At 40.4% G+C, this 259,615-nt stretch overlaps 1 protein-coding gene across 1 annotated transcript; it reads right to left on the bottom strand.

Moving 5' to 3' along the window:
• Positions 1-73,019: 73,019 nt before the first annotated feature.
• Positions 73,020-259,338, bottom strand: VPS41 (VPS41 subunit of HOPS complex). Its single transcript, XM_063114079.1, has 29 exons — positions 259,295-259,338; positions 249,854-249,892; positions 225,065-225,172; positions 218,832-218,909; positions 189,739-189,813; positions 181,448-181,510; positions 178,229-178,294; positions 158,002-158,121; positions 156,699-156,845; positions 152,022-152,088; positions 128,908-129,005; positions 125,338-125,467; positions 123,741-123,856; positions 122,193-122,249; positions 119,054-119,115; positions 117,560-117,641; positions 115,317-115,409; positions 108,800-108,927; positions 107,268-107,412; positions 105,350-105,391; positions 105,154-105,204; positions 102,749-102,886; positions 95,451-95,505; positions 93,306-93,446; positions 91,941-92,077; positions 76,188-76,287; positions 76,040-76,084; positions 74,452-74,531; positions 73,020-73,765 (listed from the first exon to the last, which is right to left on the bottom strand). Exons 1-29 carry the CDS (start codon positions 259,313-259,315, stop codon positions 73,685-73,687), a joined length of 2,565 nt encoding a protein of 854 aa, XP_062970149.1. The 5' UTR covers positions 259,316-259,338; the 3' UTR covers positions 73,020-73,684.
• Positions 259,339-259,615: the final 277 nt, after the last annotated feature.

Raw genomic sequence — 259,615 nt, 5'->3', positions numbered from 1 at the left:
AGCTGCTAGCACATAGTAGGCACGTGTTCCTCAGTCCTTCTCTCCAAAGTATCTTCTGTTTCGTCACCCTGCTGTGTCGTCGTGCCTCCTTCCTACACAGAGATGTTTCGAAGGTACCTTAATAGTGACTCAGCCATACGATCAAAGCCCACGCTTTTATATTTGAACATAGATTATTTGCCCCTGACTGATGAAGTTATTTATAAACGCTACCATTTTTCCATTTATAATAAATAACTTGTGAGGAGATACTTTAAGATTCTGTAAATTCCCTTTTCTTGTCAAACTCTCCCTCTGCCAATCAAGCACACATGATGATTCTTGCCTAAATCTATTTTACTATGCTGGCTTTGAAGTGATGATTTTCTAATTTCTTCAATGCTACTATATTGATTAGTCATCATTCTACTGTATGGAAGAGCTTTCCTTTTCTTCACATTTATTTCTTAATTTATTATCTATTTATTATCAGTGTGAACTCAGGGATCCTTATTTTATTGAATCTATTATTGTCATTACTTACCTTGATGATCAAGTTATCCAGATTTGGCCATTGAGAGCCCCTTCAATTTTTTATATCCCTTCATCATTTTGGGGATGGTGGGCACTTCTTTATTTTCTGGCATAATTAGACATTCCAGGATCATTTTTATTTTCCTTACCTCAGCCCTTAATAAGCCATTTCCCCATGGACCTCTGATTCCTATTAATGGGTATATAGAAAACAGGACCAAGCTCTAGGTTTGCTCATTGCTACTGAATGTCATTGCTTCTAGTTCTTTCAGTGGACAGAATATGCACATACACACACACACACACACACACACACACACAAAATGCAGTTATAATGATGCCTCTCATTTGAAGCCATCCAAGGTTCTCGTTTGCCTTCCTTTGTTCCATATTCGTATCTCCCATCTTCCATGTTACTCTGGCTCCCAACAACCTCACTATATTCACCCATTTGCTTAATTCCATAATACCCACAGAATAGTTTCAGAATTTTCATACCACTACAACAAACAAGCCTATCAGGAAGAGTTCAAGATTTGTTTGCAGTTTTTTTTTTTTTCCTTTAGGCTGAAGTCAAAGTACTGTGTTCCAAACTTACTTGGGATACTAGCATACAGACAGGCATATAAACCAACAGAGTAGGATAAAGAGCCCAGACATAAGCCCTCCCATACAAGGTCAAATTGATTTTCAACAAGACTGCAAAGACCATTTAGTGAAGAAAATGACAGTCTTTTCAGCAAATGGTGCTGGAAAAACTGGATATCCAAAAGGTGGAGGCAACCTTAGTGTCCATCAGCTGGTGAGTGGGTAAAAAATATGTGGTATGTATATACAACATATGTATGTCAGCTTTAAAAAGGAGGGAAATGCCGACACCTGCTACATGATGAATGAACCTTGAGGATATTATGCTAAGTGAAATAAGTCATTCACAAAAAGACAACTATTTATGATTCTGCTCATATGAGGTACCCAGAGTAGTCAAATTCATAGAGACAAAGTAGAATGCTAGTTGCCAGGGGCTGGGAGCGATGGGGAGTTGTTGTTTAGTGGGTGCAGAGTTTCAGTATTGCAGGAAAAGTGTTCTGGAGATGTATAGTGCTGATGAATGCACTTAATGCCACAGAATTGTACACTTAAAAATAGTTCAAATGGCAAATTTTATGTTGTGTATGTTTTGCCACAATAAAAAAAATTTTAAAAGAAAGTTACTGTGCTCATTAGAAACCGGTTTATTTGCTACTGTTGCATTTAGTTTGGGGTTTTTCCCCATCCTTGTAATTTCATTTAACATTATTGAATATTTAAAACACTAATAAGAATCCAAAAGTCATTGTATAGAAAGACATCCTCAGAGAAGTGTCCCTCCCACCCTGGCCCCTCCAACCGCGTCCTCTGAACTCCATCCCTTGTGGGTAACCACTTTCATTAGCTTATGTATCATTATTCTCCTGTTTCTTTTTGCAAAATTACATAGATATGTTTTCTTGTTTTGTCTTTCACAAAAGGTGGCATACTACATATATTCTTTATCATTTTTTACTTAAAAACATATTCTGGACTCTCCCACAAATCAACCAATTTAGAACTATTAAAAAGCAAGAACAGCCAAGCTGGGGCCACTAGAGCTCAGGGGAAGAGGGGGAGAGATGTACGGAGTTCATGAAGGCAGGAGAAGCCACAATGAGAGAAAGAAAGGATCACTCCCACCATTTTGGGCCGTGGCCACTTCAAGGCTTCACAGAGCAAGAGCTGGCAAAAGCCACAGCTGTGCCCTTTGGACAAAATTGCTTGGAGGTGGCAGGGGAGAAGAGGGCCTTGGTGGCCCCCAGGCCAGCAAGACCACTAACAGGATTCCCATGGACCCACATAGGAGCAAGGAGCCACAGACAACTGAAAAAAGGAGCCACTCAGAGGCTGGTGAGTCATCACAAGGGACCGGTGCATGGCCCACCCCATGGGAAGTATTTGGATTGCAGGTAGTAGGAGAGACAGGCCCACTAGGGAAACACTGGGGCACAGCATGGACAGTTGATCTGCCTTCCAGTCAGCACAGGACCACTCAGTGGAGACTGGTCAGGAATGTAGAACTGTAGGGGGTGCAGTTTGCTGAAAAGACTCAGGCCCAGACCAGAGTTTCCACACAACCCAGGAGTACTGACCTCACAAGACCCGGAAGTACATACAACGTCAACAATCCAAACCTGAGCTGCACAAAAAGCCTTCCCCAGAGAATCAGCAGCAATGAAGCAATTTAGCTCAACCACAGGGCTCAAGTGCTGGTCCCCACAGGAAGTTCCTCCATTCTAAAAGTACGCAAAGGACAGCAAATGTGTTCCACTGCAGACTTTAAGTGGTAGAAACAGCAAATTATCCAACAAAGAACTGAAAGAAAAAACAAAATACCCACAGACCAGAGACAAAGTCTGATATTAACCAGTAAGGGTATAACACCACCAAAGAACACCTATAACACCTAGGAGGACCCCTAGCCCCCTGGGCTCCCAAGCCAGGGAGAGGGGAGGGCCATGGGCCTCAGCCACATTCCCCCGACGACTACACCCAGCCCAGCAACAACCACCGAGCAGCCGCAGGAAGCATCCCCAGATCCTGAGCTGGGGCGGTGGGGGGCACTGGCCTCAGCCATGCCCCCCAGACATCCACAACCAGCCCACTGTCAACTGCAACCTGCCACTGGAACCCCCCTGGTCTCCCCTGACAAAACGAGGCGGGTGCTATGGGCCTCGACCAAGCCACGCTCCTTCCTACTCCTCTCACCCTATTTCCTTGCACCTTCCCCTTCCGCCTCCTCCACAACTGCTCCACAACATCTTAGAATGAAAAAAAATAATAATAATATTAATAAATAAATGTTAAAAACAAAATATATTCTGAAAATTGCTCCCTTTCATAGTGATTTTTCTCATTCTTTTTTTTAACCAGTTTACAGTGCCCCACAGTATGCATGTACCATAGTTTATTCAATCAACTATTATTTTTCTCATTTACCCCAATGCTTAAATTATCCCAGACTTGTCCAGAGAAAGCAATCTCCTCTATTTGAGCATTTAGCTCGTTTAGATAGTTTACAGTGTGTTATGATGACAGTGCTGCCATGAATAGCCTTTTGCATATGCATTGTCATACCATTAAGCAGATATCTTCATGGTAGATTCTCAGAAGTGGAATCCATAGATCAAAGGATACATGCATAAGTAGTTTCACTCAGTATTGTCAAATTCTCCTACATCAGATAATACTATTTTAATACTATTTAATACTAAGATTTTGGATTTTCATGAGTCTGATAAGTGAGAAAAATTTGAAAGAATTATAAACAAATAAATGAGAGATTTTTTTCCCCCTAAATATCTAAGATTAAGAAAAGAGATTATGACAGTTCATGTCTCTAATTCCAAAATCTGGGTCATTTGCATTTGTAGGTGTGCTTCTGTCAATGTTTTTAAACTAAATTATGGATAACATTCTCCTGCTTCTTCATGTGTCTTATACTTTTAAATTTAATGACAGATATCATAGATATAAGAGTAGAGACTGAATTGAATAATATTTTTCTCAAAAATGGTGTACCATTTTCAGTCAGGAAGATGAGGTAAGGGGCTGATCTCTTCCATCTTACCAGGAGTCAAGCTGGGTGGGGGTAGCCGCTGTGGTTCGTTTCAGTTTACACCTGGTTCTCTTGGGAGTGAAATCAGCCACCCCCTCCCCACAGCAGGACTCTGCAATGAGTCACCAGTGTATGATGAGACTGTGAGATCTCTCTCTCCTTTCCAGCTCCTTTACTACCAAGGGGCTGATCGCTTTGACCTCATCAGGAGTTGAACTGTATGGCAGCTGCACTCCGATGTGATTACTTTGAATTATATTCTAGTGTCACGTGTTTTGGAGGTGATGTCAAGCCCCTCCAGCCTGTGATATATACAGACAAGCATAGTGCAACTAAGATTTCTTCAGCCAACACTAATTCAGAAAGAGCAGGAGAGAATGGTTGCACCTGGCGGTGCTAGCTTTACATTTTGGCCTTGGATTAGTTTTCTATGGCTGCTGTAACAAATTACCATAAACTCAGTAGCTTAAAACAACACAAACACATTATCTTACAGTGCTGTTGATCAGAAGTCTGACACAGATTTCACCAAGCTCAACGTTAGAACAGTGCGTTTATTTCTGGAGGCTCTGGGAGAGATACATTTTCTTGCCTTTTTCAACTTCCAGAGCTGCATTCCTTAGTTCATAGCCCCTTCCTTCTTCCTCAGAGCAAGCAATGACAATCCGAGTCCTTTTCACGTGGCCATCTCCCAAGTTTTCTCTTCTAATTCCCCCTTCTACTTCTATGGACCGTTGTGATTACATTGAACCAACTAGGATAATCTCCCCATCTTAAGGTCAGCTGATTAGCTGCCTAAATTCCATCAGCTACCTTAATTCTCCTTTGCCATGGAACCTAACAGATTCACAAGTTTCAAGGATTCGGTCATCTGTTATTCTGCCTACCGTAGGTCTTTTCCAGGTTCCATCCCGTTGTGCTAACCCACATTAAATATTCAGCTGCTTCTTCTCACTTCTCTCTGACTGCGGCAGGCTCCCTGCCCACGTCGCAGGCTGGGCTCTCGTGAAGCAGGCTCTGAGATGGTGCCCACCGTGTGTGATGCTCACAGCAAGTGCTCTAAGGCTCAGCACCTGTGGAGGGAGGCGTGGTAGTGTCCTGGGGCTGCCCTAACAGAGAACCACAAACCTGATGGGTTAAAACAACAGAAATTTATTCTCACACAGTTCCAGAGGCCAGAAGTCTGGAATCAAGTTGTTGGCAGGGCTGCACTCACTTCCAAGGCTCTAGGGGAGGTTCATTTTTTTGTCTTTTCCAGCTTCTAATGGCTGTTGACATTCCTTGGCCTGTGGCTGCTGACCCCAATTTCTGCCTTCATCTTCAAGGGAGCTTCTCCTCTTATCTTCTTCTCTATGTGTCTCTTCCCTGTGTGTATCTTATAAAGACATATTATTGGATTTAAGACCTACCCAGAGAATCCAGGATAATTTCATCTCAAATCCCTAATTACATCTGTAAAGATGCTTTGTTCAAATAAATTAGCATTCGCATGTTCTGGGGATTAGGAAGTGGATATATCTTTTTGGTATGGGGGGAACCATTCAACCCAGTACTGAAAGACTCCCGCAGTGGGTAGTCAGTCAGTTCAGGGAGACCCTCCCAAGGAACAGCGAGACCACGGCTCCCGCAGTGGGTAGTCAGTCAGTTCAGGGAGACCCTCCCAAGGAACAGCGAGACCACGGCTTCGGATGCAAAAACAAGAGGTTTATTGAACACACAGGTACCCGGGCGACTCAGTCTTTCGAAAGACTGGCGCGCCGAGTGGAATTTCTGGGCTCATTTTATAGCAAAAAGCGCGGGTACAGAAGCGAGAAGCAAGGTAATTGGTTAGTTTAAATCAAGCCAGGGGTGAACTTCGGTCAAGTGGGAGTCCTTGAAACAGCTGAGGGGCACTCTTGAAACTTTAACTGACTTGTCTATTTCTGGGAACTATCCGCCCTTTGCCTCGGGCCGGGGCCCAGGTGCATAACCACAGATATCCTGTTTGACTCTGTTCCCCTTGTTTCTTAACTTGACTTTTTGGCTGTATTTTCCCTATACTGCGGCTAGCTGGAAAAGAAAAAAGAAAAACACTTCCTTCATTCCCCCATTTTTTCTTGTGGATCGCTCTAATCTTAGAGCGGAATTAAAGGTTATCTTCGTCATCTAAGGTTTGGTATTTTTGTCTAAGGACCAGAATTTTAACTGCACTTACCCTATCATTGATGAATTGGACTAGTCTATTGATGACGTAGGGCCCAAGGGTGAACAACAGAAGGAGGAGTAATAGGGGCCCGGCGATGGTTGACAGTAGGGTGGTCAACCAAGGGGAGTTATTGAACCAACCTTCAAACCAGTTTTGATCTTTTTGGCGCTCTAACTGTCTTTTATCTAGTCTTTGTTTGAGTTTGGCCATGGTGTCTCGTATCACACCTGAATGGTCTACATAAAAACAGCACTCCTCTCTGAGGGCCGCGCAGAGGCCTCCCTCTCTTAAAAACAGTAAGTCAAGGCCTCGCCTATTTTGGAGTACTACCTCAGATAGAGAAGTCAATGAGTCCTCTAACTTGCTGACTGAATCCTGGAGGGCCCGGAGGTCAGTGTCCATGGCAGTCTGGAGCTCGGTTAGGCCCCGCTGGAGGTCTATAGGTCCTTTAATCAGAGCAGCCGAGCCGGTACCTATACCTGCCACAATTCCCAGTAGGACAGCTAGGGTAAGTGTGAGAGGTTCTCTCTTAAACCTGGGATGAGGGTTGTCATAGGCCTGCAACAAAGTTTCTTCAGGATGGTAATAGATGCGAGGAATCAGCTGAACCTGGACACAGAAATCCTTAGACTGATTAAAAACTGAGAGGGAAACGCAAGGGGTGAGACCGGTGCTGCAAGCCCACCAGCTATGGTTGGAGGGGAGAAGGTACTGATGGTCCCCGGAGGAATTGATGGATAGGGTCTGGTTGCAAAGATGTTGATGGGTAGAAGGTATTGTTCCTATACATAACCCTTGTCCTGTGACCTCTGTGAGAGTAAGCTTTCCCTGGGTCCCCCAACGGCAACTCTCGGCGCTGGTATAATTGGCCTCTCCCAAAAAGGCTATTCCTTCATAGTAGGGGGGGCTTATGGCCAGACAGAGCCAGCAATGCTCTGTGGCGTTCGGGTTGGTGGCATTTAGAGCTAGGAAGGCCCCCTGTACAAGACCAAAGAGCCTGTCACCCGTGGTGGGGGGTAGAGTGCCTGGTGATAGGAGGCTCTGTGTAGCAGTGCTCCTTTGTGCCGCGGGGGGTTGCCTGCTAGTCATTGGGAACAGCTTGTTGCTAGGAGGTCCCTGTTCTGCAAGGACGGGGTCGGGGCCCACTGCCACAGTTGGCATATTGGTGATATCTAGGCGAATGGTGAACAGTACACCTGGATCGTTTCCCGTCAAATAGAACCTTAGTCCCCAGGTTCTTCCTTGTGCCCAATCTCTGGAATTTTTTCCTTTCTCTGTGAATTTTATTTTAAGGGGGTTACACCAGCCGGAGTTGTCACAGCTTTTACTGCTACCATTACGTTCTACAGTTATGAGGTCCCATGAGGAACTAGGTCCCCAGTAGACTGTCCCCGTGGTTTCACAACCCCATTCTTTGCAATATAGGGATTCCAGCCCTCCGCACCTTCTAGCTTCTGAAAGGGTCCGGCCATCCCGGGGGCACACGTAGAAGGGGGAAGCGGCAAGCCTGTTTCTAGCTCGGGGATAGCTGCACCCTGGGACCCCCCAGGTGATCTGATTATAAGCTTTTGTATAGTCTGAATCAGGGGGTCTGATCTGGGCCGAGCCCGATGCTATGTATCCCGGGATATCCCAGGTCTCAATACCCGCCGCCAGGGCACATACATCAGGTTTAAGATCGGGCCACCAAGTCCAAGGCGGCTGGGTAGCCTGTTTGGTCCAGACAACTTCTCCAGTTTGGGACAGTACCTTCCAGGTGAGGATCACAGGCCGGTGGGGGTTCTTACCCGGTGGACTCATTTTTCCGCCGCCGAATACGCAGCTTAAGAGGATGATCAGTCCTTTCCAGCTCCCAGGTCTCGTTTGGTGCCGGGGGTGGTGCAGGCTTGAGATGGGAAGCATGGACCCAGGCAGCGATGCCATCAACTTTTACTGCGGTCGGGGTGGTCAGCAATATCAGATACGGGCCTTTCCACCGAGGCTCAAGGTTGCTGGGTCGATGGCGTCTGACCAGCACTCGGTCTCCGACCTGGAACGGGTGGGGGACAGCTATGGTACCGGGCTGATATGCCTCTTTGATCTGGTCCCAAATCTGGGTCTTCACAACTTCTAGAGCCTTTAAATGGGTAAATAAGACAGGGAGAAAATTATCATCGGGACCCAGTGTTTCTCCCAACTCAAGTATGGGGGGGGGTCCCCCGTAGAGGATTTCATAGGGAGTTAGACCGTACTGGCCAGGGGTATTCCTGGCTCTGAACAGCGCTAAGGGAAGGAGGGCCACCCAGTCTTTTCCACCGGTCTCTAAGGCCAATTTAGTTAAGGTCTCTTTGATGGTTCTATTCATTCTCTCTACTTGACCTGAGCTCTGGGGCCTATACGCACAATGTAACTTCCAATTTATCCCCAGTTGTGTGGCCAGTCCCTGGCTTACCTGAGCAACAAAGGCTGGGCCATTATCTGACCCGATCACCTTGGGGATCCCGAAACGGGGCAGGATTTCTTCTAGTATCTTTTTACATACAGTCAGGGCCGTTTCAGTTTTGGTAGGGAAAGCTTCTACCCATCCAGAGAAAGTATCTACAAATACTAGCAGATACTTGTTTCTATACCGGCCAGGCTTTACCTCTGTAAAGTCTACTTCCCAGTATACGCCGGGTCGATCTCCCCGTTGTCTTTTTCCGGTCTCTCGGTAGGTGGTAGCCGCATTAGTCATGGCGCAAGCCGGACACCGATTGGCGACTTCTTGAACGGTGGACCGGAGATTCGGGATGGAGAGGCTGGTGCGGCTCGTTAGTTGAAGGAGCTTTTCTGGTCCTAAGTGTGTTAGCTGATGTAACCGCTGAATGAATTCTTTTCCCTGGTCAGGAGTGAGCTCTCTTGGCTTGGTCCTAGCTTGAGCAGGCTCGATTGGCTCTTGAAGCTTTATAGTTTCTGCTAGCACCCTGACCGACAGGGCGGCTTGTTTTGCAGCCTCGTCGGCCCTCCGGTTCCCGGCCGCCACAGGGTTATTTCCTCTCTGGTGGCCCGGGCAGTGGATAATGGCGACCTGCTTAGGGAGGTGAATGGCCTCTAGCAGAGCCAGAATTTCTTCTTTGTTTTTAATGTCTTTTCCAGCCGAAGTGAGCAGTCCCCTCTGTTTATATATTGCCCCATGAATGTGAGCAGTGGCAAAAGCATACCTGCTGTCCGTGTAGATGTTGATGTTTTTTCCTTCGGCTAGGCGTAATGCCTGCGTCAAGGCGATTAGCTCGGCCTTCTGGGCTGATGTCCCTTCTGGCAGGCTGCTTGCCCATACCGTCCGTTTGCCATCTACGATGGCGGCCCCTGCTCTCCGCTTACCTTCCACAATGAAGCTGCTACCGTCTGTATACCAGGCAGGCACTCCGGGCAATGGCTGGTCCTTCAGGTCCCGTCGAGTCCCAGCTTCTTCAGCAAGGATTTCTGAGCATTGGTGTACTGGGGTGGATTCTGACTCGACTGGTAGTAGGGTAGCTGGGTTCAGGACAGCAGGGGGCGCGAAAGATATCCTTTCGTTTAGCAGCAAACTCTGGTAATGAGTCATTCTGGCATTGGTCATCCACCGATTGGGGGGCTGCCGCACAATACTTTCGAGGCTGTGGGAAGCAATCACAGTCACATTTTGCCCCAAGGTTAACTTATCAGCGTCTTTGAGGAGGAGTGCCACTGCAGCAACCGCTTTTAGGCAGGTTGGCCACCCACTGGCCACTGGATCCAGTTTTTTTGATAGATAAGCTACTGGCCGTCGCCATGGTCCTAGGGTCTGAGTAAGCACTCCTCGGGCTACACCGGCTCTTTCATCTACGTATAGAGTAAATGGTTTGGTGAGGTCTGGGAGAGCCAAGGCGGGGGCAGACAGCAAGGCTTTTTTTATGTGGTCAAAAGCCTTTTGATGCTCCTCAGTCCAGGTAAAAGGAATGTTTTCCCTTGTCAGGGGGTACAAGGGTGCAGCCAGGGAAGCAAACCCAGGAATCCAGAGCCTGCAGAATCCGGCAGTACCCAGAAATTCGCGGACCTGCCTGGGGGTTGTGGGAGTAGGGATCTTCATAACTGTAGCTTTCCGGGCCGGGGTCAGCCATCTTTTTCCCTCCTTGAGCAGGTACCCCAAATAGGTGACCTCTTTCTGGCATAACTGGGCCTTTTTAGCTGATACCCGGTACCCCAACTTACTCAGTTCCTGCAAGAGCTTTTGTGTCCCTCTTTTGCAGCCTTCATATGTGGGAGCTGCCACTAGGAGGTCGTCCACATATTGGAGTAATATGACCTGGGGGTTGAGAGCCCTAAAAGGAGTTAAATCCCGGTGGAGGGCCTCGTCGAAGAGAGTGGGTGAGTTCTTGAACCCCTGTGGCAGCCGTGTCCAGGTCAGCTGACCAGCGTTACCTTTTTCTGGGTCTCTCCACTCGAACGCGAACAGTGGCTGGCTGTTGGGGTGTAGTTTGAGGCAAAAAAAAGGCATCCTTGAGATCCAAGACTGAGTACCAAGTGTGACTAGGCGGAAGGGAACTCAGGAGGCTGTATGGGTTTGGGACTGAGGGATGAATGTCTTGCACCCTTTTGTTAATTTCTCTCAAGTCTTGGACTGGCCGATAGTCATTGGTCCCTGGCTTTTTTACTGGTAGCAGAGGGGTGTTCCAGGGCGACTGGCAGGGCACTAAGACCCCTAGGTCTAAGAACCTTTGGATGTGGGGTCTGATGCCTTCCCGGGCTTCTTTAGTCATTGGATACTGTCGGACGGCCACCGGTGAGGCACCCGATTTCAGCTCTACTACTACTGGTGGGACGTTATTGGCCAGTCCCATACCTGTCTTTTCTGCCCATACGGTGGGAAAAAGTTGGAGCCAGGATGGGTCGATGGAGGGAGAGGCCGGCTTTTCATACAGCCGGTATTCTTCTTCTAGGTTTAGGACCAAGCACATGGTAGAGTGATCTCCCCATGTTACTTGTGGGCCCTCTGTAGAAAACTGGATTTGGGCCTTTAGTTTGGTCAGAATGTCCCGGCCCAACAGAGGAGCAGGGCACTCAGGTATGACCAAAAAGGAATGGGTCACTTGTTTATGTCCAACCTTTAAAAGTCTTTGTGTGGTCCAGGGGTAGACTTTGCTGCCGGTCGCTCCTACTACGACTGTCCGCCTGGACCCTACCTTCCCCATGGGTTGGGTCAGTACCGAATGTTCAGCCCCGGTATCGACCAGAAACTCGATGGGGGTCCCCTCCACTGTCAATGTTACCCTAGGTTCGGGGAGGGGGTCCGAACCTTGACTCCCCTAGTCGTCTAGGGATAGAACCCTGGCTTTTTTGTCGTTTTTTTTCCGGGGGCATTCCCTTGCCCAGTGGCCTTTCTCTTTGCAGTAGGCGCACTGGTCCCTGTCGAGGGGAGGCCTTTTGTCCCTAGGTGTCGGTCTTGCCCGGTTGCTCAGGGTCCCTTTCTGCTTATCTGTAAACCTTTTATCACTTACTACTGTGGCCAAAATCCTAGTTAAATTTTTTTCTTGGCGTTTATCACGCCGCCTCTCTCTCTCTTCTGTCTCTTTTTTTTCTCTTTCCTGTCTTTCTTCTTCTGTTTCTCTCTTGTGGTACACCTTTTCTGCCTCCTTTACTAAGTCTTGTAAGGAAAAGTCTTGGAGCCCCTCTAGTCTTTGTAACTTTTTCTTGATATCTGGGGCTGACTGGCCGATAAAGGCCATGGCAACTGCCGCCTGCTGTCCCTCAGAAGAGGGGTCAAACGGAGTGTATCTCCTATATGCCTCCATTAGGCGTTCCAAGAAAACCGAGGGGGGTTCTACCGGTCCCTGCAAGACCTCTCTTACCTTAGCCAAATTGGTGGGGCGCCGGGCTGCCCCTTTGAGACCTGCCACTAGAGTCCGGCGGTAGACCAGAAGACGCTCCCTACCTTCGGCCGTGTTGTAATCCCATTGAGGTCGATTGAGGGGGAAGGCCTCATTAATGAGGTTCTCGAGTTGTGTAGGGGCCCCGTTGTCCCCGAGAACGTTCTTGCGGGCCTCCAGAAGAATCCTTTCTCGCTCTTCAGTGGTGAAGAGGATCTGGAGTAGCTGTTGGCAATCGTCCCAAGTGGGCTGGTGAGAGAACATAAGGGACTCAAGAAGTCCCGTGAGTCCTGCTGGTTTTTCAGAAAAAGAAGGATGGTTAGATTTCCAATTATAAAGATCTGCTGAGGAAAAAGGCCAATATTGTAGAGGAACTAGGCCGTTGGGCTCGGCTGGGGGTCCTATGGCTCGGAGGGGTAAAATCACAGTGGAGTCAGGACCTGAGTCGTCTGCCGGACTGCGGGCACGGCGACTCCTGGTCCTAGCGGCTGGTCCCTCAGGATCGGAACTATCGGGCGCCTGGCCCGGCACCGGTCCGATCGCCTGAGGGGCCAGAGGAGGCGGCAGGGCCGCCGGGTAGGGCGGGGGCTCAGAGAGAAGGAGCGAGTCGTCTGGTGTCGGGAGGACGGGGGGTTGGGGAGGGGCGGAAGGCTTCCTTGTAGGTGGCCTTTGAGTATTTTCTGATCCCGAAACAACAGCGACTTTGCTGGAGGGTGGCACCCAGGGAGGGGGATTCTGGGCGAGGTCTTGCCATACCACGACATAGGCAACCTGGTCCGGGTGTCCTCCGGTCTCCTGAAAAACAATCTTTTTAACTGCAAAAATGACAGTAAGATCAAAGGTTCCCTCTGGCGGCCAACCTACGCCGAATGTGGGCCACTCAGACGAACAGAAAGTCTGCCATTTTCCTTTTTTGATCTCCATGGACAGATTGTGAGCCCTGGCTTTGACATCTTTCCAATGATCTAGAGTAAGGGAGAGGGGCGTAAGGGCACCTTGCCCCATCTCGAAAATTTCCAATAGGGGAACGACGACGCAAAGACCTATCACAACTAAGACAAAAAGAAACCAGAAACGGCGACGAGACCGAGTGCCGTAGAAATAGAAGAAAGAGTCCGATGGCAGAGCGCGCCTCCCGAGACGCGGTGAGACCAAAACACAATAATCCTCTGCCAAGGGGTCCACCAGGCGTCCCTGGTCCTCCCCTGATCCTGGGACGTCTCCCAGGATTGCCGGGTGGCGAGCCCCCGAACACGTCTGTTCGCTACCCGCACTTCGCTCCCAGAGCGACTAACCCGGAACAAACTGAAACCAAAATGCGCGCGCTCAGAAAAGACAGTCAGAGTCACAGGATTAGACACAGAAACGAGACACAGAGCAGTCGCTGGCCAGCTTACCTCCCGCAGGTGGGTCGGTGGTCCCTGGGTAGGGGTCTCCGATCCCGGACGAGCCCCCAAATGAAAGACTCCCGCAGTGGGTAGTCAGTCAGTTCAGGGAGACCCTCCCAAGGAACAGCGAGACCACGGCTTCGGATGCAAAAACAAGAGGTTTATTGAACACACAGGTACCCGGGCGACTCAGTCTTTCGAAAGACTGGCGCGCCGAGTGGAATTTCTGGGCTCATTTTATAGCAAAAAGCGCGGGTACAGAAGCGAGAAGCAAGGTAATTGGTTAGTTTAAATCAAGCCAGGGGTGAACTTCGGTCAAGTGGGAGTCCTTGAAACAGCTGAGGGGCACTCTTGAAACTTTAACTGACTTGTCTATTTCTGGGAACTATCCGCCCTTTGCCTCGGGCCGGGGCCCAGGTGCATAACCACAGATATCCTGTTTGACTCTGTTCCCCTTGTTTCTTAACTTGACTTTTTGGCTGTATTTTCCCTATACTGCGGCTAGCTGGAAAAGAAAAAAGAAAAACACTTCCTTCAGTACAGGAGGGTAGAAAGCAGGATTGGGTAGGGAGAAGAAGAATGCAATACAGGCCCGGCCACCTCAGCAAGCTACACAGAAAGCTCTGGAGCTGAAGTGGTCCATCAGATTTCTCCTGCACTGCATGGAATTGTCCAGACCTATATACTCCTACCTCAGCCAGTCATAACACACGGGTGATGCCTGCATGGGCAAGGTGGCTTGCTGTAGAGGATTCATAAAACAAAAGTAGTTCACAGGGCCTGGTTTCCCAAAGCCTTGTAGTTTCAAATACTGACCTTGCAAAGGACAGGAAATTTTCCCCAGGCTATTGTGTCTCTGTTGCAAGATAAGAATTGTAACACAGTAAGGCTGCTGGCTCAAAGTCAGACAAGTTACTGATTGATATGTAAAGATCCTGGGAAATTGCAGTGGTAAGAAGAGAATGTTTGCTAAAATCAAGTCTTTGTTGCAAATTGCATTACAGAAGGTCACCTTGCTTGACTTATTGAATGTTACCAGCTTCTGTTGTTAAACTTGTTAAACTGTACTTAACAAAACCCCACCCATGTCTCTTCCTATAACTTCTTGGTCTAGAGAATAAATGCAGGAAGAGAACCCCAATTCGTGGTTGATTTCCCAAATGGAAGAAATGTCTCGCTCTTGAGGTTCTGGGATATTAACCCCTTTCTGGGGCATCTCACTGCTCAAAAGAGATGGGCTTTGAGTAATCTTTGGCAGCTCCATCACCCAGGGAAAAGGGGTGACAAATCCGTGGGAGGCAAAGCAACACTCACTGTGGCTGCAGAATCCCTGCAGGGCTGACAGCACTCCCACCAGCTGGGGCCACAGCCCTTCTGGAAAAGAGATCTGGACAGCACATCTTCTGTCCGCAGCAGTCTGCCCTGGTCCTCTTCTTCACAGACAGCTGGGGCACAGCTCCTCCAGCCCTGTTCTCATCACAATGGCATCTGCCAGGCATCGGATCTGGCCTGTGTTGCTCTGGAGCCTTATTATCCCCATTGCAATCAGTGCCTGGTTTTACAATGGCTCCCACCAGCCCCTGGTCCACAGAGAAGGGCCACCCCTGCATTGGTTGGTGACATTGAGACACTCCTGATAGGCTTGGTCAATGGCATATCTCCCATGCCTTCCCATCGAACATGACCATCTGTTGAGTTTTTCTGGCCTAACATAGTATATCCTCTCTGGCACACCTCCTTCCCTGAGTCCTTCAATCCCTTCCTTCCTGTCTGCCCCAGTAGTTCTGGCATTTTCTCTGACTTAGTGTAGGCCATCACTTTGTTCATGCTTCTAGGAGCCATCTTACTAGCCAGGCTTAGTCTTTGCTAGGGTATTAAACACTGTATCTTGGGAGAATGCAACTAAATTATAAACTCTCCCTTATCAGGTCATATGCTCCAGCCCCCTTTATCAAACATGCTCAGAGTCTGGCCCCACACATATTCCCCCGGCTCTTGCTATCTGGGATTTGCAGCTCCTGCTATCTGGGATTTGTGGCTCCTTTGTGGTATCAGCTTTTTCCTCCCTAGTCAGGCTCTGCACATCCCTGGCTGAGACATCCTGTGACTTCTCCCTAGTTTTAGACTTAGTATCCAGGAGGGAGGGGGGACCAGATCCTGAGGCACATACCTGCCTTGCAGGGCAGAGGCCTTTGGATTGTCTTCAAGGGATGGGGTGTTCTAGCTCTTGATAGGGAAGGAGAGTCCACTTCTGAAGGCTCAAAAGTTTGGGGGAAATTAGCAGACTTAAAAATTTCAGCATTTTCAGCCTAGATATTCCATCCCATGTGTCAGCATCTCATTCTTCCCCAACCAGGTCTCTGACCTTGGCATTGCAGACCTGCATGGCTGGGAGCTTAACCTTTGCAGCTCTTTTCCTCCAATGATTAAGTCCTGGGCCTTATCTTTAGCTTTGTCTGCACTCCCACTGCAGGACACTTTGCAGAGCCTCTTTGCTTTCTGCCAAGAGGGTATGCTGATGTTCACACTGGTATTCCAATTGTCAGCTAATTGCTTTTAGTCTTTCTTTATCTTTTTCTAGAGTGTCAAATGCATTTAACAATAAGCATCTAATTCCATTATCCTTTTAGTTACTATGTTCCTGTATCTGTCAAACACTGGCTGATGCATTTCACCAGCTAGGGCCTTCCCTTCCTTGTGTCTTCCCTTCAGCATCCATCACTAGTGAAAGTTTTCACAACTGGACTGTCACCTGCACCACAACCTGTCTGCATGCCACTTATCACCAGTGACGAGGTCCTCACTGCCAGCTGGGCAGAGGGTAACTGAGCTCCAAAACCCCACTCGATTGTTCACCTTCTTGGATGCTCCTGGCATTACCTGTCAGTGGTTGAGTTTTCCAGGTAGCAGTGTTCGAGACAGAGTCTACTGGAAAGGATGTTTATTAGGAATCAATGTCTATGGAAGGGAGAGGAAAGAAGCAGACTATGGCAGACAGATAAGTCAAGCTGCAGTGCAGACCCAATAGCTTCAACCCACCCCACAAGGAGCTCTAGAATAAAACAGCTCAATCAGTCATTGGTTATTGGCCACGCCCAAAAGAACATGACTTTGGGCGAGTTGTCTTTCTGCAGCCAAGGCACTCCCTGAAGGGATTAACAGCCAAAAGATTCCCAACAGCTGAGCAACAGGCCCCTTTTTGAAGTGGTTTTTGAGTGTGGTGCATCCATGCTACCAGGGCAGGGCAACAACTCCCACGTGTGGCAATGGCTGGTTTGCCCTGCTCTGCAGTGGACAGCATCTGGACCTCACTGTGTCCACAGCTCTCCAATGTCATTGAAGAAAAGGAAGATGTTTTAGTTTATCTGATATGTTGTTGTTTGGGTGGTTTCTTACTCCATTTTGTGTTGTTATAACAGAAATACCTGAGACTGGGTCATTTATAAAGAACAGAGGGTTTTTTTGGCTTATGATTCTGGGACAGCTGCATCTGGCGCGGGACTCAGGCCACGTCTACTCATGGCAGAAAGCAGCAGGCAGCTGGTGGGTACAAGCAGATCACATGGCAAGAGGAAGCAAGAGAGAGAGAGAAGGTGCTAGGGTCTTGTTAAACAGCCAGCTGTCACGGGAACTAATAGAGCGAGAACTCACTCATTAATGCCTCCACCCCCAGGGAGAGCATTAATCCATCATGAGGGATCCGCCCCCATGACTCAAACAGCTTCCAGCACTGCCACACTGGGGATCAGATTTCCACGTGAGTTTTGGAGGGGACAACACATCCAAACTCCATCAGGTGGGAACACTGATATTTCACAACTTCAGCCGCCTCCTCAGTAGCGAAACTACTCCAGACTCTGAATTCTCAACTTCAGTGGTTCCGTCTTTCAGTCCTGGAATTCCCATCTGATCCTTCTCTATACCACTCATTCTCTGATAAAATTCACCATCTTGTCTTTTAATTTCTTCAGCATATTAATCACGACTATTTTAATGTTCTCATATGAGAACTCTAATGTTTGGATTTCCTGAGCAAATATTTTCTTGTTTTTTTCTTCTTTCTTTTTTATTTCATTTCTTTTTCCTTTCTTCCTTCTTCCTTTTGTTTTTGTTTGTTTGTTTGTTTGTTTTGTTCTGCTTTGTTTTGCACACCAGATTATTTTTGATTGAATATCAGACACTGTAGGTGATATAGTATCAAGATAAGTTGAGGCTTTCAACAGTATCTTCCTCCAAATAGGATTTCCTTTTGCTGTTGGTGAGTGATAAGAGCAATGAAGATCACCTTAATCCCAATAGAGATTGAGCTTGTTCAGACCTTATGTGCATGTGCGTGTGCGAGTGTGAAGGCCGGGCAATTTATGATTTGCCCGTACTTGGAGTATCTATCCTTTTGGTGATCCCAACTGAATGTTCTAGGTGTTTGCCAGGTCTCTTTCTCTGTGGGTCTGTGCTCTGATTGTTATATCCCCACTCATGAGACTTCCTGAAGTTCTGCTCAGCTTCTTTTCCCTAAGCATCAGTTTTATTGTTTTCTTCTCAACTTCCTAGCCTTGCAGTTGCCTTCTAATGAGCAAAAGCCTGGAGAGGAAATAATGGTTCCAAATGTCAGTCTCAACTCTCTCTCTTCCCTAATTTATGGAATCTTGCCTCCTCGAGTTCTCCCTGCTTCAGTAGCTCTCTGACGCCTTCAGATGGTGTGTGTGTGTGTGTGTGTGTGTGTGTGTCTGTGTGTCTGTGTGTCTCTCTGTGTGTGTCTGTGTGTGTGTGTGTACGCACATGCGTGTTAAATTTTGCTCAGCTTTTCTGCACACTCTCAGCAGGAGTGTTGGTCTATAACGAAATAGTTCATCATTGCCAGAAGCACAATTCCAAGCTCTTGTTTTATCAAATTTATGTTTTTAGCAACTTGTTTTACAGCAAAAAGCAGCTCTGAGAAATTTCCTTCTGTTCTTTGAGTTATATTTTTATCTATGTTGTGCTCTGTTTGTCTTTTGCATGGCAGATTTCTCACTTTACCTTATTTTTTCTGGGCTATGTTTACAGGTTACCATTCTGTTTCTTTTTATCTTAATTCTGTTTCCCTGGCCCTTCCCGACATTCTCTTTGCTGTGACATAATGTGAGTGATTTCTTGACTTTCTTCCCATTGTATCTGGGATCGGCTTGTTTTCTTTCCTTCAAGTCCACTTTGAGGGCTGAGCAGTTCATGTTCTACCTGGTTTTTTAAAGTTGGAAGCAGGGGCAAGGGGCGGCCGTTTAGAGGAGGCCTGTGCAGGCTTTGTTTAAATGCCTCAGCTCTTCACTCATTCATTTAGTCAACAATTTTTTTTTCGTTGTCTGCTATGTACCAGGCACTAATCTAAGTACTTGAGGTTCATCAGTGAACAAATCTACAAAACCCCCTGTCTTTTTGCCTTGTGTTTTAGTGGGGGAGACAGACAATACATGGTAAAACAGTAGATAAGTGCCGTACAAGGTCATGGTTCTATGGATACATGAAAGAATAAAGATTGGAAGTGGCTGGGACAGAGACACCGGCATTTAAACTGGGTAGATCATGTGAGTCTCACTGAGAAGGTGAAACTGGAGCGAAGATTTGAAGGAGGAGCCACGTGGATAAATGGAGAGAAGGTATTGTAAGCAGTGGGAACAGTCATCACAGAGACCCCAAGTCAGAAGATGTCTGGTGTGTTCCAGGCATCACAGAGGCCACCGGGGCATGAGTGGAGCTCCCAAGAGGGCGAGTAGAAGGAGAGCAGGGAGCACATCGGACAGGGCTTCCAGGCCTCTGCAAGAACTGTGACTTTTACTATGAATGACGTGGGAAGCCAGCCTGCGTGCCTGCCTTCTTTTCTGTACTGAGGTCTGACATTCCTGCAGTAAAGTCCGCAGATGGTAAATGTACGTATTTACCCACATGAAATTCATAACCACGACACAAAGGATTGACTCTCACCAGCACCCCAGGAGCCTCCCCACGGTTCCCCCTTGTCAGTCCCTCCTAATGGAAACTGCTCTTCTGACTGTTAAGTTTGAAGATTAGGTACCCCCCACCCCTGTTTTTGAACTTAATATGAATGGAAACAACCAGCTCTTTTTGCTTAGCTTCTTTCACTCAGCTTAGGCCAGTGAAACTCATCCCTGTCGTTGTGTGCAGCACCAGTTCATTCTGCTTCATTACCACGTGAATATTGGATAAACAAGTAAAACACAGACATGGACCACACGTATATAAGATCAAGAAGCTTTTTTTGGTCATTAACTTTCACAAAAACGAGATAACATTTTATATATCTCCTCTCTGTCTTGCATTTCTAGTTTAACGGCCTCATAAAATTCCTCCAAGACAATTAGTGTAGCTCTTGCTTATATTCTTTAACAACTGCATGATACTCCTTGGTCAGATGTACCTCAGTTTGCTAACCGTGCCCTGTTGATGTGTGTCTACCTTGTTCCCAGGATTTTTGGTACCACAATTATGCTGAAATAAACACCAAAGTACGTATTTCTTTTTGCATTGGTACTTTTTATACCTAGGGATTAGATTTCTAGGCATTAGGTTGCTCTTTCTTTTTTTTTTTTTTTAACAGATTTTGCCAGATTATTTTCACAAAAAGCTGAACAATTCACATGTTAATCTGCAGTGAATGAGTAACCCCTTTTCCTGACAGTCTCACCTCCTTAATTTTCACTGATTCATTGGTGAGCAGCGATAATCTCTTGTTACCTTATTGCATTTTCCCTGACTACTAACTATGCAGCTGAGAGATCTTTTCTTGTTATTTTCGCAGCCATTTGGATTTGCTCTTCTGTGACTTGCCTGTTTACAACTCTGCTCAGTTTTCTATTGAGTCGTCTTTTTTTGTTTATAATTTGTTATAGTTCCTTGTACTTAATACACCCTTTAGTCATCATGTCCATTGCAAACTTTTCCCCATTCATTATTTGTACTTTACTTTTGTATTTGTTATATTTTACCTTTTAAAATGTCTTACAAGTTTTGACATAAAATGACTAATTTTTATAATAGCTTTATAGGTTTCCTGCCTCACCAATGTCCAAATTGTACAGATGGTCTCCTATATTTTCTTCTAAGATTTCATGGTTTTATTCTTTACCTTTAGGATTTTAATCATATTTATTTGTGTATAAGAAAAAAGGCAGGAATCAAATTTATTCTCCCCCAATACATAGCCAATTTTGCCAGTATTATTTATTAAATAAACCACTGTTCCCTGCTGAATTAAAATATATTTTTCACATATTAAATTCCCACTGGCAGCAGAATCTATTTTGGGGAATCCTATTTCTACACAGTTCCACTTATCCTTTTGCCTATTCATATGATAATATTATGCTGCTTTTATTACAGTGTCTTTACCTGTTTTAATATCTAATAAGGCCTTCTTTTCACGATTTTCTTGAGTATTATTGAACATTTATTCTTCCTTGTAAGCTTTAAAGTTCATTTAATCCAATTTAAATATGCAGACCAGGGTTCTAATTTGGATCGCATTCAATTTCTATATTAATGGGAGAATTCGTATTTTCATGATATTAAATTTTCTCATCCAGGAATGTGGTGCATCTTCCTGTTAATTCACGTTTTATGTTATGCCCCCCCGTGGAGCTGATTTCCACATGTCCTTGTATGGAGCCATGAAGGGTAGGCTTGCCAGAACTCTGTCACCTAAGTCCACCCTGCAATAGGAGTCCATCTCGGAATACCTTTTGCATCTGCCATGTGATGTCCCTAATGGTGACTTTAACTGATCTCATCTCACACTTTCTTGCCTCTTCAAAGACACCTTTATCCATTTTTATCTTTCATTGCTTCTTTGGGAATGTTGTTCTTCCTAATCCTCAGTATATTCAAACCTCTCCTGGTCCTTGTCACCACCCTTTGTTCCTCCACAGCTCCCTCTAGTGAGTGCCGCAGGACCTGCAGTTGCTCACGCACCCAACCCTCCGTGGGTGAGGGAATCTGCCACCCAAGCGTCATCCTAGAGAGCTGCTTCCAGCGGTTCCCGACCCAGACCCACAAGAGGTGTGGGCAGTGGGGTGGCTCTGACACTGCACACTTCCAAAAGGAACCTTCACCTGCTGTCCCCCAGAGCTCTCGCATGAAGTTCTTATCTGCACCTCTGGAACCCTGTTTACTGAGCTGTCATAGGAGCCTTACAGCTGCCATTCATTGGTTCCAGGGGCTTGAACATTTGTCCCCGAACTTCTCTGCCACTAATGCATTTTATGAGTATATTATTATTGTCACTGTCATTCAGAACATTGGCTGTCATCAAACTGCTTCAATTTTGGTTATTGCTGTCATTAGAGAAGGGAGTCAAGGTAAATGAAGAATGCCCTTACTTTTCTCTGTGCACTCTCTTTGCAAAGAGGAGATGGTCTTCTACGGTGTCATGCTTCCCGAGGTACACCTAGATGATGACCCAGACGGTCCTAGGATCCAAGCAAATGGGAAGGGTCCATGTGCCAGTGGATATGGACCTATGGTGACAATCACTCCCTGCTCCCAGATTCCATCCTACCCCCATCAGCCCTATTTTGTAGGCTAGCAAGAGTGTTCTTTATGTTTTCAACGTGTTGAGAAGAATCTGATGAATGTTAAGACGTAGACAGATGAATATATTCACCCAAGACATAAGCAAACCTTCAGAGGAGGCATATTTGCAAAGAAATAACTGCGGCCCCACCAGTTCCAAGTCAACAGCCGCCCGTTAAGACTCCCGACAGGCTTCCACCCACCTGCTCACACTCATTGATCTTGGAGCACAGTATGCTGCTTGTTTCTCACGTCCAAATTCATCTCCTGTTGAAACAGTTTATAACCACAGCACAACATTAATAATGCTGGCCGAGCTACTTATCTCCTTTCTGCCTTTGTTTCCTCATCTCTAAAGTAAGGATTAAGACAGTACATCTCTCATAAGGTTGTGTTTAGGATTAAAGCAGTTGCTATATGTTCAGCCCTTGGAACAATGCCTGGGTCAAGGTCAGTGCTGTATGAATGTTTGTCATCGCCATCCTGCTTGTCAGGAGTTTCACCCCTGCTCTAGTTGGAATTCTTTATTCTTCCACCCTCCTAACCCTGGTTTCAATTCCCCTCTGTTATCTTTGCCAGGATGTCTCTCTTGCATACTTTCTGAATCCCATGAGCATGTATAGGAAAGGAAGCTCACCTGCTTGTAGCACCTTAGGACATTCTCGTGGTCCTCACAAGGTCCTTCACATTCAGAACAGGCACTGCCACGTTTAAAGCCTATCTCAAAGGAAGAGACTTTCACCTGAGTTTAGACAGACTAAGCCCCTGTCTACATGATAGCGTCTTCTTCTCAAATCACCTCCCTGCCTTCATGTTACCACAATAGTCAATCTCATAATAAACTTTGAACACTCAGCAAGGCAGGCTTTAAAGCAGTGGAAGGTTTCGGATGTTCCTCTTCAAGAGCAGCTTCTTAATCTTCTTCCTGTGGGATCCTGGCATCTTATCCCACAGCACCTGCCTTAAGTGTTCTGACAATTCCAGGTGCAACATGCCGCTGAAATCCACATCTCCCCTGACATTAACCACACATTGAAACAAGAGAAACACAAAATAAAACAACCCACACCCCAGAATAGAAAAAGCACCCAAACTATTAAATCTTACCTCGAGAGGAAGTGGTATCACGTTATATGCTAATCACAGATTCATTTACGATTATACACACATCATTTAAACAAACGTTATTGAGCACATGCTCCACGTGTGTCAGGCACTATTCTGGGCACTGGTGACACACTGGAGTCACCGCACAGGGACGGATCTGTGGGGGAGAAAGCTAAGCATGTAGTGGGAGCCCCAGAGATTTACTGAATAATCATGCCAATTAGTAAATGCAAACATTCAAACTTAGGTAAGTGCTCCAGGGAAAAGGAATGTGATAGAGGAAGCTGGCCTAGGCCTGCAGGACGTGGAAGATTTCTCTGAAGAAGAGACATTGAACAAATATGGAACGTCTGGAGCTATCTGAGAAAGGACGAGGAAGAACATTCCATGCAGCGGGATCTGAACGTGCAAAGTTTCCACGGTGAGAGAGGAGAGGCCAGTGACAGAGGCAGGAGGCATTCAGGAGACAGGGACCGCTGGCAGAAGACCAGATTTGTGGGAAGAGCCTGGGTTTGGTCTTGGACATGAGGTGTCTGCAGTGCCTTTGAGACGTACTAAGGGACAACACTAAATATGTGCCTAGATATACACACCTGGAGCTCAAGGGAAGCATCTGAGCCAAAGATACAACTGTGGCTGTAAATAGCTTAGAGACAGAGAGCACTTAAAACTAATAATCTCGGACGTGGTTGCCTAGAAAGAAACCATATACTGAAAAAAAGACCTCGGCCCTGATAGCCTTTGAATTTAATTGCTGAGTAGAACGTGAGTCCACCAAGTAGGTTAAGAAAGGGCAGCAGAGAGGTGGAGGGGGACCAGGAGACGGGGGAGCTCCGAGGGCAGGAGGAAGAGGAGTCACAAGAAGTCGAAGTGGCTAATAGCGTTCGAGAACACCGCTGAATCGTGTGGACAGGTGAGGCCTGAACAACGGCAGGTGCATTTGAGGACAGGGACATCGCTGTCGACCCTATCGGAGCTGGTTCAGGGGTGACGGGCCGGAACATCAGCCTGACAGAGGCTGAGGAAAGATGGGGAATTTAAAAAGTGGAGACAGAAATGACAGACATCTCTTCTAGCAAGTCTGGTTGCGAAGAAAAGGAGCAACATAGATGGTGGTGGGACGAAAAAATGACTTGAGACCGAAAGAAGGTTTTGTTTTGTTTTACCTTTTTAATTGTGAAAAATAATTATGTAAATATGAAAGAGCATATGTAATCTGCATACGTATGAGAGTGTGTGCGCGTGTGTGTGCGTGTGTGTGCGTGCGTGTGCGTGTGTGCGTGCGTTTGCGTGCGTGCGTACGTGCGCGTGTGTGCGTGCGCGCGTGTGCGTGTGCGTGTGTGTGCACGTGTGCGTGTGTGTGCGTGCGTGCGTGCGCGCGTGTGTGCGTGTGCGCGTGTGCGCGGGTGTGTGCGTGTGTGTGTTTGTGTGTGTGCGTGTGTGTGTTCAGCCGGGAAGATGCATCTAATTCTAGGGTCACTATCAGGAAGCTTACGTAGGCTGCACAGCTAAGTCACTCTCTGTGACTCAGAAATTCGTTGCCATCTGTCTTGCTCCTTCCCTATCTTACAATGATTGGTTCAGAACTTAACTAGAGGAGAGGAGTGAGACTGTGTCCTCCTTCAATCCAACACCATGACTTCGGGAGTGGTAGCTGGGAGGAGTGGGGAAGAAGGTCATTAGGGACAACGGGATCAAAGAACAGAAAAAGCAGTGTTAGATGGGTTGCCTGAAAGATGCTCAAGTCACCCAGGATACAGGACGTGGGTCAGAGAGGAAGAGGAGCAAGCAGGTTTCAAAAGCTTTAATCCACGGGGAGGACTGAGCGTGAGATCAGGTCAACGGTGTGGTAAGTCCAGTGGTGTGAGCCTCCAGAGAGCTGAGTTTTGTTTTACTTTTCCTTTTTTTTTTTAATCTTCAAGTAAGTCCAGCTGAGTTAAAAATTTAACCATCTTGTAAGCTGGTCCTGTTTTCTTTCTAACACATGTAGGGCTAAAAACGCATACTGGACCCCGGAGTATTTTCTACTTCTTTTCTGTTTGCTTTTGGACTTAGACATTTGTTTCCTTGCATGATCATCCATAACTTACCTTCTAGGGTTCTCCCCAATGCAAATATATAAATATACCAAGTTCTGAGTCTATTTGAGAATATCTACTTCGCAAACAAATCCTGCCCACCTCTATACCTCTGTCTATCTAAATGAGGCAATTTTAATCAGGAAACATCCTCCTATTACTACTGCAAACATCTAATCCAGCTGGGACTACGTTACTGCAGTCCTGCCTCGCTTGCCTTTAATGTGCTTTTCACCTCATTCTTCAAATAAGCAACCCTTATTTGCATAAGCAAAGTGTCCAGACATATCTACATTTTATTCCTAGACACTGAGTTCATAATAATTATGAATTAGTCAGGATAGGCTAAGTTATGCTGCAGTAACAGACAACACCAAACCTTCGTGACTTACAATGATAAAGGTTTACTTTTCACTGACATCACGTATCTACTGTGAGTTGGCTACGGTGCTGCTCCATGTCATCTTCATTTGGGGACCAGCTAGTGAAGCAGCCTTTATCTGAAATACTACCAATTGCTGAGGCAGAAAAGAGACACAGAGAGTCACAACCTGGCTGTGAAAGCTTCTGCCTAGAAGAAAGACACATTACTTCTGCTACTCTTTCATTGGTCAATGCAAGTCACATGGCTACTCCTGAGTTCAACTGTGTAAGACTATATGATGCTCCTGCAGAAGCACCTAAAGGAGGAAAGCTAAAATATTTGGCCGACAATAATACAACCTATAAAATCCACCTTAACTCCGAATGAGATAGTCCTGGTATAATAAGGATCTCTTAGACTTCTTTGTCTATTTTTGGAAGAAGTAAAATTCATCGCCCACTGTGATTGAAACCAGTTTCAATCTTGAAATCCTGAACACAGTAAAGGGTTAAATAATCAGCAATCCAAGGTCAAGTTGGTACACGGGGAGGAGGGGAAGGTTAAATCCAAGAGACTGCACAAGCCACATGAATCCAAGGAGTTAGTCTCCCTGTGGTTCCCTTCTGGGCTCTGGACACACAATCTGGGGATGCTGACCCAGGGCCACCAGCCTCTGCCCAGCAACAACGAGCCGAAGACCCCAAATGTCACACACTGGAGCTCCAAGGTGTGGGTGGATTGTAGCTGCTTTTTGCAGTTGAATGATCCTTGTATGATGTCCTGGCTGAGAAACAGGTGAAAGGGGAAAAGAAGCTGTGACAGCAAAACACATTCTCCCCACAGCCACCTAAAGGCCTGTTGGAAACCCTGCCTGTTTTGAAGATGGCGTTAAATGGAACTAAGAGAATCTCATTTCCTGATGCTCTCAAACCAGCCTCAGCTGCCCTGCCAGCTTCCCCAGCTTCACAGTGAGACGTGGTCCCCACCCGAATCACCGTGGTCCTCAAGTGTTGGCCTTTGCTGCGGTCCTCACTTGGCCGGGCGCCGTCTCTTACAGCTCACGACCCGCTGCTCGCCTTTACCTCTTCCCACAGTCCCTCCTGAGGGACAGAGGGCCAAGAACCAAGCACGGATGCCAGTTTTATAAACAGCTAAGCACATGATTTATCACCTTAACAAGAATGCTCTTGAGGCTAAACATTTTGCTAAAAATGAGTTACGTAATTTGGAATTCTCAAATTAGTATTTATTTATTGGTCTTCAAATGGTTTTATGTGGATGACTTATAAACGAGCTCTATAAAACTATGTAAAAGTATAATACTTTCTAAAAAATAAAATATCTCCATATGTATGAAAGAATTATTTTAGAAAACTTTATATTGGTTAGTTAAGCATTTTAAATAATGTAAGCAAAATAATAATTCTTGGTACATATTCATTTACTGTAATCTGCTTCTGTTTCTCTGTCACTGATATTCTTCTTAAAAACTTACTTTTTAAAATGATTTAAAATTTTTTCAAAAAATTGCCACTAATCTTTTTCAAGGGTACATTTTATGGTTAATACATTAAAAATTATTCATACCTTCACTTGACTCTTCTCTGTTTGACTTGAGCAAATACTCTCTTTACAGGTATTAGTGTCCAGTAAGTTCAGAACAAATCCTGCTAGGTGGAGGATATGCTCAATTCTAATTTCTTTATATTAAACTATGAAAATATTTCAGTCCAAATATTCTCACAGGTCTTGTCTTTTGCTTGCAAAGCATCTTTCTTCCTTTTTTTTTTTTTTTTTTTTTGCATTTTTAAATTGTGGTAAAATACATGTAACATAAAATTTACCATCTTAATCATTTTTAAGTATAAAGTTCAGTGGCATTAAGTACATTCACGTTGTTGCTCAATCATCACCAGAGAACTCATTTCATCCTGTAAAACAAATTCTGTATCCATTAAACAATAACTCCCCAATCCCCTCTGTCCCCAGCATTTGGCAGCCACCATTCTCCTTTCTGTCTTTATGAATCTGACTACCCTAGACACCTCGTAGAAGCAAAATCATACAGCATTCGTCTGTTTGTGACTGGGTTGTTTCACTTAATATGATGTTCTCAGGGTTCATCCATGTTGTAGCATGTGTCAGGCTGAATAATACTTCCGTGTATGTATCTACCACATTCTGTTTATCCATTCATCCATCGGTGGACACTTGGATTGCTTCCACCTTCTGGCTATTGTGAACATGGATGTACAAATATCTCTCTGAGTCCTGATTCCAATTCTTTCAGATATGCAGCCAGAAGTGCAATTGCTGAATCACATGGTAACTCGTTTTCACCTTTTTGAGGTGATACTGTTCCATACTGTTTCCCCCTGTTTTACATTCCCACCAGCAGGGCACAAGGATTTTAATCTCTTCACATCCTCATCAACACCTGTTATTTTCTGTGTTTTATAGTAGGTATCTCAGTGGGTGTGAGGTGACATCCCATCGTGGTTCTGATTTGTGTTTCCCTAATGATTAGTAATGTTGTGCATTGTTGAGTGTGCTTATTGGCCATTTGTATATCTTCTTTGGAGAAATGTCTAGTCAAGTCCTTTGCCCTATTTTTCAGTTGGTGGTGGTGGTTGTTTTTGTCGAATCGTAGGAGTTCTTTAGGTATTCTAGGTATTGACCTCTAATCAGATATATGATTCGTGAATATTTTCTCCCAGTCTGTGGGTTGCCTTTTCAGTCTGTTGATTGTGCCCTTTGATTGTATGGAAGTTTTTAAATTTGATGTAGTTCAATTTATCTACTTTTTTCCTTTCATTACCTGTCAAAATTAATTTTTAGAAGATAAACTCATTAAATAATGTGTATCTATGATTCTTTTAAGTGACAGTCAACTTTAGATGCTGCAAAATTAGTAGATTCTACCTATAAATCAAGATATTCCAAAGTGTAATCATAGAACTTCAAAATTAAATATCACACCTCCTTTGAGCTGTCACTGTTTGTTTCAGTTCCTCTGCTGCTTTAGTAGAGATGCGTGTCAACAGCTTTCTGTCTGCAAGTGTTGTTTTCCAACTGCAATTTAAAAAAAACTTTAAATACTGAGAATTGGAGGGCTACATTTGTTGACTATTTTGAACAAAATGCAAAGAAACTTAAGATTACTCAATTCGATTACACAAAAGTTCAATACCATTTACAGGGCACTAAATTTGGTATATAAAGTCACTCTTCAAAGGCTCAAACATTTCTAAATTCCAATTGATGATCGGCAGGAAAAAGATAATCATTTGTGTTGCCCTTCGTCAGTGTTTTTAGGTTTCACTCTCAGCTACACACACCCAATTTAGTACAATTGTACTGGCGTATACAAAAACATTTGAGAAATTTCACAAATTAACAGTTGCATTTTCGATGGCAGAGTGTTTGAATGCAATGGCAAATTACATGCTCCACAGGTTTCTTAATTTAGTAAGAACATCATTTCTACCGTGCCTCTCTGCTGCAACAAACTTTGTGTTTATAGAAGTCCAGGAAAAACAAATAACTTCTCCCTTTCTTAGTTGAATTTCCCCCCAGAAGCAGACGCTGAGCTTAGGATTGGGTACACATAGTTTACTTGGAGATTCAGGGAACCATCAGGAGAGTGGGAAGGTGGCGTAGGAGAGGGAAGGTGTCATGGAAGCCAGTAATAGGTGGTGCCTAAGCCAGCTCACATGCTGGGCTTGGCCTTGCAGGAAGCTCCAGGTGTCCCTGTACAACACCTGCTCAGAATTATCCCAGGCAAGGGGCCAGGGAGCTGGCACATTTATACTCCTATTCCCTGTAATTATTGGGTAAGGGATGCCCAGAGGGCAGTGCCCCAGGCACTTCTGGCCTTGCATGTGTGGCAAGGTGAGCGATAGCAGCACTAAGCAGCAGTCTACTGGCAAGCATGCAGGAACCGGTGAGCAAATACACCAAAAAATCACTGACAGCTTCTGCTTCAAGTTTCAATGTTAAACTTGTATCCGTCTGGGCCAATCAGGAGACAGAAACCACCTTGTAACTTAAATAGACCTTTAACATAGGTGTCAGCAAACTGTGACTACGGGCCAAATTCAGGCCGCTTTTGTGAATAAAGTGTTACATAACACATCCATACTTAGTCATTGGTGTATTTTCTATGGCTGCTTTTGTGTTACAACTGCAAAGATGAGTAGCTGGGACAGAGATGTATGGCCCACAGAGTCTAAATATTTATTCTTTGTCCATTCACAGAAAAAGTTTGCCTACCTGTGATTTGATACAAAGAATTATTAAGCTATGGTAGAAGAGTAACTGTGAAGACATAAAGAGAAGTCTAAAGAGCTAAGGGAAAATATATACAGGAAGAGCAAACCTGGAAAAGGTTCCCCTCCCCAAAGCCAGGTTCAGAACTCACTGAAGGTGGTGGGGAAGTTGCTGGGTTGCCTGGGCGAGCAGGAACAACCCTCTGTACGCAGGCGAGTTAGGGCTGGTGGGCTGGTGGGGACCACTGAGAGAGTGAAGCCTGGTGCAAGTCATGTTTCCATCAGGAGGCCACAGAATCAACCCTCCAGGACAAGGGGAGCCAGGCTGATGGGCGGGCACACAAGAGAGTCAGGCACCCCAAGGGCATCAGGGCACTGGTACTATTGCTGCTGAAACTGGGACTGAAATGGCCACCCTTGGCAGGAATCTACTGCTCCCATGGGTGCAGCCTGGGCTGGGGTCTGTGGCTGGCTGGGTGGGACAGAGGTCAGACAGCCAGCTCACTGGATGACCATCCCCGTGGGACTACACCTGTGCATGTGGTTGGGGCTGAGGAGAAGGCACAGGGAGCAGTGACCTGGGTGGCCCACAGGCCCACACCGTCTGGGACTCCTGGCTACAGCACTGCTGCCTGAGCTGAAGGACACAGAAAGCACATGGCAAACACCTGGCTGAGAAAGCTGCACCCTGCGGGAACCTAGCACTGAAGAAAATGAGAGAAAAAGTGCCCTCTGCAGAAGTGAGTGAGCCACACTGGAGCCAGGATGGAAAACCTCTTCTTCCTGCAATGTCTCTCCAGGGGTCTCTACTTACAAAGCTTAACATCGTGCCAGCCGGCAGAGGAAAAATATAACAAGGCCAGATCCACTGTCACCGAGCAGGCAAAAAGGGTGACTCTGGATCTGAGAGGCAGTAGACTGACTATGGACGAGCAGCTCAAGGCTGATGCTTCCTCAGCAGATGTGCCTATGTGCCTGGTTTCCCACCATCGGTGTTATCACCACAGACCCCACGTCAACAAATACTTCATGTAAATTACATGTTCCTCATCAACTTCTCGAAAAACAGAAATTCAGTACTTAATTTTTCGTTAAACATGCACCTTCAATGTTTTAAGTTACTGATGCCAATTTTTTAAATTAAACAGGTATAACTAAATAATAAATAAAAGTAAAACCAGTGTAGCCAGGCCACCAGATTTTATTCTATGTGTTCTCTAACCTCTATTTTCTCCACTCATTTCCCACATTTCCCATTTGCTTTGGTGACTAGTTGGCTGGGAGCCTTCATGCCTTGTACACCCCAAAACAATGGGCCGAGGCTCAACCCACTGGTTCACCTCGAGGCCAGCACGGGCAGCAGCCAGTGCTTCTCGACCACCCAGAGAGAGGGCGGAGGGAGCTGCTGCAGGCTGCTTTGTTTCGCCAGTGAAAGTGGCGCTTGCTGTCATTAAAAAGGAGATATAAATGGTGTGTGTCTGTGTGCCCATGGGAAAGAGCAAGAGGTAACCTCTGATTATTTTCTCTTGTTAACATGAAAACTATGCTCATCACACGGGCAAACCACCTGCTCCTAGACGAGACCATGGCAGCAGATGGAAGTACAAAGTGTGGGTCTACCAAACCCACCCAGGCCTATTTTTATGGGACTACTAATACTTTGAAACAAATATTTAGAACAAAGGATAACCTGGTCATGTGTTAGGTCTTTCCCAGACAAACAAGGATGAACAATTACCCTACTGATGCCACACTTCAAATGCTAAAAAGCCGAGCTGGAGACTGGCTTAGACCAGGACGACCAGGCACATTTGCTTCCATCCGTTCTTCTTCCCTGACTCTAAGAGGCCCCTGTATCCAAACAGCCTGCAGAGAAAAGGTGGGTCTGCGTTGCTCACCCCGGGACACTGGAACAGAGGACATTGCAGATCTGCAGAACTGCTCAATGCAGTGGCCTAACCCCAAGGTGAAGCATGGCCCAGAGAGTGCCAGGCTGACCAGTTGGATGAGCCACTCTTGCTTCTGTGGGAATGGGCACGTAGAGGGACAGAGAGAGAACAGAAGCATGGGACAGAATGCCCACCTCCACGGAGCCACGCCAGATCCTCCAGCACCCACATCCTTCACCCCCATGTCCTGTCTCTCCTTCCTCCGAATCATACCTTGCCTCTACCCCATTCCTCCTTTCCCTTTCCAGCCACCGTGGTCATGACTGTCCTTTTCTCCAGGCTAAACTCCTGCAAGTCGTCTCACTTCTTTTCCTCCACACCATCCGCCAGACCCCTTCTGCAAGTGTGTGAAGTCAGCCCCTGCTGATGACCTGCTGCTGCTGGCGGGGCAAAGCCCAAACTCTCCAGCCTGGAAAATAGTGGCTGGTTCCCGAACTGATTGTGCATTCGAGTTACCTGGAGTGGTCTTTACAACTAACAAAGAGTGGTCTCCATCTCCACTGCACTGAATCCTGGGGGTGGGATATGTGGCCCCCATCCACGGTGCCTCTCCCCGCACCCCACCCTACCCTGCAGCCACCACGCTACTTTCCACTTTCCCACCCTGCCTCATACTTTCATGCAGAGCAGCTTTTCATATTATATTTTCTAGTGGTCTTTCCTGTCCTCCCTGCCTTAATACTTCCAGGTGTTTCCACATCTAGCCCCAATAGCATCTGCTCTGTGAGGTCCCTGCATGTGGTCTGTCCCCACTGTGGTCTCTCCTCAGTGTTTTACAGCACTCATTCTTAACAGAAGTCCTAATTTTCTTGGAGTTCTAAGGAGCACAGTAAATGACATCACTCTTCCTTGCCTGGCTCTAAGAGAGGGACATAGGAGACATCAAATGGAGATGAAAACGTCAGCCCCGTCTCTGATAGATATGTGTGGCCCATGGGCTCCCTGCCACACTTTTCCGTCTGGATGACAGCACTGAGCCTTGGCGGGCGCAGCGCCTGCCCGCAGGCCTCCTGTAAGCAGAGGGGCAGGCAGAGGCGGGGGCGCAGGAGCAAGTCCGTTTCCTCTTCCAAACTCCTCATCACATAATGAATGCGCTCTTAGCCTGGTTCCCAGGGAAGGCCGAGGAGAGGGGATGGCTGGAGAAAAGCCCAGTGTTGTCTAATGGAAGTCATGGAAACATAGGTGGAGAAATGCCCCCTAACTGCACTGCCATTATTTTAGGTGATCACCTCTCGTTCCACTCTCTGTACTGTTAGAATCCCCAAAATATCTGTTCATTTTTGCATTTCCTCTGCCTGATATGAAGTTCAATAAATATTTATTAAATGAACGCTTAATCCTCAAGTGTTACTTAATACTTTGGATTTTAAAGATAGCTCAAATTTCCAAATCAAATCACTTCTAATTCCCAGAAGTCTCTCTAGCATAATGACATGGTTTATTGGTTATGTCTGGACATTGTCTCCAAGTGTTGTTTGTTGTAGAATTTTCTCCCTCAAATAGCCGAGACTTCCATCTATTTTTAGTCACTTAATTTAAATTCCAGGAGGACCAAAGCCAGCATGTAATGTCCTGCTTCTGTGTATACAGCTTAAGAATGATTTCTAAGTATTTGCTGGCTTCTGTAGAGTAAAGGACCTTGAGAGGCATGCATATCCAGGTTGACGGGAGCTGATGAGATCCAGTGCTCCTTATTTCTTTCTGGATTAAGTTATTTCTTTTTCACGTAGGAGAGGGTTGGCAGTGACCACTGAAAGGTATCCTTCTGATTAAGCGAATAGAGAGAAACTATCATGTTCCTTCTATCTTGATTATTCCTAGTCGAGTTGTGGAATAGTCTGGAAATCAGTAGAGTGGGGAGATGCTAAAACAGACCTTGGACATTGGATAGTGAAGTGGAAAAAAGAAAGGCACTGAAGCCTGAGACCCTTGGCTTGGAACGTGGGCGAGTCACTCACATCCTAGAACCACAGTTTCTTCATCTGTGATGGGATTTACTAACACCATTCTTGTGGAGCTGGCCTGACTACCAAGTGAATCTGGGCGAGCAGACACTGGTCACTGTCATTTGCATATCAGGCTGACAGCACAAAAGTGTCAGGAGAAGCAACCCCACTTCTCTGTCAGCTCTTGCAGAGACAGGTGGAGGTATTTTCCAAGCAGATTTGTTTTGCAAAATCTCGTTCTGAGGCATTGCCCGTATGTTCTGTGGTTGATTTTTTTTTTCATTTGTGAAAATGTAAACACAGGCTTGGGCACTTTCATCACGTTACCAGTGCTATACTGTTTACCTTTTTTTCTTTGAACACAAGCTGTGAGTTGCAATGCTCATCTGGTCTACTTGGCTAAGGAGATGACACATGTCACTTAGGAATGGTTGACATTTAAATCTTAGCAGTAACTGTTGAAACACTTCCAGGTTAATCTCAGAAAATGGATTTAAATCCAATTCTTTATTTTCCCCATAAAAGGAATCGTAAGAAATTATTAACGGTGGTTACTTTTGGATGAGAGGGACATGGGGAGAGGAGGTGTGGCAGGCAACCTCTAAGATGGTCCCCAATGATCCCAGCTCCCAATGTCCGCGCCCTGGGTGATCCTCTCCTTTTGAGGGTAGGCTGGACTTGGTGACTTGTCTCTAATGAGTAGAATTCGGCAGAAGCAATGGATGTCACTTCCAAGATTAGGTTATAGAAAGACTGTGGCTTCCATCTTGGGTGTTTTCTCTTGCCTTCTCTCCCATCTGCTCCCTCAGAGGGACGCTGGCTGCCGGGTTGTGAGCTGCCCATGCCCAGGCCTGCGTGGCAAGGAGCTGCAGGGGGAGGCCTGCGGGCAGCAGCCTGTGTGGAGACTAAATCCTGCCAGCAACCACGTGAGCGAGCTGGAAGGAAGATCCTCCCCTAGTCCAGTGTTTAGGTGAGACTAAAGATGCTCTGCTAGATTAAGCTGCTAAATTTGGGATAATTTGTTAATAGCAATAGATAACTAATATAAGAAGAGATGATAAAAAGGGTTGTAAAAAGTAGCTTTTACATTTTTATGCCTTCTATACTGTATGAATTTTCTAATTTTATATATGTATTATATTTACTTTTCAAAATACTGTCAACAGGTGTTCTTTAGGACTGTAGATTACGGCATATACTGCAAATTGGCCCCCTCAACATAAACTCCAACACCTTTTATTACCTTCCTGTACTATAAAAGCTAGAAAGCTTAAAAAAAAAACAAAAATAAACCCTAGTTTCCCAGACTCTCTGCAGCTGGGAACCCATCTGTGACCTAGTTTTCACCAAGCAGACATATTGCTTGGGTAGAACTTACAAGAAGGAAATTAGCAATTTGGGATGGTAGCATGTTTTGGCAAATGTGCAGGTGGAGATATCAGCTATTCTGCAGCAGCTGTGGCAGAGGCTCTGTGGTCTAGATGCACATTATACTCTAGTCTTCAGCACCAAAAGTTACAAGTGGTAGAGTAAGCATTTCCATGAGAGCTGGTGCATAGAGTAGGGGGGCATTACCATGTGGCACCGCTGCTCCTGGTAACACCCAAGATAAGGATCGAACTCACTTCTACTTCCTCCCCTCTGCTCTTTCCCAAATTTTAAGTTAAATTATTAACTTACTTAATATTAATTAATAATATTAACTTAAATTTCTTATGGTATCTTCAAATCTTAATATACACGAAACTTGACTTTTTTGTTCAATCACCTTTATCTTGACTTCCTTTTACCTCCCTGTAAAACACTCTGCCTTTTCCTCCAACTTCCTTCTCCCCTGCTTGCACTCAGATTTTTGAGAGTGAATGAAGGCACTGCTAATAATTACACTGGGACAATGAGGTGCGATCAAATAAATCTTGTTCATGCCATATAAGTAGGGTTATATTCTTGGCAGGTCTCTCCATCTGACTGGGAAAATAAGCTTATAACTTTCTATTACTAAAAATGTAAGATCAAAATTGAATTATATAGTTTTTTTCTCAGTAAGTTAAAATACATAGAGATATATATATACTGGAAGTATGCAAAAATGTTAGCATTTTAAGGTTCCACATGTAAATGAGATCGTGCGATATTTGTCTTTCTGTGTCTGGCCTATGTCACTAAGATAATGACATCCTCCAGCTTCATCCATGGTGTTGCAAATGACAGAATTTCCTTCTTTTTTAAGGCTGAATAACATTGACTTGTGTATATATTTCACATTTATAAATCTAAAAAATTTGAACTGAAAGAATTAGAGAATAGAATGGTGGTTACCAGGGGCTGGGTGTGGGGTGTGAAAGGGGATTAGGTGATGTTGGTCAAAGGATATGTAATTCCCATTACATAGGAGGAGTAAGTTCAAGAGATCTGTCATACAGCACGGTGACTGCAGTTAATAGTGGTGAACGGTATTCTTGGAAATGGCTAAGAGAGTAGATTTTAAGTATGTGAGGTCATTCATATGTTAATTAACTTGATTTAACCACTCTGCAATGTATACATATTTCAAATCACCATGTTGTATATTACATGATGCAATTAAAAATAAATACATCAAGTTTTTAAAATTAATTTTTTAGAATGTTTGAGTAGGTTATATCCATATGGTAAAATAATGGCCAATTCTTATTTCCTATTTCTCTTTATTTTCCATGAGTCCTTTTTAAACTAGGAAATAATTTACTGGGAAATAAAAAGTAAAGCCTTCTTTGTAACCTACCTAAACGAACAAAAATTTTAACTCATAGTTAAGGATATTCAGAAACCAAGTATTTTCCCTCAGGGTACTCCTCACAGACTATAAACAGCAGCCAGGAGATCATTGATTTCTGTCCAAGTTGAAGTTGGAGTCAACATGTAGATCCACAGAGCATGTTGCAGGCACCGAGGGGGAAGGAAGCACAGGAATTTTTGATGGTCTTACTAAGAATCCCCAATTTAAAGGATGGAGGTTAAAGATCTGGGAAAGCCTAGAAAGAGAATGCGGTTCAGTCCCTCTGCACAGAGCGGCACTGGCAGCGGGTGCCTGTCACCACCTTCCGTTAGGCAGGCCAGGGTCGGTAAACCGTCCGATCCATAGCTGGCCGAGCTGCTTTCCACTAAGTTGTCGACAGATTTGTAAGGGAAATAGGTGAGCACAAAGTTGCCAGGTTGCCTAGTTCATTCCCAGTGCCTCAGTCATCTGCAGAGCCGGACCTAGCAAGTCTTCTTCCCAAGGCACACGAAACCCAGGACAACCGCCACAACAGAGGCCCCTGGGTGGATAGTTTGGCCTGACTGTCGCCTGAAGTCGAGGATAGAACAAATGAAGCAGAAACAAACATGTACTACAAATATTTTCAGAAAAAAAATTCTCTAAAATGAAGGAAGGCAGATCAGATCAAAAAGAAAACTTACAATGGGTGGCTAATGCCATGACATATTCTGGAGAATTTGCTGAACTACAAGGCTAAAGATTGAGTCTTATCAATACTCATGTCACCTATGAGGCTTAAAACTGAGGTTGAACTCAGACATCTAAGTAGCATTAAATGCAAGCAGGTAATGGAGCAACTCTCAGGGAACACTACAGACTGGCGGCTTCAGCAACGCCTGGGGGATCTTGTCAGGATGCCAAATCCTGTAGCTCGACCCCAGATATATTGATTTCAATTCTCTGGAGGTGGGGCCCAGAAATCAGTGTTCATAAACCATCCAGGTGATTCTGATGCATGCTAAAGTCTGAGAAGCACTGTTCCATGCTGTGCGGAAAATAGAGTAGTTTAGTCAGGCCCCCTCACGTCAGGTCTGGTTGGGGGTGGTGCAGCACATTCTTTGTAAACAAGTTGTGTGGGGGTGGGGTTAGTGTGCATGCATGCCCGTGTATCTTTTTGGCTTGTTGATCTTTTTGTGTGCTCTTCAGTATGTGAGGCAGCAGCTCTGAACTGCTGGTCGGCAGAGCTCACATCTAGAAATAAAGCCTATTATTTCTTCACCCAGGGCTCCAAGGACCTTTTTCCTGTTACCTAGCTCATATATCTGCATGTGAAGGGTTTGTGAATGGGCTCGAGGGGTCTGTGAGACCTAGCCCTAGCTCTACACATGCTTTTGTGAAATATATAAAGAGCAGCTCATGAATTCTACACCATGCTTAGCAGTCATTTGCATATGAAGGTAAAAGACATCCATCTCTTCTTTGTGTAAAGTCAGGAAATATATTTCTCATGAATACTTGAAACAGGAGAAATTGAATAAAGGAATTCAGTGACACAGTTGATGTAAGAGCTGAGATCACAAGGGACAATGAGATGGTTCAGGATAGCAACAGCTAGTCCCTAGGCTGGCAGACAAAGGAGCCCAGGGGATAGAGTTACCTGAAGGAAGCTGGAATCCTGGCAGACCTGCCCAGCGGGAATGGAGATAGCACTTGGGACACATGGGGAGCTGGTGTGAGATGCTGACTGACATGGACAGACAGAGGGAGAATGACTCTGGTTCAGCCTTCCTGCATCTTTCCAATTTTTTGCCAGACCCTTCTGTTAGCCAAATCTAGCTGAAAACCAGCTAACCCAGGAACCTAGAAAAATATTTGGCAGAGGAAAGCCCCTCCAAAGGCAGGGAAAGGCTGAGGAAGGATTCCAAGGGCCAGCAGGCCCAGGACGTGTACAAAGTCTTCATCTAATCCACCGAACAACAAATCAAAATAAGTAATAAATGAGGACAAAGGATGGAAAGCCTGGCAGCAGGGCTGTCCTCATGGGTATGACATCTGTGAGGCTGCACAGGACCTCGGGCTCAGCAGGACTCCTCTTGGTCTAATCCTCTGTTGTTGCCAATTTTAAATCCTTGATGATTTTTGAACAAGGGACCCCACATTTACACTTTGTACTGACCCCTACAAATTATATAGCTGGCCCTGATGGTAAATCTTAAATCATTTAAACATAGAATGATCGTGTTCACAATGCAGAGTGTAGATGTTACACCTATTTATAGAAAAGCCACATAATGTTTAAAATAATAATAGATTGTATAAAAACCTTCGTACCTTCCAACAGAAACTTGGAGCTGACAGCAGAAGGAAGTCTAAGTGGGTAAATGCCTTCACCTTCTGCAGGGAGATAAAGATGAATGAAGCTGACCTGAAATGTCCACATTTAAGTATGCTACTTAAAGTTGAAACAAGATCCATTGATGTGAATAACTTTCAAATGACCACAGTGAGAAGCGTTAGATGAGCTCAAAGAAAATGCGGGCCACGTGGCAGAGACAGGAGAAAAGAAAGCACACTCACAAGATGACAGCAAGACTGTCTACAGTGACCACACACACAAGTGGTGTTTACTAATGCACTGGATCACAAAATTGAACCCAATGAATTAATGTCTGTAAGAGATACAATTAAAGCAAGGCATCTATAATTATTAGTGTATATAATAGACACTTCTAAAACAAAAGCAATCAAAATTTTAAATAAAAAGATGGGCAAAATATGTCAGGAAAATGCAAACAAAATAAAACACGGGTCACTAGATACTGTAAAGTTTAAGTCAAGCAAAAAACATTAAACTTGCGTAAGAGTGTCACTTTATACAGCTGAAGAGGAAAGTTCGTAAGAGATTCCTAACTGCCATGAAGCCATGGCATCAAAATGTCATGCTAACAATTCTCCTGATTTACAAGACACTCCTGAAAATATTTATGAAAATATAATATGCCAAATCAGAACAACCCTTTAAGTTATAGAGGGCATTCCATTCCAAGAGAACTAAAATATGGTAAGATTTCTAATTGTAACTTATCATCTATCTGCACCATTTGTTACTACAAAAAAAGTTTATTTGGACAATGACCCAAAGAAATCAGCAGTTTACGAATGGCTGATGCATTTTAAGAAGGGCCAAGATGATGTAGAGGATGGCCCCACGGTGGCAGACCATCCACATACATTTGCGAGGAAAAAAGTAATCTTGTTCATGCCCTAATTGAAGAGGACCAACAATTAACAGCAGAAACAAGAGCCAGTACCACAGACATCTCAATAGGTTCGGCTTACACAATCCTTTTTTGTTTTGTTTTGCTCTTGTTTGTTTTTTACATAAAAATAGTGTTTTTCTTTTTTATTCTTTTGTTTGTCTTATCATTAAACAATGTAAACACTTTTGTGGCCCTTTCCCAATTTTTCCCTAACCTCCCCTCCCCCACCACCTCTGGTTGGCCTCACTTACAGTCTCTCCTTTTGAAAGTTCAAGGAATTATTGTGATTGCTGTATTTTTCTTTCTTTTCATTTTTTTAATCGGCTCCCATGTATGAGTGAGGGCATGCAGTCTTTCTCTTTCTGTGTCTGGTTTATTTCACTCAACATAATTTTCTCTAAGTCCATCATGTTGCTGCAAATGGCAGAATTCATTCTTTTTTACGGCAAAGTAGTATTCCATTGAGTATATATACCACATTTTCCTTATCCAGTTATCCAGTGATGTACATTTAGGTTGGTTCCAACTCTAAGCTATTGTAAACAGAGCTGTGATAAACATGGGAGTGCAGGTATCCCTTTGACATGGTGATTTCCATTCCTTTGGGTATACACCCAGCAGTGAGATTGCTGGGTCATATGGCATTTCTTTTTGCAGATGTTTGAGGAATCTCCATACTGTTTTCCATAATGGCTGCATTAATTTACAGTCCCACCAACAGTGTAAAAGGGCTCGCCTTTCTCTTCATCCTCACCAGCATTCGTTATTCTCTGCCTTTTTGATACTCGTTCACATAACTGGTGTGAGATGATATCTCAGTGTGGTTTTGACTTGCATTTCCCTGATGATTAGTGATGTTGAGCATTTTTTCATGTGCCTGTTGGCCATTCATGTATCTTCTTTTAAGAAATGCCTGTTCAGCTCCTTTGCCCATTTTTTAATAGGGTTACTTGTCTTTTTACTGTTAAGTTGTTTGAGTTCCTTGTATATTCTGCATATTAAAATCACTTGTCAAATGCATAGTTTGCAAATATTTTCTCCCACTCTGTAGGTTGGTAGGTTGTCTTTTCGCTTTGTTAACTATATCTTTTGCTGTGTAGAATCTTTTTGTTTGATATAATCCCATCTGTTTATTTTTTCTTTTGTTGCCTGTGCTTTTGGGGTCTTGTTCATAAAGTCTTTGCCCAGTCCTACTTCCTGCAGCATTTCCACTATGTTTTCTTTTAGGAGATTTATAGTTTCAGGTCTTATAAACAGTGTTTAATTCATTTTGAGTTGATTTTGGTATATTGCGAGTAGTACAGGTCTAGTTGCAATCTTCTACGTATGGATGTCCAGGTTTCCCAGCACCACTTACTGAAGGGAAGTCCTTTCTCTACTGTATGCTCCTGTTGCCCTTGCCAAAGATCAGTTGGCTGTAAGTATGTGGGTTGATTTCTGGGTTCTCTATTCTGTTTCATTGGTCTGCGTGCTTGTTTTTATGCCAGTACCATGCTGTTTGGCTTACTACAGCTTTGCAGTATAATTTGAAGTCAGGTAGTATAATGCCTCCACCTTTATTTATTTTATTTTATTTTGCTCAGGATTGCTGTGGCTATTTGGGGCCTTTTGTTGTTCCATACAAATGTTAGGATTGTTATTTCTATTTCTGTGAAGAATGTCACTGATATTTTGATGGGGATTGCATTGAATCTGTAGATTGCTTTCAGTTGTGTGGACATATTCACAGTGTTAATTCTTCCAGTGTAAGAGCATGGAATACCTTTCCATCTTTCTGTGCTTTCTTTAATTTGTTTCCACAGTGATTTGTATTTCTCTTTGTAGAGATATTTCATCTCGTTGGTTTAATGATTCCTAGGTTTGTTTTTTTTTTTTTTTTTGGTGACTATTGTAAATGGGCTGCTTTCTAGATTTTTTTTCTGCTAGTTTGTTATTGGAGTATAAAAACACTATTAATTTTTGCGTGTTGACCTTGTAACCTGCAAATTTACTGAAATGGCTTATCAGCTTAAAGAGTTTTTTGGCAGAGTCTTTAGATTTTTCTCTATATAGGATCATATCATCTGCAAACAGGGACAGTTTAACTTCATCTTTTCCAGTCTGGATGCCTTTCATATCTTTCTCTTGCCTGATTGCTCTGGCCAGTACTTCCAAGCTATGTTAAATAGGAGTGGTAGGGGGGGCAAAGTTGTTTATTTGAAATCTTTCTATTCTTTTGATATCAGTGTTTATTGCAATAAAATTGCCTCATAGTACTGCTTTTGCAGTATCCCACAGGTTTTGATATGAGGTGTCTTTATTTTCATTCATTTCAATAAATTTTTTAAATTTCCTGTTTAATTCCTTCTTGGACCTATAGGTTGTTCAGGAGCATGTTGCTTAATTTCCATGTATTTGTATAGTTTCCTGAGTTTTACTTGTTATTGATTTCTAATTTTTATCCATTGTGGTCTGAAAAGATACTTGAAATGATCTTCAATTTTTTAGAATTTGTTGAGACTTGATTTGTCTCTAACGTATAGTCTGTCCTGGAGAATGTTTCACACATTGATGAGAAGAATGTATATTTTGTAGTTGTTGGATGAAATGTTCTGTACATATCTGCCAGGTCCAATTTGTCTAAAGTGTAGTTTAAACCCTGTGTTTCTCTGTTGTTTTGTTGCCTAGGTGATCTGTGCAGTGCTGAGAGATGCGTGTTCAGGCCCCCTACTATTATCATATTGGGGTCTAACTCTTTCTTTAGGCCTAATAGTGTTTGCATTATATATCGGGATGCTCCAGTCTTGCATGCATACATATTTGTAATTGTTATTTCTTCCTGTTGGCTAGATCCTTTTATCATTATATAGTGGCTCTCTTTGTCTCTTTTTATAGTTTTTGGCTTAATGTCTATTTTATCTGATATAAGAATAGCTACTCCTGCTTGTTTTTGGTTTCCATTTGCATGATAGATCTTTTCCATCTCTTCACTGTTAGTGTGTGTGTGTCTTTACAGGTGAGGTGAGTCTCTTGAAGACAGCGTATATTTGGGTCTAGCTTTTTAATCCAATCAGTCTGTGTCTTTTGAGTGGGGAGTTTAATCCATTTACACTTAGTGTTGTTACTGAAAGGTATTGTCTTACTCATGGCTTTTTGTCAATTTTTGTTTGGATGTTTTAAAAATCTTTTGTTCATTTTCCCCCTTTTATTGTTATCTTAGATGTTTGTTGGTTTTTTTAAGGTGGTAAAATTTAGTTTCTTTCTCTTCCTCAATTGAATTTTTGTTCTACCAATGGGTTTTGTTCTTTCTTATGTATTCATGGTAGTGATTAACATTGTTCAGATTCCAGATGCAGGATTCTCTTGAGAATTTCTTGCAGGGCTGGTTGTGTGGTGATATATTCCCACAGGTTTTGTACATGTGGGAAATACAGTGTTTCTACTTCATTTCTGAAGGGTAGCCTTGCTAGGTATAGTATTCTCAGCTGGCAGTTTTTTTCTTTTAGTATTTTGTATATATCATCTCATTTTCTTCTGTCCTGTAGACTTTCTGTTGAGAAGTCTGCTGTTAGTCTGATCGGGGCTCCATTATAGGTGACTTGATGCTTTTCTCTTCCTGCTTTTAGTATTCTCTCTTTGTCTTTGAGCTTTGATAGTTTGACTATAATGTGTCTCAGAGAGGATCTTTTTGGATTGAATCTGGTTTGGGGATCTTTGAGCCTCCTGGATCTAAAGGTCTATGTCTTTCCATATACCTGGGAAGATTTCTGTTTTATTTATTTACTTGTTTTATTTAATGTTTGTGTGTTTAAGGTTGTCTGCTAGCTCTCTTACATTTTCTTCATTTTTTAAAATTCTTTTTACCCTCTTTTTGCCTGCCTGGGTTATTTCAAAGAGACTGTCTTCAAGATCAGAAATTCTTTCTTTGGCTTGTTCTAGCTTGCTGCTTAAGCTCTTGGTTGTGTTTATTTTGTTGAATGAAACTTTCAGTTCCATGAGTTCTAGTACATCCTTGTTTATGGTATTAATCCCTTCATAAATTTCCTTCTTCATATCCTGGATTTTTCTTTTCTCATTTCATTGTGTTGTCTGAGTCTTCCTGTACCTCACTGAGTTTCTTTAAGATTGTTGCTCAGAATTCCTTGTCAGCCATTTCAAGAGTTTCTTTCTCTATAGGGTCTGGTACTCGAGAATCACTGTATTCTTTTGGTAGTGTCATATTTTCTTGGATTTTCATATTTCTAGTAACTCTACATTGGTCCTGGTCATCTTGTAGAGCAGTTTTTTCTTCTGTTACTCTGGAGGGGGCTTTGAGGAGAGAGACTTCCTCTTCTTTTTCTGGTCTCCAATGGTGATTCTCTTGTGTCAATGTGGTCGAGTGGCTGGCAGGCCACCTGCATGGTGGCTGTGGCTACTACTGTGGTGGTGAGCTGCTTTTGTGGTGGCCATGGCTGTGGCAATGGCTGTGGTGGGTCACCTGTGTGGAAGTGGTGTTTTTGGCATGCTTCTGCCTTCTGCTGGGCAGGGGGCACTGTCCACAGCTCCTACCTAGGACCCCATGTGTGCTCCTGCCTTCCACCAGGTTAAGAGCACTGCTCATGGCTCCTGCCTAGGACCCCATGTGTGCTCTTGCCTTTGGCCCAACTTACATAATTCTGACTGAAAAATTACGGTTCAGCAAACTTTCCACTTGATGGGTGCCAAAACTGTTGCACCCAGATCAGCTGCAGGCAAGAGCAGAGCTTTTGGTGGAAATTCTCAATATGTGGGATTGGATGCCAAAGCAGTTCTTCGAAGAATTGTAACAGGAAATGAAATATGGCTTTAACAATATGATCCTGAAGCCAAAGCACAATCAAAACATGGTTATCAGAAGTGGAAGTGGTTCAGAGACAGTAAAGGTCATGGCCATAGTTTTTTGGGATGCTCAAGGCATTTTGCTTATGACTTTCTGGAGGGCCAAAGAATGATAACATCTGCTTATGAGAGTGTTTTGAGAAAGTTAGTCAATGCGTTAGCTAAAAAGTGCCCAGGGAAGCTTCACCAGAGAGTCCTTCCACCACAACAATGCTCCTGCTCATTGCTCTCATCAAACAAGGGCAATTTTGCAAGAGTTTCAATGGGAAATCATTAGGCATTCACCTTACGGTCCCGATTTGGCTACTTCTGACTTCTTTTTGTTCCCTAATCTTAAAAATTATTTAATGGGCACCCATTTTCTTCAGTTCATAATGTAAAAAAGACTGCATTGACATGATTGAATACCCAGGACCCTCAATTCTTTAGGGATGGACTAAATGGGTGGAATTATCACTTACAAAAGTGTCTTGAACTTGATGGAGTTTAAGTTGAGAAATAAATTTTATATTTTTTATCTTTATCTTTTAATTTTATTTTTCCAAGAAAATTTTAAGTCGCTTTCTCTCTCTCTCTCTCTCTCTCTCTTTCTCTCTCTGTGTGTGTGTGTGTATAAAATATTTGTTAGAGTCAGTTCATCCTTGTTATTTTATTTTTCAAACATTTCCTTAATCTCACATGTTTATTTTGTCTCTCTCTCACAGATTTATTCTTATACATTAACTTTAGGGTTAGTTTTAATCAAGTTTAACAAGCAGTCTTTTGGGATTTTGTGTGGAATTGTGCTAAATGCACAGATTAATGTGGGAAGAATTGGTACCTTTGTAATTTAGAATCTTTCCATGCAGAAATCAAAGATGTCTCCCTATTGACTCAATTATTTATGTATCTCCAAAGTTTAGTTGTTTTTTTTATATTGACCTTTTACATTTCTTTTTATATTTGTTTCTAAGTGTCTTATACTTTAGGTTTCTGCCTTATTTTCTTTCTTCCTTGGAGTTGGTGGCAGAGGTTTGAGCTAATTATGCTTTTCATTTTGTATTTTTTGTTGATTTGTTTGTTCATTAGTGGTTTGTTTCTATGCCATTGGGGGTGCATATATTTCCTAACTGAAAATCTAGCATTGTGGGGTGGGTCTCTGCCCTTTTCTCAACCCACCAAATCCACTTTTGTCCATGGTCCTGCAGGTACCCAGGCTAGGAAAATAGAAAGGGGCCTCTGACAGTGAAACTCAAGGGGAAGAAAGGGACAAACGCTCTTTCTCACATAATCGCACACAGGAGCTGTGCCTTGGCTGATCACACCAGTGCAAAAGGCCTCATTATCTACTTAACCAGTTCCCCTCCTTTCTCTAGATCATTCTGACTGCACCAAGTAGAGCTGACCCCAAGATATGGGTAGTAGGGAGAAGGTTCAAATGAGGCCTTGGCGGAGGGGAAGAGAGAGATTGGAAAGGGTGTCCCTGCTGAGTGTAATAGGATGGCTGTGTGTGACCCTGAGGGATTATCTCTAGCAAGTTTTCTGAAAATTTAACTGTTATAAACTAATTGGTTGACCTGGGGAGACAAATTAGAGGATCTGCTTCCACAGCTCTTCAAGCACTGTGAACTCTGCATGGGCTGCAATATGTCAGGGGAAACTCAAAGTGAAGGACTGTGCGCACCTTCTGTGTTCTGTGGATGTGCCTGACTGGCTCTGACATGGCCACCTCGCTTCGGACAGGGCCACCCTGGGTTCTGAATCAAGCCCTCTCATGGGTGCATCTGACTGGCAGCCTATCATTTTTTTCAAAACGTACCTTGGAAGGTTTTCCACGATGCTGTCCACAGTGGAGAGTGTATTCAGACAATTTGGAGCCCTTGTGAATGACAGATTTCCCTTCAGACAGAGACCTCAGGGATAGAAGCAGCAGCAGCAACAACAACAACAACAACAAAAATTAAAAGAAATAGGAAGGCAAAGAAAAAAAAAATCTTAAACATGTCCAGAAACAATCAAGGCTATGGCATTCATAACTCATTGAAGTGTTATTCTGGGCTAAGCTCTTTAAACCCTTAGCAGAACCCTCTGAGGTAGGCATAATTATTCCCATTTTACAGAGGAGAAAGCTGAGGCATCAAGAGGTGAAATATAGTTGGCTCTCCATAGCCACAGGAACCTCGGAGTGAAAATATTTAGGGAAAAAAAATACAGCAATAACAAACAATACAAGTAAAAAAAAACCCAATACAGTATAACAACTATTTACACAGCATTTACATTGTATTAGGTACTACAAGTGATCTAGAGGTGATGTGAACTACAGGGCAGGACGTGCATAGGTTATATGCAGATACTGCACCATTTTATATCAGGGACTTGAGCAGCTGCAGCTTTTGGTATTCATGTCGTGTCCTGGAACCAATCCCCCATTGATACAGAGAGATGACTTTAAACTGCCCCAGGTCCTACAGGTTGTACATGACAGAGCCAGTATAACACAGTGTCTCCCTCTAAGCCCTGAGCTCCTCACTTCCATGCCATAGTGTTTCTCCTTTTTGGCGTAGACCTCAGTGGCTGGAGAGTTTCGCTGTTGAATGCTGCTGTTTACGATTATGACAAACTTAAATGGTGTTTGGCAAGTGGAGGTACCATGTATAAAAAGATTTCCACTGGACATTTTTTTTTAAAAAAAGTTTGTGCTTCCATCCAAGGGAAAATTTAAATTATGCTTTAAATTCATGTATGTGAGTAACTTCACTTTTTGACAAATAAAAGAATTTTCTGCAATGGTTATATGACTGCACCATCAGTGTGGCATTTTATATGAATTATATTTCAGCCATGAATCTCATAGATACAGGAGAGGGAGCTGCCATTTACTAGCATCCATGGAAAGTAGAAAGATCTTTATTTTGGTCCTCAAGCATTGTCTGCTGTACAAAGTTTCATTTCCCATGGATCATGTTTAAGGAACAACCAGCACAGAAACCACTGGCAACAAGCCCTGAATCCTAAGGCGGAGGCACATGAACTGCATGAACTTTCTCATGCTCTGTGGGAAAATCTGCTCATTAGGAGCTAAAAATGTCCCATCCACCCAAGTTCAGAACTCTCCCTCTGAGTTTTTTTAGAAGTGACAGAACCCTGGAGAGGAAGGTAGGCTGCAGGGAGGACTGGAAGAGCCGTGAACCCAGAAGTGGAGAGGTGCTCCGTGGGACCCAGGGCTGGCACTTGTCAGCCACGAGGCTTGAGCAAGTCATGCCACCTTTCTGGCTTCAGTGTAGAGTAAAAGTCCATGTGACACAGACTCTATGGACTTTTAATATATTGATATCCTTTTTCAAATATCCAATAGGGGGAAGAGAGAACACTTTTGACTGGAAATAAACACTTATCTCTCCTCAAAGTCCCTTACTTTCTGATGGGGGACAGATGCTCCGTGGAACGCTGGACTTGAGCAAGTTCTAAAGACTCACCTCCCGTGTTCCAGGTATGTTCTGAAGGAGAGGGCGTAACATTGCTCTCTTTTTGTGTTCAGAAACACTCACCCTGTACTAAACATGATACTTCATCATAGGTGAGATAAGCAAAACAGGCAGCAAGGAAAAGTTTTCATTCATTCATTCAGCAAACATCAAGTGCCCACTAAGCGCCTCGTCGTGGTGTCAGATTACAGAGAAGACGAGCAACTGGAGGTCTGCTGGAGGGATCACTGGCCATCTGCAGTTTCCAAGAAGTCCTTGACACTCTGCACCCATTGCTTTGTTTGAAGGGTTTATGTTGGGTTAGGTAGGAGAGAAGGTACGGCAATAATTTAACACTGGCACAAAAAGACATAGGCCAGCAAAACCATTTACATATTTAGGGAAACCTGGAAATATTTATTCCAAGGTATTAACAGCGATTACCACTAAATGTTGTAATTATGGGCAGCTTTTATGATTTATTTTTTTAATTTTTTTTTTTAGCTATAAACATGAATGGCTTTTGAGATCAGAGAAAAACAAAACAGCTATGTTTTATTAACACCTCTTTGTTTAATAAACACCTCTATGGGTTTTATCGTTTTGTTTTGTTTGTTATTCTAATTATGGCGAGGACAGTGGTCTCAGTGATGAATCCATTTCAGCCTAGTGAAGTTTCCAGGGAAAACAGTGTTAGGAGACAGGCAAACGATTTGATATTTAGTTCTTAAACCGTGAAAAACAGCAGGGAGATGAGGAGGGGGTGGGTGAGCCACCGCCGCGGCTACCTGCGTCCCCGCCCCCTGGATCAGACCCGCCCATCAGCGCTCAGCCCCGCCCCCCGCCCTCAGCTCCGCCCACCACACTCAGCTCCGCCCCCGGGCTCAGCACCGCTCACCCACACTCAGCTCCGCCCCCGGGCTCAGCACCGCCCACCCACGCTCAGCTCCGCCCCCGGGCTCAGCCCCGCCCACCCACGCTCTGCCCCGCCCACCCGCGCTCAGCTCCGCCCCCGGGCTCAGCACCGCTCACCCACGCTCAGCTCCGCCCCCGGGCTCAGCCCCGCCCACCCACGCTCTGCCCCGCCCCCGGGCTCAGCACCGCCCACCCACGCTCAGCTCCGCCCCCGGGCTCAGCCCCGCCCACCCACGCTCTGCCCCGCCCACCCGCGCTCAGCTCCGCCCCCGGGCTCAGCACCGCTCACCCACGCTCAGCTCCGCCCCCGGGCTCAGCACCGCCCACCCACGCTCAGCTCCGCCCCCGGGCTCAGTACCGCCCACCAGCGCTCAGCTCCGCCCCTCGCGGCCCACAGCCGGCTGCAAGGGGACAGGCCAGTGCGCTTCGAGCTCAGCCCCAACCTCGCAGAGCGCGCGTGGCCGCCCGGCTTCCTAAGGCTCGGGTGGAGCCCCCGCCCTCCCCTCCCCGCTGTTTTAGCAAACAGCCTCCTCTTCTCTTTCTCAGAGAGACGAGCAGCCACCGGGCGGACCCCAGTCACCTTCTGCCTCGCCCTCCGTCCCCTGATCCGTGTCCCTCACCTCAGGAGGGACGTGGCGGCCACCCCCTGGGGCTGTCCTCGAGGCCACGTGCTCTCCCTCGTCGCCTCGCCGCCCCATGCGTCTCCCAAGCTTTCCCGCTCTGCCTGCTCTTCCCCGCAGGCGTCCTGGCCTCTCGGTCCAGACAAACCTCCTGCAAGTCCACAGCGACCTTCCGTGAGCACCTGTCGCTGTCCTTGGCCCACTCTCTCTGTGCTAGAGACGTGGAGAGCTTTAAGCAACTGGGGAAGGTCGCAGTGGACACACGAGAAGTGCGAGTCTGACGTTCTGGAGAGCTGCCTCGGCCGAGGCCTGGCGTCACGTCACGGGGTTTAGAACAAGTGACAAACCAGGGGACCACGCGGCCGCAAGAGCAGAGGTGGGTGTTCAGGATGGACCCCTCAGATGCCACAGCCTCTGTGAAGCTTGGGAGCCACGCATGCCAGAAATAATCTCTAAAAATTGTAATAACTCACCTACCTTGAACAGTAACTACGTGTGGTCATTGCTCTAAATGCTCCACAATCCCCATGGAAACTGTAAAAGGCAGGTATTAGCGACAGCCCCTTTCTGCAGAGGAGAAACTGTGGCTCGAGGCTGTATGACTTTGGAAAACTTGCAGCTCAGCAGATAACGGGACCCATGTCATGGCTTTCCAAAATCTGCTTGTTACCTGTCCGACATCACAACTTCTGGACAGGGAGCAGAGACCATATGAGAGAGGTCGGTCAGCAGAATTTTTGCTTAATTTTTGTGCTGAGTTTTGTGTATATCTAGACAGAATGACAAAATATGGTTTATAATATAATGGCTTATAAAAATTTATTCCCAGGAACCCCATCAATTATGATGGGTCATGAGATGATTTTTTTAAACGTTTACAAATTTATCCAGCAACTATTTATTGAGTGTTTTTCTTATGTCAGGTATGATGCTGGATAGCATGAATGCAGAGACGGAGAGGCAGCCGCAGGTTTCCAGGGAGCTTGTGAGGGATACAGCAGTGAGGATGATGATGGGGGATGGTGCCCAGACTCCCAGGGCACTGCCTGGCACAGAACTGGCAATCCATGAATAGCCGTCGCTTTATGATGGTAAGAAAAATAATGATTGGTATTATTTACCAACTCTTCATAGAAAGGGTTCTGAGGTTTAAAGGTGAAAGAGAATTTTGCCAAGCAAAATAGGGGGCTAGGTCATTCTAGGGAGCAAGGACAAAATTTACAGAAGTGCAAAAGTGAGAAATAACAGCCACATACAAGGACCTCAGTAGTTCAACTTGCTTGGAGAACAGGGAGTTGCAGAGACATGGGGGAACAACCCAATCACAGAGAGAATTCCTATGGAATTTGGATTTTTATTCTTCAAATCAGTGGACTCCAAAATAAGGTACATGCCCTCCTAGAAGTTACCAAATGATTCACTGGTTTGTGAAGATAAGATTAGAATTTCTGTGAGTAATTTAAACATTCCGTCCTCTTTAATTTTTGTATTTTGCACGTTTTGAGACAACACAGTGGCTTTACATAGTAATATACACTTATGCAATTTATAAATAAATATAATATATTGGGGTGGATTCTAAAAAAGTTTTTGCAGACAGGGGGGTGTGAGCAAAAATGTGTAGAAAGCCACCGAGGTGTTCCAAGCAGGAAAATGACGTGCTCAGCTTTGGATTTCTGATGGACCTTTCTGAGAGTAGGAGGAGCACAGACAGAATGTGGCAAAAACAAAGGCAAGGCCTGCAGGAGGCAGGTGCAGCAGGCCGAGCAGTCTCCCCAAACTCCCAATAGGTTAAGTGTGGGAATTTGTGAATAAGAAGGTGAAATTCCCCAGAATTTTCATGAATTCCTCAAATCATACGCTATCCTGTATTTTTCAAATCATTCTGTGTTTTTAAATAATAAGTGACCATAATAATAAATGAGAACTCATTTTTCTGTGATGGATCATATACTTAAAAGTTTCAGTTTTCTGCTAAAAAAAAGAAAAGGTATAATAATAAATGAATGGTCTGTTAAGTTGCCAACCAATATGTTGTGACAAGATTGTACATTCCAATGATAAGTAAAAGTGATCTTTGCCTGATACAGGCATCTGATAAAAACATTATAAGATGATAATATTAACACAAAATAAATGTCGGTTAAAATAATTTTTAAAACTTGAAATACCATATTTAATATTTAAGTTATTAATTCTTTAAATGACGTTTTTAAATACACCAACACCAACTGTCCTATCTGATAGCCTTGATTTTTGTTCCATAACAAATATTCTAGATGTAGAAAAAATTTATTTCATTTCATATTGACAGTGGTTGAATTGTTGTACCCAAAAGCATTTTGTGTACCCAAAAGCATCTTCAAGTTGAGCATTAAGTAGTTGTTGTTTCACAGTTTTTTCTTTTTTTTAACAAATGAAATTATTTTGGCTGCTTGTCTTGATTTTGGTTTTGTTGTTGAAATTTATAATCTATAGTGCTTTGCTAATTCAGATTTTTGATTCAGTTCTAATTTCCCATTGAGTATTTAACAATTTGATTTTCTTCTGTTAAAGTATTTGTAGAGAATTATAACACATAGCAAATATCCAAACACTGGAAACACCAGTGAACACAAATGAGTAGTATTCAAATAACATAACATTAGGGTCTCCTGGAGAGGTTAACACCATTAGACACAATCAAGTTTCAGAACTGCCAATTTAAAGACTTATTCTGCATCCCAAACTTTTTATTTCTTGGAATCCCACTCATAGAATTTATAGAAAGTATACTGTGTGTATAAATTTCTCAGTATTTATTTTGTTTGCAAGAATGGCTCATTGTTACCAGCACACACTTAAAACACGGCAACCACTACGAGCAAGGCTGTCTGGTTAGAGGATGACAATTCCCTCTTCTATGCTCCTGGTCCCCATTCCTGAAGATATTGACCTTGACCTTCGACTCTCATTTCAGGATTTCCTGCTCTACATGTCAATGGATTCCCTCAAAACAGTAACATTGATCGTCAAGCTTCAATCATCACAGAATTATAATACTTTTTCCACTTTCCCAATTTCTTGACTGATTTTTCTCAGGATTTGAAAAAACAAAAATTTTGCAATAAGTTTTGAGAAAGAACTCCTTCACGGAAACATTAAACTCAAGTGAAAAGTCACAACTGAACTAGAGCAGAAGTAGTGGGTTGGAGGGAGGTGAATTTGAGCCTTGTTTTGGAGGTACAGGCAAGAGCATGTAGCATCTGCTAAGAGATGTGAAGAGTATGTGGAGTATACTAACATTTATAAAGCAAATGTATTTCACAGGCCCTAACTTTTTAAAATTACACATAGAAATGTTAAGCTTGCAAAAGACAGAAAACTTTCCCTGGGCTAATGTCTCTGTTGTAGATAAAGAACTGTAACACAGCAAAATTGCTGGCTCTAAGGGCAGATATCCTTGGTGCAACTAACCCTAATGACTGTTGCCATGACAATTATCTTACTGTTCTTTTTGTAACCACCTATGTTCCTTTTCTGTAACTTTCTGGCCTGGAGAATAAATACTGAGAGAAAACCCTAGTTCAGTGTCAGTTTTCCAAGGAATGCTGCTCTCTTGAGGGTTCCTGGAAATTAGCCCCTTCGGAGCCTCTCACTGCTCAGAAGAAATGGGCTTTGAGTAATCCTTTGTGTCTCTGTCACCCTGGGAGAGGTGACAGAGTAAGAGAGGGATTGTTCTAGAATGACTAGAAAAATCAATGATTTCTGTACAGGCGGGGCTGTGTATCCCAGGCATTGCTCAACAGAAATGTGATTAATTCATGTTCTGGTTATCTATTTCTGTGTAATTAATCATCCAGAAACTTAGTGGCTTTTGTTAGAGAAATGCAAATCAACCACATTGAGATACCACATCACACCCATTAGGATGGTTATTACAAAACAAAACAAAGGAAAACAAAAAACAGAAACAAAAATAAAAAAATAAAAAACTCAGAAAATAACAAATGTTGGCGAGGAGGTAGAGCAACTGGAAAACCATGCATTGCTGTGGGAATGTCACATGGTGTAGCCAGTGTGGCAGTTCCTCAGAAAATTACAAATAGAATTACTGTATGATCCAGCAAATCCACTTCTCGGTATATACCTGAATTTAAAGCAGGGTCTTGAACAGACACTTGTATACCAATGTTCATAGCAGTATTATTCACAATAGCCAAAAGGTGGAAGCAACCCACATGTCCATCAAAAGATGAATAGATAAACAGACTGTGGTGTGTGTGCATGTGTGTGTGTTCATGTGTGCACGTGTGCGCGCGTGTGTGTGTGTGTGTGTGTGTGTGTGTGTAGTGGGTACAGAGTTAATAGGTGCGGAGTTTCACTTTGGGATGAGGAAAAAGTTCTGGAGATGATGGTAGTGATAGTTGCACAACAGTGTGAATGTAATTAAGGCAACAGAATCGTACACTTAAAAATGGCTAAAATGGCAAGGTTTTTGTTGTGTATATTTTACCACACTCAGAAAAAAGACTTAGTGCAAACTGCTGTTCTTGACCAGGGTCGTGATCACACAGTGAGGCTCACACTTTGCTCGCATGGATGCCGGGTGATGAACAGGGCTCAGTGACACTGCTTCTGTTCCCAGCACAGCATCCTAGAGCTTGGTGGGAACACCAGGCGTCAGGGGGTCCCGGGTCTTGTCTAAGTCCACCCCAGTCTGGCTGTGCGAGCCGGATGAGCAACTTTCCTGCTCTGGCCTGTTTTCTCTTCTGCAGAACAAGGCGAGTGGACTGGGTGGCTCCCAGGTTCCCCCAGGGCTCATCTGTGCCCTCCATGGGATGGGCCACTGTGAGGTGGTACAGAGGTTGGACTCAGCTGGATTTGAAGTCTAGACCTGCCAGTTCCCAGGTGGGTGACCATGGGAGCCATTCACCAGTGTGATTGATGGTTGATGATGGCATTTGCTGGGGCCTTAGCTGGGGCTGTCACCTGGACCAGCATCTCTTCTATGCATGGCCTGGGCTTGCTCAGTGCATGGAGGGCTGGGATTTAAGAGTGAGCATCCTAACAGAACGAGATGGAGGTACTCAGCATTTTTATCACCTAGCCTTGGTCACCTCTGCCCTACTCACGTGATCAGGGCAGTTATACTGTAAGAAAAACATGTGAGATTATGGTGGTGGCCATTTACTCGTAACTGTTCTTCCTCTATTTTCGTTGATTGAGTTCTCTTAGCCATGAGGTGCCTGAGGAAGGCAGGGAATCAGGGGTGTTCCCAGATCACAAATTGTCCCGAGTATAACACTGGAGACTGCTCCTGTTTTGTATCTATTTCAGTGTGCCTGTGTTTTATTTTAATAGCTGTCAAGGGTGGGGATACGTACATAAAAGTGAAACAGAGCAAAAGGACAAAGCAATGTAGAATTTCCTCAGCTGGAACAGAAAAGGGCCTTAGACCATCAACATCTTCCCACAGGCTGATACCAAAGACCTGCCGTGGGTCTTTCCTCGAAACCATCCAGCATTCATGTCTGTGATCAGCATTCTGAAATGGACATTTTCTCCTTCCTCTTTTATTTTTATGTGACCATCTTTATAGATCCTCAGTAGATTTCTCTCAGGAAAATAAGACTACTGTTGAAATTTTCTAGATTATCTTCTTTAAAAGAAACATGATTTTTAGCTTCTCTTTTAATTTAGTTTAAAATTAAAATAGCTAATTTTTTATCATTGATCCTAGCTACTTTCCCAACATCCCAGCACCAGTCACAAGATGCACAGATTGAGAAAATAAAATCACGCCTTTCAAAGGAAAGTAAGCCAAGTTTTGCCGCCTTCTTAAAAAAAGTGCATCACCCACAAGCCTGATGATCCGGCAAATGCAAAGCTGGCGTTGGTTCTGAGAAAACGCCTTGGAAGATTCGTTCTAAAAGTGTATCTTGACCTTATTAAGCAAGACTACAAAGTCACAGTGCTGCCTAAAGACATCAAAATAGTAGCTGACATGAACATTTTCCTTTGGTGTCAATAAGAAATAAAATACCGAGTTCTTTCCAGGTCAAGATGACCTTGGAACTGAACTGTTGTTGGAAGAACTAGCAAGACAGTTTCATTTCTTAGTCAAGTAAAGCACTGAGGGAACAACTATAAATAGAAGATAAGCCATAAAGAATATTTACTTTCAAGGAGGAGAGAGTTGAAGAGGTAGAATGACGTCCTGATAAAAGAAAACTGATAATCATAAAAATCATATATTATTGCTGATGGTTATTTCATCATTTTTTATAAATTATTTTTGAGTCACACAAGTAAAATATATTCTTATAAAAACTCTATAGACAAAGCCAAAAATCCCCTCCTCTTTCCCAGTCCTCCCTATGTCTCTTCCCACCCACGGGTGACTTAGTCCTTTCTATGCCTTGTACACATACCAGTGCATTTATACAAACGTGAGGAACGGGACTGCTTTGCTTTATTGTACATAGTGTAACCATTTTGTATGTACTGTTCTGCAACTTGCTACTTACACTTTGCAATGTATCTTGGTCCACTTTAGTACTTGGGCTGTTCTCTAGAACTTTATAACACGAACCACAGCTTATGCGGGCCTTTAGTGACATTTACAATGACCACACTGGTCGTGCTTTTGTGTACAAGTGTGAGAACTTCTCTAGGATAGATATCTACAAGTTGAATTTCTGGGATGAGGCTGGGTATATTTTTAATTTTAATTAATGTTGCCAAATTACCTTCCAAAAGACTGTGGCCAATTTACACTTCCAACCTACAGTCTAGAAACGTTCCCTGTCCCCGTGCCAGCAGCCTTGGTGTATCTCATGGCATTTCCCTCAGCATTAGTGAGGTTGAGCTTTTTCTGTGGTTTTTTTTTTTTTTTTTTTTTTTTTTCCATTTGTTTTTGCTCTTCAGTGAATTGCTTCTTCCATTTCTTACTTGGGTTCTTTGACTGTTTTTTTTCTTTCGTTTAAAAGTTGACCTTAGTTGCTTATAAGGCCTAGATATTTAGAGGTATTTCTAAACTTCTAGAAGGCAGGAATCATGTCTTCATCCTTTTCATACTCCTTTGGACTTAACACTGTACTATTTTTTGTGACATTTACAAAATTAAAGACCATTTTTGGTTAAGCTTCAGCTATGTGTGAGATTGCAAAGTGACACATATAAAAGAAACATAACATAGTAACTAGACTCAAAGTTGATGTCCTGGAAAGGATTAGCAACATGTAGAAATATCCGGTCAGGAAATGAACAAGGTTAGGAGACATTTTTATTAGGACATTGGCATGTCTTTTTTTGTTAGAAATTCAAGCAGGAACAAGAACAATCAACCAAAAGAAAGCTATGTTCAAGGACAGACTGATTGGCGCCATCGGGAAGGCTCCTGGTTGAGTGGACTTGAGCCAGGGGAAGGGCTTTCGTTCTCGGTTGTCAAGACAACTCTGGACCCACAGGCTGCCGGTGGGATTCTCCCACAGTGCTCACCCTCCGCTGCTCAGAGGCCCTGCTCGTGTCTTCTTCCTCAGCAGACCAGGCTTTCACAAGGCTGACACTGGGCCCACCGAGGACAGCCCGCCGCCCCCAGCCTCCCCTCCTGCCCAGCCCCCTGTGCCCTCCTCCTTGAGACTGCACAGGCTTCCTCGACCTTCCCAACCCCACCAGTGCCCCAGCCCCACTAATCACTGAAGACTGTCCACGCTCTGGAACCCTGTACAGATTGGCAGAGTCCTGGAGGGTATGCCCCCTCTGGGGAGTCATCTGGAGGTATGTTTCAAAAGTCTTAAAAATGGGCATATCACTCGAGCTGAGAAGTTCCTGTAAGGACAGAATGCAACAAAGACAAAAGGAAAGAGAGAGTGTGGGAGAAGGGGGTGAGGGGGCACGACGGTGACAGTCTCGCCACAAGACGGTGTTCTGACTTTTCTTTCTCAAGTTTTCACCTTGAGCTGTGGAAGGAAGGAAATACTACTAAAATGTTGGTTATCTTGAATATTGGGATTTGGGGGTGATTTTAAAAACGATTGCACTGTGTATTTTGACATTTTCCAAGTTTTCTTCAAAAACATAAAAGTAATTTTATAATTAGAAGACATTTTTTATTAAAAACTTGGAACAAATAAATTCCATGGTGTGACACAAAGAGGGAGGGGAAACCTATAGATAAGAACCTAAGAAACGTCACAATGTGACCTATTTGTCTCCTGATTTGAACAAACTGATTGTAAAAAACATTTGTAAGACCATCAGGCTAATGTGATCGTTAACTGGATATTTGATGATATTAAGAAATTGTTAACTTTTGAGATGTGATGATGAAATTGTAGTTTTGATTAAAGAGAGTTCTTATCTTTTCATGACATATAAATATTTACGAGTGAAATAATATGATGTGTAAGATTTGCTTTAAAATTACCTGGAGGTGTGGAGACACCAAGAGTACAGAAGAGATGGCTACATGAGGGCGCGTTATAATACTTTCTATTTTTGTATATATTTGAACATTTCCATAATAAGAAGTTTTTCAAAGATAGTAACAACGAATAACCCTGCTGAGAGCCCCAGGGAGGAGTGTGTGAGAATGGACCGAGTCAGGGGCGGCGCTGTGGAATTGGTTCCAGAAGCCAATTTTACTCTGTATCTGTCCTTGTCTCTGGCTTCCGACTGTCACTCTCCACTCTCTGGGGTCTCCCATGCTTTGCACCTCAAGTCTGAAGCAATTTAGCCTCCTGATTCTCATCCGTCTTGCTTTCTTCATAGGCTTAAAACTGATTTCTCTGTCTTGGCTAAGAGCCCACTGCCCTGATAACTTGGAAACATACCTTCCTCTGCTTCTCTGACCTCACAGACAACGCTGCCCGGGCATCTGCCGGCCCACAGGATCTACTCCCTTAGCCTTAAGATGGTAAAACCCACGTCTCTTGTCCAGGAGCGACTCTGGTCACCGCCTCGGTTCTCTGGCTGGGGTGGTGTTACGGTGCATGCATGCCTTCCCATCCAAAGGACAACGTCCACCTTTGAAAGGGAAACATGGGTTCTTCAAATATAAATACTGTGTCTGGGAGTTCTGGGCCTCCGCCTTGCACACGTGTGGGCATACACCGGGTACAGGTTGCTCCATCATCCACCCTAAATGCCCCAGAGGTTCTCACACAAACTGGTAATGAAGAGTGGAAGTAAACAATGCACGTTTCCCTCATACACGGGTTTTTCTTATGTGGGGACGGGAGTGGCAGCAACATCTTTATATCTCACTTCCTGGGCTTTGAGAAATCGGCTGTCACCAGGAAGGTCAGTCTTTAAATTGTTCAGAAACAGCCATATATTTTGCTAATATGTTGAATTCTCCATGTATGAATGTTCTCAGGTGGGACATCCTCAAAATACCTGCAGTCTCAGACTGAGTTGGGCTAGATTCACTCAAGTGGAGCCAGACTCACATGCACGGGGCAGGCTCCTGCGAAGGGCGCTGACTGACACCAGGAAGGTCCCAGGCCTGGCTCGTGTTTACTGTTACCCCCGACTCCGCGGTCCGTGCTCTAGTCCCTCCTACTTTCTCCATAGCAGCCAAATGGTCTCTGCAGAACACAGGCGTGTCTGCTCATGTCATTCCTTGCCTAAAATCCTCCAGTGACCCCCACCCCCACCCCACCAGCGCCATACCTTTCTTACGACTAAAGGCCAGACCCCTCAGCATGGCCTGTTAGGTCCTTCACAACCCGGCCCGTGTACCTATGCCGCGTCACACCTTGCACCTCCATAATGCGATGGACATCGTTGTGTCTCACATAAGCTACTTCCCCTGCCTGGTCTCCTCCATGCTGCTTGCTGAATGAAGGAAGGAATAAATGGCTGACTCGTATGTATCTATTCAGAACTGGCTCCGGAAATTTCCTCTGCCCATATCTGGGTTAGATGATTTACTTCTATACTCCCATGGCATTTTATGCATTACTCATTTTGCAATGATCTGTTTATTTACCTGTATCTCTCAGTCCCACATCTGCTCTTCTGTACTTTATGCTGTTGGGACTGGGAGTGTGCAAACTCCATTTCCCAGGCTCCCTTACCAGCCAGACTCTTATTATATCCTGCCAGCAGAAAACACTACTGAGAGGCCAGAAGGCAGGAAGAGAGAAAATCTTCCAACGTCTGGCTCTGACAGTGTGGCAGTTGCTGGCAGCTTCTAGTATTTGCTGGTGGTTGCTAGTGCTGCTGTTGTGACAGCAGGTGGGGGGACTGCAGACTCTAGCAGCACCTTTCAGCAGTTCCATCACTGGCTGAGGCAGCGTCACATCAGCACATCCAGAGCTGACTGCAGATGTCTCACAGCAACGTGACAGGTGGAACCCGTGTCATGGACTCCAGCCCGCGGCGTGAGCAACTTATCTTTGGGCATCTCCCGTTCTCCGTTTGCCTCTCCAGTGTCCTTAATTCTTCCTTCTGCTTTTTTAGCTTTTATAGTATCAATGTCACTATTTCTCTGTGTTAAATTTTCTCTGTTTCAAATACATCATGGGGTTTTTTCTTTACCTGACCAGTATTTTTCCAAGAGAAACTCTAATTAGTTTTTTCAAGGCGGGAACTGTATTATTCATTTTTAAATCTCAGGGCCTAGCAGAGTGCTTAGAACACAGTCCTCCTGTAAATGTGACAATGTAGACATTGTGGAAAAAGTCTTGGGAAGGATTTTGAGGGTGGTGTTAAACGGGTCTATATGGGTTAAATGTATTAAAATATATATTCACCTTAACTCTCTGTCCCTATCCTCGGCCTCCTCTCCACCCTCAGTTTGTGTGGTTTGGATGAAGCTGACCCCATCCAGGGGCTCCGAGTGTGTACATATGTACCAAGCTGGGCCAATCTCAGTTAATAGAATTTTCTGGAACCATTGGAAGAGGGGTTCTTTTTCCTCTGAGCTGTGTCTCAAATGGACTGTAAATGCATTTCTGGGAAAAACTTTAGCTCAAGTCTCTTGAGGCCAATATGTCTTTTCCATACAGAAACTTCACTATTTGTGACCAAAAAAATGAAGTTTCCATTATTTTTGTGGCCACAAAGAAAAATTATATTCATAAAATCTTGGCTGTGGATACTACCAGTGACTAGGCTGTTGAGGTTATTAAAGTCATTTTTCTATATTAAATGAGTATAAGAAATTGTAGGCACTTTGGGGAGAACCCACAATCGAGTGTGTTTCCCGCGATCTTGAAGAGTTTCCTAAGTGTGAATTCAGGATGGAGCCTTGAACATAAGGTCATCTAAAGGTCACACGGAGGGATCAAAGATATTTTACACAGGACTAAGGTTGCTATTGGGATGTAAAAAAGCAAAAGCTAAAACCAAGCAATAATTCAGTTCCTTTGTGGGTCTTCCATACGGTGCATCAAACAAAATAGTGTCCCTTGGATGACCGTGTGGCTAAATCATTCTTCCACTGTGTGGCTCTGCTTCTGGATTTGGTTAGCAAAACGAGAGGAGTAGATAGGGCCAGCCCTTAGCAAAGTTTTGTCAGCTCCTTTTGGGAGCATTTAAATAAAAAAATACATATTGAGAACCTACTGCACACAAAGTCCCTTGTTAGGAGCTGAAACACAGAGCACTGTTTGGCTTTTGATATGGTTTGGATATTTTCGTTCCACAAAGTTCATGTTGAAATCTGATGCCCAGGGTGGCAGTGTTGGGAGGTAGGGACCAGTGGGAGGGGTTGGGGCATGGGGTGGATCCTTCATGGACAGATTAGTGCCCTCCCTCTGGAGGAGGGGGCGTGAGCGCTGTTAGTGCCTGTGAGAGCTGGTTGTTAACAGGAGCCTGGCACCTCTTCCCTCCCTCGCCATGTGATCCCCTAGCACAGCTGGCTGCCCTGCCTCTTTCTGCCAGGAGTGGAAGCAGCATAGGGCCCGTGCCAGATGCAGCTGTCCCAGAATTGTGAGCCAAGTAAACTTCTTTTCTTTATAAACTACCCAATCTCGGGTATTCGGTTATAGCAACACAAAAATAGGCTAAGACAGCTTTTGCTTTTCATTTATTCCTGTGACAGGATGGTATGGGGATTAAGAAATGTGCAGTCTGAAACTGTAAAAAGTGACACAGATCTGCTTACAACTCCTGACTCTGCCACTTTCCAACCTGGGCAAGTCATTTTCCCTCGTTGGGTCTTAGTTGCTGTCTTTGTAAAAGGAGGATATTAGTACTTATCTCATGGGATTATTATAATGATCACATAATAGATGCGCCTGGAAGATGGAACAGAACGTGAAAGAGCCACAGCCTTAAATCCCGGCTCGGCCAAAGGCAGACTGAGTTCGCCCAGCGTCCCACTGTCGTCTTCGGGGCCGCTCTTGTCCATCCAAGTGCATCGGCAAAGCCTTTACCAAGCCTTGAAAATGTAGCAGTCCTGCAAACAGACCTCCTGGAGCAGACAGACACTCTGACAATTGTGATATGTCATGCCGGAGAAATGTACAAGACACTAGATGAGCTCAGAGAGGGGAGAGGCAAACTCTGACTTACTGTGGACCTAGAAAAGCCAGAAGTTCCCGAAAAGGGCAGTTTTAAGGAAAGTGGGCCCCTTAACATAACTGCTCTATCACTGAAGAGTCACAGCTCACAGACGTTTTCTTCTTCGTTGTGCCCATGAAGCTCTTTGACCTCCTGATTCTGAGACCAATATTATTTTCTTCGGATCCTCTTCTTTCTCCTCCGTCTCCATCTTCCTCCTCTTCTACCTCTTCCCATAGCACAGAAAGTATCAGGCCTGGTCCTTTGGACTATCTCAGAACCACTGGTCAGCAGACACATATTTGAGTGTCTTTTACGTATATCCCCGGGCACTGAACTAGGCACTGGAGATAGATGCGGAATTAATAAGCCACTCCTTGCTCTCTGGGGAAGTCCAGGTTGCTGTGGAGGCGCTTGGCCAGGAGGCTGGGGACGCAGCGCTTACGCTGCAGGAAGTGCAGGCACCAGCTAGAAGGCGTCCAAGGAGTGTCCCCTTTCCTACCTGCTGTCATCTCCTCCCCTAACATTAGCAAGTTGAGCTAGACCCTGTCCCTACTCATGAAGAGTGGCCTCCATTCTTGTGCTGACATCAGTCACAACTGAGAAGCCGCATGTGACAACACAGGTCAGAGTCCTGGCTCAAATACTGAGCCGCTTGTGCTCACGGCAGAACTCCTCTGGGCTCGTCAGTTTGTTTACTCAGATTGCACATGAGGAGCCGGCCACGGGTGACAGTCCAGGAAGTCGGTCTTGTCTCCTCAGGCTGCATGAGGGTCTCCCTCTCAGACAGAAAGAGCCCTGGCCTCACCAGAGTCTGGGAGGCCCCGGCACAACTCCATCCTTCTGGCAATTCCATTTGACCAAGCTTGGTCTGAGTTGTATTTCTGTCACTTGCCACCGAGAGTCCTGACTAAGGTAGTCACGTTACTGAATGTTTGTACAGTTACATATTTTTTGTATCGTAAATATATATTTTGAACCTAATATTAACATAAGCATTTTTTATTTTTATTTATTTATTTATTTATTTATTTATTTTTTATATTATTATTTTTTTTAATTTTTTTTAAATTTTATTGTCGATATACATTGTAGCTGACTATTGCTCCCCATCACCAAAACCTCCCTCCCTTCTCCCTCCCCCCTCCCCCCCAACAATGTCCTTTCTGTTTGCTTGTTGTATCAACTTCAAATAATTGTGGTTGTTATAGCTTCTTCCCCCCCCCCCGGTTTGTTTGTGTGTGTGTGTGTGTGTGTGTGTGTGTATGTGTGTGTGTGAATTTATATATTAATTTTTAGCTCCCTCCAATAAGTGAGAACATGTGGTATTTCTCTTTCTGTGCCTGACTTGTTTCACTTAATATAATTCTCTCGAGGTCCATCCATGTTGTTGCAAATGGCAGTATTTCATTCATTTTTATAGCTGAGTAGTATTCCATTGTGTAGATGTACCACATTTTCCGTATCCACTCATCTGATGATGGACATTTGGGCTGGTTCCAACTCTTGGCTATTGTAAAGAGTGCTGCGATGAACATTGGGGATAACATAAGCATTTTTTAAATTGAAGCCAAAAAAAAAAATCTTAAAGGAGTGACCTATGTTAAAATGAACTTTAAATTACAGTAACATCACCCACAAATATTTCACTAAGCTCTTAAAAGCAGCTCTTCTAGATTTTTGGAATCAGAAATGTATGTTCTTTGCCCTTTTATGTTATTTAAATAAACAGACAATTCCTGCTATACTCTCAACTATACATTTGGTGGGGCAGCCTAGCACCAAAGAATGAGAGGGCATGGCAAGTAATGCCTGGAGAAGTGATACAGACATACGGCATTTTGAAAAGAGATCCAACATGAGTGGGCTCGGATGGCACCCTGGTGTTTACCAGGCAGTGGTCCTCTGGACAGGAAGTGGCTGTCTGTTCCTACTGCTGAGACAGAGTCCATCAACAGAATAAGGAATTAGCATGTCATATTAGTTACATTATGGGCTGCTGTAACAGAATACTTCAGACGGAGTGGCTTAAACAACGGAGGCCAGAAGTCCATGATCAATGTTTTGACAGGATTTGTTTCTTCTGAGCCCTCCCTCTTTGGTTTAGAAAATGCATCTTCTTGATGTGTCCTCATGTGATCTTTCCTCTGTGCATGTCTGTGTCCAAATTTCCTCTTCTTACAAGGGCACCAGTCATGTTGGATTAGGGCCCACCTGTATGACGTCATTTTGCCTTAATTACATCTCTAAAGGTCCTATCTCTAAATAGTTATATTCTGAGGAACCACAGTTAGGACTTCAGCATATGAATTTGGGGGGAGGGGCATCATTCAGTCCATCGCACATGTGGGAACATACACTCATTTTAGTTTTAGAAAAGAGCTAGCTAGTAAGAACTATCATTAGCTGAAGAATATAAAGAAATTGAGCAAAAAAAGAAAAAGAAGCTGGAAAATGATCAGATGGGAGACAAGTGGATCTTGCTTGGTGGGAGGATGGGAGAAAGGACCCTGTAGTGATGTTGAATCAATAAGCTAACCAAAGACACACGACAGATGCGTGCAGGATCTGAGCATAAAAATAACAGAGTGGGAGAGTAACTGATCTAATGTGCTGTTTCTAGGGGGATTCAGATATGCTTTCAGTAGAGGGGGCCTTAGAGACCCTTGGGTTGCTTGGTGCTCAGTCCATAGCAGCCTGACAGAGGTCACCAGCCTTGGCTCTGACCAGGGCTCCAGGGCTCAGACCCTGCAGGACACACTTGTCTCTAGCTGGATAGCTCCAGAAGTTAGAAAGCTCTCATGTTGAGCTTACACCTTTCTTGCTATAACTTTCACCGATCAGTCTCAGCAACTGGATTTCTGAAGCATCGTGAAAGAAAGCTATCTTCCCTTTCCCCTTGCTGCTGTGGACTAAATGTCCCCTTCCCCCAAACTCATTAAATCTTAATCCCCACTAATTATTGAGGGTGGGAAATTCTATTATGGTAATTGAAAGGTGGGGCCTTGAAAAGGTGATTAGCTTGTGAGGGCCATACCCAAGTAAATGGATTAATCCATTGATGGTTTAATGATGGTCTTGGGTGTGGTTCTGAGGGCTTTGAGCACAGGAGGAGCTCTCTCTCTGCTCCACTATTTTCTGCCACGTGAGACCCCTGCATTGATGTAAAGCCACCACCAAAGAAGACCCTCACCAAATGTGTTCCCTGGACTGTAGACTTCCCAGCCTCTGAAACTGTAAGCAATAAATTTCATTTTCTTACCAATTACCCAGTTCCACGTATTTTGTTATAAGTAACAGAAACAGACTAATATAATGACATACTTCTAAACGTTGCAAATTTAATACCCCCCTCATTTTTCATGTCTTTAAAGTAATGTACTGTCCAATTCTTTTACTTGTTTCTTAAAAGGTATGATTTCAAATTCTATCACTCTTCTAATGACTCCTCTCTACTCTGTCAAAATCCCTATTTAAAAAATGCTCTAAACAAAGTGCTCTCACACGTAGAATGGAGCTACTTTCTGTGAATAGGACAAATAGTCTATTAAAATATTACCTTAGACTTTTTTAGCAGTCACTGATGGTCCTTATTTGTAATCAAGTAACAGCAACTAGGCTAATGGTTATTAATCACTTGCTGCATTAGTTATTTACTGCTGCATCACGAAGAACCCCCAAATTTAGCAACTCGGAACAGCACACACATTTATTAGGTCACACAGTTTCTGAGGATCGGGATTCAGGAGTGGCTTATGTGGGTGTTCCCAGCTCAGTCTTTCGTGCATCTGCAGTCAAGTTATTGGCTGGGGCTGCTGACTCTGAACATTTGACTGGGGTGAACTGGAGGGTCACGTCCAAGCTCACTCACACGGCTGTGCGCAGGGGCTTGAGTTCCTCATCCTGTGGCTCCTTCACTCACGTGGCTCCCTCCAGAATGAGGGATATCAAGCCCCAGTGCCTTTGCACGTCATCATGGAAGTGATGCTCTGCCAATTCTGCTGGATTCTATCGCTCAGACCAAACGTGGTAGAGGTGGGGCACAGGGCCATCTCAGGCGCTGACACTGACTACGCATTTGCTCCGTGCTAGTGACTCTTCCTGTGCTAGAGCCAGCCAAGCACTTTCCAGGTACTATCGCACTTAATGCTGTCAACATCCTCATCACCCCGTTTTATATTTGAGGCAGGTGACGCTTAGAAATGTTAAGTAACTTACCCAAATTGTTGCTTAGTAAATGACAAAGCAGATTAAAACTCAGGTCTAACTTCAGAGCAAAACACTCCTGTTTTCTTACCCAAGGCCTCTCCTTTTATTGGGACTGCTAGCCAGGTCTCTCCTCACCCATCCTCACACAAATTTTTTGAACATAATTGTGGAATTTTGCATCTTACTGGTTACACTGTGCCAAACTTACTAAACATTACGAGGTAACTGTCACTCTTGATTCTATCAATCACTTGTGACTTCCTTTTACACATACTGTGTCACCTACAAATCCTATTTGCACACAGATGATGTTAACCAATCATGAAGACACCAGGATGCAGACGTCTATACAACAGGATATGCGTTCGGATTAGAATAAAGTCTAGTGACAAAATATGTATATTGTTTTTAACTAAAATTATTTTAAAAACTGAAGGTGAAATTTGTACTCCATAGCCAAATTTCATCAATAGAGGTATGAATGTGTAGTTTGATATAGCTGAGGTCACCCAGTCCTTTGACATCCATATAAAACTGGCTCAAGGCCTTTTTTGTTTTTGAGAAAGACCTGTCTGTCAACACTTCTGCACATTCCAGAGTCTTCGCATTCACTGTGGGTCTGAGCTCCTGATTCCATTCAACTCCAGCTTCTGTGCTGTCCTTTTCTGCTGCTGCTTTCTGCTCTTCAGGGTTGCAGATGTGGAATGAAGTTCTTTGGTTTTCTCTAAAAACTACTCACAGATGACATTATTTTTATACCAGACTTCACTGACCATCTTGGGGAGTTGGAAGGGTTTAGCATTAATGCAACATAAAATTGAATATTAATCTTTTCCTTCTTAAAAACTCCTTTGATCACCCAGGTTGCTTGGTTTACTCTTGCCCTAAAACCCTCGCCTCTCAACCCCCTCACTTTTGCAAGCACAGTGATTAGGCTCTTGTCTGTACAGCTCTGGGCTGACTTTTGCTTACCTAAAGATTCAGTAATTCCCTCTGCTCAGCAGCAAGAAGTCTGAGGAGGTTTTTGAAGTTTCAGTGTTCCTCTCTCCCTCTTTAGCCTGCATCTGTATCGTCCCATCAGTCTTCGTAAGCAGAAGTGAGCAGTATATTTTTTTACTGGTATGACTTACACAATTTCCCTCAGAAGGCAGAAGCCATGGTCAGTTTCGGCCTTCAGTAACATTATTTTCCTCATCTGTGACATGTAGTACTGCACCAATATCTGAGTCCCAGAGAGGGTGATGTTCTTAGGTTGCCAGGAACAGTCCTGGTTTCACCTGCTTGCTTGGAGTAATTTTGTGCCCCTCACACTCTCAATGGGCTCTGGTTAGGATCACAAATTATAAGATCACTCTAGTCAGGGGAGTTGATGCAATTTTGAAAATATATCATTGACATGCCAACGTCAAAGCAGAAGGGAGGACTGAGGCTATTTGGGATAACTGGGGGAAAAAGGAATACTTTTTGGGAAAAATGTTTTAGTTGAATTCATTTGAATACACTGACCTGTGGTGATCTGATCTATTCAGGCATTTACGGTGTCTAGAGCTAAAGACTGTACCAATATGTCTGCTTTTTGACAATGAATAGAAAGGCTCATTTTTAGAAAGCCACAGCATGAAACAGAAACTGTGGAAAGTGGGTGCACCTTGTAGCCAGCAGCTGTCAGGAAAGATAAATCATAGGAGCCACCCAAGTAACCAGGGCACATAGCCACCTCCTTCTGCCACAATATTCCCAACACTCACCCCAAAGGGAGGAGGAGTCTTGTTCAGTCTGTCGAGGGACGTCGGTGAGTGCTCTTGCTGTATCATGCCTGTGGGGAGTCTAAGAGATTTTTTCCCTTTGAAGAGCAATTTACTGGAGGGGATAAGACATGTACACAGGATAACGTATCACATAAGTAGCTTTATGTTTGTGCCACAGTGACAAGAGGTTGGAGTGTAAAGTGCTTTCGGTCGGGGGCAGAGTATGTTGGGGATGAAGACATGGAGATGTTCAGAAATTAAGATGTACTGTGAAGCTGAAGCCTGGATGGGCTTTGAAATCGGTGAGCAGGTGGAAGAGGGGACTGAAGACAGAGGAAAAATGTATCAGTAGAGATTTTAAGCCCCGGGGTTAGCAAAATATCTGGGATTTGACAGGATCAGCTTGGAAGGAAGATTAATGTATAAGTTGGGTGCAGGATAAATCAGAGAAGCGTGACACTGGGGGCAAGAAGACTGGAGAGGAATCGGTTGTAATCCATTCAGACACTAGGTAATAAGAATCCGGGTCCAACACGGTAGCAGAGAATCTTTTGATAGTGTGATGGTGAGAAAAGATAAGGGACTGGCTGGGGAGCTGTGGAGGAGCACTCGCAGTTCTGAGGTCACAGTTGGGCTGAACTTGAGAATAAATTGCGCCCATCACAGAGAGTACACCAGGGAGACTTTTCACGGTGGCAGTGAGGACCAACGCGAGGAATATGATGGGGAGGTAGAGATAACTGCAGGGTCTGTAGATGATAACGTCCACAGGAGAGGGCCGTGTTGACAAGCCATGTCACAAAATGCTGTATATAAAAACATCCATCCATCCATCCATCCAACAAGAAGACTGAGCTTGCTTCATTCGTTCAACAAACATTTTTAAGGGCCTCTTTCATGTCTGCAGATACAAAGATGAACAAGACACGTTCCTTGCCTTTACTAAGCTTGCAGTCCACAATATGAGACAGACACATAAAGGGAATTTGGCAGGATAATACTTTGAGATAGTAACCAAGGTAGGTTGTTTTTTTCCTCTCGAGCTTTCTGCCTCTGCTCTTCTATTCTTAGTAAGACAGCAACAAAGGCAGGAATAATACAACAAAGAAGGAAAAACAAATTTTTAAGTTCCAAAATAGATTCTTAAAAACTTGCAGAGTCAGCAGCTTGCAGGAGCCTCAGCCTTCTGAATACCAAAAGCCAAGTTTACACCAAAACCAGCACACAATAACGTAACAGCCAGGCCCACTGAGAAGCATTCACCCGGACTGGGTCAGAGCAGGAGGAAGAGACAGGCTGAGGAAAAAGAGAGCTGAGAAGGAAGGGGTGCCTTGCCCTAAACTCTAGGACTGAGTTCTCAAGTAAGGGTGGGATAGACCCACCAGTGAGGGTTGGCGCGTTGAGAACAGAAGGTATCGCACTCTCCTCTCCCTGTGAGAGGTGGCAGGCCTTGCAAAGCAAATGCCCGCCTTCTTTAACCTCCCTGCCCCACCCATACACTCTTGGCAGGGTAGCAATAAAGACCAACTTGGCTGGCAAAGGCCCGAATTTCTCACAGCACCAGAGCCACCAGGCAGCTCATCCACAATTTTTCCCAGCCCAGACAGAGGTGTGGCAGGGGCTTGGTCGTCAGAAGCAACAGGGTTAGTGACCAGAGCCAGCTGGGACTGCAGACATCCAAGAGATACCCACAGCAGATGCTGTAGGCCAGTGGGGATGATGGCATTTCAGCCAATGCCAGCATGGACAGAGGTCAACTGAGGACCTGAAGCCTCCCTTGGACAATGAAACCATCCCTATCACAACCCTAAAACTTAGAGGCAACCAGGAAGGGGGGAGGGTGCCTGAACTAATGAACAAAAGCCGGATTTATCTGAGTTTACCATGAACTAAGTTAAATTTAGGCCACTAGATAGAATATGAACCCAAGAGAAAATGTCAGCTCTATTCCTGCAAAGTCTTGAGTTCATAGATTGAGTCTGTGGACCGAGATGATACTTGCCACACAGACAACTGCACTGCAGGGTGACAAAGGCAGAGGGACCTTGGGTGCTACATGAGGACAAGTGAGAGGCCTCCTATCCAGTCGAGGCAGCCAGGGTGAGCCAGTCACATCTGAGCAGAGTACTGGGGGACAGCAGCAGTAAAAAGGTAAAGGTAAAAAAAGGTAAAGGTACAAGTGGTACAAGTAAGCTCACGATGGCCAGCGTTCAGGGAGTGGTAAAGTGAGGCTGCAAAGTTACATGCAATGGGTTGCTTAGGCCAAGCCACAGGCCACAAACCTTTCACACACAGGGCACGAGGATCTCGAGGGATTGGAGACACTCTGGGCGTACGCGATGGAAGGCCGGGGGTGGCTAACCCTGCGAGACCTGTTCGTGCAGGCCGAGGTTTTCATTCTCTCTTCTGTCTCATTCTTACTGCTGACATCACATGGACCCTGATCACCCCCAAACCTGCACTGCATGAGAAAAGAGGAAGACATTTCTTTCCATATTTTATAAATCAGAATTTAGCTGAGAGTCCAGGAATGGGAAATGCAAATTAGTTTAGTATCAAAACGGGTAGAGTTTTGATAGTCTGAGTCTTGATAACTTGATAATAGAAACTGGAATAAAGTGATATAATATTTAGCACAAAGAAATGTCTCCCACACACATATATACACACACAACGTGCCTTATCCAATGTCACTGAGAGAGAGCTTTAACAGAAACCGGGAAACGTGCGTGTTTTTATTTGCACGACGTCCACACGCCGCCGCTGCCCCGCGCAGCTTGTGCAGCCCGTCCTCGCCGGGGCAGCCCGGCTCCTGCCTCCTCGTTCCCGGACGCTCTTGTTCCTGGAGCTCTCCCTGTTGTCCGTTTCTTCAGCCCCAGCAGTGATTCTGCAAACCACTCGACACTTTACTGATACTTCATGAGAAATCCCTTTCTGTTCCAAGAGTGCATGTTGCTTTCCACACACTGACTGGAACGGGCCAATTCAGTACTTCACCTTTGGGTGCTTCTGTCTCCTCATCAGTGAAATGATGCTGGTGGTGGTAAGAACATCGGTCTCATAGGTTCTGTGATGATTAAATGACATGACATTGCCAGGCGCTCATAACAGTGTCTGACACACAGTCATCGCTAAATGTTTGCTTTTATAATATTAAAATATATAGTTTAAAACTATAACAACCAAGTTAACTAAAAATTTATGGAAAACCTCTCAGATATTCTCAAGGATGAACAGGAACTAGTATAGAATTGTTTTGGCTAAACACAAAAGCAAAGTAAGACTGCTGTCACAGAATAACGTTGAACTTGGCTGTTGCACACTCAGAATAGCTGTCTGGAGGAGGGAGTGTGAAGTGTGCCCTTTGCAGCCACATTCTGCCTCTACACACGTGCAGCAGGTTTGCTTTTTACCTAAGTTTTAAATTGGGCTAGCCAACCGCAAAAAAAAATTGACTGACATTTTGATTATTTTCCCATATTTAAACCTTTATAGATTAATGAAAAGTAAAAATGACTGGATGACCTTCGGTAGAACCATCCAGTATGATTTATTCAAAAGAAAAGTCATCCCAAGGAGAAAGAGTATGTTCTCTATCAGCAATAAATCTGTACTGTTCAGGAATTTTCCAAGTGTTAGAGTTATTTCTGAAGTGATGAATGAATATATCTTATTATTTTCTTCTTAAATCAGTTATTTAAAAATGAAGAATGCTTAATTAATCCTTTTCTGTGCCTCAGATTTTATGTTCAAACGATACTTAAATGAGTACTCAAATGATACTCAGATGTACTCAAATGAGTACAATTGGCCTCTGAAGCAAAATGAGGTATTGAAATTAGTAAATCCTATCGATGGTTTTACAATTGAATTTTCCTGCACTTACTCAATTCATAAGGAGGAAATGATATATAAACTTAATAAGCTGAATCTTTACATTAAGTTGATAATGTCAAAAACAAAAAATTGGGCTTACTTGTAAGACTTTTTTGTGAGGGAAAGGTTTCTCTGGTACAAAGACAAAAACAAAAACTGAAAACTAGCAAAACAAAAACAGAAAGACTCTAGTCTTAAATTAAGGAAACACTGAGAAGGCTGAGGGGTGTATTCAGTAACAACAAAGAACCTTCCACTTCTAAATATTTCTGGCTAACAAAAAATCTGTTGTCTGCTAGAGAATGTTCTTTTCAACCCCAAAGCTAAGAGAGGTACTTGGCATTTCCTCCGAACTTGGCTCTAGGATTTTTTGAGGGGACCGGGAGCCCTGCTCTGAAGTAAGGCAGTCACCTCTGTGACCTTGGCAACGTCTCCGCATTTTGGTCTCTTCATCTGTAAACTGAGGGTGTCCCACCTTCTTCCTGGGGTGCTGGGACAGTTGATGTTGCTCTTGGGAACGGCTGGGCCAGGGGTGGCGGTCAGCATGCACTCAGCTCTCATTAGCATCCCGTCCTCCCCCGAAAAAGACCGAAGCAGAAAGCTGCGCTCATTCCTGTTGATGCGACCAAAAGAGCAGGAACAACGAGGACGTGTTTTTCCTCCTTTTATGCCCCACAGAGGATGGAGTATATCCCACGACAGAGGAAGCCGACGCTGTCACACAGTCCCAAGTCTGAACCACCTCCCTGCACTACGTGCTCTGTTCTACGAGGGCAGAGGAGGCTCCACAGGGACAAAGGAAACATGCTCATGCCCATCCTTCAGCCTCAGACATCCCATCTCTCCGGAGAATCCCTCTCAGATTTGACAGGGTCACTTCTTCCCTCCCTGCTAGCAACACCTCGCCACAGTCCCTCAACTCCAAGGCACTAGAACTCTCTTCTGCTCCTTGTAAGTGTGCCAGAATTCGTGACTGCAGTTGTACAACCCAGTAAAAGTAAGTCTTTCACAATGACAGAGCTACATTTATTCAATCAACAAACACCACGTGCTTCCAGGGCCAAACACTCTGCCAGTCACTGGGACACAGAGAACATGTGATTTGTAAACACAAAGCTGCAGGACATCAGCCTGCTAACGTTATTCCCAGATGTCACTGAATGAGTGACAATTTGCACAATATTTCATTAAATGCCTATTAAGAAGAAAACCACAGTTGATGATGTAAAAAAAACACCAAACCCAAAGCACAAGAACTGTCACCAGTAGAACATACAGAACATACAGAAACAGGTCCAAGTGGTGGACAGCAGCCAGCTGGACAACTGCAACCAGTGACATTCACACACAGCTGGGACAATTCTCAGTGGTCCACTTCATGGTTGAATGCTTTCATTAAGGTCTAAAAAATTCATTTCTCACTCTTAGGCTTATGTTTCCATTACTAAATAAAGAATGGGCCAAGCAAATAAATGACGAATTATTGACTATGAAACTAAATACTTCAGGGCATGAGGAACACCCCAACTTCTTTATCGACTGCAAAGAGAAGCATCTAGTAGCAAGGCATAGATGAAGAAGCTGTTTTTAAGCATAACATCAACATGAGTGATCTCTTAACAGCACTGGTGTCAACTAACGCTTCTGCTGGTGCAAAACCAGTCTCGAGAAGAGCGGGCAGGGAGAGACTGGTAGTGGAATGCAGCTATTTCTTCATTTCCAAAATCGCACTTCCTGGCCCACGGTTCTTAGCGCTGCAGATGTTGCAGAACTGTGCGGGAGAGTTCTAAAAATGCAATTTAAATACACAGATTTTAAAAAATGATCTTCTTTTTCTACAGTCATTCAGAAACATTATGGCAGCATTAGTCAGGGGTGGGGGAGGAGAGGAAGCAACGAGATGTCGCTCCTTTCCCTGAAGATTACTTCTGGTCCACACAGGAGTCAGTCTAAACCAGCTGTCAGAACAAGCCCAACATGACCTGGGAACAGGACTTGTCACTGAAGGGTGACAGCATCATGACACACAAACCAGATCAGGAGAGTGAAGACACAAAATGGTCTCTACTGTGTCGCACGTCTCCATAGCTCTACGTTGCCAATGCCACCGGAAGGTACCCAATTAAATGGGAATGCTTTTATAGTGCTTACTATCTTTTTTTTTTTTTTCTGTTTTTTTCGTGACCGGTTCTCAGCCGGTGAGTGCACCGGCCGTTCCTATATAGGATCCGAACCCGCGGCGGGAGCGTCGCTGCGCTCCCAGCACCGCACTCTCCCGAGTGCGCCACGGGCTCGGCTAAACCTTTCCACATTTGAAAAGGAGATAGAATAATTTTCCTTATGTGATATGAAACTACATTATAATTTTTAAAAACCCACAAAGCCATAAAGATGATGGGTTACAGTTTTGACTACATTCCTATGATCGCATCAATTTCTCCTTAGTCGATGGCCCCCAAGCTGCCAACTCACCATGCTGGGCACGGGCAGGCACTCCTTATGGAACATGTGCCGGCAGTGGAAGACCACCATGCTGAAGGGCTTAGCTGCATCTGGGGCAGGGGGGACAGGTGGGGGCAAAACAAAGGAGAACTCAATGCAAAGAGCAGACCAGAACTTTCTAAGCCAGTCTTGACAGAAAGTGCAGCTGTAGCTTATTTTACAGCAACAGGCTGCCTTTGGAAGACAGCTTATGAACAAAAGCCCTCCCAAGGGGTGGCTGCTCAAATGCAAAGCAAGTATTACAATCGTGCTGCTATGTGATTCACAGGGTACTTGCTTGGCCTGTGTCAGTTACAAAAACTACAAATTGGGAGCAATTTCACAGCAAATGCAACAGCATTTATATTAGGAACTGGAATCAGCAGGTGAATGTGCCTATGTGTGTCCCAACGGCCCCCACCCCCAATCGTTATACACCATATCCTGAAGTCACGTTTGTGGCTTTATGAAAATGCCTACCCAACTCACCTACCACCTTTGCCAAGAGCTCTCATGACTTCAGAGGCAAACCTGGGTTAAAATCCCAGCCTGCGACCCCGCATTCCACTGCACTCCTGCTTGGCACGTCCCTCATCTGCTACTGGTCTGTGTGGCCAGCTTATTTCTGGTGAGATTTAGCATCCTCAGCAGATAAAATTGGCAATTTAATCTGCCTGTATAGAGGGGCTGCATGTAGTCTCTTTCTGGCGAAATACTTCCTAAAACACTATGAAATCTCCCTTCTTTTCCTGAGCCTGCTGCAGGTTCTAATAGAAGCACTGAAGAATGAAAATCTATTTTCTCTACAAAAGAACCTAAATGGAACAACTTCTCTTGCCACTGCCCTATTAATTGATCCCTTAATGCTCAGAGAGGTCAAGTACATCTTTTGGTACTTCTCTATGCTGAGTTTGTATTAAAAAAGCACTTTTTAGCATCTTGACAACCATCCTTGCTAATTCCTACTTTCAAATTATGTGAATTTCCTTCTCATATCATACTGATCCTTCGGGAAGGTGCTTTTCATCATACATGAAGATATATATATCTACCAAAAATTATAAACAAATGCTTATGTCTTTCTTTTAAAGAGTCAGTTCTAAATTGATGACGATTGCCATGTTTCCATTTAGGTGTGCAATGACCTGGGTGCCTAGAACCACACAGCAGAGAAAAAGAGTGAAGAAAAGGGAAATTGGAATTCAACATGTTGATGCTGAGTTTTCATTTGGTTTTCTCCTACTCTAGCAGTGGTTCTCTAAGAACGGCCCCTGAACCAGTAGCATTAACATCACCTGGAACTTGTTACAAATGCATAATCTCGGGCCCTGCACTGGAACTACGGATTCAGAGACACTGGGGTTGGGGCCAGCGCTCTGGGTTTCAATGCACCTGCCAGATGAGAGCCCAGCTCTGAAGAATGGCACTGAGTAGGGATGTGGACTGAAACTCTCTCCCAAACTGGACTGTTCCAAAAGTTATATCATTTAAAAACAGTAATTACTAATTTAAAAAATTTTAGTTACACCCATCATTAATACATATTTGGGAAATTTTTCGCCCCTCCCAATCATCTTACCTGATGGAAGAATAGGGGAAAGGCACGATTCACAGATATTCTCCTCTGTAAGAAAACACACACTTCAGATTATACACTGTTTCTATCTGCTCCGCCCCTTCTGAAAGCAGGGCCCATGGGTCCTTACAGTGACGTCAGTTTTACCCACCATCAACCAGAACACCTTTCATTTGAGTTCGGTGCATCTTCTTCAGTAAGGACAAAGAGTCAGCTACGAGAATCTTCTTGCAGCCTTCACGAAGAAGAATCTAGTGCATACATTTAAAAAGAAAAGCCATCTTAAACACACTCAAATATGGGGGGAAGGTATCTTACTGGGGATTCAGAAAATTGGTATGCTTGAAATACTGCAAAGAGGCACTTACTCCCTGGTTCCCCACCCTCAGTACTCTCTTCCCCCCAGATGACTGCCAGACCTGAGTCACTCATTACTCTTGGCATTCTCTTCTTATGACCACATAGTGGCTCCTGTGGCACTTGCAAAATCAAATATGAATTCTCAAGTCTAGCAAAAGAGACCCTATGTTAACCAGCCCTATTGCTATCTTAATAGGGCTTCCTTATACAGTTTCTCTTGGATGGAGTTTGGCCCCTACATGACCTGCTCATTCCAACTTTCAGGTCTTTGCCCAGGATGGAACACCTGCTGTTCCAAAATCATCCATTTATTTCACAAATCCATCTATTTACTGCACAAGTATGTACTGGTTCCTTGTCATGTGCAAGGCACTGGGTATAGATAAACTAAACAGATGTGATCTTTGCCCTAAATCCCCTCCAGGCTGCAACCTGACTTCCATAACTTTCCAAATCCAACCCAAGCCATTTAGCTCAGTGCTATGAATGCAGTGTGCGTGTGTGATGTATTAATTGACACATTAACCCTCAAATTTGGTGACTCTTATGGCGCTGACAACTGAAAAACAACCAGATATTAATATTCTGTCACAAGGTTCATTTTTTCATTCTCCATCCCGGAATTATACTTTTTGTTTCTTTATGCATTTTTCTTGTTCCTTTGTAGGACTTTTGTTACTTTCCCCCTCACTGCCTGGACAATGACAGGGGAAGTCACAACACTGAAGCAGCCTCAGGGTCAGAAGCAAACAGTGCAGGACGATGCCCGCTGCTTGCTGGCACCAATGTCATGTTTCGGAACCAGGGCCATGACAGAGTCCAAGATCCCCACCTGCTTGGAGGGGACATAGCAGGAGCAGACAACCCTTCCACCTTTCACACCCATGCTATGGCCACAGTGTGAGCTTCTGCCCTTTGTTGGGTTTTCTTAGGAGTGAGCAGGAAACCAGGAGAGGCCATGTGGTGTGCTTCTGCAGCCAGATGGTATTTTTTACCAGAACTCGCTGCTTTTCAAAGAGAGAGACATGCTTGAGGCCTGAAGGACTGGGCGGCTGTGGGGCTGTGCCTGTGGCTTCCATCTTTGGGCCCCGTGCATCTTATCATACGTAGTTATGTGCAGTCACATGCCACTTACATAGAAATCCACATCATGAAGACATGCCTGCACCCAGGGTCCAGCTCTATGGCTGAGTAGCATGTGTCTTTAAGTGGCTATAGGTCACAGCAAAGACCTATGTTGTAAGTACCACTGTTGGGGTGCCCTTTGGCTTTCTTCATACTGAAGTCACTCTCAACTCTAAAACCCAGACAGGCATTTATTTATTTTAAATTCATGCTAACCGTGGTCCTCCTTCCCCAGACATCTACAAAAACATGTGTGTTCCTCTAAAAATCTCAGCACTGGCTTGGGGTGAATCCAGCCAGAGTCCTCCCTTCTAATTATATGAAGGAAAACAGAACTAGAACAGATGTCTTTAATGTAGAACAGATGTCTAGATTAAAGTTCTATACCTGGCATTTCTAGTATTGAGGAACAAGATTACATGATTTTAATATTCCTACATTAATTGAGAAACTTCCTATGAAGTTTTATTCTTTATAATTCTACTAGAAATGGAATTTTTGGGTTCATTTTAAAATAACTTCAAAATTTTAACAGATATCAAACATTAAAGGAAGAAGAGAAAAATAACAAATACAGGAAGAAAATTATCTAACACATATTGATGTCAGTAAACTTTAAGAAAATCTATAAGCAAACATATCAAGTTTCTCAGCCTCCAAATCCAAAATAAAAAAACTTAAGAAAAATAGTGTCAGTCATAACATCTCTGGTAAAACGTTTCAAAAAGAACCGGCTCTGACCTCAGTGGGCATGCCAGGCCCACTGCATGAGTAATGTGGGAGGCCGTGCGGAGCGCCAGTCTAGACAGAAGCCACTGTGTCTGCAAGCTGGAGAGAAAACAGCAGAAACTGCACGCTAAGAAGGAAACATCTCCTCAGAAGGATTACAGCTTTCTAAATAGGTACAATCCGTCTGCCTGCAGAAAGTATTTTCTAGGAAAAATTTCAGGATTCAGAGGCAAACAACCAAGAGACGGGAAAGGACACGAGCACAGCTCACTGTGTTACTTTCTACTTCATTTGATCAAAACCCAAGGCTGCATATTAGAAAAATATAAAAACCTTTTAAGTTCACTTACACGAACCAGGCAGGTATATTAAAAAATGAGACTATCATCTGTAGAAAGCAGTCATTTATTCTACAACACCTGTAATAATCTGAAGGCAATCAAAGGCAGTAAGTGAAGACTGTACAAGATTGTACGCAGTTATTACACAGGTATTCTTTTCAATAGCTGACACATGACAGGCCATTATGCTGACTTTGGATTCCTAGTAGCAACCACATCAGTGACTCATGAAAAGTGTGCCACTGTTGACATGATTTCAGCCCGAAAAGTTCGTATTGGGTATTTCCCATGAATGCCTTTATTTGAAGACACTGGTGGCTGAAAAGTCAGATACTGTAGCAGTTGGCTTAGGAAGGTCACCTTCACTCCTTTCTGAATGTTGTACTCATGATTCCTACTACTTCCACCTTTCAAGGTCAGCTTACCCAGACTACCTTCTCAGCTATGGACTACCACCTCCCACCCGTCTCCTTTTTCTCTTTGCAAATTTGACGTTCTTTACGCACTTAAGGCCCGTGCACTACCTTATGTTACCCAGGCTTTGATGGCCAGCGTGGCATAGATTCGCTGCTGTTTTCACTCTTTGTGCTATTTTTAAAAAAAATATGAAATACTTTAAAGAAAAGAAAAACATAAATACCCAAGTCCCTACTACCTAGACTTAAACCAATCTGCTCATATTTTGTCATGTACGTCAGATCTGCTTATTACAGAAAATAAAGTGGGGACACAGCTGACACTTCTCGCACTACACGGTTCCTCCTTCTTCCTTACACACACAACTCCAACTTTGTTCAGTGTGTGCCCAATTAAGACAGGCAGCTGGCTGGGGCTCACGGAACACAGATCTCACTGTAAGATCAACACTGAGCCTGGGAAGTCATACCTTCCAAATAAAGCAGCCAAGCCTCATTAGGAAAGAGTCCTTTGCTTCCCACACCTTCCTGCCTGGAATGCAAATGTGAGGCCTAGAGATCCAGCGTCTCCCTGGATTAAGAGGCAGTGAACCTGAGTTACGCTCTCCTGTGGACGGATGTTTAGGCAGTTTGCAGTTCAGGGCTATTAATACTTCCAAAGCACATTCTTGTATAGATCTTTTTGTGGACATGCTTTTCTGCTTTTCATCACTTGGGTCAATATCTAGGAGTGAAATTGCTGGGTCATGGAGTAAGAATATATTTAATTTTTTAAAGTAACTGTCAAACAGTTTTCCAAAGTGGTGATACCGTTTTATACTCCCACATGTTAATTTTGTTATCTGATAAATGTACCCTCCTTATTCTTGGATAATCTTAACCTTTCACTTTTTATAAAAATTTTAGGACCAGCTTATCAATGTCCATAAAAGTTCTTTTGGGATTTTGATTGGAATTTTACTGAACATATTGATGATATTTACTTTAGAGAGAATTGATACAATTTATGATATGAATGTACTTTTAACAAATAAATGGTCAGATTCAATTTGCTAGTGATTTATGTATTATTTCTGCATTTGTGTTAAAAAAAAAAAAAAAAAAAAAGACAAGGATATAATTTTCTCGTGTTGCCTTTGTGTAGGCTGGTGTCAAGGTCCCACTAGCCTCCACGAGGAATTGAGGAGCTTTTCCATTCTGTTCTCTGGGAAAGTTCTTGTAAATAGAAGTTGCCTGTTTGTAAAGGTTTGACAAAACTTGTCTAGAAAATTGACTATGGAATAGTGCTTTTATTGTGGCTACAAGGGGTCTTCAAAAAGTTTGGGGCAAGATTCGTATTATCTTTTAATTCTAGTTTTCCACAAACATTTTGAAGTACCCTCACACGTCTTGAAAACTGATTCAGTTTCTTTACTGACTATAGGTAGGTCTATTCTAATTGCCCTTGGTTAAATTTTGGTAATTTATATATTCCTAGAAAATTATTTATTTCACCTGAATTTTGAAAGATATTAAAACAACTTTTATTCTTTATTTACCTTAGGTCTTGAAAACAAATTAGTCTACAAGGACTTTCTTTTTTATGGTTATGATGGTTATTTAACCATATCTCTTTCTAAGACTTCATAGAATTTGCAAATATATTTTGTGATATTTTCAGAATGTCTGTAGACTTCAATAGCTTATAAGCATGCAGTTTTAAGGACCATGTTCCCCTCCTCTCACAAAAGCAGTTCTTGTTTTGCAAAGTTTGAATCAGACTAGATGACGTTGGATATAGCTGATCCCTGGCGTCACTCCCCCCCACCCCCCGCCACCCCAAGAAATCAATTTACAACTATTAAAACACAAAAACTGATGTTCTGAAACCAGTGGAACTTGGGGGAACAGGAGAAAACCCACTGAGTCTGTGAAGGCACGGAAGGCCCTGGCAAGCAGGAGGAGGGATCACTCTGCTCAGTCCCATCCCCAGCCACAGCCGGCAGGTGTGGCACAGTGCATGGAGCAGCTACCCAGAGACGGCAGAGCCACCACAGCACCTTTTGTGTGAAGCTACCTGGAGTCTGCAGAAGAGAAGGGTGCCGTGACTCTTGGCAAAAAAAAAATCACTGTGGAGCATCCGTTCCATTTCCCAGGCCAGCAAAACTACTCACAAGCTTCCTCTGTGCCTGCACAGGAGGGAGGGGTCGCAGTTGATGGAAGGAAGGAATCACTTTGGAGAGCCCCCCGCCCCCACCCCCCACCCCAGTCAGGCCCAGCATAGAGCCACGCACTGAGAGGACCACTGGACCTGCTGTCTCACAGGTGAGAGGAAGAGAGTACGAGGTGGGTTTCTGATTTTCCCAGAGGTCTGTGAGTCTTCCCGGGACTCATCTGGGGCCTGTCCCATGGGAAGTTTTGGAGTGCCATGGGACGGGCTCATCCACCAGGGATGCATCAGGGCACAGGGTCAGCAGCTGACATGCCTCCTGACTGGCACCACACAGTGGAGACCAGTCAGAGTGATAAAAATATGGGTGACACAGTTTGGGGATTTTTCACACAGCCTGGTTGAGGTTGTGAAGACCCCTACATGACCCCGAAGTGACTAAAGTGCTGACAATTAAAATCCGGTTCACACACAGTTTTCCCCAGTCTGAGAAACAACAGTAAGGCAGCAATTTAGCTCAGGCACAGCATTCAAGTTCTGGTCCCTGCAGTAAGTTTCTCCAAATCTGGGAACTAACCAAAGGACAGTAAATTGGTTCCAGTGCAGTGTCTAAGTGGTGGTGGTTGCTATTAATCTACCACAGAACAGAAGCCACAGACCAGAGACAAAGCTCTGATATTGAGCAGTAAAGGTCTAACACCAACAAAGAACACATACAAAATCTGCAAGAGGTAGCCATCTCCTCAAATGCCTGGGCGTCAATGTAAAAATGCCTTAGGAAAGAACAGAGAATATGACACCACCAAAAGAAACCACTGAAGTGCCAGCAATGAACCGAGAAGAACAGCAGTGCTATGGGCTAAATGTGTCCCCCAAAAGTTCATGAACTGGAAATTTGATCCCCATTGTAAGAGTATTAAGAGGGGGGGATATTCAGTTATGGTAATTGAAGGATGGGGCCTTTAAGAGGTGATCAGATTATGAGGACTGGGCCCTTGTGAATGGATTGATCCGTTTGTGGAGTAATGAGCTGGTTCTGATGGTTTTATAAGGACAGCGAGGAGGTCAGCTCTCTCTTGTTCAGCCCATTCTTGCCGTATGATACCCTGAGCTGCTGTAGAAAGTCACCCCACCAGAAAGAAGGCTTTCACCAGCTGTGTTCCCTGGACTTTGGACTTCCCAACCTCTAAAACTGTAAGAAATAAATTTCATTTCTTTATAAATTACCCAATTTCAGGTATTCTGTTTTAAGCAACAGAAATGGACTCATAAAAGCAGATTTATAAAATGTCTAGCAGAGAATTCAGAATAAACGTCTTAAAGATGTTCAGGGAGTCACAAGAAAATACAGACATAAAATTAAGTGATTTTTAGAATACAATCCAGGAGCAGAATGAGAAACTTGACAAAGAAACAGACTCAATTAAAAACGAACAGAAATACTAGAAATAAAGAATACGTTATCTAAACTGAAAAGCTCAATAGAAGGCTCCACCAACAGACCTGAGCAAACAAAGGAAAGAATCAGTGAGCTCAAAGCCAGAACATATGAAAGTATCAAATCAGAGCAAAAAGGAAAAAAAAAAAAAAAGAAAAGAAACAGAATTGCAGCAATTATGGGATACCTTCAAGCAAATAACCTACACTTTAGTCAGTATACCTGAAGGAGACAAGAGACCTGGAAAGTATGTTTAAGGAAATTATGGCTGAAAATTTCCCAGGTATGGAGAAGATGACAGCGTCCAAGGATAGGGAGGCTGCCAATCCAATCCAATCCAAGGAGGAACACCCCAAGGCACAGAATAATCAGATTACCAAAAACCAAAGACAAAGAAAGAATACTGAAAGCAGCAAGAGGAAAGAAACACATAATATACTATGGAGCCCCAACACAGCTCTCAGCGGATTTCTCAGTAGATGCCCTACAGGCCAGGAGAGTGGGGTGATATATTTAAAGTGCTACAGGAAAAGACCATCAACAATACCCAGAATATATAAGAAGCTCAAACAACTCAACAGCAATAAAGCAAATAACCCAATTTTGAAATGGGCAAAAGATCTGAACAGACATTACTAAAAAGACGTACAAATGACCAATAGGCACGAGAAAATGCTCAACATTCGTAATCGTCAGGGAAATGCAAATTAAAACCACAGTAAGATATCATATCACCCCAGTTAGAATGGCTATTATCAAAAAGACAGAAAATAACAAATGCTGGCAATGATGCAGAGAAAAGGGAACTCTTCTATATTGTTGGTGGGAATGCAAATTAATATAGCCATTAGGGAAAACGGTATGGAGGTTCCTCAAAAAACTAAACATAGAACTACTTTATGACCCAGCAATCCCACTACTGGGTATACACCCAAAGGAAATGAAACCAATATATTGAAGAGACACCTGCACTCCCGTGTTCATTGTAGCGCTATTCACAACAGCCAAGAGATGGAATCAACCTAAAATGTCCATCAATGGATGAATAGATAGAAAAACTGTGGTACATATACACAAGGGAATACTACTCAGCTATAAAAGAGACTGAAATCCTGCTATTTGTAGCAACATGGATGGAACTGGAGAGCATCATGTTTAGTGCAGTAAGCCAGGCACAGAAAGACAAATACCACATAATCTCACTCATATGTGGAATCTTAAAAAAAAAAGTTCTTATATAATTAGAGAGAATGGTTATTAAATGGTTACTAGAGGCTGGAAGGGAAGGCAGGCAGGGGTGTGGGAGGACAGGAAGAGGTGGACTAATGGGTGCAAAGCTACAGGTAGAAAAGATGAATAAATTCTGATATTCTAGGCTGACTACCTCTAATAATATTGTATATTTCTAAAAAGCTAGAAAAGAAGATCTTGACTGTAATCATAACAAAGAAAAAAATGTTCAGGGATGGATATGCTATCTACCCTAAGTAAATCACTGTACAATATATGCATGTATTGAAACATACTGTACCCTACCAGTATGTACAATTAAAAAAAATTTTTTAAAGTATGCCTACTGGCCTTTCAAAGATCAAATCATTGTCACTCCAGAAAATTCTTTCTTGCCTGTTTACCCTAGGTTCCTGCGGTGTTGGATACCTCTGATATTGCTTTAAGAAATTAAAATCAGTTTGAAACTTCTATTATCTATGAAATGTCTCCACTTGGTAAATAAGAGAGCACCATTAACCTTTCCCCTGTAGTCTATATCTCATTAGAATTTTACTGAGGATAAACCACTGTCTGATCTTTTCTTTCATCAACTTCATAATGACAGTAGTACACATCTCAAAAATATTTGTGGGCATTGCTTAGAAAGTACAATATTATCTTTCAGAGATCCATTTTCTTTATGGGACTTTCCTCTATTTTTCCAAAATTATCCAAGTCTATGAGCCAACTTCTTCCCCATTCTTTTCAACCACTCTTGTTTTCTTAATATTATTTTGCTTCCTTCCATGGCTCTAAGTTTTTCTAAATTCTATATTTTATTAATATGACCCTTATTCTTTCCTCTTCATCACCTTCAAGACAACCAGCTGTAGCTTCTACAATTAATTTGTTGCATGCATACTTTGTGCTACTGTAAATTTAAATAAGAATATATTTATAAGATAGCTTTTGGAAACAACCTTAGATTTGCCCTTTCTTCTCTGTCTTATTTCTCTGCAGTTCATCACCATTGAGAATAATCCCAACCAAAAGAAAACACCAGACTCATAGACATTTTAGAAAGTAATAAAAGAACTGTATATTAGCAAAGTTATTATGGCTCATTAGAAACAGCTGCTATGGGAAAAATACCACAAAAAATTGCCAAGTTTCTGAAATTTTTATTTTAAAATATTCTTTGAATATTTTGCTGACATTACCTTGTTCATGCAGCAATGCTTATGAGAATTGCAAATGACAGACAGCTACCTGGTTTTACAAGACCCCAATATGATGCAGAACTAGATGAGAAACTTTTCTCCTGATTTCTAAGCCAGTCTTCAGGCCACAATGCTATGGGACTTGAACTCTACTTGAGAAAGCTTTGCTTTTGGTTGAGATTATTATCAAAGATCATGAACTATAGCGAAATAAGAAAGAAAGATAGAAAGACTCTAAGATCTCATGTTAAGTTCAAAAACTATCTTATAAACACAATTGTATTTAAATTTAAATGCATGAAGTATTTATTGAATAAATTGATTAAAACAGCTATAGCTGGTTGTCATAGGTCATCTATGCCACCTAAGAGCTGTGATAGGGCCAAACTGAAATAATTTGAAAGAAAAAAAATCCACTTGGTCTTAAAAGTTTATTTCAGAGATTTATAAATTTTAAAACCTAGCTCAGTTGGTTAGAGCACAGCCTTATTCATCAAGGTTACAGGTTTGAATCTCCATATTTGCCAGCCACACACACACACACACGCACACGCACACGCACACGCACACAAAGTATATAAGTTTAGAAACCATCTCTTAAAAGAAAATTAAGAGCTTTTATACTATGAGTCAAAAAAAAAAAAAAAAAAAAAAAGTGGGCCCCAAAAAAGGCAAATAAGAAAGAAGTCACTATTTTCTCTTAATTTGTCTCTGGATTTCAAAGTAGAGAAATATGGGAAATAATAATAAAAAGAAAAAGGAGAGAGGAAATTGTAGCAAATGTAAATGTGAGAAACTAACTTTAGTAGGCCACAGGGTGTCTGGAGTCAGCTTATCAGGTTCTTTGGCTGTGTGTGCGCGCACGTGTTAGTTGAACACAATGGAAGTGTTACAGCTTTTTGCTTCCCCCAGAAACATTAACTCTGGTCCTGAGCCCCTCGAGGAAAGGGGTGCACGCTGCTCATCTCCAGGTCTGAGACTGTACGTGGGGCCCTGTTAGTGCCTGCCACACCAACACAGGAGACACTCACGTTAAACAGATGCGTTCATAAACCAGCAAACACATGACATTTTAAAAGCAACTGAGCCTCTCAAGGCACATGAAGACCTTGTACGCCACCTGCATGTGGTACTGCTGCCCCCTGCTGACAGGGCTGTCCTGCCACCCACCCAGCCAGGGCTCAGGCCAGGGAGTGCTGAGGACGAACAGGGCGGGAGGCCAGCGGGCCAAGGGATGGACATCTTGTCATCTTGTTTTTCTTCAAATGTTATTTTTTGAGGCAAAAAAAGAAACCATGAAAAACAACAACAAAAAATTATACCTAAAAATATAAGCTACTTCACTGCAGATTGCAAAATAACTATTATGATTTACTTTAAAGTATGAAGTTAACATTAAATATGCAGCTGCATTCAATATATAAAGTTGCATGTATAAAACGACCCTCGTAGGAACTTTATAGACAAGACACTTTAGAGATCATCTAATCTTGAGGTTCCTAAACGTCAATACACAGACCAGACTGGGTGTGTAAGAGACACCAAGGTGGTATAAGGACATATCCCCTGGTCCTCCTCTAGAGACTCGAATCCAGTGGACCTGGCCTGGTACCTGAAACTACGTAATTTAAAAGAGAATTCAGATAATTCTGGTGTGTAGCCAGGCTTGATGAACTCTGATTTAACTATGAGAAAACTGAGCCCCAGAAAGCGGGGCGCCCCACCGAAGCTCAACAGCCTTGCTAACAGCCTTGCTAACAGCCAAGCCGGGATGACAGGCCACCGTGCAATACCATGCCCCCACGTGAGAGGACAGCGGGCGGCCACATGCCTTCCACTCACTCCTGTGCAGCCTCTGGCGTCAACTGCCAGGACAGTAACTGCATCTCCAGAGACCAATGGGACCACTGGTGAGAGAAATGCAGGGTAAAATGTGGAAGAACTCACAAGATAGCACTAAACAAAGAGCTCATTTTCACCCAAGAGGCCCTCATAAGAGAAACACAAAGCACACGTGCAGCATGTCGCAGGCACTGCTGGAGCAGAGAGGATGAGGACCATGACCATAAACTGAAAGCATGGGCACCAAAAAACGTTCCAGCACTTACGTGTCTTATAAATAGATGCCTAAAAAATAAAAGCATTCAGAAACAGTTATATCTAATTATAGGGAAAGGCAAATCTCGCCTATCATAGCTTCTATCCCAGAGAAAGAACAGTACAGGGTGAACTTCCTTCCCTCGTCAGGGGAGGTTGACCTTATTTTCAATGTGCAGGGACTCCACGACTGCCCCATTTTGCAAGATGGAGGAAAAGGAAGGTGGGCAATGCCTCTCGGGTTGGTAGCTGGGGAGAGAATTACCTATCTTTAAAAACTAAATAAAAACAAAACTTTGCAACCCTAATCTTCGTTATAGATGCCGACAGAATAAAATATAAATCAAAAGTGAGAATCATGACCAACAGTACCTATGAAAAGAAAGAAACAGAGCTCCCAGATCCCAGGAGGCACAGCAGCACGAGAGTGCCCAGCTGGCACCCTGGCCCTGCCGCCTGCCTCGGGCAAACCACTTACCTACTCCTAGCCTCAACTTTCTCATTTGCAGAGCAGGCTTGTGGCGACAACCTGCTGGGAACGACTCTGTGGAGCGTAAATGGATACAAATGCACGGGGTCAGTTGCCACAATCACGCAAGTTCACAAGAGTGTCCATTGCAGCAACAATGGGCTGAATGCTGTGTCTATCTTTTAAAAGCTAAGTCACAGGACTTGGGGGTGATCTTCGAGATCATGTCATCAGAGACCTAAACCAGTTCCCCAAAGCTGGCCACCCTGCTCCAGACAGAAACGTGGAGAAGCATAACCTGGCAGGTGCTCTGCGGCTACTGCGTCACACCGCACTGGCCGTAGGGACTCCCGCAGCCCCGGGAACATCTGTGCTGGAGGTGTAACCTAGCCCCTGCCCTTCACTTTCATTTTTCTGGGGAAACAGAGATCCAAGGATGTGCAATGGCTTCTTCGGGATCATCCGTAAGGCCCAGGCTCACACCAGGCACGCAGGAGGCTTGGCCTGGTGCCGCTTCCACTGCGCGGTGCTGCCTCTTCAGCAGCAAAGGAAAACCTGCGTGCTGTCCCCCCAGAGAAGCTGCCCCTAATGAAAAATTAAAACCCCACCCTGGTTAGTGGACATTTTAGGGATTACTCGTGGCTATAAAAATTAATATAGTCCTGGATGAAAACGGCACAGAGTTAGTCAGAGGACCTGGGTTCAAACCCAGCTCATCACCTTCCCAGCCTGGCAAATCACTTAGTGCTTTTGCGACTCAGTCTTCTCATCTTAAAATGGAGACAACGGCCCCACAGGACCCTATGTCAGACAAGACCGTCGGAAGAAAAGTGTTTAATGATGAAGATGATGCAATTCTTAAGGAAAAGAAAAGTCTCCAACAAAAGAAATAGATATAAATGCTAAATAAGTGAAATAAATAAATGCTAAAGTTATTAATAAAATGTTTTAAAAAATAAAACATATAAGAATATTAAAAATTTACAGTATAAAATAATTTGGAAACTGGTTGGTTTATTATAAAAGTTGAAATAACATTTATACCATATTGCTTTAGAAATAATTCATATCAAATCGATTGCTATTTGTCCTTGAAATCAGGCCTAGAAACATTTTAAATTGATGAAGTACAATACAGGCTATTTTCATCCTTCTGACTTCATAAAGTTTTTAAATTTGTTGAGTAATTATACTAACAAAGCAACAAGGTATAAAAAACCTATAAATTGAAACAAATTAAACACTGATAATGCAGTTAATTTCCTCAGCTTCAACTGTGTCCCAGGCATCTCACACCCCTAATGCTAAACTTTGGATGAAGAGAGCTGTTGAAAATGTGAAACTTTAAAACCAGAAAAGCTGTTCATTTCAAGTTTTTCCCTACAACTTGATCTACCCCCTCTCTTTCCAATTAACAAGTGGCTAATGAGTGATCTCCCAAAGCATTTTCGGTGCCATTTTTAAATGCTGTGTCTATTGTAACTCTCCCCTTAAGAGATTCCCAGTGCACTCGTGTATTGGCAGAAGGTGCAGAGAAGCCCTGTGACAGCACCTCTCTACCATTTGATCACGGGTCCCCTCACTTACCAAATGGTTCTTAACATCCACTGTGGTTGCCATCTCACCGCACCCCATCCCACCTCAACCCCAGTAGGTTCCAGAGTCTTTGAAAATTTCCTCCAAATTTTGGGGATTAACAAGGTCACCAATTTTTGTTGTTGTTGCTTAGGTGAGAACATGTGAAAATCAACTATAGTTCTATGAAACACAAACAAAAAAGACTAAACAGAATCAAATAAAAACATGTATGTGAAACCCTTCTGGAAACTGCAAAGTGATCTATAGATAGAACTAAGTTATTCTTACAGTGATCCCTAATAGGTTGCTTAGAGAAAGAAAATAAATAAATGGTCATTAATGAAAAAGAGCACCCTTTCCACAGAAAAAAAATTCTAAACTCTTTCTTCATTCATCAGTAGAAAGTACCCTCTGGAAGTCTTTGGACACCCAGTACCAGTGGAGCACTTTCTCTCTGGCCCTTCAACAGGCTGTCTGAGCTCCAGTGGGCACTACCAGTGCAGCAGTTTCCACAGGCTGTGGCATGCTCCCTGCGGGTCCCTCCTCTCCCTCTGAGAAGCCACATCTTGGCTGGGGGATTTACAGGCAACCATAACTCTTTGGACCCACTGGCTAAATAATTCTGAGCCTCCTTAACACATTACCCAACTATATACTTATGTATCTTAAAGAAAAGCTCTCAGTGTATTTAAAGATATAATTAAGAGGATAAAGTATTGATTTAGCAGCTGTTTTGGTGGATAATTTTTATGTTAAGTATTCATTTTGCATCTAATAATAATTTTCTTCTTATTTCCAGCTAACTCAGCACCAAGCAAATTTATTCATAAAAAATCAATGAGCAGTGAGATCACAGTGGAGTCCATGAGCGGAAGAGGGATTATTTGGTGGTTCTGCAGGCATTGGGGAAGCTGAGCAAAGAGCAAGTCACGTTGTTGCAACCACAGAGGCCAAGCTTCATGCACTACAGCTGAAGGTCAGAGGGGGAACGCCTCCCAAGCAGCAGAGTTGCTCAGACACACCTTAATGACTTCTGAACAAATCTGGATTTGTAAGTCTGAGTGTATCCTGGCATGTGCCAGCATGGTAAGTGCCAATGAAGTCCAGATCATTATCAAGCTCACTCACACCAGAGGTCTATAACGTCTGACACCGAACCCACTTTCACCACAGCCCAGAACTAGTGACCTCCCTGCCTGGACACCTTTCCACATTCCCAGGGCGGGGCCCCAAAAGGCAAGCCCCTCGTGGCACCTCTGCTCACCTGCTAGTGCATTCTTGTATTTTTATTTCCTTCTTGCCTTTCTTATTCTTCCTGTAATAACCTTTCCCCTGGGTCATCTGCAAACCTCCAAATCCCACTGGAAATAAATACCTACATCTTTAAGCTTTCTGCAGAACAGGCTCTCTACTTCTTTGGCTTAACCGAGTACCAATTTCTCTGCCACGAACTCAATTTCCCACAAAGCTCTCCTGAGTAAAAGCTCCTTGATCTCTCCCAGCCCCACCTGCGGGAAGAAGCTCTTCTCCTTTAAAGCTGTGCTATCCAGGAATGCCATGGTCCCCTGTGGACTGCAGGGTTAACGCCCCAGCCTACGAGCATGCTGGAGCCTGGCTTCCAGCCCCTTCTTCCCCCGTACTGCTCTCTGTCCATCTGGACGACATGGCAAAGGCTGTGGCCTCACAGTTTCTCGACTAATTCTGCTCCAGTGACCTTTATCTTTGTCCCACTTTTTGAACATGTCCACAGTGACTCTGCCTCAGAAAGTTTAATGTGGCAATATCACACTCCCAGGCCACAACCTCTTGTCCCTCCAACTCTGTCGTTCCTTTTCATCTCTTGCATCTATTCTCAACGCCATCAACCTTCCTTCACCTTCTCCTTTTCGCCTGCCTCTCCCCTAAGCCTGTCGCCTGAGTTCAGCAGGTGGTCCTCTACTCTGCACCCTTCACAGTGGCTAGCGGTCATCCTAACTCTCCTCTTCTTACAATCTTATCTTTTGGCTTTACCTGCAAAATTTTATTGTTCCAGGTAAGCAATTTTATCCATTATAACTAAAACTCATTTTCGAATGAATTAGAAAAAGAACAATCTGAATTTTTAAGGAAATGTGTTTTAAACACTTGCAAGTTCTACAGAAGCTACCAGCACCCTAACAAATAGTAATTGGTAGCATCCTGTTAAGAAAAAGATTAAGATGCCTTATAATTAGAATATTAATGATTTATTTGAAAATAATGGGTTCCATTGTTCTTATCACAAATTCTGAATTAATGAGGATAATAAATTCATACTATTGTAGAAAACAGACAAAAATTAAGTAAAATCCTATTATTTTAACATGTTTCAAGCAATGGTTTACTGAATGGCTTCAAGAAAAATTATCAATTATTTGAAAAAAATCTTTTTATTCCTTCAGATGGACACAATACTTACTCTCCTTAAAATGTTTGGGCGACTTGATCTAACAGCCTCTGTAACTATTCTCTCTCCCTCCTTAATGCCATGCTATAGTTACCATACAAATGTAAGAATGCCTGCTCAACAAGAAGAGGAAATTTGGGGATGGTTAATGAATCAGATGGCTTCCTTAAGGGGTGATGTTTCTAGTTTCTCTATTTGAACAGTTTTCCAAATATCTAGGCCTAAATAAAATGTAACTATCAAAACTGAAAGTTTTTAACTGATACTTAACATAAATCCTAGAAATGTTTATCCAGTAGTAAATCAACTCATTTATTAAGCTTATTTGTCCAAGAAAATACTTACTTGCAAATTATAGTCCTGCAGAATTTTAACCAAGGAATCTCTCAAGTTGGGAATCTCCATTCCTTCCTTAATTCGGTGAATCAGTAGAATTGGGTCAACATGTGTGCCGATGTTGTTTAACAAGCCAGTAATAAATGCTACAAAATACCATATAAAACAATTAACATGTAAACAATGCTATAATGCAATTTTATTTGCAAATAATGCAATTTTAGACCAAAAGTAACTCAAAGAAAAAATTATTTCCTTTACAGTAAGTGTTAAAATCATTTGAATTTGTGAACTCTCAAGAACTAACTTTCCTTAAGACATAAAGAAGAAACTCAATGAGAGGAGTTTAAAAACAGTGAACAAATGGTGACTTACCTTCAAAATACAGTTTGCAACATCAAAGGGGCAACTAGCATTCACTGAGGACTCACTATGGCTCAGCTACCACACACTTTTCTCCCCTGTTCTGGAAGGTAGGAATGTCACGTCTCCCCATGTCAGACAGGGAATTGGGATGTTTAACTAATGCGTCCAGGGTCAAGCAGCGAGAAGGGAATAAGCCCAAATTCATACCTGGGCCAGACCCAAATCTGATATGTTCCATCACAACCACATTGTCTCTTAAGATCCATCACATTAACTAGAATCCTTGTATTTTCAAGTAAATAAAGTCATTAAAGTCAATTTCAGATTAATGTAGTTAGGTGAACATAAAGCCTTCCTATCAAAAAAAAAAAAGAAAAGAAAAAAAGGAGGGGGGATTGTAAACCATGATTGCTAGTTTCTAAATCATTTCTATATCTGCAAAAGAGGATTTGGGTTACTGTGAGGTGACTGCTTCAGTTGTATCTTTCCCAAATGGGAGACTCAGTGCAAATGGTCCAGTGCTGAAGGACAACAAATGATGAGATGGGGCAGGAAGGAGAAACTAAATGCTGCAACGCAGATATCCAGTTACAGTCAATGTCCAGTAACAGTTCTTTCTCCATAAAAAGAGACTGGTAAGGGCTATAAATTTCCAAAATGAGTAACCCCTGTATACAAACTAAAAACAAAAACAGGCCAAGCCAACCCAACCCAGTCAACATTTATTCAACTAGGCTGCAGTAGGCAAAATATGCCTCATGGGGACACAGCTGATCAGCTGTGTAACTGCCTGCTCTTTATGACATTCAGCCTGTGCAAAGTGATGAGGCTGCAGGCTTCCTGCACAAGAGGAGTACTGGCAATCGTCACCACACACCTGGCCTAGTTTTACTGTGGAAACTTTGCCATATTTTTAACTTAATGTATCTCAAGATAACTCTTACTCTAGACATAATTGGTTATATCGAGGAAAAAAAAGTTATAATCACAGACGGCTTTTCTGCTTACGTGGTTTGTCAATGGAATATAAAATCAGATCTTCCCAGAGTTCTCCGTCATCTTGCTCCTTGGCAAATTCGATGGCTTTATCAACATCATGCAGATCCTCCATAATCATCTTCAGGGCACTTCGGCTGTTACCCATTCGGCCTAGGTGGGATGAGGATGTGAGAAAGACTTCACTTAGGATACTTTAATAAAAATTTTAAAAGGACACAGCATATCTCTTAATTTATTTACACAGTTTGAAAGCTAAGACAAAAGCATCTTTCCATATGTGACATTAGCATTTAATACCTATAACACAGTAAAATAATTATCTCCTATTTGTTGGGTGTTTACTTTGTGCTGAGCACTCATTTCAGTTCTTCCCATGAATTACAGCAGCTAATCATCACTATAATCCTGTGAGGTATGTTCTACTAACATTCCTGTTTCATAAAAGAGGAAAGAGAAATGTTAATAACTTGCCAAGATCAAACAGCTACTAGATGGTAAAGCAGGGATGTGAAGCCAGGTCTGTCAGACTCTTGCCTTCCTCTGACAAAACATACTTCTTTTGGATGTCAATAATTTCACACTCAGATACAGTTAAGACTTTTAAAGGCCTTGGAGTCATTCTGCCTTACTCTTAAGCTGGCTTTGCATATCGCTCTCCTGATACATTTGTGCCGATTGCAAATTCAATTATAAGAGGGCTACCTCATTTCCTTCTAAGTCCAGGGGAAAGCTTTTCAATAACTTTCATGAGATAAAAGTATTCACCAACTATGCTTCTACTGGCTAATTATCTTTACATATTTTGCACATTTTAATGGTTTTAACAATTTCCATGAGTTTTTAATACAGTACATGTAGAAAGCCTTACTCAGTGGAGGGACAGCAACTGCCTGGCTGTGGGCTGTGTCCCTTACACCTGTCCCCTGCCCTGCACAAGAACTAGTGAAGGATCTTGAATCCTTCTCATTGTGGGCAGCACCCATTATCAACTGATAACGGCTGACTTGTGAATAAAATGATTTCCCATTTGATATCCCTTCTATAGCATTTTGTCTTTCTTGAAAATATTATTCCCAATTAATGTCTTTAAAAAATGTTTAATATTTTTTAATGTGTATAGGATTTTTAAGCTTTTATAAAATCAGACTATGTCTCTTTTTGTAAGTCCTATACTGCTTCTAAGATGACATGACATTATGACAAAAATCTATTCTACCAGAATATTTCTCGGGTGGAACACTATGTGAACTAGTAGATTGATGAGCTAATTGAAGTTGTGATTAGAACCCCAAGAACATGCTCAAGTAACAAAATAAAGACCCAAAAGTACTTCTCCTAAGGACGGTAGGTCCTATAAATGAATAATTCTGGGTTTGTTGCTGAGCACCCATGAATTTGCATATGCATAAATGGGAATAGAGATCTGGATTATTTTTCACAGAGGCAAAGGAGCCAGTGCAGGTGAGTGCTGTGTGAGGCAAAGGTGTCAAGAGGAAATGCCCTGCCAGGGTGGGCAGGAAGTGACCCTGCAGCGACACCTGAAATGAACTCTGTCTGGCATGCTGTGTACATTTGCATAAAGCTTCCTTCTAAAATCTTCAGTGCACGTCGCTCATTTTGGAGGAATGTGAAAGATAACAAGTTGTGCATCTCAGTATGCGTCCAACACAGCTAGAAATAGGCACCAGAAGACCAGGACGTTGGCACCTAGATTATATTAAGCAATTCTCCTTTCTCTCCAAAACTCTGAGATTCAATTGCATTTCCTCCACTTATTTAGGGTGTGGTTTTTGAAAATAAAGATTATTCTCTACCAATATGATGGTGATATACGCTGATTATAACTTTTTAAAAATTGAACAACAAACCTGTCAACCTATCTCTAATTTATTTTAATCTATGTTGTGAGGTGTAAACTAACAATTTTATTTGTTTATTACGCCTTACTCATGTTATTTTGACAGCATTAAATAACTCTTCCTTGTCAATTGCGCTGTGAAGTTTCTATTTTCTTATATTAGGTTCTTATACAAAATAGGCTTGAACTTCTGTGTTACTTTGGTCTAAAGTCTATGTTCACTCTTACACAATTTACATCACATTGTCACCCCCTTTCTTAGTTTATGGTAACCAAAATGAACAAAAGCTACTTACTCAGAAGATAAACTGTCTCTTCTACAAAGTTTCTCTGCTGACAGATCTCAAGAGCCTTCAGTGAAAGCAAGGAAAAAATGTTACTACAGGCTACCAAATAAGAACAAATACTAACAGAGTCATTTAAATTTACAAGCTTGGAAGAATTTTTCCACTGCCTTCCTTTAAAAACAAAACAAAGTGAACAAACAAAAAACACATCTCTTTGGGTCTCACTGGTTGCTGTACTCATTCACCTCTTAGAGAGCTACCAGACCCTACACAATTCATCTGAGAACATATCTGAAGCACTCAGAACATTCCAGGAACAACAGCAAGAAACAAGATGCTAAGAGCAAAGGCCTCGCGCTACACCGTCTCTCTCCGTGCCCTTGGTTTCTCAGCAGCACTGCTCCTGCCTACTCCAGTCATCTGTTCCAGCTGTTCTCTCCACTGAGCATGAGCACCACGAAAAGAACGTTGTTCGCTGCTGCATTTTCCAAGGATTGAGTATACCTCATGCTCAGTAATCACTTGCTGCATGATGTATAAATGAATTTACTGGCAATATTTCTATTGCCAGATCACAGGGTTTAAAACAGAACTCTGCTCAAGGATCTGTCAAAAGTGAGAGGGGAAAAAACACATCTGATGATCAAGAAGAATCAAAACAGGAGGAAATGCACAGATGACAGCATTTCTATGGGGGTTAAAAAAAAAAAAAAGACACACTGTGCACTGATAAACAGCTTGATATTCTCAATGAATCAGCTCACATTACTCTACGCTGTGTGCTGGGCACCAGAGGGTCAGGTTGGATAAAGATGACAACAATAAAATTGTTCATGATGATGACATGTGAGAGGAGAACAGAGAAGAGGAGCAGAAGGCTTAGCTGGAGCGGAAGCAGCATGAGTCCACCCATGCGAGCTCACGGTCCAGGTGCGGTAACAGAGATATGACAATACATTATTACTCCATGGTAGGGGAACATGCAGAGAAGGGACACCGAACTAGTGTGGCCCTCTGTAAAAGCTTCACAGAAGAGGTGGCGTCTGAACTGGGTGCAGTATAATGAACGAGTTCAATAGGGAAACCTTATCCACAGCGCTCCTACATAACCTCCCGATCGCTTTACTCTGCTTGCTCCTAAAGCCACCAATCCCTGTCACGACCTACAAGGCATCCATGCCCTAGCTCTGCCTCTGTGTGCAGCCTCACCTGCCATGCTCATTTCTCCACTTTGTCCCCCTGCCTGAAATGCTGCCCTCACTCACTCGCCACCCCTGGTAAAGACTTCAGACAGATATTCCCTTGGTCCTTGCTGGCAGTGCCCCCCACACATGGCTTCACAACAATTAATCAGAGCCACAATCGACTACTCACCTAATCATTCGTTTAATTTCCCTTCGCTGGGACCATGTGCACACTTAAGCCCTTGCTTTGCACAAGGTCTGCCCCACAGTACATGTGCAATTAATATTTCTAAATAAATGAGCAGGTAGTAAAGGTTACAGGAGGATTGTTGGGCTGCATATTTAGAGTAGTCATTTGAAAACAACCAGCTAAGGTTGCTCTAAAAACAAGAACCAAGGAGCTAAAAACAGCTCAAGTTAATTAGCCCTTTCAGCTCAATGATCTATTTTTGGGAAATAACAGCAGGAGCTAGTTTTGATATTTTGGTTTTTGACTTAAATTTTTCTGTAGAATATATCTTTTAAATCTGTGTCTCTGGTTGCACAGAGACAGCTAAAGGGCAGGAACAATTTGATCATAGAGATCAATTTAACAAAAACGAAAACAGAAATAAAGAAAAAAGCAAACGCCAAACGCCGCTTTAGAATTACAATGAAAACAGGATGGTGTTTTACGGTACAAACAACATTTAAATACTGAAATAAGAATAACTGAAAGTCACAATGAGGAGGAAACACTGTTAATTCAGTTATTCACAAGATTCCTTTAACAATTAAGTGGCAGAGATAGCTATTTGTCCTGCACGATCCTTTTCCTATCTCTTCCATACAATATTGTTTTAGGTGAGTGTGTGCACTGCCCAGAATAAAAAAAAAACAATCTCCCAGCCTGCCCAGCTGCAGGAAAGCTACGTGACAAATGTCCACTAAAGAGCAGAAGGAAAAACGTGGAGGGGCAGCTTCTGGGAACCTGTCTCTGCATGTGAACTCTGGGCCTCCTGATTTGTTTTCCTTTCACCCAATTTGCTCCTAGAAATGTGGATGGCACTACCTTATGTCACGAGGTCAAGGTCAGACAAGGTGGAAGAACAAGAGAAAAGAGCCCGGTCTCTGCCCTTGTGCATACCACCCCCAGTAGGCTGCTCCACCAGGACTTCCACATCATAGAGAATTAACTGCGACTCTGCTTAAGCCACTATTATTTTGGGATTTTTATCATTCATAGCTGAACGTTATCCTAACTAAAACCTAGAAAATCCTTTAAAAACATAGTTTTACCTATCCTTATCTTGTCTTGCCTGTCATCATCCTTATAAACAATGGAATTTTCTTATCAACTCTTCTGCAGTGATACTATTGAAGAGACAAAAAAACACATGTGAAACAGTAAGGGAAAAAAAGAGCAAAAACCTGAAGTCAGAGGACCTATCACTATTTCAACAACAATTATTGAGAAACCAACCGAGTGCCTAGATTTTTGCTACATTCTGAGAAACCAACAGAAAAATAGTTTATGGTTTAGTGGGGCTGTGTCATTCACACATAAGCAAAAAATCGTAATATAATTGGATAGACAGACTATTTAGAGAAAGATAGTCTGGATAATGATGAGTATTTATACTGCTTAAAATAGTTCAGTACTGGAAAGTATCCATGAATCAACTGTGTACTTGGAAATTCACTTGCACTTTGAAGTACCACTTAAAAAGGTTCAAGCAGAACCTTCTGCCACCTCCTTTTCTTAGCCTATGAGAACACTTGAGAACAGGCTTATTGCAAACCACCAAGAGAGTATGCAGTTTGAAGCCTACCTGAGTTGTCCAAGACAGTAGACTAGGTGGCTATTACATCAAAGTTAAATTAAAAATTCAGTTCCTCGGGGCCGAGCCCGTGGCGTACTCAGGAGAGTGCGGCACTGGGAGCGCGGCGATGCTCCCACCGCGGGTTCGGATCCTATATAGATCCTATATAGGAATGGCCGGTGCACTCACTGGCTGAGTGCTGGTCACGAAAAAGACAAAAAAAAAAAAAAAAAAAAAAAAAAAAAAAATTCAGTTCCTTGGTCGTACAAACCATATTTTTCAAATACTCAACAGCCATATGTGGCTAGTGGTTATCATGTTGGAAAGAGCAGATTCTAGAACATTCCCCTCACTGCAAGACATTCTACAGGAGAGTGATGCTGTAAGTTCTCGTATAAACTAACAAAAATGAAAGTTCATATGGGAAGACATGTCTGAAGGCAAGTTCTAAGTTAGGAACGGTCTGGAATGCAAGAAGACGTGCATCACCGAGATCAAAGATAATCTGAGTCTCTCAAAAATTTCAATTTCAGAGGTTTTTAAATGTTTTATGACTAGTCTCTAACAGTATCTTAAATTGTCCTCTTCTCACAAATGAAAAAGTAAAGACTTTAAAAATCTCTAGAGATTTTGAGTAAAGTATAAAAAGGAAGTATTTCTAATACATAGAATTTTTCAATTACTGACATGAATGAGGCATAAAAGCATATTTCCTCATTTTAGATTCTTGAATTTTCCCGGACCACAATGCTCCCTCTAGAGGAAAGCGTAGAGACACTAAGATTTTTAAAGCTGACACACTCACAAGTATATGCACACACACAAATACATACACATAGGAAAGGAGAATAGCAATAAAAATAAAAGTGAAGACAGAATAATGACAGAAATTGAGTAATAAAATGACGAAAAAGAGTATTTTAATTCTCTTTTTCCTTATTTAGTATAAAGGTATGGAATGGAGTTAGAAATTTGAGGGTAGCCAGTAGGAACCTTAACAGCTGTAAATTAAATAATGATTTCTACATAGCCTTGGCCCTGACATCACTTATCCAATTTTCTCTTTAAATTTCTTTAATGCAAATCTATGAACTTTGTTCTCCCAGCTTTATCCCTCCAAATTCATAAATACTGCCACCTTGTGAATGCTATTAGATATGGGAGAGATCATAAATTCAGGCATAAATTGGCCAAAGCTATAAAACTGATACTCTGTTTTTAAACACTCTAGTCACAAGCAAATCAGATTTGCAAAATGAGAACTAGTGTCTGATGACCATACCTAGAAATTATAGAAGAAAGGACTGTTTAACAGTTTAGAAAATTATGTCTTTTATGATTCTTGCAATACTAAAAAATACCTTAGTTTTTGTAATTACTGTTTTAATTAAGGTTTTAAACCTGAAAAATGATTCCTCACCACTGTGGAAAGAATGTGGGGCCCGAAGTTAAGAGATATAGGTTCCAAGTCTCGGTCTCTCAACTTATTAGCCCTAGACTCTGGGCTTTCTTCTAACTCCCTAAGACTCAGCTTGTGGTGTATAAAATGACCCTATCCACCTAAATGTGCCTTTGTAGAGACTAAATAAAACTAGGTACATGAAAGCACAGTACATCTCATAAAGCATAACAGAAATACAAAGAACTTTGTCTTTTTTAGTTGCTGTAGAAAAAAATTCATACAAACTCTGTTATCTACTTAGAATGAATGATTTCATAAAAGTTTATGACTAATTTTTGAATTTAAGAGTTGTGGTGATTTAAAATCCTAAACTTTGGCCTTTGATAACTATGCCCCTAAAGGGCTTTTGATGTGATGTCAGAATCTCTACAAAGTTTTCAGCCAAATACTTGTGTATTTCAATTAATTCAAAATAAGGTTGACCTGAATTCTTGAAAATTTCAACCAGTTAGAAATCACCCCTTCTCTCAACAATTACCCAGTCCCAGCAAAGGCAGACAACCAGAGACGAGGAAGATGGCTGCTATTCTGCCAGAAGTTATTTATGAACAAGAGCAGATGAACATGCTCAGAATATGCCTTTGAAACCTCACACTCTTCCCATTCAAAAAAAAAGAGAAACCACCACCTCTTACTTAAGCACCTATAGGACTAAATACTCTATAAACTCTTCTGAAGCAGAGATTTCTTTGGGGGAAGGGGAAGCATGAGAATTTTAAAGTTCTTAATTTTATATTCAGGGGAAAAGGTGACTACATTTTCTATGCATTTCTCCTTAGACAAAACATGCAAACTTGTATTCCACAGCCTTCACTTTACTGCTGCATGCTTGGGATACATTTAATTGGGGAAATCTACTTTGTCATTCATGTATTGGTACATACAGTAGCTTTTTCATGTTATGAGTAAACATAAAAACAATTAATTTCTAAGATTACTTAGTGTATATAGAATTCTTATGTCTAAGGAAAAAGGAACGAGATTTTTCATCTCCTTTAAGACAGCTTTGGGTACCTGAAATAGGTGATAATGTTTTTTGGAAATGTGTGGATTTCCCACAATGGACCCTGACAGAGATGATTGCTTATGAAGAACCTTCAATGACCTGAAACATGAAAGCCCATTTAGGGAGTTCTAAAAATGTGGATTATTGACTTGGCTATTTTATAATGGTCTGTTTCAACCATTACCACCTCTAATCCATTTTTTTCAAAATTCCCTCTCGGTGAGAAACATGGGATAAATTTGAAAAAACTACTGTACAATTAATTGGTTTCAGTGTGCCTGTGTTATTTCATATGCAATTTGTTGTTTTCAGTGGACCAGAGAAAAATTCTAAAAGGTCTACACAAATGCTCTAAGCCAGTTCTGTGTATTACAAGTACCATGTGTAGGCCCTTGATGTCTGGCTGCTCCCCTACTGGGTACAGCGGTAAGTCTTTCCATGTGTACACTAGACTGGAAACTTTAAAGCAGATCAGCCAAAGTGTGTGAGAAACATGAGCACACTACAGTCTGGACAGTGCCTCTGCGCCCTGTGCTTTGTGACCGAGAGTGAAACCAGGACTTCACCCCACACGTGAGTGGCTCAGAGAAGTCAGGTGGAGACTTCTGGAGACAGGCACATCCTCTCTGCAAACATACAACGTTTCCTCAAAGAGTGAGGTGCAAATGAAGGGGCACTGCTCAGACAGTGAGATTCTCACTCTATTTCTAGATTTGAAGGTTCCGTAGTGAGAAAAGAGGGGAACATCTGCTTTTATCTGTAGAGTTAGATGATGCATTTCCAAATTTATTCTTGAGAACAAATATAAAATATAAAATGTCAAATATAAAATGTTAATATTTTTCGTCAGTTAATATGCAGGTAAGATATTTTCTTCATTAACTTTAGACTTTAAAACTCCATTGGGCTGAAATTAGTTCATGCTAAGTCCCATATATTTAAAGCCAATTGACGTTGTTACATTTTTTATTTTACTGATACACACAGCTGACTAAAAAGTATTTGTTACCTGGCCGCCCAAATGTGGTAAGACATTTGTAGATGTTATATGGCATGAGATGGTACCAAGAACTGCGGGAGAGAATACTGTTTGCCTTAAGACTGTCCAGTTCCTAGCACACACATAGTAAGCATTACAGTTTATTTTGAAATAGCAGTCTCATAGAACTTACTAGTCCACATTCAGCCCTAATTAGGACCTCATGTATTTAATTTATTCATTCATTCGCTCACTCCTAATGCAACAAACATTTAGCAAATATCTAACGTATGCTGGGTACTAGGTTTACCAAGATGAGTAAGACAAACTCCTTGTCTTTGGAGAACTTACCAGAGGCTGGGAAAGAGAGACTACTACACAAATAACTATGATGGAATGTAGTGTGCTAGAGAAATACAGAAACACAGAAGGCAGATGTTGAAAGCAGACAGGCTGCAGGATGTATGCTATGGACCGTGGCTTACCAAATCTGACTCCTGACTGGGGCAACTGCTTCTGCTCTGGACAGGCTGTTTCTCCTTCCCAGGTTCTGACTCTGAGGTGCCACTCAGATCATGGCAAATGGACTCAGACTCCTGATTTCGTTTTAGCTTGATGTTGAGCCCTAGGCCCTGGATTAAACTTTATTTCAATTAAACCTGTCAGATAAACACCTGAACTCCTCACCAAAATCTAATCCACGAAGACCTCCTCTCCTCATCAGAATGTCCCAGCAAAACCTACTGCTTTGACAGCAACAGTCTCCCCTTTGGACAGGGATGGATGAGCAGATAGGAAAAGAAGAACGATGAACAGCTTACGCAATAATGACAACTTCCTCAACTGGAGCGTGCAGGTGGGGTCTGTGTCTCACCTTTTCAAGTGGGCAGTGGGTACTCTCTCGGAGAAAGGGAAGTAAGTTTGGTCGATCATATTCAGCGTAAAGACTGATCTGTTTTTCGTGGTAGCGCTGCCCCTTATGATGGTCTCTCTTGAAAAGCTTATGCAAATACTAAAAGGAATAAGAGATAAACCATGAATATAAAATAAGAAAAGCAGTAATGCACCTGGTTAATATTGCTACTTTCAGTTCTAAACAGCTTCCATGGAGAGGCTGGGGGAGGAGCAGTCTCCAGGAAAAATCTCTTCGGGAGAGCAAGGAGATTCTGACATTCTCTCTAGAAGGGCCCAGAGCCACCTGGCTTTGCCATTTACCAACTATATGACCTTGGGCAAGTCGCTACCGTCTCTGTGACTCAGTTTCTATACCTGCAAAAATCTCATCGAGTCGTTGTGTAGATTAAATGAGTTGACATTTGTAAATCACTCAGAACCATGCCTAGCATACATTAAGCACTACAAAAATGTTAATGACAGTAGTTGCTAATATCGTCATCATCTCCTTCAAGTAAGAAATAAAATGCTTGATTAGTAGGCTTTCTGGATCATAAAAATTCTCTTATATAAATGGGTTGAATCATGGGACAAACATATGTTTTTAAAAACTCAAGTACTAAATGACTTCTCATACATTCCACAACTCCTCTTTGTTGAATCTTACTGAAATCTATGTTTGCAATAAAATACTGCCTATACTGATGACACCAAAAACAAAAATTAAAATCAAGAAGAGTATAGGTGTTCTGAACGAATTTTCAAAACTGATTCCTAACCCTACTGTCTGAAAGAGTTAATGGGCCTATATTATGCAGAAGTTAGAAATCGATGTCCACTGTTTAGCTGACATTAGCACCGCACTCTCCCGAGTGAGCCACGGGCCGGCCCAGTAGCTGACATTAAATGTAAACAAAACCCCCACAACTCATTGGAAGTGGTAAGACTTAATCACACCCATCAGGTAAAGTGCATTCACCCCTTGAGTGGCTGCTTCCAAGAGGACTGATTCATAAAAAATGTACTGGCCTGACCCCGAAGCTGTAATCACAAATGAGCTAGCTCATGGTTGACATTTGCTGTTGTAAATAGTCATAAATAAGCCTATCCATGACACACGCACACTAAGAAACACTCCTCAGGCTACCTGCTCACATGTCCCCCAGGCAAGAAGAGGAAGTAAGAGGGTTCAGACTGAACTCCTCTGCCAGGCCAAGGTCTGATGAAGACCACTGCAGTTCACCGGCACTGGGGCCAGCATGAGCGGGATACGCTGGGATGTTTCCCAGAAGCACAAAACAGGACGGGGGGCTCTGTCACATCTGCCGAGTCAAATTTATAGAGATATTACGTTGCCTGGCAGGGAAGATGAGCCATTTTAGTGTGGGCCCTGCCACCATTCTCCACTGCACTGATTACACTGTCACACAGAGAGCTGCTGCCCGTAATCCTGTCTCGTGGCTTAAGTAGGTCAGAAATCATCGCTTTATAAACAAATTCCCAAGGTGGCCAGCAGAGTGGAGCCTTTCTTGGGTAAGCAGATAATATTAAGATTTCCAATCATGAGCAATATAGCAATAGCATCTGCACAACCCCTGGGCAAAAAACCAAAACAGAATAAAATAGAAAACATACTTCACACTCCTATCCTAGAGTCTTCAGGAGCCTCCATGTATAAAACTGACTTTCAAATAGAATACTCTACTCCACGAGCCTCCCCTGGGCACAAGGAGACGGGCAAAGACGCAAGCGTGCTCACTGTATGTGGGACCTGCCATCCTACTGGCAGACTCCCTACTGCAGCCTCTTTTTGTATACTTTTTAAGGAACACAGAAAACATCTACTCTTGTTTTACTCCCCTGATGATACAATGCAGAGACTCAAAGGAGCCCCCCAAGGAAATCTAGATTAACAGGCCTTAATAGCACAACCAATAAAATCACACACGAGATACAGGATTAGCTATTGTCAGTGTGAGGGGAAAAAAAATGAGGCTCTGCCCTTGATCACCCCGTAGTCCCGAACACAGAACCACTGTGTGGTATCTCTTGGCAAGAGAACTTGGTGTCTGCAGTGCACTACTGGATTTTGCTGTAATTTATGACATGATTACGTTTAATGGTAACTACAGAGGGAAGGTATAGTATTTTTTTCATCACCATTCAATTGTAAATCAAAGTCCAAGTGCCTGATCTGCAATTAATTCCTAGCCTCGGATTCATAGAATGCACCACATTTTAGTGATTACAGAACACTGTGGTCAAACCTCCAATCTGAGCATTAACCTCTTAAAGAGTTAACTCCAGTATCCCTACACCAACGCTGAAAGCGACTCGACCCACTCTTCAATCAAAAGGGCAAAAGAAGAACGCGGTCACGCTCACCACATGCTGCAACTCTGGTCTGTCTTCTAATTCTTCCACTACCTTTTTAATCTAGGGGAAAACAAGATTTTAAATGTAGAGTTATGAGGTCACAAAACCAGCTGCTACATTTTCTGATAAACATCTCTTTTCTTCATGGCTGTAGTGGTCCCTAACATTCATCTGGTCACAAATATTAAAAACAAAAGACACTCACTGAAATTTTATCTTCATTGTCCAAAAGCATGTCAACAGCTTTCTGAAATATAAAAAATAGCCACAGTGATTAATATCTGCTGTATAAGAAGGGCACATTAAGCACAATGTAGTGTATACACCACCACAGTTAAAGGTGGGGGGCTTACTTTCTATCCTAAAGGAGCCGTTAGCCGTTATGTAAAATGGAATTTGTAAAGAAATGCACTTTCAAACGTCTTAGTAGTGTGAGGTCTGCATGTTTTGCATATTACTAAAGTGGTGCCTCACTATTAACTAATCAAATCCAAAACATCTCGAGTATACACACTCCAGCCCCTCTGATGTCTCACATATCTTCACGTGTTCTCATGCGTCTCTCAGCAGTTATGGAGAGCATCTTGTTGCCAGTATCACAAAAACGAGCTTTTCTTTTTGGCTACCTGAGCCTTGACCAAGTCCCCCTAATAGACTGCACAGACATGAGGAGCTAGTCTTACGAAGAGAAGAGGATAAGAGCCAGAAGAGAATAAGATACCTGAAGTTTAATAATAATATAAAGCTTACAGACTTTAGCCACCTTTAACATTCATGAAACACAAATAAGTTCACGACAAGAGGTGGTGGAACACAGCCCACCAGACTGAGCCTCACACAGAACACCAGGTCCTGTTCTTGACTCTGCTGTTGCCTCCCCGTCTGCTCCAAACTTTATTTTTGTTCTCTGAAATATGAGGGTGTTGGAATAGATTATCCTTGAGGCCTCTTCTAGTTAGAAAGCTCTATGATACTTTATCTTAGGTTAATACTCTTAAACAGCAATTGGTTTCAGCTCATTCGTATTTTTTCCACAGTTGCTTATGCAAAACTAGGCTCCCAAGAGGAAAGGCTGAGCATGAGGGGAGACTGGACGTGGGGAAAATGGAACTGATTTTTATAGCATCTCATCCTCATAATCATCCTCTGCCAGAGAAGCAGAGCCTCTCTCCCTGAACTTCCTTGGAACTGTGTGATTCTTTGTAGATCTATAGTCCCTTTTAAAGACTTAACTCACTATGTCAAAAAATAGGCTAACGCATCTTTGAGAAAAAGAGGCAGATGTAGCTCCTATATAAATTAAGTTGAAGTTTGTGAAGAATAATATAACACATAATACCCCTAAATACAGTAAAATGTAATTGAAAAAAGCATTAATTCTTTCGGAGCCTTTAGGGTTCTACTTTTTGATTTACCTAAAATCTCAATTTTCTGAACAAGAACACTGTTTTACAAACCTTGTTATTTCTATCACCAGCAGTTGCAATTAGATCCCATTTTAGACACTCAGACAGAAAGAGACAGACAGACAGACACACACACACACACACACACACACACACACACACACTTTGTAACACTTTACAAAAGCCACTGTGGGCTGTGGAGGCTGGGTCCCTTCGGTAGTCAAACAACTCACTATTCAAATTTGTCCTGTGATAAAATAACACCTCCCACATGTCCTGGAACTGAGCATTGCCTGAGACCAATGGAAACCCCACACGCTGGATCCATGAAAGCCAAGGAATAAAACTGTAATAGCGGATCAAAACAGAAATCACTTAAAATTTTAATTCTGGGCCATAGATAAAGAGGGTTAAATGAGTCAAAGCACATGACTAGTTTATTTGTTTCTATGAATTATATGAATTGTTTTACTAAAAAATTACTTTATACACACACACACAACTTTATAAGTTCCACATCAAATTACAATTTCATTTACAGAATAACCACATCGAGGAAAGTATTCCTGAACACCAACTAGTAAAATAACTATCACCACCTAATGAGGGTCAGAGTGCTCCAAGCATGAAGAGCAGACAGCCAAGCTATGCGATTCACTATTAAAAATCTGGAATAGTAAAAATAATTGATCAGTATTAAAATAAAAAGCACATTACCTCTGAATCAAAATCCATTAACAAAACAATTTTATCCTTGATAGAACTGAAAAGATTATGCTTGTGGATCAACTCGAAAACATCCTTATGTCTTAACGTTAAATATATTTCCAGAGCATTGCCATAGTTTTTGTCATAGGTGTACCTGGTAATACAAAAAATTTTATTATCAATATTCATCAACAACTCTAATTAAAACACACACACAGATCAGGTTTCACAATATTAAAAACACTCGTTCAGAGAGAAAACTTTATTTCAAAAAATATACCTTGGGATTTAACTGTACGTGATCATTAAGTATTTCCTTCTCAGAACTTTGCCTTCTAGGTAACCAAAATTTCAGAACATTTGCAATATTCAAGTAATAAAAAATTACTGTTTCAGGGGCTCGGCCTCAAAAGTTTGTACAAAAATCCTTACACCAGACAAAGAAACTGTAATCCAGAATGAATTTAGTTCTCATTTTAGTAATAAAATAATCAGTTAAAATTCTCACAGTGTTCAGGTGACAGATGGGTTATATTCCAAAAGCTTATTCATCAGGGGGGCTGTATAAAATGGAAATGTGTTCTTCCCTGGGAATGACGTTTTTCACATTGATTAAGTCCCTAAGTCAGCTCCTGAAAGCCAGGTGAGCCGCAGTCGTACTGTCAGTCCATTACTGACGGCACTACAGAATTCCAGGGGCACCTAGAACAATGTTTCCAAGAGAAAACAACTAGCATTCGACCTAGAGCGCCACGAACACAACTTCCTCTGTGTAAAGTCTAATCTGGTCTTGAATTCTAGGCTATTTTGGTGTACTTTTCTTGGTCTTGGGCAAAAGAAGTGAGAAGACAGGATGTGGGAGTCTGAGAGGGCGGGGTGCTGCGGAGGGCTCCGGCAGGAACAGTCTTCTTGGGCAGATGTGAAGTACCCCCTTCTTGTTCCCCTAGACCGAAGCTCTTTGAGGGCATGAGAATATCTTATCTACCTCTGTATCACGGGCATCTAGTACAAAGCCTGGGGCACTGAAAGTGTCCAATAAATGTGAAAATATTAATCCAGCTTCCATTTTCTGAGCCGTCAGGCACTGTGCTCAGTCTTCTATTATGACGTCTCATTTATAGCTTAAAATTGTCCCATAAGGAATTGTTACCTGTGATTTTACAGATAAGGAGTCTGAGATTTGAAGATCCGAGAATAACACAACGTGGAGCCTTGCCCACCAGGACTCTGTTCTGCTTGTGTCATCTACCACCTGACGTCCTGTCGTCTCTTAACCACGGCCTCTCCACGCACTGCACACGGGGCTCCCCCTCTCACCCCCAGAACTGCCTTACAGTTGTACAGTTTCACACACCCTCCTTACCACCTAGTTGTTCATCTGAGGTTTATGAAAGTTTATGAGGTTTTATTCTTTTACTAAGAATAAAAGCAGGAAAATGGTGTAAAAAGCGTCCTTCCCATTCAGAGTTTGCCAAATCTAAAGTATGAAAAACTTTTCAATGTAGATTAATTTGGAAAAAGAAGCACAAAACTGTACTCACAATTCTGCCAGGGTTTTCAGTAAAGTCTTATTCTGACTGTCTTTCTTCAGGTGATCCCGAACTGCTTGAACTATTGCTGAATTGTTATACAGGTCTCCAGGCCATTCTCGAATCAATGTGGCAAAACCCTAACCAAATGGGAAAAACAGGAAAAGAACACTTGAAATAGGATAACAATTGTAATATTGTAAAACATACATTTGGTCTACTTCTAGTTTCCTGGCATACAACTCCTAAAATCTTTGGAAACTCCAAAGAGATGTGGTTTTTGTATGTTAATGAGTCAGCTGGTAGGTCGCAGCCTAGGTAGCTTTAGGATGGGGTTTGGTCACAGGAAAGACCAAGGCATGATAGAAGGTTGGGATTTTCCGTGATACCCCCCAACCTCCAGGAAGGGGAGAGGCCGGGGCCTGAAGGTTACATTGATCACCAATGGCCAATGATTTAATCAATCTACATAATGAAGCTCCCACAAAAACTCAAAACGACTGGGTTTGGAGAGCTTCCAGACAGCCGAACACACATGGGAACCTCAGTGTATAGCCAATAGGTCAGAAGGTATAGGTGACAACGTAGTACTTGTGACTGGTGTCTGAAGTGAGGACAGTATTGTGGGACGGAGCCCTCCACCTGTGCGATGTGACATTACCTCCAGGTAGATAGTGTCAGAATTGAACTGAATTAGGGGACACCCAGCTGGTACCTGCTGCAGAACTGACTGCTTGCTTGGTGTGTAGGGGAACCCCCAGACGTGTCGTCACAGACGCATTCTGTGTTGTAAGGTATAATAGGAAAAACTGAGTTGGGTTTTTCCTATATCCTCAGAATAATCCATATAGTTTAAACAATGCTAATGGTACTCACAGACTGAATAATTTTATGATTAAAACTTTGGCCAATAAACTTTTGGCCATCAGTATTCAGATTATGGGTTTGGGGGGTGGTAAGGGGAGGCAGGGAGAATTACTGTAAGATAATCGCCGTTTAACATTCCTGGGAAGTAGGTGGTGCTATCCACTTCTGTTCCTATTCTTATGAAATGCACAACTAAGAAAGGCATCCTGTTCTTCCATAACGTAGTACTGCACAGAGCTTAATCTGACTTGCTCTACCCTCATTCTGGACCAGGAATAACGTTTGGATGACGTCCTTCACATCTTATAGCTATTATCCGAGTTGGCTACTCTCCCCACCAGTGTCTATGCACTTCGGGTCTGGGTTGCTGTATGCACAGGTCATCGGCTGGGCACTGTGCAGCCTGCACAACTGCACACGGCGGTGTGCTCAGGACAGGGTTTGTCCCACAATGAGATCATCTGGCATCCACCTTTAACACCTTACCACCTTTGTCCTCCTTCCACTCTGGCTTCTCACTCTGGTTTCATGACGGGATTTAAGACTTTGGCTGTCTTATCCCCTGGCTCTCACCCTGGCTATCTCTGGATCTCAAATTTGTGGTTCAGAGAGAAGCCCCTGATTTGATCCTGTTTCCCTTCCATAGCTGATTCTTGGCCAGTGTCCTGAGTAGTGCCTCTGCCCTCCTGATTCCCAAGTTCAGCCCTCATGTTTTATAAATCAAGGTACGGTGGAGCCGTTTACTTACTGATCCTTGACAACTTTTAGGGGAAAAAAAAAATTAGATATATTCAAAAGACAGCAAAGAGAACTAAGATCCATATTACTGAAAAAATTGTATTACTAATATTAAATAATTCCACTACTGCTTTAATGAACTACTTTGAGTTTATCTAAAGGATATTTAGAAATGAAAATGGTCTGGAAGAAGTTGCTTCCTTTAAAGCACCTGTACTTGGTAAGAAGAAAATCACTAAAGAATCAGGAATATAGTTTCTGTTACAGTTCCACCCAATTTCTACTGAAGCAGCCTCTCAGAAGGATGGCAAGACACCAGAACAGCAGACCCAACATTTTGCATTTAAACTGCAACCTTCCTACACATCAGCATGACTGCAATCTGATTTTAGAGATCTGGGGAAGAGACTCAATCAGAACATTAAAATGTTTGTTGAACCAAAATGATATTTTGAATCAAGTTTCTGTTTTCTTAAGATTCTGTGCAATGTATAAGATAAAACAGTCTGAAAAGATTTCCACCCTCACACTGGCAACTGTCAAGTAGCCCTGAGACCAGGAATAATACTGCTCAGGGAAAGTAGAAAGCTTGGCTCCATTTTCTCTTTTCCCTGTCCATGCAACAGCCTCACAATACTGCCAACGTCTAATATAGAATAAAACAAAATGACCAGACATATTGTGTGATAAAACCCTGATGACCCCACCATAAACCGAAATAAACATTTATTACATTTCATGTTAGGCTTCTCTCTGCTTAATTGGCTTCATGAACCCCTGAGTAAATGTGCTACCTAAGATATATTGATGAAATCAACCCTGTGGCCATTATTATTAATTAGAAGACACAGCTGGGGAGCTGTTATAACAGAATAAGCAAAGTTACAGAACACCCCAGTGCCCATTATAATAAGTAAAAAGTTCAAATGTATTCATTAAATGGAATGCCATAGAAATCGTCCTGCTTTTAACATGCTTATACATTGTCATTAACGTTATGAAACAAAGCTATATAAAACAATTCTGCTAGGTTGTAATCAACAGGCAAATCTATATGTAAATAACTAGAAACTCCATACGAACAAGTCATGGGTCATAACCTACAAGAAAATCATATTATTTCCTATCTTTTTAGTAAGACTCAATGTTTTAGAGAAGTCCATTTTTGTTTTTGTTTTTTTTTGTAATCTTGAGACTGGAGGTGCTCAGTTTCCTCAGCTCGGGTTACAGGAAACACCTCTGGGTTTCCAGCGGCTCCCCAAGGTCTCAGGGCCCTTCTCTAGGACCTCCCCTAAAGGAAAGTTACTGTTGCTAGCTGAACCTATTATCAAACCAACACAAGACCTGAGGGGGCTGACTTACGCAAATCCAGTGCTGGGCATGCTCAGCAGAAAGGGGTTCTATAACCCTAATAGCCAAGCATGCTCAGTAAAGTGGAATTTATATTCATTAGGTAGCATGAATATGTACTGGATAGCGAGACTATAAAGGTTGAATCCCAGCAGAATGCGGGTCATTGCTCACTTTCCTAGGGCCAACCCGCACTTTGCCAGCTGAGGTATGTGTCTTTCTTCTGTATCAAACTTATTTTTGGCAGGCGGCTGCTCACTCTGAGCTGGCCTGCACTCTGTACTAGCCTGTAAGTGGGTAGTTCTTACTTTTGTATTGGACCTGGTGTGGGCCCTGCTGGGTCTCTGGAGCTAGGCTGCACTCTCTCTGTGGCATCTATATCTCTTACTCATCACATTAAACCTGTTCTCACCTTCTACTGTGACTCTGCTCTTGAATTCTTTCCTATCATGGAGTCAAGAACCTGGTAAGAGGAGGAGGTCAGTTAAAGCTAACTACTGGGGCTTCCCAGAACCCTTCTCTTCTGGCATCAATCTGACCTTTAGTGCTCTGTTTAGCAGCACAAAATTTTCATCCATTAAATATGTGATCAAAAGTGTTGCTATGGAACACTGCTATTTGATCGATTATGTGACAATTTCATTCAAAATTAAACATTAAGTTGAGAATAAAGAAAGCTAAAATAAGAATTATTTATAAGAGCTTATGACAATAAAAACAAATTATTTATAACCTTCTTAAGAGAACTGGCCAAGCAGACATCCTAAAACATTCAGGAGAAAACACTGACAAGCTCTAAGTTTAAGTCACGCTTATTTCTTTCAGTGTCAGTCAAAAGTCTTCCAGGTATGAATCAATAGGATGATTTTAATGATACAGGATTCAAAACAGTTTCTTAAAAAAGAAAGAGGTGAGGCAGCTGGCCAGTTAGCTCAGTTGCTTAGAGTGCTGTGTTGTAACACCGACGTCAAGAGTTCAGATCCTCACCACTCCCGACAGAGTGGAATCATGTGAAAGAATTGTAACACAGTCATAAAAATAATTAAATTGTTTTTATGCTTAAGTTATATTACTTTAAAAACAGGAAGAGTATAATACACTTCAGTGTTTCTAAAGTTTGTATTCTTTTTCACCATTTTCACAGAATACTCATAATTCTCTTTCTTTTGGGAAGATATACAAGGGTGGAAAATTTATGACTGCCACTCTGTGTACTCAGAACAGACTGGAAAGAATCAGAAAGCTATTATTATAAGTCTTTCTTCATTGAAGAAACCTTTTCTAATAACTATGGCCAATAATGGCCTCTCGCTTTAGATCTCTTATAGAACACATCGCTCTACCTTACTTATTTTCTAGTTGCTTACGGCTTATTAACATGATCTCCCCAAACAGCCTAGAAACTTGCTGAAGCCTAGACCATATTTTTTTAAAAAAATTTCTCTTGATCCAATTGAGTCTTCAGCCCAGTTCTAGACAAGGACAGGTTCCAAGTAAAGACATGTTGAACTGAACTAAACAGGAAATGAATAGGAACCGTGCCTCCAGTCTACATTCGCAGGCTGTCAGTGATAGGCACTATTACCATAAAATCTTAACAGATCTAGAAAGAATAGATCCATGCTGTTAGAGTAGACTAGATTATGATGTTATAACACATGCTAGTAAGAGAAGATGACGAAACATCACCTGCATTAGCATATGCAATTATTAAAGAAATATTTTGTTCACGTTTAATTCATGCTAAAGCACCTAGTCCTTTCCTATGCTAAGAATACAAGTTTATAAAAGTAAAAAAACTATAAACGTCCACACGTGCATCTGGATGTTTGGATCTTACGTCTCAGGAATACTTGGTTGACAGTAACTGATCAAACACTAGGGTTATCAGGGTCAAGGATCCCATTAGATCTTAAGATCAAGAATCATCTCAGAGTAAAAGGTAGTGTTTGCCATATTATCTCTCCTTAATTGGAATCAGTTACTTATTTAAAAAGTATGTTAACAAGGTGTTTAGTACTCAAAGGCACTCAAAGCACAAGAGTTTTCTCAATCCCCCTGTCGTCTGACAACCTCTTTCTATTTCCATGCATTAATCTTTTGCAAAGCACCTCATATTCTTGTTGGCAAGGGACAAGTTGTGAATAAAGTCTTCCTTATCTTTCAGACTTAACCCAGCATGAAGGAAGGCAACGACGACCTGCAGCATACTGTGAGGAACCAAAAATGAAAAAGTCTCACTGAGTGACATCCCTGAGCTTGAAAAGGACCTGAAGACTTTGCTGCTTGTATTAAAGACTATGAAGATTGGGCAGACGCTAGAGAACAGCAGCCAAAGTCCAACATGTTCCATCTCCTGATTTATGGATCCTCCTAGCACCAGTCACAGCTATGAGCAAGAGCTTACCAGTCTTTTCTAGAATCTGTTCACCAGAAATCTCATCTTTTTCCTCTGAACAGGAGGGGAAGCAGGCTGAGTGTCAGGCACAAGACAGTGCTCATAGCTTTGTTACAGCACTTGGCATATTATATAATAATGCACCTGTCCATATCAGGGTTTCTCAACCTTAGTACTACTGGAAACCGAGGACAGATAATTCTTTGTTGTAGGGGCTGTCCTGTGCATTGCAGTTTGTTTACCAGCACCCTACCTCTACCCACTGAATGTATCACCAACTTGCCAGCCCTGACAACCAAAACAGTCTCTAGACATTGCCAAATGTTCCCTGGGGGCAAAATCAGCTACAGCTAAGAACCACTGGTTTACATGCTTGGGTGTGACTTAGATTATGACTGCCAACTGAACGGGCATCCCTTTATTCACAGCTGCATGCCTAGCACACTCCTGGAATACAGCAGGCACTAAACAGATGTTTTCTGAATAAATACGTGTTAAATGAACAAACTTTAAAAATTGTAGTCCATTTAGGTGCTTGCAACACTAAATTTAAATTCAAATCTAGCCATGACTATTTATTAAATGCATGGCTTTGAGCAAGTTACTTGATTTCTTTAATCTTTGGTTTCCTCATCTGTAAAATTGGGATATTATTTCTTACAGTAGTGTTGAGGGTATAAAAATCACAATATGGGCATGTGGAAGTGCAGAGTGTATAGTAGAGAAGGAATACATGTACTGTCTTTCTCCTTAATCAAGGAGCAAACAGATCATTTCTGACCCGCTTCTCCAATTCTGCCCTCTAGTTTTTCTTTAATTCTCCTACGGTGAACTTAGTTCTGGGGCTCATGTTTCAGAGAGTTCTGACTTCTTTAGGGGTAGTGTAAGCATTGATAGCAGCTGCTATTCTATTTACGAAATTCACAAAAAGGTACTTAGCTCTGTTTCTTTAGCTATAGCAGGAGGTAACTTTAAGGAATTCTCTAAAATACACGTGGATTGGGTGCTTTCACTGTCTACATAAACATTAGCTATCATCAAAGTCTAAGTTTCACCTGACACATGCGAGCTGCAAATCTGTTTCCTTTAAACCAGTTGCTCCCTTGCGTTATTTTCTAGATTTCTTACCATTTCCCATTGAGTACAAGTAAATATGACCATGTCTGAATGTCATACCTCATAATCACTTTCCAAAAATTCATGTAAAATCATTTCATAGATGAGTGGTTTCAGAACTGGATCCCCTCTTGGCAAATAAGGACTAATAGCCTAGGGAAGAAAAAGAAAAAAAAAAAAATCCTTTAAAAAGTGGCAAAACAAAACTGTATTCCAATGCAGAAAACATAGAAGTATATTTTAACTTTAAAAATTTAAAGCAACAGAATACTTTGGAAAATTATCCTGAACAGTAAAGATTCAAATGAACTCTACTATCTAACAACAAATTATATTTTCAAAAGTGTATATATGTGTGTATGTATATTATGTATGGAAAGATGAATAAAAAATCGTGTAGGTTAAGCTCTATCTCTCTGTTCTTCTCTATGAGTTCAAAAAATCTAAATAATATGAGGGAGAAAGTCACAGAGTCACCCATCTGTCTTTCTTTCGTCGAACTGGAATATATCAGCCTTTAACAATACACAATCATCTTTTGAAATTAGAAAAAATACATCTTAGGCTCTTTAGATATCTTCAGTGCTGTGTTAAAAGTCAAATTACCAAATTCTGTGCAATTACCAATAGTGCCCTAGGCACCAATCACCATGCTTTGTACTGGGGACATGGAGCTAGGGTCACCATAGCCAAGGAGCTCACAGCCCCAGAGAGAAGATAAACAGAAATTTAAGCAGATAACTGTGATATCATGTGGTAAGTTTTATAAGAGGGGGGTTGACAAAGTGCTGTGGCAGCAGAGGAGAACACAGTCTACTAAACCCTAGGCCCATGGGGCTTGGAAGGGGAAGGGCACCTGGCAGGAGCACTGTGAGCAAAGGCATGGAGCTGTGAGCGCGCATCTGCGCTCAGGGGGGTCAGAGGGACCCAGAGATGAGAGACGGCTCTCACTGAAGGGAGGTGAGGCGGAGAGGAAGGGGAGGAATTCCAATGTATTCCATGGGCAGGAGGGAGGCAACAGATACTAGGGAAGTGAGAGTCCAGATTTACTTTTTAAACAGCTACTTCCGGGCTAGGATTGCCCATAGAGACATCCGAAGGCCCTTGTAATGGCTCAGGCAGGAGCTAAGGCAGTAGTACCAGTGGGGAGAAGAGGCCCAACTGGTATTGACATGGTGAAACTGACCGGAACAGGAGATGAAAGAGAATGAGGAGGTGAGTGACGTGTCCTTGTCAAGAGCAGTATCGCGGAGCTGTCAAGCACGGGGGAATGGGTATACAGTGCATTACAAACACAGACTGAAAGAAGGAACAGATCTGGGAAGGAAGTGGATTTACATTAACCTGAGTTATTATCAGCAGTGCAAGAAGGAGAAACAGCCACAATGCACAAATCAGTAGAGAGGGCAGCAGTGTAAACAGGGCCAGAGGACTGGATAAAACCCTCCAGGAGCAGCCCAACAACCCAATGAGAAGTGTCTGTGGGGACCTCTCAAAGAAGAGGAGCATTCATGGAACAGGTACAGGAGAAGTCGTAGGGCTCACAAGATGAGTAACTAGGAATTTTTAAAAGCATATTCATAACTCCAAGACAGCATTCAAAAAAAGGCTCACAAATAGTAAAAATTTTAAAATATTTTAAACAAATACAGGAATGCTTTGATTTGGATATAGTGCACTAAATTGAAAGTTTTTTTTTAAATGAAATATCATAATTATTCATTAGAGCTATGTGGTCAAATTTTTCCACTTGTCTTCCAGCAGGTAAATATTATTTAAAAAATACATTAATTTTTCAGCAAATCTGAAAGTCTTATATTTTACAATCTACTGAATGATACTTGTTTTCCAAAGTCATTAAAAAGAACTTGTCTAAATTTAGTCTAAACTAAGTCTCTCAGAGAAAACGAGAAAGAACTTGTCTAAACTTAGTCTAAACTAAGTCTCTCAGAAAGAACCAGAAAGAACCACATATTTAACGTATGTTCTGAAACTAATTTCTGAAAGTTCGATTTTTCTTTCCAGCTGAGATAATACTTCCTAATAAAGAACTGATTACTATTACCTTGATTTTAATTCCATCTCAATATTAATATACTACATGCAAAACTTAAGAGTTAACATCACAAAGAAATGATACATTTTTGTAAAGATGAACGACCCTGATTTGATCATTATACATGGTATACATGTATTAAAGTAAAACTCTGTACCCCATAAATATGTAAATCAATACATTTCAATTAAAAATAAATTATTAAAAAACAAAAAAAATTAAGAGTTAAAAATAAAGCTTTGCTTACCTTAAGCTGTCCAATTTCTTTAAATTTATAAACTTCATATTCCCAGAGTGCTGCATTTTTCCCAAGAATTTTCTGGCATTTGCTGGCAGTAAAAACATCCCAGAGAGGAAGAAAGTATAAATAAAAAAGTAAACAGAGACAAAATAAGTAGACATTTTCCCCAGGGGTTTAGATAAATCTCTCTTCCCAGAGTTTTGACAAATTTCTATCTCATGTACCAAAAAACACAAACATATTACTATTACTTGGCGCATACACAGGTTGACAGAAATCACAAAAATTAACAAAAAATACTTATAAACAAATACGAATCTCTTTCAGAAGACTATGATTAGGGGTTTTCCTAATGATTTTCCTGTTCTGAATTTCCTATTTATCTAGATGGTTTAACTTCTGGTTTGGGGACCTTTCTCACCATGAGAAAACTCATCATACCCCGGAGCGCCAGATCCTTCCTGAATGGCTTGAAATAATGGACTCCAAAAGTCAGACTTCAGAAAATTAGAATCCCATCATAGTACGTAATCTGGAGGACTGTTTGTTACTTTACACATCAAAGAAACACATTTTCTTAAATAATCTCAGAGGACTGACTACAAGCAGGCCTGAAGGCAGTTTTCCAGGGCTATCACGCCATCACGTGGACAGCACTGCACAGCCCCAGTGGGAACCCCTACATAGCACTTTTGTTTTCTGCCCACCACAGACCCCTGCAACCTGGGGCCCTGGGACCTGATCACTTTCATTTAACTGTCACACTCTTGTTGGGAATGATTCTCCTTGAACTGTGAGCAGAGACACCTCGTTCTGGACTATCTTTCAAGGATGCGTGTATAGCAAATAGACCTAGAAATTAGTGGACACAGTGTCTCCCTCCAGAGCAAAAGGCAGGTTTGCTTATAGTCTAGTATAATAAGGGTAACATCCTCTTCTAAGGTAAAGGGCTTGAAGGCTTACTGCCCATTAGGAGAGATTCAGATATCCTAAGCTCAGGGTTCCTCTATGTAACACAACGCACTGTAAAGGCAGGGTCTCCTGGTCACACTGTTGTGCTGTAGGAAGTGGGGCTTGAGGCTCTGTGGCAAGTGCTAATACTCTGGTTATTATGATTGGTGTAGTAGTATTCTGGCTGCTACTGCTGAGATAGTCCTTTGTCTCTGACCCAGGAGTTTCAAGTCTCCTGCCAGCACCCATGAAATTGTGGCAGGCTAACTTGTTAGCTTATAACCAGGGTAAGTTCGCAGCTCCTTCAGGGTTCTTGACACCCTCTCATTAAATACTGAGAAAAACAATTCTCCTTTGGCAAAAATGAAATAGTAATTGGGGAAATAATATATATTAATCCATTCTGTGATTGAAACCATTAATATCCACAAATTGCCCTTGTTAGAAAAATGTAAAAAAATAAAATGTCAACTGCAAAGAACGGCTTATTTTTATTGTTAACATTGGTCAATTTATATTAACAAATAATTGTGGAGATGTCATTATTACCGTGCTGCTATGTCATAGTCTCCTCTCTCCACCAGGTGATTTATATATGCCAAGCCAATATCCTAGGGAAAAGTAAATGAAGAAATCTCATAATTCAACTGGAACTGAAAAGCTGGGTGCAGGGATGAGGCTACGACGGTAGGGTCCCCTCAGCACTACTGACTGCAACCTGTTTGCTTTATGTAATTACACTTGCTTCTTTCTTAAGCATATTCATACTTAAATAAGCAGTGTTACTATTTTAAAGCCTCCTAATCTGCCCTCCTCTAAGAGATTTTCTACAAAGGAAATCATATTAGAAACATGATCCAACACTTTCATGTTGTCAATGGATATGAAATTCTGCTTTGTGTGCCTTCATCGGTAAAATGTGAGCTACTTGTCTCCTCTATCCAAAGCCTAAAGAAATGCTATAAGAAAAAATGAAATGACAGATTATCATATTAAAGGGAAATATGAAATATTAAAGTTAATAGTAAAGTAAAAATGAGCTCCAGAAAACAGATAATTCAAACCCATAAGTTTACAGATGAAGAAACTGAGCTGAAAGCTGGGAACTGACTGGCTTCAGAGTGTTCACGTCTATTCACTTATTCCACCTCGGTTCTGAAAGGCTTTGGGGTGGCCAGTGCCACAAGCAGCCTGGGAGGACAGTCCTGACTTATCTGCCCATGACTCTTCTTATGAAATATTATTTCCACCTAAAAGCATTTTCTCGAAAAGCTTAAACTCAGTATGTATAACAAAACCTGAATATTAACTTCTACTTTATGTACAAAAAAGGTGTGCATGAGAAATGGCAGAAATGGCAGGAGCCCAATTCTTCTCTGCATGCCTGGTATGAAATTACATTGCACTAGGAGAAAAAATTCTACACATGATTTATAGGACATGCCTGTTTCAGGAGTGAAGGGAAACATACATAGTTTTTAGTTTACTGAGTTTTTACTCTAATGACTACTATGTGGGAAATCGTATTTCAAGTCTATAGGAACTCAAGTGAAGAAAAGGCGCCTGATTTCCTCTATTGCTCTGAGGACAGATCACATCTCAGTCTCTACAGAGGGTCTCCTTCCAACCCTTCTCCTCCTGTCCATGCCGCCTCCCCACTTATGAGCTTATCCTGCACTTCTCTTTCTCTGTACACCTTTAGAGTCAACCCTGCTTTCTCTTTTTTCCCTGAGTATAAGCATAAGTGTCTCTCTTACACAAAACACCCAGCAACCACCACCCCCACCCCACAACGCCACAGCTCAAGCTAGTTTTCACTGTCTTCCCCCTCACAGTACACCGACGGTCTGTATTCAACTCGACTTTACAGTCTCCTATGCACTTGTCACTCCCTATAAACGACTGAGAATAAGTCATACATACACAGAAAATTCCCCAGTTACTCTCATGTTACCGACCCAGTGTACAACTGACCAGCTGAGCTTGTCTCACCTCTTTGACCTCACTTTACCCCTTAGCATGTAACTCTCCTTACCCTGGAACGCTCTTCTTTCTCGACTCCCATGACACAACCTTCCTCTCCATTCCAAATCTGGTTTGTGTGCATCAGCCCTTGAATGACATCATTCCCGATGGTTCCATTCATGGGGCTGTTTTCTGACACTACATACTCGCCCTGTGCAGGATAATCCAAGCGCACGTGCTCCAATGACACTTGTTGGCTGAAAACTCTTCTGAATCTATCTTTAAGTCCAAGTTTCTTTCCTGGGCTCTACCAGGATGTCCTGTAGATGCCTAAAACTCAATGTGTCAAAAACAGAACTCATAATTTCTCCCAGTCCCACTCTGCTCCTCCTTCCAGTCTCCATCTCTCCCTTTGTCCATCAATCAGTAAATGGTGCCACCTCCCTCCCCGATGCCCAAGCCCAAAGCCTGGGAGTCAGCCGAGAAGTCTTGCTCTCACTCTCGTGTCCACGTGGAGCCAGCCACCAGGTCCGAGTCGCGCGTTCATCCCGTCTTCCAGCTACCTGCGCCTCTGCGTTCCTACTGACTCTGGTCTCCTCTCTTCCCATCGGGACTACCAAGCAGCCTCCAACTGACCTCTGGCTCCGCTGGCCTCCCGCTGGCCTCCTCTCGCCACCAGACAATCTTTCTAACAGAGAAACCTGATGTGGTGCTAAAAGCTTAAATTGCCTTCTGGAGGTTCCAAGATACCAAGCTCCTAATTACAGATGGCCCTGCAGGGTCTGGCTTGTGCCACCTGTGAAGTACACCCCTCAAGTGCCCACGTGATCAGGCAGGCCGAGTCCCTTCATGCCTCTGCCTCTTCACATACATTATTCTAATGGCAGGAATGCCTGCTCCTCCATTTCTAGAGAGTCCTCACTTACTCTCCACAATTCTGATTCAAACAAACAAACAAAAAAAGACGCTCTGGTTTTCTGTCCTTCTTTTATTCCTAAATTATTTTGCTTGTGTACACTTTGGAAATAAGGCTTTTATGGGAAGTTTTACAGATAAGTTTAAGGTGTGAAAAGTGTAAGCAGAAGGAATTTGTGCTGAAACCCAAATAGTCATAAAAGAATAAGTTTCCTGTTTTCATCTGCAAAACAAGGATACTGGGCTAATGATCTCTAATGACTCTTTACACACAACAGACGTGATTTCTTTTTTGCTCTCCATCTGCACATTTCCTGTCATAGTTAGCAAAGAAACAGGCTTTGAGTCACTACATTTTTCCAGAGTTCAGAATGTAATAAAAATGTATTTGATGTCCTAGATCAGTCTCCATAACAAAATCAATTGAGTCTGTTATTATGGAGACACTGAAGCAATCTAGTTTTACAAAACCACTCTTTTGATAAATTTTATGATAATGTGATTTTACCTATGGTTTAAAGAAACTTCCACACACATAACTGGAAAGCTTTGTATTTAAAGTGTATTTCACAAATATAGTTTCTAAATAACTGAAAACTATCTCTACCTCCTAGAAGGTGTTCAAGTCTCTTATTTACAAGCAGAAACTGATTCAATAAAATGAAATATTTTGACCTCATAGGTTAGAGAATTAGTTTGAAATAAATCCTCAAAAGATAGAAGAACCTTTTCTTTTCAAATTATTTTCAGTCTCATTAAAACTTACTGAAAGATAAAATTATGTTTCAGATAATAAAAATGCACTTACCAGAATCTTATGTCTTTTAATGTTCTTTTGGCTAATTTCAGCTGCCATCAGAGCTTCCTATTATTTACATAAGCATGATAAAAAGAGCAGGAAAGGAGGGAAGGAAAACGAGAAAGAGTGGGAAAGAAAGACATTGAGGTTATAAACATTATATTTCTTATGTTTTAATGTTCTGAACTACATGAATAAAGCCTCATTTTCTCTGGACTTTTGCTTGAAGCCCTGGAATTTTTAATGCTATGGTTGAATGAACTTCACAAAATTCAAACTCAAACAAAGGCAGTCAACCAAAATGAAGACTTCGTTCATTTCCATTTGAATTGATTTCCACATTAGGATATTGGAGTCACATTTCAGACACAAGTCAAAATACAACAAAATCTCCTAGTCTCCAAATCAAAAAAAAAAAAAAAAAAAAAAAAAAAAAAAAAAAGGCATCTGCCATTCTATATCTGTATGACATATAGCGACATAGGGGCACTTTCCCTTTATGTTTCAATAAAAAAAAAAACCATATGCATACATTGATGTATATCTACAATGATGTTTTTGAAAATCTCTGATTTTGCTTTTGTTTTAGAAAGTTTGCAAGTATAACTTTCCCATATGTTTAAAATAAGGCTGGCTGGTTAGCTCAGTTGGTTAGACTGCAGTGTTATAATGCCAAGGTCAAGGATTTGGACCCCCAAACTGGCCAGCCGCCAAAAACAAACAAATAAACTCAACTAATTAAGGATTAAATCGAAAAACTCAAAAACAATAGCAAAAGTTTAAAACATAAAATGATTTCTTTAAGAAACTATTGAATCTAAAGCAATATGTTAATAACTGGGTTACAAACTAGGTATCGATAACCTGGACTCTAAATAGTTTATAAATTTTTTAAAAATTGTTTTTCCCAAATCCTTCCAGGTAACTACAAATTTAGAGCAACATATAGACGAACTATTTGTTGTTGTTTTTAGCTGATTAGTATATAAACCCATTTACATAGTTCCTCTAACTAAACTAACACAATAATGCCTTTGCAGCTATTAAAGTTGAAAAATCTTTTTTTTTTCTTAAAAAGTCATGTTGGGGCATTATCTACTCAAATTAGTCCAAACCAGGACTCAATGAAGTGGACAACATCATTCTATCCAAACTGGTAGTTCAAACCACCCTAAGTGAGTATTAATTTGATAGCTTTACTTTTACATATGAATTATGTATTACAAAATTTCTCTAAAATATCCAAATATTAACTCTGAAATACTAGCTCTATTTTAATTTCTTTGAAAAAAATTCCCAAATAAAAATTTCAACAGGCTGTAGCGAAGCCCCTGAACCCCTCCTACCGACTCCTCCCGCTCTGAGCAGTGAAGCCAGTTGACTTCACTGCAATCTTTGTGCTCCCTAAGTTCTGAAAGGGCACACTGCAAGTTTACATATTCTTGACTTGGGTCACTCTAATCTGACTACCTGAAAGATTTACTACAGAAATCTTTTATTCTATGTTACATAGACATAGACAAGTCAACATTTTCAAAAAAGTAAAATCAAAACAACTTCATATTTCTTCTTTTCAAGGAGCCAGTCGATGTGATCATCTTGGTCTCGCTCCTTGGCCACTACAACATCTCTGGGACTCACAATGTAGAAGAGAGATTCCCCTTCGGAGTGTTCTGCAGGTGACAGAAGAGAGACACGTGAGTGACCCAACAGGAGACAACCTGGCAGTGGTTTCAGGGCGTCTGGTTAGGCTACCCAGTTTAAGAATGCACAGAAAACTCGTCTATCTTTGGAGCAAGTGTGTTTGGCTCTGTTGGAAGGTAAGGGAAGAGAATGACAGAATATATTTCAGTGCTTTAAAAATATCTAAGAGTGAAGTTATTTTAAAGAAAAAGGAAGGAAGGAAGGAAGGAAAGAAGGAAGGGATGGGAAGAAGAGAGAAAGGAAATACTTCAAAACTTTTAAAAAATAAGGTGGGTTTAAAATTCTGTGTTTAATACATTAACATTTTGACTTCAGCTAAAAAACAGTGTTCAATATTTTCCATGTCTATTGCATATTAGAGTTTACTGTATATAAACTTTATTTATGGCCATTTACAGCACTGTTCTATTTTTACAGAACAATTACATTCCACAGTTGGCGATAAATGTTTCCTTCTCATCAAGGTCAAGGCCACCTAGGGCATAAATGACAGACACCCAAGCCCTGGGGACATAATCTATCATTTCAGCATGTTGTGCACAGTGACAATCGCGAGGGTTTCCTGCAGAATTCAATTATAAAATCTGTTCTGAAGGGTTTCTAAGTGTGCAGCAGAGTTTGCTCTGAGCAAAACAACTAGATTGGATGCTTTCAGTTGTGAATCACAGTTGCTTTTTGCCAAGACCAGAACATACTCTCACATTTTTCAACTGATAGGGGCTTCATACGAGAAAGTTCAAACATGTACAGACTATTTCATTTCCTTTAGCTAAAGTGAGAACTGAAAATATTCTTTAAAAGTATCAATTGTTTTTAAAGCAGGAAAGAATTTCTAAAAAATTTAACTGTTCCATTGTCTTCAATACGTTTTCCAAGGATATGATGACATCCAGTACAAATGTCCCTGGTTCGACTAAATAGTAATGGTTCTCCCTTTCTTTCTGAGCAGTGACTAAACGTATTCATCCATGCACTCAACAAATATTCCCTGAACACCTAGTATGTACCAGGAGTCTTCCAGGCTCCGAGCACTCGGTCACCAAAGGAAAGACAACTTCTCTGCCTCCCATACCAGACCTTCTAGGGACATAAAGTTGGGAGTGATATGACAACCACAGATCCATGCTGCTTGAAACCAAGTTAATAGTCACTTTAAAAAAAGCAACAGTAAAAATACAAGAACTAAAAACAAGGAGCCCACTCCTCACCTGGTCCTGGTCCCATCTCTACTCTTTCCTTTCACTATCAAAGCTCAGACAAGTTCTGCAATATCTTCGTGCCTAAGTACTCTCGTTTTCAACATACGAGGCCTGTCCAGATATCCTCTAAGATCCTTTCTGCACCTCAGTCTAAATTTTCTTTTGTATTCCCTTTAGTTCAAGTTGAGTGGAAGGGAAAAAAAGCCATAAGTATAAAAAATCACATGAGCCAAATCTTTGATCTCTCTCACCTAAATGATAATCTCTACATTCATTCTCCTGAAAGCCTCTGACTGTCAAAGCATCAGAAGAGATCTCTTCACAAGTCTCAGAAAGTGGCTGGATGATGTCCAATCTAGGCCTGGCGCAGTATTCTCTTTCCTAGAGGGAAAAAGAGAGGGAAAGGCTCATTTTAATTATGTTTCTATGAGTTATACAAATTTATAATTTCTAAAAATTAATTCTAGTTAGCCACACTTGCCTTGGTTTTACCATTCTGGCACACAGAAGCCCTTCTAACAGCCTGCTGTGGACCGCCTCCTAACATTGTTTTAGTCTCTGACTTCTGCGTGACATGGACAGGTGCAGCATGCCTGTGTCACTCAGCAACTCCATCCACCCCTGCAGCCCATTCAACTCCCGGGGGGCAGGCGGGGGGGGGCACAACGGCGACCTGCTACTTAGACAACCGCATCACATCCCTTCCACACAGGTGCGAGAAAAAGGAGAAATATCACAAACTGCTCCACTATCCAAATCATTGTCACTACTAGTAAACTTAGTGATAGTGCTAAAAAGCCAAAGATAAAGAGCCATCTCTAAATGAGAACTTGTTGAGATGAAAAAAAACCGCTCTATATCTGCATTGCCCAATATGGTAGACACTAGTCACAGGTGGCTACTGAACACATGAAATGTCACTAGTGTGACTGAGAAACCAATTTTTTAAATCTCATTTAATCTTAATTAATGTAAACAGCCACACATGGCTGGTGACTATAGTTTTGGACAGCGTAGCTCTGGATCAAGAAGTAAGGGAAAGATGAGCTAACATTTACTGAGCACCTGTGACAGTTCAACAAACCCAGCAGGTAATTATATGCAGATTACTCTAGCTGAGTTCTTAAATTAACCCTGCAAGGTTAAACATTATTGTTCACATTTTATAGATGAAGGGACTGAAGATCAAAAAGTTAACTAAGGTCAAAGTCAATGGTGAGACTGGGACTTATGAAAAAAGACTTATGGCAAACCTATTTTACTTTAAAGTTCATGCTTTTTGAGTATTCAGCGTACAGGCATAGAATATACACTTGAACATTCTCCAAAGCAACAATACGTAAAGCAGTACGATACTGGTGCAGAGAAGAACACAGACGAAGGAACAGAACAGAAAAAAAAGATCAGAACAATACCCGACTCTCCAAGTTTCCTAAATAAAAGAATAAGCCTAGAAGATTTCTTTGACTAATTTTGTTAGGTTAACTGAATAGCAATTACATTAGCTTTGCATCTCATACATTGGAAACATTCTAAAAATAAAATAGCAACTATAAAAGATCAACTAGTAGAGAAAAAAACAGTGAATATCTACCATAATTTATTGAATCTGTGGAGAAAAGAGAACTTGCTCAATTTTGAAACAACAGAAAAAAAAACGAAGAAAAAAAGATGTGAATATTTATTTAAAAACTGACTGCTATTACAATGACAAAAAATGCAAAAATCAGAATAGGAACATAGAAAAAAATATCTGGACCATGTAAAATTAAAAGAAAGGTGCCTCACTAGATCATATAAAGTTCCTCTACACATGTAAGGAGCATCAGCAACGTGGTTCATCCCATTTTACACCTTTTGTTCCCTGGCCAAAGAGCTTCACGTATCCATGACCTTCATAAGTAGGAGCACGAATTTGGTTTTGTTGATCTTTGATCCACAGTACTTAGCACAATTCTTAACACACAGGTGCTTTATCAATGAATGAAAGAAAAGCAAAACATTAGGGGAGCAGGGTATAAATTAGGGTATATCAACCAGACAGAACACAACTACTCAACAGGATGATTATGGAGACTACACATCCATATGGAGAGATAAGGGAACAATGCTCATAAAAACAGGGCAAGCCAGAGCAGCATGTGACTATGACTGCAACTGTGTGAAAACATGCACATATGTGCAGGGCATCACATGGAAAGTATGTGGGAGATAATACTGAATGATATAAAAACAAATTTTATTTAATGTAGTTAAACCACCTTTTCAATATGAAAAAGAAAAGGGGGGAGGGGACGGCCTGAAGCTTACCTTTTTATTCCTTTTGTCATAATTATGTTAATTTACTGTGTTTAAGAATTTAAGGTATGCTTTTGTGTTATACAAAATGAGTACCTATATTCACTGGCATACCCATTTTTAAGTCATCTCCAAGACCCTCACTTCCTCCTCTGAAAAAATTCCATTTTCTAATTTTCTCTATGTGGTTGGCCTCTCTTTTTATTCCTTTCCACTACTCTTTTATTAACAAAAGTTTCCTTCCATCCTTCCTTCCTTTCTTTGTCAGTTATTTATTAGGCTTCCCCTTTTTCATTTTACTGCTTCTTTCCTTATTACTTTCGATCACATTCTCAACCTTCTCCACATTCCTCATCAAAAAGCACTGTATTTACTCCCCTAGGAGCACCTGCTTTTCTTTATTTTCAAAAAATAAATAAAATAATAATAAACTGATGTCCTGCAACAGGGCTAGAAGCCAACCCTATTGATTTTAGTGGGTTTGAGTGTTCACTTAAGTCTACAGCACTTCATTGCCTAGCAACATGGGCACCCGGAGCTTCAGTTGCTATAGTGATGGCTTCCTAATGCAAGTACTCTCTCTCTCTGAGAAATGCTCAAGAGCAGCTACTACTGCAGAACTAAGACTCCCGGGGTTTTTCTTCCCCCATTTATTCCTTGCCATTTGAAAAGAAAAAAAGAAAAGGATACAGACCAGAAGACCCCACTTGCCTACTTACTGCAAAGACTAGAGAGTCAACAGCAATTTATTTTGTGTACAGTTTCCAAAAGAAAATCCTTTACAATTGGCTCTCCCCGTTTATGCCTTGAAGCCACCCCATCCCCTTCCTGGCAGGATCCCTGGACTCTAACAATAAAGATAAGCTGGGAATGGGACTGACTTAGGCTTCAAAGGGAGACTGGTGTGCATGCCCTTCCATGGGCCCATATGCACATAGGCTTCTTCCAACATCACATAGAATGAAATATAGATCATCTGCTGCTTTCTATTAGCTGCACCATCTTTTGTATTAGTAACTGAGAGTTAGCAACAATCCACTTTAAAGCAATAATCAAGCTTCTCAGAATCACTAGGCCATTGAGAAGTAAACAAATAAGCCTGGACCAAAGGAAATGATGAACTGCCTTTTCTGTGATTCCCTCTGACTACAGGGACCCCTGTTGCTGCAGCTGATTGACCTCACTGCTGTCATTTCTGCTAATGCACAGTGTCGGCTTAGTTTCTTCTCCTTTCAGCAGGAAAAATCCTTCATTCCTTTCAGCTAAAATACGAAGAAAGATGGAAAAAGGCGAGAGAAAAAATGACTCTCTTCCGTGCTCAGCAAAAGGAACAAAGGCAGGCAACAAGTGGAGCTTCTGGAAGGTAAATGTGTTAGGTCCACAAGGCAATCTCTGCCCACCTTATTTTACTGTCAGAAAGTTCTGCTCAGATGACAGCAGATCCCTCCGACAGACAATCTGGTCCAGGTATAATGCTAAAAATGAACCCCTGCATCCATTTGTACTGGAGAGAAAATAATTACCGTTTTTTCAGAAACCTCCTTTACGTAGGAAAGCACAACAAGCTGATCACAGAGAGGTGCAAGTCCACTGATGTAGAATTCAGTTTCAAACTGAGACACTGCGAACAAAAGGGAGACAGATTCATCACCAACAGGAGCAAACTGCAGCACGTGACAGGAAGACACATCAACTGTGGATGCTCGAGGGGCCCGTTACAAAAAGCTAACACGAAGGGGACATAATTGAACATACTTTCACGACTCAACACTGAAAGCACTTCCCAACCATCAGTACTGAAAAAGGATATGTGGGAGCTTAGACTTGAAAATTCCATCAGAAACAGAATGAACCCAACAATAATGGGGTCACACGTGACACTGTGTTCAGGTAGTTTAAAAATGACTTGGTTAAGTTATGTGAAGATGCTTTGAAACCCATAAAACCCAATGTGAACTATTATTAATAACTAATTATTTCTTAAATGCCGGAGCTTAAGGTTTTCACAACTGGAGCATTACAGTGGTACAAAGGTCACATGGAATGTTCATTTGTAATTATAAAACACTTTTTTATTTAAAGGCCTTCAAGTTAAAAATAAGTGCATAAATACAGATTACATTATGATGAAACACCATTATTCCTTATATAAAATAAAGGTCAGAGAAAAATTAATTTCTCTTTCCTTTTCAAAAATAGTCTATTTAAAATTTAGAAGAAGTATTATATCATTTAAGAAATATATGGGGGCCGACCCCATGGCGCACTTGGGAGAGTGCGGCGCTGGGAGCATGGCAGCGCTCCCGCCGCGGGTTCGGATCCTATATAGGGATGGCCGGTGTGCTCACTGGCTGAGCACGGTGCGGCTGGTCACAAAAAAGACAAAAAAAAAAAAAAGAAATATACGGATTTAATTACACTGGATTCCAAAGATCTGACAGAAATCAAAATGGAAGAAGTACAAATATTACTATGGTATGCTCCTAATGATTAACCACTGTAAAATATATATGACTGTTGTTTTAACAGACTGTGTTTTGGGGTGGCTTGTTACAAAGCAAAAGCTAACTGATACAGTAGGGGTATTAGCTGAAATTCTTACAGGAAACATATGCTGCACTTATGGATTCATTAGGAATGAATGAGAGTAAACTCATGAGACTTCATGAGAGTAAACTCTCACTTGGACCACACTTTCTAAGAGTTCCGTGATTAGCTGCAGATTTAGTTAACTTCCATGATGAAATTACCCTCTTTTCCCAACGAGGGGCAATCAGAGTATCACACTGAAAACAGCACTGAATGCAGTCAGGAAATCTAGGTTATAACTTCTACTAAACTGAATTTGGACAGGTCGTTTTAACTTCCCTGGGTATAACTTTTCCCACCTATAAGATAAAGGAATAAGAGTAGAAATAAAATCCATAGTACAGATGAAATGAGGGGCTACTCAGTTTTTCATCTTCCTCCTCTCCCCTCCCCTTGCAGATCACTTGCTGTTGCTTATCTTTGCCAATCTTTAATGCTTCTCTTTACCCAACTGTTTCCATAATGTCATTTTCACACCAAAATATAATTAAGGATAACCAAAAAAATTATTAAATAGCAACACAAACTTTAAAAACAATAATCATTTTTATGCTTTGCCCTGGAAGGAACCACAGAGTAAAAGTCCAAGGGCAGGTGATCTGGTCCCAGCTCTGCCACTAACACATTTTTCCTTAACCTCTATGGGCTTGAATGGAATATTTTTATCCAGGCAATTAAAAATAGTTTTGGTAATTGATAAATGTTCACAAAAGAACTTATGCGGAGAACCACCTCCACCTCAACCACATGGGCAGAGAGGAGCACTTAACAGCGTTGCCAGGCCGGAGAAGTTTCTGGAGAAGCTCATAGTGCTGTGGGTACATGTGGGTGGTGGGGATGGAATGTACAGATGCTGTTGGATAGCATGGGCCACACAGGACCCAGCGATGGAAAAGGTGGTGACTTCACCTTCTAGAAAACACACTGGCATATTAACAAGAGGTTCTGATTGACCCCACTCCTGAGGCTGCTAAACTCTGATTGGTAAAAATGGACTTACGTTGTTTTACTAAATCACATTCCATCGTTGAAATGCTACATATTCAGTTCCCTTATCAGCAACTGGGGTGATGCCACAGACACTGTTCTCATGGGGACCACAAAGAGGCTTTGTTGTGTTTGTCTGCTACTGCAGCCAAGAGAAAACATCACCTAATTGCAAAGGAAGTGGTAGGTGAACGAGGTAGTCTCCCTGTTTGGGATGCCAAATGGGCTGCCTAGTCACACTGACAGTAGGCTCAGATAGTGCCTCTCCTAACAAAAATGCATCAAAGTCTTGGTTTTTATGAATGAGCTGTAAGATACTGAACAGAGAAGCTAGAAAATAATCCTATTCAAATCTTTCCTCCTCTACATTCCGATTCCCCAGTCTACAATAGCTTGCATGAACAAGAGAAAATTTTCTGCTCTCTAATTAAGAACATGATAGAAAGTCTAACGTGTTCTTAAAGAGAACAAGGAAAGACTGCAGAAGCACAAATCTATTTCACTCCTCACATCCAGATATCATAACACACGCTTATTTAAGTACTAAATCTTACCAGAAACTACTAATTGAGAATTAGTGATAATTTAGACAGAGACTACATGCAGTGGCTAAATTACAAACTGACAAAAAAAAATGAAAAGATGTGGTACACAAAAATAATGTCAAGATTTCCAGAGGCACAGTTAAGCAAGTTATCGACATTCAAATAAAATTTAAACTAAATTCCATACCAATAAAAATAATTAAATAATTTCCTAATATCAACGAAAGTCTTATAGAAAACAAAATTGCAATCACAGCAGCATTCGGTATGATCTGCAGATTGAGAGCTGTAGGTATAGCTGCTTATGTCAGCTTTAAGAGCTTTACCAGGCTCACCACTCAGCAATCCACCTCCATTAATGCTCATGAGTAATGATATCGAGCAAAAAAAAACTCACGTAAAAAACAACTCATTTCCAAACATGAGTTGCTTGTTTACAAAAATGTCTACAGCTATTCTGCCTTAACACGTACAGGACACTTGAGAATGAATGGTGGTGTCTCGTTTTTCCATCACTCTACTGATGCAAGGAGACATGATTGCATTTAGACCTAACATGATTCAGTTTATTCTTTATATGAATGCTGAACCCAAAAAGGACTGGCTGGAGACAGCAGTGTCAGAATGAACGTGAAGATGGAAGGAATATTCTTCCCATTGGTTTAGAGAAAGAAATATGGAATGGCAATACTGATTCTTCTAAGGGACATAAAATATGCAAAAGTTTATGTAAAATAACTTCAAGTAATTACTGGCTTTATATTTCAAATCTTCAGTGGGCCAATGGAAATTTCAGTTTACTTATTTTTCCTGAAATTCTATTCTGTTCCACATAACAATGATTTGAAGAAATCTAATTTGAATACAGGTGGTTTACAGTTCTAATATAATAGAACCTCATCTTTGATTATCTGGAAAAGAAAAAGAACAGAAATTCTACTGGAGAGCAAATATACTACAACAAAATAGAAAACAGAAGCTGGAGAGGGGGAGACAAAGGGGAGGAAAGCACAATGCAGAGTTTCCAGAGGGCACCATACAGACAGCAGCTGCACTCAGAGCAAGGTGACTGAGAAGGTGAGGCGACGGCTCCAGAGCTGCAGGGACTGTGCTGGGTCACTCAGATGATGAAGGATGCAAGCAACAGAGGTGTCATAGTCCTCCTCACCCCGACAGAGACCCTGCACTCTCATTTACTCTGGAGGATAAAGCATTCTTAGACACGCTAAAAGTAATTCAAGGAAAAAGACGGAGATTCTAAACAGAGAAAGAGAGAGTTTCAAAAGGCTATTGATAGGAACATTCTATTCAGGGAGTTCTTCTGGATCCAGAATGAGGATGAGATGAATATGATTCTGTACACAGCCTTGATCCAGAAGAGAGGGTACAGTTCCTGATCAGTGCTGCCCAACAGAAATACAACGCAAGCCCAAAATGCAAGAGATATGTAATTTTAAATTTCCTAGTAGCCATAACAAAGAGTAAAAGAAAGAGGTGAATTTTTAACAATATATTTTATTTAATGCAACATAACCAAAATATTACCATTTCAACATGTAACAACATAAAAAGTTATAAATGAGACATTTTACTTTTTATTTTCATGTTAAGTCTTTGGAATCCGGTATGTCACACGTCTCATCCTGCACCCACCACAATGAGAAGACAGCAGCCACAGGTGGCTCGTGACGACCGTATTAGGCAGTGCAGGTCTGGATGCCCTGAAGTTTTTTTCTTTGTCTTTAAAGTCCAGTAATTTTATAAGAACATATCTTGATGTTGCTCATCATGGGTCACTACTTTCAGATACACAGTAGGCTACTGAAATTTATAGTTTCTTGCAGTTTCAGGAAATTTTTCTTATTGTTTTTGGTATGTGTTCCACTCTCATTTCACTTTTTCTTCAGGGACTCTTTATTTGTAGGTTGAATCATCTTTGCCTGTCTTCGGCATCTGTCAAATAAGCTTTTTTTTTTTTTCCTTATTGATTTGTGATTTTTAAAATGTTCCTTCCCCCTTCTATTCTTTTCACAGTACTGCGTGTGTATTTGCTCATGTCCTTTTTATTTAGTCTTTATGCCTGAAATAAGCTTTTTTTAATAAATACTTCCTGAGGTCTGTTACCTCATTTGAGATGTTCACATTCTGATTTCTGTTCCTTCATGCGTTACATCCCTTTTTAAAGATGTAGCTCCTTCTGAAACAGGAATTGCAGTTGTGGTCTGTCGTGTGGGTGTGTCCTTCCGATGTGCATCCACTGCCAAGGATGTCAGTCTGCTCCTTATTCGCTTTTTCTTAGAACTTATTACGAGATTTGACCTTGGCACTTTTCTGGTGCTTGTTTTTAGGTGAAATCACTGTCCCTAAACTCTTAAGCAGAGATTCGGTTAGCTCTTCTAACTTCACACATCTCCCTATTCTGCTATTTTCATTTGGTATGAAAAATCTGGCCACCTGCCTTCTGAGATTTCCTGGCTCTGTCCTCCCCACTTTCATCTGGACCACCCCTTTCATTTCTCCTGTCCCTGTCCTGCTCAGTCTCTACGAGCGTTCCCAGCAGTTCCTCCCCAGTGCTGCCCTGTCCTGGCAGGGGCCCAGGCTGCTCAGCTGTGAGAACTCACACCTAAAGCAGGCCCTGTGCCCACCGTGCTCAGAGCGCACCTACTGTCCCTTCCAGGGAACACCCGCTGGCCGCTTTGGAGTTCTGCTCTCGAGTCTGCTGGATGACCCCTTGCTATCCTCTGCTTTCTTTCACACAGGTGCTGATGTCACAGCAGGTCTTGTGGCTGTCAGTGTTTCTTCCATCCACTTCTGTTTGGAGGTTCTCAGGGCTACCTTGGCACTCAGTTTTGTTATAGTTGTTGCCTATGGGTTTGTGGTTTTGTGATTTAGTGGTTCCGTTTTTATGTGATATTCAGGTAGCCTGAGAAGTTTTGCTGCTACCACCGCCATCTTTTCAGAATCCTCCAACCACAAAATTTTAATAAATTGGTGTTATACTTCAACTTTACATTACCCAGGGCAATGGTGTGAGAGTTAGAGTCACAAATACATAAATAATGTTGGGCCATCAATAGCACACACTCTTATCAGTCTGAGAATGAATGCCATGTGACTGAAATAAAAATGAACAAGAAAAAACTTTCTTGCAACTTGGGTCTGAAATCTGAGGGTTATCAATAACTTGATTCAATAGAGAGTGACAGAGCACCGATTATGCATAAGACATTTTTCCAGAAGCGTCAAGATGACTAAAACCCTGACCCTGACTTAACGGAGACTGAATCTACGTATTTAAAGAAATAACTAAAATACTACATGCTATATGCAAAAATGGGAATAGGTGTTAAGCAAGAAACAGTAGGAAGAAGACAATTTAGTTTCCAGAGGTGTGTGTGCCATGGAAACAGTGGCAAGTCATGACCATAGCCTCGCAAAGGCGGGAACCATGTTTATCACGTGAAAGAAAACAAATTTTTCATTTCATTTAAACACAAAACAATTTTTAAAAACCTCCATGAGTATTAGATTGCAAAAGATAAAAATCAAGATTTAAATAAAAAGACCACTGTCCAAATAATTCACAACTAGGTTATCTTACTTCATATCTGTCTATTTCAACCTACAAGAGATGATGACATTTAAGTCAATACTCTCGACCACTACTTGTACTTCCGTCACATATAGGTTTGTAGTTATATTTTAACTGAGAAATGCAGTTATGAAATGTATTAATGTCTTCAGAATAATTCAGTAAATCCTTATTTATATCATTCCCCCAATTTTCTTTCAATTCACTTTATGAAATACAATACTTTAAAAGATCAATCTTTGATTAATCTTCTGGCTTTAAAAGAAACTGCTATTTTTCTCTCTCACTGAGCAACTAAATTTAACAGTAACGTTAATAACAGCTCCTGTTTAATGAACATTACTGAGAGGCATCATGCTGCGTATTTTACATACAGTGTCTCTTTTCACCATAACAATCCCATCATTAATTGAGAGGGGCACTGAAGCTCAGAGAGTTTTTAACTTGACTTAAGTCACTTAAGTAGAAGGAAGCAGAACTAGGAATTTAAAATCTTATTGTTCCCAGATATAAGTCCACTAGAAAATACATATCAGAACACAGAGTGCTCTGATCAAACGTGCACGGCAGCTGGCTGGAGCATAGCGAGGGCTCAGCAACTCACCACAAGCACTGCAGCACAGAACTCAAGCTGCTGCTGCTGCTTTTTTTTTTTTTTTTTTAAATTTTACCTTTTTTATCCTTTTCTTGGTCCCAAAATACCCATTGACTAAATGTGACCCAAAAGGATTTTGTTTCTTCACTGAAGCTAAATAAAGTGATATCCTATATATTTTAGCTTCTACAATTCTTAAAGAAACAAACAAAAAAGTTTGTCAAGCAATTTATAAACAGGAACAATTACCATTCATTGTCTTATACTCACTTATGAAAAAGCATCGAGAGCCCTTTATGATAGTGCCTTGTTCCCAAGAGGTACTGACCCCTGAGTCACCAGATGTCAGTACATCATAATCAACTGGATATAATGCCCATGACTTTTCGGTAAGTTGGATACTTCGTCAGCATGACCACTGATCAATGAAAATACATCTGGAAACCAGAACAGTTCAACAGCTTTAGGGCTGTTCTATGAAGCAGACACATTAAAGTAGAAGTGACTTTACAATGCTTTACATCATCGAGCTATGGAGAAGACCTGACACATGGAAGTGAAACTGAGTGTTGGGAGTGCTAAATAAGGGATTTTACACTAGAGTGCCATGGAGGAACTTTGGTTAGGGAACTTACTTCATGAACTTGGCAGACCTAAACGGGACGTGTTCATGTGATGTGAATGCCCTGGGCCTTAACTGTTCATACCCTTTCGAGATACTACCTTCTGGACTTGGGAGGATTCAACTGTAACTCTGAGATAAGGACTTAATCGACCCCGACAGACCTCGAGCAGAGTGTAAAAGAAAAGAGGCAGAAGTCCCAAGTTGGGGCACTTGTTGAGCTGCTGGACTGCAGGGCGGTACTGCTGATGAGGTACTGTTCCCTCTGGGAGTTCAGCAAGGTAATCGAGTGTACACTGCTCTCAAGCCATGTTTCAAGGATCATCAATAGCACTCTACAAAACTTGTATCCAGTTCCTGCTGGATGTGAGTCAGGAAAGGACCATGCACCAGAGATGTAAGATCCCTAACCTGTTCCCAATAGATAAAAATAGGATTTCTGTGTAGTGTGCCCTTGAGGGATCATTTAGTTTAAACAAGAAGTAGGTTAAGAATTTTAATATTGTGTGTGTGTGTAATAAACCAAGTGATTCGAGCATCCATATCTTTGTCTCAAGTGGTCTTTGCCTACCAATAAAGGGTCTACACGTGACAATTGGTATAGCTGGCAGGATCTGATAAGATCAATGATAAAATTAATATGATATGAGGAGATGTCTATCCCAAAGAATTTATAATTTAGGGGAAAAGAAATTGGCCAGGTGGCAAGAAAACCTGACCAAGTTAGGCCCAATTAAGTGGTATCTTTATAAAAAGGAAATTAAGTTACTTTTTCAGTTGGCTAAAAAACTTGCATAATGTTGGCTAAATTAAGGCACACCTTTAAGAAATTTAGAGGAAAAAAAAGATTGTTTAGTACTAATGATAATTTGGGGAAATACTGAAAGACAGTCCAAGGTAAACTTTCCTACGCTGTTCCAAAAGATGTGAAGGCAGGACTCATGCGGCCATCAGCGTTAGAACCCATTTTGGCTAGGGCAGATCTCAAAGAAGTCCCTGCATTATTCATAAAAACTACTACGGATGTAGACCAGGATAGGAAAAAGGGAAAAGTCCTAGTGCAGAGATACATAAATCTACCCCGGGCTTAACTGAGCCCAACCCTAATTCACAACCCGAGGATCCAGGGGATTATGAGGATCCATTTGGAGGATTGCCGGGCCAGGCCAGGCCAGTAATCATCCGCAAAATGGTTTTAGATTATAATCATGGAATTAGACAACCCCAGAGAGTGGGAGAGGAAAGAGAATATATGAGGGCAGAATTAGAAAAAATAAGAACTGACTTTGTCCAGAATTTAGTTTCAGATATAGATTGGATAACAGCAGTATGGGAACGAGGAGCAAACACTATTGCTCTATCTGGATATGAAATGCTACAGATTTCTTCTAAAGCAGAGGACCCCTTGTCTAATCAACATTTAGTAAATATAGCCCAGGGAGCACTTAATGAAGTTCACTCCTTGTGGGACTGGATTGCAATAGCGTGGAGACTATCACACTCATTTATTGATTCATCTACCTTTGGGTCATTATTGAAATGGTCTTCCACTGCAGAAGGGATCAAAAATCTAGAAAAAATTATTAACTCTAAGATTTATTTATGACCACAGATAGCAGTACAGCACACCTTTAGATTGCCCTATGGATGGGAGTGCAAAGAAAGCTTTCCTAAAGGTGGCTCCTGAAACGATCAGAATGGCATTCATGAATATAATTTCTCATAAATACATTTTCTCAAGCTATTCAACAACTACAGCTAATGTCAGAGATACAAGGATTAAAGAAATTAACATTTAATCAGAAAAGGTCTTCTCAAAAGGCTAAAACCCATAGTGTGAAAGCAACTCCCCTAAAAACAGAAAGTGATATTCTAGGGAATGAAGGAATTATTAGATGATTTCGAAGATCAGGCAGTAGAGGGACATCAAGTATTTTCTACAGTAAGACATTTAATAACCCCACTGCCATGGATAGAATACAACAGAGGGAAGATGACAGATATAAACAAAATCTAAGGGAAAAACATGCTGAAAAAAGAATCCAAGCAGATGGCCTACAGCCTTCTAGAGGCTCTCAAAGGCAGGCTCAAAGAGATACCATACAGCAGGCAGAGGAGATGACAAAAAACGGGTGGCGACCAGGCCCCTCAAGGAGAGGGAGAGGTCTGGTCAGCTTGAAGATTTAACCTGTAAAGATACTGTTTATCCTTGGGGAACCTATAAACCGTATAATAGACCTTATGTACAACTGTGTGTAAAACTGTCTAATAGTACAGAAACTATAGTATATACAACTTTTTTATTAGATACTGGTAGCCAAATATCATTAATTAAAGCTGTGCCATTAAATAAGGGAAAGGCATGCATAACCAGGGAACTACGTGGATCTCAAATTTATAGTTATCCTGATCAAGTTGAAATTTTATGTTATAACAGATGCCCAATTAAATGTACTATGTATTATTGTGAGGAAGGAGAGGACATCCTGGGGATGGATATAATTCCATCCCTATTACAGGAATAGATGCCTCTTAAAAGGATGAAACTCTTTCAAACAAGGTTAAATAAAATTAAAATGGATCCAGTTATAATTCCTACTCCTAGAAAATCGACATTTATAAAACAGTACCCCATTAAAGGGGGACATCAAGAAATTACAAATAAAATACAAGAGCTATCAAAGGAAGGCATTATAGTTTGTAAAGGGAGTCAGATACAATAGTCCTGTTTGGCCTGTTAAGAAACTTAATGGATCCCGTAGTCTCTCTATAGATTTTTAGAGCACTTAATGCCAATTCATCGGAATTAAATGGTGTTTTACCAGAAGCTGATACAATAATAAATTTGATAGCTATGTCCAAGGCTAAGTATTTTGCTGCCATAGATATGTCTGACATGTTCTTTGCCATTCCACTACATCCAAGCTGTTGGGAATTTACTACCTTTTCATGGGAAGGAAAACAGTATCAATTTACCAGACTACCACAAGGTTATTTAAACTCTCCAGTAATAGCCCATATGATACTTACTGAGCATACAGATGTAAGAAGATATGATTCCAAAATTTTAGCCTATATAGATAATGTTATTATTATGGGAAACACAAAGGAACAGGTAGCGAAAGATAAACAGCAACTTATTAAGGATTTAAGAGATAAAAGATGGACTATAAATACAGAAAAGACCACAGGTCCAAGCACCTCAGTAAAATTTCTAGGGATACAATGGATGTCAGAGAGTCGTAAAATACCTCAGACTATCACAGATAAAATAGATAACATACCCATTCTGCTAATAAGAAGGAAGCTCAAAGGTTAATTGGACTATTTGGCTACTGGAGGCAACATATCCCATATCTCGACATTATCTTACAACCTATATATTCAGTCACTAGGAAAGCCAAAGACTTTGAACAGACGCCAGTGCAACAAAGCGCCTTAGATACTCTTAAGGACTATATGAAAACATTTCAAAATGTTTCTTCCTCAAGAGGGAGAAAAATTAAAGCCAGAAGTAATATACACGGGAGAACATGGCTCATGGTTACTGTGGGTGACTAGAGATCGTAGTAAGTCTTGCCCTCTAAGGTTTTGGACTAAAAGATTTCCTATGCCTAGACCAAATATTCCCTATTTGAAAAGACTATTTGGACACTATATGAAGGTTTAAAATAAACTGATCCTCTAACTGGAGATGTTCCAATCGGCATCAGGGCCTTAATACCACTGCTACCATGGGTGAAAATGTCCCTCAAGGACTCCTGTGGGCTGTCCATGGACGCTATGCTCTGTGCTTGGAAATGGTATCTTTCCTCGAGGGATGTGACTCCGCAAGGCACACCCTCTAACCTGTCCAAAGACATACGTGCACTGGAGGTGAACCCACCTGAATTTATTCAGAGGGAAACCCAAATCCATAACCCTATTGGTAAATGGGGGGGTCTCCTGCTCACCTTCACTGAAATGCATGGTTTAAGGATGGGTCATCAGTGATCAAAGGAGGAAAGATCCATTGGAAAGCAGCAGCTTATAGGCCCTCAGATGGCAAAATACTAACCAGAGAAGGGACAGACAATTCTGCTCAAAATGCAGAGGTACAAGCACCCTTATTAGCCGCAGAGCAGTCAGTAGAGGAAAACCAGAAACATATATATATATTTTTACAGACTAATTTAGCCAATGGATCGGCTATTTGGTCTGCCAAAAGGAAAACTACCTAATTTACTATTGATGGTAAACCAGTGTGGGCCAAGGAAGCTAGGGAGAAGCTTGAGAGTTTTCCCTCAAAATACTATGTTACTCATGTTAGTGCCCATACTAACCAAGACAACTCAGAGGCAAAATCTAATGAGGCAGCAGACAAGTTAGCTAAGGTAGAAGACTTTAAGGCAATTAAACAAGTACCACCTCTTACAATACATAAGAGAGAAGGCGAATGGACAATTAGGGAGAAAGAAGATCCAAGTCTAGAAACTAAAAGTCCAATTACCACTATTAAACTATATGGATGGGGAGACAAATGCATACAGAAAGCAGAGTTAGAACCTCCAATTCCAAAGATTAAGATAAGAAAGAAAGAATCTGGATGGGAAATTCAACCCCCATTACATACAAAGTTATTGCCTAAAGAGATATTAACTTTACATAACATACGTGGGACACAGAGGAACACACAGCATGTTCTTGTGGTTTGAAAGAAGGAATATCCAAGTTACTTGGGCTGAAATTAAAAATGCAATTAGCGCTTGTGAACAACGTCAAGGAAAGATTTTAAAATACTTAAAGAGAGAGCCAACCACCCATTGCAAACCAGACATATTTAATTTTTTAGTACAAACATTTTATTGGATCTTTATCTCATAAACACCCACAAATATATGCTTACACTATGGTAGATGTTCACACTAGATTGGGACTAGCTCAAGCAGCTTGTAAACCCAACACAAATGCTACTAGACAAGCAATTTATAAACGGATTGCTTCACTTGGAAGTCTCAGAATTATAGAATCAGGCCAAGGTTCTCATTTCACAGGAAAACAAATTCAACAATTGGCTGAAAAGTTAGATATTAGATGGAACTATCACCTTCCATATAATCCTACAGCTGCAGGTAACAGAAAGATGGAAAGGTTTACTTAAACAGGAATTGGCACATGTGGACAGTAACGGGTGGTAAGAAGCCTTGGATATAGCATCTTTTTCTTTAAATGGTAGAGAAAGGATAAAAAGGAAATTTCCTCATGAGGAAGCACTGCAACCTCAATGGCTGAGCACAATAATAAAGGAAGAAGGAAAACTAATACCTATAAACTAAAAAGTAATATATAAGGACCCTTCTAATTCTAAAACTTTTTCTTCAAAGGAAATAGTGGCTTCAGGAGACGGCACCATTTACTGGCTAGTCGATGGGAAGGGAATACCGCATCAGAGAAAAGCTGGAAACCTTTACATCCACTGGATAAAAGCATCACTTTCTGCAGTCACCACTATCAACCTTTTAACTGTTGTACACAACTGGGAGTAATGCTCCTACCTCTGCAGGAGATTGATGTTTGGCATACACAAGATTCTTAAACATAAGCAGTTTCAGTTAAGCTTACTGCCTCCACTGTTATGAGGTTACTAACTTGTGTACCAGCACTGGGCACTTGTAGCCTTGATGTTAATTACTAACCACTACATGTGGTGCCCTCAGTTAACTACCCTATTGCCATGCAAGAGAAATATTACCAGATACTCTATCTGCCTTAGTTGTAATGCTTCTGACAGTTGCAACAGTACTACTGCTAATGGAGACAACTGCATTCCATGCGGCAACTGCACAGAACGCAGCTTTGCACAGGGAAGTGCTACTGTCTTGTTTGCTCATCAGTTATTGAACAACACACTCTGTGTATTACTGTATCTCCATCTCAGGAAGTAAGGAGGAGATCTCTTAGACTTAGGCTAAGATAAGGCCTTTGACACACTTCAAAAGTTTGAAAGAAGAAATAATACAGGCATTGCAATTAATTTCTGTTCAATATTCAACAGGAAGAAACCCACAATGGGACTCTCCACCGCACTTGTCGACTCCTTCCTGTCTACACCTGGCCTAGTGCCTTCTGCATCTTAACTATATTACCAACTCTTCTACTGTTGTTACTACCACTAACTCTACTACTGACACCACCATTCCAACAACAGTTAACACATACCAAACCATACATATAGATGAACAAAAAGTATTTAACACTTTAAAAATTACTAGATATAATGTTTGGTATATGAAAGCTTATGCATCTAGTACTACAGCTGTTCACTTATTTGCATATAATGGCTCATTGCAATCCTGGTTAGTATTACACCATATATGTACCTCTGATATAATAGGTGCATTAAAGAACACTTGTATTGGTTAAAGGGAACCCCGCATTGGTGGGGATTAAAGCCCAACCTGCAAGATTGCCTAGATAGCCCAAATAATTGCTATAATCCTAATCTGTGCTAAGTAATGAGGAATACGCCCAATTTGCAGCTTTAAAAACCTCTATTTTTATTTCCACTACAAAGTTGTGTCCCATACAAAGTCACCCTTCTTGTTCTTACCAACAAAAGGGGGACATTTTGCTCAATTATTACAAGCTACTACAACTTTAACAACCTCCACAGGAAGAAGTAAATTCCACTTGCTGGCAAAAATTACAACAAAATTTATTTGACAATTACATGAATTTTGGGGACCAACCTTGAGCTAAACCCATTAAGGAAAATACAGAACCCATTGAGGGTAAGGATGAGGATTATAATTGCGATTATGGTGAACCAAGCAATAACATAATTGGATCACATTAAACATGAATTTTATCTTCAACCACCTGATTACCTCCCACTACCCCATGAATAGTGGGACGAATATAAACCTGTCACTGGAAACTGCTCCATACACTGTGATGTTACTTCCAAATTAACTGACTTCCCTAATTTTCCTACGTTTACTAACTTTGCCTGGCGTACTACAAAAAAGTCTGTCTGCAGCGCATTACCTTTTTAAGAACAGCACAGATATGTTAACATCTAGTGCTTATTTTAATGATAAGAAGCCTTTAGCCCCACAGGAGTTAGACTAGGTACAATGGATGCCACCTATGGATGTTACACATCCATTACCCCAAGCCTCACCATTAGCTGAAAGCTTCCCTGTATCTAGATGGGAAGGTTCTACTTGGGCACATGCTATTACATGATGTGAAGTTTGGCAGTATGTATGTACTACAGGTTTTGCGGCAAATATGTCAGCTCTAGTGAACAACACTTATGTTAAGTTAACTTCTACCTGGGTGTGCATAAGTATTACTGATGGTAAGTATTATCATAATACTAAAAGATTAAATAAAATGGAAGATAACAACAATGCACTGCAGGCACAGGCAAAATATTGGTATACCCAATTACAACATTTAAACATAACTGAATCAAACAGATCAAACATAAACACCTTTTTGTTCCACAATGGAAATGGCATGTTACAGTTCTGTTAAAGATTTATAAGGCCAACGTCGGGCAAACTGCCAATGTGCAATGATAAGTATCTGTTAACTTACTTCAGGCAGGCCCTGTTTATAATGTTTCTCAATTATTTGGGGATCTGCTGCACATTTTGAAATTAGACAAAGTATACAGAACAAACCTGTGGGCAAACCTGCCTTTTTGTGGCCTCAGCTATACACAATACTTACCAATAAATCTATATGGTAGAATGGAACAGCTTATAATCCTAAACAAGCAACCATTCTTTCTAAGGTAATACTAATTGTATCTAATAATCAAACATTTTAAAAAACAACCCAGCTGGATGAGAATAACTGTTGGTCATCAGCCACAGCTGAACCGGATGCAACTTAACGATTGGATTATTTGTTCCCACCACACTCAAATTTATACAATATAGATTACTGGTGGCAAAAATATTATATTCCCAATTGGATGCCAGCTTGCACACATCCTAAACATTTGCAAACAAAGTATGGATTACAACCTACTGAAGTAAGGCCATGCCTATAAGTTGGATGAAAATGAACCAAACATTTGAAAATCCAATGGATAGGTCTTATTCTAATTCAATTATAATATGCTTATGATAAGATTAACAGAACAATTTTACCTTACGTACAAAGGTACAGAAGTTACACTTTCCTCTTTTTAATTAATTTGCTGAGTGTAAATACCATTATGATGGTTACAACAATCATCATCTTTTACAGGATAAAAGTTTACAATGGTGGTTTTTTTTATGGTTTAAAAGCTAGCGAATGGTTGGACATAGAAAAGGCAAAACAAATTAAAACTGGATTATCGCCTTATGTATTTAATAAGTTGTTATATTATGCTAATGCTTGGCATATGCAAGAATGGGCTGTTCAATCACCCACTGTTAATGAAACACAGGTAAACCCAGCAGTTCCAGTCTGGATTTACCCCTTTTCTTTTGACAAATGCTATGTGAAACCACATTCTCCTGGTCCATGTTACATCTATAGAGGAAAATATAATGATTCTGTCCACTTATGGACTGAACACTGGAAACCAGCATGGACATCTGGTCACATTACACCTCCTCCTAAAATTCTGGATCCACCATGGCTGGTACCTCAACCTAGATCGGCTAAAAGGCTAATTTACCATCCGCAAATGTTCCACACTAAGTTGTTATTTACTAAACAACAATTCTGGATCTATAATCGTCCAGTATGTAAAAATGTTATACCTACTTATCTCCTACCCAGCTTACCTGATCTACCACCATCAGTAACAAACCCCTTTAGAAGACCCTCCAATTGGGGTTGGCATTGCTGGGAGTGGGAACCTGGCAAACATAATTTGTAACGCAGATAAAGCAGACAAAATTCAGTAAGTAAAGCATAATTTGATGAAATATGAAAAGGGGGTAAAACAGAGATTGGCTCTTGTAAATCATACCCTAGATGAGATCTCTAGTAGTTTACAAAAGGCTCAAGTTTTGATTAATCATCTCGTAGATCATCAAGAGTATAATATTAAGGTATTAGGACAAATGGAACAAAATGAGAAAAAGCTAGAGGCTTGGCAGGACAAAAATTTAGGTATACTAAAAGCCATGCAAGTGGAACAAAAATGTAAATAAATACAAAGTTTACTGGAATGAGGATAGGATAATATCAGAATGATATTACAGTTGGGACATTGGGTACCGCCAACACAAGAGATGATGATATTGGACCCGGAATGGAGAGGTGGTTGTTATTCTGACGAATCTTGTGAATTAAATATAATAGAACTATTTGGTCAAAACCAAACTCTTATCTTTGAAGCACTAAATGTACCCCGCAAGACAGTACAAAATGGAGTTACTTTGTGGGTATGTGCCTTAGATAAATGCTTAATGATACTTACCCTGTTAGAATGGACCAATTGATTCAGTTTAATCAATGTACCTATGTGGCACCCAATACAGTAACTTTAATGGGTTCATATGCCAAAGTAGCTTTAGTAGATCCACCCAAACAGATTTATGATCTGGGAGAGTTTCAATGGGTATTGTGTGGAGAAGGTTTGTATTTGATTTATAACCACACAAGTAGGACAAACATAAATATTACCTTAGATAATGAATGTAAATAGCTGTTTAACATAATTAATATAACACGTGTGGAGAATAATCGAACCTGGCTTGCTGCCATAGATATAAAACAACAAATACAACAGTCTAGCCCTCAGGTTAAGGTATTTTTTGAACAACAATCATGGATCGATACTAAGGATATTAACAAGGTATAGAGGAAAACTTAAACCATATGAAGATTCTCCATAAGGAGAATGAAAAATTACTTACTCAACCCCAACAAACCACAAAAAACGTAGCACACATGGTAGCTGCTCTACACGCCAATACCTTACACAGTGAGTCAGAAAAGTAAACTGAAGCAAAGGCGTGCACCCTAGTTCAGCTAGTGACAAGAACATTTAGAAGAAATGTGCTGTGTAGAGGATTATGGAGTGATGGGAACCCTATTACTATGTTTAGAGTTGGCTTTAATCATAGGTGGAATAATGTTAATGAAGTTGTTGTAGAAATAGTAATAAGTGTTGTAGTCATAACTGTATTGTATAAGGTAATTACTGGAAAAATAAAAGTAAAAAAACTCCCCCAAATATGTTTGTAAATTTGAGAGAATCAGGGAATGGATTGTTGGGAGTGCTAAATAAGTGTTTTTATACTAGCGTGTCATGGAGGAAATTTGGTTAGGGAACTTACGTCATGAACTTGACAGACCTAAGTGGGACATGTCCATGTGATGTGAATGCCCTGGCCCTTAACCACTCACAACCTTTTGAGATATTACCATCTGGACTCGGGAGAACTCAACTGTAGCTCTGAGATAAGGACTTAATCTACCCCAACAGACCTCGAGCAGAGTGTAAAAGAACAGAGGCAAAAGCCCCAAGTTGGGGCACTCGTTGAACTGCTGGACTGCAGGACGGTACTGCCGATAAGGTGCTATTCCCTCTGGGAGTTCAACAAGGGACCTGAGTGTACACCGCTCTCAAGCCACGTTCTCAAGGACCATCAATCATGCTCCATCAGAAGTGTCCAGTTCCTGGTGGATGTGAGTCAGGAAAGGACCTCACACTGGAGATGTAAGATACCTGACCTGTTCCTAACAAGATAAAAATAGGAGCTGTGTATAGTGTGCCCCTGAGGGATCATTTAGTTTAAATAAGAAGTGGGTTAAGGATTAATACTGTGTGTGTGTGTGTGTGTGTGTGTGTGTGTGTAATAAGCTGAGTGATTCGAGCACCATATCTTTGTCTTGAGTGGTCCTTGCCTACCAATAGGGTCTATGCGTGACACTAAGGAGAATAGCTAGTGGACAAAAATAACAAAAACATTCAAATCAGACAGAAGCCAATAGTACGCACAGATCAGAAAACACTTAAAATGAGTTTAGTTTGCAATTTAATTCCATATTTTCTGAACAATATTCAGCTTACTACTGTCAACTGAATGACAAAACTAAACTGATACGATTATCCCACTACTGCAGCACTCATGAAGCAGCATTAACAAGGAATATTTATTTAGTGAGTAAATGACAGCAAACTGTTCAGACAAAGGAAAGGACAAAGTCAAGGACCTGCTAGGTCAGAAGCTTCAAACCAAAGAGGCCTTGCAATGTAAACATAAAACTACCTTGATGCATCAACTAAACTTAAGTCAAACACTAAAAGATAGCAAATGAGGGCTTTTCTTCTCTTTAGAAGAGCTGAAAGATCCCAATCTTTGGTTCCCTTTGCTTAGAAAAAATTTTGAAAGCCATCCAAGGCAACTATGTTCTCAAGGGTCTCTAACAATCTGCAGGAGAAGCAATGAGGGCCTGTTAATCTCACAATAAAACAAGTGAAAATACAATTTCTACTGCTCCAAATGAGATACCTCTCTGAGCAAAATCAAAAAATAAATCTACTGCATTTCAATTTCACCTGCTCAGAGCACAGGTGAGCAGGCACCATCACTGATATATATAAAAACGTCTTTGGATTCTAGGGAATTTCTACCTAGTGGTCTGTATCTGAATGCCTCCGTCCTTCTCACCAGCTCCTCTGGCCACAAGCCAGGGCAAGGGGCTAGGCAGTGGGAACGCATGGGAAGAACTGTGCACCATGGTCATAAGCAGCAGCTTTGAAGCTAGGGATGCCTGAGTCCAAATGCTGTCTTCTTTGCTTATAAAGGTAATAATCTTGAGCAGGTTACCTGACCCCTCTGAATATCAGCTCTTTATCCTATAAAGTGGAGAAATTAGCCCCCACCCACTGGGATGCTGTGAGGATTAAGTAACGTTCTGCTTGTAATGTATTTAACATTGTGTCTGCTGGTTATTATTGTGCAGGAAACAAAATAGATTCGTTACTTCAGGTGCTTCAGATTTCTTACTGCTACTTATGATGGAGAAAATAGTCAATTCCACTCCTAACAACAAATGTCTGAGTCTCCAGCACTGCATGGGAAAGAGTGTTTACATCCTTCCCCAAAGAAGGAAGAGATAGGTAAATAGATGTGTAACAAAGCAAATATAATAAAATCTTAATTGCAGAATCTAGGAGGTTTTATGATGTTTTCTGTAAAATTTTTCACTCTTCTGTATTTTAAAAAGTTTTCATAATAAAATGTTGGGAAAAAATTCAGTGCAGAACAGAAAAATTAACATATTATCTATAATCTCTATGGCTCATTGAGCTATAACAGAACAGAAAACCATACACAGCTAGATTCTCAAGCATAAATACCTTGAATGATACCAGCAGCTGTCATAATCTCTACTGAGACTAAGACTAAGAGATGGGACCATGTCACTCATGTGCACGAGAAAATGATCCCACTTCTGTAACCTATATGCACGAATCCAAAGGGTAACAGATGGCTCAAGAGAAATACTTAGATCTAAATGAGAATGATCTCACAACTCTCCTTCTCCACGCAAACGAATCTCCAATTGCCAGGTCACTGTTTGCCCAATGAATCGAGAGGCAGAAAATAGAATGATGTGCTAAATTCTAAGACCACAGTATATAATCAACTGAAGATATGGCTATGACTTATTAAAGTGAAAAGGATTTCCCTTCTCTTCTCCCTCTCTTCCTGCCTTGTCATTCTATATATATTCTCACATAATAGTTTACCTCAATTACTATTTTTTAAAACAAACTTCCATATAAAATCAAGACTAGAAAGTCAATCATTAATTCCTTGCATATAAGTCATCTGCCCTGGCAGAAGACACCCAGAAAATGACACCCAAATATCAGTTTCATTTCCCAACAACATTTCACCTCACCAACTACCATTCCATAGAGATCATGGAAGACTTCAGTAAAAAGAACCAGAGGGTTAGGGAACCTTGTGAGAGCACAAGAGATCCAAGTGAAGCTAGAACAAGAACAGTAGCAAAGACAATTTACTTTTAAAGAAGAAATGGCATCCAAAAGGCCCTATGTGTAGAGAATCCCTTTGTGGGTTGGTGACTGGCCAGTAAGCTTAATTTTTATTACCTTATCATTTTTCCTTTTCAAGAGTAAACTAATATCCTATTGACAAGAATAAGTTGTGTTGTTTTTGAGATTTTGACTTATAAGAAAGCGTTATAAACATTTGGCTTCTAAGAAATATACAACCATAGATATCTAATCTCAATGCCATGTTCACTTCATTTACTAAAGAATAGTGGCTCACACTGTTCATGAGTAAAGCAAATTGTAATCGAGACTTCCTAATAATTCCCCTTTCCCGTATCCTACTCAAGGACTCTTATCTAAACCACTTTGCCTCCTGCTGTGGAAATGGCTTATAGTTTTAAAGGTTTGCTCTCAAGAGGGGAAATATGGTACTTAGCCATTAACCATAGTAGTAAAATGTTGGTAATGTGATACCGTTAGTACCCACACACAGTCTACTTCACGTAAATTATAGTACAGATGAACTACACTATAATAACGTGATCCCAGGGCTCCGGGCTAACAGGGCCACCACTGGGCCGACTGTTAGCAGTCTGAGCTGGGATGGAAGTTTGCATGGCAATAATAACCACCATGACTTAGTGAGCATCTACTGTGTGCCAAGTACCATCTTAGCTCTTTACCTATGTCATGTCTAATTTTCATAACCATCCCGAAGGTAGACATTATCACCTCCACTTAAAGGTGAGAAAAGCATGGCTCAGGAAGGTTAAGTGACCTTATCAGATCACACCCTGGCAAACTGCCTTGCCTCCCTGGAAGCTTTCTGGTGGTTCTGCGGAGTTCAATTCTATCTAACATCATGGTATGAAGTTCTTAGACAAATTATTTACCTCCCTGAGCCTCAATTTCTCCATCAACAGAAGAAGCACGCTACCTGTACTTCAAAGGGTTGCGATGAAAATGAAGTGAGTTAACATAAGCCACGTGCACAGCACAACGCCCCATACCTAGTACACGAGCAATAAACAGCAACTAGGAATGTATTTTTACATTCTTAAAAATTCCCTGTTTTTGCTTTTATTTTTACTTGTCTATATTAAAAATATTAAATACTTATCTCTCAGGATACGACACATTGAGATGCTCAGAGGTTTTTTTTTTTAATGTAGGCAAACGGCAGAAGAGAGAGATACTTGAACAATTATCTTTACCTTCTAGTTGTCAGTGTTCTCTTTAATCTTGCTCCTCAGCTTTTCTCAGTACTATTATGTTCTTCATATCCTGTATTGTCCATAATCTGAGCTATGTATTTATCTTTCTAAAGTTAAAAAAAAAATTACTAAAACCTTATCACCAACTTCTGCCTTGAAGTACAAAACAGCCCAGATTTAAACACTATAACCACATTTGCCATGTAAGTAATGTACATCCTTCTGTTTCTAGAAATACAGTCATGTGCAAATGATTTATTTCACCTTCACCTTGTTATAATGACCCATCAAATTTATATTCTCCATCCACCATCCAAATGGGAAAATAAACTTGTCAACTGACTTATAATAAGACAAAACTTTTTTTCTCAGAATAATTTTTGCACACTAAGTTATGAAACCAAGTTATAAAAGTAACGGTATGTCATCCCTGGTATACTTCTCTTAAATAGCTGTTTCCCAGAGTCACGGATCAACACAATATTATTTAGCACGTACTATGTGCTAAGCATTGTGCCACATCCTTGAGATACAAACAGTGAGCAAAAGCACACCCAGTGTGTGCTCGCAATGAGGTGAAGTCTGGTGGAGGAGACAGAAATGCATGGAACAATCACAGGATCACTGCACTGCAGACATGCACTAATATGTGTCTAAAACGGGAGAACATGACCTAGTAAGGGAGGTCCAGTGGGCCTTCCCAGGAAAGGAACACTTGAGCTCAGGTATGATTAATGACGATAAAGAGTCAACGAAGGGAAAAGAGGCAAGAAGAACATTCTAGACAGAGGGGAATGAGGAGCCTGGACAGGTGAAAGGCGGCCAATGTGGATGCAGCAGAGACCAAGGAGAAGCTTGCAATGAGCTGCAGCTAGAGAGACAGGTAAGGGCTGGCACAGATCCCTGTGGTCATGCTAAGGAGATTCACCTTTAGCCCAAGAACAGTGGGAAGGGACTGAAGGATAACAACATGATGTGACCTGTATTTCAACTGCAGTGGGGAGACCAGATTAGAGTAATTCATAGTGGAAGGAGATAAACCAATTGGGAGGCTGCTGTAGTGGTCTAGGTAAAAGACTATGGCAGTTTGGGTCAGATGGTGATGATGAAAATGAATATTTAGAAGATTCGAGTTGACCGGACGAAGTTTCAGTACTGTGCTAGGTGTGTGCACTGCACGTACGTACTAACTGTTGTTATTCTCCTAACCGACCTGTAATTTGGGTAATCTTTTCCACATTACATAGATGAGAATATGGAAGCATGTAGAAATTTGTCCAAACCCTAGGTAGTAAATAACAAAACCAGAATCCAAACCCATGGTTATTCAACTTTGAAGCCAACTACAAAATTATTGTCACACAAGGATCTCCGTAGTGAAGTTTCGAAACTTAAAAGCTTCTTGATGTACTTCATCAGGCATCAAGCAGGCCCTGAAGAAGAACATGGCCGTAGTTTTCTGCTTAATAAAATGAATGCTCTTTCGAAGTTTTAGACATGAAAGACACGTGGTGGAGCCGTACCTATTTCAACATAGCGACTTGGCAAGTCCCTCATTTCACTGGCATGCCGTTCCTTCACCGAGCATATCTGGAAAATAAGTTCACAAGCCATTTTACTCATTTGGTGGAAAAGTCTTCCTAACATTTTATTTAATGTATGATACTTCTGTTAACTTAACCATGAAGATAGAGTGTACACAATTTATCCTATGACTTAAGTGAAAGAAATTAATTTGAATGACATATAGCGATCATTACTTACATTCTCCAACATTACTCTTCAGTGAAGTCTTATTCAAGGGCAAAGAAAGAAAGGAATCTATGAGATAGTTTTAATGTGTTTCCAATGACCTGTTCTCTGCAACTCTACTTAAGGACTAATTCTGTCACTGTCTGAATAAAGCTCTGGCAGGAGTACATAACCAAAAAAGCCCACTGCTAATCTGAGCTATGTTCCCATTAGACCTTGTGTTTCTGATTCCATATTAGCCATCTATTTCATAGTTATTTTATTTTATTATTATTTTTTTTATTTTTATTTATTTATTTATTTTTGGTCTTTTTGTCTTTTTGTCTTTTTGTGACCGGCCGTACCGCACTCAGCCAGTGAGTGCACCGGCCGTCCTTATACAGGATCCGAACCCGCGGCGGGAGCACTGTTGTGCTCCCAGCGCTGCACTCTCCCGAGTGCGCCACGGGGTCGGCCCCATAGTTATTTTATTAAATAACACTTTGCAAAAGTGGCACATGCTCTTTTCATCTTGAATACATTAAAAGCAATGTATTACATAATTTAAATCAGGGGTTGGCAATTACAGCCCGGCTCCTAGCCTGTTTTAGTTATGGCCTATAAGCTATGAATAGTTTTTACATTTTCAAAGGGAAGAAAAAGAAAAGAAAAGAGGGGTGCAGTGAGGGGAGGGAAAGAGAAAGAAGGAAGGAAGGAAGCAGGGAGGAGAGAGGGAAGAAAGAAAAACAAAAAGCAGCAGCAGAAACAGTACATGGCCTGCAAAGTCGAAAATATTTACTACCAGCTATATACAGAACGTTTGCCAACTGCTTTAAAAAATTACATGTACACAGTTTGAGCAAAATATATGTATATATTTCAATCTGTATCCATATATCAATCTCTATCTATGTATCTTTCTATCACTCACAGACACATATACCAGACAACACATACTTCAAAAAGTTCACAGAAAGATTCATATTATCCTTTAATTCTATTTTTCCATGAACTTTTTAAAGTTCCCTTATATGTGTGTTAGCAATGTTTGTTCTAGCGTGGTAAGACTATGGGTATTTTCTATTTTCTTTGCTGTATTTTCTAAAGTGAATATATTCTATTTTGTAATAAAAACCAAGAAAAATTTATATAAGTTCAGCCATCCAGGTAAGACCAAATCTGAAATCAAATACTGACCCTACACAACTTTTGTCAGGGATCAGGCTTTTTTCCTTTTTCTTTTAGAGAATGCTGTCTTATAACTGCTACTCTTAGGATAGCTACACTACAGAAAGTTCTAAAATACAGAAAAACTCAGAGGGGAAAGCTAACATTACTTATTGTCCCAGCACAAAGAAACACCATTAACAATCTTTTTTATGGAAGCTACTTTCATTAACCTAACAATTTACTACAAATAATTTAATACTTAAGAATTAAAGAATTACTTAGAATATTTACATAGTCTTCCACAACATAATTCCTTTATGTCTTTATAGTATTTTACATACGAATGTACTATAATTTACTTAACCAATCTCCTTTTTGATTATTAGCTTTTTCTCTGCATTGTAAGCAATAATGCAATCAACATACTTGCATATGAAAATTTTGGACTTTTGTTTCCGCAGGATAAATTCTTAGAAGTAGAATTCTTAATACTGTAGGGCATACTCTCGAAATATATCCAGAATCCAGCCATTTCTCATCAGCTCCATTATGGTGTTCTGAGACCACATTATTTTTATTGAGGTAGCTGACCGGTCTCCCCTCTGTCCTGCCCCTGGGGCCGTGTAGCTCTGCACAGCAGCAAGACTGATCCTCCCAAAATACAGGTTAGATATTTAACCAACCCACTGCTCAGACACCTCTGCTGCCTTCCCATTTCACTCAAATCAAAAGCCAAAGAGGTTCCTGAGCCCCTCATAATCTGCTCCTCCGCCTCTGCCACACCCACACCCACACACCCACGCCCACACCCACACACCCTCTTGCCCTGGCTTCATCTCCTATCCCTCTCCTCTCTCCTGCTCCAGTCACCCTGGCAATTGCGGCTTCCCCACTTTTCCTCCAAAACACATCAACCACATGCCTGCCTTATGAGTTTGTTGCTACATGGCTTCCTCCTTCCAGACTCTGCCCAAATGACACATCAGTTATAAGAAAGGCTGTCCCTGGACCACCCTGTATGAAACAGCACCTTTCCCCATTATCCTGTTGAAATGCTCTCCTTGGTGTGCAGCATTGTCAACGTGCTATGTCTGCTTGCTTGTCTGTTTCTGTCTATCTCCCATCACTAGAATGTAAATTTACCAATTCACTCATTTGTCTATTCATGTATTAGAAACACGAGAACATTGCCTGGAACACTGCAGGTACTTGGGAAATGTTTGTTGGGCCAATGAATAAAATTCAAGGGTTAGTTCTAATCTCACACTTTATTACACTGTTTCTGGTTGTTTCTATCCAACAAGATTGCTCTTTCCCTGAGGAAAGACCATGTCCTTATCTTCTCTTGCTTCAGCAGAACTCACCAAGATTCTGAACTGAGAAAAAAAGGCTCAACATATAACTAAATGAGTCTAAAGAAAAAAGATCCCTTAATAAAACATTTGACATGAAAATTTTATGTAAGCTGGATCTTAATTTGGGCACAGTGAAAACGTATTCATTTCTTATGGCTACTGTAACAGATTATCACAAACTTGGTGGTTAAAACAACAGAAATTTATTTTCTTACAGTTCTGTAGGTTAAAAGTCTGAAATCAGTTTCACTGGGGTGAAATCAAGGTGTTGGCAGGCTGCACTTCCTCCGAAGGCTCAGGGGATAATCTGTTCTCAGCCTCCTCCAGCTCCTGGTGGCTGCCAGCATTCCTTGGCTGCCATCACCCAATTTCTGCCTCTGTGGTGGTACTGCCTTCTTTGCTGTGCTGGCATCCCCTGCCCCTCTCATAAGGACACACGTTACTGCATTTAGGGCCCATGCAAATAATGCAGGATAATCCCCCCATCTCAAAATCCTTAACCTAATCATATCTTTTGCCATATAAAGTAATACTCACTTTTTTGCCATTTGCAAAAGAAGCAGCATTTACAGGATCCAGGAACTAGACCTGTTATCTATGGGGCCATTATTCAGCCTACCACAGAAAGCATTTCTGGTAGCAATCAGTGACCTTGCCATGTGTCCCCACAATTTCCTTCCTGTTACCCTAAATATGAATCAGGTTTTGATCATTTAACACATGAAGACAATTACCCCATATTCAATTTAAAAAGAAAGGAGAATCACATCAACGTAAGGGCCAGGAGGACCTTATCTCAAGTGTAACAGTATTTGCTTGAGTAATAACAATCATGGCACTAATAATTTCTATGTTATCCATTTCCAGAGAAGAGTAAATTTTAAATAGCCATGTCTTTTTCATGACATTTCTAGAACTTTATGGTACAACGAGAGCTAACACTTACCAAGCGATTACATGTCAGATTCTTTACATGCATCACCTCATTTTTTCCCTCCCAAAAGTTAAGATGTGAGGACGATCAGTGTCACCACTTTGCAAATGAGGACAGTAAGGCTTAGAGAGGATCACACAGAAGTAACCAGAGAAGTGGAGTTGATCCCAACTCGGTCTGACACCAAAGCCTGGCCTCTCCACTAGACACTGTTGGAATACTTTCTCATACCATTTTCACCTCGGCTAATTTTTAGTTTATTTTGTTTAAATTAAGCTATATACTTTTAAAGGGAAGCAAACAACGTTGGGCTGTGAGGTATCTAATATAACAGAAGCACTGCCAGGCATGAAATAAATGGGACGAGCTTTGGGCCTCTTTTGTAGAACAGCTAAATTTCATTTACGCAAGCACATAAGGCTCAGATAATTATATGCCAGGAAATATTCCCAAATCTCATTATTGATAATAAGGCTGGGCCTCTACTCCATCAAATTATTACCAAGCAAGCAGGATGATTTAATTTTAACCTCTCTCCACCATCAATAGCTCTAATAAAGTAGCTAAGAGTCAAAGCTAAGGGAAACGTCTGGAGTAAGCTATTCTTATATTAGATAATACGGACTTTAAACCCAAAACTCTAAAGCTAAGGAAAATGTAAAGAATAATAAAAAGAGGAAAAACTAACCAACCAACCAAAAAAAATCACCTGTCCCATAAACAGCTAAGGTCAGTTGAGCCGAGGGAAATTTTAAAAAGATTGATAAAGGCAGCACCATTCTAAACATGGAAAAGTTTACAAACTGTTTTGCATGGCATGGAAAAGAAAGAATATATTTTAAAACTTATGCACATGAAGTAATTTGAGCATTAAATGCTTATCACATCATGATAATATTCAAGTGAAAATATTTGTGTTCCTAGAAGCCATTAGAGAACCCACACTCCTTTGGACCATCCTCAGTGGATCTATAACAACACAAACTTATTATAAAGACAAGCACAATCACCTTGACAGAAGTCCCCCAGCCAATAATCAGTGTCACACTGTCCTTCCAGCAGAGGCTGCAGGGATACATATCTGGGCGAAGACTTATATCGTCCCGGGGCACATTGGTGATTCTTTGCTTTGAGGTGATGTCAAAAATCTTCACACCCTGGAAAATAAAATAGTATTAAGCATCCTCCACTTGGGAGAAAGAAAGTCAAGTGAAATTTATTAACAGACCCTGCTACATACCACCAATAATCAGCACTGCAAAATACTGATAGTGCTTACAGAGCACGGCTAGGAACCATGCATGGGAAAATGCTCCTGCTCCACACAAACCTTAGGAGAACCAGAACCACAAGAAAACCTCCGCTCTTCTTTCTTGACAATGGACATTTTATTAGTGGATGGCATGCATGCCTCAAATCCAACACAAATGTGAAATGTACAGATATCAACAACTGCATTTCTAAAATGACAGACAAGTAACATTTCTAATTGTATTGTTCCACCACAAAAAGGAGGCTTGCTTTTTAGAAAGGCGTTGAATCTGAAAAACCTCCTATATAAAGAAAACTACACCTGACATTTTAAAGTTCTCAAATGGAAACATCAAGCAAGCAGCTAACTAAAAATGAACCAAGAGGCCACAGGTTTGTTTACCCTTTATGGTGACCCAGAAGTAAGAAAAGTCTTGAAAAGCAAGGTAGATTCTGGGGAGATTTCTATTATTTAAAACTGAATAGAAGTGATTTACTAAGTTATACCTTGAAATTCTTAAAGATATGCCAGATGTCAAAAGGACCATTTTCAAAACTTTCTGCTAGCCTCAATTCACATTGAATAAATTTTAAATGAGTGCAGCAATAAAAATTATAAGTCACTGGGGTGGGGGGGGAGAAGAAAAAAAATTGTAAGTCACATTCTTAAAGGTAGGCCTGTGTTTTTTTATGCTGCGAGTAAAAGAGAAATCAGCAACATTCTGGACTTGTTTCATACCCAGTGTTACTTGCCCTTGGCTAATAGGCAAATGGTATTTTCAAGACCAGGTTTCCAATGCAGCCTTTCAGTGCTAAAGATGGCTTTTCATTTTCTTGGCTACTCTCCATGCCTCAAGTTTCTTATTCTAAAATGTTGGGAATCACTACATGATGAAAGCCAAGAGCAATCTGATTTCCTTAACCTCTTAGGTATGTCATCAATGGCCATTTGTATCTTTTGGAAATGACCACCACAGCGAGTGGCATCTTTCCCACTGTCACAGTCCCCTCAACTCAGCCACTCTCCTGCCACTGAGCAGCATTAGGAAGATGTGCTTTTACCATGTTATTGGCCCAAGCAATCAGATGGCCTCTCCACTTCACACTCCTTATGTTCCCTTCCCCTTCGTGCAGAACAGAAGACTTCCACCTGTTCATCCAAGACCGTTCAAACAGCAGCAACTGGGGACAAATAGCATCGACACGGAATTTTAGAAATGAGAATCATGAATTGGATTCCTTACTTCTATTTTTGCCTGTCCATGTGACCAAATAAATAACAAGCGAGTCATTCTCTCAACATTTTTTATGTCGATTTATAGTAGTATATGATTTGCATTTTGAAAAGAATTCCCAGCACATTTTATCCCGCCCAGGACATTCTTTAAAATGGATGTGAACGCTGAAGTTACTATAAAGTCAAGCCACAAGATGGCACCAAAACACCAAGATTCATGAAAATAATGCACATTAGTTAAATCAAAAGATTTATACCACAGGAATTTGTTCAAATAATTGCCGAAGAACTATCTTATTTACATTTTATTTTGTAAATTGGGTAATCAAAATTTCATGTTTTTCAGTGAAAATAAGATTTTAGTCACAAATCCAACTACAATAGTTAGAAGCTGTCTATGTTTTTCATTTAACCTAAGATAAATAATTTAACAATGACTTTTGAGCAGTAATTCATGTCACAAAATAAAGGAAATTTGCTTTAGGATTAAGCTTCTTTAAAAAGTTTAGAGCAGCTAGGGTTTTTACTTTAAAGGGAAGAATCTATACTTTAAAAAACCTGCTGGATAAATTTTAATACAAAATACAACTGGTCAAAAATTTCTAAGATTAATGAAGATGTAGTTCTAGTCATTCATGCATTATTAAGGACACGATAAAGTATTTTTCTTGATATATCAAATTTCAATCCTTTAGGAAAAGACATTTATACAATATAACAACTTAAGCGTGTCATTCTGAAATACACAACTAGCCTTTAGAGGCAAATGCTGACAACAGATTCACTAACAGAATTAGAGGCAACTTCAGTTCACCTTAGTATATTTTGTGTCCTCTCCCCAACCCAAAAGAGGGGGAAAAAACAAATAGCAGAAAGAGAGTATGGTCACAATCTATTTGTACTTCCTATATATCCGTCTCAATAGTTACATTCCAATAGTCAAAAGAGGCAAAAAAAAAAAAAAAAAAAAGAATAACCTTGAAATTTAATAAGTGTCCATCTTCACAAGTAAACTGCATATAGTCACTTTAAAATGCTAATATCTGAAGCTCTGTATTACCCAGGTAAAAGCAAGGTGGCCTCACAACTTCCATAGTAGAGCCTGGAGGCAGGGATCTTAGTGAACATTTTAGCCCTGTCTTCCTATTAGATAAAGTCCATACACTCTCAAAGACTTCTATCACATCTTGTCCTCTCCCACCCCAGGTGCTAATTAAGAAGCCACCAGCACTCCTCCCCGCCCCAGTTAGAGACCCACGGGTATGCCCTCTGTGATTCAGCCTCTCCCTCCCTCTGCCATCATGCAGAAAATAGAGCCGCGGGCCCCCCGCATCCGGCCAAATGCAGAGGGATGATGAATGTATTCAGCACTTTGTGACAGGATAGGTCTGAAATTTGGGAAAGGAGGAGAGAGCCCGAGTACACAGTTCCTGCCACTGAGATCACGCTCCACTAAAGGTAGGCAGCCAATAATCGTATTAAACATGAGGAATCCATAAGATCAAAATGTCTGTCTCCCATCTGTGGCCTGGCCCTGGTGGAAGGGACTGGAAGCAGTGGGCAGGGCCCAGTGAGCACTCAGAACCATGCACGAGAAGCGATGGCTGGCTGCATGGCCTCAAGCGTCTCTCCCTCACCAGTTCCCACTTAGAAATGACCGACGCAGTACTGACAGGGGCAACAATCCACAGCTGTGTTGGAAAATTAAGCACACCCCAAATTGAAATGAAAATTTCTGTTAAATACACTAAAAATAAGACCTAGTGAAAGCCATGATTTAACTCATTCCCAGAAAAAGTCTGCCTGGGAAATATTTGGTCCGGTAGGTACCAGAACACCACTCCCCATGTTCAGTGTAACGGGGTGGGGAAGGCACGGGTGAGTCACATCCTGAGAACACAGAGGGTGAGCAGGGAAGCAGGTGCGCTGGCAACCCCAAGGCACCCGCGGAAAATTCAGTATTGGAAAAGAATCGGAATTATCCGGGGAATAAGAAATCTCCCACTCTAGACTCCACACAAATCAGACACTCCAAATACCAGAAAAGAACTTGAAAAGTAAAATCTTATTGTTTTTATCATCATTCTCAGGTGACAACAAAATTAAGCAAGAAATCAATAACAAAGGACGAGAAAAACAATCAGATGAAGAAATACTCTCGATCTTTGGGTAAAGAGGAAATCACACTGCAACCAGGCTAGCTCAAAAATGAGAATACAAACACGGAAGCCCTAAAGTTTAGGAGACGCAGTCAAAGTTGTAAACAAGGGAAAGTCCATGGATCTACAAGTTAATAATGAACAAAACAGATGTGCAAGTGCTAGCTACATGAGAAAAACAAAAACACCTCACTGAGGAATATAAAAGGAGAACTAAATAAATGGAAAGATACGTTACGGTCATGGATAAGACCCCACGATTCTCACTGAAGAGCCCAAGTCTCACTGAATTAACTTACGATTTTAATGCAAGCCCAAAGAAAATCCCAAAGAGATTATCTCTAGAAATTCCAAAAATGCTAAAATTTCATTTGGAAAAAAGGGGAAAACAACAGAAAAGTTTTTAAAATTGAGCAATTTGAAGGGAGAGGTGTATTTGCCCTGTCAGATACTAAAACATTTTATAAAATGAACACACAGAACAATAGAGCAACAGTCCCAGAATTAACAGATAAGGGAAAAAGAAAAGAAGGAACTGATGAGGATGGACCCAAGCAGTTCACCAGGCATGGGGTGGGGGCCAGATGGGGTGGGCGCAGACAGAGGTGCCCTCAGACTTCAGAGCAGTGGTCTTTGGCACCACCTTTCTGGAGGGTACTATAGCATTATATAATCAAAGCCTTATAAATGACCCCAGGAAGTCCATGCCTAGAAATTTATGCTCAGAAATGAAGAGACAAGTGAGTGAAGACGCATGTGAAGCTGTTTGTAACAGCCAGAAATGGACCCGTAGCTGGGATGACTGACTGCAACTGGCAGAGCTAGATACCTGACGAGTGCGCGTCTGTTCTTAAATAATGTTACGTAGGTACAGTCATAATATAAAAAGACATTCAAGACATGTTAAATAAAAGATTACAAAACAGTACTGAATATGATGCTCTTTAATAAAATATGAATGTGTCCACATGTAAATATTACGATACAAATCTGAAAGATACATCACAAAGTAATCATAACAGAAATCATAATAGAAATGGGTGACAAGTGATTTTGTATTGATTATTTCTATTTCAAAATTATCCTGCACTGAATATGTGAATTATTTTTAAGAATAAATCTATTGTTTAGTGAAAATCTATTCTCTTATTGTTACAATCAGGATAATTTAGGGGAATAGCCCAAACAATATAAAAAATTCACTGGAACTTAAAGAAAGAAGGAATGCTTAAGGCATACTGAACATGTATAAAAATTAATTTATGTACCTAATTTTTAAGTAAAATGTTAACTTCATTAGAAAACTGTTAATAAAATCTCACTGCAATTCCAACCAAATCTAAACTCACTGCCATCAATCCCTCCTGTCGCAGTCAGTGTGCCCCCTGCTATGGGAGTTAGCTGAGGCCAGCTGGCCCCTGGACTCCCTTTGTGTCTTGCTCTAGCTCCAAGGAAAACTTCCAGCAGAGGGCAGGAAGAGAAGGAAGAAGGGAAGAATTCTGAATTCAGTCCATCTCAGGGTTGACGCTAATAAACCTTGTGGACTCTGCTCTGACGTGGAATCAAGAGAGCAAAGAAGTTTTTCCCTCAATGATATTTGTATAGTACAGACAGGCACATGCCATTCTATGCAGCAGATATATGCTCAAGAGAAAAGAAAAAAAAAAAAAAAGAATAATATACTAACTTCTGTAAATGAAACAGATTTTAACTAATTAACATCACAATTTTATATGTGATTCATGTTATTTTCTGGTGTTTTACATAAAGCAGTAGTTTCAATCACTTTACCTATATATTCTGTGGATGAAAAATAAGAAGTTATCTATAAATAAATATCCATAAGTATATTAGAGGAGATCATCATTTAAGAAATTCTTTCGTAAGTCAAATAATTTCCTCCAAATTTCTTGGTTCTGTATATGTTCTAGTGTCACTCTGGCTTAGTCATGGGACAGGGTACTGCACTATACCTTATTCACTGAGATTCGTGTGTGTCCGTTGCATCTCCCCAGCAGACTGGACATGCGTTGGGCAAAGGGACCATATTGTATACTTTGCTAGACACATGAGGTATAATAAATACTAGATACTAAGCAGACTGTCCTAGGTTCACTTTCCTTCTCTGTCCATAAACACAATGTGTTTGCTACAAGAGGAGCCTGGTAATTTCCCCAAACCCTTCAGTTAATCAGTCCATCTTTAGGGAGTAATGTCCTTAAACTATTTTGAACACAACGCAATCTGTCCTAATCTCAGATATTTAAAGGCAAGAATCCTGGGACTGATTCATACAATTAAGACACCCTTGCTTTTAGACAGGGCTCACTTATACTAACCCCATGTCCAACTCCTACAATGTCAGTCTATTTCCCTTTGCTCAAGGTCAGAGAGTATAACTTGTGCACAACCTGTCAAAAATTTTAAAACTCCTTTTAAGGCTAGTCTTCCCTATTTGGTTTAAGTAAAGGGAGTTACTTTATCTCAAGGTCACAAAGCGGCCACGCACTTGGCCTGAACAGTGATCACGTGAGATGCGCTGGCATGCCTACAGAAGGCTCTCTGAACTGCCACCAAGCCTGCTTCTCCTGGCACTCTCGCACCTGGCTGGCTACTCTCTATGCCACCCGCCCTTCCTCTCCACTTCACTTTATGCTTTACTCATGAGTCCTGTCTTCCAATCCACACACAGAATAACACCTCAAATGTCAGCTCGTAACTACAGAGTTGCTCCCGTGACTGTCCTCTGCAGCTCTCACACGGGATTTGACTGGTAATCTTCACTTTAGAGCATACGGAGTCTCATACAGGTGGGGAAGGACCAAGTGATCCATTCTCCATTTGCTTCTTTATCCTAATCTATGAGAATTTCAAGCAGAAACACATTTTCTGGCAGGAATGCCAAGGAAAGTTTTGCTTTGGTGATTTAAGAAAAGATGAACTACTTTTCTTACAAACATTCTACACTAATTTACCTATCATAAAACTATCTGCCTGTCTTTCACTGAAACTTAATAAAATCCATTTCTTTCTTCTAGTCATAAAACTGCCTAGAGACCTACCGAGCATGAATGTTCTACGAAGCATTTTAGGGAGTACATGGAGCAAACTACCCTTAAAAGCAGCTGGTTAATTTATTTGGTTCATCCTCCACATCCTGTAATATTGAATTGTCATTATCACAATACTGAGAGCAATTTAAGCTCAATGGGAGCTAAGTACATAGAGAGGAAAAGCTGTTTCCAAGAGGTCTATTTTTTTGTTGGAGAAAGTATTTTAGTGCTTTATTTCCCATAAATCCACATTCCGGCAGTCAGCACTCTCAGTACTTATATTTCAATAGGAGCCCTCACATCCTCAGCAATATACTTTATTCTCCTATGTTTTGTGCTAATAAATCTATCTAGTGCTTTCCTACACACAGAGTGGTATAAAGATGCACACTGCAGAATCTCCCGCGTGTGTGGCAAGATTCCTATCGGACTGCAATAAAGCCTAACACCCGTCATTATCCACCTTCCCTGATAGAGGAAAGGAGTACGACTGACCCCGTTTTAATCATCTTGTGATCTTTCAAGTTTATCAATCACTTGGCTCCTTCAGGCTTCCTAGATACCAGCTACACCACTTACTGTGAGGCAGACAAGAAAGTAGGAATGAGTGGGCAGGGCCATGAGCCACGGGAAAGTCTTAGATACCAGGCCCGTTCCTGCAGGAAGGACCGAGGGGCTGGGAGAAAGCAAAGATGCCACAAAAGATAACCTCTGCTAGGTCAGAGAAGATGCTGGTGTTCAAGATAATAAAATAAGAAATAAAAAAAATGTGAGGCCCAGCAAATTAGAACATATCAGATAAGACTGGACAGAGGGCACAATGATAGGAAAGACTTGTCACAGAAGGATTTAAATATCCAGGATAAGAAAAGATCATGAACAAAATTTAGAAAGTCAAGAAGGCAACCGAGAAAAACAGTGAATGTGGAGAAGATCTGGGCTGGTGGCTCACTGCTAATAGCAGAGGGGAGTCCTGACTCTTGAGAGAGACAGGAGTGACCAAGAACCCAGCAGAGTGGCTAAGTGCCTTTGTCTTGCTCCCTGCTCTGGCTCAGTAACAAAGTTTAAAACATGCAGCTTTTCTAAATCCACCTGTAGTTTTACTATCTCCATCAAGAGAGATCATAAAGCATGTAGGAAAAAAGAGGGAATTTCCCAAATATACTGTTGCTTTAAATTCAGTGGTTATTTTCTGAACAAGTAATAATCCTTCAATCTCCTTTACCTAAAGGTGATTTAACGTGGTTAAAAGAAGTTAAATAAATATAGACCAAATACTGCTACCATAGAAAAGCCTCTGCACTCAGAAGAATTCCCAGAGCCCACTCCATCAGCCCCTTGCTTCCAAGTAATATTCAAGTAAACAAAATTCCAATGCAACACAGACTTTGGGCAAACCCTTGAAGTTAAATAATCCTGCCAAAACTATGTAGACAGACCAGTCCTTTGAAATTTTAAAAACGCCATATCAATGTAAGGTAGCAATCAATTTAGCAAGCAAGAAATCCAAGCTATGGGTTCAATGTGAACAAAAGAAGCTAAAAACACTAGAGGTGCCATTTAGGAGCAATTTCCTTTATATCAAAAAAATGGAGATAACAGATAGTTACAGATCTTTGTATCTACCTACCCCCATCTGGATTTAGCAATCAAGCCAGCATGTAAGGTAGGCTCCTACTAAACTAGCAACCTGCAATTTCTGCATATGCAAACTCATAATTTCAAATGTGATTTCAGAAATGATTGGGACAATCTCTAAATAATTTTATCACTAAAAACAATACCTGCCATATGGATCCCACAGATTTAATAGAGCTGGTTGTTAATACCAAACACCTTGAGTTGGTTTTTCAGTTTCCAGCTGTCTGAGGATACATATTCCAGGGCTGGGCACAAAGTCAGGCCCCTTAGGCAGCAGGGGAAAGAAAACACAAAAGCCATCGGTGGGTGCTTAAACCTGAGTTAATGTTCTGTGCAGTGAGCGAATATCTTAACTCTGACCACACATAACCTCAATCGTGGACACTGGTGGGGAGCCCTGCACAGTAAGTACAGTGTTTGAAAAGAAAATACAAAAGTGCTAAGTCTTGAAAAACATAAAAAGTTACCTAAACACACAGGTTTATGTATTTGAACAAGCCCTTCACTCATTTCAAAGTAAAACAAAAGGCGAGAAAATAAAGACCAGGACACTATCTGCGGAAGAAACCAAGTCAAATGAACTTGCTTCCAAACGTTATAACCCATACAAAAAGCTGGCTAACTGGGCACCCTGGCCAGTCATGGACAGCTTCCACGGAAGTGGCAGAGCTGATGGATTTGTGGCAGATTCACATCCACATGGTAACATATATTCATCCTCTAAAGTCTAATTTAGACTCCTGTTTAATGCCTCCCTAGGAACAAGAGTAATTATTCCAGATTTAGCCAAAATTGGAGAAAAGGCTGCAGGCTATTCAGTAAGCAGCAATAATTTGTGCTCAAACTGACAATAAATATCAAGTGTACAGTCTTCATTGTCCTGGCTTCTATGGTAATATTAAAAGCTGCCCTGAGCAAAACATACAATCAGACCAATCACAAAGGAAAATACAGAAGTGGAAAATAAATAAAAATGTTCAAGATCACCAATAATTCCAAGATGTTGCAAAACAGAACAATGAAATAACTTTATATGTCAGACTGGCAAAGAGGATGTGGTAAATAGTTACTCACACATAGCTGGTGTAAATTGGTATGTTTTCTGGAATATAATTTTACTTGTCAGTATGTATCAAGTGCCTAAAATATAATCACAACCTTTGACTCAGTAATTCCAATCCTAGGAATCAATGCTAGGAAACCATTCAGAGTAGACAAAAGTTCATGCCCAAAGATTTCCAGCTTCATGGCAGCATGATTTATGACAACCAACCACTGGATCTAACCTAAAGGTCCAGTAACAGGAGAATGGTTAAGAAAATTAAATAGATCCACTGGATGGAATATTGTACAATCCTTAAACAACACTGAACTAAGAATAGACTTCAATAATGTAGGGAATTCCATATCGTGCACAATGTTAAGTTAAACAAGCTCTAAAATAGTTAATATTTCTTTACACATTCTTTTATTGTTTTTTATTTACTTATTATAAAAGTAATGCATGCTTTCTCCAAAAAAAAAAAAAAAAAAAAAAAAAAAGGCAAAAAGAAAAAGCCAATGAAGGCCAGAAAGAACACTCAAAATCCTGCCCAGACACTTAATACTGTTAATAATTTGGTGTATAGATTTCTACGAATACATCTACATAAATAATTACATTTCCACAAAAAATGTAATCAGACCATACATACATTTTGGTAAAGTACCTCAAAAGAAGCAATCTATCAAATGTTGGGCATTTTATTTGTTCCAACTGAGAAAGAGAAGCTGGCCTGGTTCTCACAGCTGAGCCTTGGTGTTCTCCTGGTGAACATGAACAATTTCACAGAACACCAACATCAGACGAGGGCACTCTATGGCCAAGAAGGATCAGGACAAAAACAAGACCACTCCATAATCCATTCATAATCTGAATGAGACCAGACATGAACATTTCTCAAGCATAGAGATGACCAAAGACCTCCCTATCCTGGCTAAAATAAGTTCTTCACCAAGTATGACTTTAGCCTTGGTTTAGTCTTTCCTCTTTCTGGGAAAGATTTATTAAAATACCTAGCTGTAGAATTACTCTTGCTTCCTGACAGCATCCCATCTAGAGCAAAGCCTTGCTCCTCAAACCTCTCCTGAATTGCCTCACACCAGCCCAAATCCTACAATCCCTTCTGTCTACCATCCTCTCCCTAATGCCCATGGGGGCACTCCTGGTGATCTCTGGCTGCAGGGCACTGACATAGCTAATTCATTATTGTTAGACATTTAAGCTTGTTCCAATTTTCATTGTTACAAATATCAAAAAGGAATACTGACTGAAGTTGAATTAGAAAATTGAAAGGAAAAACTAGACAAAGCAGGCGGGGGCGGGGGAAGGCAGAGGCCCAAATGCTCGAAGACAAATAAAGGACTGCAAAACTGCCCCATGGCAATACATGCGCGTACGCACGCGCACGCGCGCGCACGCACACGCACGCGCACGCACACACACACACACACACGCACACACACACACACACACCTTTCCCTCCCCAAAGACTCGAAATACTCATTTTCCTACCAAATCACCATTCTAATCAATGGTCTATTAAACACATTCCACCAACACTGTCCCAACTATATGCTTTTGGAAACCTACTGCCATTTCTGAAATCAAGACACTATGTATGGTGTAGCACCAAACATGGACCCTGATACAATTGTGTTCAAGAAGCAGATTCAAGCCAAATCCTCCTGTGAAATGAGTGTGATTTAGTTTGTACTGGTGACACCAAATAACAATGGCTGCATGCTTCCTATAGCCTTATCTTAAAGCGGGGAGTGGGGGGGAGAAGGAGAGAGAAGAGGGAGCGGGGGAAGAGAGGGGGAGAGGGGGGAGAGAGGGGGGGGAGAGAGAGAGAGAGAGAGAGAGAGAGAGAGAGAGAAAACCCAACTGGTGTTAAACCCCACAAGAAAACATGAGTATCTCTGAACTACGCAATGACTCTTGACTCTTGCATAGTCATTAACTACTCAAAATACTTAAGAACAAGCACAGAGCTCTCAATATGCAAAGGAAGATATCAGCAAGGAGAAAAGGATAGTCTGATTGCTCCAGCAAGAGAGATGGAACATCAGAGTTCAGGGGGAAGCTGCAGTCAATATGGAAACAACACATATGGGAAAGTTAAGTGAACTCATTAAAAAAAAGAAAAAAAATCTTCTATTCTTAACAGGCATTCGATGCATATGAAACATGGGGGATCAGAGAAGAAAATGAAGTTGCCATTGGCCCACCCCTTCCTCCCTGCCCCATTCAAAGACTTTGGGAGTCCTACATATTAACAAAAAAGCAATTGATATTTGAGACAAATGAAAAATTTTAAAAGCAATAAAGTATGCCTATTTTTGAGACTGAAAATTATTTCTATTTTAAGCACTGGATTTCTATTTTTAACCTCAGCCAGTCTAGCATATACAGAAAAACCCACCAAAATATACTTTAACAATACAGCTATTTTACAATGTAGTTTTACATACCTTAAAAAAAAATGTGGTGAAGGTTACATTTTTGTTTTACTTCCTATTAATTGGTGGTTTTTAATCAATTTTGGTATGTGGACAGCATGAAATGAATTTCTAGGAATGGAAACACAACTTATATAACACAGTACCCACAAGACATAGAGGTATTTTCTTATAATATTTCAACATGCAACCATTAGGACATAAATTTGGTGGTTGCCTATGGGTTAATGCTGAATTGACTAGGGAGCCTTAAAGCACATTTTTAAAATTTATTTTTAATTTTACATATTTGTGGGGTACACTGTGTTGGTTCACTACATGCATATATTGTAAAACGATCCACTCAGGGCAGACAGCATATCCATCACCTAAACATTTATCTTTTCTTTGTCGTGATTATGGTCAAGATCCTATTTTCTAGCTCTTTAGAAATATACAATATAATATTAGTTCTAGTCAGCTTAGAGCAGCAGAACTTATTTTTCCTATCTCCCTGTAACTTTGGACATGTTAGTTCACCTCTTCCCCTCCCAGCCTCTGGTAATCATTATTCTACTCTCTACTTCTATGAGAACCACTTTTTTTTTTTTTTTTTTTAAAGATTCCATATATGAGACCATGCAGAATTTGTCTTTGTGTGCCTGACTTACTTCATGCAAAATGATGGTCTCCAGTTCCATCCATGCTGCTACAAATGGTAGGACTTCATTTTTTTTTTTTATATAGCTTAATAGTATTCCATTATGTATATTTACCACGTTTTTTATCCATTCATCCACTGATGGAAATTTAGGTCGATCCCATCTCTTGGCTATTGTAAATAGTGCTGCAGTGAACATGGGAGTGCACTGATATACTGATTTCATTTCCTTTGGGTATATACCCAGTAGTGGGATTGCTGGGTCATAAGGTAGTTCTATTTTTAGTTTTTTGAGGAACCTCCATACTGTTTTCCCTAATAGTTGTACCAATTTACAGTTCCACCAACAATGTAAGAGAGTTCCCCTTTCTCCACATTCTCACCAGCATTTGTTATTTTCTGTCTTGCTGATAATAGCCATTCTAACTGGGGTGAGATGATATCTTATTGTGGTTTTAATTTGCATTTCCCTGAAGATTACTGATGTTGAGCATTCTTTTTATGTGCTGGCCATTTTGAGAAATGTCTGTTTAGGTCCTTTGCCCATTTTTTAATTGAGTTATTTGTTTTTTGCTGTTGAGTTGTTTAAGCTTCTTATATATTCTGGATATTAGCTCCTTGTCAGATGCATAGTTTACAAACACTTTCTCCCATTCTGTAGGTTGTCTCTCACTTTGTTGATTATTTCCTTTGCTGTGCAGAAGCTTTCTCATTTCAAGTAATTCCATGTCTATTCGTAATTTTGTTGCCTGTGCCTTGTTAAAGCACAGATTTTTAATTCTTAAGAAGGCTTAGATAATTAGTAAGCCAGGCACAGAAAGAGAAATACGGCATGTCCTCACTCATAAGTGGGAGCTGAGAGAGAGAGAGAGAGAGAGAGAAAGAGAGAGAGAGAAGGAAGGAAGGGAGGGAGGGAGGGAGGGAGGGGGGGGAGGGAAGGAAGGAAGGAAGGAAGGAAGGAAGGAAGGAAGGAAGGAAGGAAGGAAGGAAGGAAGGAAGGAAGGAAGGAAGGAAGGAAGGAAGGAAGGAAGGAAGGAAGGAAGGAAGGAAGGAAGGAAGGAAGGAAGGAAGGAAGGAAGGAAGGAAGGAAGGAAGGAAGGAAGGAAGGAAGGAAGGAAGGAAGGAAGGAAGGAAGGAAGGAAGGAAGGAAGGAAGGAAGGAAGGAAGGAAGGAAGGAAGACCATAATAAAATGTTGAACTTTCAGAAGGAGAGGACGGATCTATAGTTACTAGGGGTGGGAAAGGCGGTGGAGAGGTGGGTGGTGAGGGAGTACTTGGATAAGGGACACAAAAAGTAATTACGATTTGTAATAATGAACATGCTAATAATATTGGTTTGATCATCACATACTGTACACAAATACTGATAGTCAACTCTGTACTCCATAAGTATGTATAAGAATAAAAAAATAAAAATAATAATTCTTAAAATGCTTAGACAATTCACTCAAAAACTACAATTGTAAATAATGTGAGAGAAAAGGTTGCATGTAGAAGGCTGCCTACAATCAAGCATCTGACAAAGTGCAGAACCAAACACTGAACAGCAGCCAGAGAGGAATACTAATGTCAAAACCCTTCTGTTGGTCAAAGGGTGCAGACTTTCAGTTTTAATATGAATAAGTTCTGGGGATCCAATGTACAGTATTGTGATTATAGTTAATAACTCTATTGGATACTTGAAATTTGTTAGGAGAATAGCTCTTAAATGTTCTTGCCAAAGGAAAAAAAAAGTAACTGTCAGGTAATAAATGTGTGAATTAGCTTGACTGTGACAATCATTTCACAATGTGTACACATATTAAACCATCACATTATACACCTTAAATATATACAATTTTTATTTGTCAATTGTACCTCAACAAACCTGGAAAAAACAAAAATAATGTTGAAAAAAAATAAAAGATTTGCATTTATATAAATAGCTGCTCTATCGGATTCTCTTTCAAAAAGGATTCAAAATGCAATTTGATGTTTGCAAATCAGCTTTGGAGCTTACAGAAACTAGCTGATGTTACCAGCTCTGCCCTGCAGGTAAAATTTGCCACAAGCCTCGGCTGTGGACAGTGGAGCTCCTTCCTCATTCCATTCACACAGGTCCTCTCCTCATTTGCCGACTGACACTTTCCAGCTTATGAAGCAACTTGTCCCTGCAGCCACGTCCCCTCATTCTACCCCACAGCAACGCAAAATAGCTAACTCATTTCTAAAAATGAACTCCACTGTAAACAGCATCAAAACAATTCAATAATCTGTTAAAGTAGTAGAAACAGTTATTATGAAATGTATGTCAGAGTTCAAAGGTAAAGGTTATCTGAAACTAAAGTTTATCTGCTGACAGAGAAAGTTGGACAATTAAAAAAAAAAAAATCCAGACAAGATGCACTTGACACAGATTCATTTCCAAAACGGAAACTTCACTCGCTATGCTCATGTATTAGAATTCTTGTTACACAAGAAGGTTACACTTAAAGAAAAACCATTGGTTCACATGTCTCCAATGACACTTTTAAGAGATGTGCTTTTTCTTTTCTTTCTTTCTGTTTTCAACATGGAAACAAAACAGAATCTAGAATAAGGTTTTTATGCTCATGTGTCAAGCAGTGGAGTCCATAAATCCAGCTATGGCACTCAACTACTAAGAAGTTACCTTGAAAACCTAAAATAAAAGTTTATGCCAGACAGAACTATAGTCTCCTATTCCTAGTCCCTGGTGGATAAGTAGCTGTCTCTAAGACCTAAGACGCTAGAACCTTAAAAGGGAAATACCAACCAATGTGTCAAATACAGTGTCAGGGTTTTTTCCTGCTACATTGCTATGTTTTGCAGCACTATTTTGAAATGTATGTTCTAATTAGTTTTAAAAAATTATACAGGAATCAAACATTTTAATAAAATTAAAACAACTGAAATATTAAAGTACACATCTTTTTCAAATAGTCTTACGAATGACATCGTGAATATTTCATTGTAGAACCTCCACTTAATTAATTCCGCTAGTCTCTGGGCCTCTTAACCCACTGTTTAGAGAAGCTGGCATATAATTCCAAAGATTTATTTAGCTGTCAGTCTAGAGATCAATGTTCTTAAGGGCTAAGAAGGCCTCTATTCCACATTACACCTTCATCTGACTACTCTTTGTTCCAATATTTTTTGAACATTAAATTATTTTTAAACGCAGTTATTTATGTGTCTTTACTCTTTTCCCCCATATGATCTGCCATCTGTTCTAAACAGAGGGGTCTTGATATCTACAACATATGGTTATTGCAAGGTTATCACCATTTCCTAAATGTTGGGCTCTTCAAACTTGTTCTGCATGGTTTATGGTGCTAGTTTAAAACTGCAGGTGAAATGATTAGAGATGCTATTGGGCCAACTCAGTCTTTGTTTTTCTCATTTTTCAAAGGTATAAACTTCCATAACTCAGTATAAAAAGAGCAGCTCCTCCTAAAAGTTTGCTGACAGTTTCAAAATGAAAGTAAACATTTCACAGTAGTACCCCTTTCTTAATGTCACCTTCTAAAAGCTTTTTTCTTAGTTTTTAAAATGAAAGACATATTTCTTAATTAGAAAAACTTCCTGAAATATCTTAAACTAAATAAATCTATTTCAAAATAAGCAAAACATACTAATGTTAAAACTACACAGCATAAGTGAACTTTAAAAGCATATACCATACACATTCAGAAGGGAGAAATTACCTGGAGATTTCTGCAAACCACACCAAGCGGGTGGACATTTAAAAAATCTCTAACTGTATACAAAGAGGTCATTATAGTTTATCAAATAAATGCTACTTTTTACTACTTACTAAATACATATTTACATAGTAAACTTTAATGAATCCAAAGAAATTAGTCAATAGTTTGTATGTCACAAGTCCTTAAATAGAGGACACATTTATATACTCATATTTATGTTTCTAAAGCCTCTAACATAAGTAGAAGAAGTTAAAGTGGCTTTTCAAAGGGAAAGAACCCAAAACAAAATGTTTTAAGAGTAGTTAATTTGTTTGGCATTCCACAAGCAATTACAGAAAAATTGGTGGCTCCAAAAACTAAAGGGGTACTGGCACAAAGATAGATACATATAGAAATAGAACTGAGAGTCCAGAAATGAACCCTAACATTTGTGGCTAACTGGTTTTCAACAAAGAAGCCAAGATGATGGGGAAAGAATACTCTTTTCAACACACGATGGGGGGACACCTGGATATCCACATGCAAAAGAATAAATCTGAACCCCTACCTTACACCATAGACAAAAATGAACTTGAAGTAGATCCTAGACCTAACTTGAGTTAAAACTACAAAACTCTTAGAAGAAAACATAGGTACTAATCTTAATGACCTTGGGTTAGACAATGATTTCTTAGATACAAAACCAATAGTACAAGCATCAAAAAAAAAAAAAACTAAATGGAACCCTATCAAAGTTAAAAACTTCTGTGCTTCAAATGACACCATCAGTAAAATGAAAAGACAACTCACTGGCTGAAGAAAATATCTGGAAATCATATATCTGATAAGAAACATGTATTCAGAATACATAAAGAATGTTTATAACTGTATAATGAACAAATAACCCGAATAAAAAGTGGGCAAAAATTGGAACAGACATTTCTCCAAAGAAGATATGCAAATGGCCAATAAGGGCATGAAAAGATTAGTAACTAGGGAAATGAAAGTCAAAACCACATAAGATACCACAAAACAAACCAGAATGGCTATAAGGAAAAGACAGGCAAAAATGAATATTGGTGAGAATGTGGAGAAACTGAAACCCTCACATATTTCGGGTGAGAATGTAAACAGTGCAGCCACTCTGAAAAGCAGTTTGACAAATCTTAAAAATGTTAAACGTAGAGTTACCATATGATCCAACAATTCCACACCCAAGAGAAATAAAAACACATAGCCACAAAAAGTTGTACGCAAATGTTCATAGCAGCATTATGCATAATAGCCAAAAGGCGGATACAACCCAAACGTCCATCAACTGATAAATGGATAACGCATAATATATCCACAGAATGGAATATCATTAGGCCATAAAAAGGAAATCATGCTACAATATGGTGTACCTAAAAAACTAATGAAGGAAGCCAGACACAAAGGCCACATATTGTACAGTTCCATTTACATGCAATACCTAGAATTTATATGAAATATCAAGAATATGCAAATTTATAGAGAAAGAAACTAGATTTGTGGTTGCCTAGGGATGCAAGGAGGGGAGGAAGAAAGACAGGGAGTGACTGCTAATGGGTACAAGGTTTCTTTTGGGGTAATAAAAATGTTTTAAAATTAGATTATGTTGATAGTTGCACAGCAGTAGAAATATACTAAAAACCATTGAATGATACAATTTAAACTGGTGAACTTTATGATATGCCAATTACATATCAATAAAGCTATTTTAAAAATATAAAAGATCACTTAATATCACTTATATTGACATGTGTAATCATGTGATTCTTCAATTCAAAATATCACACATGCACTTTTATCAGGCCCAGTATACGAAGCATTGAATACAATATACTTAACCCTTTAGTATTTGTTCTTCTTTGAAATTATTTTCATCCAGAAATTCTAACTTAATAATAACATCATTTTTTAAATTGAATGTTCTACCAGATGATCTGAACTGTTTTTAATTCTCATTTTATACACAAATAAACACCTTTTTGTGCTTGGAAGTAAATGTGCACAGATGCATTTCTGAAGAACTACAGAGGAAATAAAAGAAGAAATCAGGATTTTCTCTCATATAAGACTGAACATAGAACAATCTGTCAAGTAGTCAATGATAACCACAGAGATGAACCAGACCCCTGATGTTCTTGCCTGTTCAGTATTTGGCAAATTCTACTTACTTTACTGCTTATCACGACATCCATTTTCCTATAAATTCCAAGTTTTTCCTACATTAACTTGCCAACATACAGATGCTAAATTATTCTGCTGTTCTCACAATGTTCATGAGCTCTAATCCGACCTGCTACATTCACACTGTCCTTCTGGCGATGTCTGTAAACAATACCTAATCCTAGTAGAAAAATGAAGACTATGTTATTACACAGTTAACACAGGCGTCCTGCAGAGAGACAAGACATCTGTGTAGCAAAATGACTGTGGCAAACTTGATGGGACTACAGGTATCCCTTGCAGTATGAAAGCAATTATGAAACTTCACAAATACACTGACTATTAAGAACACAAACCAGCACAGGAAAATCTCACCTTCAGACTTAGAGTCCTATCACCTGCACATCAACACTCATTTTATCTCTGGTATGTTCTCCTATTCTAATAGATTCAGGAAAGAGGGGACACCTGTAAAATCTCTAACTCCTGAAACTGGAAACCAGAACTCAAAACTGCATCAAACAAAAGAGAAATATTTAAACCAAAGTAATTTATCAATGTTTTAAGTATATGGTGGATTACTACTAAGAAGGCAGCAGACACCTTAGAAACAGATCCTGCAGCCCCCGTCAAGCCTTTGGATGACTGCAGCCCCAGCCAATATGGTGATCAGAGCCTCATAAGAGATCCTCAGCCAAAACCTAAGAGCTAAGTAACCCTTTAATTTGCAAATCATTAGATAATAAGTGTTTGTTGTATTAAGAGACTTTTTTTTTTTAAGCAGCAACTCACCAATCTTTATCCTCACTGAGTTTTACATAAAAATGCATGGGTTTAAATCACAGCTGAGTGAATTTACGCTATTATCACATGAAAAATTTCCTAACCAGAGAAATGTTTAGTAAAGAAATACAAGAGGAATTTTAAAGCTACTCTTTCCTGAGGTTGACAAAGACAAGTAATGTAGTTCTCTTTTCAGGAGTGGGTCAGCTGCAGATCTAAGCTAGGAAATGTGAGGTTAAGTCTGTAAATCCCACTAATTAGTCCCATCAACATTTTTATATGAGGAGGATGAGACTAGAGCCTAAGGATGACAATGTGTTGTGAGGTGGGAGTGAAGTAGCTGGCTTTCCAGCAAAAATCAAGGCTGGTGCAACCCTGGCTTCATGCAGTAGAATGGAATCAGGACTTAAAGATACACCATGCAATCATTACAATGAGTTAGGTAATGACCGGCATTCTTTCTGGCACCACCACTCCATGAACTGCCAGACCAAGGGGAAATGACAGATAACTATCATAAAACACTGGAAACTATTCAGTAGCTGGGCCTCAAAGTAGCTATTCACGTGTAGAAGAATGAAACTAGATCGTACCTCTTGCCATACAGCAAAAGCAACTCAAAATGGATTAAAGACTTAAATATAAGACCTGCAACTATAAAACTCCTAAAAGAAAACATAGGGGAAACACTTCAGGAATAAGACCCCAAAAGCACAGGCAACAAAAGAAAAAAAATAAACAAGTGGGAATATATCAAACTAAAAATCTTCTGCTTAGCAAAGGAAACAGTCAACAGAGTGAAAAGACAACCTACAGAATGGGAGAAAATACTTGCAAACTATTCATCCAACAAGCAATTAATACCCCGAATATACAAGGAACTCAAACAACTTCACAGTGAAGAAACAAGTAACCCAATTAAAAAATGGCAAAAGAGCTGAATACATGAAAAAATGCTCAACATCACTAAGCATCAAGCAAATGCAAATCAAAACCACATTGAGATATCATCTCACCCCAGTTAGACTGGCCATTATCAAAAAGACAGGGAATAACTAATGCTGGCGAGGATGCAGAGGAAGGGGAACACTCCTACACTGTTGGAGGGAGTATAAATTAGCACAGCCATTATGGAAACAGTACAGAAGTTTCTCAAACAACTACAGAGAGAACTGCCACACAATCCAGCAATCCCACTGCTGGGTGTATACCCAAAGGAATGGAAATCAGCATGTCGAAGGGACACCTGCACACCCATGTTTACTGCAGCTCTATTTACAATAGCCAAGAGTTGGAACCAACCTAATGTCCATCGACAGATGACCAGATAAGGAAAATGCGGTACATATACACAATGGAATACTAACCTGCCACAAAAAAAGAATGAAATTCTGCCATTTGCAGCAGCATGGACAAACCTGGAGAAAATTATGTTAAGTGAAATAAGCCAGGCACCGAAAGAGAAATATGGCATGTCCTCACTCATAAGTGGGAGCTAAAAGTCAAATAAATAAAAAAGAAAGAAAGATAGAACAATCACAGTAATATGCTGAACTTTCAAAAGGAAGAGAACAGAACTGTGGTTACTAGAAATGAGAAAGGGGAGGGGGAGCTAGCAAGAAATTGGTAAAGGGTCACAAGGAATGACTATGTTTTGTGACGATGATAATTACCTTGATCATCACATACTGCACATAGGAACTGATATTCAACTCTGTACCCCACAAATATGTATAAACAATTATGTTTCAATTAAAAAATAATAAGCACAGACTACCTCCTTTTCACTGGCTCTAAACAGAATATGAGATAATATTCAGAGTTCCACTATGGTAATAGTGTTCTGTTATAAAAATGATTTTTAAAATATCTCTGGTTAATAAAAATAGGAAAAAAAAATGACATTGCATGAACAGAAAGATTGCTTAATTTGAGAATTTACCATATCTATAAACAGAAAGATGTCAGTGTATACAGTTTTCACTCTCTCGTTTTGTAAACAGCACTGAGATAACATAATGTGCCAGTAACATGTTAATAAAGATTATCAAAGCTTGTAAGAGCTTTTCTACAAGAGGAAATAAAATCGCCAGTTTAATTGCTCTTTTGTTACTGTTTAAACGCTGCCTCTTTTTTGTGGAAGGGAGGACACTTGGAAGCTGTAGAAGGTAGTCTGAGCAGCATCTCTCCTCTCTCCTTGTCCTGCATCTACTTGAAAAGAACACAGCGAGAGACACTGAGGCCACACCTCCCCCAACAGGTGATGGTCTGAGATTTCATTACATTTTTCTCTATCGAAATTTCTCCTAACAAATAGTCAGACATTAAAAATATTAAGAATAAATTAGAGAGCAAAAGAAACCCTTGAAGGCCACATGTCGTGGCAGACACACCACACTTACCTTCTTCCCTCCAGTCACAAACTGCTTGCAACTGGATCTCACGAAGTATGGGTGCACAGCAACAATCTACAAGAGAAAAAGGACCCAATGCTGGTTTAGGAGTGATGGTAAAGCACAAAATGAAACTCTTTACACATTACAAGCAGCATGATCCAAAAGTTATCCTGATACCTGGGTGAGAAGTAATGTATTCAGGTAATTTTCTGCAACAACTGAGGGCATCTCAGTCTTCTGCTTGTGTGAAAAGGTTTCTTCTCTGAAGCCAGGTCAAGGCTCAAAGGCCAGAATAAATTAGCTCTAGCTTCTGGCTGAGTGAGGACCGCTCAGTGCAGATGCCCCGTCCGTAGAGGCAGCAAGGGAAGTCAACCGAGGCAGCAGGATAACTGGACACACTCAGAGAGCAAACCCAGAGGAAGAACCGCCCATCTTCTTGTCCAGCGTGCCTCCAACAGTGGCTGGCACCAAGTGCAACCAGGAGGCAGTGTGGCCCCACAGACGCATGGCAGTCATGCCGAGACCCCATCAGTGGGACAGACAACAGAGCTGCAGGCCCCGAGAGCTGCAGAGTAAACCGTGCAGGACGTTCCTATTTACCCACAAGCTGCGAGCCATCCCTGGATCCTCAGCCACTTTCCGCACAGCCCATCTCCCTGGACCCCTGCAACACAGGTTCTCCCAAGGCTGCCCCACCCCTCCTGACTGCTCACTTCACCTGCCAGTGGCTGGGGCAGGTACTGAAGGCAAGCGTGAAGCTCCAGCGTCCTCAGCTGTCGTGGCTGTAAGCCTGCACGTGCTCTGCGCCTCTTGACCCTTTTGTCCCCAAACCACCCAATTCTGTTTTTCTTCTAACCTAACATAGAGAATATTTCTAGGCATTAAAAAAAAAAAAAAACCCACACAAATTATACTACTTTTCCAAACCTGCAATTAGAAACAGTGTATGCTCGTATTAATTAATGCATCCTGCTCCTCCAGTAGAAGAGATTAATAGATTTCTCTTCCTGTCCTGCCATATTCAGGGCTTAGCACATGGCCATTCACTCTTCTCTCCATTCCTGCATGCCGGTTAGCCCTTCTCCCCTTCAACACTTTCCTAATGCATCCTAGACAGCAGAATGGAAGCATTTTCACATTCTGTTGTTTCATGTTTTAAAAATCTCTCATGAGAGTCCTTTTAGCCCTCTCGCAATGCATGACTCTAGAGGAGTGGCAGTCATCCCCAGAGAGCTCCTCTGCTCTTCAGTCCGACCCCGCCCGCTCCTTCCCTTCAGGCGTAAGAAAACAAAGCCAGCGGGTCATCCCCGCCAGGGCTCCTCCCTTGCTGCCCGGCTTCCAGGGAGCTGGGCTCAGCCTGCCTCCTGCGTGCCTGCCCCCAGGCACAGGGTCTAGCTTGCTTTTCCAAGACAACCCTCCCTACCGAAGCTGTGAGTCTCACTGCTTAGTGCTGCTCCGTTAAGTATTCCCTTTATTTTTGATCTTTCCCTCTCTGATTTCTACCATCAACCGAGACATGATCTGTAGACATCTTCCCTGGACACTGCCCCCGTCTCTCTCTACCAGATGATCTCCATGACCAAATTTCTTGAGAGTCTTTACTGGTTGTTCCTACTTCCTCACCTCCAATTAACTTCCTGATACACGGTGCGCCTCCTGTTTTTGAAACTGTCCCTACTAAGGCCACCAGTAACTTAATAATTCCCAAATAAAATGCCCTTGTGCCTGTCCCCTCTCATCGTCCACCCTGTCTTCACACGGCTGCCCTCTCCTCCCTTCTCGAAGCCTCTCTCTTGGCTTCACCAAAACCACTAGACCTCCTCAAACTCCTCTGCTGTTTTTTCTTCTACCACCCGAGTTTTAGAGTGTTCTAGAATTTCACTATCAGTCTTCTTCTCTTCTTACTCTACAGCTTTAAACTAGACAACTGTAAAAATGGCTTCAACTTATTCAACTGTGGTCATCAACTTTGTGTTGAGGGGCCAATCTTCACCTTGCGTTCTATCCTCATGTGCCCCAAACCTCCGTAACCTCTCCCCCTGATGTACTACAGTTATCTAAACCCGGGACCAAACCAGCAGTGCCCTGCCTCAAGACACTCTGTTGTAACTGATGGCATTCCACACACCATGACCAAAGCGGGACCCTGGACGTACCTCAGCTCGTCCACCTCTCATCACCCTCGTCCAAGCCATCGCTAAGGCTGTACAAGCCAACTCCCTAGGCTGTCCAAATCCGTTTCTTCCACTTCATCTCAAATAGTCACTATTACTCTTTATGGAGACCCTGTAGTGCCCTGCCAAGAGCACTGCATGAGCTTTCTAAATTGTCTCTTGTTTCCAATCACTCTCCTGTTTAAATCACCCTGAATTCTGGCAAATTCAGTTTTCTAAACCACACATCAGATCCTATCTCTTCTTTACCTACAGGTCAATAACTGTTTGAATACACAAGTGAAAAAAATGAATGACCTCTTCCTTTGACAACTATAACACACACTTTAGCTACCATAATTGTTATCTAAAACCAGTCCTTCTGCCTCCTGTCTGTCAGTCCTCTAATCTATACAGTATACAGTCGCCATATTAATTTTCCTAAAGCCTGCCTCAGTTTATGTCACTTCTTTGTCCTTAAACATTCAATAAGTTCTCCTTATCTACTAGATGGAGTCCCAATTCACCTGAATATAAAGCCAGCTCCAATCAGTCTGAATAGCTCTCTTGCCAAATCAGTTTTTTATGCAACATCTAAACCAGACTATTAGCCACTTCCTGAACACAATTTGAACTTTCTAGCCTCTCCACTTCTACTATGTTGTTCTTCCACATGGAAAAAGCCAGTTTCTTCACTAGCCCCTGTCCATTTATTAAAGCCAAGTGCAACATCACTCTGTCTACGAAGCCATCACTAACAAGAACAGCTAAAGTGACTCCCCTCAGCTTTGGACCACTTAATACTGTTTTTACCTCTGAGTCTTTAACCACGGACTACGTGTGTATCATCTCACCCAATATAATGAAAGTCCCCGAGGACAGACTAAGTTAAAGTCACATAACATACATTCCTGGCCTTCACAGCATTCAAGTAGTATCCAATACACCATAAGTATTGAATAGACACTCACTGACAAAATTGATACAGAACTGGTAGTGCTGAAAGTATTGTAATCCTTACGGCATTATTTGAGAAAACCCTTAGAAAAATTAAAACTTGCTGAATACTTACTTTAATGGGACAGTCAAAAGTCTCATGAAATTCTTCTCCAGAATACAGTCCAAATACCTGCACCTAAAAAGTAAATAATGTCAGTTCATGATGACAGCAACAGAGAAAAGCTGCTTAGTAAGAACACACACTATCAATTTAAAAAAGTAGAACATTTAATAATCCTGAGGCCCTGTGACCTCTGTTAAATATCCAATGAAAACAATTCTACCAGGATGAGACCACTCGGCTGCAATTAAGCTTTTCTGAGCATCCCACGGATAGAATTCCCTTCACTCAGCATAAATTTGTTGTTAATGGGCGCCAACTATAAAAGATGGAATAGAGGTGAACAGCTTGTTAATATTCTTTTATGAACTTACCATAGGCTATCCCTAAAGGAACTATTTTTTCATCTTATAAAGGAAAAGGAGCTTCTTTTTTGAGTCATTGAATTGTGCTTCATTTATAATCTCATGCTGAATCTATCGAGAGTGCATGAATGAAAGATTTAAGTTCCTACCTGTCAGTGCCTCCCTTCAAGTTGTTTCAGGCTACTTTATTCATACATAATATTTTTTCTGAGTTTTTTACTTAACAACAACAAAAAACCCCCCACTAAAATTGAAGTATAATGTACATACTGTAAAGAATACAAATCATAAATTTACAGCTTGACAGATCTTTATGAAGTGGACATACCCCTGCAACCACCACCCAGATCAAGAAACAGAACCTAAGAAGCTTCTTTGTGTCCCTTCCTAATCAATAATGCCCTCAAACTAATCACTAGCCTGAAATCTACTGCCATGGGTAAATTGTGCTGGTGTCTGCGTACAGCAGTAGTTGGTTCTTTGTCGTTGCTGTGTCGTATTTCTATGTATGAGTACATCACAATTCATGTGTCCCTTTTCCATTGATGACCAACTGGGTTGTTTCCAGATTGGAGCTATTATGAATAATGCTGCTATGAACACTCTTTACAAATCTTTTGGAGCACTTAAGTACATATTTATGAAGGGTTTATAACTAGGAATGGAATTGCTGAGTCATAGGTGATGCATATGCTCACATTTAATAGACAGCTAAACCATTTCACAAAGTGGTTTTAATTAATTTACACTCTCACCAGTAGAGCATGAGAATTCCAGGAGCTCTCACAGACTTGAAGCTAACGAATAATATTAAGGCCAATGGGAACTATTCCCTTACACTTTGGATGTGTTCACTCTTTTTCTAGTCTAAACAGTGGTATTATTTCTTTAAATTTTGTAGGAATTCACTTGTTAATCCATCTGAGTCTAATGGCTTTGCTATGGTCTGAATGTGTCCCCCCTAATTCATATGTTGAAACTAAACTCCCAAGGTAAAGGTATTGGGAGGTGGGGTCTTTGGGAGGTTATTAAATCATGTGGGTAGGGCCCTTATGAATAGGATTAGTACCCTTATAAAAGGGCTGGAGGAAACGAACCAGGCTCTTTTGCCCCTTCACCTTCTGCCATATAAGGACACAGAATTTATCCCTCTCACCATGTGAGGACACAGTGACAAAGTGCCATCTTGGAAGCACAAAGAGTAGCCCTCACCAGACACCAGACACTGGCACCTCGATATTAGACTTCCCAGCCTCCAGAACTCTGAGAAATAAATTTCTGTTGTTTACAAATTATCCAGTCTAAGGTATTTTGTTATAGCAGCTCAAATAGACTAAAGCAGGCTTCTTTGTGAGGTTATTAATTAAAAATTTATTTTTTTAAGTAGATACAGGACTATTCAAACTTTGAATATCTTTGTTTTAATCTTGGTAAGTTGTGAGTGGTTCATTCTCTCAAGTCCCACGCAGAAAAATCACCCATATTATATAATTTTTGGAAACAGATTCATGTACTAAAAGATAAAATTTTTAGGACACTCTACTTATTTTGTGACTACTGTTTTCATACACTTGTGCCAAGTATGTTATTTGGGTTCCAAGAATAGACCATGATACAATGTAACACAGAGGGAATCTGATTTACCCTGGAGTTGTCTCTTGGAATGTTGTCTCTTGGAATTCTTGGCATGGCACATACATGCACACCCCATGACTACCTTGTTTCTCGTTGTGCAGAGAGTATAAAGTCACTACTTTTATATAAATGGATAAGCAAAGGATGCACTGAACTTCTTATAAAATGGTGTTAAGAAACAAAAAAAAAAAAAAAAAAAAGGAAAGCATTGCACTGAGGGTTTTACGTTACTCTACAGAAGTTTAACTTGATCCCAACAAATCCAATGAACCTGGGTGAAAGTAAGGGAGGTCCTGTATCGCCTGAATTATAATGGGTGAATCAACAAGTGGCCACCTTAGAGAAGTGACCTCGGTACGAACTCCCACTGAACTAGCAAGTTGCAATTCTTCTAACATAATCTATTTCTTTTCAGTACAACAATGTCACTTACAACATGGTCTTGTGTCAAATCTTAGACTACCACTATTAAATTACATCTTTAAATGCTTTTACCTCAGTGGTTCTCACTGACTGTACAGCTAAAATCGCTGGATACGAATGGCCACAACCCACCCTAGACAAATGAAATCTAAGTTTATGGTGGGGTGAAGTGATACTTTTTAAAGGTCCACAATTGACAATATGTAGGCAGGGTGGGAAATCCTGCTCTACCTCATTTGGTCCCTACAGTAACACTGCTAGGTGTGAGGGCAAACACCATTACGTATGCTTAACAGATGACTCTGAATAAAAAATAAGTCAATCATCTAAGGTCATAAAAATCCAAAGCAGAAGAATTAGGACCGGGACCCAGGTGTGCCAAACTTATTCTTCTACATGATATCTTTATATAAGATAGCCTTATATTTGCAAATAAGAAAAATATCCTTTCATATAAAGTGTATGAAGAGTAGAACACAACAAAGAACATTCAAAAGCCTGAAACATGTGCCAAACTGAAGAGAAGGTGAATACTAGCCTTTGAATCAAGGCAACTCTATGACAGAAGTTGAAACTAAATTAATTCAAATGGACAAGCTTCCTTCTGCCTATAGATGGGATAAAGGTGATTTTTAGAAAAAAGTGACTTCTATTATACTGAAAAGTGTATGAGATATAAACAAGTGATGCATGAACCTGCTGGAAAAGACTGACGTACCAATATAGTAGGACTGTGGATCTAACGGTGAAAATTAAATTATGAATTGCCAAGGATAAATGTCCCTTAAAAAATTATGAATCCACACTGAAGACATAATAGTATCATGAGATAAAGAAGAATAAACAGAAAAAAGAACAAAATCAAAGTAGTTCTTAGTAAACAAGTGCTGACACTCCTACCATCCTTGAGAACCAGTCAGAAGCAGAAATGTCACTGCGGTACCCAGAGCAGGGGCTGGAGAAGTAACTGCTGAACGGGCAGAGCAAGAGTAGAACTCTTAGGTCAGTTTCTACTACGTGCAGCTGAGTAATATTTTCAACTGTTCTTACATTCTACTTCAGTATGGAAAACTCTAACTTCACAAGCCAAATCTCATACACTTTATCAGAATCAGGATCAGGGTGATTTGTAAAACCTTCATTGTTTTGGTTCATTTCACTAATGTGACATCCCAAACTAACTTGTCACAAGTTATACAACTAAAGCTAAGAAAATCCAAAACGATTCTCATTCATTTCCTCTCTCTCTTTCCCTCTTTATTTTTCCATTTTGTCAGTAAAAATTATACTCATCTGTGAAAGGAATCCCTTGAATGATAGCCTATAGTTATGACTTTTAGGAAGATCTCATCTGAGATAAGAAACAAATAACTAAAGGTTACAATAGAGAGGATCCTTTTGAGAATGAAATGTCCTATAGCAACCCTAAAACTTTCCCAAACTTGCTATAAAAACACCTAACAAAGAAAAAGAGAAAATTCATAACAATTGGCTTTATGGCGAACCTCCTACAAAGTCTTCTAGGAGTTCTCATTAACTGCGAACCAGAGTCATGTGAGTACCACAAAAGGTATTTGATATATGTTTTACCATCTGAAATAAAGAAAACCTACCCTCACAAAATGGTAAAGAAGGAACCCCTACTTTAGCACGGAATTCTACGTGTTTCCCAACCGTAAAACTGGGCAACAGCAGCCCACTCGATGTAGCAGAAGCAAGTATGCCTCAGGTGGTCAGAGTGCTAGACCACTCTCCCACTCTCAAATCCCAGCTCCCGAATAACAACAGGTCAAGAGTTCGAACAGAGGTGGATGTGTGGACTATCATCACATCTCAGGTAGTAGCTAAGGGACCCTACTGGGGGAGACTGCTGGCTTTCATACTGTCCAGCCGGGAAGAGTGTCAAAGGCTGGGGGTGATGACAGGAGAAACCGCCCCTGCCCGCTGGAGAGCTGCTTTCACTGAATTCCTCTAATCAGAGGAAACTGAGCTCATTCTGGGGCCCTGACTGTTGATCTGAGAAAGTGATTCTACAACATCCAAAATAATAACAAGCAGGGCCAAGAGCAAGTCAAACACTGAATCTATTTGCTAACACAGATTCAGAAAGAGCTCTTTCCGCTGTTCTGGAATGGATTACCAAGCAAACAAAAACATACACAAGGTCTACAAAAAAAGATACCGCAAAACGCCATTCCAAAGACTAGGAGGGAGAAAAACCATGCTTTACAAGTATTTTAATAGTAACTGGAAATCAAAGAAAAACTAAAAAACTATTTGATAACCTCCAAATGGTTTGATGTTTGATGATGATATAGCTAATGATTACTAAGTGTTTCTTCTGTTCTAGATACTACTCTAAACAATTTACATATATTAACTCATTTAATCCTCCTAATAATCAATGAAGTAGGTACTGTCATTATCCTCATTTTACAGCGAAGGAAACAGATTGAGGCACAGCGAGATATAAATAACTTACCTGACATCACACAGCTAAAAGTGAAAGGATAATTCCACTCCTAACTACTATACTGTCTGATATGCTAAGGCATATAAGAAGTTATAATTTAAAAAAAATAATTAAATATAAGAAAACAGGCAAATATGAAAATAGAGCTGGAAGATATAGAAAGATTCAGGAAAATTAGAAACGCAAAATGGAATAAAAATCTCCTTCACAAAGCAGTAAGGAACAATTGATGTTGGAAGAGAAGCAAATCAGCAAAGGGAATAAACAAGTAGAGAAATTCTCCCTGACTGCAGAGAAATGAGAGGATGAAAACAAGGAGAAAGCAAAGGACATATGTGGGGCATCGCACAACATGACAAATTTCTCTTACAACCTATGCACTTTCGAAAGGAGAAGGGTGAATACTGCTCACCATCTTACCGTGTAAAGTTTAGGTACGATAATGGGGGAGGGAAGAGGCCGGACTGTAATGCGTTAAGAAATGAATGGTTACCAATAAAACCACTCAATACATCACTGAGAGCTCCCCACGTACCCAGCACCTCACTACATTCCCATACAGGCCTCCTGTCGTGCCCGCCGTCCAGCTACAGAAAGGGAGGCACCGGGAAGCCAAGCAGCACGCACCACATCGCACAGCGGAGCGGGAGAGCCAGCCCAGCAGCCGCGCACAGCAGTGGTACCGCCTCGAAGCGCTAGCGCCTCCAGCCTTATATTACTGAATTTCTTTGCAGAAACGAGAACAAATGGAACTGAAGCAATAATCGAAATTATAACTGAAGTAAACTTTCCTGAAATGAAAACAATACCTCAGTATGTGGATCAAAAGGGTTACTGTGTTCCAGACAAAATTAATGAAGAGAGAACAGAACTAGACATAACTTAGCAAACTGAATCACAAAGACCATTTACTATTGCCGTTGTAATTATTATTACTAGTCGAAGCTCCAAGGTAGAAAAAAAATTTAAGGTTTTATAAAAGAATAAAAGTAGGCTGGCCTCAGACATGTCCACAAAAATAAATGTCAGAAAAAAATGAAGCAACACCTCCAAAATTTTGAGAGAAAATATTTCAAGCCAGAATTTTATACTAAGGGTCTAGTTTATACATGAAGGCAACACATGCAAGAGATGAGATAAAAAACCTTCTATGTACTTATCCTGAAAGTTATCTAAAAATATACACCAGTAAACTGAAACTGAACATATGTGTGCATGTGTATGTATGTTCAGTTTCAGTTTATTGGCATATATTTTAAGATAACTTTCAGGATAAGTATATTGATACATATGTGCATGTATCTCAAAATTTAGAGCTCAAGTGTAGAAAAGCCAGCAGAGGAAAAGATTAGAAATGAGCATCAGCTGAATGAACAGACTAAATTCTAAACAACTGCTAGAATTATGACTTTAAAATTGAATGTAGGGCTGGCTGGTTAGCTCAGCTGGTTAGAGCGTGGTGCTGATAACACCAAGGTCAAGGGATAGGATCCCCACGCTGGCCAGCTACCAAAAAAAAAAAAAAAAAAAAACCTAAAAATAAAAAAACTGAATGTAAATATCAAAGGTGGTCCTTGAAATACCAAATAAATATTTGTCTAGGAGCCTTAACACACTAAAGAAAGAAAAAAATGACAACAGCCATTTAAAGATGCATTAGATCTAGATGTCTGGAGTTTATCTTTGCAAGTATCTTTGTTTTCATCACTAACCACTTTACCAGGTCATCCTGTACTGGCTTCTCAATTTTCATAATACTGACTCATCCACGGTAAGTCTAGCTTACATAAATATGCGTATGTGCACTGAAACATTTATTTTCAAGTCTATCGATGTTAATAAAACATATGAGAAAACCATTTTTCAAAATATATCATGGGTTTACACCAAAATATGGCAGTTATAAATTTTACTAAAATAGGAAAACAGAGGTGTCTGCCAATAAGCGTACTATAAAATATCCGAGAGTCATCTCATTATCCACCAGATGAAATAGTTAGAAAACTCCACCTTGACACATTAAATAATAATTTTTCAACAATTAAAAGCTCTGAAAATTACTAGATGAATTATCTTAGTAAAAATCTGCTTCCAATTCAAAAAAATGAATATTCTCTTTCACCAAATATGTTCAATTAGATTGGTGCCCAGAAGGAATTCTTCTCCTTTAAGAAAATGAAACTGAAGATGATCTTTCCTTACAAATATGTGAACACAAAAATGTTCAATAGTGTGGATAATTCTTCTCAATCTCTGCACAAACCAACTCCTCCCTCTTCTCTCTTTGACAATCAAGTTCATCGCAGAATTTCAGAAAGTACCATAAAATCTGACAGTGCTTTCTGAAAAGCACTAGTGTTCCAATTACAGTTTCAAAAGACTCTTCGGGCAACATTAGGCTTAGATGTATTAAATGCATTCTTGTATGTCAAGAGGACATTATGTTGCTTTTGTTAACAGATTAAATAGGTACATCTCCGTTTACACTGAGTATATTGTTTTTAATTTACTCATCTTAATGGCCCATTGAATTTACAGCACATAAAAAATACAAAATTAGATTAGGAAATCTATTCTATTCGGCAAGGAACATGTAAGGTTCTATAATGATTCTTAATGCACTCTCTTCTTAAACTGTTATTTTAGAAAAGTAGCTTAAACACACTGTACATTAGAATTTTATCATTGCAAACCAACACTAGAAAAGACTTCCATCAACTTAAAAACAAAAAAGACATTCTTATAAGTGGAAAATCAATCACCACAACCACTAAATGTCACAGCTCAACATCAGCAAGAAGCTCTGATAATTGTTACTTACACACTGCACAGATGATGTATGTCCCTGGTCGAGGAAGTAGGTGCCAGGTTTTTAGAAAACTGTACATATATTGATTTTACATTTATTTAATGTGGCCATTGTAAGACACTTTATTCTTCTGATAAACTATGATTGCTTATCAAAAGATTCTATAATTCAAGAAAAACATTCTTAACTTGTGTGTGAAAATGAAAACCACCAGCCCACAGAAATCATGCCCACAAAACCCAATTTTGTGGATTTATGGCAGAAAGGCATTAAACTACTGTCTTGCAGGAACTGCAGACTAGTCACTGAAGTATAAGTGGCACAGCAGTAATGATTAAGGTGACACGTCACCCTGCCACAGCTGTTAATCAGCTTAATACTAGTTACATTATTGACATTCTTGTAATTACTTTTCCTAAGGCACATTTGTGCAAAATATATTTTACTTTAATTATGAGCAATGGGAAGCAAGTCCATTACTCAAAAAGAATAATCAAGGTTCTCTTAATGCAGGTATATAGCAAGCAGAGTGCTTTTCCGATCACCAGGAGCTGGAGAAAATCACAGCACTTTCCAGATGACCGCATTCTCGCCGTACCTTGCCATCCTCTGAACACACGCCCATGTGTTCTCCACTCTCATCCAGGCTAATCTGATTTATCTTCACAGGACTCTTTAAAAAAAAAAAAAAAACACATGTAAAACTTCAGGAAAGTATAAATCAACAATCAAATGTCAATTTAATCTTTGTAAAATTTGAATGATGTAAGTTGTCTATTAGTTTAGATGAATGAGTCTAAGACATACTGTGTTTTGCAAACGAAAAAGGTAAAATAGAGCTTTGTTCCCAGACATATAATAAGCCCAGAAACCTAAGCTTTGCCCAAATTTTCTATTTCACATACTGGAAGTCCCAGCTAAAATGTTATTCCTTACATATTATATGCCTTTTTAATCTGTTCTGTTTCATTTACTCCACACTCTTAAATTTATTTTTCCCAACCAAAATCCATTAAAAGAACAAAACAAACAAAAGCCAAAATAATAATCATTATGTAAATGAAAGTTTTAGTTGTTTTAGTTGGTTCACCAGCCAATCTATCTGTTCTTCTCTTAGAAAGTACTATATTTTTTATGCATACTTTATGCTTAGTACTTTCTGGATGAAAACCACAGGGTCTAATTAACATTAACTTTGTTATCCACCATTCTTTTGAATAATCTCAAATTTAAAAATCTGCGAGGATAGGAACCAGGCTTTCTACTTTGGTTATATTTTCCAAAGAGTAAATGCATTTTTAATATTTTTAATATTTTTACAGCTTTCCAGTTTGCTATGTGTCCAACAGTTTACTTACTAAAATATTCATACAGGTGGATTTCCTAACAGAAGTCAAAATCAGTGAAAATTGACAACATTAAAAAGCAGCTAGCTATTTCTGTCTTCTTAAAACAATGAGAGTTCCCATCTATCTTACATAAAGCTCAGTAGGAACAAACTAACCATGTGAAGGAACGTAAGCCTATAGCAGTTACAACATAAGTTTGCGAATTAGTTTTTTAAAATATCTAACCTTAAAATAATTTGGCTTGTTGATAAAATAAATGGAAATACACAAAACTGAATGCTGGCTCCTCAACTGGAAAACATCTCAGAGCTTGTTAAGCAACAGTCAGGGCAGACTGAGACTCCCAGACCTCAGAAAGGCCACCCACTGACTGACGCCCCTGAAAGATGTTCCCATGTGTAGGTTGAGACAGTTGGCTACAGAAACCTTTCTCATCTTGATCCCCAAATCAACACACAAGCAACATTTCTGAGATGCAGTCCATGAAAAAATAAGCTAGCTCCTTAAAAGTTCTTAGACGATTAGAAGAGGAAAGGTCCTTGAAGACAGATATTTAATCCATTTTACAGGAGAATAAACTGAAGCCTACAGCAGAGAATCACAACAGAGAAAAAAGAGCCAAGGCTGCATCCTCAAGAGACCTGTGCTGCAAAGGGAACATCATGCTGGGCAGTAAGGAATCTGCAAAGACAAAGCAAAAATTGAACGGGGAAAGCACGTAGGCCAGCATGGCTGGACTTCAGGCTGAGAAGTCTAAATGTTCAGCTTCTACAGACTTCTCTGGATAAATGCTTTTCAAAAATTGAGTATCTTCTGTCAACAGTCTCCTTATTCTGATCTTTGGTCACCAGACAACATTTTAATACCCATTTCAGTCTTGGCAAATATAAACCACACATTGGGATTTACAGAAATGTCGCTTGTGTGTTGATATAGGGATCAAGATGAGAAAGATTTTTGTAGCCAACTGTCTCAACTTACACATGGGAACATCTCTCAGCAGCATCGGTCAGTGGGTGGCCTTTCCAAGGTCTGGGAGTCTCAGTCTGCCCCAACCATTGCTTACTAACTCTGAGATATTTTCCAATTGAGGATCTAGCACTCAGTTTTGTATATTTCCATTTATTTTATCAACAAGCAAAATTATTTTAAGGTTAGATATTTTAAAAAACGAATTTACAAGCTCACATTGTAACTGCTAATTGTAATTTAATTGGCATCCAGTTATAATCTGCCTCAAATTATATTAAATAGGTGTGCTCTGTCCAATACAGTACTATCCACGTGGATATTTAAATAGAAAGTTAAATGAATGAAAATTAAATAAAATTAAAAATTCACTTCCTTGGTTGCACTAACACATGTCAAGTGCTCAGCAGCCACGAGTGACTAGTGGCCACTTTATTGGAAAGCACAGAACTCTTCAGATCACAGAACATCTTCATCGCTGTAGAAAGTTCTATCAGACAGTGCTGTCCTATGCCTACAAAACTGAGACCCAATGCTGAATGAAACCAAGAAATCAAGCCTTCTTTACTACAATTTATATTTAGAAATATATCTTCTTTCCATACACATGTCAAAATTTATACAATTTGTTCCTGGACTCTGGTACTGAAAAGCTTGTAGCCTGTCCTATTTTTCCTTAAATCACACTGTGTCATTTCCAAGACCTGGCATACACACTATTCAACCTTGGAGCAAAGCAGTCAGCTAAGGATGGTTATTTCCACCTCACAATAAGGAAAATGAGGCTTCTTGAGTTTAAAAGTTGTCTAAAGCCATGACACTACTAAGTGGCTAAGTCACACTGTATTACCATTGTATTCCAAGTGCAAATAAACCAAACTTTTCATTACAACATGTTTCTCCTTGAATAGAAACCATTTGTATCACCACATTAGCAATATTACTAGGGAAAAGGAGTTTGTTTTTTCTTTTCTTTTTTTCACTTTTTTCCTGCCAATGATTAATATTCACTGATTCATTTCCTGGACTATTAAACTTAAGCATTTTTTCTTATGTCTACTGGCCAATTAATTTGCACTTTTATAAACTGCTTGTTCACATCTCCTACTCATTTTTTTCTATTAACATGTTTGTTATTTTGCCAATTTATAAGAGCTCTTTTCTATTTTTAGGGTAGGCGGTGAAATATTCACCAAGACATTGCAAATGTGGTCTCCTACACTTTTTTTTTTTTTGCAAGATGGTTATTGCTTTATTTCTTATATTTAAGTCTTTAATCCTTTTCAAGATTCATTTTATTTTCTTCCAAATGGATATCCAGTTGGGCTAGCTCCATTTATTACATAATCCATCCTTCTACTCCTGAAAAGAACTAAGTTTGCTATACATACATATTTATATACACTGAGATAACCTTCTGAGTTTTCATTTGTGGTGTCTGTTCTATATCAATTCAACATTGATTTAATTATAGAGGATGTATACAGTATGTTATAATGTCTGGTAAGGTAAGTCCCAGTCACAATTTTTCACATTTTCCTTGGATTTTCTCAAGAATTTTTTTCCGTGTGAATTTTAAGATGAAATGACCCCAATTTTGATAAACACAATGGTCACTGATTATTCGATTCTAACTTAACTTTACCTGTTTGGGGCATGTAACACTGCTCTCGATGCCTTCTCTTTGCTTCCAGGACACCATACTTGTCTGGTTTTTCTTTTAAATTTCTGGATGCTCCCTCCATCTACTTTGCTGGGTACTCTTCACTTCCTGAGTCCTCTCTCTCATGGTTCAGTCTTTGCACCTCTCCTCTTTTACCTCCACACTCATAACGTTGCTTATCTCTTCTAGGCCATGGAATGTCTCCTAAATTTATATCTCCAGACCGGACCTCTCCCTTTTCTAGACCAATATCCAAGACTGTTTATTTTACATCTGTACTTGGATGTCTAACAGGCATCTCAGTTAAAACATCCAAACTGAGATCCTGACATTCCCTCCTGAAGGGGCTCTTGCTGATGTCTTCCCCACCTAAGTTAATGACCTACATCCTTCTGGTTGCTCCGGGCAAACACCCTGGAGTCATTTTTGACTTCTGTCTTTCTTGCCCTCTCTACATCAGATCTGTCAGCAATTCCTAACATTTCTTCAGACAAAATTTATCCAGACTCTGACCACACTTGTCCACCCCTGCAACTGCCATCCTGGTCCAAGCCACCGTCACTCTTGGGTGGATGATCATAAAGGCCTCCTAACTAGTCAACTTCCTCCTATCCTAACTCTCTCGGAAATCTATTCCCAACAAGCCAGCAAAGTGCTACTGTTAACAGGTTGATACGATGTCACTCCTTTGCTTCAAACCTCAAATGGCCTCCCACCTCAGGATAAAAGCCAAAGTTTTTGCTATGACCTGACAGTCCTAAACGATCTGGCCCTGGCCCTCCTTCCGCCTTCTGGCTGCGTCTCCTGGTTCTCCACTCCGGTCGGTCGTGATTACATCTTGCTGCTTCTCCAGCCTTAGGGCTTTTCCACCTGCTCTTCACTGGTATCCACCCCACCTTCCCAGGGAGACTCCTAGACAACCCATCTGAAATGTCAACACTTTACCCAAACATTTAATTATTTTTTTACTGATTTTTTTCTCCTTAGCACTTACAATTACCTAAATTAATTACTACATACTTTACTTATCTTATTTGTTATCAATCTCGCCACTAGAATATTAACTTCATGAGAGAGCTCAAAGGATAAAAAATTCCAGTTATGTACAAATTCTTCCAGAGAACAGAATAAAAAGGAAATGCTCTCCAACTAATTCTACCAGGCCAGTACAACTTCACAATAACAAAACTCAAATACGATATTATGAGAAAGAAAAGTACACACAAATCTCACTCATGAACATAAATGGAAAAATCCTAAAGAAAACTAGTAACATAGCCAGCATATAAAGAAAAGCCAAGTTTATCCCAGAAATACAGGCTAGTTTAACATAGGGCAACTAATCAATAGAATTTCCTGCATTAATAAAAGAAAAAAATCATAGGATCATCTTAATGGATGCAGAAAATTTTTAATGAAATTCAATATCTATTCATAGTAAAAATTCTTAGCATACAAGGAGAAAAATTCCTCAGTCTCATAAAGCATTCTCTACCCAAAGATTAGCAAATATTGTACTTAATGGTAAAATATTAAAATATAGAGCTTTCCCTTTGGCATCTTTACAATACTGATTCTTCTAATCCATAAACATGGAGCATTTCTTCATTTATTTAGGTCTTCTTCAATGTCTCTAAATAATGTTTTAGACTTTTACCCTTAGAGGTATTACATGTTTGACAGTTTTATTACAGGAGTATCAATGATATTAAGCATCCTTTTCTCATTCCTGAAATGGATAATATGAATACAATTCGACACAACATACAAAAACAGGCAAAAATATATTCTTCATATATCAAAGACTGATAAAAACATGTTTCAAAAACGTCCCATCACAATTGTAGTTTTGTCCATTTCTCCTTAAATTGCAAATAAATTTTGGTCTGGATATTAGATGCCCTATAATTTGGTATATCAAAGGGTACAACTGTCATATTTTCCTTTTAACTCGTAAATTAATCAAAATAATATGCTTTCTGTTGGTTAATACTCTTTTGCTTAAACTCTACTTTTTATCACATTTCTATTGCCAACATGCTTAATTTTATAGTATATTTTTGCAAACATCTTTATTTTTGATTGCCATCATTTTGTGGAGTATATGTCCTTCAAAGCTGAAGTTATTTTTCTTTTAGTAAGAGAATATCTGACCCATGTAGCATTGTCTTGGTTACTATATTATTTTATAATTTTTAGAACTATGTCTCCCATCTAATTTTCATGTTTTTGCTATATTACTCAAATTATTTTATCTTTTCTATGCAGGAATTAGACACTGTTCATTCTACTTTTATGTTATTAGTGACTGCCTTTGAATTATTAAAAATTATGTTTGAATTATGTCTCCTCCAAAATTAATGCAACAGCATTAACTGACTCATTTAGAAAATGAGGTATTTAGTACTTGATTATTTACTACATCCTTCCCTTCTATATTTTAAAGTGAGAATACAAATATTTTCTATCTCTTGGGTCACTTTAAATAGAATTGGAGAGAAAAGCTAGTTGATACATCAGTAAAAACTGCAACCTTAAACTATAAGTTCCAAGTAAGCATGAATCCAGAGGCAGACTATTTTGCTACTGGGGTATCCATAATTTTTAAATTGATTCATAAGAAGTCAATCACAGATTAAGGATATTTACTCCTTGTCATGTAAACTGAAAATAGCTTTGCAGCTTATTATACACTTAAAATTTTTCTTTAGAGTAGTTTTGAAGAAATTTGAATTTTTTATTCACCAAAATCAAGCAAGTAAACAGTCAACTCACAAAAGAAGTAGCATAAATTGTAGGTAAACAAGAACCATAGTCAACCTCATTAATAAATACATGAAAACTGAAACAATGAGATATTTTACCAATGGAAGCAAAGATTTAAGTACCTCGTTTTGTCGAGGAAGCACAAAAATGGACACTCCTCTTAATACTGCTGCTGGTGGTAATTCAAATTTGGAAAAGTTTTCTGAAGGGTATCTGACAATATGTATCAAAATTCTTTAAAATATGCATCACCTATTACAACCAAGGAGAAGTAAAAAGATTATTTCTCCAAGGGTGCCTTTCACAGCAAGTTTCTTTTGTGAGACATTGAGACATGGAAATTATTTGAATTTCTAAAAGGAAGGAATCTAAATGATAAATTTTTTTAAATTAAGTTTTAAAAAGTATTATGTCCCATCACAATTGTAGTATTTGGCTTTGTCTAAAGAGAGGCCTGGCCTTTGCCCTTGGCTTCTGGGAAGTAATCTATGACATAACTGATAAGAATTAAAGGCGGGGGGGGGGGGGGGGGGGGGTGTACACCAGATATTAAGGTGGACCTGCCACACCCAATAGTCTTAGAGCGGGAGCTTGCCATGACAAAAAGACCATGTCACTTAGGGCGGGGGCTTTGGGTCACAGTGGTATCAGTCAAGCTGCAGGCTGAGATCAACCACGTGCATGACTCTTCAATCAATCATTTCTGAGCAACAGAGTCTCAATAAAAAATCCTGAATACCAAGGCTTGGGTGAGCTTCCCTGGTTGGCACAGGTCTGTGCCAGGAGGGTAACACATCCTGCGGACAATGCAAGATTCACATTTGGAACCATCCCAGGCCATAGCCTACATCCTCTCTCTTTCTTTGGCTGATTTTTGACCTGTATCCTTTACCATTACCATCAGTATAACTTTTCAGTGAGTTCTGTGAGTCCTTTACCTAATTATCAAACATGAAGGTGGTTTTAGGACTCTAGAACTTGCAGTTGGTGTCAGAAGTCTTGGGTAGACCTGGGAGTCTGGAGCATTGTGCTCTCAAACCTTGAAGCTGCGCTAACTCAAGTAAGTATGATCTAATATTTACAAATATTACTATATTTATAGGTATTTGTATATCATACATGTGACCAGAAGTAGACAGTCCAAATATTAGCATGGGTTATATCTGAGTGCTAAGATATTATTATTATTTAAGTTGCTCCTTTCTATGTTTTACTAGTTTTCTATAATACATACTTATTTTGTTTGTAATCAGAAGATAAACATTTTTAAAACATGGCTAACAGCAAATTCACTAAACTAAGAATAAAAAGACACCAAAGTTAATATTAATTTTTAAAATCATCATTCCAGGAACCTACAGCACATATTCTTGAGTGATAACTGAGTACCATCACTATGCACATTCCGTTTCCATGGTAGTTCCATAACATTTAATAAAGGACAAATAAATACGAGGATTTCAATATTCCAACTGTCCATGGATGTAACAAGCCTGGCATCCATAATCATTCCTCTCACCAACAGGAACAAATGCCTTACATATATTTGCCATTTCTGCATATTGGAAACAAAGAAAAAACAGTACAAGCAAAAACAGGAAAAGAGAAAAGATGCAGAGAATCTTCAGACCTGGAGGGAACCTGGTCCTGCAAGATTCTGTATTTCTTTAATGACTGACTTTTCTATTTTTCTTTTCCCATAACAGCAGACGAGCAGAAAGCGTCATATCTAACCATACAATATGGGGTGTGTTTGCAAAGATGGAATACGGGACTAGATGTGGGAAAGGGAAAGGGACCAGAGAAAAATGGCCTCAGCTGTATTTTCCATTAGCTACAATTTTATTCCTAATGGAGACATGTTTGGAATTCTGGACAATATAAGTGAGTTTGTTCAAAAATCAATGATGTCAAGCTGACACTATAGAACATACAAAATGTTTCCTTAATGGAATAAAAAAAAGAAGTCCAAGTAAGCAGGAGGGGGCAAGGACCAGCACATACCTTCTAAATCCAAGTCCACTACAGGTGGTCTCAAGTTCTTAAATTTAAAGAAAAGGTGAAATTACCAAAATGTACACCTCATGTGATAATCAATTACCTAATGTAAAATGCTTGAAATAAATACACTTAGTATGGATTATGTCAGCTCTTCAATTAGGAATAAATACACGGTCATTGCAAAAGCTGCTTTTAATGGTGCTCTTTGTGGCAACTTCTTTTCCCCTGACACTCCCTCATCATCCCACCTTAAGCTATCGGTCCCCCAACGGTGAGCCTGAGAAATCAATCTGCTAATGTATAATTTGTAAGGCTCCTCTTACTAACAAATGGATAATTGATTCCTTCACAAATGCTGCATCCCCATGGACACAGAGTGGAAGGAATAAGAAACAGAAGACAGGATTTCATTTTCCTTCTCTCAGAAATCCACTAGTTAGCAACCCAATATCCACATGGTTGCCCATGCAGCTTCATGCTCTTTAGGAAGTAGCTGGCACACTTACGTTCCATGTGTGAAAAGCAAATGTCTGTCTTCTCACTCTTGGGAAAAACTCAGTTTACTGTTTATTTTACTCTCCGTGGTGATACACCCAGAGGTAAGAAAGACCTCCACCTGGATTTAAGAAGCCTAAGAGAAACATACCTAATCATAGGTTTTCTACAAATCAACAAAACAAAACAAAACAGAAACAAATATTTATTTTCTCATGACTTATTTTAAAGCCAGAATGGCCTAACCTTTAACTATACTCTCAAATCTTCTCAGTTGCCCTAAGATTTCATCTCTAGTATTAAATCCTTCTTTGATTCAAGATGGGGAATAAATTTATCAACAATCTTGAAGTTGAAGAACTTCTGAAAAGCTTTCGTGAAAGTCTCAGAATGTGGGGTCAGTAAAAGCAAAAGAGATGATGTAAAGGCTCCAGCCAGTTTCTCAGGAGAATCCTTTGGCCTCACGTCCCTGTCACTCCTGGGTACCATGGCAACAGTCTGCTGTCCCCTCCTCCATGCCAACTGCTCTCCTAAGGCTGCCAAGACCTTCCTGCGGCTGCGGCCAATGGGAACTCTTCCAGCCTTACCTGACTGCTTTGTGCCAACTGACCCTACTGACCACTGCTGCATCCAGCCTTCCCCTCCCTTGGCAGTGGCAAGTACATTCTCTACTGTGGAACTTACCCCAGGGGGCTATATGAGCACTGCAGAACAAAAAATAAGGAAACAAGAAGAACCCTTCTTATTATTTATGGTCCCAATGAAAAAGCTGAATACATCATTCTTACCTAGCACATCAGCCCCCACCAAAAACATGCACCCACTGCATACTGTCTGGGGGACAGTTATTTGATGACAGTTACAACAATACGCTTCCCTTATGAAAATGGAAAGTGGGGGAAGGGGACTTTAGATTTCAGGTGAATAAGCATGACAAATATCAGGGAAAGAGACTGAAAAAAACCCTATAAGAAAAAATGACAAACACTTCTAGTCTGACTTAAAAGCAATATTAAATTCTGGATATGTTATAAATGCTAAATAAATGGAGATTAAAAAATTAGGCTGCTGGCTTTCACTTAAAAGTGAGGAAAGATGATGACCTGTACTGAAACAGTGAAGCTACTGAATGTCCTGGAGCAGGGACGGACGTGAGCAGGACGGACCACACACTCTCCGGGCCGCGTTCCCACCCTGCACGCCACGTGCACACAGCTCCGCAGGCGGCCTCGCTCTCCCGCCGCTGTGTGGGTGGCACCTTCCCTTCCTCCTTTTTGTCCCCACTTGGAGCCAAGTCAAGATACTTACAGTTTGAGAGATGCAGACTTTTAGATGGCTACATTTCTAACTGAATTATGAGGACCACCTAAAAAGAATCCAGAACTAGTCTACCAAAGAAAAGACAGACATGCTTTTTTGAGCATTTCAAATACTGTTTAGACTTGATCAGTCATTCAACCAGCAAAGCAGCCGGCGTGCTGCAATCAAAAGTCACTATGTCCTATCATTCTACATCTCTTAATATCTCTCAAATCTATCCTTTTCCTACTGCTGTAGCAGAGGGTCTCTTAATTGATATCAGTTTCCCAAAAAAGCCCCACATGCATGTCCTCTGACACACTTCATCTTCATCTCCAGTACCCCATTTCCCATACCACTAATCCCAAGGCCATCCCTGTAAAAGCAAATTAAACATGTTGCTACCCTGTCTGAAGTACAAACTCCTTAACACAGCTTTCAAATAGGGTGACCATACATCCCGGTTTGCCTTCATCAGCGTCTGCTTATGACTGCTGTCCAGGTATAACTATTAACAACCACCCTTTCACTTTCACGTCCTGATTTGAATACTAAAATATATGGTCATCCTATTGATAAGGCCATTTTTCATTATCTGGCTCCACTTATCTTTGCAGGCACATTTCCATCCAGGCCCAAAAGATCCAGAAGACTCCAGGCATCCTGATTTTTTGAAATGTTCTCTTTAACTCCCTATCTTTGGCCTATAATAAGCCATACCCAGCCCCACATACTCCACCTAGCAAATTCCTGCTCTTTCTGTAAGATTCCATGCAAGCATCCACTCCTCTGGGAAGGCTCCTAACTTCCTTTTTGCTGGATGAGATACCCTTCTCGTGTGTGTCCATATCACCCTCTATCTGAGCACATGCATTTCAGAACAATAACTACTTGGCTGCCTGTCTCTGACATTTAACTGTGAGTTCCGTGAGAAGAGAAATCTACTTCAAACTCAGCAGCTGGCACAGAAAAGCTCAATGAAGCTGCCAAAAGAATGAGAATCACAGTCTTTCACCATCTAAGACACATTTCATGTCACCAGAAAACAGGTAAAATACATACATAAAGTTCTATAAGAAGACAACTAAAGAGCAGAATAGATAGAAACGGAACTTTGTGAAAATGTTATTGCTGTGGTTTGAATGTGTCCCCCAAATTTCATGTGTTGGAAACTTAATCCCCAAATTCATATGTTGACTGGAGGTGGGGCCTTTGAGAGGTAATTAGTAGATATGGTCATCAGGATGGGGCCTGCTTAATGGGACCAGTGGCTTTACATAAGAAGAGAAGGAGAGACCTGAGCAGACACACACGCTCTTGCCCTCTTGCCGTGTGATGCCTCCTGCCAGGCCCTCACCAGATGCCAGCGCCATGCTCTTGGGCTTCCCAGCTTCCAGAGCTAACTGAACCTCTATTCTTCATAAACTATTCATCTGTGGTATTCAGTTATAGCAAGAGAAAATGGACTAATACAATTATTTTCTTAAAAATAAGAAAGATTTTAAAGAATGGCAATGGCTCAAAATAAGCTCAGTGGACAGAGTTGACTTCTGACATGCCCCTGCTCTTTTGGGACCCAAGGTTTTCAATATTCAATATCAGGCTTGAATAGCTGACAAAGAGCTGACAGTCCACAGGTGGCAATCGTGTCCCTGTGAAACTAACTATATTTCACAGTTAAATAAATATGCAAGAAATGTCTTCTTATGAGGTCTTAAAGATGATTCTACCTCTCTTAGATTGAGTAACTATATTGATTTGAGGCTCTTGAAGTGATAATCCAGCTCTTAACAGAAGAAAATGGGGGGAAAATGCTTTCTTTATCAGAAATAATTCATTCCAACTTGAGAAATAATCAGGAAATTTTAAAAGCAGCAAAGTCATTTATTTTCCACTTTGAATAAACAGAAGGGGTAAATTATAAAATGTGGCACAGTGGAATATATGTTACATGTAAACTGCTGCCTAATAGTGTGGCTGAGATATCCTTTTATTCCACAAACAACTATTGATAATCTACTATAAATTAATACTTTTAAAAGTTCACCCTTATTTTGATAAGCAGAACTGATTTCTAAGTAAAGTGTATTTGAGTATGTTACATGATACTTAAATATTGAGCAAACCAATACCACTATTTTAATGATATAAAACAATTTTCCATGTCTACCACTTGAGATGATATCTGTTGTACTCCTAACATGGGAGCTCACAAATGTTCCCCAAATACTGGAACCCACTGAACTTCAGATGATTCCCTCACAATCATGTCAAAGTAGCTGCGGTGCTTCAAGTAGCTGTGTGGTCCATCAGAGCCATTCCCTGATGCTACAAAATTAATGTGAATACAAAATGATTACTTCAAGGTACACAGAGTGTACTATTTATATATATCCCCAGACAGCCCTAACAAATATTCTCTAACTTCCAAGAATACTGTTTGATAGGAAAAAATAAACTTATTAGGTATCTTTAATTAGCCACTTAATTTAACGTACTTTCTAATGAGCTAAAAATCAAATTACCTTATTAGAAAATAAATGTTCTTGATTTAAACTAGTATCCTGAAAATAATCTAAAAGAAATAAAAATCATCTGGAAATGAGAAGAATGGAAAAAAGTTTTGAGGAAGAGTAATTTTGTTTGGAAAGAAAATAAAATAATTTTGCCCATCCATTGTGTCATCACTGTTTTCAGTTAACTGAACTTAAATTTTCTGCATTTATGAGAATGCTTATAAATCGGTCTTCACTATTCATTAAAATATTCCTAAATAATTTTTTTCTTAACTTTTAAAAGTATCCTCTAATCAAGCTTTTAACCACCTCCCCAATAAGAGCACACTGGGTTTCACTTAGATGCTAAAACTTACAAGACCACAGGCTACAGCAATTTGCAACCACATGTGACCCCTAAAACCCTCAGCTGCTGTCTCTACCTGGTGCCCAAGCCCAACAGCCTGGTGTGTGCGGCTGGCTGGCAAAAGGCTCAGATGTTCACCCTGCTGCTACGCCTTGCCAGTACGGTACAACATCAGCAAAGGCAGGGGCACAGAATGGCCTTTCCGCCTACAGAAGACTTATTAGACAGACATTCGTTTTCTAAATCCTAACAACCTTTAAAAGCGCAGGGAGGATTTGTAAGGAATTGCCTCCTAAGAAGCTGGCATACTGCTGATTCCTAGAGCTGTCTTCCTTTTGCTAAACTTCATTTTCTACCTGTGCCTGCCACATCCCTGTGGACAATAGCAGCAGAGGCTTGCACCTGACACCAGACAGTAACCGAGTACTCAAGACAGTTATTCATAATCTGGGCACTGATTGAAGCATTACTTTGAGAAAAGGAAAAACAGACTTTTGGTGCATATTCCCTCCTTTATTTGCATGCCAGGGACTGTGCTGGCTACCAGGTACACTGCGGCAAACACAGCAAATGTGGTCCTTGCCCTTATGAAGCTTATGTCACTGGAATGCTGTTCAAGTTCAAGACAGGCACTTTCTGGGACACTGCAAACCCTGCAGTTGTCCTCTGCAGTGCAATGGAGGAGCAGCAAGCTCATTTTCTCCCAGGCTTGCAATGCTCACATCCCATTGCTACTGAGAGAAAGTAACATTTCCTTAACAGTTCGGATGAACATCTGGGACAAGGGGCACTCTGGTCTCCCCATGATGCCTTGAATGGTTGTCTGCAACACTAAATTTGGCAGGTAAGAGAGGAAAACTAATAGGAGCTGCTTTCTTTCTAGATTCATACTTTCAGCAAAGAATTGCTGAGCACCTGCCATATACCAAACACTGCACTTGATTCTGATGCCATTGTCAGACAATTCCTTTTACTGGAATACATTTTTCCATACATAAATAACCTGAAATGAAATACAACCAATGGTTTTCAAACCGGTGACATGCGATGTGTGAAGCATGATAAAAAAATTATTCTTAAACTGAGTAAATATTTCCCTTGTATCCATATATTTGCTTGTATTTTCCATATGTTGAATACAGATACAAAGGAAAGACTGATCAAAAAAGGAAAGCAGTCCGCAAGCCATCGGATTTAACAAAAGAGTAACTAAAATTACCAAACACCATATGTGAGATAAAGATAATTTAAGAAAAAAATGGACAAACAGGCCTGTCTTCAAGGTGTTTGTGTACACAGTCTGCGAGCCCAGCACTTTGAACACACCTCAATTTTAAAACTTGACACATTACATTGCAGACCACTGTTTGTATAACCATCTCCACTATGGATCTGACCTGGAACAGGGGCTGTGTTTTATTGACCTTATATCCTGGTGCCTGCTTTGAAAGTGCTGGCTAAAGGAGTAAGACGCACCCACGAAGTGAATATCAAACATGTACTCTTCTGCAAGGCGCCATCAAGGACAGTGTCAGAGAGAACGTGGGACACTGAGTACGTCCATAGGCAAAGCCAGGAAAGCACATTCCAGCAAGAGCCGAAAGATGAAGTCTGGAAGCAGTGCAGGCCCCAGTGCAGGGGAATTCTGTTCAGGCTGCATGGAAGAGCTGTTTGATTCTACAGGCATCAAGTGCTTTCAGCGAGAGGAGTGACAAAATCCCAGGACTATTTTGGGAAGATTACTTGGGCAGTTGTGTGAAAGATGGATTAGCAGAGACATAAGGCAGGGAAATCAGTTGGATTTTATTGCAGTGACCCAGGTGACAGTCAATAAAAACTTGAACAAGGGCTGTGGTAATACAAAAATGGAGCAAAGTAACTAATGAGCTAAAAGGGGTATCAGAGGATATACAGGGAATAAAACTGGCAGATGATGGCGGATTAAATGTCACAGAGATGGAAGTAAACACTGAGGAGCAGAAGAGAATAGGACTGTCTTTGCAAGAGATGACATGCATCAGGGGCCTGGAAAAACCTAGTCTTTGCAACTAGGCAAAGAGCGACTTTTTCTCAGCTTTAGTACTTAGATTAAAAAAAGAGTCAGAGGCCTTACTTTGTCTGGCCCACTAGACCCCACTGAAAAAGAAACAACACCACACTCCAAGTCTAACACTACAATCCACAATGCAAAATTCTTTCTTCCCAAAGAACATTCCTACAGAGTACAACAGATTTTTTTCTATAAGAGTGAAGCAACAGAAATGGGGTTGTAACCCCTGAGATCATAAACTAGAAAAGGAATAATAAATATATTCCTGTTCCTTAAAATTAAGTCTTAGAGGGCTACCCCTTAGGCTGCCCAAGTTCTAAGGATCTGCTATACAACACCTTTGAGGACAAACTTCATTAAATAAGCAGCTCAAGAAAGCCAACATAACGCAAATCCATGACGGCTGCAGAGCTATCTGCACATCTCACCAGGGCCCACAGAAATCTCTGTTTATTCTCAGTATAGAAGGTAATGATACTATCAATGATAAAGGAAAAATCTGTTAGCACTAAAGATGTTCTTACTTTTCTCACTTTTATTTTTGACTTAACAATAGCAGCAGCAATGCTAATGCATTTTATTTGTCTTGAAAACTAAACGTTTGAGGAAGTAAAGCCCTTATTTACAGGTTAGTAAAAATCACTTATCTAAAAAGGGCAGGCAATACAAATAGTTTAAATAACTGAGACCAAGCTATTAACAAAAGAGAGAACGCCTAATTTATTTTCCAGCATAATATGAAGACAGACCACTAATCACTTCACAAATTCAGCAGTACTTTCACCACAGAAATAATTGTTACAATGCTCTCCGGTATAAAAGCACTGCCCATTAAATCATCTCCCAAGTACACTGTTATATCTCAAAAGTTCTCAAAAGAAGCATCTTGTAAACCAACTTGCAGTGTCTCTATATTAAAAAGGAATTTCTGAAGTCAACTCACTAGAACTACACTAGAATCCACTTTACGAACCCAATTATCTAAGTAAGCATGCTCTTAAACACTATTGTGCCTTGTGATGAAAGATACCCACGTTCCCTGACAAACACAGGCAGCAAAGTGGTGTGAGTACACGTGTGTCACAAAAGCTTCTCTTTCTTTCCTTCTTTTATCCTTCTTTCTTCCCTACCTCCCTTTAAGTTTGTCTGCCCTTTATACAATGAATGTTATGTTTTTTATGGAAACAGTTGATTGTACATATCTGTGTGGTACATGTTGAATATCAATACTTGTGTGTGATATGTGATGCTCACATCAGGATAATTAGTATATTCAACAACATACAATGTAATTGTTCTTTGTGGCCCTGTACCAATTCCTCCCTTACCATCCCTCTCCCTTCCTTTTCCCCCTCCAGTAACCTCAGCTCTGTTCTCTCCTTTTAAAAGCTCAACATATTATTGTGATTGTTGTTTCTTTCTTTCTTTTACTTGTTTACTTTTTAGTTCCCACTGATGAGTGAGGACATGCAGTACTTCTCTTCTTGTGCCTGGATTATTTTCACTTAACATAATTTTCTCTGAGTTCATCCATATTGCTGTGAATGGCAGAATTTCATTCTTTTTTATGGCAGAGTAGTACTCCATGGTGTAAATATACCCTGTTTTCCTTATCCAGTCATCCGATGACAGACATTTAGGTTGGTTCCAACTCTTGGCTACTGTAAATAGAGCTGTGATAAACATGGGAGTGCAGGTATCCCTTTGACATGGTGATTTCCATTCCTTTGGATATACACCCAGCAATGGAACTGTTAGGCAGTTAGTCACAAGCAGGTGGGGGGCGGGAATGGAAAACTGACTTCACCCATAACTCCACCCAAACCTACCCCTTTGCAGGCAACATAACAGAAAAAGACCCCACAATCTAACCACAGGGGCTCACCAGGGACTTTCCAGATGGACTGTCCAGATGGAGAGACATGCGTAGAAGGGACATTTTGAGACCTGAAATAGCCCTGGGACATGCTAATGCTTATTATTTTTACATACACATGCAATCCATAAATACATATCATTATAACAGGCTGAATTACAGTTTGGGGCATGTGCACTAGAAAAAAGATTATATAACCCCAAATGTCAATCAAAGGTGTCAATCAAGCTTACAAATGCATATGCAAAGTTAGTGGAATAAAACATATAAACTTGCATGTAAGGGCCATTCACTGCTTGAGGGAATGGCCCACTTATCTCTTGAAGTGTTTCTTCCCTCCTGTATTTCCTATACTCATTAAAGCTTTGATATTGCTGCTGATTTGGGTTTCGCATTCTTCATTAACCTGAAAAAGAAAGCCTAACAGGACTTTCGTCCCCAGTAACAAAACTACTGGATCATATGGCAGTTCTATCCGTAGTTGTTTGAAGAGCCTCCAAACCAATTTCTATATGACTTCATGGAAAAGACAAAGTCAGATTGTTCCTGTTTGCAGATGACATGACCGTATATATAGGAAAGCCTAAAGACTCTACAAAGGAAATTCTTAGAGTTGATAAACAATTTCAGTAAAGTTTCAGGATAAAAAATCAACAGCAAAAATCAGCAGCATTTTTAGACTCTAACAACGAACTAGCAGAAAAAGAAATTAAGAAAGCTAGCCCATTTACAATAGTCACCAAAAAAATAAAACACCTAGGAATAAATTTGACCAAGGAGGTGAAAGATCTCTACAATGAGAAATACAAATCACTGCTGAAAGAAATTAAAGAGGATACAAAAAATTGAAAAGACATTCCATGATCTTGTACTGGAAGAATTAACATTGTAAAAATGTCCATACTATCCAAAGTGATCTACAGATTCAATGCAATCTCCATCAAAATACCAATGGCATTCTTCACAGAAATGGAAAAAAACAATCCTAACATTCATATGGAAAAACAAAAGACCCCAAATAGCCAAACCAATCCTGAGGGAAAAAACAAAGCCAGAGGCATAACACTACCTGACTTCAAATTATACTACGAAGCTACAGTAACCTAAACAGCATGGCACTGGCAATGAAAACAGACACTTAGACCAATGGAACAGAATAGAGAACCCAGAAATCAACCCACAAACTTACAGTCAACTGATTATCAACAAAGGCACCAAGAACACACACTGGGGAAAAGACGGCCTGTTCAGTAAATGGTGCTGGGAAAACTGGACATCCACATGCAGGAGACAGAACCTAGGCCTGTACCTCTCACCATACACCAGAACCAACTCAAACTGGATTAAATATAAGACCTGAAACTATCAAACTCCAAAAAGAAAACATAGGGGAAACACTTCAGGAAGCAGGACTGGGCTACGACTTTATGAATATGACCCCCAAAGCACAGGCAACAAAAGGAAAAATAAACAAGTGGGATTATATCAAACTAAAAACTGCACAGCAAAAGAAACAATTAATAGAGTGAAAAAACAACCTACAGAGTGGGAGATAATATTTGCAAACCATGCATCTAACAAAGGATTAATATCCAGAATACACAAGGAAATCAAACAATTTAACAGTTAAAAAAAAAAAAAAACCCACCAAATAGCCCGATTAAAAAATAGGCAAAGGAGCTGAATAGGCATTTCTCAAAGGAAGATAAACAGATGGCCAATGGAAACATGATAAAATCATTCAGCATCAGGGAAATGCCAATCAAAACCATGTTGAGATACACAATGAACATTATTAAAGCAAACTATAAGAACAAGTTAAAAAATAAGTTGGCCTTCAGGAAGTGCAGTAAATGTCTACAATCAGCCTCTGGCTAGACCCACCTTCTGACGGTGGCTCACATTTACTGAGCCTTGCACCACATATTTTACATGCGCTAGCTTATATAATTCTCAGAATCGTCATATAAATCAGGAGTATGGCTATGGCCCACATTCTATAGATGACGAAAGTGAATGAGAGGTAAGTAACCCGCCATGCTAAGGAACGTGGGGCAAGGCTGGACAGCTGGAGTCTGGCCCTGAGTGACGCTGCAGTACCTCTTGTCTCAGGGCCCCACCCGCAGCCCCCAGAACCGCCAGCCAGCCTCCTGCTGCTCATGACTGCCCTGTCAGCACTTCATCTCTAATCCACCCCTCACCACTGCTCTCTCTCTATGTCCATGCCAGGCAGTGGACAGCAATAATGCGACCGAGCCAAGGGCTGAACTGCGGCAATGGAAAGAAAGTGGGAAATCAGTAGTTTCAAGGGGTCACAAATTTTTGTGTAATTTTTTTCTGGCAAAGCAAGAACTTCAGTCTCTGTCATAACATCAAGGGATAAATTCTTCTAGCAGTACAGTGAAAATTCTTTTTCTTAAGGAAAAGTGAAGACTTTAAAGCAAACTTTAAAACTTTTAGAATAAAATACAGAAGGTTATCTTCACAATTTTGTAGGAGCAAAAACCAATTTTCCCTCAGAAGATACAAAAAACACAAACTATAAATGAGAAGACTGATATCTACTTACTACATTAAAATAAAAAATTTCTGAACTGAAAAGACCATAAATGGGAAATGAAAAGGTAAATCATAGAGCACTCTATGGTGGTCTATAGACCAGAAGACATTTGCCACTCTTCAAACAAAGAAAGAGTCGTGTCCGGACAGTGTATGCTTCCCATCCTGCAGGACAACTCGCAGTTCCCTGGGCCAGCACCAGTATCGGTACTGATCAGACCTGTACATGCTTTGCCAAAGCGATGGATGGAAAACAGGACCTGTTGTTCCTCTTCACATTTCCCTGGCTATTCTGTGACCGCTACAGAAATTGAGCGTCTTTTCATGTGGCTACTGGGCGTGCGGTGCTCTTCTGAGAACTGCCTGCTCACACTGCCCAATTTCACTCCGGGTTGTTTGGGTTTTCCTTATTGATCTGTATGTAGTTTACTATATAAGTAACATTTTAACAAAAGTATACACTCTGAAAACTTGGTACAAACACCTTACGATTATAGCTTTTATAGAGTTTAAAGAATCAAAACAAGTACACAAGCAAATGAAAACAATAAAGTTCAGATTTAAAAGATTAATTTAGTGTGAAAGTGGATTTTTCCTAAAAGTAAATCACCAGTGCATTATTTAGTAATAGAAAGACTGGCAAGTGTTAAATTTGACTTGTTGGTGACTTAATTCTTCTGATTTTGAGCCACTACCTGAGTCACCCTGATCAATACTGTTATTGATCAATGTTAACTTTTTCAATGTTGTTATTTCTGCTTGTAAACAATGAACTTTTTAATTAATTACAAATCAATTTAGAACTTTACACATATAGTGACAAAGTACATGAACTAACAATTCTCAAGAGTAAACAGCCTTGTTAGTAATCAGAAAAATACAAACTAAATCAATAAATTCCCATTTCCTGGAAATCTAAATGGCAATGAATTTTTGAATGATAACAGCCAATGTTGGTAATGAGACATAGTGATATCTCTAACAGTGCTGGTGGGAGTATAATTTGGTATAACTTAATTTTAGGGAAATGCAGCAAACCTCAAAAATGTTTACAGCATCTGACCTACTCATTTCATCATACAGAATTTATTCAAAGGAAAAAAATCAGTCACAAGATACACCACCCCACCCAAGGAAATTCTGGGATTTAGCAACATTCATTAAGTGTACAGGGCACTGAAAAATTGGCCCCTGGAGACTCAAAGCAGTAACAGACCCACTTTTTTCTTTGAGAAATTCTTTCATGATTAGGGTGGGCCTCACAAACACGGTCACTGAGCAACCAAAAGCACCCTGACTAATACATCAATTTTTTTGCCCTACAGTAAAATGAAATCAGATTTTTAGACTACCTCACAGGGCATTTAATTCTCTTCCTCTGACATAAAACTCCAGCAACCACTGATCTGTTTTCTGTCACTATAGATATGCTTGCATTTTCTAGAAGTTTATATAAATGCAATTTTAAAATACATAAACTTTTGAGTCTGGCTTCTTTCATACAGCATGACAAAGCTGAGATTCATCCATGTAACATGTATCGATAGTTTATTCCTTTCTATTGATGAGTAGGAATGCCACAGTATTTGGTTTATCCACTCACTTGCAGATGGACACACAGATTGTCTTCAGTTAGGGACTACTGCAAATAAAATGGATATGAACGTTCATGTACAAGTCTTTGTACAAGCATATGCTTTCATTTCCTAAGTTCGGAAAGGCTGGAGAGTATGAAAGGTGTATGCTTAATGGTTTAAAAACTTGCCAAACTGTTTCCCAAAGTGGTTATACTATTTTACATTTCCACAGCAGTGCATGAGAGTTCCAGTTGCTCTACAGCCTCACCAACACTTCGTATGGTTAGTCTTTGTAATTTCAGCCATTCTAATAGGGGTATTCAGTGGTATGTATTATTCCATTTTACTTGGTTTTAATATGATTTTTTTCCCCCTGAACTAAACTAAAAAATTTTTAAGAAGCTAAGGTGTTAAGATTTAACAGCTGCCAACGAAAGTAATGGATTTCTTCCTACTAGAAGTATAAAATAAAGACTGGGCAACCAAATGGCAAGAATGTTATGGAAGAATTTCATGTCTTGGATAGATGGATGAAAAATATTCTTAAAGAGTCCATCTATCCTAATATATTGTGATGCTAATAAATGAAAAAACAGTTGGGAATTAGACACAAAGAATTTCTAGAGATTCTAGCAAATGAAAAAAACAGTTGAGAATTATAGACAAAGAAATAATTTCTAGAGAAGGCTGTTCAAGCAGAAAAAGAGTTTGTTACAGAAAGAAGTATACACTATTATTTTGAAACACACTGTGTGAGGGATCCCAGAGACTAAAGAGTCTATTATTAACAAAATAAACTCAAGGTATGCACTATTTGTTATTAAACTGATGCACAGACACTCATACCTTATCCACATTTAAAGCCCCTGCCTGTGGCCCATGACGTCTGGTCCGTCTGGTTTCTTTTAGTTCCCTGAACACTCTGAACTCCAAAGTCACTCACCACAAAGGCACTCCCCTAAAAACACTCCATTATTTTCCCCTCTGTCCTTTGGCCAAAACTGCCAAATAAGTCTTCTCACTGCACCACCCCTGTTCTTTCTCTCCTCTCCACTCCCCTATTCTCAGGCTACTGGGGGATAAACAAAATGCCTGTGTAGATAAAAAATCTGTGATGAACGCTCCTCCCCTTTGATGATTCCCTGTTTCATGGGAAGACTTCATCGCCCATCTCACCCTGTTCCAACAACCTGAAACATGCACATTAGTCGTTCAAAACTCTCCTCAAGTTCACTTTCTACAGGCTCCTTATCTCCCGCTTGCAGAGTCTCCATCTTGCTCATAATCTTTCCAATGCTCTTAATTTGCATTAAGTGCACAAGCCCCAAAGAAAGAACCATCAGAACTGAGGGACCCTCTACTGCAGAATGAAATCCATGGGCTTCAGACAACTAAGTCCCAGCCAACTACCAAGTTCAGTGTCATGTTCCAGAAAGTTAAAATTACTTCAATCCTGACTTTGAAATATGTGTTGTGCTGGGGTGATTTCATTCAGTGAAGAAGTATTTTAAATTTTAGCTATTTAAGAGATATTTGCCCACATGCAGTTACTACTAAAGGGTCAGGTATTACAACATTCTGTAAGTATGATACTTTACTCTAAATGAGAGAAGCATCCTTAACACTGAATATGTTTTCCTAACCACTTTGGAGCATAGATACCACTAAAGTTATCAAGCTACCTTTAAATAGTTAATCCACAAACTTGAGATTATTTTTTTTAACGCAGAAAATTGGAAATATGACTTTCCTTAGCATGACTTATCAGAAGTTAGAATGATTTCCATTTAAGTAATTCTCAACTCATTTGACACATCTCTTATCACTCAAAATACCAAATCCAAATACAGAAAACAGGTTCTTTAAACATACAAGAATCTGAGAACTGTCAATCAGTCTTAGACAAGTATTACAGGCACTAGTACATTTGAACCAGCAATGTACCGCTTTGATCATATTAAAAGATACATGCCCTGCTTCCTAATTAATGATGCTACATCTAGAATAGCATACTACAGATGGTATCTGTTTCAGATTGATAAGAAAGTACCATGACTAGTAGTAGAGCAGGGTTTCTTTGTCCAAGGCTAGATAGCTTAAGTTTTTAGATCTGCTCCAAAGATTCTTTCAATGAATCACACTGGCCACATTATGAATAAGCCCAAAATAGCTGGGCTGCTCAGGGGAATAATGAATGTACAGCATCTGTATTAATTCTCAAAGAGACAGTCATGTCCATATGATTTCTCATAATGAACACTCAATAATCCTGATGTGAGAAAGGAAGTTATAAAAGCTTGATTATCTAGAAAATAGTCCAGATGTAGGAAACTTTTCAGATTTGGATCTATTAGTTCAGCCAGCTGCTATCAATTTCAGGAGTGTGGTCCGAAAGATGGCCACGTGATCATGATGCAAATGACCATCCCAAAGCCCAGGGAGAGAAATGAAACCATGATCATTTGTAGATGAGGAACCAGTCACAAAAACATCCTTTTACACTGAGGCTAGGGAGGACACTTATTCTATTTTATGGAATGATGTGTTGCTCAATTCTAGAATCGCAATAAAGCCAATTGAATCTTCAAAAAACAAATTAATTAATAAAATAAAATAAATAAACCGAGTTAGGGAAGTGCCTAATGAGAACGTCCAGCTATGTGAGTGAGATCTTGAATGAACCAGGAGAGGAGGGAAGAGGAAGTGGGCTCGGAGCACAAAACCAGAACAGCTCAAGCCCAATTTCCCTCAGACATCCCTACTTGGCACCTTTTATGTCTGGAACGATCTTCTGAAGTCTTCTTAAACTTTGATGACTTCATGAATTTTCCATAGAAACTAGGCAAGGTCTGAGTGTATATTAAAAACTTGGTAAGTATTGCCAAATAAAAGAATTACTTTACAAAAGTAGGATTTAAGGTTCAGATTTTACATTAGTCAGCTCAGACTACCATAACAAAAATACCCTAGACCGGGTGGCTTAAAGAACAGAAAATTTAAATTCTCACAGCTTTGGAGGCTGGAAGTCCCAGAGCAGCGTGCCAGCATGGTCAGGTTCTGCTGAGGGCTCTGCTCCTGCTTGCAGGCTGCAGCTTTCCTGCTGTGTCCTCACATGACTGAGGGGATCATGGGCAAGCTCTCCAGTGTCTCTTAGTATAAGGGCACTAATCCCATCACAAGGGCCTCACCCTCATAAACTCATCTACATCTGGCTACCTCCCAAATGCCCCATCTCCAAATGTCATCACATTGGGGGGTAGGGCTTAAAAATATGAATGGGAGGAGGGTGGGCATGGAGACAATTCAGTCTATAGAAAATCTCAACATAAAAATGTTTAATTATAAATCCAGTGGGGAACTGAGGGTAGAATACATAGGAGAGCAGAGATCTGGCTTCCAGAGGACCTCCTGAAAGGTTAGGTAATGACAGAAAAATAGCTAGTTTCATGGGTATGTTTCAAAATGATATTATCAGCTAATTTCTGTTTACTGGATACCAAATGGCCCCAGAGAAAAGAGAGAAGGGAAGAAAGAGAGGAGAAATGTAGCAGGAGACACGGCCTCTGCCCTCCGAGATCTTAAACAGGAAAGTAAGTGGTAACAGACACTGCAAGGGCCCGTACTACAAGTGAAACAACAGTACAGGAGTTCAGAGGAGGCCACACCTCAGGACAACAACCCAGGGGAAGGACTTCACCCAAAGAATGGAACTTAATGGAAGAAGGGCATTCTAGGGAGAAAAGATGTGAGTAAAAGTTTAGGAACAACTGTGCCCAAAGCCATACCCAGAAGATGGTGAGTGTATCAAAACGACTGGAGAGGGAAGAAACTACAACTAAGATTGGAAGGGTAGGTTTCAGCCATATGGCCAGGGCTGGAATGCTTAGCTAGAGTTAGGACTTCATCTGGGAAATAATGAGGAGCTGTGGAATGTTCTCAGGGGTACAGGAGTAGACTGAAGGGTGGGGAGGGTGACCAGAAACAAGGAGACCTATTAGGAGGGTGTTAAAACACTGCAGTGTGAGATGGTTAGGTTCTGGCAGAGATCAGGGTTTCTATTAGCATATGAACATAAGAAGTACTAAAAATCAGCAGCTAAGGAGGAGAGCCTGTTGTCAGTTTAATCCCAAATCAAAAACAGGAATGGAAATACCAATAAGACTCTGCTACCTGGAGTTCAAGGAGAATCCCCAACCCACCTCTTCCTCAAGAGATTAATCTCAAAAATTTGATATTTATCTTAACATAAAATGCTCAGTAAGCCCATTTTGCTTTATTTTGTTTTCTCATCCCTTTCCTTTTGTAACCATCCATTTTATAAGTATTTATTTAACGTCTCCTGCCATGGCACCTTACAGCAAAGGCTTGTCATTTTCTATTTTTAGCAAAGGCTTGTCATTTTCTATTTTTAAGCAAAGAAAGAAAAACCTAAAGGTAAACAGAAATTTACATTTGATCAGTGGAGTTCTTTGCTCTCCCACTAGCACATTTAAAGAAATAAATATTTCAAACATATGGCATAATGATCCAAAATATTCAACAGAGAGATGGCAGAATAATTCGATCATTGTTTCAAACTAAGGACTCTTAATTAGTAAGTTTTAAATTAATACACTTAAAAGTAGAGGCTATTAAAGAGAAAGCAAAAACTATTTTTAATGGCACTATATGGGCATAAATACTATGTTGGAATTTAAAAGGAATCTCAGATCCTCTAAGGATTTTGAAGTCGTAACTTACACACTGTGTAAGCAATTAAGACAACCATTATTCAGGAGAAAACGGCCTGATCTATATTAAAGGAGGCAATTTTCTTAGCAACTTGAGCTGTCTTACAGGACAAGCTAGGTCTATTTTAATTTTACTTTGTGAGTTAAATAAAACTGAACTTTATTAATTAAGTTTGGGTGAACATAAAGCAACATGTAGAAATAACCTCAAAAAACAATTTGTGGCCAAAGCATTTTAATTAACATATACGCTGAAAATTCTTCCAAATATCCTGAAATCTGAATATCACAATGCACAATAAAGCACTGCCTAGCAGTTGTCATTCTTGATCAGCAAAAGGACAGTCACAGACAGTCATACAACACAGGACTCTATCAACCTTTTTACGCAATTGTAAAAGAATACAGGAAAATAGAAATAACCTCAGTGGCATGATTTATTTACATAAAGATCCTTTTACAGGATACCAACCAAGGAAATGTGGTGGTATTTAGAGGTGAGTAGCAGAAAACGTTACCTCAACAAAGATAATTTGAGCTTTGCTCAAGGTCAACCAAAGACATATACATACAGGTGTTCGTGCACACAGGTGTGTGTTACTGAGGTACAACTCACACAGAATAAAGTGTACAAATTTCAAATGGACAGTTCAATGATTTTTACATAATCATACACCTGGGAAGCCATCAAAACAGAACATTTTCAGCACTCCAGAAGATTGATCCCTCCCAGGTCAGACCTCTATAAAATTCATCTATGTTGTTTGTTCTTTCTAATTGCTAAGATGCACCACAATTTATGTATTATCTATTCTACTACCAATAGACATTTGGGTTGTTTCTCGTTAGTGGCTATTATTAACAAAGCTACTGTTAACATCTTCTGTATGTTTTCTGTGGACATACGCATTGCATGTATTTTTCTTGAACAGGTACTTAGGACTGCAACTGCTGGGTCATTAGGCAGGCATATGTTTAGCTTTAGTAGATTCTGCCAAACAGCATTTCTCCTGAAATATTTATGTGAAAATAAATATCTTTCTTCGACATTCAGAATAATTTATTTGGTTATTTCTTCTTTTTATCACATATATTTAAGTTAGCCTCTAGTGCAATGATTCCTTCCCAGCTCAAATATCAGAATCACCTGGGAAACCTTTTTAAAGTAGTAATTCCTTGATGCTCCCACACTTTGCCAAACAAAAAACCCTATTGATCAGGGAGGATTAGGAACCACTGCTTCATGACTTATTACCAGAATCAAAACCATAAAGGCAATTATTAGGTTTATATAATATTTCTTGGGAAAATAAAAACATGTTATGCAAATGTAAGGTATAATTTTTATCTAATTTAAATTTGTTTAAATTATTTTCATCTAAAAGTGAAAAGTAAAGTCAGGGGTGTTTGTTCATTAATTCTTTCAATGTTTATCTTCTCTTACTGTTTCTAGAGAAAACTTCTTGATTACATATGGCAACCATTACACTGAAAGAAAATTAGCAAATTCACATCATAGCAATGTTTTTAGCACTGAAAGAATTCCTTTTTAAGAGGGATGAAACAGAGCCCTACAAAGCAACTACATCAGAAACAGGAAAATAAAATAAAGGAAAATGTCATCAGAGTTGAAAAGCTGAGATTAAGACTCTTTTCAAAAGATAATGACAATCTGGAACTTAGCACTGAAAAGTCATTTACCTAATATGATAAAAATCATGAAGAAGCCATGGCCTTACGAAAAATTTTTCTACTGCACACACCAACTTCTTGGGTAAGGTAAACAAACAAACAAAAATAGCACCAAACCTTCCTCTGCTTCCAAAACAAGGTGCAAAGCCATAGAGACTTTAATTTTCAAAGATGTCATCTAAGCTGGACTGAAAAAGGCAATGAATAAAGATTTGGGCAAACTTATAGATGATACCATAAATAACCTGCAAGAGGATGGATGTAGGATATACTTGACATAAAACTGACGTCACGGAAGACGTAACCAAAAGCTTCTACTGAGTGGACACAAAGACGGACTTTTGGCAATGGAACCAACGGTATATGCCCTTGAACCTCAGCAATCAAGTGCCACAATTTCTCTACATTAAAAAGACTTATTTAGAAGCAGAGTGTCATAGAATCATTAAACTGGAGTAGGAAGGAGACCACACAGGCAAGCTCTTTTTTAAAGGTAAGGAGAAAAAGTCCCCCAAAAAAAGGCCTTGGCCCAGCACCAGCTACGTATTTTAACAGATGGCAATTGAAAGACCAAATGCTTAGGTCATCAAGAGGCGTGTCCAGTGTCCAGGAGGTAAACAAGGGAGGGTCCAAGGTATATCCCTCTTGCCTGAGAGGGATGCTAAAGCAAAACAAGAGCCCACAATTCGCCTTTGTGTCTGTACAGGCAGAGCGCACACTTCCCTTCCTGAGCTGCTCCAGAGTCTGTCATCATCCTGTGGTTCCATTTCTTTTAAGCACAATACGCATCTCTTTTCCTTTCACACAATGAGTTAGCTTTAGAAACTGTAGTCTCCGTTATAAACCACCTCAGTACCTTATGGACGGTTCTTTCAACAAGTGCTGATGCTCTCTTCAAAAAAGTAGCATCTGCCCCCCAAATGATCACCTTTTTTACCCCCAAATGTTCATATTCACGCAACCATGGAAGTTCTTGATATTTTTAAGGTATACCTTAAGCACCAAAATCAAGCTTAAAATTCAACATTTCCTTCATCCTGGATCATTTCAAATCACAACTAAAAAAATAAAAAGGCTGGTTCTTTGCTTTCAATCAATATAATCCCCTAAGAGTCCAAGCATCAAAACATTCAAATGAAATATTTTAGTTTTATGTATTTAGAAGAGATAACTGATCCAGCAAGGTGACTGATCAATTTTCAGTTACATCTGGCATCTCTATAAGATGACAAAGCATGTACTTACAACTGGCATTAGTCACCAAATGAGGGATTCATATTTTAAGGATTCCACAAACTTCCAGAACACGTAAATCAGCATTGTTATTCACTAACAAAAGCAGTTTTTTTCCCTTTAATAACAATTCACCTAGACATTCTACACTGCTACAATTTAAAAAGAACACACATAGGCATATTCTAAATGCTCCATTTGAAGTCGAATGGATGACTATAATCAACTAAAAAATTACAAGTAAACAGACTTATAAAGATAGATTTTTACATGAAGTTTGTATATTAAAGATACTCAGTCAAAATATATAATGTATACAGACAGATCTCTTTCTTTATAAGTTCACCTTTAAAATTTTCAGCATATACTATAAAGTTCAGATTTATATGCTTAGTGCTCTGATTTAATTGATGAAGATCATCTCTTTATGTTAAAACAAATTAAATTGCTAAAACTAATATTCTAAAGCACAAATTCTTAGTATGAAGTTTAACTCACACATTATTTTATACTGTATATATTTTATATTTTATATATATGTAAATATGCATGTATATATTTTATACTTACTACATCAAACTTCTGAGTGATGTTCCCCTGGACATCAAGTAAATAAACCTTGCCATAATGTGTGCCCAGTGCCAAAAACTGTAAGAAGAACAGAAGGGTCAGTTAATTAATGTGCTATTAATACACATTCAGTAATAAAACAATTTTTAAAGGCAAGACACTTAATGTGTAAATGATCTGCAATGTCTTGGAAGATATGCATTCCTTGGAGAAGGCTTGTTTCCAGCTTCAGGGAAATAATAGAGCAGGGCCTATTTTATTGTGATAGTGCAAGCTGGCTGTCAGAATGACTCATGAGGACCCTCATCTACTGACAACTAATGGTGTGTATGCAGCCTGTACACAACGCCTGATGGACTGAGGCAGTAAATTAAAAATGCAGCTGTGAAAGCACGACCCACCTACAGCTGAACTCTAAGTCAGAAGGGAATGATTAAGAACTCCCCCTAATTTATGGCAAATGTGTAAATCTGTGCTATTGTTTAAGTTCAATGCACATATGAATACAAACAACAAAGTATTATTTTTTAGAATGGAAAATCCATGCCATATTGACTAGTAGAAAATCTCAGATATGCTTATATTATCAGTTAGCTTTAGGATACCTCTATAAAAGTTAATGCATAATATTGACTATAAATGTTTGTATTCTAATGCAAAAAAAAAAATCCTTGTCTGTCACAAAAGAACTGTTGGAGTATATACTTATTTTGTGATATAAAACTAGTTCATAACTCCCACTATTTCCTTAATTCTCTGACCTAGCCCTAAACGAACCAGAAGAAACTTTAGAACTACCTGAAATACAACATGATATTCTTCTTCCTTTTTATTTCTTGAAGCATTACACAAATAGTCCAAAATTCTCTGTATTTCATTGCATGTGAGCATGCTTCATTGCAACCTATAATGAAATGCTCAAATTTACAGGCACTACTAAGCGTTTCAGTCAAGCAGCACAATCTTTAAAAAATAACCTTACAGAAAGTCAAGATTTAAAAGGATTTATCAAAATGGAATTGCTTAAAGTGAAATTTCAGCTCAAGCCCTTAAAATATGAAGCTACATTAAAGAGGAGTCACAAAAAGGAAAAGAAGGGGTTCATTAGAAATTCATCCCCTGCAATGCCTTTCACTCCTGCAAGGTTGCCTTTTTTCAGGAAGAAAAAAGTCCCCTGGGTAAAAAAATCAATACTGGTTAATAAAACATCAGGTGTGCAGACATAACTAGGTATGACGATTCCGCTGCACAGGCCTGCCTGAATGCACCAGGTGCCATGACGATTAGTCATCCGGGGCAGACAGCAAGCCTGGTGAAAACAGGATGCTTGGGCTCTGGAAGGGAAAAGGGGAAGAGGTAATTCTGGGGGGAAATTAGTCTGAATATTTAAACCAAACAGGAATGTTTCCTCTAAAGCAAAAGAACATTCTAATCAGAAAAAGAGGACTAAAAAATTGTATCTCTTCAGTGACACTCTGACAATATTCAAACACATATAATAGTAACTAAAAAGAAACAAGACTCCATTCTGAGGCTGTGGTTAAAAACAAAAAAGGGTCTTAAAAGCTCACTGTACCCCAAGTATCTCACAGTATTGATTCTCCTCATAAATACTGAATTTTGTTTGTTAGGAAACTAAGAGAGCTTGGATCCTTTAAAGTGTTTTAATACTGTCTCATTCTCTGACACCTCTGTAAAGGCCATTTTTGAACTTATAATTACATTTTAATTTATGGAAGTTTTAGAGGTTCTATGAAGGGCACATTACCTAAGTATTAATTCCTTCCTCTCCTTTTTTCCCCCCAAATTGCTAATTTCATTTATTTAATGTTTAAGATAGACAGAAAACATAAAATAATTATTTTGATTTTATAGTTTCCACCTAAAACTACAATTACTTTAGAACATGCTTGAAAAAAAAATTCACAGTGATTTTTACGACAAGCTACCTTTTGTTTAGGAAAGCATTTCATCATTTAGATTGGATAAATTATTGCTACTCCTTTTAGAAATAATCATATGCTCTTTAAAAAAAATTAATAAGCCTATCATATTTATTTACTAAAATTGTGATGAGTCATATTTTCATTTGCTAATGCTTTCAACTACTGAAAATACAACAAAAAATACAAAACTGACCATAAATGTGACCAAAAAAAATACATATATAACATAAATACATATGTGAGATAAATACAAATCCTTCAAATTTCACTCTCCTTCCAGCCATAAAAAGCTTTGAGTTTTTGTAACTATTGAGTTTCATTTCTTTTTATTAACCTGAAAGCACTTAAAATCTAGGATGGGCAAAGAATAAATATAATTTCATTAGCTTCTTTCACGTTTAATTACAGAGAGTTGACTGATACTATAAACTATCAGATTGGACATCCCATCTTTCAGAATCCACTAAGCACAACTGCTTCTACTTTGAATGACTGGACTTAATGTAAGTAAACAAGGAGAAGTAGTGAGCCGTCCTCTGGACAACACTAAGGAAACAAGGAGTAGCACATTTCAAATTTGGTCAGCTGTACAACACCGTTTGCCTTCGACACAGTATTTTATAGTGGTCAACGCATTAGAGCAGGCGGTGCCTGCAATTATAGATGAGGAAATAAGTCCCTGCAGCTGATGAGACTTCCCTGGAAACAATGAGTGGCAGAGTGAGGGCCAGAATTAAAAGCTGAAATGCCCTCAACTGGATCCGAATCCTCTTAAATAGAAAGAGAAACCTCAGATTAAGAGTGCATGTTCTAAAAGTTAGCATCAATTACCATTCCCAGCTATCAGGCTCTTGGGTCAAGTTGGCTTAAGGATGGTGTTAGTAAAGGCTGATCTCTAGGCAAGCAAACTTCATTCTCGTTTCATTCATTCAGTGGTTCATTCAACAAACACACGAAAAGCACTATATAACATGCTTAGACAGTGAGGAAGTGTGACTTAAAGGATTGTGGTATAATGGAAACAGTTATAAAAAAAATTGATAAATTACAACTAAATTTAAAGAGTATGCCTAAACTAGAAGTGTCTCTAAGACCCTACGAAGCACAGGAAGTGTCTTCTGTGCTGAACATTTAAAGAAGAATTAGAAAATACACACCGAGGCCAATAGGGTAGGCTTGCGGTAAAGACCATTTTAGGCAAAGTAGATACAACTTTCTCAAAGGCATGGAATTACATAAAAAGCCGTACAAACTCAAGAAATTATAGCAGTTTTATATTGATAAAGCATCTAATCCATGCCCGGGGGAACACAGGTGACAAGGTTGGAAAAGTTGGCTAATAAGGGGCATTCAAATATTTATGGAGACATGACAGGCGGGAAAGTAGAGGAAAGCAGAGTGGGTAGGTCCAAATCATTAAGATATCAGGAAGCCAATCAAGACTTCTAAGAAGGAGGATTACATGATTAGATCAGAATTTCTGAAAGATTACTTTAGCAGAACTGTTATGAATGGACAGGACTGAAAGCAAATCTGAAGGAAAATGGACAGCTCACAGTATGTGCATTAGTTCCAGGAAGAAAGGATGAATGCATGAACAGAAGAAAAGGGCTCAAGATGGGAGTGGATTCAAGCAGGCGGGAAGGGGTGAGGGGTAGAATCCATGCAGTAGGAGTGCTGTAAGTAAAGACAGCCAAGTGTTGCTGCCAGAGCGCCACACCTACAGCAGAAAAGTGGTAAGACATAAGGCCGATTACAGATGGGGCAATATCTTAGAGGGCCTTACATACCACATTAAGGAGCTCAGACTTTATTTAGTACGTGGTGAAAATTATACAAGGGTATTAAAACCTGTATTTTCAACAGATCATTCTGACAACCAGGTGGCAGATGGGTTTAAAGTAGAAAAATTAGGGGCAGAAGAGATTTCCCCTATTTACCAAGAGCAGGCAGGAGACGGGGCATAAGCTAGAGCAGGGTGGTAAAAAAACCACCAGGATACAGGGAATGGCTAAGTGGGTGGGGAGAAGGAGTCATCTTCAGCTTAAGTGACAAAGGAGATGGTGATATCACTAAATGGGATAGAGAAAAAAAATGAATACAAAGCTTGGAGAGAAAAGAAGATGAATTCATTGTGGACATGCTGAGGTTTAGGTAAAAACAGAATAAGTCAGAGATGTTTAGGAAGCACCTAGATTGTATGCATGGTATTCTTGTGAGGGTCAGTGTGTAGGTGGTCATAGAAATCATGAGATTTAAAACCAAGAGAAAGTACAAATTAAGAAGAAATGTGGATGATAGAGCAAATCTTGGGAAAACCAACATAAAAGGGAAAGGTGGAGGTAAAGGAAAGTGAAACAGAAGGGCATATCAGAAATGATCAAGAAAACAAGATGATGGTGTTGTGATAAAGAAATTTTGAGAAGAAAGGTGAGATCCACATTTAAAATCAGCAAAATGTCTATCAGCTGGTGAATGAATGGACAAAACGGAGTACATCCATACAACGGAATACTATTCAGCAATGAAAAAGAATGAAGTCCTGATACATGCTACATCATGGAGGAACCTGAAAACATTATGCTAAGTGAAAGAAGCCAAACACAAGAGATCAAATAATGATTGCATGGATATGAAATATCCAAAATGGGCAAATTTACAAAGATCTACTTTCTAAAGTAGATTGACAGTTACCTGGGGGCAGCGTTAGGCATGTTCCATGACACAGCAAGTATCTCTAGGAGAGAAGGGAGGAAATGAAGTAAAGAACAAGAGTGGACACAAAGGCCCTTGAACAGGAAGAAAACCTCCTGCGGGTAAGGACGAGCGCAGATTCAGAGCAGTTGGGAAAGGGGTCAGTAGTTGTGGCTGATCATGCTGACGGTTTCTATTTTCTAAAATGGAAATAACATCATCCTTTGAGATGAAGGAACAGTGGTTGAGAAAGGGGACTGAGGACTAAAGGAGCTGATGAAGGACAAACAGATCACACCAAGTTTTAGTAACGGATTGGCCTTGGCACGTGAGCCTGCACCTGCGTGTGGCTGCCTTGGTCATTAGAGCAATGATGCAGAGTTGAGAGCATAGCTGAGGGCACAGTGGAAAGACAGGGATGTAAAAGGATTGAAGATGCTCGTAAAGCAGTTAGGATCATTAATCATTCCATAGAGACAGAAAATAAATGAAAAAGAAAGAATGAATTAGAGATCAGGACTCCATAAAGTCAAAGAACAAGGTTTGTGGGAAAATGAACACAGAAGCTTGAAGGATGAAAGGGGTCAACAGAGAGTGGAACAGACCCTAGAGATCCTCAAGTTCCAGGTCCTGGCACCATCCAGAGTGTGGCCTTAACAGTGGGAGATAAAACCGGGAAGAGGTGAAGGTCCCTCGAATTAAATTAGGTTGAAGAACTAACTGCAAGGCCAGCCTTCAACGAGTGGAAGAAAGTGACCAGTGGTGGGGAGATGGCAGCAAGGGGGAGGGTCGATGGTGTTGCCGGCAAATGGCAGGAGCCTCAGGGAGGGGGTTTCAGGTAAAAGGAGAGAGGGCAAATGTTCAATTAAAGTGGGGAGCAAGGGGAGGACCAGGCAGCACTGCTAATAGCACTAGAGAAGGCCCGGGCATGGGTCAGAGGTGGGGGTCTGCCTTCTGTGGAAGGACTCAGGCTCATTCACAGGCTCCTAGGGAAGAGACAACAATGGCTGAAACTGCCTCCTTCCAATATTCCAACCACAACACAGACCGTGGTGGTCCAAGAATAGGCTAAGGGTGCTACCCAGTACTCAGCCTGGACTCAGGAAGTTGGTGAGAGCTTTGTTATAGCAAGGACCCAGATGTGGGAGATACAAATTCATTCACATAATACATAAGTAATAATCTGGGGAATTTCTACTGATTTGTACTGATTCCTAATACCGCTGATGTAACCTCTTCTACCCTTACGAAAGCACTGAGCTCCACACTGTTTCAAATCTTAACCTAATCCTTACGATTTGAGGAATTAAGTGACAGAGTTTCCAAGAACACTTAACATAAATCTTTCACATAGGTCACTGTCTAAATTGTACTTGATACATACACCCTTGGAGTGCATTGTAGGTGTGTGTGTTGGTATGTACACACATACAAAATATTTTGGGTTGTTTTTTGTTGGTGAGAAAGAAAATAGGAGAAGCAGCTGGGAACATGGTCACCATAGAAAACCACCACCAAAAGCATCAGGGCTCCAAAGTATAAACACACAATAGAAACAACTCACAGGACAGTCCTCTGAAAGTGCCACCTCACCTTGTCATGTACTGTCATGCAGCTAGCTGCATCCTTCTGAAGAATTTCAGTCACCCCATTGGAAAGCCTTTCATACTTCAGTTTGGGCTCCTCTTCACTCTCTTCTTCCTGCACAAAAAGCAGAGAAAAATGACAGCCTGCATGGATTTATTTGTTTTGAAAGACTCAAATACACTTCTTAAGGGGGAACCAGAGATGGTTCTCTCAACAATCGTCAATAACTACAACTATAGCCAAAGGTTAAGATCTTCGTGTTTCATTCTGCCAACTGGATGTATCAACTGCTACAACTTCATTGATAGAATAATTCAAAAGTTGAAAACAGGAGTATAGCAGTCCCCTCCCCTTATTCAAGGAGATACGTTCCAAGACTCCCAGGGGATGCCTGAACCCATGGACAATACTGAACCTGACTACCAGCAACTGAAACAGGTTTGTATACACATCTTCCACCCACAAATTTAATGCCTTTTCCATCTTAACTAAGCACTTAGCAAACACTGTGACCTTAACTTTTTCAACAGCAAAACTAGCACAAATTTCTTTTTCTTTCTTCACAATTTCACAGATATAAGATTCATTCTAGAATCTTAGCAATGACAGCATATGATTTTTCTTCTCTCCTCATTAAGTCAAGAACTTCTACCTTTTCCCTTAAGAGAAGCACTTTACAGCTTCTCTTTAGCATATCTGAATTGCCAGCATCACCGATCTTAAGCTTTGGGGCCATTACTAAGTAAAATAAGGGTTTTAAATGTGTTTATTTAGCAGATGTTTTGGGCATAATTTGTTATGCAGCAATATCTATTATGCCAAAACTTACTGAGTTAAAACAATACTAAATATGTATTATTTTACACAGTTTTTGTGGGTAAGCAATTCAGCAGTAGCTTAGCTGGGTGGTTCACTCAAGATCTCTCATGGGGTCTCAAGTAAGATGTCAGCCAGGGCTGTAACCACGGCTTGACTGGGGTTAGAGTATTTGCTTCCAAGATGGCACACTCGAATGGCTGGCAAGTTGGTGTTGGTTGCTGGCAGAGGCTTCAGTTCCTTGCCTCGCAGACGTCTCCACAGGGCTGCTTGAGTGTCCCCAGAATACAGCAGGTGGCTTACTCCAGAATGAGTGATCCAAAAGACAGCAAAGTGGAAGCCATATGTTTTACATGACCTGGCCTCAGAGGTTGCACACTGTTAGTTCTACTCTATTGAACACACAGGTCAGTCATGATTCAGTGTGGAAGCGGAGGACACAAGGGCATGAATAAAAGGGGGTGAGGATCACTGGGGGCCATTTGTAGGCTAGCTATATGAATAGTAGTAAGACTTCAGGTGCAATAAACCTAGTTTTAAGAAAATCAGCATTCCACACCTACCGATGAGTTGTCTTAAATTTATTTCCTCGAGTGTACATAAGCTATTACTTGTTTATTCAGTAACAGAGTATTAAAAGCAAAGATGGTGTACCTACTAACTTCCCAAGAATAACTTTAAGAACTAATAGCAACAAAAGAGAAATATAATAAGCACAGTTCAAGGACCTGCAAATCTTCATAAAAAGGTACCTAATGATAATCAACCCAACCCAAAGAGTTGTTTCACCTCAAAACTGACCTGTTTTTAATATATTTATAAATATATAAAACAGCTATTTAACCAAGTCTAAAGAAACTCGAAGAAAGAAAATCATATAAAGCAACAAATAACTACTTCTACTTATGTATTTACAAGAAAGAAACAGAAATCATTACAAAGTTAACATTAATGTGGCACAGATGATGTGTGCATTCGAAGTAAATGTGTTAAATACAAATTGGATCCTGAGTGTTAGTCTCTCTAATAAGATGCCACATGTTGCACAAGTCTGGACATCAAATGTGCATCCAATGTGAAAAGTTAATTCTAGCCTCCTGACTGTTTTGCATAAAAGCACTCGTCCACGGACCATTAAAGTTACTGTAAATAAGGTTTGCCTGTCTTATTTATAAGCGAAAACTAAATAATTTCTCTCACAGAAATATACAAAAATAAATACTTTCACAACATAGTTCACTGAAGCATTCATGCTAGGTTTCAAAAACCATAAATAAAATGAAAACACCAATATTAAGCACTTGATGTACCATTTCATGCTTTTCCAACAGGTATCTTTTATGTTAAAAACTGGCTAAAGGTGAATTTTTAAGGTTTTTTTCTCCTTGCTACGAACAAAGAAAATAGAAAGTGATTTGAAACTACAATTCACAGAGGTTATTCTGCTGCTGCAGACTATTTCATATTTAAAAAAAAATTTTTTTAAAACAAGTAGATTTAATAGAGATTCACTTTAATTCAAAAAACTTTAAACGGAAAAAAGGCTTTCATCCAGTTTGGACTTCCATGGTAAACAACCCAGTGTTAATAAAAAGTAAATCAATAATTTTTGTTAAATTTTAATAATCTTACAAACCTACAAATAAAACCATCAACAGTCTGAGTTGAAATGACAGTTAACTGTGTTTCTATGCCAACCTAGAGGAATAGTACAAGTCCTGACTTGCAGCTAAGTGAAGATATAAACAGAGTGACATTTAACAATACAAGAAAAATTTGCAGGTTTCCTTTAAAAAGAATCAATTCCTCAACTAACATGGATTTTTACTAAGTGTATAGCACTTTTAATTAAAGACAAGTCCTTTAAACCATCCTACAGAATTCTAGAACACTATCTGAAAGTAACCATATCATGGTCATTCTCACTGAGTTTTAAACTTAAAAGGGAAAAAATTACTTTTGAGGCTAAATTAAAGCAACTAAAGATTTCTGCTTGAAAAACTGTTTAGTAATTTGTTACCACTGTTAATTTATTACCATAGGTTAAATTCTCACGGAGGAAGTCCTGTATCTAACTTGGACTTGTAAACCAGTAAGAATACTGCGCTTCTCTTTTTTAAAATTTGTGTACAAGAAATCTCTTTTTTTGGTGTTTATAATCAATGGATTCTACATTTTTATCCTATTTTAATTTTATCTATATTTTTCATACATTACTACATTTTATATGATACCACTGTTATAGTCAAAATGAAGACTTGAATTATACTATTAAAAAATGTGTGTCATGAATTCTAGGGGTTGGCAGAAAGATCATTACATTTTCTATTGTTACTACATAAATAGTAACAATAGAATGACTTAAATTATTTAACTAAATTTAATTAATTAAATTTAACTTAAAATTTTATTTCTGGATATGACTTCTTTATTAAAATCAAGGGTTTTTTTTTTTCACAACATAAAATGATATTAAATATTCTGAAGCAGAGAGGTGAGATTCTTACAAAGCCCAAATTAAGCTAGCAGGAAATATAACAGTGGAGTACTCCTAGACAATTCACAATGTCACTCACTCAGTGGAGATGTCCTTTATCCCATGCAGCTTCGCCTATGAGAAAGACCTCAGCTGAACTTCCAGGAATCTTAACAAGATAAATGGTTTATTACTAAGTTTCATGTCATCAACTACATCTAACTAGGGGCAAATCTATTTAATAAATATCCAATGTTTTAAAGCTAGATACAATAGGGAAACACTAACATCCTCAAAAGATTCTTGTGTGTTTAAAAAAAAAAGCTTTCATGCAGTTTTTAATTCTACAGTAAAAAAACCAAGTGTTAATAAAAAGCAAATCAATAATCAACCATGGGTATGAAGGTATAAGATTTTCTTCCTCTAGAACATTCTCTCTAAACTCTAATTACCTTAAGGAGAATTGAAATTTTCAAAATTGGTAGTCAACCTTACAAGTTTAATATATAAAAATAGCTATCAAAATCCAATATCAAAACACTTGAATTTTAGAAAATTTGCATTTTTAAAATATTCTCTTTACAAGTAATTCACTTCATAGAGGCCCCAGGATATACTGAAGTATTTCTTTTTGATTACTATTTATTAGACAATATAGAGAACAGAATATAAAACATAGTTTGTGCCAAATACAAATAAGAATTTTTTTTAAAGAAGCATAATTTAAATTAATACTTTAAGTCAATCAAAACACATAATTGAGTCTCAAAAACACAGCTAACAATATTTTAAGGAACAGATCTACTCACTACCACAGGATATTATCAAAAAAAAGGCAACATAAATACATAAGAACTATATTTTAATGGACATACACATTTATTTGAAACTATATTATCACTAAATTTACATGTATAATATAGGACATCTTAAAATATGTCACACGGACCTTGAACTTTTCCAGAAAGTGTAGAAGAAATACATGATGAGAAAAAATATATATATATATAAAAAGACCCTGAAGGTAAAGCTCAAGATTAATCAAGAGCTAATGACTTTAATTATCTTTACATTGTCCCTGCCCCACACCCCTAAATGAATGCTAATTCCTTAAAAAGGCAACTGCAACTACTAATTATCATATATTATAGTTCTATTACAGAAAGATCATTTTATTTATACAAAAGGACAAATATCTGGTAGGAAAGATGGTTTTATAGATCCTTGTAAAGTGTCAAAACGTCAAGAAAACTATACACGCAAGCTGAAAGAGTAACTTCTGGTTTCCATTAATAACACAGGTATTATAGCTGCCTCAGTGACCAAACTTTTTAAGAAAGTGACATGGAGATAGACAATGGAATTCATCTACAATAAAACAACTATGGTTAAAACTCCCAGGACGCCTTTACATCAGACTGCTAACAGATAAGCAGTTACATTCTTATACGAATGCAAATAATGTTCTTCAATTTCTTTCAAACAATATTGCTATTAAGGAAAAATACATTAATAAAAAAAAGTAGCTGAAATTAGGAGTTGATAAATGTAATCTAGATGGCACGGGTCTACTTTTTCAAACAGATAGAAAATTCATGATAGTCTACTCATATCCATAAATACATATGGTTAAATACACGGTTCTTGACTGGAAGTGATTTTGTCCCCCAGAAGCATTTGCTTGGTGATGTCTACAGTCACTGTTGTTGTCACTGTTGGGTGGGGGTGAGGGGGTGGGGGACAGATGCTACGGACATGCAGTGGGTGGAGGCCATGAATGATGCTACACATCCTATAATGTACAAGACACTCTCCCAGAACAAAAAACTATCCAGCCCAAAATGCCAACAGTGCCACGGTTGAGGAACCCTGGGTTAAATAAATTTCAGATGATAAAGTATCACAGAGACATTAAAATCTGTTTCAAAGACGATTTAATAACAAAGGGAAATGTTCTTACAATGTCTTGTTAGGTGAAAAAGGTCATAAAACTTGCTTTGCATGATTCAAGTTTTTTTTAGGAAATCTATACAGATATGGGGGGGGGGGATTAGAAGAATAAACACCAAAACAGTAGCTTCCCTAAGCTTCAGTTTCTTAATCTGCAGAGTGGGGGTGATAACAGGACCCACATCACAGTATTGCTGTGAACCCTAAAATAGATAGCAAATTTAAAGAAAACTCACTATTATGAGCCACTGCCAATATTTTCTAAATTCCCTAAATCAAACATGCATATCTGTTATAAAAATAAATGCTATTTTTAAAGCTTTTGTTCAACATCCTCTTCAAAACTCTGTATCTACTAAAGATTCTTATCTCTCAAAGCTGCTTTCCTTACCATAACACTTTGACCAGAAAAGTGAGAAAAAGTTGAGCCTCTAATAATTGAAGAGTTCTACTTAAGATTCACAAGATATGCAGTCTTCATAAACCCTGGTCTCTCCTTTGCCCCGTACTATTAGAATTTCATGTTCAATTCAAGGAGGAAAAAAATAAGGTGAAGGTTCCCATGCCCTAAGCCACTACCATAAACAGGATCAACTCCCATCATTTATTTTATATTGGGAAAGCGATAAGAATATATAGAGGAGGGGAAAAAATGAGAAAAGCAAATAAGCTTTTCATTTCCTTCCAGCCATATGGAATACCCTCACCAATCTTCAAGATATCCCATTCAGGTAGACAATTTCCGCCACTAAAGCCAACATAACCCTCTTTTCCTTTCTTCCCAATATCCCTTGGTGATCACAAGATCCTTAGAAGCAAGGTTTATGCCTTTTCATTGTTCTGAACTTCACCTAACAAAACTGCGGGTACCTAATAAAGACCAGTGAAAACAAACATACGTAGTAACAGCAGACTGAGTTTAGTAAGCAGCTTTTCTAAGACATTCTCATTTAGATTTCCACACAGGAAAATCCAGATCATAGAATACCAACCTAAGAGAACCTCAGAGATCATCTAAACTATGTGTTATTTTACAAACACAGAGAGGGGGAAAAAGGTAGGGGGGTATAAAGAGGTGGAGGCAGAAAACAGAAAGAGGGGGTGGCAATTTTGAAATACTGTGTCTTAGAATTATAGACAAATTTACAAAAATTAAGCTCTATCATCTCCTAGCAGTAGTAACAGAGGTCCCGCAAACTCAGTTTTCAGAAAACTTACATTTATTTCTAATTTGTATGTTGTTACATGAAAAAGGAAAATGCTAAAGTTTTTTTAAAATTATTTTGTTTTAGAGATTACATCTCAAGTATTTCCAATTGCACACTCCATAGTCCAAGTGCAAAGAAGCACCTTGCTAGCCACTCGCAACCAAAGCCTCTTACAACTTCTCAGCAGTTTCCTTGAAGAGGGCTACATGGTTAGCTCAGTTGGTTAGAGCGTGGTGTTATAATACCAAGATCAAGGGTTCAGATCCCCATACCGGCCAGCCACCAATATCACTTTATTATTTCTATGAAGAAACAGATAGCTCTCCCACCCACCCTCTGCCCCTACTCCACTGAGCAGACACTCACCCTACCCCTTAGGGACTGTTCTCCAGACGGAGGCAACTTTGCCTGCAGTCTTACCCACTGTATATCTATGCCCACATCTTTTAGCCCTGGGAACCACCTATACCTTTCTGCGAATGGCAGAGACTCTACACCCCTACCACCTGGGCAGTACATTATCCACAGTCTGGAAATCCCAGCCTTAAGCACTGCAGGACCAAGGGAACCCCAGGAGCAGGAAGGTGGGCACTGAAGCAGACCAGAGAAAACAAAAAAAGGTAAAAGCAAAAATGAATTAATAAACCAGAAAACGGAATAATTAATAAGTCCAAGCATAAATACTTTTTAAAGGCAAACAGAATAAGATAACCACAGAAGAAACTGAGAAAATAGAAGTCAAAGTATTACCTATCTCTTGAAGAAAGGTACCTGGCCCAGACTGTTTAAGCAGCAAGTTCTATTAAAAACTTTCAAAGAATGGGAAATTTCTGTTAAACTGTCCTATAACAGGGAAATATAAAAACTTAGCAGTTTGTTTTGAAAAGGTGGTAAAACCCTGATATCAAAACTCTCCAAAAGCGTACCAAATAAAAAATATATATAGTTTAGTCATCTCGTGTAAAAATGCAAATATAAAACCTCTAAACATCATAAATCAAGCCCACCATATATTAATAGAAACATTCAAGATCAGGTATTGCAGAAATGCAAGACTGGATACTATGAAATGTGACTTCATCACTTGATAGGTCAAAGAAGTAAAACCACGGAGCGATCTTGACAGATACTGTTAGTCTGTGTTCCTCTTGTTCTCTATCATGTACCGTGAGACTTACTGACTTTATACCAGCATTTAAATGTTGTTAACCTTACTTTATAGTATTTGCAATTTTAAGTTATGGGATATTGGGAGAAGGGTAAATATCATTTAAGGACTTTACCTTTTTCTTCTTGGAAGGGGATTAATGCATTTCTGGTTGTACGCAGGATAATGTACCATGTTAGCTGAAACTATTATGTTATTGTACCATTTGAAAATTAAGTGTGATTTAAGGGGATAGTACGGACACCAAGTTGACAAGGGGTGGACTTGTGAAGGTTAATTCTAGATGTCAACTTGGTTAGATGAAGGAATGCTGAGAAACCTGGTAAGCAATCTTTTCAGGTGTGTCCATGAGGGTGTTTCCAGCAGATATTAGTGTGAGAGTCTGAGTGGCCTGGGTGTGAAAGACTCACCCTCAGTGTGGGTGGGAACCATCCAATCCACTGGGGGTCCAGAGAGAACAAAAGAGGAAAGAGGTGAAGCTCTCTCTCTCGATCCACTGGAGCTGGGACACACTCTTCTCTCCTGTCCGTGGACATCAGAGCTTGAGACTCTTCAGCTTTTGGGTTCTAGAACTTACACCATGGACACCATCAGCTTCCCCGGTTCTGAGGCCTTTGGACTTGGACTGAGCCACTCTACCAGCATCCAGTTTATAGACGGCCTATTGTGGGATTTTTCTTCATAGCCACATGAACTAATTCTCCTAATAAATCCCTCTCATATAATTATAACATATCCTATTGATTCTGTCTCTCTGGAGAACCCTGACTAATACAGCTGCTAAGGGATCAAATGCAAAAATGGACACGAGAAATTTCTATTAACTGTCCGGCCGAGTCTGCAGAGGGTTGACAATGGGTTTGGATTCAGATCCCAGCACTGCTGCTTAGTAGCTGGGCCAGCTTGGAGAAGTTACTTAATCTCTTTGGGTTTCAGTCTCTTCAGCAATGCAGTATGATCTCTGCCGCATAGGGCAGTGGGAGGGCCAGCCGAGACAGTGTGTCTCAATCGCTCAACCCCACTCCTGGTACCAATTTCCGTTTTAGTCCGTTTTGTGTTGCTATAACAGAAATACCTGAGACCGGGAAATTTATAAAGGAAAGAGGTTTATTTGGCTTATGATTCTGGGACAGCTGCACCTGGCGCAGGCCTCAGGCTGCTTCTACTCATGGCAGAAAGTGGCAGGGAGCCAGTGGGTACAAGCAGATCACATGGCAAGAGAAAGCCAAGAGAGAGAAAGCAAGAGAGAGAGAGAAGGTGCCAGGGTCTTTTAAACAACAAGCTCTCATGGGAACTAATAGAGTGAGAACTCACTCATTTATCCCCCCTCCCCTAGGGAGAGCATTAATCCATTCATGAGGGATTCGCCCCCATGACTCAATCAGTTTCCAACACTGCCACATTGGGGATCAAAATTCCACATGAGTTTTGGAGGGGACAACACATCCAAACTCCATCAGATACCGAGACAGCATTCATAAAGTTTAACACTTGCTTCTAATTTAAAAGATTTTTAAAAAGCTTTCAGTAAATGAAAGTTTTCTTTCCTAAAGAGCCGAGAATGAAACGCCAAGAATGAAGAGCCAAGATGACCATTTGAAATCAAAAGCCAACATGATACTTAATGAAATAAGAAAAGCATTCCCATCATCAACAGAAAACAACCTACACATGCCAGCTATCACTTTTGCTTTTTTCAAAACCAGTTTAGAAGTTTTAGCCAAGGCAAAAGTCAAGAAGATGAAAAATATAATAAACAGATCGTTGTCGGTATGGTCTCATTTGAAGGTAACAACTATGGAAGGAATGAAACATTTACAGTTCCTGCCAAGACAGAGTGCTGACCTGGGCCACTACCTCCCTCCAGGTCAGCCCTGAAGATATGACAGAAATGAGAGAAAGAGCTATTCCAGAAATCAACATCCCCAAGTAAAAAATTCCAGAGGTGACTGAAAGCACCCAGAAGGCAGAGCGAGGGCCCTGTGGCCACCCTGGCAGCAGTGAGGACGGGGCTCCAGGAAGCTGGCCAGGTCCAGCACAGGCCTGTCCCCAGCTGCCCCTTCCCTACAGACTGGCCTCTGCACTCACTCCTCCAGCTCCTACCGTCCCCTACCAAGTGGAGATGATCCCCCTGTGGATGTACCCGCAGGCACTTCCCAAAGGCCAGCGCCCACACAGAAACTTATGTTTCCAGGAAGTACTCAAATAATTGGAAAAAAATCCAGGAGATGCAATGAGAGCTATGAGGTATGAGATATCAAACATCTTGATAATGGTCACTAAAGTCATTTAAAATAGAAAGGAAGGGAGGAGGAAGGAAGGGGGGAAGGGTGAAAAACAGTGTGGGGAGAGGAAGGCAGAGAGATTGTCCTGAACCCTGCTGGAATTTACAGTCATGTAGCCAGTCACAAAATAAACTAGTGCAAAGTTTCCTTATGCCAGGTCTACCATTAGCAGCCCATATACACTGGATGAGTTACTTAAAACCTCAGCTACCCCAACATTTATAAAAAGGAGATGATAATATATACCTCAGAGGACTTCTGCAGGAATTAAATGGAATTAAATGTACATAAAGGTTTTCTATTTTTCTTGGTTCAGTCTTTGTAGTTTGTTTATGTGTCCAGAAATTTATCCATTTCCTCTGGGCCTTCAAATTTGTTGGTGTAGAGTAGTTTATAATAGTCTCTAATGATTCTTCATATTTCTGTGGTATCAGCTGTAATGCCTCCATTTTCATTTCTGATTTCTGTTATTTTGGTCATCTCCTTTTATCCTCTCAAAAAACCACAACTTTTTGTTTCATTTATCTTTTGTATCATTTTTTGGTCTCAATCTCATTTAGTTTTGCTCTGATCTTAATTATTTCTTTCCATCTGCTACCGTTGGGATTAAATTGTTCTTGTTTTTCTAGTTCTTTGAGGTGTAGCATGAGGTTGTTTATTTGAAATCTTTCTGTTCTTTTGATGTAACCGTTTATTACAATAATAAAGCCTCATAGTACTGCTTTTGCAGCATCCCACAGGTTTTGGTATGATGTGTCTTTACTTTCATTAGTTTCAAGTAATTTTTTGATTTCCCATTTAATTTCTTCTTGGACCTATAGGTCGTTCAGGAGCACATTGTTTAATTTCCATGTATTTGTATAGTTTCCAGAGTTTCCCTTGTTATTGATTTTTAGTTTTAATCCGAGGTAATCTGAAAAGATACTTGAAATGATTTCAATTTTTTTAAATTAGCTGAGACTTGACACTTGGTCTATCCTCAAGAATGCTCTATGTGCTAATGAGAAAAATGTATATTCTGTAGTTGGATGAAATGTTCTGTAGATATCTGTCAGGTACAACTGGTCTAAAGTATAGTTTAAATCCTGTGTTTCTCTGTTGATTTACTGCCTAGATAATCTATCCAATGTTGAGAGAGGGGTGTTCAGATCTCCAACCATTATCGTGTTGGGATCTATATAGTGTTTAGGTCTATATAGGTCTAATAGTGTTTGTTTTGTATATTTATAACGTTCATGGGAAACAACAAAAGACCCCAAATAGCCAAAGCAATCCCAAGCAAAAAAATAAAGCCAGAGGCACAACACTACCTGACTTCAAATTATACTGCAAAGCTAAAGCAACCAAAACAGCATGGTATTGGCACAAAAATAGACACTCAGACAAATGGCACAGAATAAAGAACCCAGAAATCAACCCACAATCCTACAGCCAACTGATCTTTGACAAAGGTAACAAGAACATACACTGAAGAAAAGACTGCCTCTTCAATAAATGTTGCTGGGAAATCTGGATGCCCATATGTAGAAGAATGAGATTAGATAGACCCGTACCTCTCGCCACATACCAAAATCAACTCAAAATGGATTAAAGACTTAAATGAAAGACCTAAAACTATAAAACTCCTAAAAGAAAACATAGGGGAAACATTCCAGGAAGCAGGACTGGGCAAAGACTTTATGAATAAAACCACAAAAGCACAGACAACAAAAGAAAAAATTTTAAAATGTGATTATATCACATTAAAAAGCTTCTGCACGGCAATAGAAATAATTATCAAAGCAAAAAGACAACTACAGAGTGGGAGAAAATATTTGCAGACCATGCATCTGACAAGGGATTAATATCCAGAATATACAAATAACTCAAACAACTTAACAGTAAAAAAACAACTAACCCAATTAAAAAATGGGCAAAGGAGCTAAATAGACATTTATCAAAGGAAGACATACATAGACACATAAAAAAAGTGACATACACATCACTAAGCATTAGGCAAATGTAAATCAAAACACATTGAGATATCACCTCACCCGGGTTAGACTGGCCATTATCAAACAGAGAGTAACAAATGCTGGCGAGGATGCAGAGAAAGGAGAACCCTCCTACACTGTTGGTGGGACTGTAAATTAATGCAGCCACTATGGAAAACAGCATGGAGGTTCCTCAAACAACCACAAATAGAACTACCATATGGAGGTTCCTCAAACAACTACAAATAGAACTACCAATTCTACTGCTGGGTATATATCCAAAGGAACGGAAATCATCATGTCAAAGGGATACCTGCACTCCCATGTTTATTGCAGCTCTATTTACAGTAGCCAAGAGCTGGAACCAACATAAATGTCCATTGATGGATCACCAGATAAGGAAAATGTGGTAAATATACTCAATGGAATACTATTTTGCCATAAAAAAAAGAATGAAATTCTGCCAGTTGCAACAACATGGATGAACTTAGAGAAAACTGTTTGTGTTTTTTGGTGGCTGGCTGGTACAGGATCAGAACCCTTGACCTTGGCGTTATAATACCACATTTTAACCAACTGAGCTAACCAGCCAGCCTCAACTTAGAGAAAATTATATTCAGTGAAATAAGCCAGGCTCAGAAAGAGAAATACCACATGTCCTTACTCATAAGTGGGAGCTTAAAAATTAACAAATAAATAAAATTTAAAAAAAGAAAGATACAACAATCACAATAATTCACTGAACTTTCAAAAGGGGTGAACAGAACTGAGGCCACCAGAGGTGAGAAAGAGGGAGGTGAAGGGGAGTTAGCAAGAAATTGGTAAAGGGTCACAAAAAATGATTGCATTGTGTAATGCTGAATATACTAATTATCCTTATTCGAGCATCACATATTGCACAAAGGTATGGATATTCAATACTGTACCCCACAGATATGTACAATCAATTATGTTTCAATAAAGAAAAAAAGTACATAAAGCACAAAACCACAGCATCCGGTAAGATCCAGTTAATGTCAGTTGCTAAAAATATTACCATTACCTGTGTTACAGCTCCAAGTTTAAACTGCAGAGCTCATATCCCCCCTTCTGAGTTTACTTCTTACCACACTGCCAGAATGTAAAATGGAGCAAACGGCAACATTTCTAATCAAATCACCTCTTTGTTTTATACTGCTTGCAAAAAATGAAGATATATTATTTTTTATTTTACCGCATCATTAAAAAAAGTTTTCAGACACATCTGAGTGTGAATCTTGTAATTAGGAAAGTAAAAGGAAATGGTACAGTCTCTGACTTAATAAGCCAATAGCCTCTCCTGGATGCTTGTAAAGACTAAAAGCAGCCCACACAGGCCAAATACCTCAGAACCGTGCCCCATCACTGGTGATGGAATCGATGACAACAGACTAAAACTTAAAGCCTTATCACAGGTTTCCCCACTCCCATTGCTCTCTGATACCAGTCTGCGAGATTTATTTAATCCACTGACGTCTCTGGAGAAAACACTCATATTCTAAAGTAAAGAACTGTAGTGACATGGATGCCTGTGATTTTTGTATTTAAAACCGGTCACAATAAAACTGAAATAGCTCATGGATGAAAAGAAACATAGGTCCTATTCAGATTTGTTACAGCATTTCTTGAGCCTGCACAGAAAGGGATGTCTTCAAAGCTTGACAGCATAGAATTAAGCTATAATTGCCAAGTGAAATTATTATTTAAACGACATTCTTGAACAATCACAGAAAAGACACGCACATTTTTATAACTATAGCTCCCCATGGTATTAGCAGTTTCATTACAACTATTTTCTGTATGTTTCTCTTGCTGGACGTATCTGACTCCCAAAACTCTGAGAAATAAAGCCTAAAGAAGAGTGCTAAGGGGACAAGGTCATCCAATCAAATTATTTACTGTATTAGTTTCCTATCATTGCTGTAAAAAATGAAAACACACTTGGCAGCTTGAAAGAACACAAATTTGTTAGTTGACAGTTCTATAGGTTAGAAGTCTGACGCAAGTGGCAGTGGGCTAAAATCAGGATGTCAGCAGGGTTGCATTCCTCTGGAGGCATTAGGGGAGAATCCCTGTCCTCGTCTTTTCCAGCCTCTGGAGACCGCCTGCATTCCTTGGCTAAGGGCCCTCCCTCCACCACCTTCAAAGCCAGAAAAGGCAGGTTGAGGTCTTCCCACATCACATCACTGACCTTCTCTCCTGCCTCCCTCTTCCACTTGTAACGCCCCTTATGATGACACGGGTCCTGTCCAGTTAATCCAGGATACTCTCCCTATCCGAAAGTCAGGTGAGTAGCAACCGTAATTCTCACTTGCCACGAAACATGACATACTCACAGGTTCCAGGGATTAGGATGCAGACATCTTTGGGGACCATTATTCTGCCTGTTACTGAGAAAAACATACGGATCAAAGAAAATAAGAATGATGGTGGGCTATAGAGTTGGATGCCCCCAGCCAAAACCAAAGCTAAAAGACAGTTTTCATTTGTTTGTTTTTAAATCAAATCATGATCTCCTTGAGAACACAGTGTGGGATGAAACAGTTCTCAGTTTGAATCAGGAGGCCAGGAGTGGTCCTTGTTTCTGTTTGACCACAGGCCCTCTCACAGCTCTAGTTTTACCAGCTCCAAAGTAAGGACAGAATGCCAGCTTCACATATAGCTGTTGTGAGGATTAATGAAATGAATTCCTTCATTCACTCGCAAGCAGCTCTGCTAGGAGTAGGGGACAGTATCCCCGCCCTCATAAAAGTGCATGGCATAGACCTGGACAAAAATAATAAAACGGCAGCAAAGGCAGCATGCTTTCTGAATATCTTCTAATGCCATGCAACATGCTAAACACATATGATCTCCTTTACCAGTGCCACCATTCTGCAATGCATAGTACAAGAATTTCTGAAGGCATCAAGGACATTCTGCCACTCTTTCTTTAGCCAATTCCAGCCAGGCCCCGTCACCACAAGTCACCAGAACTGTTCTTACCAGGATCACCAATGGCTTCACCTTTGCAGATCCAGGAGTGAATCCCCAGGCCTCCACTTAGTCCTCCTCTCAGCAGCACTGACATGGTGATCACGCCCTTCATCCTGACATGTGCTCCCCCTTGGCTCCGGGGACACCACTCTGTCTTGGTTCTCCTCAGTCTCCCTCGCTGATTTCCCTTCCTCTACCAGATTTCTCGCATGCTGTAACACCCCTCAGGGTCCAGGTATCAGGCCTCTTCCTTCCCTGTCCTTGTGCCTAAATGATCTATCTCATCCAGTTTTATGATTTCAAACACTGTTTAAATGCTGACTGACAAATTCTTACCTCCAGCCCAGACTAGTCTTCTTTATTCAACAACTTACTAGACAATTCCACTCGGACACCTCAATGACATCTCCAACTTAAAACATCCAAAATGGAACTCCTGACCTACCCCCTGACCCAACCACCTCCTCAACATGAGCACCAAAACCTGCTCTAGCCAGAGTCTTCCCCATCTCAGTTAATAACTCCATCTTTCTAATTGTTCATCCTTGATTCCTTTCTCCCACTTACATCCCCACATCCTAGTGAGGAAATCCATTGACCCTACTTAAAAAACCACAAAACTCTAAATCCTTCATCACCTCTAGCCAGAGTTCTACCAAAGCCTCCTAACTGGTCTCCCTGCTCCCGTTTGTCCCCCTCAGACTTTTTTCAAAACAGCATCCACAGTGATTTTAAGGAAACAAACACCCTCCAATGAATTTCCATCTTATTCACTGTAAAAACAAAAGTCCATAAATTGACCTAGGGGCTCTACATTCTTAGCTTCCCATTACCTCTCAGACATCGTTTCCTAACACTCTGCTCCAGCCACACTCATAACCTCAAAGACACCTAGCATGATCCCTACTTCAAGGCACTGTATTTTCTCCTCCTTTCACCTAGGACACTTTTCCCCCAGATACGTACTCAAATGTCTCCTTAGCAGAGAGGCCTTCCCTAACCACCCAGCACAAAATAGCAACTCCTCAGCCACTCCATATTCCCCTTACCCAGTGTTATTTTTTTTAATCCACATTTATTACCACCTGATATATATTTAACTGTTTTTATGTATTGTCTACCTTCCTCATCAAATACTGGTGTATCCTAGCATCCAGAACATAACAGTATTCAATAAATATTTGTTGAACGAATAAAATGATCAGTCAGTCTTGGACTGCCTAAAACAATTTTTCTCCTAGGTAGTAAAATAATAAATTCTGTTCAAAGATATATCATGCCAGGGGAGTCATGTTCATCTTTTCAATCTCTAACAAGTGGGAGAAATATAGATTCAAAAAGATTGCATCCAAAAAGTTTTTACTAAGTTTCCAAACATATAATTTTTATAATATATGCTTCAAAGGGAATATTTATCCATGCATGAATGATGCAATAATCAGCAGACTTGTTAATATTAATAGCTCATTAAATGAGAGAGCAAGTTTTCAGTCCAAGGGCTATCTGGAAGGATATAACATTATAACTCTATGTTTCATTTTTCTCAGCAATCTCCTAACAAGGTACATTACCATTTTAGTTACTAGTTGCTATAAATTTGTTTATTAAAATTAATACAAGAATCAATTTAAGTTTCAATAAATGATTCATAATGTTCTACTCACCAGGTGAGATAAAAAAATGATTTCTGTTTGATGCATTTTCTGATTAAAAAAGCTCTCTCCTGATTTCTCACAATGACTGGTTTTCATTTCAACAAAACTGAAAAAGAACTCTCCTTGTGGCTGATGCACCTCAAAGCTGCATTTGATTTTAAAAATAATTTCTCATTCAATATAAATAGCACACAGGTTTATTTTAAATAACTTCAGCTATTTTTCAGACCACTTGATTTTATTAAAATTTATATATCTAATATATGCGAGGCCTCTTAACTGTGGTATTCAGAAGAACTAAACCAGATCTAAATGAACACCAGTTTAGGAGGCATGTTTACTAATAACGGTAACAAAAATTATAAAGGCAGAGGTGACATTAGTGTTAATTAGTTAACTGTTCTGTTATTACATGCCTTGACCCAAGCACTGGGTAATGCAACGTATATGCATTTCCTTCAATGGAATACGCGATAGACAAAATAAGCCTTCATTTAGTTACTCGGTTGCATTCATAAATTGCAGGAGGTCACTGGAACCCTTACCTGGTACAAAGCAGACATCTACACATTTCAGTTTCCACTTGGCCATCTCTCTTTAGCCTGAAGTGTTTTCCCATCTTATTCTTTTTGCTGTTCAAGTATAATCTTGAAATGTTAGTCTAACAATTCAATGCTTCTAATGCAAAGTTCTTTGTACAACATAATAAATTCTTCTGAGAAGAGGTGGAATATACTTCTAAATGTATAATACACCAAGAACTTATTAAAAGTAAGCAGTACTTTTACAAAGTATTTGCTATGGTCTGAATGTCTGTCCCCTCCAAAGCTCATGTGGGAGCTTGATTCCCAATGTGACAGTGTTGAACGGTAGGACCTTTAGGAAGTGACTGAATCATGAGGGCCCTGCCCTCATGAATGGATTAAACCATTAATGGGTTAATGGATGAATAGTTATCATGGGAGTGGTACTAGGGGCTTTATAAGGAGAGCAAGGGAGCACATTAAAAATGCTCTCGCCTGACCCCCATGACATGATTGCCTGCATCACCATGGATGTCTGTAGAAAGTTCTCACCAAGAAGGCCCTCACCACATGTGCCCCCCAGACTCGGACTTCCTAGCCTCCAAAACTGTAAGAAATAAATTTCGTTTCTTTACAAATTACCAAGTTTCAGTTATTCTGTTATCAGCAACAGAAAATGGACTAATACAATATACATCCCACGAAGCAGAGCTGTTTCAGTTGCCAGTTCTATGACTAATGTACTCCACAGCACGTTGTTCATATCCCACAAATAGGAAAGACCCTACAGAAAACAAAGACATTTCTGTATCGTTGGTGCCTCAATTTCCTCTCCCTGAATTAATGATCTACTTAGGAATAAATCTGTGTTGTGTTATGCCACTACAATTTTGGAATTCTTTGTTACTTCAACATTACCAGCCTCTCCTGCCTAATACATTACCTGATAGGATTGTGGTCCATAATAAATGAGATAATCCATGCAAAGCGATACTTGGCCCACAGTAAGTGCTCCACAAATGGACCTACAAACATTGAAGTAGTTGATGATTCTTCAGGATTTAAATATTGCCTTGCATTAAAAGATATACCGTAAGAATGACATACATCAGATATTGGAATGATCTGACAAGGATTTTAAAGCAGCCACTAGAAATTCCTTCAACAAGCAATTATAAATTCCCTTGAAACAAATGAAACAACAGGATGTCTCAGCAAAGAAAGAAGCATTTATTTTTAAAAGAACAGAAATTTTAGAACTGGAAAATATAATAACCAAAAGAAGTAACTAACTGGATGGGTTCAATAGCAAAGTGGAGATGACAGAGGACAGAACCAGTGAACTTGAGGACAGATCAATAGAATTCATCCACTCTGAACAAGAGAGAAAATAGACTTAAAAAATGAACAGAAAGACTCAGGAACCTGTGGAACAATATAAAAGGGCTAACATGCATATTTTAATTTAAGAATTCCAGAAGGAGAGGAGAAAATGGGACTGAAAAACTCTCTGGAGAAATAATGGCTAAAAACTTTCCAAATCTGGTGAACAACATAAACCTACAGATTCAAGAAACTGAGCAAACCCTCAACAAGATAAATCGAAGAGATCACATCAAGAGACATCATAATTAAAACAACAAAAGAGGAAAATCTTAAAAGCAGCTAGGGAAACACAGCACGTCACTTAAGGGGAGGCACCAATTCAAATGACAACGATTTCTCATCTGAAGCAGCACACACCAGGAGGAAGTGGCACAGCACTTCCGAAAGAAAGAACTGCATGTGGTGAAAAGATCCGTCAACAATGAAGGGGAAATAAAGACATCCCCAAATTTAAAAAACAACCAAGAATTTGTCACTTGCAAGAGTGGCTAAGGGAAGTTTTCTAAACAGAAAAGAATAGAAGATAGAACAGAAGGCAGTAGATGGTAGAAGAAGGCGTAGGACTTCAAAAAGGGAAGGACAACACATGAATGGGTGAAAATAGGGTAAATGTGACACAACATATATAGTCCTTTACATATATTTATTTATATGTATAACACTTCTTTTCATGAGTTTCTTAAATCATATTTGATAGTCAATACAAGAAGTGTAATACCAACTGATGTGGTATTAAATAGATATAAAGTAAATGTTTAAAACAATGGGACTTAAAAAGTGAGGATGGTAAAGGGACCTAAATGGAAGATTTCTACACTGCATCGTGGATACCAGTAGACGGTGATAAGTTATGTATATATGTTTTAATACCTAGAGCAGCCACTAAGGAAACTATACAAAGTAATTCATAAACATTATAAATAAAAAGACAGAATCCCCAAAAAATGTTTAAGTGACTCACAGGAATAGATGAAAAGAGAAACAAGAGAAATAAAAAACAGAGGAAACAGAAAATAAAAAATGGCAGCCTTAAGCCCCAACATATCAACAATTAACTTAAATGTGAATAGTGTAAACATATCAATTAAAAGACTAACTGGCAGAGTGGAAAAAAGCCAATCTCAAAAGACTACACCCTGTATGGTTCCATTTATATAATATGCATAAAATGACAAAATTATAGAGATGAAGAACAGATTAGTGGTCACCAGGGTTGGGGGCAAGCAAGGGAGTGACTGTGACCACAAAAGGACAGCACAAGGGAACCTTGTGAAAAAACTGTTCTGTATCTTGACTGCAGTCGTAGTTAAATGAATCTTCACCTGTGATAAAATAGCACAGAACTAAGTACACACACACCCAAATGAGTGCAGGTGATGCTGGTGAAATCTGAATAAGGTCCGCAGATTGTATCAATATATATTTCCCAGGGTGATCCTATCCTGGTCATGAAAGTTGTTATCCCTTGGGAAGTGGGTGAAGGGTATAAAGAAGCTCTCTGTATTATTTCTTACAAGTGCATTTGAATCTACAGTCATCTCAAAATAATAAAATCTTCTAAATATTTCAAGAAAAAAATGTATATTAGAGTAAAAACAATTTTGGTTTTATATGAAATTTTGGATACCATAAAAGAGGCTGAGAAGTAAACCAAACTTTCCCCTAACTCCCTTGTTAGTCTCTGAGACGAAAAAGAAGACCATACAGTTTCATTCTGGGTTCCAGAGCTTTGCAACCCAAAAGTTCTCCAACATCAGTACAGAAGACTACTATAATATGTACAGAGACGAATGTGCTTTGTTTAAAAAAAAAAAAAAAAAAAAAAAAAAAATATATATATATATATATATATATATATATATATATTGTTTTGCTAAGTATATAAGTAATGCATATTTGTTATGGAAAATTTAGAAAATAAAGCCAAATAATGATAGTAAATAAAATAAAAATCACATGACCCAGTGATAATACGGTCTTGTATTCTTTTTCCTATGCTTATAAGTGGATTTTGGAGTGTGGAGAGGAACTGGAATATACTCTAAACCAGGAATTGGCAAACCATGGCCTGTGGGCCACATCTGGCCAGACACCTGTTTTGTACAGCCCACCAGCTAAGCACAGTGTTTACACTTTTAAGTGGTTACATATGTACATAATATCCTTCATATTGCCTCTCTGACTGGAAGGCTTTAATATTTAGCACCTAGACCTTTACAGAAAAAGCTTGCCAACCCCTGCTCTAAATGGCATTTTTGTAAAAAGTGTTTTTCAATTAAAAAGATAGTATGAATATTTTTCTTATCTAAATATTAATATCATTAGTGTTAGTGGCAGAATAACAATCCATTATATGGATATACAATTTTTAAGTCAATTTTTTATTTCTGGATATTCAGCCTCTTTCCGAATTTTTGTATTATAAACAAAGCTAATAAATACCCTTGCAGCTAAATCTCTGCACACAGAAATGGATGTACCTTTTGAAGGAGGTCTAACATAACTAACATTATTTATTTTATAAATTATTTTATAAGTATTTTTACAATTATTATTTTGTAAATACATAACATATATTTTATGGTAAAACAGGAATCTTATTAAATAATTAATGTTACATTTAAATTAAGCTTTACAACCTCACCATAATTTCCTTTACCGACCTCATCTCCTGCCTACCTCCTACATTCCCGCTGCACCGAGTGTCACACAGTTGGCTGAGGATACGTGCACTTGTGTGACTCAGTCTCTGTGCCCTCCATCTCCAAGGCTCCCAGCCTCTCTGCCCAGACTCATCTTCCAAGGTTCCAGGCACTCGCTCTTGAAGACTCTAACTGAAGCGGTTCCTGACTACTCATCCACTCCTCTATGCTCTCACCACTTATACCATAACGATCTTCCCCGAGTACTGAAAAAACTCAGTGCTTGAAAATGGGAGTGAAATCCTTTCAGAAAATGTACTTCTTTGTCACATTTTTCAAAAGTAAAGCACCATCTAAGAAACAGGCTGGTTCATCACATCAAGGTGGAACAAATAGCACGCTACATATGAAAACCAAATCCTAAATAGGAGGACCAGTTTAGTTATCCTACAAAATCTGCCACAACTAATTAAGTATTAATATAAATGCAAGTCCCTTAACTATGTAGCCTATTAAATGACATACTTGGTTGTGATATGGTTTTGAATTTCTACTTTAACTGCAAAGTACAAGTTAAAATTCTTAAAGTTTCACATACTGAAAATACACCACTTTTCATTATATTAATTATACTATACTCAGCAATTTCATTTCATTTGGTTGCAGTTTATAAAAAACATATGGGCAGTTTTGGGCAGACAATTTTCTTCTCTTAGACATACTTTAAAATAGGAATGTCAGTGAAACCTGAATCAATGGTCTTCCTGATATAATATAAAAGCCCAGTTTTTTGAAATGCATCATTTCAAAAAATGATAAAACACTACACACTATTTTTCATAAAAATGGAAATTATCTGAGCACCCGAATGAAGAAAAGGTAGAATTATACAAGGAAAATGCCTGTCCCACAAAAGCTTAATAGTTACAAAACCTAATGGGAAAGAGAGAGAAAGAAGAGAAAGGAATAGTGAAGGATTCACAGGGGACAGAATGGTGTCTCAAAATACTACTCCTGGAACTGGAAAGTGATTCAAACTGAATAAAGAAACACAAGGAAAATCTCCCCAAAGACTTGACGGCAAACACTTTGTTCACAAAGCCTAAACCTGGTCTATCAGCAGCCTGTGAGTACTTTGTCGGTCCACAAACTCACCAGAATCAGTAACATCTGGGAGAGCAACCACTTTCATAGAGTAGTGGGGGGTCTCTCCAACCCACGAGGTTGAAGCACCAACCTGAAAAACGAGCCACTATCACCTGGTCTGAAAGACAAGGTGAAAATCACTAATATTTCCGGAGTGCTTCCTGTGTGCTAGGTGCTATACCAGATGCTTTACAAACATCAATATTATTCAGACCTCACGGCAACACACAAGGCAAGCAATAACCCCCATTTTTCACACGAGGAAACTGAAGAACAGAGGAGGCGAGTGCTACGTCCAGGCCACACAAAAAGCACAAAGCACAGCTGAGACGAACCCAAGGGCCCAGCTCCAGTCCTTTAGCACCATCTCAAGCACAGGACACCAGAGCTAGAAGGTAAAACAAGGGAAGGAGCCCAGAGGTGAGGGCCATTTCTCCTGTAAATCAGCTGTATGGCATCAGACAGTCAAGCCACCCCTTGGGTCTCTGTTTCCTCGATTTTAAAATAACTACTTTTTCCTTCTATTTCCTTCTGAGTTTAGTCAACTCTCATTCCCTAACTTCCTAGGATTTTTTTTTTGTCCCTTTCTATTCTAAGTTTTTGAATTTCTGATGTAAAGTAGTTTATCATATCTGCAACTGCCTATTCAAAGATCCTCAATTCATGACACAGTGTTATGACACCTTTTTCTGCTGCTGAAAATTTTTGATTCTCACTTTCTGTTCTTCCTGGAGTAGCTTTGTATGGATGTTACCTGTCATTTCTGATCATTTTTGAGTCGTCTTGGATTTTCCTGGATAGCAAAAATAGATGCTCCCATGGAGGGGTAAGGTATCTGGGGGGTTCACAAGGTTTCTGAGTTATGCTGGTGAAATGGAGTGCATTTTCTTTTCTAAGTGGCACCTCTGTTTGGTGGTGGGAGAGGAGTAGATAAGCCTCCTGATCTTATGATGTTCTTTGTTTCTGGGCACCTTTAATTTCCTCTGCTGTTCCTTTCTAAGGGATGCCTCTCCCATGTCTCCCAGAAGAAGCACCATCCAACACTGTTACCTCTGGTTGCACGTACTTTCAAGCCCCTTCCTTTAAATTCCCCAAATACACCAGTTTTCCGATCTGTTCTCTCTGCATTCGGCCACCCCTAGGGCTCTTTGTTTCTGACCAGTCTCCATCTGACCTTCAGCTCCAGCATCAACTCCAGGACTGGCTCTGCTGGTTTCACATGTTTATTTCCCCACTTATAACAAAATTCGGAAGTTCGTAGTACTCCTTGTTTCCTGATTATACTGGAGGCCTCGGTTATGTGTGCTTTTATTTGCTCTCCTTGTTGATCCGTTTAGTATCTGGAGGATGTGTAGAAAGATTTAGGTACAGGTGACTGCCAACACCCTCCCCAGCTGTAAAATCAAATTCCTGGACAGAGCTCTAACACTGCATGATTTTGTACCAATGATTCTGAAAACAAGGGATTCTCAGTTATCTAGAGATTTCCAAACATAAGAATGGTGATCTGAAATGATTTTCAATACTTTATTAGAAATTAACAAATATCATATCCTGCCTATAAGCAAATTCAGAAACGCCTTACCAGGAGCCCCATAGTAATAGAGGTCCTTAGTAGTGAAAATGTTAGGGGCCATGACTACATGAGAGCATAATATATAAGATGCTTTCTAGAGAAATATGGATAAGTGCACCTTTTCCCTCAAAAAGGAAACAAAACTCATGTAATAACTATATGCAGTATCGATCCAAATTTAACAGACTATCATGGCTACAGTCCCATCAGTATGGATTTCCAGCAGGTTACCACAGATACTTCTTCATTCCCCTGAGCTACAGAATATGCTACAAGGAAAAAATGTACTTCTTATTAGTCCATCTATAAAATTCATAAGCTATTTAATCTGTATTATGCTTAAACTTATTACTTACGCATGGTCTTAAAAAGAAAAAATTTTTAAAGTCCTTCTTTATATTTACTTCATTCTCCTTAAAATATAATCTTTAATTTAACTCCTCAACAGCTATTTTAAAGTGGTTAGTCTCCTTTTTATTTAAAGAAATACACTACAATTTCAATGATTCAGAAATTACACCAGACTGGCCGGTTAGCTCAGCTGGTTACAGCATGGTGCTGATAACACCATGGTCCAGGATTCAATCCCTGAACCGGCCAGTAGCCAAAAAGAAATCACACCAGTGAACATTCCATATTCATTAAAAGAACACATGAAGACTAAATACTATAAAATCTACAGTGGCTATTTTTTAAAAACAGGTTTTTAAAGTGTTGAGATCAGTTTCTAAAACTTTGCATCAATTTTTCCCACTGCCAACATGCTTCAGGTTAAAATATTGCTCTAGATGAAGAGAGAATTTTCCATTCCTTTTCCTATTTACAATTTAAGCTAATCCATTTAATACTGTCAAAGACAACAGGCATGCTCAATCACTATGGCCCTATGTTACACCCCCAGCCCTGGGAATGTTCCATTGAGCAAAGCAGAGCAAGTTGAAGACAATGGCATGGTCAGCTACAAACCCCAAGGATCCTCCTGAATTGCCACCTTACCTCAGACTCATCTGTAGATTCTTCAAGAGACCCGGTTTCCTACAAAGCATAGAGGGAGAAAATGGTCAGAAGAGATGAAAATAGAATAAAAAACATTTGCAAGGGAAAAGAATATTTGTGTCCCTACCACTAACACCTCTTTTTGGAAGGGAACTTGCAACCACACTTCAGAAGACTTCGTGTGCTCGACTCTCACGTGCCTCCTACAACTTCTCTACACTACACCCCGACGGGCTGGAGATGGTTTACTCTGGGGTCACACAGATCCACGATCCTGTTGACCTCCCTCAAAGAGTCAGCACATGAACCAATCACCCCAGGAACTTCTCATCGGAGGGCCTGGAAGGCTCTTTCTCTCACTAGTAATGGAAATCCATCTGGCAAAGCGGCTTCACTGATCTCAGAAGGGATGTGGAAACTGCCATCTCAAATTACCTACCAGCCAATTTTTATACTGAAGAGCTCTGGTGCTATTATTATGTTATTAATATGGTTGAGTCTAAATGACTGCCTTGCTAATTAAAATAGCTTTTAAAAAAGAATCCCTCTGCAGTGGTACCTATCAGACCCTGTGCAAACAAGCCGTATAATTTACATGCACTCCTTAAACCATTAACACTAAGACAAATTCTGCCATTTAATAGTTTCCCTCTTGCTAGACAGTGAATCTTGCTGCTCTGGAAGAAACAAAGTGAAAAGGGAAAAAGTGACTTGCTCCTGCTCATCTCTCACCTGTCCACAGAAAGAGAGAATGTGCTGATGCCATGCATCCTCAAGGAGGTCAGCAAAATGAAGATTTACTTAACGCACTTACAGATATCAATAGCAACAAAAGGTACAACTAATATGCTGACACTGAATGTAAGCATTTTACAACAATCCATGAGATAAACAAAGGGGAAAAAAAAAAAAGACCAAGTACATTTTAGATATATCTAAGATCTTTCAAGGAAAGAAAAAAAAGAACATTTTAAAGAAAGTCAAATGCATATATTACTCAGTAGAGGTTGGATAGCAGGATAAATTCAAAGCTAGTGTTTAAAAACATTTTAATTTTATTCATCAAAGATCAGTAAGAACCTGGTTGGTGGCAGGCACCCTGAGGAATACAGCCTTGTGGACAATCTAGCCCCTGCCCTCAAAGGCCAGCTAGCTGGAAAATGGAGATAAGTGTTACTTGTACATAATTAAGAATTTTATTAACCATTAAACTATGATAAATATTAGAATCTCTTCTTATATCCCAATGAAGCCTGTTTAATTTAATGTTAGTCTAAGCCTTACAAAGTTCTTATTAATTTGGAACTACAAACATCCACAGTAACTTTTTGTTCTTGACACCACATTAAAAAAACCGAATTCTTCTACTACTCAGCAGTTTTCTAGACAGTTGATAACCTGTATCATGCCCATCCTTCTAAAATGTTTCTCCTCTGCACCAACCACCCCAGTTCCTGGCTTTAGTCCCCTTACCGTACTGAACCTCCGCTTCCGCACACATCCCACTTTAGCATTAATAGTCACTATTTTAACTCCTCTACTGAACATCTATTATAAATTGTTCTTAATGCTAATTGCTTCACCTGAAGCATCTTGAAATCTCCTAACAACCCCTGAGGTCAGAACAGTGAGGGTTACAGGTTAAGCTTACTGACTTCTAACACTCCTTCCATCCCTGTGAGTCCCTGAGTATGTATGTTATTAGCATGAGCAAAACAAGGCTTTGACAACTGTGCCAGCAAACCGCACCTAGATTCATATTTCTCTTATCTAGAATTCAAAAAAGATACCTGAATACTCTTCAGAAAAATTACATTAGACCTAAGGACAATTTTTTATTTGGAATCTATTCAAATATACACATGGGGTAAATGGGCAAATGCCCTACTCTTGTTCTTCAGGAAAACAAAAACATAAGTCCCCAACCACCAATTTCAATCCAAAAACGCAAAATCAAATTACGCTCTTGCTCCATACCAGAAAGCATGCAATGCCAGAACCTGACACCTCGAGGTGTGCTGATCTCAGAGACCTGAGTCTTCAGGAAAACCAGGTTCTGTGAGTAGCTTCTGTGGCTGCTGGTGTCAATTGAGAACATTCACTCCAGGAAACTCAGTCTCACCCTCAGCACCAGCACAAAGCTCCCAGACAGATGTGGCTTCAAAAAAATTACACTTTTGTCCACAGTCCTACCAAAGCAATGCATCAACGCAGCAGCGCCTTCAGGAATTAGCCTGGTCTGTTATTTCTCAGTTTCATTCATTCATCAAGCCCTCCGCCGAGTGTTTTTGAGATAGAGAGGCAAACAAGAAGACATAAAGTGAATGTCCTTGGTGAAGGATCCAAGCAGCACGGCTGAACCCTGAGAAAGTTATCATTTATAAAGAGTCAGTAGTTTTCAAAGTTTTTAGCTCACTCTCTTGCTCAAAAGAATCTTAACTTTGAATCATGCAAACGTAAGTTATAAAATTGTGCTGTTCCCTAAGTGAAGTAAACTAGGCACAAAAGACAAAATATTGTATGCTTCCAACCAAGGGCAGAGGGAAGAGGTATTGGGGAGTTGCTGTTTAATGGGCACACAGTTTCAGTTTGTGGTGATGAAAAGTTCTGGTGATGAATAAATAGATGGTTGCACAACAATGCAACTGTACTTAATGCTACTGAATTGTGCACTTAAAAATGGTTAAAATGGCAAATTTTATGCTATGTATATTTTACCACTATAAAAAAAATGCATGCTGTTCTGGTTGGAGCAAATGTAACGGGCCAGAAGACACCAGTGACACACATACCCTGAATGAATTCCGGGGAATAGGCTGAAAGCTCAACTCACAATCATTTCCCTTTACATTTCCTTTGCAAACCTATCCCTTAAACGCAATCATCTATCCAAATAGCTTTACTTAATGATCTCATGCCTTGACATGAGACCTCTAATCCATTCATCTACTGCCATCAGCATTATCTTCCAAAGCACTGATCCCGCTGGTCAGTGCCCTCTTCAAAGAACCCTCATAGTCTCCAGCCTTAAGAGCAGATTTCAGATTCCCCAGCAAGGTAGTCAAAGCCCTTCGCAGCTTGGCCCCCAGCAGACCGTGAGCCTCACTTCCCACTTCTCCACAAACCTATGGCCCTCCAGCCACACTGGATGACGACCCACTGAGATGTCACGTGCTCATGTCTCTATGCCAGACGTGGCAAAACGACCTGGGATCTGGATGTGGCCTATAATGTTTTGTTTGGCCTGGGTGGCGTTTTTTAAAAGCCATCCATATAAAAATCTGTATTTGTGACTTCATGAAACTTAGACTGCATGTCTACACAGTATCCACATTTCTGCATCATGTCAGTTGGAGCTGAGCAGTTATGCCTGAGACAGAATGCACCTCACCCGCCACCACCACTCCCCGAACTTCCTACACCAAGGCGATCCACTCAGGTCTGTCGCCACCTGCCCGCCTTGAATTTGCGATCCTTGCTCAGAGCCTTTCCTTACATCATTCCCTCTGTGCATACAGCCCTCAGCCCGACTCCGCACTCATCCCAGTGGTCTTCCCACTCCCAATATGCTCTCCAGGCTTAATGGAACCCTCAGGGGTACCTCAGGGAGAGGGGCTGCCAGGCAGTCAGGCTGAGGGTCTTCATTCTTGCTTCAGCATCAAAGCTTGGTTTCTATGTTTTAAATTTTCATATTGCCAACGTGAGGTTTAAAGTTTGAAAATCACTAGCTATTTCTAAATCCTAACCTTTCTTCTCAACACAACTTAGGTCTCACTCCTTCACAGAATTATCTCCAGCGAACCTAGGCCACAAGGTCCTGATCCGGTCTCCTGTGGTCTTTGTTTCTTCCCATACCCGTCAGCTAGCACCCAATATTAACTGCCTTATCCTACTCATTATCATTTTTAATACATCGTGGATAAACCCGAAGGCTTTGGCCTCTTTGTGTCCCAGTATCCTAACCGTAGGCACAGCTCAACATGTTTGCTGGTATTGATGACAGGAAATAAGAAGCCAATCTAAAACAAGAATATGCTGCCTCCTCTGTATATTTCCTTTCCATTTATGAGGAATACCAAGTGTATTTTCTCTAGACAGATGCTTAACTTAGCTCATGCACCAGGCCAGTCCAGCAGGGGGCTAGAGGGAGGCAGCAGCAAACCAGGGCACAGCAATTCCACGAGAATGCTAACAACCTAGCAGAGCCCCTCAGGCTTCAGAAGGCCCACCCCTACACCAGTCCTACAGTCAGCACAGGGCTCAATGACAGTGGCCTGGGAGAAGACTCAGCACGAGTGACCTCAGAGGCCAGGAGGGGGATGGGGAAGACTGTCAGTGCAGGAGAGAGAGAAGCCAGGACCTCCCAGACTTGTGAAGACTTGTGAATGTTGAGGGTGTGCACACTGTGGAGAAAGAAAACAGAATCTGTGGGAGAACTGACAGGCTGGAGCCTGAGGAAGGGCAGCTCCAAACTTTGCAGGAGGGCTGAGCTGGCTCTGTGTTGCATGAAGACCATAAAACAGAGCAGAGACCAGGCCCTGAGAAACCAAGGCCTGGAGACAGATGTGAAACACTTAAGTGCCACCTTCTCTCTCTTCCCGACAAACTGTGTGCCCCAGCTGAACTTAATGGGAAAGAGGGATGTGACAGACTCCAACGTGTGACGTGGGCACAGGAAGAAGGAACTATTTTGTGACATGTATTTGATATCCCTGTGTCAGAGAGTCTCAATTTTAAAAAGCTCAAAGGAGCTGTGGCCAGTTTTAGGCACCAGAGACTAGGCTGGTGGAGTAGGAAAGATGAAGGAGCACCTGGGGAGCTGGCAGGAGGAGGGAGACTCAGCTTACCAACCCCACTCAACCCTCTGGGCTCAGCTACCACACTCATTCTGCACATGAAGAAAAACCTGGACATCTGCCCCAGTGTGGAAAAGGGGACAAGCTCAGTGACCCAGTCCCAAATCTGACTTTGCATTAGAATCATGAAAACTTAATTTGGGGTATTAGCTAATACCCACTAACACACTCTATCTTCACAGGCTCTGATTCAGTAGGTGTAAAATAAGAGTCTGGAATCACAAGCATTTGTTAACAAAAAACGCGAAGGACAACCAGGCGTCAAGAAGAAAAAGAGGCAACTGTGACCAAGCAGCCATGAATGGGAACTGCATGAGACACAGAAGCCCTGCTCTGATGAGTGACCCTCTCCAAGGTGGAGATGTGGGGGGCTAGGGAGATTACTAATCAGCTAGTGACATCAGCTGCCAGCCAACCACCCAGATGAAGATGAGTGGAAAAACTTATACAGCAATAAGGAAGTACAGTTAAGCTAATTTGTCACTACACTTTGGTTACATGGTAAAAAGTGGGCCCTCTGAAAATGTGGGTGATCCTGTGCTTTTGCAACATCTTCTTTGGGCTGTGTTTTTCCTTTAGTTATTGGTAACATAGCTTTTAAGGGATTTGTCTTGGCCAAACTATAATAAAACAGAATTGTGCATACCTCAGCCAATTCCAGGTTGGATGATTGATCTTTGTCCTATTTATAAGACAATCATTTCAACCTAGCCACTTTAACATTTTTATCTCATTTTATGCTCACTAGAGTCTCGGGCAATAAAGTTCCCAATTTACAGGCAAGAAAACCGAGGCACCCAAGAATGTGTTGACTTGATTTTTTATTTTATGAATAATCACATGGGGGTATACAGATCATGAGTGTGCCATCTGATAATCAATAAATGATCAACGATAAGGACAGAGTTTCCCTAATATCTAAAATGTGGAGGGAGAATTCAAAGTAGAAATTCTCCTATCTGGTCAAGGAACAGGTGGTCTGATTGCTCAAATACTTTAATGGACCAGGCTCCAGGCGGCTGAGAAGGAAAGATGAAAGGTACCTGTGGAGCTGACAGGAGTTAATAATAAGAGAATGTAATCTACATCACACTGGAATTAGTAACTTTCAAAAGTTTCCAGCAAGAGAAAATAATTTCACAAAAATTCTACTGAACCTAATTTATAATTAGAGAATTTAGAAAGCCTTTCTCCCCCCCAAATAAACTCATTTAAACATTTATTAAATGCCTAGTACCTATAAAGCACTAGACCTTGGGGGGGCTACAGACATAAGTAAGCTCTCGACCTTCTTCTTGAGGACTCAGCAATCTGGAGGAGAGATAAGACAAATATACAAACAACTAGACATCAAGCTGAATGTTATTCATGAGAGAGGTATAGACAAATACTATCGGGCTTCTGTGATTACGAAGGTCAACTATAAATCAGTTTGGAGCAAAGTAAAACTGCTGGTTAGAAGATTTCCAGGCAGAATGCAGGTTATTAGTTCTTTCTTTGAACTATAAAATATATATGTAGTTACTTTTCTGAACTACTTTTACCATATCTGGCAAAAGCAAGAATTTCCCAATGACTTCAAACTTTTTTTCATTCATATTCAAAAAGTGACTTTATTTTCAGGCTCTGTGAACTGTTTTATATTGTGTTAACTCACTTTGAGCACATGTCACTATTTTTGGGGGGAAAAAGCAATCACCAAATGACACTCAGGAAAATTAATGCAGAGAGGTTTAGTTTTGTGTCATTCATTTGGAAAGGCTGTTTGCATTTACAGGACATGGTACCAAGAAAAAAAAGCTTCTTTTGTCCTAACCTATAACTTGTCACGGTAGTCCATGTAATAACATATCTCAATTCCTAAAGCACTCAGGAGTAAAAGATATTATGCCATGATTTTCTAAAAGGTTCAGGGCAGCAAAATAGGACAATGTGAAAAAGCAAATTTATTTACTCCACTTTTAAACACTTTTAGCTTTCAAAAAGTTGTATCATAAAGGTCTACTATCTTTGCCACATTTCGATGGCTTCCTACTACGAAATGTAAAATGCACCAATCAAGCAGAGTGAGAGAAGCCTAACCATTTTTGCTCTATAAAGGACTGATAATGCAGACACAACAATTTACTAGTTTTCGTATAAAAAATAAACCGAACAATTTGTGAATGCTTCTTTCTGCCATTGACAATAGCTGGTCTTTTTAAGAAACACTGACACCACCAGGGAGGTGAATGCCCACTCTAACTATATACTGGCTGTTAAAGCATCAAAGGTGGAATATCAGCTTTAAGGAAAATCACTAACAAGAAAAAGCTAATTCTTCTTCATAAAATAAAAAAAAATCTAGATTTGTGTTCTTAAGTATATTTAAAAAGGCAGGTTTCTAGTGAAAAAATTTTGAGCTTTGGAGTCAGAAGACTGGAGACTTATTACAGGTATAAACCTGAGCAAATTACTCAAGTTGTCTGAATTTCAATTTCCTTATCTGTAAAATTCAGTAATTTCACACATATTTATTAAGTAGCAAGCAATATTCTAGGTGTCCTGCATACAGCAGTAAAGAAATCCTGGTCATGGTGGAGCTTACATTCGAATTGTGAGAGTATATAGAAATACACAAAATACGCAGAAGAAAAAAAACTAATTTAAAAACACAGTAGGTCAAGTGGTGATGAACCTTATAGAGAAAAATAATGCAGGAAGAAGGTTTCAAAGAATGGTCATAGAATGGCTCACTCAACAAGAATGTCTCTTTGTCACTTAGACAAAGATATAAAGGAAGTGAGGGGGAAAAAACCCTGTAAATATCAGAGGTCTTAAAAGGGAACAGCATGAGCAAAGGCCCTGAGGTAGGAACATGCTTGTTGTAGGAACAATAAGAAAGCCAGTGCAGAAGAAACCCCTGTAAGGGCTTTGGCTTTTCCTCCAAGTGAAATTGGAAGGTTTGGAACATAAGAGGTATTTGACCTGACTTATACAGTTATATCAGAATAAACATTTACTTCACAGAATTATGTTTGGAGGACCAAATACATGTGAAAGGGTTTGTCTGTTTGTTTTAACAGGAAAGTGATGTAGAAATGTAAAACTTTATTATATCCCTAACTTTCCATGTGTTTTTTTTTTATTTTATTTTATTTTTTTTTACATCAGACAGCTTTGCCAAATTTCTTCTGCACAAAACAGTGGTAAATACTAGGAACTTCCCCCATTTCTATTGCACTATACCTAAGGACATAAGGAACTTGGTTTTTTGCTTTTAAATCAAACCATGAAACAATTATATTTCAACATGAAATAAATATGAACAATGTGAAAAAGCAATCTCACCACTAATCAAAGAGCAATGGCAGTCATGAAATGACATGTTCTAAATGAGTGTTTTCCTTTGACCTGCCCAGAATGGAAAAGGAAGGCTCTAAGTGTCAGGTAAGAGATTCTCCTGTTATCACATTGACCAATCGAACCAAATACTTCGTGGTCAAATTTCTTAATTATTGGTACGTAAAAATGTATACATGGCAAATCTTCACTATGAATTGAAAACAAATGACGTTGCAAATGGTTAAAAACTAAATTATTGAAGCAGGTAAACATCTCATGATACTAAGCAGCCCATCATCAAGTCACTTTTTGGAGGCAATCATGGCATGTGAGGAAAACAGTACCAAACTGAAATGACACGGGAAATGGAAGCTTATGCCTCCCCACCCCAAGCCTTGGTCTGCTTCTCTTTTTGTCGTTTTAATTTTATTTTATCACCTCATCTAATGTGTGGCTATCATTACCGCTATCTGAAAATAATTCGTAACCCCATCACTAATTTCTACCCTAAACTCCAGTACCACATTGCCAGTTGCTGACTGGACTCTGCCATCCGATGTCCTGCAAGCAACAATAATCCCATTTAACTTTTACCGAGCCCAAGAGTTCTAAGCACTTTAACTATGTGTTTTAATTCATTCCATCTTAAACCACCCTCTGAGGACGTACTATTATTATCTCCATCTTATACATGAAAGTTAAGTAAGTAGCCCAAAGTCACACATTTAGTTAAGAAAGGGAACCAGCACTGGAGCCTAGGCCCTGCCACGGGTGCACTTACTCCCTGCTGCACAGCAACAGTGCCCTAGCTCTGAACTTAAATCCAACACACACAAAACAAAACTCATCATCTACTTTCTCTCAGCTCTCACTGTCCTACTTCAGGTGGAAAGCAACTTAAATTTCAGCCACCTGGCCTCAAAACTCAAGCCATCTCTTAACCCTCCCACAAGCAGTCAGTCCCTGGGGGTAACCCGACCTGCCTTCATGCCAAGATCTCACAGAGCACTGGCCACACAAACCAGGCCCCAGGAAAGGCCGCCTCCGGAACGCCAGGGGTTTCGGTGCGCTTTCCCGGGTGCCTTCCCGGGCAGGCATCCGACCTCGGCTCTCGGCACCCCGGAGGGAACTCCCACCGCCCCGCCCCGTCCTGCCGCGAGTCCGCCTCGCCCTTCAGCAGCCTCGCAGCTCCACGGGCCTCCCTCCACCTCACCCTCGTCTCCCCATCCCTGGGCGCTCAACAAACAGATGCAGCCTTTACCTGCTCCTCTGCTTCCGCCATGGTGCGGCCGGAGAGTCACATGACAGACCCGGAAATAACCGAAACCAGACACTGTCCCGGGGCCTGCCGGGAAATGTAGTTTCAGCCGCACCTGAGCCTAGAGGTCTCTTCCAGCCGCTGAATCGGCTGGGGCTCCTTTCTGCTTCCGACTCTCCAAGCTCGGTGAAGGGCTGCTTTGGAGAATCTATACGTAACCATCGTTAATGCTATGATTTATTTTATTGTAATTCTTGTTTCTGTGATTATTATAGTATTTATTGAGCACTTGATATATGAATTATCGCATTTAACACTCCCAGC

This window comes from Cynocephalus volans, chromosome 11 (assembly GCF_027409185.1).
Source record: "Cynocephalus volans isolate mCynVol1 chromosome 11, mCynVol1.pri, whole genome shotgun sequence".
Taxonomy (NCBI): Eukaryota; Metazoa; Chordata; class Mammalia; order Dermoptera; family Cynocephalidae; genus Cynocephalus; species Cynocephalus volans.
This window is presented reverse-complemented; position numbering and strand designations above follow the sequence as displayed.

Bases quoted from the DNA above. Each gene is read 5' to 3' on its own strand.
- VPS41 (XM_063114079.1), bottom strand. From the start codon at position 259,315: ATGGCGGAAGCAGAGGAGCAG. The intron at 189,814-218,831 runs GTAAGTATAAAA...TTTTTTTTAAAG, and splicing joins TCACTCAGAAGTTTGATGTA to AGTCCTGTGAAGATAAATCA. The intron at 119,116-122,192 runs GTAAGTGCATTT...ACTTTTCCCTAG, and splicing joins TTAAAAGACATAAGATTCTG to GATATTGGCTTGGCATATAT.